Genomic DNA, 242,654 nt, shown 5'->3' on the forward strand with positions numbered 1-242,654 from the left:
GAAGAACTTCCAACATCAACATCCTCTGGAAGAGTCATTCCAGAAGATGATCATCAAAAAACTTCAACAAAGATCCTGGCGCTGTTGCAGTTGTAGCTGCATTCATCGCACCAGTTCCTGGACTTGCCATTGAAATGAAGAAGGAGATATCTAAGCTGGCCTGTGCATACAGTAAAACAACAAATTTGACTGGATCTATACTGTCAGAACTCAATCAAGAATTAGGAGAAGTGCAAGTTGCAGTGCTCCAAAATCGTGCGACTATAGACTATCTACTGTTAAAAGAACATATGGGATGTGAACAGTTCCCAGGAATGTGTTGTTTTAATTTGTCTGATTTTGCTCAAACTATTCAAATTCAGTTAGACAATATCCATCATATCATTGATAAGTTTTCACAAATGCCTAGGGTACCTAACTGGTTTTCTTGGTTTCACTGGATATGGCTGATAATTGTAGGTCTGCTTTTATTATGTAGCTGTATTCCTATTATGTTAATGTGTGTATGCAATTTAATTAGTAGTTTGTTAAAACCTATACATGCTTATGTTACTTTACAAGAAGATATGTCAAAGAAATAATCAATCTTCCCATGTTTTCTTCTGTCTGCTACTTCTATAGCTTTTCTTCTTCCTTCCTAATTACAACCCTTTAGAAGAATTGGTGCCTCATATCGAAAATTACTGAATGTCGTAATTCTTTCAAGTGGTAAAGACACCTCAAGACAAATGCTGGGCATAGAAGCCACAGGGCATAAATCTTCAAAGAAGTAAAAAGCTAACCTTTTCAAAGAATATTGCTTCTCTCTCACTTACCAACTTTACATTTCCCTGTATGGCCCTGGAAGATGACTGGTTAGCCAGAGACAGGTAAGATTCCTCAAGGGAGGAACAACCTAAGACAGGCACAGTCGCAGGGGGGCCATCAGGTGAGAAATTGGGGATCAACAGAGGTGAGGCTTAGAACCTCACCCCCCCTGTTTTGAGAGAAATCTTCTGCATCCGTGGATGTTTTGTTGCCCTTGTCTAGCTTGGATTAATATTTAGTCTATAGGCACACACCTGATCATCTACATTTGCCCTCTTACAGCACTAAACTATGTTTTCTACCTTTATCTTGCATCTACCTACCACTTCAGCATTTTATTAAAAAATAATAATAATAATAATAATAAGGGAGAAATGTGGGATTCACATATAAATCAAGTATAAAAATCAAACGAATATTCATATTTGACCTGATTGTTTATAGTTCATAATGCGTGATCAAAACCAAAAGTTTCTGTGATATGACTGCCCTTGCACTGTTCACCATGTAAGAACTTATTCACTATGTAAGAATTTGTTCACCATGTAAGAACTTGTTCGTTATGCTTCAGAAGATTGAAGACTGTTGAGAATTAGGCTTGGGGTTGATTAATGATTGTGCATTGAGTCCCTTATACAGAATTTTATTGTTGTTAACAACCATTTGATCAATAAATATGAGAGATGCCCTCTCAAAAAAAAAAAAAATCACCTGCCTTCAAGAAACTGTTTAGGAGTTAGCAACCATTAGAGGTGGTGGGCAGAGTGATTTTTTTTTTTTTAATACCTCATGGTTGGGCTCGTTAGAGAAGGAGAGGCATTGGCTACTTAGAGGCAATAGCCCTCAAAACATTACAGTAACACAAAGTGGCCCAGCCAACTGAGCTAGACAGCTGCAGCTGAGGCATTCCTGTAGCTAAGGCATTCTGGGGGTACATTTCCCTGAACCTCTGCAAGCTTCCAACAGTGGGAACACAACATAAACCCTCTTGTCTTTGTAACAGCATTGTGTAGAAATACAATGTGAGCTATACAACCATTTTCAAATTTTCTAGTAGCCATATTAAAAAAGGCAAAACAGGCAAAATTACTTTAATACATTTAATCCAATGCATAAAAATTTCATTTCAAAGTATAATAAATATAAAAACTGAGTCATTTTATATTTTCCTTTACTAGGTCTTAGAAATCTAATGTGTATTTTTGTGCTAACGGCACATCTCAATTGAGTTGAGTTACATGGACCACTACAACTGGTCAATAGCCACATTTACAGAGGCTACCATAATGGACAGTGGGGCTCTACAATCCTGGCACCAAGTCTGGCCCAGTCCAAAGAATCTACCCTAATACTTTTTGTTCCACTAGCTTACTAGGGACCCTAAAAAACAAAAGATCTCACTTTTAAAATGCAAACATCTCTGGAAAAGCCTTAGATTAACCCACTAACATTTCAACAGGGATTACCTGGCACAGGTTAGCCATCTGAGACGTCAAGAGGAAGAAAGCAAAGGGAAGGTAAAGAGGGTGCTGTGAAAGAAATCTTAAGGCACCAAAGACATTTTGCTTAGTTCTCAGATTTGTCTAGATGCATGCCACTTAAAATCATCTCACACATCTTCTCTAGGTTGCCAAACCTTAGATGGCTATAACAAGACGCCTGTATATCAAAAGCTCACGTAATCAGCTTTGTGGACATGTACACAAGTATATAACTAGTACAGCTGTCAGGACCAGTTAAGAAATTGATAGAGGGATACCACTTACATCAATCAACATGATTTCTTGATTGCCCATTACTAGAGTTCTTCTAATCAGGTCCCACCTTTAAAATTTCATAAACCTCCCCGAAAATGAACTAAGATACGATATGAAAAAGAACTTCCAACATCAGCACTCTCGGGAGGACTCATGCCAGAAGATGATCATCAAAAAAACCCCAACAAAGATCCACGCACTGCTACAGGTGTAGATGCACTCATCCCACCAATTCCTGGACTTGCCATGGGAATGAAGAAGGAGATATCTAAGCTGGCCTGTGCATACAGTAAAACAACAAATTTGACTGGATCTATACTGTTGGAACTCAACCAAGAATTAGGAGAAGTGCAAATTGTAGCGCTCCAAAATCTTACAACTATAGACTATTTACTGTTAAAAGAACATATGGGATGTGAACAGTCCCCAGGAATGGGTTGTTTTAATTTATCTGAATTCTCTCAGACTGTTCAAGTTCAGTTGGACATTATCCACCATATCATAGATAAGTTTTCACAAATGCCTAAGGTGCCTAACTGGTTTTCTTGGTTTCACTGGAGATGGCTGGTAATTACAGGTATGCTTTGGTTACGTAACTGTACTCCTATTATGTTAATGTGTGTGCACAATTTACTTAGTAGTTTAAAACCTATTCATGCTGAAGTTACTCTACAAGAAGATATGTCAAAGAAATAACCAATCTCCCCAGGTTTTCTTCCGCCTGCTACTTCTATAGCTTTTCTTCTTCCTTCCTAATTACAACCCTTAAATAGAATTCGTGCCATATATCGAATTTACCGAGTATCATAATTCTTCCAAGGGGTAAAGACACCTCAAGACAAATACTGGGCATAGAAGCCACAGGGCATAAATATGCAAAGAAGTAAAAAGCTAACCTTTTCAAACAATAAGGCTTCTCTCTCACTTACCAACTTTACATTTCCCTGTATGGCCCTGGAAGATGACTGGTTAGCCAGAGACGGGTAAGATTCCTCAAGGGAGGAACAACCTAAGACAGGCACAGTCGCAGGGGGGCCATCAGGTGAGAAATTGGGGATCAACAGAGGTGAGGCTTAGAACCTCACCCCCCCTGTTTTGAGAGAAATCTTCTGCATCCGTGGATGTTTTGTTGCCCTTGTCTAGCTTGGATTAATACTTAGTCTATAGGCACACACCTGATCATCTACATTTGTGCTCTTACAGCACTAAATTATGTTTTCTACCTTTATCTTGCATCTACCTACCACTTCAGCATTTTATTTAAAAAAAATAATAATAATAATAAGGGAGAAATGTGGGATTCACATATAAATCAAGTATAAAAATCAAACGAATATTCATATTTGACCTGATTGTTTATAGTTCATAATGCGTGATCAAAACCGAAAGTTTCTGTGATATGACTGCCCTTGCACTGTTCACCATGTAAGAACTTATTCACTATGTAAGAACTTGTTCACCATGTAAGAATTTGTTCATTATGCTTCAGAAGATTGGAGACTGTTGAGAGTTAGGCTTGGGATTGATTAATGATTGTACATTGAGTCCCTTATACAGAATTTTATTGTTTTTAACAACCATTTGATCAATAAATATGAGAGATGCCCTCTCAAAAAAAAAAAAAAATGGGCAGAGGAGCTGAACAGACAGTTCTCCAAAGAAGAAATTCAGATGGCCAACAGACACATGAAAAGATGCTCCACATCGCTAGTTATCAGAGAAATGCAAATTAAAACTACAATGAGATATCACCTCACACCAGTAAGGATGGCCACCATCCAAAAGACAAACAACAACAAATGTTGGTGAGGTTGTGGAGAAAGGGGAACCCCTCCTACACTGCTGGTGGGAATGTAAATTAGTTCAACCATTGTGGAAAGCAGTATGGAGGTTCCTCAAAATGCACAAAATAGAAATACCATTTGACCCAGGAATTCCACTTCTAGGAATTTACCCTAAGAATGCAGCACTCCAGTTTGAAAAAGACAGATGCACCCCTATGTTTATCACGGCACTATTTACAATAGCCAAGATATGGAAGCAACCTAAATGTCCATCAGTAGATGAATGGATAAGGAAGATGTGGTACATATACACAATGGAATATTACTCAGCCATAAGAAAAATACCGACCCTACAATTTGCAACAACATGGGTGGAACTAGAGGGTATTATGCTCAGTGAAATAAGCCAGGCAGAGAAAGACAAGTACCAAATGATTTCACTCACATGTGGAGTATAAGAACAAAAGAAAACTGAAGGAACAAAACAGCAGCAGAAGCACAGAACCCAAGAATGGACTATAGTTACCAAAGGGAAAGGGACTGGGGAGGACGGGTGGGAAGGGAGGGATAAGGGTGGGGAAGAAGAAAGGGGGTGTTACGATTAGCATGTATACTGTGGGGAGGGCTGTGCAACACAGAGAAGACAAGTACTGATTCTACAACATCTTACTATGCTGATGGACAGTGACTGTAATGGGGTTTGTGGGGGGGACTTGGTGAAGGGGGGACCCTAGTAAACATAATGTTCTTCATGTAATTGTAGATTAATGATAACAAAATAAAAAAATAGATATGCTGTCAAAAAAAAAAGGGATCACTGCATACAGTTCTAACACTTGATTTTTAAGGTTATCAATATGAGATCTTATTCACCAAGGCACTGAGATATTTATTGACTATGAATCTATCTATCAGCTAACCGTAAAAAGAAATGTACTGTTTTGGTAATGAACCTTGAGAATCCCACCAAAAAAGTCCTTTTGCCCCCTTCTTTCCTGCAGGAAGACTAGAATACAGACGCGTGGGCACAGCACTTTGGCCTTTCACAGGGTCTGGGCTTCTGCTGAGGCTTCTGCTCAGAGCCGGGGCTGTGGGAATGAAACCAGAGAGGATGCCAGATGGCAGGGTGTGGGAAATCTCTGGCTGGAAAGGGATGGCCAAGATAAACAAGCGACTGGAGGTCTGAAAAATGAATGGATAAACATTCAGACCAAAGTCAACAGTGCTGGAGAATCCAACCCTGTCTCCGCAGCCGGGGAGGTTTTGCCACACGAGTTCAATCTCAAGTCCTTGAAAGAACTTTTGTGCATCTGATTCTTAAGCATCCCTGCCTTGGGGCTCTGGGCTCCTGAGATTACACAGTTCCTGTAGCGATGCAGGAATTGTTTCATCAGTATGATGAATTCTTCTGTAAGGTTTCTGCTTAAAACTCGATAGGTGACTGGATACTGGTTGGCATTAAAGAGGTAATGTTCATTTTTAATGTAGGATCATGGTATTGTGTTTGTGTTTTTAAAACAGTCTTTATCTTTTAAAACTATACATGGAACATTTACAGATGAAATGATATGATGTTGTGTATTTGCTTCACAATAACCTGGGGATGGAAGCTGGGGATCAGCCACAAATTGATAATTGTTAAAACACAGACAGCGTTATATTGTTCTCCCCACTTTTGTATTCGATCTTTGAAATCTTCCGTAACAGAAACGTTTAAAGAAAAGTCGTCAAAGACGTATTTCTTTTATAGCATAAAAAATCCATGCCAGGATTGGATAACAGAATATATGTCTGACATTTTTTTTTTTTTTAGCACAAAGGATTTGGGTTTCAGTTCCACATAGAACAAAATGAAACGGCACCCTGGCAAAATTAACCATTTGGAGCTCTGAAATAGACATCTTACTTCTGAATATTTCACAGAAGAATGTCTATACTTTCCTATATATTCGCAGATAACATGCGAATTTTTTCGTAGTATTATTGGTATTCTCACTCTCCCAAATCACTGGATCGTGGAGACCTACTCTTGGGAAACAATAAATTAATGGAATAGAACTTACGGTGTGGATCTGAGAGATGCTTCAGACTTGCGGTTATTAGCTATTCCTTGGTCGGCCGGGGGCCCTTTTGCGGTTTTGTGGGCCCCTGACACAGACTGGGGCAAAAAGAGGAAACGACTCCTTGAAAGTAAGGAGTCCAACACGCTAACCAGAAAGTCCCGCTGGAATTCTTCTCTGAGCCGAACTCATTTCCTCCCAGCCTTCTGGCACGATGGGTTTCTTTGTTTATTTGTTTTGTCTTTTCAATCCCGAATAAATTTGAATTATAGTCGCTCTGTGCTGTTTGCTGTGGGGAAAAACAAAAAAGCGAACTGTTTAGAATCTTTGTTTAAACTGGAATAACTGATTCAGCTTTGAAAGTAATACATGATCATTTCCTGGCCAGCAAAAGCCCCCAAGACCTGTGTGACCAAAGTTAGTATTTTTAACAAAATGCCTCGAGTTTGCTGTGGTTGGGGGCTGGGTAGAAATGTCCTGCTGTTTCTCTAAAGTACGGTTGGCACAGTCATTGGCTATATAATCTTACTTAGTTTGCAAACGTTGTTAGAAAACCAGCACGTGTCCTATCATATTGTTTTTAACGTACTAAAGAGTCAGATGATACTGTACAGCTCACACGGCACCGGAAGGCCATGTGCAGGCCCGGCTGCTCTGCTCACCGAGTCCAAATCAATTATGCTCTAATCAGGACCGTTTCCGGAACTGGTCGGATGAAGGTTCAGAGTAAAAAGGAAAAATTGCTATTTCTTTCCAGATCCTGTTTGCCTCAGCAGACTCCATCTGAGACACATCCTGTCTCACCTCTGGCATAGCAGGGGAGGCCACTGTTCTGTTGGACTTCCGACTGTCCCTGATCTGTGGCATCCACTTTTTTTTTTCTTTTTTTAGGAAGAGCTTGAATTAGAATTAAAAACTCAGTCATCATCTTCAGTGTATAAGGATACACTATTTAGGCTATATGTTTGTTCAAATAGTGGTCCCTAGCGCATCAGCACCCCCATGATGCTTACCTAAAACCCAGCCCTGCCTTGAGACACAGCCTCTAGGAAGATGGTGTTCTAACAAACTATCCAGGTGATTCTGAAGGGTAGTCAAGTTCAAGAACTTGCATCAGGATGAGAACTGCTCAAATCCAAGTTCCTAATCTTAGGTTACTGACTCCAGGCAGACCCAACTCTCTTATTTACGCTCTAATGCTGGAAAAATTGCTTTGAATTTTGGGCACCTAGAAGGGACCACCGAAAGAGTTACCCCTGCCTGTTGGTACAGGAAAACTTAAGGAGAAACATCTATTAATGCCCAAGGAGTGGTGGCAGAGAAATGGAGTGCCAGCAGGAAGGCTCCTGCCGGACCCTGATCATGTCTTCACCAAGAGTCAAGTGAAATTTATTCCAGGTCTTTTGTGATTACGATGGCCGTATCTTCCTACAGATGTTAAAATATCTCTCTTAGTCCTTTTGGGCTGAGATAACAAGATACCATAGACTGGGTAGTTTATAAACAACAAAAATTTATTGTTCACAGCTCTGGAATCTGGAAAGTCCAAGATCAAAATGCCAGCACGGTCAGCTTCTGGTGAAAGCCCCTTTCCTTATTCAGAGGCACTGTCCTCACATGGTTGAAGGAGTTAAGCATCTTAAGGGAGCTTCTCTTAGAAGGCACCAATCCCATTAACAAGGACTCCGCCCTCATGACTTCCGCACTTCCCAGAGGTGATGTCTGGGAAACACACACATCTATTTTGCAGCCTCATATTGGAGGTCAAAAAATTTTTTTAGTATTTTCTAGTCTATGAAGTGTACAAGCTGAAGCCACTGGCATAATAGTGGTAATTTATAGTTACAGTATTAGAATATAGCATTTCATAAAAATATTAATATGATAATGATTTATTAAATTATTTATTACATAATAGTAATAATAACAAACATCTCACAATCATTTCTAGCTCTGAGAACTTAAACAAGTTACTAATTTCTCTAAAACAGTTTCTTCATTTAGCAATGAAGGTGGGGTGGGAAACAAAACCTTCTTCCTGAAGTTGTGAGGACTAAATAATGAATAGAAAGCACTTGGAGCCTTGAACCCAGGGCATTATTGCTATGTGGAACATGGTTATAAAGAGTTGCCAACAGACAAATGCTGCCGAGAGGTTACATAAGGCTGGAAGTGTGCATTGACTTTGGCAGTTGAAAGATCAATGAAGAGTCAGAGCTCAGCAGAGAATTACCAGCAGAAATAGGAGCTGGCAGGAGGGGAGTGGCGGCTAATGGGGAGAGGAGGTTGGTAGTGAGTACAGTGAAGTTGGGCACTATGTGGTCGTCTCAGAGCAGGCAAGATCTTAGCTAAGGAAATACCATCTGGCAACAAAAAGGAAATTCTGGTCCTTTATCTATTTTCTAAATACCTACGAGAGAAAAACTGTGTAGCATGGTATTTCTTTTATTTTTTGTCACCCTAATCCTACCTGTAAATGGGAGGAGATGGAGAGTGGGCCCCTTTTGGAACTCTGTTGGGAAAAAATAAGAAGTTAGTAAGTGGTAAGTGCTATTGAAATGAATGTTAAGAAGTGGCTCATTTCATCTTGAAAAGGGAGACATTACAAGGATTTTTAAACACTGATGATGGAAGTAGTGCATCATGTGCTCATTTATCATTTTTTGTTTGGTTGAATGTTTCTAGGGAATTTCAAACATATAGTAAGTCAAAAGACAACATAATGAACCCTATAATCATCTTCAACAATTATCAACTCATGGCCAATTTCCCTGTGTCTCTCCCCAACGTAATTTGAAGCAAATACCAGACACCATTTCATTTTATCTCTAAGTATTTTGGCATGTATCCCTAAAAGATAAAGATTCTTTTTAACACAAAACTGCAATACTGTTGCCATCCTAAACAATTAACAATAATCCCTCAACAACACCAAATATCCAATTAAGTGTTCAAATCATCAGTGGTCTCATGAATATCATATTTTCTTTAACAGATAATTTAATCAAGATCCAGGTAAGAGTCATACATTTCGATACATTCATACATTTGTCTTTCACTGTCTGACTTATCTTACTTAGCATAATGCCATAAAGTTCCACACATGTCACAAAAAGCAGGAGTTCCTTCTTTTTTATGGCTGAATAATATTCTGTATTTCATACATTTTGATTTTTTTTGAAAAATCAAAGGACCTCCTTCCATTTCTCTTCCTACCTCCTTGCAACTTACCTATTGAAGAAATGTCTTTCTTTCCTTCAGCCTAGATATTGCTGATTGTATCCCTGAGGCATAGTGTAACATGCTCCTCTCAGTCCTTCCTAACTTCTGTAGTTCCTAAAAATTGGGAATTGCATCTGAAGGCTTAATCAGATTCAGGTGTGATTTTTCTCTTTTGGCAAAAGACTATTTCAAAATGTTTGCTTCCATCAGAATGGACTTAATGTCTTGTTTTCTCTTTTTTGTTCTGTTAGCAGCCACTGCTGTTCAATGACATGTCTCTCATGTTCCATGTTTTAGAGTTTTCCACCTCTTTTATTCACTGTCGTCCAGTGAGCTGTTGCTTCTGCTCAAGGTAGAGTCACAAGTGAAGGTCTCCCAGCTTTGGACCTCTGAGAATTTTCAGAGATCCATCACCCCAAAGCTATGCTTTTCTTAGAATTTCTTTTTCCAGTTTTCTTGAGATATAATTGATATATAATATTGCATTAATTTAAGGTGTACAACATAATGATATTATCTATATATAATATGTCACATTGTGTATATATATATATATATATATAGCAAAATGATCACCATAATTAAGCGTAGTTAACATTCATCACCTCACATAGTTACAATTTTTTTTTATGTGATGAGAACTTCTGAGATCTACTTCCATAGCAACTTTCAGATATACAATCCATTATTGTTAACTATAAACACCATGCTGTACATTGCAGCCCCAGAACTTAATTATCTTATAACTGGAAGTTGTATGTGGGATGACTTTCATACATTTCCCCATTCCCTACCCCCTGCCTCTGGCAATGGCCAATCTGTTCTGTTTCTGAGTTTCATTTCTTTAGATTCCACATAAGAGAGATTATACAGTATTTGTCTTTCACTGTCTCACTTATCTTACTTAGCATAGTGCCACAAAGTTCCATCCACATCACAAAAAGCAGGAGTTCCTTCTTTTTTATGACTGAATAATATTCTATTACATATGCATACCACCTTTTCTTCATCCATTCCTCTGTCGACAGACGCTTCATTGTTTTCATGTCTTGCCTATTTTAAATAATGCAGCCAAGAATATGGGGATGCAGATATCTTTTCTAGATAGTGATTTCATTTCCTTCAGATTTATATCCTGAAGTGGGATTGGTGGATCATGTGGTAGTTCTATTTTTAATTTTTTGAGGAACCTCCATACTGTTTTCCATGGTGGCTGCACTGATTTACATTCCTTCCAACAATGCACAAGGGTTCCCATATCTGCACATCCTTACCAAAGCTTATTATCTCTTGTCTTTTTAATGATAACCATTCTAACAGATGTGAAGTCATATCTCATTGTGGTTTTGATTTACATTGCCCTGTTGATTAGTGATGTTGGTCACCTTTTCATGTGCCTGTTGGCTATTTGTATAACCTTCTGTGGAAAAATGTCTATTTAGTTCCTCTGCCCACTTTTTAATCAGATTGTTTTTATTGAGTTGTACGAGTTCTTTATAGATTTTGTGTATTAACCTTTTATCAGATATATGACTTGCAAATACTTCTCATTACATAGGTTGCTTTTCCATTTTGTTGATGGTTTCCTTTGCTGTGCAAAGCTTTTTAGTTGTAATCTAACAACGTAATCCAACTTGTTTATTTTTGCTTTGTTGTGTTTGTTTTGGTGTTTCATCCAAAAAACCACTGTCAAGACCAATGTCAAAGAGTTTACTGCTCATATTTTCTTCTAGTATGATGGTTTTGGATCTTATGCTCAAGTCTTTAATCCTTTATCTGTATTTTTCTAAACACCAAGAAGGGAAAAATAGCATAGAATGATATTTCTTTAAACCCCATTTCTTTCTGATGAACTTCACCTTGTTCTTGTGTTTCTTTTAGTAAAACTATTCCCACCCCCCAATCTTCTCAAAAAACATTCTTGTTGGTTAATGTGCTTTGATCTCCTCTCTACCTTCCCTTCTGATTCTGTATCGAGAAAACACAAAGAACCACTCATCTCAATGACAGAATCCTTGAGGACAGAACAATTCACAAATACACAATCCCCTTGGCTATCAAGAATGGGAACAGGGTGGGAACTCTGCTGTGTAATCATTTTTGTCCCTTCACAAATGAACAAATGATAAATTACACCAGGCCAAACTCCATTGGGATGCAGAGACCCATGGAATGTGCCAAAGGGTGTACCTAAGCAAAACTGAGGTGCTGTGAGAAGACTATGCCCATAAAAATGGTGTTCTACATTTAACATGAATTAGTTGACCACAGGCACTTTGCTGGACCAGCCAGAGCAAAGTTTGGGTACAGAGACCATTATAGGGCACCCCCAGCAACTGTGTTAAGAGAGCCAGTTAATCTCTCTGCATGCAGAGCTGGCATTTTTGACCCTGAACCACATACCATACTGTGGCATGCTGCATGCTTCCATTCTGCATAAGCAACCCATGGCCAAAGCCAGTGGTGAAGTACTAGGAGAATCCTGGGCATCAGGCCCCACATCCAGCGGTGAGCACTTTATGGGCAAAAGAATACAGGAGCCAGGGGTAAGGGCTGGTTGCTTAGCTCTGAAAGCATGCCAAGTTCCTTGGAACAGATGCCTCTCCCAGCATCTCCTTCCTACTCCTTCCTCTGGGAAAATTAGAGCCCAATTTAACAAGGCAGAGAGGTGGAGATTTGACTGTGTGTTAAAGTTGGTTACATTCAAGATGATACTCTGGTATGTAGGGGTGACTTGATGATAGGGGGAGTCTAGTAAACATAATGTTGCTCATGTAATTGTAGATTAATGATCCCAAAGTTTTTAAAAATTAAAAAAAAAAGATGATACTCTGATTTACTTAAACATGTAGTGAAAATAACTGGTTCATGCGTTTCACCAATTCAAAGGGAAGATGGATATCAATGTAAGCAATAACTCTTTTTACACCAAGAGACTCAGACTAGGAGAGGCCAAAACAGCGGAGCTCTGGAGCTGATGGGGGCCAAGGCCTTAGGATTACACAGAGCTTGTCATGTCCTGATTCCACCAATTTTTCTCTGTGTGTCCTTGGGCAAGTTGCTTAATCATGCTAAACACATTCTCTTTATCTGTAAAATGAGGAAAAGGAACCATGCCTGCCTCATAACATTGTGTGAGCACATGAATGTGTACATTTTCTTTTAATAAATTTAAAAACTTTTGGAATAATTTTACATTTATGGAAAAGTTGCAAAGATATGCCAGAGAATTCCCATATACCCTTAACCCAGATATTTTTTAATGTTAACATCTTACATCACTGTGGTATATTTGCCAAAACAAAGAAGCCAATACTGGCACATGACTATACTCTAAACTATTACTATTAACATTATTATTACTATTAAGCTCAACACTTTATTCAGATGTCACAGTTTCCTTTCCCAGGATACAGTTTGGAGTATCACACTGCATGTAGAAAAAGTGTTTTCAAATGACACAACAATCAGCAGTATTAATCAATAAATTAATTACTTCAAGGTCAAAACCTAAGTGTGCCTTTCTAAAATGCTTGAGAGATCTTAAAAATCATTTATTCTCTTAAACCTTTATTTTTGCAAACTTACTGAGCTCTTAATTGGCACAGTAAATCCTTTTGCATGGTTAGCAAAATAGTCCAGTGCATGTTAGCATCTGCCTGCATTATCACAATATTCAATTTATTCAGATTTGAAATTGCTACAATTTTACTGTGCACATAATCCTGGCTTACAAATAGATACAGTATCTGGCACTTAGTAGGTATTTATCAAGTAAATAAACTGTTTATTGAACCCACACTCTGGCTGGCACAATGCCAAGTGTCCCACACGTGTGCTCACACAAGGTTATGAAACAGGCATGGTTCGTTATTCTCATTTTACAGATAAGGAGAATGTGGTTTAGTGTGAATATGCAACTCGCCCAAAGACACACATGTGTCACTAAGCTAAATGTTAAAGGGGCTTCAGTTCCCCTGACAGCTTGATCTGCTTACAGGCACAGTTGGGTGGATTTTGCCTGGAGCTGGGTCTTGTTTTGAATGATCTCTTAGAACCTGACTTTGCCTTTGCTCATAGAACCTACATAAGACTATTCAGAATCTAGGTGAATGAGTTTTACTGTTCCGTGAACTATGAATTTCTCTACCATCTTCCACTCAGCAAGGACCAATTCTAGTGTTGAATGTATATCAGTTTTACGTTATACATTCAAAAAAAAAATTCATGGGTGTGAATTCAATTTCTTGGAGGGTAATTGTGGTAGTTGCTGTTTTAAGGAATCGTATCAACCGGGGATGATGAGACCCCTAGGGTAGCTCTGGAGATGGAAACGAGAGACAGAAGGGTGCCCGGCCACCCATGAGCTTCACGGCATGACTGGGTGGTCTGCAGCAGCCACTCCGCGACCTCAGGGGTAAGTTAGTACAAGACAGGGGTGGCAAGGACATGGTTTCCTTCCCCAGTGCTTACAAAGGCAGCAACACATCCACGTGGTTCATTTAATCATTCCTTTATTCAACCTAAAACACCTACCAGGCAACCACTATCGACCAACTACTAGATCTCTGCTACTGAAAGTGTGGTCTGTGGAGCATCACTTACTTGGGGGTTTGTTAGAAATGCAGAATTTCAGGGCCCACCCTAGTCCTCTGGATCAGAATCTGCACTATAACAAGATATGTTGGTGATTTTCACATGAGAAACACTGGACCAGATGATGGGGTAAGAGCCAGGGTCATGTCAGGAGACAAATGATAGATTTATTGAAGGCATTATTAATAAAATTTCAGTCTGTTACAGGATAGCGATAAAGAATGGTGAAGCAGCCTGGAAATAGTACTAGCAGAAAGCTGTTACCATCCCAGCAAGAGCCGTAGCTGCAGGAGAGAGCTGCTCAGTAGGACCAGTGGTGTTTGGTGGAGGGAAGCCAATGTTACCAGAATGTGCCTTGGCGAGGAGTGAGCCAGGGAATAAATGCCCAGGCTTTCTTTCATTCTCCTGACTGTGCCCCCAACCCACAGCCAAACCAGAGGGCACGGGAGTCCAGTTTGGGTGCATTGTGGAAAAGTCATATGCCCTGGGAAGCACAGTGAGAAGGGGGGCAAGGGTCTCTGTAGTACCGACAGGGAATACCCATTGCACTGAGAAACATGGCCTCTGTTTCAGGGAGTTTGGTCTCTAGAAGACCTTGCTACCTGTGGTGTGGAGATGATGATAGCCCCTATTGTTCCAACTTAAACAAAAACTGTATTTTCAAAATGGCCTGAATATATTCTGTGCTTCTCCTAAATCACTCTTTAACAAGGTGACCATATTTCTGAGTAACTATTATGTGAAAGGCAATCAACTAGACACTAAGAATGAGAGAGAAGTGTTTATATATGGTCCCTGCCTTCAAGAAGTTTGCAATTTTAGGAAGTCAGTGCTTCCCACATAAAACTTTGCAGAGAGGCTCAAACGATCAACCAAAGAGGCAGTACAGGGGGCTGAGATGCTGGAACCAGATGCTGGCTTCCAACCTCGGTCCTGACACTTTACTAGCTGTGCGGTGTGGATGTTCTGCCTAATGTCTCTGAGTCTCTGTTTCTTCCTCTGTGAATTTGGGATGATAAAAATAGTTACCTGCCTCAATGAACTGTGGTGGGGATGTGGTAAGGATTAAATGACTTAGTATGTGAAAAATATTTTCAATGGCGCCTACTGTATCGTCAATTGTCTACGTGCTAGTTATTGGAAGCTAAGATAGAACCACATTCCCGGTGGCATAGAGTTTAAAAGAGCAGAGGATCAGGTCCATGATGTAAAGTGGCCCTTCTAAATGTATGTATTGGAGTAAGTCAATTAAAGGAGAAAACGACTGTACAGCTGGCACAAGGATAAGGAAACATTGAGAAGAGTGTTTGGGAAACCCTGAGCCCCAGTTACTTCTACCCCTGGATTCCGTGCAATGTCTTGTCAGAGTGTCCTTTGAGGGATTAAGAGACTTCCTAAGAGAACAGGTTCCTACAAACCTTTCTGGTTTAGAGAAAAACAAAGTCGAAAAATAGGAGTCCTTTTAAGCAGTGGAGGTTGTTTGTGGATTCAAAACTAACTAAAGGAATTTTAGACACATACAGGGTACAGCTTCTCTGGGTGAAAGTGTGCTATACAACTGTGCTAATGGAAGCCATGCACAGACACCTGAGGGCAGACGTCACCTCTTGAGATTTTGTTAAGTTACCTCTCTATAAAGATTCCCATTGTTGCAGGATCTTTTGGTTAGATCCAGTGCTGGTTTTTCTTTGCTTTTTGATGAACTGTTGACCTAAATTGTATTTCTAACCTCTAGCATTTAGTGGAAGACCATTAGTGATCGGTTAAGCACACACATGCCCACGTACACACACACTCATCTATTACATTTTCAGACCAATGGAATTACAGAAAGAACCAATTTGAAAAGTTATCCAATTAAAACCCAGAAGAGCAAGATGGGTTTTATTGTTAGTGGTTGGCATGACAACTTGATATGCTAGAGAGTAATATGTGCTGAGTTCATGTTGTTGGAGACTCTGACAACTTCAAGGCCAGGCTTTTGCCTCTAAATCTTGTTGCCTAGGTAATGCAGCATAAGGCCAGAGTCCACTGAAATGAATACTTCTGACAGCTCATGCCAGCAGGAGCTATCTGATTAAAAGGGATCTTTTAAAAAAAGAAAGCAGTATTTTAACAAGAGCAGGAGAAAAATGCAAAGGCGGGATATTGAAATATGGGCAACAGAAAATCTGAAAGGAAAGCAGCCAGTGGGTGCCAAGAAGTAACTAAATAAAGGGGTCTGTTTTATTAGCAAGGAGTTGGTGACATGTGACGGTCTGCAGGCAGGGATTCCAGCCTGCTGGGCCATTTGGTTAGCGAAATGATACTGCCCTGGTGTGGTTCCCTGGCTCCAGTTCCACAGAACGATTTCACTTGATTGGTGGCCATCTGCCTTCCCACCACAGACTTTGATTTGACAGATTTTCTTCTCTGATAATACATGAAAGGAAATGGTTTCTGAGGGACTTTATAGGTCACACATCAGTCTCCAGATGAAAAGGGAATCCACAAAAACCTCAACCCAGAGAAGAGATCACCAAAATGTCACTGCCTTTGGCCACTAGAATGGCATTTTAGAAATTCTCCTGATTGGCATCCTAGCAATTTGTTAGTTGGTGCTTTATAGGGTGATTCTTAGGATCCTGATTTTATGGGATCCTTGTTTTCTTAGCGTTATGTGCGAGTTTACCTGGATTTGCTCACCATGAAACTCTGGTCCTTAGTGTTTGTTATGTTCTAAGTATGGAGAAAAAGAAAGCATTCTCCATGACCTATTTCCCAAAGGGATTTGACCAAGACCGCCCCCCCCCACCCCCACCCCCCCGCCGTGGGCTCACTCTCATTTGCACTTCCAGGGATTGAATGAGGGATAATCAGTAAATGGGGACATGCAATTAAGAGGGTGAAAGGTAGAATCTGAAAGGAATTCAGAATCCCAGATCCACAGTTCTTATTTAAAGTTCCTATAAATTCAGAACAGAATGTTATATCATAAGCAAATGAGGGGACAAAAATGTACTGTAATTATCTTACCTCATACAGGTAGCCTCTATAGTGTAAACTGTAATGAAGAAGATATTGGCCTTTGAATTACTGACTGAAATCCAGCTCCCTCCTCTGCATTGATTTGCTGAGGCAAAGTATTCAACATGTTGGTCTCTGTTAAGCTGTAAAACAATGTGGTTTACCTGAGCCCTTTACTGTAAGAGTAGTTCTCTGCCTGGAACTACATTTGGATTGTAGCCAAATCACAGAGATAACTGTTTTTAGAAATTCAGATTTTCTGGGCCCATCCTGATCTCTACTGAGTGAAAATTCATGCTTTTCAAAAGCCTACACATGATTCTGATTTGCGTCTCTGTTTAAGATCACCAAAGATTATATATAACTTGTAAAGATGAATGAGCTAAGACAGGCACACCTCGGAGATACTGGGATTCCGTTTCAAACCACCACACTAGAGTGTTGCAATAACGAGAGTCAAATGAACTTCTTGGTTTCCCAGTGCTTATAAAGGTTAATGTTTATACTACACTGTAGTTTATTAAGTATCCAATAGCATTATGTCTAAATAAACAATGTACATACACTAATTAAAAAATATTTTATTGCCAAAAAATGCTAGCTATCATCTGAGATTTCAGTGAGTTAGTCTTTCTGCTGTTGGAGGGTCTTGCCTCAGTGTTGATGGCCTGTGACTGATCAGGGTGTGGGTGCTGAACACTGGGGTGGCTGTGGCAATTTCTTATACATAAGACAACAATGAAGTTTGCCACATCAATGGACTCTTCCTTTCAAAACTGATTTCTCTGCAGCATGCCACGCTGTTGGATGGCATTTTACCCACAGCAAAACTTCTTTCAAAATTTGAGTCAATCCTTTCAAGCCCTGCTGCTGCTCTATCAACTAAGTTTATGCAACATTCTAAATTCTTTATTGTCATTTCAACAATCTTCACAGCACCTTCACAGGAATAGATTCCATCTCAAGAAACCACACTTTTGCTCCTCCCTCAGAAGCAGCTTGTCACCCATTAAAGTTCTATCAGCAATTCAGTCACATCTTCAGGCTTCATTCCTAATTCTACTTCTCTTGTATTTCTACTACATCTGCAGTTACTTCCTCCACTGAAGTCTTGAGCCCCTCAAAGTCATCCACGAGGGTTGGAATCAACTTCTCTGAAACTCCTGTACTGATATTTTGACCTCTTCCCATAAATCACAATTGTTCTTAATGGCGTCTAGAATGGTGAGTACTTTCCAGAGGTTTTCAATTTACTTTGCCCAGATCCATTAGAGGAATCTCATCTATGGTAGCTATAGGCTTACAAATGAATTAAACAGTAAGTCAAAATGACATCTTGACCAATGGGCTGCAGAATGGATGTCATGCTAGGAGGCATGAAAACAACATGCAAATCATTGTACATCTCCATCAGAGCTCTTGAGTGACCATGTATACCGTCAATATTTTGGATGGAATCTTTTCCTCTGAGCTGTCGGTCTCTACAGTGGGTCTCAACTATTCAATAAACCATCTTGTAAACAGATGTGCTCTCATCTTGCTTTGTGGTTCCATTTATAGATCTACTCTGCACAGACAGAGTAGATCTGGCATAATTCTTAAGGGCCCTGAGATTTTTGGAATGGTCAATGAGCACTGGCTTAAACTTCAAGTCACCAGCTGCATCATCTCCTAATGAGTGAGCCTGCCCTTTGAAGCTTCAAAGCCAGGCACTGACTTCTCTTCTCCAGCTATAAAAGTCCTAGATGGCATCTTCTCCCAGTAGAAGGTTATTTCACTTACATTGAAAATGGATGCTCACGAGCCACCTTTAATTTCCTGAGCTAGATCTTCTGGACAACTTGCTGTAGCTTCTCCATCAGCACTGGCTGCTTCACTCTGCACTTTGATGTTATGGAGCTCATGTCTTTCTTCTGCAGCTTCCCCAGCTCTCTCCGCCTTCACAGAGTTGTAGAGAATTAGGGCCTTGCTCTGGGTTAGGCTTTGGCTCAAGGGAATGTTGTGCTGGTTTGATCTTCCACCCACACTGCTCAAACTTTCTCCATATCAGCCGTAAGGCTTTCTTATCATTGGTGTGTTCACTGGAGTAGCACTTTTAATTTCCTTCGAGAACTTTTCCTTTGCATTTGCAACTTGGCTGTTTGGAACAAAAGGCTCAGCTTTCAGCCTGTCTCAGCTTTTGACATGCCTTCCTCACTAAGCTTGTTCATTTCTAGCTTTTGATTTAAAGTGAGAGATATGGGACTTTTCCTTTCACTTGAACACATAGAGGCCATTGGAGGGTTATTAATTGGCCTAATTTCAATACTGTTGTTTCTCAGGGAATAGGGAGGCCTGGGGAGAGGGAGAAAGATGAGGAATGAATGAGCAGTCAGAATCTACATTTATTAAGTTTACTGTCTTATATGGGTGTGGTTTGTGGCCCCCCCCCGAAGCAGTTATAATAATAACACCAAAGATCACTGATCACAGATCACTATAACAAATATAATAACATAATAATAATGAAAAAGTTTGAAATAGTGTGAGAATTACCAAAATGTGACACAAAGACATGAAGTGAGCAAATGCTATTATTGGAAAAATGGCACCAATAGGCTTGCTTGATCCAGGGTTGCCACAAAACTTCAACTTATAAGAAATGTAGTATCTGGGAAGTGAAATAAAATAAGTTATGCCTGTATATGTGAGTTGTCTTAAGCCACTTAATCAATCAAAGGAGAAGGGTGCTGCTAGGTTCAGCTTAATTTTTTTCATCTTCTATTTTTAATATTTATAACAGGCCAAAGAAATTAGGAATGTAGGAAAGTTGGCCTGCATAAGGTGGTTCAGATTTCCCTCTACCATTTGAAATATTTGGAGATGTCCAAGCTTTAAATGAAAAGCTCTTTGAAGTGGTTCTATTTGTTCATGGTTTGCAATATTCTCCTCAGTCTTTATTGATCTAGACAGAATGATAATTGATGTTTGTCTAATACTTAATGGCACTATTCTCAGTGCCTTATAAGTGCTGACTCATTTGATCTCATCCTCTCTTACACACACACTGTGGAGAGATCAAATACCTGTCTAGGGCCTCATGGGTAATAACAGGCTGAGGTGGGCTTTGAACCCAGAAGCACCCCTCCAGAGCCCCACTCTTAATCACTGTGCTAGTCAGCCACTTGGTAGTCATACATTTCCAATGTAAATGATTCCACCTTCTCAAGTGAAAACAAAAGACTATGTATAAAATTTTTCTAGGGCTGGATCATCATTTCTTAAATGTGGGCTTTAGACTTTCTACATCTGAATCATCCAAGGTACTTATTAAAAATGTGGTTTCCAGAGATCATTTCCAGACCTGTTACACTAGAATCTCAGTTATGAATGAGGGCTGGGAACTGACATTCAGAAAATATACTCCTTAGAGGATTCTTTTTTTGCCCCCAAATAAGATTTGTATATATTTAGGTTGTACGAAGTGATTTTTTTAGATGTAAAATATGATTCAATATATACATATATATTGCGAAATGATTGCTATAATCAAATCAATTAGCACAGTCATCACCTCATATAGTTTCCTTTTGGGTGTGATGGTATGTTGAGAACACTTAAGATTCATTCTCCGAGCAAGTTAGGGGACTCTCCAACCCAGCGAAGTTTATGAACCATTGGCCTGGATCAACATTTGTGGGTCACCATGGTGGGAGATGAGGATAGATGGAACACCTTGGGAGCCACTGAATCAAAGCTGTTTTCCAGAATCAGACACTGGGCACTGCCCAGGGTGGAACATTCAGGCTTGTGGCTGCATGGACGGTTTGTTTCCACCCAGAACAACTGGTTGTTATCTGTCACAGAGAGAATCCAGCACACTGACAATATGAATTTGCCTTCAGGGCCCAGATCTGATTTCCCTTCAAGGGGGTCCTCTCAAGGGGTCCCACTTGTTGGTGGCCTGTTGATATTTTCCTTGTGAAAAATATACAAATGCCAGGGAGGTTCGGCATCACTGCACACACTGTCTCAGGCACAGTAGCAGAGTCAGGGAGCAGACTGGAATGTGGTCTGGCCCCACTGGGGCTTTGAATTGAGCTGGAACTTGCAAACTCTCACAAGAATTCATGGTGGTGTCTTTTTCAGATGGGCAAAGAAAAGGAGGACAAGAGGCTAATCCAGAGGGTTGGGGTTTTGTACTTTGGATGAATGCCATAGAGATTCTTTAAGGAATTGAAAAGTTTTGGTGACTTATTGAGGTATAATTTATATGCAGTAAATTTCACCTTTTTTGAGTGTACAGTTGAAAGAGTTTGAAGACCTATTCTCAACATCACACCAGCAATGCCAGTTCTGAGTTTTATCTAATGTACACAGTCAGGTAACCAACATAAAGTAAGATACAGAACATTTCCAACTCTCCCTAAAGTTCCCTGTACCCCTTTGCAGCCAATCCCACCCCTCTTCTCCCAGTCCTTAGCTACCATTGATCTGATATGTGACTGTATTCCAAAATGACATAAATGGAATCTTAAAATGTGCAGCCTTTTGTGGTTGTGTATGTCAATAGTTCTTTCCTATTTATTATTAAGTAGTATTCCATTGTATTGGTTACCACAATTTATTTATTGATTTACTAGGTCATGGGCATTTTCACTTTTGGGTAGGCATTGAGATTTAAATGAGCACTAATTCAGCAAGCATTTATTGAAATGCATATAAGTAGACTCTGAAAAATAAGATGGTTTATGCCTCGGCTCTGATAAAAATAATCATATCACTGGAAACTGTAACTGACACCTAAAGAAGAAGGAACTTCGTTTGTGGCCCTGGAAACAAAAGGGAAGGAAGACAATGCCATTAAACAGTGTTGGTGGAGTTGTAAGAGCATTTTATGACCTTTGAAAGCCCTGAAATGATACTACCATGCTGAGACACATGAGGGCGCTCTAACCAACCAGCATCAGTAAACACTTTTTTTTTTCATTCTAACAAAGGTTGTTTGTTTAATTTATTTGGAATGCTTTGTTGAAAACCCTGGTGAATTCTCACTCCCACCCTCGGTCTCGTTGGCCACTCTTGGAAGACAGAAAAGAATTTGGCATCAAGTGAATCTGTCTTTGACTAATCCTCAGGGGTGTATTGTCCCCAACCACAGTTTTATGGTGAGGCTCCGTTCGGCTTCTCTTCTTAAACTTACATGCAAAGGCTTCCCAAGGAACTCTAGATGAGAATACCTCATAAATCACAAAAAGAACTGACACCGTCCCTAAAATTCCCTTTTTATTTTATTGTTATTTTTCAGGACTTCCCAGAATGTAGTATACAAATGTTAAAAATAATTACTGGGCAACATTTTAGAAAGACTTGGGAGGCCCTCCTTTCACATGGGTCAACAATTTAGCTGGTTGAAAGTTTTTCATTTTTGTCAAAGGAACCACTGTGATCCATGGAGAGGAAAGCTATCTTTATAGCAAAGCAGCAGGGAGGGAGGAGAGAGTTACTGGAAAAAAGGTTCTGGATACATTTAAAATTTTTTGAAAATCAATGAGTCATTTGTTACTGCGGAACCAAATACAAAATAAAAGACACTTCATATCAACGGCATTAGAATGCTCTGATGGGACTCTAAATGAAGTTAGTGCTAGAATGCATGATTCTCTTGCAAGGTCTTAAGAAGTCTTAGGGACCCCACTCTAAGGGAAAGGGGATTGATTCCATCATTTGCAAGGATGCCTCTGCGAGGACATTCTACAGTTAACAGGATAAAATGTTCACTTGAAGAAAAAAACTTTTACTCAGTCAAACCTCTCCAACATAAAATACGATGATTGCTTCAAGGAGAAAATTATCTTTGGCTATTATATCCAAATTATATAATAGCATGGCTTTAAAAACAGGAAGAAGATAGTGAAGAGATAATTCTAAGGACAGGGTGTGACCCTGGCCTGAATTCATGGATGCTCGGCCCCAGTCAGGAGGACCACCCCAGAGTGCTCTCTCTCCCCACTTGAGTAAAATCCTGAACCATTCAACCAGACCTGGGCCCTTCACATAGTCCACCAGAGACCCTCTCAATCCCCTCCTTCAAAAGACATTCTCCCATTCTATTTTTTTGTCCCTCGAATCCAAAGCTCAGGAGCTGCAGCAATTAAAAGGATGGACCAATTAATCTTAGCTGGCCATACGATCTTAAATACATTATCTATCTAGACCTCAGTTTCTCCTACTGCAAAATAGAGATTGCAAAAGTATCTATTTCAGGTCTCCATCATAGTCCCTATCTTCAGTTGCTGGGAAGATTAAATGAGAAAATGCATTAAAATAATGTAACCCAGTATCTGATACATAATAAGCCCTCAAGACAAATTGACATTATTACCATCATTATTATTTCTAGTTTGGCTCCTGTCAACTCTGATCTGACCTCCCCATCCTGGTAATACATCTCCAGACTCCTGTGATATGAATCTTTTTAGTCAACCAAGACCTTAGGATCTCCTATCCCTGCATCTCCACCGAGGATTGTCCTCCCCTCCCACCAGGGCTCACAAACAAAATGCAGCTAGTGCTAATAATCTTGTTCCATCACATATCAGAGTTGTGCTAAGAATTCCAGGAATGTCAAATGCCATCACTTTAGCTAACTATCAATTTGGAATGGATTTACTTTAAAGGTGACTCACCCTCCAGTCTATTATAAATTCTTACACTATTCATTCATCCAGGGAGAAACATGATTTCAAGGGCACGTTCTGCCCATCAATGATCATTTTCTTATAAGTGAGACGAAGAAAGAATACAATGTGAGTGGAAAGGTGTTCTGTTTAAGGAGGGGAAATGCTTTATTTTTATATCATTACAGTTATGACCCAGCAAGCAATAGAGTCAAGGCTTAAGCTGATAATTGTAACTCTAAGTTTTGCAAGAGAAATCGAACAGAGGGAAAAAGGAAATCCAAAGAGAAGGTGATCCTAGTTTTGCAAAACTGCCTCTGGCGATAAAGTTCTGCAAAAGAATGAGGAGAAGCAAAGTGTCTCAAAATGTATCTGTTAACATTTCCCTCTTAAGAATGGGAGTGTTTCCTACAGACATTTCAGAATAAGTGACAATCAAGTTGTATTTTAAACAAGTTTTCTTGATTACTTAGTGTAGTGCTCTGGAGTGTAGATTCTGGATCTGTCCAGCTAGGTTGACACTCTGCCTCTGCCCCTTAAACTCCCTGGCCTTGGTTTCCCCATATGTAAAATGGGGACAATACCATTGTCTATCTCATAGCACTGTCACTAGAAATAAATACAATCATCCATTTATACCACCAAGCCCAGTAAAAAGACAAGAACATAAGAGAATAGATAAAGCAGAGAGGGACCTTGTCCAGATTAATGATGAAAGACCATGTGAACCCACAAGTACGATTAATTCAACCCCAAGTACCTGAGGTCCAAGGAAAGTAGTAAGTTTTAGTACACGGACTTTGGCGTTGTGTTTGTTCATTTGGTACCTTGTGGCTTATTGCCTCATTTTCCACTGCCTCTCATTAGGTGAGTTTGCTAGACAGCCAAGTTCCGAAGAAAAGCAATAGCAAGTAAAAAGGAGCTGAAGCAATTTTATATATGCATACAAGTCAGTCCACAAGCCAAAGGGATTTTAAAGAATCCTCAAATTAACTCTCTGAGGTTGGAGAGGTTAAATGGCCTGCTCAAAGCAATGCTGTTAAGGAGTTGCCAAGCCACGACTAGAATCTGAAGGCATCTTAGGGTCCTCCCCAGTATATCAGACTGCAAGAGGCCTGGAGATAGTAACAGTAACACTACCTTATTTCATATCTTGTGTCCATTGATAAATGAAAGAGAAGCTTTTATGCAGGCATCCTTTGAAGTTCAACTCACAATAGGCCTTACACTTTAAATAGGTCACTCTGTGTCACCATGGTGACTCCTCCAACTTCTCCTGGAGTCATCAGCTGTTTTCTAATGAGGGCACTCCCCAGAACTTGCAAGTCCACCAACCAGATAAGTATTTCCCAGTAGAAAATACTTATCTCCTGAAACAGCTTAGTCAGCGATTGCTTGTCCTTCACTACTTCTCAGGGAGACAGTCTACAGCATGCTCCTACATTTGCTTTGGATGACAGAAAGTTCTTTTAAAAAGACTTTTTGATTCTACTGATGGCAAGTCCACTTCTCTGGGTTTTGTGTGCCGTATATATTGAGAAACAGTCACCTTCTTGCCTGCTATCTTTCTAACTGAGCACTAAAAAGCCTTGTAACAGTATGGCTTCTCCTTAAAAAATTAAAAAAGAATTACATATGATTTAGCAATTCCACTTCTGAGTGTATATCCTAAAGAATGGAAAGCATGGTCTCAAAGAGATATTTATGCACTCATGTTCATAGCAGCATTATTCACAGTAGCCAAAGCTGGAATCAACCCACTGATGGATTAATGAATAAACAAAATGTGATACATATGGTGGAATATTATTCAGCCTTTAAGAAGAAGGAAAATTCTTATACATGCTACAACATGGATATTTCAGGATGCTGCTAAATAAAATAAGCCATGCACAAAAAGATAAATGCAGTATGATTCCACTTACATGATATATCTAGAGTAGTCAAATTCAGAAACAGAAAGTAGAACGGTGGTTACCAGGGACTCAGGGTATGGAGAAATGGAGAGTTGTCATTTAGTGAGTATAGAGTTGAAATTTATAACATGAAAAAGTTCTGGAGACTGGTTGCAAACAATGTGACTATACATAACAACACTGAACTATACACTTGAACTGGTTGAGATGGCAAATGTCATTATATGTGTATTTTACCACAGTTAAAATTTTTGAAAAGTAAGAGAGAGGGAAGGGGAAGCATCTACATCCCATATAATTTGTTAAGAGAATGTGTACAATTATTTTAAGGTCTCATTAGTCTCATACTTCTCAGTCATAATTGTGAAGCTCCCCAGGCAAAATCTCAGGGCATGGAAGCCATCGGAAGCATCAGCTTAATGCTGTGTAAGCAGACAGCAAATGAAACAACAGTGAAGACCAAGTATTTATATGTTGTCACTTGAATTTCACAAGTTTTCACTCAGCTCATATTGTTCTCCAGTTAGAGATGTCTGTTCTTCTAGGTTTGTCAATATTCCCAGAATTTCTTTGTGTAAAATATATTTGACCAAAGCTTAGAAACTAGGATGTTATTTCCCAGGAAAAATTAGGTTAATCTCTGCAACAGACAAACTGAAATCACTGAAGCTCAGTCCTCACACATGACACAGTTCACAAAAGCATTTATACCTACTTTTATGGGTTGAACTGTGTCTCTCCCCACCAAGAAAAAAGTTCTGTGGTGAAGTCCTAAACTTTAGTACCTCAGAATGTGACCTCATTTGGGAATAGGGTCCTTGCAGATGCATTTAGTTCAGACAAGGAATAGTGTGGGCTCCCCAGTCTGATATGACTGGTGTCCTTAGGAAAAGGGGATTTGGACATAGACACCAGAAGAAGGACACGTGAACATGAAGACAGATCTGCAATCCAAGGAATGCCAAAGTTTGCCAGCACACCACCAGAAGCTGGGGTGAGGCATAGCACAGATTCTTCCTCACGGCCCTGGGAAGGAACTAACCCTGCCGAAACCTTGATCTTGGACTTCTAGCCGGCAGAACTGTGAGACAATAGATTTCTGTTGTTTAAGCCAATAAAAAAAGAAAAGCCTTGGCATGAGCTTCCCCAATGCCACCATTTCCCTTTTCCATGATTGTTTTGCCTCTTAGCTCCTTCTTTTTGCCAATTCTTTTCCCTCCAGTTTCCCTGCCTGTTGGGGTTTTCACTTCCTTCATGCATGATGGTGTATTTAAAATGGTTAGGCTATATTTTTATTTAATTTCATTAACTTGTTTCCTTTTATTATGGAAATAATACATAGTCATGTTTAAAATTTTACTTTCACATATTTCCTAAAGGAAATAAAGTGAAAAGAAAGAGACCTTGCTCTTGATCCCTACCTGAGCAGCCCTTCTCATCACTTCCTTGAGGCAGTCTCTGTTAAAGTTAGGGAGTAGTCCTCCAGAATTGTTGGTGCCTGTTCATGCATGCATGTATGATTTTAAATTTTAGACCGTATTTTTAAAAGATACAGTGTAATCAAATAATGCAAGCTGTTCTACAACTTGCTTTTCTTCAGCTTACAACACATCCTGAACAGCTTTTCCTATCAGTACATATACATGCCTCTTTCTGTGTGGATGTTCCTTAAGTTATTTAACCAATTCACCATAAAGGGTATTGAGATTATTTCCTGTTTAGCACTATTATAATCAGCACTGAAGTGAATACTCTTGTGCTTGTATCTTTGAGGACTTAATTGGGTGCATCTACAGGATTAACAATTCTGCCCCCAATTTACAATTTACAATCACAATATCACAAGGATAAATTCTGAGAAGTAGAATTTCTGGGCTAAAGGGTATATGCATTTTATACTTGCAGAGATATTCTCCATGGACCTTAGTATCAGACAGAGCTGGGATGGAATCTGTGCTCTGTCACTTCTAGCTGTGTTACTTCAAATGGGTTACTTTATTCATCCCCGACTTCAATTTCCTTGGCTATAAAATGGACATAATTTAAAGTCTATCTCAGAGTTGTTCGTGGATGAAACAATATGCATAGTTCACAACGATTAGCAATCCACTTACAGACATTCATCTCTTTCTTTCTCCTTCATTGTCTAACTCATTCTTGGGTTTTTGCAAAAAGTCCTATTTCATTTCACATCAACAAATAGTTATAGAACATCTAATAAATGCAAGGTCTGACAAATGCTGGAGGGACTCTATTTTTTTAAGCACTGTCTTCTTTGGAGCTTATGATGTTATGCAGGGGAAACACATCTCTGGGGCCTTACTCTCTGGTGAGCCCTGACTTAATGTCGTTGGAATGAATGAGTAAAGGAAGGAATGTTGTTGAATGACTTACCACTACCCAGTCTGGAAAAGAGCTCAGTGGAGGCCCTAGCATCATAACCTGGAATGTGGAGTCAGGAGTGATGGAGATGAAGCTTCTCAAAACATTTCCTCCAAATCCCACCTAATAGCAAGGGATGCATTGAGGCTGAAGGCCAAGGCATTTGGCTAAGAAATGATTTGGCGTCTTGTGTTTTATCTTGAAACTACACATCAAATTTGTAATCTTTTCTGTAACTTATCATTTGCTTCCATACAAATGGCACCCTTCTCTTCAATCCTAGAGTAAAAGGGACACACCAGCATGATGCACCACATTTATCAGGGGGCTCATATTCCTCTTGACATGCTGTCAGGGTTTGCACACCTGAGACTGAGAAGCATGAGATTAAGAGATATGCTAAATGACCTCTCACTTCATGCTTCACCATCATCTCCCCATCTGCCCTACACACCCATCTCGCGCCCTCATCACTCCCAACTTACTGCTAAAACTTTCCTCCACCCATGTCGCCTCCTCAGTCCTGATTTTGTTTTCCTAACTAATCAAAATTTTATGTTGAAACTCCACTTCTCAAAAAATATTTAAGACAAATAACTGCTAAATGCCTCCAATAACAATTGGAGGTCATTAAAGTCTTGTGGGAAACCCTTCATTTATCCACATCGTGCTGGCGTTGGTCTGCCTCTTCCCTGTCTTCTGTGACACAGCCTCTCACAGGGATGCAGCTTGTTTCATTTAAATCCTGACAAGCACCCAAACTAATGCCACGGTCAATTAGCGCTGCTCTGTTCTGAACACTCAGTAAAAGGGCTCTTCTTTGTGTTTAAAAGACTGCAAATGGAACATATGTTTTGAATTGCTTCTCCAGAGTTCAGGGTGACTCTGAGCTATCCGCCTCTTCTCCATTCCCACTGCCTGGGCTCTGGGTCAAGCCCTCATCATCTCTCACTTAGGTTATTGCTCCAGCTCCCTACACGGTTCTTCTTATCTTTCCAACCCACCCTCCCCGAAGCTGCTGGAGTGACTTTTTTTAAAACAGAGGTCAGCCTATGCCATTCTGGTGCTTAAAATGTAGGTGACAAAGATCTACAACTACATGCAATGACATTACATTTCACTTATCAAGGTAAGTGAAAGAGCCAGACAGAAAAGAGCACATTTTTAAAATAAAATACAAAACTCAGCAAAACTAATCTTTGGTGTCAGAGGTCATGAGAGTAGCCAACAGGGATATGAAAAGCTGCTCAACATTTCTAATCATCACAGAAATGCAAATCAAAACCATGAGACGTCACCTCACACCTGTTAGGATGACTGTTACTAAAAAACAAAACAAAAGATAACAGTGTTAGTGAGAATGTGAAGAAAAGGGACCCCTAAACCACTGTTGGAAGGAATGTGAACTGGTGCAGCCACTGTGGGTATGGTGGTTCCTTGAAAAACTAAAAACAGAACTACCACATGGTCCAGCAATCCCACTTTTGGGTATGTATCCAAGGAAACTGAAATCAGGACCTTGAATAGTACCTGCACCCCCATGTTCTTTGTAGGGTCATTTTCAATAGCCAAGATATGGAAACAACCTAAATTCCTGTTGACATATGAATGGAAAAAGAAAATATAGTATATATATGATGGAATATTATCCCAGCTTTAAAAAAGAAGAAGGAAATCCTGCCATTTGCAATAACATGGATGGATGCTAAGCAAAATAAGCCAGACACAAAAAGACAAATTCTGCATGACCTCACTTATATGTGAAAGTTAAAGTAGTCAAACTCATAAGGACATAGAGAAATGGTGGTTGCCAGGGGAAGGGAAATGGAGAGGTGAAAGTGAAAGGGTAAAAGTTTTAGTTCTGCAAGATAAAAATTCTGGAGATTTACTATACAACACAGTGCCTGTAGCTAACAATACTGTATTGCACGCTTAAAATTTTCTAAGAGGGTACAGCTTATGTTAGATTCTCTTACCACACACACAAAGATAATTATAATAAAGGGGCAGGAGGAAACTTTGGGAGGTGTTAGATGTTTATGGCCTTAATGGTAGTCAGGGATTCATGTCATGCACTTATCCACAAACTCATCGAGTTGTATACATTAAATATGTACAGCTTTTTACATGTCAATCATACCTCAGTAAAGTGGCTAAAAAGGAAAAGAAGTCAGGATAGTAGCTATATTAGGCAGAGGTAGAGAACAGTAATGATTGGTAGGGACTGTGAAATGGGCTTCGGGGATGTTTATGTCCTACTTCTTGATCTGGATGCTAATAAAATAGATGTGTTCAGTTTAAGAAAATCTGTCAAGCTATATACTTGTTTTGGGCTCTCTTCTCCATGTCGAATTCCTTCAATAAGAAGTAAAAACAAGCAAACAGCATTGGCTGCTTTCCTTTAGCATGATACACAGGCTTTCACATTACATCCCGCTTCCCAGGATCCAGCCACACCAGATGACTTAATGTTCTCCAAACACAGCAGATGTCCTATTTTTTCCTGATGCTGTTCTCTTTGACAGGAAGCCCTTCCGTAAAAAGTCAGCTTATCCTTTGATGTGCCACTCAAATATCATCTCTTCCATGAGATTTCTTCCTGACCACCTTCAGCACAATTGTTTCCCTTCTCTGTGCTTTCACGTTACTTTGTAATTTCTTTCTTACAGCTGCAGTGACCACACTTTAAATATGAAAAAAACAGGATTACTGGTCTGAAAAGTATGAGTTATACTTAAGGGGTCAATAGGATAGAATACTTGGATAAGGGATGGCCTGGAACATCTGGGCTGTGCAAAGCACATTGTATTACAGTAAATTCTCTGGAGCTGTGTCTCCACCTACACCAGAGGTTCTTAATCTTTTATGGGCCATGAAACCTTTTGGCAGACTAGTAAAGTCTATGGACCTCTCTTTTTAAAGTAAATTTTTACTGAAATACAACTATAGGTGCACTAATTATAGATAGATAACTCCATGAATCTGTACAAAGTGAACACATTCATATTGCTAACACCTGGATCAATAACCCAAAGACCACACTCACCCCTCTCAGCCACCACCCCACAGAAGAGTAAACATTATCTTGACTTCTAACTCCAGAGATTAGCTGGCCTGTTTTTAAACTTTATATAAATTGAGTCATACAGTATGTTCCCTTTTGTGTCTGGTTTCTTTTTCTTAATCTTATGTTGGTGGGGTTCATGCATGCTGCTGAATGTAGCAATTGTTTATTAATTCTCACTGGGGGTAGTATTTCATTGTATGAATATACCACTACTAACTAATCTATCCTTCTATTGAGAACATGTAGTTTTTTTCAATTTTTCATTGTAATGAATAGTGTCTTATAGACATCCTCATACGTGGTAAATACATGTTATGTGCTCATTTCAGAATACTGTTTTTAAATTCATAAAATAAGTAGGAGCACAAAATAAACTAACATATAGCTTTCAAAATATAAAACAAACTTTGAGATATAGTTACATATGTGCTTCTTTATTAACACAATTCCCAGATCTAGCAGTAGGTCTAATAACTATTATAATTTTGAAGTAATGTGTACAAAAATGAAATATCAAAATTTCTGCAAAACTACAATATGCTATGAAAACGTCTGTGATTTCTGTTGGTGACAAAGTCACATATATTGTGACTACCTCTGTGATTTGTCAAGTAAATTCATAATTGAAGGAATTAATTAGGAATTAATTAACCTCAGTTAGAGATTATTGAAAAATAGAGCTGTGATTTTTTTTTTCCCCATCCAAGTTCTGCGGGTCCCTGAATTCACCTCTTCTCTAGACTTAACCATATTAAAAGCAAGGATCATACCCCAGTGATGTTAAAAATTCAGAATCTGACCCAAAACTTAACATTCAATAGGTGCTCAATACATTTTTTTTGAATGATGAACCCATGAATGACTGTAGCAAACTTTGGTAGGTACTATGCTAGACTCTAAATGTACTATGTGCCGGGTACTGTACTAGGCTACTTAAATGTTCTTAAAATCCTTACAACTTCTTGATTACTGTCCCCATTTTACAGATGAGGAATGGAGGCTTGGCAAGGTTATGTAACTTGCCAAGATTTTACAACCAGTAATTCAAACTCAAGATTTTACAGCCAGGAATTCAAACTCAAGAATTTCTGACTCCAAAGCCCGCAGTTGACTACTGACTTATATGTCTTATTGAAGACAACTGAATGAAGAGATTAATGAATAAGTGAAAGAACAAATGAATGGATTTAACCAATCACACCTTCTACTCCCCTAATCCTTACCACCAGTGGGAAAATTTTAAGAGGCAACAGGCTGGAATTAGTGATGAAGTCCATGGGTGGTAGAATAATAGATTTATGTGTGAGACAATTTGGTCCCTTGGAAAAAATCAAACCCAAGTGCTCATTAACATCATTCTTTAATCAACTGAATTGGCATCCAGCAAATGTTAGATGACAGAGGTTCACAGTGCTTTAGAAAGCCAACTCCTGGACCTCCAAGCTTTATTCAGAGTAACCAGGATTTAACTCTAAGTGCACACCGAGTTTGTGGAATCTGATGACCAGCTCTCACCTTCTTTCAAGGAAAACACTCTTAACAGTCACACTCCAGTTAAAATATTTTGCCCTGCCTGAGGTTCGAAGGGAGCAATAGAGAGATATGAAGGCACCCTGGGATGTCAGGGATTCCAGATTCCTTGAGGGCTTGGGTGGGTGAGTGCCTTTCTAGGGAATTAAACAAGATGATCTTTCCATTCTGAGATTTTTTTTTTTTTTTAGATAATTATTTTTTATTGAAGGGTAGTTGACACACAGTATCTGAGATTTTTTTAAATCCAAAGGAAACAGATTAGTTTTATCCATTTCCTTTGAAAAGGTATTCTCTGATTAAGGACTCTTAAAATTTAGGAAAAGATAACTAAGTGCTTAAATATGTTTCTGAATTTAGCTGTTCTTTTTTCATTGCTTTTAAAAATTATACCAATGATGTTTACATGTGTAAAAGTGCTCAGATATATAAGCATAAGTATAAAATCAAAGTGTCCCTCACTCTCCTAATTCCATGCCTCAGAAGTAACTACTGTTAACAATAACAGTTTCTTGTATGGATTTCCAAACTTTTCTCTAAAATATGTCACATATTTACATCTATTTGCACACACAAATAGATATACACATATACTTACATATATACAAATACAGCATTACTCTTTGTGTATTGTTTTACAACCCACTTTTCCTTAACACTATATCATGGTCAGACCAGGTTAGTTTATCAAGGTCAACATCAGGTTTCATTAATGCTGCCTAGCATTCCATTTTATGGGCCCATTATAGTTGTTTATACTATTCTCCTGTTGAAAGATTTAGATTGCTACTTCTTTTGTTTGCTACTGGAAACCACATGGCAGTGAACATCTTGTAACTATCTTGTGTTAATGCTCATACAAGTATTTCTGTGGATAACTTCTTTTAAGTGGATTTTCTTAGTCAAAAAGCCACATGTTTTAATTTTTGATAGTTACGGCTAACTTCAAGAGGAGACACTTTAAGGTTTCCAATCCTAAGGAGACTTTCCATGAAGTTTCAACTGACTCTGAGACTCACAGCTCTCAGTATTTCACTCCTATACTTACAGAATTCCTTTTACTTCAGGAGAGTGAGCATGTTCCCTGTATTGGTACAATCTGTCCTCCCAGGGCACATTTTAGCTCCTACCCAAACTATGGTTTATTTCAGAAGCAAATGATTTCTTCAAAGCAAAACTCAGAAGCTCCTCATACTTCAGAGTAAAGATTAAACTCTGCCTCTACTGTGGTTTTCTATTTTCCTAATTAGTCAGCATATACTGTACTCACCCACAATTTCATTAAATCCATGTTCAATCTCCTTTTTTAATTGCACAGGCAAAAGAATATGAGGATTTATTGGGAAGGGAAATCTATAGGAAGTGATTGTTTATTTAGGACTGGAACAAGGGGAAAAGTTGAGAAACTTTCAGAACAAACCATTGTAACAAGGACCTGAAATCATGCCATAAACTCTTCAGGCCACAATAAATACTGATTTTATTATATTTTAAGAAAAAGAATTCTCTTAAGTCTTTTAAATAAGCACTCTTTATGAGATGACATTTTACATAAATTATTTCTAATTGTCCCAACAAACATACAGAGAAAGTTACAATGTCTCAATTAGACCAATAAGGAAACAGCTGGGTTTCCTTATTGGTCTGATATAGACCTGACCCAATTTGGTTAAGATTTCGCAGCTAGTTCAATGCCTGAGATGGGATCCAGACTCAGGTTCATTTGATTCCCTTTCCACTGTACTATGTTATCCCTGTTGCCAACTCAGAACTTCACAGGAAGCACCAAGACCAGTGATTGGAGGTCCTGAGGATGCAAAACTTACAGAAGAGGTAGCTCAGCAGAAAGAGGATAAGGAGGTAAGGAGAGCCCTGTCATGGGGAGTTGGGTGATGGGTTTTCTGTCAGGAATATTACAGGTGAAATTCCTGCAGTGGGTGAGTCTGGATCAAATGACTTCCAAGTTCCTTTCCAAGTCTATAGATACATAATTTGACTCCCACACCCATTTTACAGATAGGGAAACGTTCGTCCAGAATCATTAACTTGCTCAAGTTCACAGCTAACAAGTAAGAACCAAAGCACTCTTCTACTGACCTTTCCACAGCACACACATGCTTCCAAGATCGTAGACTTCCTAGTACTTTGCGAAATTTTGAATCTCTTTACCCATGTGTTTATGATAATGCTAACCTAGGTTCCACCTTGATATCTACAGTGAATACATGATTGGGGCAGGAAGAGTCGTGCCTTGCCCCTCCTGTCTCTTCTAAGAGCAAAGACACAAGGAGCAGGACTATTTGGTGTCACCCTGCCTTCTTTCTTTCTTTTCTTCTTTTAACACCTTGGATTCCTAATCCAGTCATAAAGTATTAATGTGATATATAAAGGAAGTAATGGCACGAGGGAAGGAAGGCTGGCATACTCCCAGAAAATACAAAAGCCAGGCCCAGCCAGAGGTACTGTAAAAAAATATGGCAATCTTTTAAAAAGCAGTCAAAGTTGGATCATTCTACATCCCACTTCACAGGAAAGAAAAAGGAAAAAGGCTAGGACTAGTCAGCAAGCAACCACCACTTTTGGACTGATGTTGTGTCACCACCAGACTGCAGGGAGACTGGCTCAGAAAACCCACACTGTAGTTGAAGAGCCTCTGAATGTTTGAGAGTATGTTATTTAATGTATGTGTCACCCTCATTCCATACCCAGGTTGCTCCCAGATGCAAGTCCCAGCTGGTCTCTCAATTACCTTCCCTGGCAAAGAAGTAAAATCCACCTATCAAAAAAAGATAGCGGAGAGAGATTTTCTGGTAGAGGTTGCCACCCATCCCCCATCCCAAATCCACTGTGACAAAGGGTACACCCTTAAAGGGAATTTGAAAACAGAAGGGCCTGCCCATGCATTTGGAGACTTGATTCGATCTTTAAATTCTTACTACTTTGCTTAAATTCTAACTTACCCAGTAAAATCTGGGTTAAGTAAATTTCTGTCAAGGCCACTGGGAAGGCTTACCATTTAGTTAACAACATCCAAGCAAGTTGGCTTCTGGAAAGCCTATTTATTTTGGTTACCTTGCTCAGGTAGTTTTCAAAATGTAATATTAAATATTCAAAATGAGGGTCAGAGGGGCTCAAGTACAGGTAGGAGAGACCAGCTACTGTTTCACTTATTGGCCAAGCAGTGTTGGAAGCTGGTAAGGGAAGTTAAGAACCCAGATTGTGGAGCCATTTTATTACCTTGGATTTGAAACCCAACCTCTGTCACTGAACAATTTGATCTTCAGCAAATTAATTTCTCCACACCTCAGTTCCCTTGTTCCTAAACAGGGATAATACAATACTTCATAGTGTTGTTATAAAGATTAAATGAGATATCTCCATTAGTATCTGGAACATAGTGTTCAGCAAATGTTTATGACAATATTTTATGTTTTAATGATAAGAAAGGTGATTCCCCTCCTCCCAGTTTGAAATGAAAATGATCAGCCATGTAGACTGTATGTAGATTCATATCCAAATGTTGCTGGTATGTTTAGTTTTCACAAATAGCAACTATTATTAAAAACAAAAAAATTTAAAAATTGATTGCTTTTTACATTTGATTCCATTTATACCACATATAATCTGCAAGTGATTAGATACCATTTTTATTACTCCTGCAAAACTATAATAAGCTCCGTATCTCTCCCTGGGCGTGGTTCACACTCAGCATACTGTTGGCTTTGTTTGGCATTCTACCTGTTGTGACTTAATTTCAGTAACCACTACAAATGAGGTTGTGAGAAACTTGTTTTCTTCAAAAAATATTGCTTATAGAACATGAGTTAAATCACTAATTTCTTAGAGTCTTCAAGAGTTATAGGTCTTTTTTTAAATGGGGGGAGGGGAGAGGTCAACAAATGACTAGGATTTAACCCAAATGATTAAAAGGACAGGATGTTCTTTCCTTCCCCTTAGGGGCCACAGGAGGAAATGAGAACTAAATTTAATATTATGAGTTGTCATGTTCATAAATTGATGTCTTAGGTTTATGTGTCCTAGTAACTATGCCCTGCTTTGGAAAGGCGTACTCTGAAAGTTTAGTCTGAAGATACAAATTCAGGACCTGAGAGGGCTGAATAGAACTATGAAACAAAAGTTTTCAGAGTTCCCAGCAAGGTATTTATCTCACGTGAACTCAAGCCAATTCATGAAGTGACATTTATGTGCCATGTCCCAGCCATCTTTTTCCTTCTACCTCAGTGTTGAAACTGATGTCAAGCCACGGAGCTCTTCCATTCTCCTCTGCCCCATGAAGTGTGTTGTTCAGGCTCTGCTATCAAAAGACATTTACACTCCAGGGACAACTTAGGTCATATATTACTGCTCCCAGGAAGGATTTGTTTTCAAAACTTTACTTCTAATAACAGATTGCAAGCTGTGTAATCACGGTGTCACAGATTACACTGCAAGCAGCTGAGACCATCTAATTAAATGTATTTAAAGAATAAGGCTCATGGTTCATAGAATTGAAGGAGAAACTGAAGAATCAGGTCTCAGAAAGGGCAGGAGTCAAATCATTTCTGTGAGATTTTTGCAGCAGTATCTAATCACATTATCTTCAGGAACCTCCCTCAAAATGAACTCTAATTCTTCTTAAGGCTTTGTGTCCCTCTACTCAATATTCAAATGCTGGGGAGAGAACATCTGGTTGGTCCAACCTGGGGCCAACCCCTTGCTCAGGGGAGGTCAGGGTGCCAAAATTGCAGCAATGGGGTAAAAAAAGGTTCCACAGAGGGATACTGAAGCACTCTTACTGGAGAAAGGAATAGATGTGCAAAACAAAAATATTTCCTATTATCACCAAGTAAAAGAATTTCACACACCTTTAAATAGGGGTGAGACACACCCATTGGAGATGTGGTACAAGAGGAGGACGTCCCAGCACTTAGACATCCATCTTTTGTCACATTTCTAGGTGATCCCTTCCTGGTCTCCAATGATACCATACGAGTCAAATGAGAGGAGGTACCCCCGGAATCTTTCAATGATTTTCTCTCAAAAGCCTTTACATCAATACTTTATATGATTTGACTGTATTTAAGAATACCATTGAGTTTCTGAAGCCATACTTCATAGTCTTCTGGGATGATGCTGAAATGTGGTTTCTAAGGTCAATATTTGAATAAGCAGTAATCTATCTAAATCACTGGTTTAGACTAGATCACTGCCCATCTATAGTGCAATTTAAATATGATCTTTCCTGGGTGCAACCCCAAGTCTACTAAAGCAGTCATGGTGGGGACGGTCAGGATGGAGGTTGATTGTAACCTTTTAGTAAGCTGCCCAGGTGGTTCTGATGTATGCTGAGACTCATCAAAGCCAACACAACAAATCCCAATATTTACTGAGCATATACTTTGTGCCAGCCAGTGTTCTAGACTCCAGGGATACAATGATGAACAAGATAAACAAGATTCTTGCTCTTTTGAAGGTTCTTATGGGGAGGAAATTAATGATGAACAAGTACAAAAAAATAAATGAACAAGATAATTACAGAGTGAAGTACTCTGAAGCAAAACTGGAGGATAATCTCAAGCCAAATGTGACCAAACAGAACTGTTCACTTTTACCTGTCATGCTACTTCTCAAGTCTTTTCCTTCTCAGATAATGGTGCCTCCATCCACCCACATGCTTAGGCCAAAGGCCTGGAGATCATTCTGGGTGGATTCCTGTCTTTCCTCCTTTTCCTTAATCCCCATGTGCATTCTATCAGCAAGTCATGTCAACTCTACCTCCAAAATATACCCCAATTCCAATCACTTCTCCTCATCTTCAGAGCCACCCTACAAGATCCCAGTTCCTCAGTGTGAATGACTTCAATGGCTTCCTAACTGGCCTCCCTGTCTCTCTAATCACCTTTCTAGCACCTATTCTCCACACAGCAGCCAGAGTGAAATTTCAGAAACGTAAATGAGACCCCATTCCTCCATTGTTCAAAACCTCCCAAAGGTCAGGCTCTTGCCCTGACCTACCAGACCTACCTGATCTAACCCCCACCCAGCTCTCAGGTCAAATCTGGGGCCTCTCTGTCCCTTGCTCACAGTGCTCAACCACCATGCCCTTCTCAGTACCTCAGACATCCATGCTTTTTCCTGCCTCAGGACCTTTGTACTTGCTTTTATTTCCAGCTGACAACTTCAGATTATTTGGGTTTCAGCTTGAATATTATCTCCTCAAAGAAGCCTTCTTCATCCATCCTACCTAAAGTAGCACCCTGTCCACCAACACCCCCAAGTCATTGTCAGTGGTCCATTTTATTTCCTTCATAGCTCTTAGCACCTGAAAATAACCTTATTTACCAACTAATATCTGGGCTTCCCCAGTACAATAAAAGTTTCATGAGCATAAGGGTTTTGTCTATTGTATTCACTGCTCTATCCCTAGCACCCAGAACAGTGGTTGGCACATAGTAGGAGTTCAATAAAAACTATTGTCCCGATGAATAAAAATGAGTGAATTAATAGAAAGTAATGGGAGGTAGAGCTACTTAGACAGGCAAGTAGTAAATGAAGTCTGAATTTTGGGGGTCCAGGGTTGGGGGGTGCTACATAAATTCTAACTTTGCCCAATACAAACTCTTTATTCCAAGCAAACAGACTTAGTTACTGTTCTATCAACACATTTCATACTTTCCTAGTCTGTTCAGTGAAGAGCCCTAGGTCACACATTTACTGTGAGCATGTGCCTGAGCAACATGCCTTTGGTAACTGTAACAGTGATTATTTCCTCTTGTTATTATCAGTAAAACTGTAATACCTATGTCTTCATAATTATTAAAATAAAAAGTAATATTATTGATAATAGGCAGCTACTTATCAAATTCTTACCATTTGCTAGGAGTTTTATATTTATTATCTCATATGGGGTGATTTTGCAATCTAGTTGCTTCATACATTTTTGTTTTATTTCCCAACTAGATGTTTAGGACATAAGCTATGTCTTAGGTTTTTGGCTTTTTTTTTAATCATCCCAATGCCAGACCAGTGCATAGTTTACAGTACTCAAGAACTATTTGTTGCAAATGATGTGATGATTTGTAACTCTGAAATTCAGTGACTTGCATTATGTCAGAGCGTAAGTTGATTTGGAAAATCAGACCAATTTGGCTTGCGATTTTAAGCTTGGGTTTAGTTATGTCAGTTGCTTAAACAGTTTGCCTATGAAATCTTTGCCTTCTATTCATTAAAAAAATACTTGGAACGTCATTAGGTGCTCTGTTATAGGCAAAGGCTTCTAGAATAGGTACATGATGGTATTCATTTGTCTGTATTTCTGGCATGTTGATAAATTCCATTTTAGCAGTTGCTTATTCCTTCCAAGAGACTGGTTCATATATTGGAATCTAAGCATGTAGACAATATACAAAAATATGACATAATGAGCAGTTCATCTCTAGAGTTGGAAAGCCCGGATATGAATCCCAGCCCTGCGAATGCTTTGCTCTGAGATCCTGGGCGAGTTACTTATCCTCTAAACCTCAGTTCTTTCATCTGTAACATGAAAATAATAGCCCCTACCTTTAAGGATTATTGTAGGTATAAAATGAAATAATACATACAAAGCATTTAGTGCTGGCAAACTATGAGAACACAAAATATTGATTATTCAACTACTAGTTCATATTCCTCTACCAAGCATATTAAGGACACTGGGCAAGAAGAATGCACCTGTAAACTCCGTTTTGAATGAGGTGTGAGGGAATGAACATATACTTAAGTTCTATTATGTGTCAGACATTAAAGTAGAAGCTCTCCCCATTTAAAGCTCACAACACAGTGAAAAAAGTATTATCTCACAGATGAGGATACTAGGACTCAAGAGAGATTAGTATCTTGCCCAAGCTTATGCTATAGAGATGGTGGAGCCAGGGTTAATATATATATGTATTGAAATATTATACATATTATAATATTACTTCTCTGATCCCTTTCACATAATGAAAAAGGACCCACCTGCATTTTCCTCACTGTGTCTCTGAGATTCTGTACACATTTAATTTTTTTCTGTAAGATAGCAGTGTCCAAATTTTGGTGTATATGAGAATCACTTGGAGTGCTTTAAAAAAACCCAGAGTACACTTTAGAAGATTCTAATTCAAGGATAAGCCCAGGAATTGGCATTTTAGGAACACCCCTCCTCCCAAGTTTTTCTGTTGCAGGTAGGTCCTGAACACATTCTAGAAATAATGCCATAAGGATTCAAACACCTGGTTTTAAGACCATGTACTTCAGACATATCTAGTAAAAATTAGCTGCTGAAATCTTAGGGCATGTGAACATGAAAAAGATCTGTAAGTAAACTGACAAAGTTTCGGTTTCACATAATAATTGCATACTTTGTATTCATTTTACAGTTTTTCCACACAGAAATTGGTAACTCTTAAATTGATTTTGTATGAGTTTTATGTCATACCTATGAGTGGACCTCTCAGTCTGAGTATCTTCTTACTAGCAGTTGTTTATTAGTTATTTGTGTAGCTATGATGATTTTTAAAGACCCATCAAATGGAAAATTAATAAATGAAGATAACTACCTTAAAAAAAAAGGAGGACCCTGGAGGTGCTGTTTCATGAATGTGACAGAAATGTATCAGACCAGATTACTTAAACAGTGGTATGAGGCCATGTCAGGTATATAGCTGAAGTAATTCCTTTAAAATAAATCATATAGGTCACATAGTGCTAATAAAGTCTGTTGATGAATCCTTGAGGATTGTCCTGATTATGTCTCCTTGGGGATGGAGAACTCATTAGCATGAGTTCCATGTCAGCACTTCCTGCTCTGTTCCCCAAGTACTTTCTAGATGGGCTTGGCATAAAAGGGGGATCAAGATGTATGTATCATGGCCAAGTTTCAAATGAATGGCTCATCTAACCTCACTGATTAAGTACATGACATTATGTAGTATAAAAAGGCTCTTTTGCTTCACTGGGTTTACTTTTCCTTCTGAGAGCTTCAAAAAGGTAAACTGTAGAGAAGGGATGAAGGAAGGCTCCCTATATCAATTCTTGGCTCTTCGTATTCATTTGCAGTCCCACATTTCCTAATCCAGAGGAAAATCAAGGTTGAGAATTTGTTAAATTGAGAGCAGTAGTGTGTGTGTGTCTGTGTCTGTGTGTCTGTGTGTGTGTCTGTGTATGTGTGCATACACACAGGGCGACAGATAAACCTGTTTGTTCTCTGCAATAATAAGTTGGAAAACAGGTTGTTTAGGGTAAAGTCCCTTGAACTAGATAATTGATTTTAAATATATGTGCCGGTAATAATACCTTATATTTATACAAAGCTTTGAAAAGTTCAAAGCATTTTTTACATTTGTTATCTTTGAAATTCACAACAACCCTATGAAGTATGTACAGTAGACATTATAATCCACTTAAAAGGTGGTTAAACTGAGGCACAAGTATGTCAGGAAACTTATTTGAGGTCACATAACCAGTTGGTGTCACAGCTAGTACTAGAGCACTGGAATTTTGAAACATTAGCATGTGTTTTCTTGGCAGAAAGTGTCCTGGCTACTGCTTGATCTACCCAGAGTTCATGTGGAGATTTGTGGCTACAATTTAATTGGAGAATACAAATCAGGGATGCCTAAAGAGGTCTACAGAAAATAGATTGTTTCTCTTAGATCAAGACTGTGTTAGAAAAGGGAGGTTAGAGAATGGAGTCAGTTGTTTTAGACGATGCAAATTACAAACAAACAAAAACACTTTGTAATCAGTTTCGGGATATTTTGGAGGCTATTCATGCATTAATTTGTGTATTCATTTTTAAAAGTATCTATTAAGTGCCTTTATATAAGAGACTGTGTTCAGCACTTTGGGGAAGATACAAAGAAAAGCATTTAATTTGGGGGGGTTGCTTTGCATTATGCAGGTAATCGCCATTTTATTCATTGTCCATTAGCAACTAGTAGATGAAATACTTTCCTTGTAGAAGAGCAAAATAAACAAAAATAGATGAATCAACTGTGCAACTAATTTCCTTCAATTCTCTCCTTGTAGGGGACATTTAAAAAAAAAATCAAGGTGGTAAATTGTCCACCAAGGTACACAAATCACCAAGTTTGCTATGTCATCTGATATAACACAGACTTTAACTGTAATGTCCCCTTGAAACTAGGGAGAATGAACTTAGGTTAGTGCCAGGTTCCTTATCAGGAAAACTAGATCAGGATTTAAGGGAAAATGTTAGTATCTAGCCCAAAAAGCATCTTCCAAAAAGTATTTCTGAAGGCAAGAATTAAGTCTCTACAGTATTTTCCCCTGCCTGGCTCCAAAATGATCTTTTCTTCTTAGCAGGCATGCTTGAGGATGTAGTCAAAAGGGAAGAGAGACACCAACGAGTGTGGGGAAAATACTGGCAGAGTTGAAGGCCCTGTCATATGGGTGGAAGGTAAGGAAGAGCTTGTTAATGAGGGTTGTTTCCCTGGAGAACAGCTGGGTTTTTTGTTGTTTTTTTTTTAACAATTCCCTGGACGAATTTCTTTACTTCCTAGCAAAAACACTCCCAAACCTGAAGGCAAAATTTGTGCTAATAGTTACACGCATTGTGAGTACTTGTTTGATATATTTCTTCAGTTTACACTACATATACACAAGTAGAGTCATTGAGTCAAACTACCTCTATTTTGTTGTGACAGTTCCTGCTCAGCCCCCAGGATGGGCATGTGAAACAATGTGTATGTCCACACATGTTGTTTATTTGCCTTTAGTGTATGTGAAGAGTGGACTCAGTGAACTCCAGCTCTCTTCCTCTGTCCCCATTTTGCTTCTCTGGGTTTCATTTCCTCCACTTAAAAAATTACAGGGTTGGAGTGAGTGAGTGCTAAACTCTGTTCCAACTCTATCATCCAATGATGCTCCAGTTTTTAAATATGTTTTTGTTATGATGAAACATACATAGTGTACTCCAGTCCCTTGGTGTCCTTAGCAATATAGTAGGATCCTGCTTTAGGAAAATTGGTCAGAGTTGGGTATAAATTTGTAAGTCAGATAAAATCAAGTTTATTCACTTCAAAAAAGTGATTACTTGATTTGCAAAATAATCACCAACTAGTGGTAAATAAACTCAGGCTATATATTTAAAATAAAGATTTATTTTTAATCCAAGTTTTTAGGAAAAATAATTTAGAGTGAGTTACACTTGAATTACATAAAAAATATAAACGTATAAGTATCATAAAATCATAGTATTTTGGAATGCTAAAGGAGAATTTCAACCCAACATCCTCATTTTACAAAATAGAGAACTAAGCACCAAATACTGTTACTTACTAGCTCAATATCCCAAAGGTAGTTAACAAAGGCTGTGCAAAGAAAATCAACTGCAGAATACTTTCCATATTTTTCTCTATTCATGTTTTGAGGCCACACCTGTTCATTTACCAATGAACAACAACAACAAAAATCACAGATGGTCAGTGCTTAAAGCCAAGAATACTATTAAAAGTAAAATTAAAAGTGTAATTCAGGTTCCCAGGTTCCTCAGGTATGGGCACATCATGTGTTAATAGACTGCATAGTAGATTTAAAGGAAGTTAATCTACTTACAAGTTTCTTAATTTTTTGATCTTTGAATTGCCACTGAAACTGCATGTACTCCACTGTTATTTCAGAAATTATTTTGGATATATTTTTTATTTTCCTGTAACTAAATATTGTTGTTTTTTATAACATGAGTACACATTGAAACCTATCAGTAATATATTTTCTAATACGGATGTTCACTGAAATTCTTATAAATGTAGTAAGACTTAACTCTATTGCTCCTAGTCATGTAAAAGTTTTATTATTCTTTTTCATATTCTTGTTTTAAATACTAATAACCTTCGTTTATATAAAGTTTTATTTTATTATTCTTTTTCATGTTGTTTTAAATAATAACCTCCGTTTACATAGTTAACATTTTAGTGCAATGATCGGAAATTAAATATTAGCCTCAAATATTAAAGTCACATCGTTCATTTTTGCTACGAACCCCAAGGTCTGAAGTTAGCTGGGCTCTTTAATGCTTCTAGCATTTCATTGACTCACACTAAATCGGTCCCTCCATCACCCAGTTAATTTTAACCTTGACCTCCCACAGCTGTACTGCCTTTAACTCAGTCCAAAAAAACTCCCTGCTTCCACCCTTTCTGCTGCTCATGAAGCAAGAGGAAGAGGAAAACAAAACTCATTCCTTTAAGAAAGATTCCACCTCTTCTCTTATAAGCAAGCGCCTCACGGTAACTGTGGAGTCTCTACTAAGGCACACACTACTACTCAGCACTGGGAGAAGCTGCCGCCGCCGCCGGTCTGAGGCTGCAGTGGGTTTCTGTGCAGCACTGCAGAATCCACACCTACAGAACAGAAGACACACACGTCTGCTACCGTGCACACAAGAAAGCCTTGGATCCTCAGCGGGTAAGCAGGTCTTTATCCATTTTGTCCAGAGACTGTGGGAAAGGGAATGATCATGGAAAAGATTGCTCATCAGACATGCTTAAAATGGATTGTCAATTTGTCTCCCTGGGTTTGGGGGTTGGGGGGAGCAGTCTAGATTTGTAACTAGCAAATGCTCTGTATAGTGGAGATTATTGTTTGATATGTGCCCTTAACGTACTTTTTTTTTCTGCTCTTCATAAAAAGACTAACCTTGATTCATGAAAAGCTTTTCATTTTTGGATTTTTAAATGCAAGGAAACATCCAACCACTCCCAATCTCTCTCTCAAACACTGCAGATATTTTTAAATGTCAAATAAAATGACAGGCTGAGCATTTTCCAAATATTTTCTCCCCAAAGCCGGGAAGCTTTCCCCACTATCCTTAGGGGTATTTAAAAATCACAGGCATGGTTGGATTTTGAGCAAATGGGAGATGGTGGTAGGCTTAAATTTTCTGTAGCTTTAGTTCGGTGGAGAGAGAAAATAAAGATAAATAAATCACAGTTTATGCCAAGACAAGATTCACTTTCCACACTTCCTATGTGGGAAGAGGAAACTACATTTTAATTAGCACATTTTTAGGGAAGAGGGAGGGGAGGAGGATGAGGGGGATGGCGTGAAGTATTTGAGGGGGAAGAGAAGAGTGCAGAGGAGGAAGGAAATGAAGTGGACTGTCGCCAGTGCTTTGGAAACGAAGGGAGATAAGGGTGGGGAATGAAGTTTGCTGTATTTGTTAGGGTGGGGTTGACTCAAGGGACCATGAATAACCAGAATGGCGCTCGGAAGGGTTTGCTTGTGAGTGGATTCGTGCCGGTGGAGGACACGTGTGGGGGAGGGATGTGCAAGTCGTGGGTGGCAGAGAATGGTGTGCATTGCTGGGAGGTCTATTCCGAGAATAGGTTGGGGTGAGAAACGTGTCTGGGTGGCGCGGGTGGGAGGACCGGTATCACCTGTGGATGCATCCACTTTCCCGCAATTGCGTGTTGCAAAGTTTACCTGCCCCCGGATTCATTTTGAAGGCAAGTGATACCTCCACTTTTCAATTCCAAGAAGTCAGCTCTCATAAGGCCAGGGGCCAAAGTGGGGGTGGAGACCCTCGACGGGTCCCAGCGGACGATTGAGAGGGCCCCTCCCCTGCGCCTCCGTGGAGGTGAGCAGAGGGAAGAGGCGCCCCAACAGGCAAGAGTGCAGAGAAGAAAATCCAGGCCCCTCCTATGGGGGGCGTGCGGAGGTTGATTCTCAGCAGTGGCTCCCCCTGAAGACCCAGCAGCCGGGGTAGGAGCGGCAGGCTGACCAGAGGCGACGGAGCACCCATGAGAGGAGACGGGCTCGCCCAGGTTAGGGCGAGCCGGATTTCCGAGGCTCCCTTCCTCCCCTTCCTAGTCCAGTTTCCGTCGGGGTCGTTTCCCCCTTCAGCCTTCAGGGGACGCCGCAGATCGGAGGTGCATTGCTGGAGGAAGACGATGAAGAGGTGCCAGGCAGCCGCCCAGCGCCAGACCTTCCCAGAGGCCCGGCCACAAGGCCCATGGGGCCGCAGATCCGCAGACTCGGCCATTGCCGGCGAGGAAGGGGCTGTCGGGGGCAGAGCCAAGACTCTCCCAGAGGCGCGAGGGGCCGTGAGAGGCGGGGCTTAATGGAGGCGGGGCCAGGAGCTTCCTGTGATTCCGAGGGGCGGGGTCAGGATGCTCCAGGCCCTAAGGGGCGGGACCAGGGGCGCTAGGTCTGCAGGGGAGGGCCTTAGGGGGCGGAGTCGAGGGCATTTCGGGGCGTGACCAGGGGACGCTCAGGGGGTTCTCCGCCAGTTCCGCCAGAGCGCCAGCCGCCCGGCGGTAACGGTCGCCAGAGCCAGGGGCCGGGAGGGGTAGAAAGGGGTTTAAATTATATTTTAAAGAGCAGCGAATCTAGAGGCATTGCGTTCCAGGTGCCGCCGCTTCCTGCTGCACGGGGCTCGGCGCCCGGGTCCCTCCCGCCTCACGCCCCCTCCTCTCCCGAGCGGTGGGGCGCTTAAGAGGCGGCTGCGGCGGGTCCAGCGGCGGCTGCAACCCGGCGGCCGCTGAGGAGGAGGGCGAAGCACAAAGCCGGTTGCGCGCGGCGAGGTAATCCCGAGCGGAGAAAAGTCGCCCTAGTCCCGCCCCTCCTCCCAGCGGGGGCGACGGGCTGGGCTGCGGGGGCTCTTCCCGGGGTCGCGCGGCCGTCAGCGCGGCCGAGGGGACTTCCTATTGGCAGCCCCTGCGGCCTCAGGTGAACTCTCCCCGCGAGGGGCCGCAATACGATCCCTGGGCCGGTCTGAGGGGAGTGGACCTGCGGGGCGGTTCTCGGGGCGCTTCGGGCTGGGTCCGACCCTCTCGGGCGTCCTCTGGCTTCCCCAGGAGGGAAGTAGTTTTAAAAATCAAGAGTTAGGTGAAGCTTCGGTGGCCCGGGGACCTGAAGGTCTGAAGGTGCGCTCCAGGAGGGTGGGAGGTTCCCGCGCTTGGAAAAGGTGGAGGTAAGGGAGGAAGTGTTGGTTTGTTTTGTTTTCCTCATTTAAAAGAACTTCTGTTATTACTTGAAAGTGTTCGTCCACCCTTTTCCTGTAATCCGCGACCCTATCCCCCCAACACCGACACCACCCCCCCTACAAACGCATATACGTTAGAGATTGCGTTTCCTGCCCGGGGTGACAAGCAGAGTTGGCACCACTTTTTCTTTGCTGGTGTTTGGGGCACGTCAGCCTCTTTGAAGGTATGCTGTTAAAGTTGAGGCAAGACCATAGAGACCGGTAGAATAAGCTAGGCCTCTATTAAAATGGCAAGAATGGCCTCAGGTGAACTTTTTTGTTGCAGAAATTTAATTCCAAGTAGGTGCCCGTTTAAAATGGGAGTGTAGTAAAACCACTGATTTCCTTGGCACATGTGCTGTTGCATTTGACCTACTAGACGTGGTGTGGAGAGAAAAAGAATTTAACTCAATTAAGAGGCTTTGCGTGGAAATGATACGCAAATTAGGTGGAGTTGATAAGATTCTGGAGGTTGGAACCAGCTGCAGAAACGTGTGTGCACGTTTGTGTTAAATTATACATTTTATGTTTAGCAGTTTGAAATGGTTGCTTTTCTTGGAATGGGAGTGCGTCTGCATCATGCCGAGTACATCCTAATTTTGCCTTTAGAAGACTTTTAATGAGGGTGTTGTTAAAGAGTAAAACAAGACTACAGCATAATTCGTCTTTTTTAAATTAAGATGCTTGACTATTAAAACATTGTGTAATTAAGGTACAGGACTGACATGTATAGGGTTAAATTACTGTTGGAGTTTACGTATGAAGTTTTTATATCTAAATTTCAATTACATTATAATTTCCTTGTATCTCTTCTTCCTTTGCTTAAAACGAGCAGGTTAAGTTTGCAGAGAGGGATCCAGAAAAAAAATGCCCACTTTTGCTACCATTAACCCTTCATCTTTCCAAAGAGTTCAGTCTGCTAACTCTTAAAATTGACCTCATGTGCTGGCGTGACCTCAAGTGCTGGCATGTTGGTAATGGTTGCTTTTAAAGTAAGTGATGTATCTATTTTGAATGTTAAAAACAGTTTAAGAGTTCTTGAGATAGTGAATGCCTCATAACCAACTATCTTGCAGCTTTTTACATGTATGATATCAGGGAATATTTGTTCAACTTTTGACATAGGACATAGGTGATCATATGACAACTGGGAAATACTTATTTTGCATGATAAAAGGATTTTATTTTCTGAATGTAAGTTTTACACCCTGAAAATCAATGAAAAATTATATTGTATGCTTTGCTATTTCTAATCCCTTTTTTTCAGTAATGTTATATAGGGATGAACGTGAATTCTGTTCAGTGATGTTTCAAGTGTGGATTTTGTCTTTGTAAAACCATAATGTCTTTAGAAACTAAGAAGACAAAGGATTAGTGTCAGTCTACCTCCTACACCAGTCCTAAAACCTAGATACAGGGTGGGGCTCAACTTCTGAGGTTGTGAGGTTTCCTGAAGTAGGTGTATAATGTGTGAGTGTTTTTGTCATACCCAAGCCTATACAGGCTGTTAGCTGTTTAATCTCTTCTATCTCATAGCAGTTGGTTAGATGTGCCTGGTGGCACTTATGCATGTCAGGGTTTAGGAAGCATTTCTGTTGACGGAAGAAGTCACATAAAAGCATAGAAACCCAACTCTGAACAAATTGAGTTTGTACAATGTTTGGGAATGATAATAACAGAACCGAATTGTATGTATTTAGAATAGTCTGGTGCTCAGTAAGTGCATTATGTACTAGCATCTCAGTACATAAAATGACACTTTTTTGAAGGTGGTTATGTCCTGCTGCCCAGCAAATAAAGACTCAGCAAATACTTGTAACAACCAACATTTATTTGCTCTACCATCTGTGCCAGCACAGAGTTTTATATGATTTAATTGACTTAATCCTCACGACAACCCAATGACTAAACAGAGACATAAGTTAAATATTTGGCCCAAGGCATACCGTTACTCAGTAACAAAAGCTGGTTCTGAACCTGGAGTATGGCTGGAGAGTGAGCCCACAGTAGTGGGCCCTGCTGCTGTTGTGTGTGTGAGACACTGGCAGAAATAGTTGAAAATCAGTGAAGGTCTTAGTAGCCCCAAGACTGCAGGTGTACATGTGGCATGTTTTTAGCCACACCCTCCTGTATTAATACTACCAACAGGTTATGTTTTAATCTGAATGGCAGTGTTAATTTGCATTAACTAGAATCACCTTTTGAATTTGGAAGAGAATTCTCTTTTGATTCATGTGACATGTTTGGCTAAGAAGTTAGATTTTGGGCTAGAATATGTTATCTTTTTGATTGCTAAAGAGGTAAAAGTGTTTTTGTTTTTTTAAGCTTGCCAGGTATGTAGTAGGGCTCCAGCTGGCCCAGTGGACACTAAGGCCCCTTGGAGAGTTTCTGGTTTGCAGTAAATCAATAGGCCTGATCTTCTGATTATCAAAACCATATCAACCTGAGATGGATTTTAACTTAAATTTGTTCTAAATTCCAACTGAGTTGCCTCCTAAAATTAGCCTTAAGTGAAAAGATGTAACTTATGGGTTATACTTTGTTGTTCCATTCCTCAAGGAACTCTGTGTTGCTGAGTCACCAGTGTAGTTGATAGGTCAGCAAATTAATTAAACCCAAATTAGGAGATGCTTTAAGTAATGTTTAGATTTATTGTAGAAAGCTGATATGTCTGTCCTTTGTGGACAATTTAGTGAAATGTAATGTTAGGAAAAATATTTAAAAGCAAGTACATAGCAAATTAAGAAAGCTCAAGTTGTATCGAAGACACAGGTTACTAATCTCTCACACTAAAACACTAATTTGGGGACTGTAATTTTTGGTGCTGTTTCAAATCCCTTTGGAAATATTAAATATGTGAAGTTTGCATAAAAAAATTTTAAATGACTAATCAAGAGTGCAGTTCTTCCTTTTAAACATAGACACCCTATTTGAAATTAATTGAGCAGTTGTAGACTGTGATGTCATTTGAGATTCATGCCCTGATATTTTCTTTCATGCCTTCTAGGTTAATGCTTTATCATTTGATCTTGGGGTCCATGCCAGTATTATTTATAGATGAGATTGTTATGAGGTCTTTCAAGTTCTGTCAGTGATCAAATAAATTCTCTTGGCCAGAAGCCAAGACAATCTCAGATTTTTACTCTAATGGATTGTATATATTCAGAATCCTCTTTAAATCACACAGGTTAGAAGTCTGTCATTGTCTATGGCTTGAAAGAAAAGTCTGCTCTCCTTATATTTTATATAGTAATTAAATGAATTTAATTCATTTTTTTTTTCTTCTCACAGTAACTAGTTATGGACAAATGTGTAACCATACTACTTGAAGGATACTCATCCTTTCAGGCAAAATTAAAAGTTATTCACCCAGCATTCATGTAGTAAATATTTGAGTACCAACAATGTGCATAGAACAACTTTAAATGAAAATTAACTGAAAGTGTGTGTAAGGCAGAAAGTTGGTGGACTCTATTTATCTCATGTGTATTTTAATAATGATTTTTTAAATATCTGGACAAGTCTCACAGTTCAAAATTAAGTTAATTGCACAGTTGGAAACATTTAAATGTTAAGAAAGTACTGTTTAACTTACCCTAAAGCCCTAGGTGATAACATAGATAATGAGAATTAGAGTTTCTTGTTTCCTTAGGCTTTTTTTTGTTGGGTATCTTTGAAAAGCTGCATTAATATTCTCTTTCAAGTTTCTAGGACATTACTTACTACACTGAGGAGCAATTAATGAAGTATCCCAGAAACCTTAAAGAATGAATGTGGCTTTCATTGTTGTCTAGTATAACCCAAAAAGTAGTAGCACGGTCACCAAAAGGTATCAAGTGAGTGAAGCCCATCTTTGATATTAAGAGGCTTATCATTCTTATAAATTTCCTTCGTAGGAAACTTTCTTTCTTAATCTATACACTAGTTTTAACTGTGCCAAAGCTGAACTGTTATTGTAAAAGATATATAGGCTTTGACATGTAGTTATATCTTTATAATGAGTTTAGATCTAAATTGAGCTTTTACCTAATGTCAGACTGATTCCCACTGCCACCATATATTTTACTTGTTTTTAAAAGTTGGCTTTAGTTAAAGCATAATTGAAAATGGTAAGAGTCCCTGATATAAGATGAACTTTGAAACCTCTGTTTCAAATTGCCGGAAACTGGGCCTGAGGATACTGGTATATAGGCAGTACATTAACTAGCATTTAAGATCGCTATGTCCTCAAACAAGGCTACAGTTTGAACCTTAGGTTATGAAACTCTTTTTCTGCCGTAGGCATACATGATTTCCATAGCATATAAATTAACCATAGCCAGCCAGGCAGGGGTTTTTAAGAAACTTAAGGGTAATAACAACATAATATTCTCAAAACCAATGTCTCAAGAAGTATACCATCTATCTATATTAATAAAACAATAAAAAAAGTGGTCACAATGTGCATATGGCAAGTAGACATCATGGCAAGTAATGGATTAAGCAAGATGAAAACTTCAACTAACATACATGAAATTGTTACTTTACTCTTTGTGCAAGCTCTTATACCCCTTTAAATTCTTGTAGTTTATTACTTCCCCATCCCCCACCAAAGAAGTGCTCACCTCTTTGGCTGGAAGAGGAAAGGACATTGCAGGTGTGACTTCTGGAACCTGTTTAATTCAGTTCCCATGTCTGATGTTGGTTGCTTTCTAGGGGAGCTGGAATTTTAACAATGTAGAAAGCAATCAAGTTGGAGAAGTGCTGAGTTTTTCAGTATCTTGGGGACTTGATGTATGCCTGTAGTTTACCACCATCAGCAGTGTTTCTGTGACGTTCTTCCACAATGGCTCAACTCGTCCTGTGCATGGACAGCATTTCCTTTTTCCTTTTCCATGCAGTATTCTCATCCTGTCATCTTCTGACTTCCTGGAATGACCAAATGCCATAGCAAAAAGATGGGTTTACTCAGTATCCTCGTGGAGACAATAATTAGGCTTACTTGGTATGTTTAAAGTAGTATTATTTGGGGATCAAGTCCTCCTCAGGGACTCTTTAAGACTACTTTTAATCCTTCAGAAATTGGAACCAGCAACTGTTAGCTGCACTGTCACTTCTAATGTCATTTGTCTTATAAGTACATAAAAAGATTCTGTAAGGTCAACCTTTTCAGTATCTAAGGAAGTGATTAGGGAAGGGTGATGGTCAGAGCTCAAGTGGAGTTGTGAATTGGCTTAAGTGCGTAGGGTGAGAGCCACAGGTGAGTCGAAGGGGGAAAAGAGACTGACACTGAAGGTGATATATTGGTCTTACTCCTTATCCCCACTCCCAACTTTTCAAAAAAAACTAAAACAGTGTTCCTCTTACTTTGCCTTTCCTCCTGTGACTTTTATTGACAGAACTGAATTTTATGTCCCCTAGAGAAAGGTAAAATTTTTAAGGTATTCCTATCCAAATGTGGAAAAGTTTGACTTTCAATTGGAGGTTACAATAAAAGGAATTTCTTTCCATCTATACCGTAACCGTCTGCTTTTTAAATTTCAGAGAAGATCTCTGAAACAAGCGTGAGACACCTTACTCATTACATAATGGTTGGGAGCCATTATGTATTAAATATTAAAGTACATACCATTAATGAATCAGAAATCTATACTGCTTTAAATGCATCTTTTTCTAAACTAGATCTACAGTAATTTTGTATTACGGTGTTTAAGTGGATTTCAAAAATCATTTTCAACCAAAAAATGTTGAAAGTAATATAGCTTTCATTGGTTTTAGTACATGTTGATAATGACAGTATCATAGTTCCTTAAACACTTTAATATTAAAAACCCAAATGAAGTATTTGATAGACAAGGATGTGGTTACTGGCCACTGAAAAGCTATCAATTCTACAGCAGAATGTAATAGGAAAGGAACATTTTATGCTTGAATAAGAACAGGGTATCTGCCTGGCTTATAAAAGGCTCTGAGAAGCTGATTACTTGGTAATCACTTGAGTTAGGTGATTTTATATTATGTTTGATGTTTTATAATCTGAACTTCCCTGGACTCATTGAAGTGCCTGGCTGGACCATCAGCTTTTGATGAATGCATTTCTGGAGGAATTGTGACTATTAGTTAAGTGCTTTGAAGAGAGAAGCCTGCTTTGAATCCCACCTGAATGTCATGGAACATGTTTCTTCCTGCTTCTATCATTTGGGCTCAAAGGAAAGAGTGCCATCTACTGAATGGCCAGCATCAAGTTGCGCAACCCCAAGTTTTCTTTACTAAACTTTCAGCTGGCTAGTGAGAAACCAGACTCAGCTTCATTGAGGGATTTGACAGGATCTTAGTACCCAATGGAATTGTTGTTGCCTAATTTTAATTATGCTTCCCATCAGGAGGTCTAAGCACATGATGAAGAATTCATTTGTTGGAATGCATGGGAAAGGAGAAACTTTAAGTAAAGTTGTTGAGACTTTTTATTAAAAAATAGTCTAGGTGGTGAAATGATTAAATTAAAAGTGATAAAGTTATTTTAATGAGGCATGTTTCATTAGTACTTCTGGTTATTGATGGATGCTGCAGACAACAGTGATGTTTAAAATCTGTAGGGTTTAAAATCACCAAATCATTTGCTGAACTGAAGGTAAGGGTGTTAAGAGTACTTGAATACTTTGATCTTTTTTTTTCTCTTGTCCTTTTACTTTCTCTCAGTTTCTAAAGGAGTGATTCCTGCTTGAGTGAATTCACTGTTTCGAAGTGGATTTTGTTGTTGTTTTGGTTTACTCAAGTGGCCTCCTATATTATTTTTGTGTCCAGTTTTTCCTAACCTTCAGAAACTGCCTACAGCAGTAGCCCTGGGTAGAACTGGAGGTAGTAGAACCAGTTAGTTACAGGTTTGTGGAGGTTTATGATACCTAGAATAGTCCTGTCAGAGCCAGGCAAGAAGGAAGTTTGACAATATGAATTGAAAGGAAACTTTGAAATTGTTGCGATAAGAAGAATACATCTTTGTCATTATATGTTTATTATATATAGTTACTTAAGTAATCAGTGACCATTGTTCTCAGACCATAAAACCTGCCAACGAAGTTTAGTTAAGTAACTTGCCCAAGATCATATGGTTAATAAGTGGCTGAGTCCAGATTTGCGCCTAGGGCTAATTCCTTTGGACACTGCGCACTACTGCTGATTTATTTAAGCTAATTCTGGTTGGTGACTGCACAAAAGACTTGAACAAAGATTAGAATATTTCTGTCTTTTCTGGAAAATATTGGTAGTTGTTTAAGAGGGTGATGAAATGGTGTAAATAGAATTGAGATTTCACTAGAATGAGGGAGTATGTATGAGATAGACCTTCAAATATTTGCTATTTGATTTTGTCTATAATGTTCATTTCTTTGTTCCTTTGTATTATTTGTTAATTTAAAACTACAAGAACAGTTTGTTATTGATACATTGAAGTGAATCATCTCACATTGCTTAAAATATGCTACTTCATGGGAAGAGGGATTGAGTTTCTGAAGGTTTTTGAAGCATGGGGTGAGGATTTGCTATTTGTCTTTGTATATTATGCTTATTCCTCCATAGTTTTAGGTAGCATTTTTTGATAAGGCAGTAATATCCCGTGCCCATAGCACAATAAAATTCAACCATGGGCCAGTCTGAGGTCCTGGGGGAACTTCCAACTTCTTGTGCACACTAATGTGTGCTCTGTAGACCAAATGGACCAAATGAGTACCATACCTCATGTGTATGTACTAATACTTTTGAATGCATATATCCTCTCAATTAAGAAATATTAAATAGTTGACTACTATTTAAGTGTGTATTTGGTTTTTTAAAACACATTTTGACTTTTAAAAGCATCCTTATTACTTTAAAAGGTTGGGAATCATTGTTTTAGAATCAAAAGCTTCTAAAATTGCAAATTTAGTTGTGATGGTGGTGTGTATTCTCAACCCAGTGACTCTCTTAGGGCCTCTGTTCTTCCCCTTATATGTAACAGAACTGTGCTTTACCTTCCAGAAAACCCCCATAGGGATATGAATTACATGATTCCTTGGGATTATGACTGCTTTCCAGTCAAACAGAAAAGGTCAGCAACAACTAAGACTTGCAGGAAAAAGATGTTACTTGCCATTGTGTGGTGCCTGCTGACTGGCAGGTAGAGATAACAAATGCTGTAGGTTATCTGGTGTAAAAGAGTACTGTAGATGGAGTGGTCAGAAAAAGATCCCCAGCAAAGGTGAACAAGAGAGGGCCTTGAAAAACAGAATAGGATTTCACTAGGTTTAGGCTATAGAAAGGATGTTGGCAAGAAATTACTGTTCAAAAGAATCATCATTCTTTTACTGTAGCATAGTGGGAAATTGTTCTTAACAGTGGTCCACAGTCTCTTCCCAATGTAAGATACTTGAAGACTACAGCATGATCTTAGCAGTAATAGTGCCAAGAACAGACCTCCCGAGGAGATATAGTGCAATATTGCCGGGCTGGTGGTGGTGAAGATCATTTAGATTGTAACAATACTTCCTCTGAACCCCACACAAAGATGATTGGCTCATAGAAATATCCTTATACTGCTATTTTAAAGCTAGTAATGCTTAAGAAAGTTGGTACTTGCAAAAAACTTTAGAAATCCTCATCATTCCCAACACTGGACAGGAAATGCTCCTTTTGAGAAGAGGAGTACATTTTTTTTTCTTAATTCTGAATATGTCCATTATTTCCTTTGTTTGCTGATTGCTGGAGTATAGCTCTGTTGATGGGCTGTTACAACTTTTAAATCTAATGTTTAAATCTAATGTAGATAGATAGAAAGAGTTGTTCATATTATGAGATACAATCATTTCCACTAATTTTTGTAAATAACATTGGATAGTTTTAGAGGGTTTGTTCCAAGTGTCTTGGCTCTCTTAAATTTTGTAATGCTTATTACTATTTGAAAAATACTTTGTGTAGCCATTCAAGGTATTTTGAGCAAGTTGGTCTTTTTTTTTTACTTTATCTTTTTTTTAAGTTATCTTTTTTACTTTAGTTTTCTTATATATAAAATATGTGAGAGGTTGGGATAGAGCATCTTTTGAAGTTGCTGTGATTGTACTTCCAAGGAAGATAAATTCACCAATTAGTGGTTTAGTTGGAAGGTGGCCTGAGAAACTGTGATTGTACTGTGTGAAGGTGCTGAGAATGGGTCTAACAGAAGGCCAAGGTCATGAAAGCCCTTGCTTGGCTCTATGTATATGTGGAAGTTGAGAAAGGGCATCATCATTCTGGGAACTTGTGGACTCCCAGAGTTTATTTCAGTTCTTCAGAATCTAAGGGCCCTTGGCAATGGACAATGGGTAGATCCTTTTCAAAAACAATGAAATGAGCAAGCATAGCAGCTTTTCTAAAACAAACTATGGAAACATTGTGACATATTTTTCTAGAAATGGTGCTTTCCTCCCATCCCAACTTAATTATGTTTGGTATATTCCTCATAAATTTTCCCTGACCACTGTTTAGCTCTTTTCTGAGCAGCTTTATACTCCCCCTTTCATTTGTTTCTTTATTAAGGAAATACTTATTGAGCAGTGTGTGCCAGACCCTGTTTTAAGTTCTGGGAATTCAGTAGTAAGCAAAACAAAAATCTTCCTGCCCTAATGGAGTTTCTGTTCTTGGAGGGAAATAGAAACAAACAAGTAAAGTGTATGTTATGTTGGTGTAAATGTGGAGAAGTATAGATCAGGAAAAGAAGATTAAGGGAGTGTTGGGGATAACAGCAAATCTAAATAGAGTGGCCAGATGAAGTCTTCACTGAGAAGGTGACATGTGGCAAAGACTTGAAGAAGGTAAGGGGACATGTATATGATGTCAAGGGGAAGATCGTGACAGGCAGAGACAGCACTGAGCCCAAAGGCCCAAGCATATCTGGCATGGATGAAACAGAATGAGGGACAGGTGGTGGGGAAGGCATTGGATGACTCTGAACACAGGTGGGATGAGATATATATTTTAAAAGGAATATTTTGGCTGTGTTTTGACACCAGATCATAATGGTACACTAACCTTGCTGAGAGATGTCTAATAGAGGTGGTGAGAGGTGGTGGATATGCTTGGATGATAGAGCCAGTGGGATTTACTAACTAGGTGGGGGATATGTGTGAGAAAGAAGTCGACCTTGACAGTAAGGTTTGTGGCCTGGGAAAAAGTTTGTAGGAAGAACAAGTGTGGTGGACCAGAGAATAGGAGTTTAGCTTGACAGTGTTAAGTTTGAAATGTCTATTAGACATTATTGGGGATGTTTATTTGAAGGTTGCTGTGAGTGGAGATCAGTGTGTGGCTATTGCTGACTATACAAGCTTGAGAGTTGTCATTATTTTCCTCTTTAATTTTTAAATATTTGCAAATTTAACCCCTTTGATGACTTGAAACCCTTTGTATTAAGGGTTTGATGTATTCCTATACATCCTTATGTTTTGAAGGGGTTTAATCAGTTTTGTAAAACCTTGAATTTACTTTAACTTCTAAGGAGACTTGGTCCCCAAGGAAATCTTTTTCTCTAGGGATAGAACAATTTGTTTTTAATCAAAATGTGAAAATAGAAAGTGTCTGCCAGACCCTGTTTTAAGCCCTTTAAAAATGTGTGTGTGAATGTAAAATGGAACAGTTTGGCTGTTCCTTAAAAAGTTAATATGGTTTAATGGTTAAAAATAATAACCTACAGTTACCAGTATGTCCCAGCACTTCTACTCCTACTCAAGAGAAGTGAGAACATGTTCACACAAAAAACTTATACACCAGTGCTCGATAGCAGCATTATTCATAATAGTGAAAAACTGGAAACAGCCTAAATGTGTGTTGACTGAGTAATGGATATATACAAGTGGTATATCCATGCAATGGAATATTATTCAGTCATAAGCAGGAATGAAGTACATTCTACCACATGGATGAACCTTGAAAACATTATGCTATGTGAAAGAAGCCAGACACAAAGGCCACATATTGTTTAGTTCCGTTTATATGAAATGCGCAGAATAGGTGTATCCATAGTGACTAAATGCAGATCAGTGATTGCTTGGGTCTGGGACTAGGGGAATCAGGGAGTGACTGCTTAATGGGTATTGGGTTTCCCTTTGGGGTGATGAAAGAGTTCTAGAACTAGATAGTGCTGATAGCTGCACAGCATTGTGAATATACCCAAAACCACAATTTACAGTTTAAAAGAGTAAATTTTATGGCATGTGAATTCTATTTCAAATTTTAAGAAATATAGGATGAAAAGCATGTGCACTCATGTACACAAGAACAACTAAAACAACTTATGTGGACGTTATGTCTAAAATAGAACTGCTTTCCTGGTAGAAAGTTAATGAAGCAAGAATTACCACACTAAACCTGGTTTAACTTGGTTTGCTTAGAGGCTGAGTTAAGGTACTTAGGTCATCAGGTAAAAGCAGGGAGGCAGTTTGTGAGCCTATCCTTGGCAAGTCGTAGGTGAATCTAAGTTTTTTTAATACCCAATTTCACAGAGATGGCCTAGATGAGCAAAAGAAAACTTTATGACTGTCATCTCTGGGTTCCAGAGAGCAGGTACCAGTTTATAAATAAGTTGTTAGGTCTTAAATCAATAAAGATGGCTGACTTTTTTTCTCCATACCTATAATTTAAAAATATGGAGAACTCAGTTCCGAATAATTTTTTTTAGTCAACCCAAGATGATATTTACATTCTTAGAAACTTTATAAACAACAAAAAGTTGCCTGCTGAGGAAGTTTACGAGGACTAACTTAAACTTTCATGTACTGTTTATTCTATTTTATTATGAGTACACACACACACACACACACACACACACACTTCCTCTCCTAGAATGAAAACTTGTGGAGAAGAGGCCAGTATTATTTGAATGGCTTGATACCATTTCAGCATTTTAAGGGAAGCATATATGGACCAGACAAGAACTGTAGTGGGAAGGTAGATTATGTAACTGACTCCACCACCAGCCTGAGATCTATGCTACAGCAACGATTTAAAGGAGGTGCAGGTGGGCACAAAAAAGGGAAAGGTTTTTCCTACTGGAGGAAAACAATTCATGGAGGAAGGTAGCATTTGAGCTGAGCCTTAGAGGATCTCTCAAATGTTGGAAGAGAGTGAATTACAGACCAAAATAGTAGAATATGCAAAGGGACATAGGTCTGTGGGATGGATGTGTGGGAGAGGAAGCAGGAAAGGTGAGGTTGAGAACACTAGATCATGAAGTCTTGGAGTGCTGTTTTAAGAAATTTAGATTTAAATAACTTTGTATTTTGTTCTGTGGCACTTACATTAGCTGATGAGAGGCTAATCAGATGTGTCTGAGATTTGGTGGTGTGAAGAATGTTGTGATGGAGACAGTGTTGGCAAAGAGACAAATTAGGAGGCATTTAGAGATAAGCAAATGAACTGAGGTGCAATGGCTTTGAGGAATGGGATATTTTGGAGGCAAAAATCCATACAACATGCTGAACAGTGCAGAGGATGAAGGAACATCTGATCACCAGGGGTAGAAATTTAAAGGCTACATTTTAGTCCATACAGAGGGGAGATAAACCTGTACTTCTAGAAATTAAGTGAGTTTTTGAAGGTATCTTTTCTTTATCATGCATAAAAGACTTAAGAAACTTAGTTATTAATTTTATTTAAATTTTACTGCTTGTCAACCATTACCCTATTGTTCAGTCTTTGGATTTGTTTTCATTTGTGCATTTGGAAATGGTTGAATAGTCATCATTTTGGCTAAAGAATAGTTTTTTGTTTCCAAGTAAATCTCCCTTGCTGTCCTCTGTTTTTATGTTCCATTTTAAATTTTTGTGTAGTGGAATAATAAAAGAAGAAAGACTTGAAGATACTGGGCATTGCAGTATCAATGCATACTCTTATTACAGGGAGTCTTGTGCCATCTTGAAGTTTCCCCCTAAGAAACTTTATCTTGAAACTTCAAAAGTAAATATATGGTAAAAATCTGTAAGAAACAATCAGAAACATCAAAAGAAGCACATGCAAAATCATTTGTTTTTGCTGTGTAAATTTAATGGAAAGTCCAATCCAGTAAGACTTTTTGCACATTTACATAATGAAACAACTAACATAATATTTGGCTCCTCTGATATTTCTCACAGCTTATTTACAGGCAAAATTTGCCATTTTTGTTTGTTTGTAGTTCCCTTTAATAAGACATGTAACAAAGAGGGTGTTATTAGGACATAGTGATTTTATAAATGGGTGGATATATAAAGGGAAAGAAAATTTGACAGAACTAATTTCTAAAATATAGCAGGGTACAACTTGGTTTCATGTTCAACAATTTTAAGTGTTAAATATGTTTAAAATAACTTATTTAAAAAAGCAACTCAAAAATACTTCATGGGCATAAAATAAAGTGTTTAACAATCAGAATAAAAAGCATTCTCACTGATTTCTTTTTAAAGCAAGAATGATTTTATTAACTTGGTTTATAAGCTAAAACAGTTTGAGTCATATTTTTATAGAATCAATTTCATTTAAAAATACTTGAAATTAATTTTTGAGTAAGAAACATAAGAACATGGAACAAAATCCAGAAGTCACCAAAGATTATACAGTGAGAAGAAAGTTGTCACCCAACTCCAAACCACTGAGGTGTCCTCCTTTCTTGTACTATATTATTCCAGAGATATTTTTCATTGTTTTTAAATTTCTGAATCAAGACTGCCTTCCTACGTGTGGCAGATGAATTGCTGCATAAGAAATAGAGCTTTAGGCTCAGAACAACCTGGGGAAATAGCCAACCTTGTTCTCCTAGGTGTAGTTTCCACATCTATTGTCTTTTTTTTTTTATTAAAGAGTGTCCTTTCCTACCTTTCCCTCCAGTTAAGGCAGAGGTATGGAAAATGAGAGGTAATTGTAATCATCTGTCATTCATATTTTATCCTAGGCAGTGACAAATAACTTTAAGGAATGATACATGCTGACAAAGCAAATTCCAGTTGAGAAATGCTCCCACAGAAAAACATTCTCTAGTAGGGAGGGCAGAGAAGGGGTCAGGAATGGTCAGCCTTTACCATCTTTGTGCATCTCCCCATTATGCCAGCTGTAACTGGACCTCTTCTAAAACTTTTAATTTTTAGTACTTGGCATTTTTTTTGTTGACTCTGCCTTTGGCCATCCACTAAGTCAAAAGATTTTCTCCCAAGCCTTGGGATTACCTGACTCCAAAATCAGATGTTACTAGAGTTGGTTTCTCTTCTACTTTTGAATGGTATTTAATAGAATGGTATTCCTATACAGAAACTATAAATAATAGTCTTATATTATTCCTTGAGTAGGGGGGAGACTTTAAAAAATTTTTTTAGATTTCCAATATATTTATTTTTGTACCAGCATCTTTTGTTGGGCATTGATTCTCAATTAGAATATGAAAGGATTCAGCAGTGATCACACTCCTCAAGGAGGAGTACCCTGTAAAGGTCATAGTTGGCTATGCAGAGAGCACTCTCTGCACTGGACCCTCAGCAGTGCTACTTGCATGATGGCTGCTCATATTCAGGTTCCTTGGAAGAAAGGTGGAAGTTGGCAAGCACATACGCTGTCAGCCACAGAAACTCCAGTAATGCTCCCTTTCTTCACATTGACATACTTGTAATACCAGTAGTAACCTCTTTGAAGCGCTCCAACAATACTTTAGGATGAAATCCTGCATCTGTATCCAGCCGGGCAACTCCCCTATTTTACGTCTATGAGTTTCTTCTCCACTGGTGTAACTGATGCCATCTTGAGTCCTGGGTGTCTGCTGTCTTCCAGTATTTTTTGCTGTGGTAAATTACACAAAAAAATCTAGCATCTTAACCATTTTTAAGTGCATGGTTCATTGGTATTAAATACATTCATAAAATTGTGTAATCATCACTATCCATTTCTAGAACTCTCTTCATCTTGTAACAGTGAACCTCTGTACTTGTTAAACAATAACTCCCCATCCTCCCTCCTATGTTCTTAGATTTAAAAAATGGTTTTAAGATCAAGGTTTTGGGTGATATAAAATTTATTATTCCTGTGCCTAATCAAGATTATATGTGGAACTCTATACATGTCTGTATTATGTGACAGAGGTTATGATTGACATTCAAGCCCCTGGAGTTGAGACAGAAGGCACAGAACCTGTAGAATTTCACTCATATTTAAATGTGAAGAACCATAGATAGCTTCATTATAATTCGAAGGGACCCCACCCCTCACCTGTGCAAATTCTATGTTGGTGGGTGTGAGAGGGAGTTTGATAATTATGGGAGAGGTGGGAATGTGCACAGTGGTGTTAGCAGACTTGTGCTTCCATTACCAGTAGAAAGGAAACTTCCCCATTAATAGAAGTAGGGGCTCCCCATGTTTACAAGTTTCCTTGGATGCTTAAATTCTGCCGTTGTGTGAATCATTTAGGCTTGCTTATATGAATAGAAATGGGGGTTCTCTGTAAACTTTTAAGTTTGGAGAGGCAAATAGTAAAGAGGGAAATGAAATCTAAACTCAGAATTTTATGGATGAAGGACCTGGTCTGGTCGAATGAAGTGACATATTTAAGGTAAGACATCAGTTGTGGCTGGACTCACAGCTGGATTCCTGACTCTCGGCCCATTGCCTTTTCTACTTTATCACATTACCAGCCATCTTAACTCATTCATGCGATTTTGGGGTGGGGTTGTTCACCAGAATTCTCCTTGATGTTCCTGAGAGCAGTGTTTACACAGGATGAGAGACCTCAGTCTCAGGATTGGAAGCTCCTTTTCAAGAAGTAGTTGGTACCTGTCTTTGCTTTTGGTTTTTTAATCTTTCATTGAATTGGGCAAAGTTTTGTGAATAAGTTTTATAAAAATTTGGAATTTGTCATGGACTTAATTGTTTTGACAAAAAGCTATGCTGATCTTCTGTATCTCATTCCAGTTTTAGCATGCTCCCTACTAAAGTAAATTAATGTAAGCAGTTAATGTTTCTGACATGTTTAGGAACTCGATACTGGAAATTCAAACTAGATGTATTTGGCTCCCTTGACTTTATTTTTCTTTTGGAAAAGAACATATTTAAACAAAAAACAGTTCCATTCTCCAGTGAAAAGTAAAAGTTTTAGGTCATTTGTTTGAGTAAAAAAGATTATAGGATTTATGGCCCCCAATTTTCCATTATTTTCAACTAACTGGGTCATTACATAATGCACATTGTTTTTGTTTGAGGCAAATTATGCTCAGAGACTGAGATTGTGTTTGCCAATAATTTATTTAACACAGGTTCACTGCTGGAGTTTTAATTTGTAATAATATTTCATAAGCCAATAGCATATAAGATAATGTCTCATAATAAGCCAATAAAGAAATAACTCCAAAACAATGATAGATTAATTACAGTATTGTTCCAGGCAAAGAGGAGATGAAAGATGAAGTCCAATTTTAGTTGAGGTATACCTTTCTGTGAGTTGGTTCTTGGTAGGGTCAGTCCTTCCAACAAAAAGTTGGGTCTTAGCTGCTGGCTTAGGTCTCTTTCTGCTGTAAGGTTACAGCACCAATGTTGGCAGGCAAGGGGGTGTGCTCTGAAAGTTATTACTCCAGGGACCATTGCATGATATGCACCACTGCCTATGAGAAATGCCAAGGCAGGAACAGAGACTGGTGTTCTTTCTGAAACTGCTACACGGTGTAAACCACTGCTGACCAAGAGTAGCCTGGCCTTTCCCAGAGCAAGTGCCTCAAGATCTTTGTAGAGCTATGTTATCAAAAAAGAGTAGCCTTGCCCAGAGTGAACACTGTCAGTAAATCCTCACAAATTCTTGTTTGTTTAAAGTTTAAATGCCCATTATGTTATAGCTGCTCTTTCATAAGTTCTTATTAGTAAGTCTCCAGCGGTGCCTGTCATCAGTTGAACTGCTGAGTGCTTACCAACAAGTGTTGATGACAGCATCCTGATAGAGCTTCCTCGGTGTAAACAGATTCACCCTTAAAACAACTGAAGTCAAAGACAAGTGGATCTGAAATCATAACAAAGCAATATACAACACACAGTGAAGGAAGAAACTTGTCACACTAGAAATGTTGATGTTTTAATCTGACTGATTAAACTCATTTATCAGTAAGAGTTTTAGCCATTAAGAATGCATTTTATTTATGTTGTATCATACCAAGGACTTTGAATGGAGTCAACCCGTTTGTTCTTATTTTTTCCATGTTTTGCTATGGCATTTGGCTTTACGACAACAGTTTTAGAAGGCAATTTTCAAGATAGCCTGGTCTTTTCAAAATAAATCCTTCAATAATACATCCTTCTGAGAAACTGAAAAGATTTATTATGGTTGGGGTCTAAATAAAGTATAATTGCTTCTGATTTTACTTTGAGTATAGAAGATGTCTTTTAATCTATTTCTAAATCAACTTCAGTAGGAATAGGTACAAGGTCAAGACACTTCCTGGAGAACTTTGAATTCAGTGTTTTGTTAAGCTTATTTGAAGTGCTTGGTTACTAGCCATGTTGCATGGTGACAGTATTGGTGTTTAAAACCTTGTTAGGTCAATTTTTATGACAACCATGTAATATTTACTTTAAGTTAATTATCAGACTTTTCATTAAGTTAATTTTAAAGCTTCTATTGGTGCTTTATTCCTGAACTTTTCCTGTCCAGAGAATGAAATGTCAACTAAATAAAAAATTAAATTACCTAAAATTCCTTGGTCCTCAGCTCTAATGAGAGAGGAGCAAATGATTAAGGATACAAATGGGTTTAAGGGATGTATTAGAGCAGTAACTTCTAGGTGGGTCATAAAGTCAACATATGACTCCTTTATCTTCTATAGTCTACTGTGCTTAGAATCAGTATTTCAAATAAAGGCCCTAATACCTTGCACAATTCTTTATTTTTTTATTTATTTTTATTTTATTTTATTTATTTTATTTATATTTTATTTTATTTATTAATTTATTTAATTAATCTACAATTACATGAGGAACATTATGTTTACTAGGCTCCCCCCTTCACTAAGTCCCCCACACATACTCCTTCACAGTCACTGTCCATCAGCATAGTGAGATGCTGTAAAATCACTACTTATCTTCTCTGTGTTGCACAGCCCTCCATGTGCCCCCTCCCCACATTATACATGCTAATCATAAGCCCCCTTTCTTCTTCCACCTCCTTCTCCCTCCCTTCCCACCCATCCTCCCCAGTCCCTTTCCCTTTGGTAACTGTTAGTCCATTCTTGAGTTCTGTGAGTCTGCTGCTGTTTTGTTCCTACAGTTTTTGCTTTGTTCTTATACTCCACAGATGAGTGAAATCATTTGGTACTTGTCTTTCTCTGCCTGGCTTATTTCACTGAGCATAATACCCTCTAGCTCCATCCATGTTGTTGCAAATGGAAGGATTCGTTTTCTTCTTATGGCTGAATAATATTCCATTGTGTATATGTACCACATCTTCCTTATCCATTCATCTACTGATGGATGCTTAGGTTGCTTCCATTTCTTGGCTATTGTAAATAGTGCTGTGATAAATATAGGGGTGCATCTGTCTTTTTCAAATTGGGCTGCTGCATTCTTAGGGTAAATTCCTAGAAGTGGGATTCCTGGGTCAAATGGTATTTCTATTTTGAGCTTTTTGAGGAACCTCCACATTGCTTTCCACAATGGTTGAACTAGTTTACATTCCCACCAGCAGTGTAGGAGGGTTCCCCTTTCTCCACAACCTCGCCAACATTTGTTGTTGTTTGTCTTTTGGATGGTGGTGATCCTTACTGGTGAGAGGTAATATCTCATTGTGGTTTTAATTTGCATTTCTCTGATAACTAGTGATGTGGAGCATCTTTTCATGTGTCTGTTGGCCATCTGAATTTCTTCTTTGGAGAACTGTCTGTTCAGCTCCTCTGCCCATTTTTTAATTGGATTGTTCCCTTTTTGTTTGTTGAGGTGCATGAGCTCTTTATATATTTTGGATGTCAACCTTCTATCGGATCTTTCATTTATGAATATATTCTCCCATACTGTAGGATGCCTTTTTGTTCTATTGATGGTGTCCTTTGCTGTACAGAAGCTTTTCAGCTTGATATAGGCCCACGTGTTCATTTTTGCTTTTGTTTCCCTTGCCTGGGGAGATATGTTCATGAAGAAGTCGCTCATGTTTATGTCCAAGAGATTTTTGCCTATGTTTTTTTCTAAGAGTTTTGTGGTTTCATGGCTTACATTAATGTCTTTGATCCATTTCGAATTTATTTTTGTGTATGGGGTTAGACAGTGATCCAATTTCATTCTCTTACATGTAGCTGTCCAGTTTTGCCAACACCAGCTGTTGGAGAGGCTGTCATTTCCCCATTGTATGTCCATGGCTCCTTTATCATATATTAATTGACCATATGTGTTTGGGTTAATGTCTGGAGACTCTGTTCTGTTCTACTGGTCTGTGGCTCTGTTCTTGTGCCAGTACCAAGTTGTCTTGATTACTGTGGCTTTGTAGTAGAGCTTGAAGTTGGGGAGCGAGATCCCCGCCACTTTATTCTTACTTCTCAGGATTGGTTTGGCTATTTGGGGTCTTTGGTGGTTCCATATGAATTTGTGAACTATTTGTTCCAGTTCGTTGAAGAATACCTTGCACAATTCTTAAGCAAAAAAGTTAAATATGTTTATGAAAGTATATGAAACCAAAAGTTGGAAAGATGGCTTTTAAGATTGGGGAAGGACATGAGGGAGATGGCTATATTTGGTTTGTTACCATAGGAATTGATATTTATTTGCTGTTTGTGATCAGAAAAATTATATGGTTTTCCCTAAATGTTTTTCTTTTGCTAGCCCACTACATTTTTCTTTTAAGAGGTTTAATGATAAACTCTTGGGCCTTCTGTTCAGGGGTAACATTTTTGTACAAATGGATGGCCTTTGTACAAGCTACCTGCATAGTTTGACTTGAAGTGTCATAGGAAGGGCCTAAATATTGTTGTTCCCCCCACCTACAAAATACATATGGAATTTTAAATTTTCTAGTAGCCATGTTAAAAATGTGTGTGTGTATAAAGTTAATTTTAGTAATGTTTTATTTAACCTAATATATTTCAAATAATATATTTCAACATGTAATCAATATAAAAAATTAATGAAATATATTTTTGCTCTTATTTTATACACCCCAAGTCTTTGAAATCCTGTGTGTATTTTACACCATAGCACATCTCAGTTAAGACTAGCTGCATTTTAAGTACCCAGTAGTCACATGTAACTAGTGGCTTCCAAACTGGACAGGCAATCCTAGAACATCTCCCTCTTTTGTTCCATATCAGTGTTGAGGGTTCTTCCACTAGAAATTTATTTTGGAGGACTAAAATCTTGCCAACTCTATGTGTAGTCTTTCATAATTGAATGGAAAATGAAACACTTCAGGGAAAAAAAACATTTTTAGTCATGTTAGTTTAAACCATTTTTTCCCCTTTTATAATGTGATAACCCAAAATAGTACTACTGCAGAAATGCAGATATTACTTAATCAGAACTTTAGAAGGCAGGTACAAATAGGATGGGTTTTGCTCTCAGACTCTTCCTGACCTTGAGCAAGTTACTTAGCTTCTCTGAGCGTTTTTACTTTATTCCTATGTAGAATTAGGATGAAAGTACCTATGTCTTAAGTTGCTTTGAGGGTTAAAGAAGATGATGTGTAAAATATATGTACCTGGTACATATAAGATGCTCAGTTAATTTGTATTGAATAAAGAAATTTGCTTACTTAAACCCCGCACTCCTGAATCCCTGATTGTGAGAAAGGAAGGGAAAGGAGTCAGACCTAAAATGAATGTATTATAATAAAGAGACTGATACTGTTAACTAAATTTGCCTAGGATTCAGTGTTTGTCCAGAGCAAACTAGTTTCTAAGCATTCTGGTTAATTGAGATTTTAATTCAGGACCATTGTCAGAAAGTTTCAGAAAATAATGATGTGAAAGTCCATACTCTGTTTAAGTAGTAAGAAGTGAATTTTGCCAGTTATATTTCAGTATACTTATTCCATTAATCAGTAAAAATAGCATCTGTAAATGTTTCCAGGTAAGTTTCAGTTAAAGAGAAAAGTCTTAATGATTAAAGATACTTGTTTTGGTCTTTTCCTAAACATGATACAAGTGTATCATTTTCCATTTCTTTAAAAGTATTATCAGAGGGGTTATTGCAGTTTGGAATTTAAATATGTTTTGCATCTACTTTGAAAGTCTAGCATACAAAGGAATAATTTACTGGTGACTGTAAACTGGTGTAGTAATTGCAATTAAGGGAAATTTTTCTGAATGGAAAGAAAACTACCACTTGGTGACTAGGCTTACCTTATAATGCAAGTGACGTATTTTCTTGTTCAGACATTAACATCAATTTGTTTTTTTAGATAGAATGGGGACTTTCTGTGACTTTAGCTGCATGGTGTGTTCTGAATCTATTTAGTAGGGAGTTTTCAATCATAAATTTCTGATTTGCTATGCATTTTGAGAACTTCATTTGAAAATTTGAAACATCATTGAATGTGGAAAAGCATGGAAAGTTCTGAGTAAATGATTAGATTAGATACAAACTTTTCAAGTTTTATACTCACCCAATGTGTAGGCCACATCTGTGATGATGTTCTTTGAAATCAGTTACATTTGAAAATCCAGTTCTCTGCCAACAGCATATGGTTGCACTTTATATTGCATACTATAAAAGTACTTTCTGAATTGCAAAAAAAAAATAAACCATATGACACAGACTTTTCTTACCTGATTGAAAGTTGTTTACTGCAATAGTTGAACTTTAAGCAAACTTACATGCCTAAAGGCATAATTGTCCAAATGCATGGTTATTGTTATGGCACCTCAGAGATAAAGGATTCTTATATTTATCTGCTTTTTAAAATTGTCCAGACTTTTACATTTTTCTAGCGACTTCCTTAGAGAGGTTTTATTTACCAAAATTCTTTCAGGTTTATGAAATTTTTTTATTTTTTATTTTTATTGAAGGGTAGTTGACACACAGTATTACATTAGTTTCAGGTGTACAACACAGTGATTCAACATTTATATACATGATAATTCTAGGTACCAGCTATCACCATACCAAGTTGTTACAATATTTTGACTATATTCCTTATGCTGTACATTACATCCCGGTTACTTATTTATTTTACAATTGGAAGTGCGTATATATATATATATTTTTTGTTTTGTTTTGTGAGGGCATCTCTCATATTTATTGATCAAATGGTTGTTAACAACAATAAAATTCTGTGTAGGGGAGTCAATGCTCAATGCACAATCATTAATCCACCCCAAGCCTAATTTTCGTCAGTCTCCAATCTTTTGAAGCTTAACGAACAAGTTCTTACATGGAGAACAAATTCTTACATAGTGAATAAGTTCTTACATGGTGAACATTACAGGGGCAGCCATCACAGAAGCTTTTGGTTTTGCTCATGCATTATGAACTATAAACAGTCAGTTCAAATATGAATACTCATTTGGTTTTTATACTTGATTTATATGTGGATACCACATTTCTCTCTTTATTATTATTATTTTTAATAAAATGCTGAAGTGGTAGGTAGATACAAGATAAAGGTAGAAAACATAGTTTAGTGTTGTAAGAGAGCAAATGTAGATGATCAGGTGTGTGTCTGTAGACTATGTGTTAATCCAAGCTAGACAAGGGCAATAAAACATACACATATGCAGAAGATTTCTCTCAGAACGGTGGGGGGGGTGGTTCTAAGCCTCACCTCTGTTGATCCCCATTTTCTCACCTGATGGCCCCCCTGCGACTGTGCCTGTCTTAGGTTGTTCCTCCCTTGAGGAATCTTACCCGTCTCTGGCTAACCAGTCATCTTCCGGGGCCATACAGGGAAATGTACAGTTGGTAAGTGAGAGAGAAGCCTTATTGTTTGAAAAGGTTAGCTTTTTACTTCTTTGCATATTTATGCCCTGTGGCTTCTATGCCCAGTATTTGTCTTGAGGTGTCTTTACCCCTTGGAAGAATTATGATACTCGGTAAATTCGATATATGGCACGAATTCTATTTAAGGGTTGTAATTAGGAAGGAAGAAGAAAAGCTATAGAAGTAGCAGGCGGAAGAAAACCTGGGGAGATTGGTTATTTCTTTGACATATCTTCTTGTAGAGTAACTTCAGCATGAATAGGTTTTAAACTACTAAGTAAATTGTGCACACACATTAATATAATAGGAGTACAGTTACGTAACCAAAGCATACCTGTAATTACCAGCCATCTCCAGTGAAACCAAGAAAACCAGTTAGGCACCTTAGGCATTTGTGAAAACTTATCTATGATATGGTGGATAATGTCCAACTGAACTTGAACAGTCTGAGAGAATTCAGATAAATTAAAACAACCCATTCCTGGGGACTGTTCACATCCCATATGTTCTTTTAACAGTAAATAGTCTATAGTTGTAAGATTTTGGAGCGCTACAATTTGCACTTCTCCTAATTCTTGGTTGAGTTCCAACAGTATAGATCCAGTCAAATTTGTTGTTTTACTGTATGCACAGGCCAGCTTAGATATCTCCTTCTTCATTCCCATGGCAAGTCCAGGAATTGGTGGGATGAGTGCATCTACACCTGTAGCAGTGCGTGGATCTTTGTTGGGGTTTTTTTGATGATCATCTTCTGGCATGAGTCCTCCCGAGAGTGCTGATGTTGGAAGTTCTTTTTCATATCGTATCTTAGTTCATTTTTGGGGAGGTTTATGAAATTTTAAAGGTGGGACCTGATTAGAAGAACTCTAGTAATGGGCAATCAAGAAATCATGTTGATTGATGTAAGTGGTATCCCTCTATCAATTTCTTAACTGGTCCTGACAGCTGTACTAGTTATATACTTGTGTACATGTCCACAAAGCTGATTACGTGAGCTTTTGATATACAGGCGTCTTGTTATAGCCATCTAGGGTTTGGCAACCTAGAGAAGATGTGTGAGATGATTTTAAGTGGCATGCATCTAGACAAATCTGAGAACTAAGCAAAATGTCTTTGGTGCCTTAAGATTTCCTTCACAGCACCCTCTTTACCTTCCCTTTGCTTTCTTCCTCTTGACGTCTCAGATGGCTAACCTGTGCCAGGTAATCCCTGTTGAAATGTTAGTGGGTTAATCTAAGGCTTTTCCAGAGATGTTTGCATTTTAAAAGTGAGATCTTTTGTTTTTTAGGGTCCCTAGTAAGCTAGTGGAACAACAAGCATTAGGGTAGATTCTTTGGACTGGGCCAGACTTGGTGCCAGGATTGTAGAGCCCCACTGTCCATTATGGTAGCCTCTGTAAATGTGGCTATTGACCAGTTGTAGTGGTCCATGTAACTCAACTCAATTGAGATGTGCCGTTAGCACAAAAATACACACTAGATTTCTAAGACCTAGTAAAGGAAAATATAAAATGACTCAGTTTTTATATTTATTATACTTTGAAATGAAATTTTTATGCATTGGATTAAATGTATTAAAGTAATTTTGCCTGTTTTGCCTTTTTTAATATGGCTACTAGAAAATTTGAAAATGGTTGTATAGTTCACATTGTATTTCTACACAATGCTGTTACAAAGACAAGAGGGTTTATGTTGTGTTCCCACTGTTGGAAGCTTGCAGAGGTTCAGGGAAATGTACCCCAGAATGCCTTAGCTACAGGAATGCCTCAGCTGCAGCTGTCTAGCTCAGTTGGCTGGGCCACTTTGTGTTACTGTAATGTTTTGAGGGCTATTGCCTCTAAGTAGCCAATGCCTCTCCTTCTCTAACGAGCCCAACCATGAGGTATTAAAAAAAAAAAATCACTCTGCCCACCACCTCTAATGGTTGCTAACTCCTAAACAGTTTCTTGAAGGCAGGTGATTTTTTTTTTTTTGAGAGGGCATCTCTCATATTTATTGATCAAATGGTTGTTAACAACAATAAAATTCTGTATAAGGAACTCAATGCACAATCATTAATCAACCCCAAGCCTAATTCTCAACAGTCTTCAATCTTCTGAAGCATAACGAACAAGTTCTTACATGGTGAACAAATTCTTACATAGTGAATAAGTTCTTACATGGTGAACAGTGCAAGGGCAGTCATATCACAGAAACTTTCGGTTTTGATCACGCATTATGAACTATAAACAATCAGGTCAAATATGAATATTCGTTTGATTTTTATACTTGATTTATATGTGAATCCCACATTTCTCCCTTATTATTATTATTATTATTTTTTTTTAATAAAATGCTGAAGTGGTAGGTAGATACAAGATAAAGGTAGAAAACATAGTTTAGTGCTGTAAGAGGGCAAATGTAGATGATCAGGTGTGTGCCTATAGACTAAATATTAATCCAAGCTAGACAAGGGCAACAAAACATCCACGGATGCAGAAGATTTCTCTCAAAACAGGGGGGGTGAGGTTCTAAGCCTCACCTCTGTTGATCCCCAATTTCTCACCTGATGGCCCCCCTGCGACTGTGCCTGTCTTAGGTTGTTCCTCCCTTGAGGAATCTTACCTGTCTCTGGCTAACCAGTCATCTTCCGGGGCCATACAGGGAAATGAAAAGTTGGTAAGTGAGAGAGAAGCAATATTGTTTGAAAAGGTTAGCTTTTTACTTCTTTGCAGATTTATGCCCTGTGGCTTTTATGAAGACAGGTGATTTTTTAAAAAATTTATAGCTACTATTTATTAGCCACCTGCCTTGTACCAGATCCTGTACCAGGTACTTCACATAAAATCTTGGATCCTCACATGTGTTCTGCAAGATTGATATTATAAAAGGAAAAAAGATGCAGGTATGTTGTGACTTTGCCCTGGGTCAGCTAGTTAAGTAGCAGAATAAGGATTCCAACCTAAGTCTGTTTGATCCTAAAGCCATTGTTCTTTCTGCTGTATTGTGTTTTCTTTTGACTACATGTGGCCTTCATCTTGAATCAAAGTATTTAAAGGGTCTCTTGCCAGGTGGTGTTGACTGATCCTTGAGTTGAATTCCACTGTCTTGATGAATGACTTCAGTGCCTCTGACTCCAGACTATCCTCCTTCCCTATCTGGTACTTAGACATTAATGGAGAGACTTAAGCTTATTGACAGTCTGTTGAGCAAGACAGATAATCTCAAAGCTTCTTGTGAAAGAGTGTCTCTCCCACCTTCAAAATCAATCAAAGAATTTCAGATGCCTTCAGGAAGAGATAGAAGAAGAGTATCTTTCTCTAAATGCCAGGAATATCAAATCTTAGATTTTAGAGACTAGCCATTTGAGGAAAGGGCTTTTTATAGACAAAGAGGGCTGATGTAAAATAATGGGATAGAATAAGCATATTGAGCTGGATAAGTCTTGAGTAATCCTAGGTCACCTCTTAATGGCTGTGTCCTTGCATTAAGAATGAGAACGAGGGAAATCGCCCATGTGTTGTCACGCTGGTCTGTAAAGAGTATCTGAAAGCCTGGATGCTGCCTTCCCGGAGGCTCAAGCAAGTCATGGTTACTTTGGAAGAATCAAGAGAGAAAAGGAAGAACAAAGAGGTTCAGAGAGTAAAATTAGACTGGAGGTGGGCCACAAGAAGGTTAGGCAAATTCAAACTGCAGAACACTTTTGTACATATACATGCACATTATATTTATAATACTAAAAGCTTTGTAAACTTTAAAAAACTAAAAAACTGAAAATAAATTGATTTGCTAGAAAAAAATAAAATTTCTAACTAGATAGTGTGGGTTTAATTTTCCCAGCTCTACTAATACATTAACTGAGTAACCTTAGGAAATTAAAGAATCTGAGATAATCATTGGTTGTCCTCCTTTCTGGATTTCCTTCATGATTTAATAGGTCATGATGAGTTTGAAAACACCTAATGCATGCTCATATGCTTTAGAGACATACCTCATTTTATTGCCCTTCAGTTTATTATACTGTGCAGGTGTTGTGTTTTTTGTAAGTTGGAAGTTTGTGGCAATTCTGAATTGAGCAAGTCTATTGGTGTCATTTTTCCAACAATAGCATTTGCTCACTTTGTGTCCCTGTGTCACATTTCAGTAATTCTCACACTATTTCAAACTTTTTCATTATTATTATATTATTATATTATAGTGATCTGTGATCAGTGATCTTTGGTGTTACTATTATAATTGCTTTGGTGGGGGAGCACAAATCACACCAATATAGGACAGTAAACTTAATAAATGTTGTAGATTCTGACTGCTCATTCATTCCCCATCTTTCTCCCTCTCCCCAGGCCTCCCTATTCCCTGAGAAACAACAGTATTGAAATTAGGCCAATTAATAACCCTGCAATGGCCTCTATGTGTTCAAGTGAAAGGAAAAGTCCCACATCTCTCACTTTAAATCAAAAGCTAGAAATGAACAAGCTTAGTGAGGAAGGCATGTCAAAAGCTGAGACAGGCTGAAAGCTGAGCGTCTTGTGCCAAACAGCCAAGTTGCAAATGCAAAGGAAAAGTTCTCGAAGGAAATTAAAAGTGCTACTCCAGTGAACACACCAATGATAAGAAAGCCTTACGGCTGATATGGAGAAAGTTTGAGCAGTGTGGGTGGAAGATCAAACCAGCACAACATTCCCTTGAGCCAAAGCCTAACCCAGAGCAAGGCCCTAATTCTCTACAACTCTGTGAAGGCGGAGAGAGCTGGGGAAGCTGCAGAAGAAAGACATGAGCTCCATAACATCAAAGTGCAGAGTGAAGCAGCCAGTGCTGATGGAGAAGCTACAGCAAGTTGTCCAGAAGATCTAGCTCAGGAAATTAAAGGTGGCTCGTAAGCAGCCATTTTCAATGTAAGTGAAATAACCTTCTACTGGGAGAAGATGCCATCTAGGACTTTTATAGCTGGAGAAGAGAAGTCAGTGCCTGGCTTTGAAGCTTCAAAGGGCAGGCTCACTCATTAGGAGATGATGCAGCTGGTGACTTGAAGTTTAAGCCAGTGCTCATTGACCATTCCAAAAATCTCAGGGCCCTTAAGAATTACGCCAGATCTACTCTGTCTGTGCAGAGTAGATCTATAAATGGAACCATAAAGCAGGATGAGAGCACATCTGTTTACAAGATGATTTACTGAACTGTAGAGACAGACAGCTCAGAGAAAAAGATTCCATCCAAAATATTGATGATATACATGGTCACTCAAGAGCTCTGATGGAGATGTACAATGATATGCATGTTGTTTTCATGCCTCCTAACATGACATCCATTCTGCAGCCCATTGGTCAAGATGTCATTTTGACTTATTGTTTAATTCATTTGTAAGCCTATAGCTACCATAGATGAGATTCCTCTAATGGATCTGGGCAAAGTAAATTGAAAACCTCTGGAAAGTACTCACCATTCTAGACGCTGTTAAGAACAACTGTGATTTATGGGAAGAGGTCAAAATATCAGTACAGGAGTTTCAGAGAAGTTGATTCCAACCCTCGTGGATGACTTTGAGGGGCTCAAGACTTCAGTGGAGGAAGATATGGTAGAAATACAAGAGAAGTAGAATTAGAAATGAAGCCTGAAGATGTGACTGAATTGCTGATAGAACTTTAATGGGTGACAAGCTGCTTCTGAGGGAGGAGCAAAAATGTGGTTTCTTGAGATGGAATGAATCTATTCCTGTGAAGGTGCTGTGAAGATTGTTGAAACAACAATAAAGAATTTAGAATGTTGCATAAACTTAGTTGATAGAGCAGCAGCAGGGCTTGAAAGGATTGACTCAAATTTTGAAAGAAGTTTTGCTGTGGGTAAAATGCCATCCAACAGCGTGGCATGCTGCAGAGAAATCAGTTTTGAAAGGAAGAGTCCATTGATGTGGCAAACTTCATTGTTGTCTTATGTATAAGAAATTGCCACAGCCACCCCAGTGTTCAGCACCCACACCCTGATCAGTCCCAGTGTTCAGCACCCACACCCTGATCAGTCAGCAGCCATCAACATTGAGGCAATACCCTCCATCAGCAGAAAGATACTGAAATCTCAGATGATAGCTAATGTTTTTTGGCAAAAAAATATTTGTTAATTTTAGGGGATGTACATTGTTTATTTAGACATACTGCTGTCGCACTTTACCTGTAGGCTACAGTGTAGTGTAGACATTTCTACATGCACTGGGAAACAAAAATTCATTTGATTCTGCCTATTGCAATACCCAACTTTATTCTGGTGGTCTGGAACTGAACCTGCAATGTTTTTGAGGTCTGCCTGTGTACATATTGCTACTGTTATTTACTCTTTGTCTGAAGTATTGCTTACCTGCAACTTTATTGAGAGGAAAAATGTGTACCCACGAAATCCCACATGATTAAGGAAAGTTAGAGTTAAATGAAATGATCAACCTAAACAGGGCTAATTTGGCTCTCATCCCAAGGCTTTATCAAAGGGACAGTGGCAGCCTTGTGGGTGGAGGGAATGTGGACCTAATTGCTTCTTTAATTTTGTCATTCTTCCCTTTAACCTCTTTTAAAACTTGACGTTTTATATGTTGATTATAGAATGGTGAGTGCGCAAGCATACACTGTGTTCCTTTTTAAGTGGAAAGGCTTGTTGAAGAGCTATTTTTTAAAATATTTTGATATATTCATAGTAATAAACCTATTTTGCATTTCTTTGAGGTTCATAGTCTTCAACTTCCGGCCTAGTTTGTAAAGGGTTGCTATAACTACCAGATGGCAGTCTTTCCTAATCCAGTGCTAAATGCTAACAGACTAACACAGAATAAATGTGGGTAGAATTCAAGCACAGAATTTGAAGTATTATTTAAACTGCTCATCTAGCAAATTCAGCATGAAGAGGATAAATTAAATATATTCTTGTTACCATACCACTGCTTGGTTCTCAGGGCAATCCCAGAATGTATTTTTAATTTTGTTCCATGTAAAATGCTGGCTGGGTACAGGGATATTTTGCCAAATGCCAGTTTGAAATTCACTTGGAATCCATCCAGCTGGCTAATCAGTTTTACTAATCAGATGAGCCCATTTCTGGGGAATGGAATTTCGTAGCAGAAGCAATGTTCTTAAAGTGTAGTTACTTGAAATTAATTTTCAATTTTAAAATTCTCATTTGCTATATTAAAATATAGTGTGAACATTATACTACACAGTAAAACTGCTTAATGTGTTTTTGTAAATAATATCAGGGACAGTAAGTTAATTGCATTATATTTATTTGTTTTTCATTTCTATTTTGATTTCCTGGGATCATAACTTGTTTCCCCCTTAATCTTTGTGAACAGCAAAAATACCGAATTGCAGAGGGGTCAAACCTAATAACTGTAAGAAACTAACTTTTGTGCAAAATAAGCTCTAAACTAATACTCTGTTTAAGGTAAGCAAATAGGCCTAATCAAAGACCACTTGGCACAAATGAAAAGGAATTCAAACTTCATAGAGGGGGATTAGATCCAAAGAACTAATATGGGTCCTTTTTAACCTCAAGGTTAATCCTGTATAAGAGTAATACATTGTCATTTTCCCATTAGAAACCTTACGCCCCAGAGTAACATTTCTCACAGTAGATCAGTAGTTCTGAGATATTTCCCAGGAAAAAATAGTTCCAAATGTGTTTGGGAAACTACTTTCTCTTAAAGGTTTATAACTCACATTAGTATAGCAAAAACTGAGAAGTATTGCTAAATATGGGGTTTACCTTAAAAAAAAAAGTGTTTCTCAAATAAGACGGTCTAATAAACCAGGGAAATCAATCTCTCTAGTAAAATATATTAATATCCCATGGAACTCTTGTTTCTTAGAGCACACTTGGGGGAAACCATGCCCTTAAGTAATGTGTTAACAGATCTCAGTTTACTTTTGTAATTACTCTTTAAAAAAAAAGCACAATTGAAATTTTATTTGGCAGTTATAGATATTTAGCCTGGGGGATATAATACTTGTGTTTAAAATTTTCGTCTTAAAATCAGTGTTATAAGGCATTTTTGCTTAGAAACATTCATTTCTATAGGGTATGTCTTTAAATTGATACTGACACTATCTTTGGGGGGCATTTTGATGCTTTTTGTAAATGTAATTTACATTATATATTTTTTCAAGAGTAAAATGTTTTAAATTCAACTATTAAGTTAAGAGACATTTTAACATAATTAAACTAGTCTGTAGTTGTTTTTATTTGAACTAGAAGGAAAACTGAAGATTTCAATAATCCAAGTTATTGCCATGTAATTAATTCTATGAAATGAGGTTTTGAGACTGTCAACTTAGACAGTGATACTCTAAGGATAAATTGCTTATCTATACCAAAGCCTATTGTTTATATTCTCTAGTCTGAATACACATCAAGGATCTTAAGCATTTCTTTGCTTTCCATGAAATTCCTTAATGTTACAGCCAAATGTTGGTCTTGAATCATCTCCAGGTTGAAAAACTGAAAAGTTGTGTCATACTGTGAGTAATAGAAAATGCTAAATATATTCAAACTTCTAAGCATGAGCCAGTGCATAAATTAAACCAAAGAGCTTAACCAGCCATGTTTCAGGTTTTGGGACATGTAATATGTAAATGTAACCTCCTACCCGAAAAGAAATAGTTCTCTTACCATTAAACCACCAAACCAAACCACAAGGCAGTATTTTATTTTCAGTTGTATTTGGAAGACCATGTATCAGCTGTGGCGTGCCATTTGCTGAGTAACTGAAACAGGCATGTTTAATACTAAGTAGCATTTATGACTAGACCTTTAAACCATAAATGGATTGGAGGGATTCTTTCATACTGAAATATAAAATAGACGTTTTTCCTTAGTGTTATGTTAGTACCAGATCCTTAACTCTTGTGGAACCTAAGGTAATTATCTCATCTGTATGGTCCTTTCTTCAGTGGGTCCATCCACACAGTGCGGTCCTGCTGCTAATAACTTTTCATCGATATTCCCTGTCTACCTCCATCCCCCACCCCACTGCACTCCACCCCATCAACACTTCATCTTTTAAAGGAATTACAGATAATAGGGAATAGACTCACCAGAACCATCTTTATTCTGCAGATATTTGCTTGATTAGAGTGATTAAACTAACTCCACTAGAAAGGAACTGCTCAGCAACAGAAAAGGGATCAAAAACTTTAAAGCCAAGCTAGACTGACTGACTAACCAGAAACTGTACCCCTGAAGCAAGCTCAGCTACTTGCTGCAAAGGATAGCGGGAATCCTTTGATACTGGTGCTTCTCAGATTTCAGCATGCAAGGACTGCACTGGGGAAAGCCACAACCCCACACCTTCTGACTCTGTAGGTCTGAGGTAAGTCCCAACCGAATTTGCACTTCTTAACAAGTTCCCCAGCAATGTTGTTTCTGCCGGTCTAACAATTTTGAGAACCACTGTTTTTTAGACTAGGACATTTGTTTGAATCTTCTCTTCCCTTCTGTCCTATTCTTCTCTTACATCACCACTGTTCCCCTCAAAGCCTGCTGTCTCTGTTATGGACTGTCCCAGAAACCCTCTTAATTAGTTTTTTGACATTGGTTCCTTTATTTTTTTTTAACCATCTACAGGGAAGCAGCATTGTACAGTGGAGTCAATTTCTATTGTAACTGGATAGAATTTTTACCAGTTTTGATGTGAACATCCCATTTCTCAATTCTGAAGCTACATTTTCCTTTTAAAGTTGTCACATTTCAGTTTTTAAATAGATGCTACCCACTCTCTGGGGTACTTTCATATATGTGATCTTTGAATTCACTTGGCTTTTTAAGGCATAAGAATAGTGTTTCATAGAGGGGTGTGCAGATGATTGCCCAGCACTGGAAAGTACTGTCATGACTGTCCTGCTGAAGTTAGAATTGGGTGAGGAGAAACAGACTACCCCTTTATGGGCAGCTGTGGCTTTAGCCACAAACAGTAACCTCTTTTTTTCTGTTATATGAGTCCTTTCCTGGGCTATGGTTTAACCACATCAGTGCTTTTTGCTTCCCAAAAATAGCCAGGTACTGAGTTCCAAGGGTGAGCAGATGGGTTTTCTGGGGATGAAGTATTGTAGGAGCGATAGGTGCATCATAAGAAAGTATGAAAATGCTAGTTGGAAAGAACTGTTCACAGACCTTAGAGGTCATCTAAGTTCCTTTCCTCATACACAGTCAAAACTGGAACGTTTCCCAGACTTGCCCAAGGTCATTTACAGATCACTTGACCACCATTCCTGTCTTGTCGCAAGGCTTCTGCTGCTCTTTAACACTGGCATGAGGGGAAATTTTTGTGGCCGCTCAGGTAGTGACTGGCCACATAGTGCAGGTTAAGAAATTAATAGTATATAATGCTTAGTTTTTCCATCATAGTGTCTTCGGTGATTTAAAATTTATATAAATCCAGAGAAATTGGTGCCATACCATAACACTATGTGTATGTATGTAGGCAACACTATATTTTTAAAAAATAATGTTTATTTCTGTTTCTTATGTAAAATAACACAAGCCCATTGTAAAATATTTGGAAAACACAGATACAAGTTAATAAATAAAAACCAGAAATAAACCACCCAGAAAGAGCCTGTTATATTAGGGTAGATTAATTGTGTTTACAAACATTTCAAAAATTTGTGACTTAATGCAGTGATTTACTTTTTACTATGTGCAGTTCAATATAGACTGGGAGTCAGGAGGTAGGAAAGGCTTATTTATCTAGTGACTCCATCTCCCAGGGCCAATCCTACACTGGATCTTGGATCTTTTGCAACCAGCTAGCTGAGTGAGGGGTGAGAGAGAGATCATGAAGGAACCCAGAGCAGTTTTCATGAACTAGTGCCCAAATCTTGCAGAGCAGCGTAAAAAAAAAAAATTGTATCTTGTTTTATTAAAACATTGACTTATCATTTGCCCCTGGTCATGAAGTATTACTGGAATATTATGAAGCCCTTATAAACTGTTTCATTATTAACTTATTTTGAAACGGATTTGATAGGTAGCTTCTCTAACTATTTAAAAGCACATTCGTGTGTATGTTAAAATGTTTATGTTCTTTGACTGAATCCTTCTCCAAAGACTTTATCAACAGAGCACAAATGTGTAAAGTTGTATGTATAAGGATGAAAATTGTATCTGTATTAAAAAACTATAAAAAAACATGAACATGTTTGAAAGTGATGGGTCGGTCAAATTTTGGCACTACAGACAACACTGGAATACAATGCAGCCATTAATAGTGATGATTTATTTGCTTAGACGTTATAAGAAGTGAGAAAGGTAGGTTACAGAATAGCATGTATACTATGTAAAATTGAATACATGAATATATGTGTGTATATGAAGAGATAGATGTGTTTTGGTGTGCATAAAGAATATTCACCAAAATGTTAACAGTGATTGTTTCTGAATACTTAAATTTGGTGATTTTTTTTCTCATTTCAAAAATGTCTCAGTAGTGTTAAAGTTTAATGAGCATGAATTACTTTTATAAAATCTATAAAATTAGTAAAATATGCCCAGGGTTTTATATATATATATATATATATATATATATATAAATGTTGATTTACATTTCAGATGTTCTCTGTAGTATCTTTAGCTTCAAAGGTACACATTTTTCTAATTATTATGGAGAAAATTATAAAGTCACATTTGACTTGTAGAGGAAGTTCCAGTGTAGTAAGAGTTCCAGACTCTGTATGTAATGATCCTTTTGCTGATAAAGGCAAGCTTAAATGCTTAACTATAAATTTCAGACATAGGAACCACATTCCCATAGGGATTGGATGTCCTGTTTTATAATATATTCGTGGACTGTTGCAGTGTTTCCTTTCTGAATCATTTCTCTCAGTTATTGTCATGGGTACCTTCTGTTTTATTTACCACTAGATCATACCTGTCCGTTATATTCTTAGAAAACTGACTTAGCCTGTAATCACAGCTAAAATGTAGGTACAGGTTCTGAAATAACTCCAGGAGCCCGCACTTCCATCCCTTCCCTCACCTGCCTCCCTTCTTTCCATCTTCTCAGCCCTTCCTCACCTTTCACAGATACCAGGTACCCGAATGACTTTTATGGTTCTGTTTTTTAGTGTTTGGATTCTTTCCTTTAAAAGCTAGTATATTACTCATTAGAAAAATGCTGCTTTGAGAATTTCTGGCTTTATGTGGGAGATGGGGGAAGAATTTGTGCTTCCAAGAGGAAAGCATACTCGAGTACTCTCTGATATTAAAATAAGCAAAATCCAAAACGCTGTATTAGTTACCTATTGCCATGTAACAGATCACCCCAAAACTTAACAGTTCAAGACAACAAACATTAGTTACTTCCCGCTTGCTTTGGGTCAGGAATCTAGGAGCAGCTCTGGTTCTGGCTCAGGGTAGCCCTCTTGAGGCTGCAGGCAAGCTGCTGGCTTGGGCTTCAGTCATCTCAAGGCTTGACTGGGGCTGGAAAATGGCCTTCCAAGCTTGGTTGTTGACACGCCTTGTCTTGCCACAGGGCTGTCTTGAGCATCCTGAATACATGGCAGCTTGATTCCTTCAGAACAAGTGTGTAGAGTAGATGTGTAGGGTGGCGGGGGTGGAGGTGCAGGGAGGGAGGATCCAGATTAATCTTCAAACATACCGTTGCTGCTGTCATATGCTATTGCTCACAAGGCAGGTCATAATACAGTATAAGAGGGGACCACATAAGAGTGTGAATGCAAGGAGGGTAGAGTCATTGGGGGACCAGCTTAGAGGCTGCCTACCTCAAATACCAATGGTGTTTTTAGGGAAATCACTAAGAAAGTTAATTGTTTCACAGATTTCCAACCTTTATTTTCCAAAGGGCTGTTAGACAGTGCAGTGGTGCTTGTTTGGATGAGAGGCAATACCCTCAGTGGTGAATGTGATATGGCTTTTTTCTCTACCTAGGGAAGATAGATCATGTAAAACTTTTGCCAAGATTGAGAGGTTATTAAGGGTCCAACTTACTTGAAACATGATGGCACAAATTGACACTGACAGAATTACAAGACACACATTCAGTTGAGTCAACTAATGTATGTATACTTATACAGTAATTCTTAATTATTATCTATAATTGGGAGTAGTTAATTGTGAGTCTCAAATACTCATTCCATTGTAATATAAAACAGATAGTAGTTTCATAAAAGGTTTTATCATGGAGAAATTTACATGCCATGTTAAAGAATTTGGACTTTATTCTTTGGGAAATAGGGAAGCGTTGAAGGATTTATAAGAAGTGGAGTGATGTCAGTGGTCAGATTCGTTTTAAAAATACCATTTTGGCAGTGTTATTGAAAGTAGACTGAGGGATGAAAGGTTGAAAGCAAAGAGGTTATTACAGTATTCTAGGAGAGAAAAAAGTGAATGCCTGAAATAAATCAGTAGTCTCAGATAGTGAGAAAGAGACTAGCCCTCAGAGAAAAAATGGTAAAATCAGAAGGAATGGGTTACAACCTGGATGTGGCAGTGAATGTCTGGTTAAAGAAACTCCAAGGTTTCTGGTATGGATAAAGAAAACTGGGACAAAGATCTGTTCTGTCTCTATCTCTGTAGAAGAATCTGGGTAATAGGAGTTTGATTTTTCAACATGTAAAGGTTGAGCAATGTGAACAGCAGTAGGAGATCTAAAGTGAGCAGTTGGACATATAAATCTGCACAAGTATGAAGTTTGATAGTACTGGAAAAACAGATTTGTGAATTGTGAGAGGAGAAATGATAGTTGAAGTTGTGGGAGGCAGATGAAGTTGTCCAAGGTGAATGTACAAGAGTGAGAGAAGAATGACAGAACTTTGTTGAATGCCAAAGTATAAAATTCTTGTTTTTATAATTGCACTCCAGACTAAGAGAATACCAGTGTATGGACCCATTCTAATCCTGGCTCTGCTTAAATTACATTGATTGAAGTACCAGGACTCCTGTGTGACAGATTGCTTAAAATTTCTGAGCTTAAGTTTCTTAATCAGTAAAATGAGGGAGTTGGTTCAAATTAGCAGTTCTCAAGCAATATTTTGATGGATTGTGTGTAACAGGTGTCAACATGCACAGCACATTCCTACAGATGTGCTCAGAATTATGAATAATTTCATTGCTTTGGCTTTCCCTGTCATATAAGAACTGCAAGTAAATGAGAGTTATGTTAATATAAGTATGACTTTGGGTCTGTTCCATTATATATTTCAAAAAGCATATACTTCACAAACTTGAATAACAAGTTACTTAATCAGTTACTTAATCAGTAACATGTTAGTTGTGATAGATAACCTCACAAATGATAGGTATGTCCCAAGGAAATCAGACTTAAAACCCCCAATCTAGTTAACACTGGGGGTCACAGCCACTTTGAGAATCTAATAGAAGCTGTGGACTCTACCCAGAAAAAAGTACACATATAATTTTTTGTTTTTAATTTGAGCAACTCTAGATTAGTTTTTCTGAAGTTTATCTGCAGAATCTCTTGGGCTCCATGAAGCCTGTGTTAAATTCCTTATCTAGAAAAATCTCCTTCTTAAAGATTTTATGAGTTTGTATGTTGCAAAAGGAGACCTTATCCTTTGGAAATACTCTTTTTGGTTAGTCTTGCCCAAGTGACTTGGAGGTGTTTAGGAATATATGTTAGGTGAGCTAAGAAATAATAATTCTTCATGATTATGTTTTACTGGTGTACATTAGGTGAGCTGAGAAAGAAAAATAAATAATTCATTTCAATTGAAATAGTGCTATTTTTAACCAGAAAGTATTCTAGAATAACATGGAATGTGGATTTTAGTTAGAATTAGCACCTAATACAATTTTAATAATAATTACAACCTTGCAACTGAATTTTGTCTGGTAATTTTTTCTATCAGTTTTTTTCACTTCTTAAACTCAAGAACCAAATCTAATTCTCTGACAATTACAAAAAAGTACAACTCCAACAATTTCCATCCAATTATTTCATAAGAAAGCTTCAACTAATGGTGAACATTGATTTTGTTCTCTGTCTAAAATTTTACATATACCAACAAATTTAAATTAGTCTTGAAGTAAACTACTTTTTAAGACTTAAAGAAAAAAGTGAAATGCATATATTTTTACTTCAGAGTTTTAATGGGTCACTTTTCTTTTTGATAAATTATTATGTATTTCAGCTTTATAGCAAAATGCATGCACTGGGCCAGTAATGATTAATCCTGGCTCAGTGGTCAGGAATGATGATTTTAAAAACTTATTCCCATTCTGTGGATCAGCCTAGGGAGGACATAGTAATTTTGTTTGTGTTTGAATTGCTTGCTGGGAACCTTTGTCTGGTTGTTGGGCTGATTCAGTTTTCAGTTGAACTGCCTGCTCATTACAGGTGGACCCTTCCTCTTCCTGCTCTTCTCCCTTTTTTTCTCATATAGTATTTGCGACATTACTTGAGGAGGTCTCAGCCTTTAAATCCAAATGAGTCGTTTTTCTCCTGAAATAATTTTAAACATTAAAAAATAGGGTTAATATATCCATCAAATTTTTTTGATATTTTAAAATCATGTCATAGAAACTCATCAAATCTGCAGTGTAAATTTTTTAGAAAATGAGTGTTTTAGCTGTATTTTAGTTAATGTTTTTAGAGACAGCTATAATATTATATTAAAAAAATCGACCCCCCCCCTTCAGTTTTTTCTAACCATCCTGTTTTTTTTTAAATATAGCTAGTCTAAGGACTTTCTACACATACTGTGTCACTACATTTGGATGTTTTTACAAATTTCGCATGTGCATTTGCTGTTATTTCACTTTTATGGGTAAGTTACCCAGTCTGCTTTTTTTTGTTTTAGTGTTTCAACCAAGGATGAATAGCTTGGGAAGAGTGACATGGTAAAAAGAACATGTCTTTCTTTAAGGGAGAAAAAAAAACAACACCATTGGAGCCATATTTTTCCACAAATAAATTCTCCCAAAAGTAAATTGGGAAATTTTAAAACCAACATTAATCACTTAAAACTGAGATGCTATTTTCAAATTATACAGTGGGGTTCTAAATTCTTCTTTCAATAAATATTTTAATTCTTGGTACTAAACAGGACAGAGGATACAAAGATAAATCAGAAATAGATCCTTTCCTCAAGGAATATCATGTTGCTTGGGGAAGATATGCTGTGTACTTAAATAACTACAGTGTGAAGTACAAAGTGATAAGGCCAAGCACAGATCAAGGGCTGTGGCGGCTCAAAGGAGGATTGATTATTTTGAGTTTGGAAGGACTGCAAAGATTAGGGAAGATATTCTTATGAGTATTGTATTTTATGATAAATTTGTTAAATACTTAGTAGAAAAAAGAAACTTATGGTTATATAAATGAAATTTTATAGTTTGAGTATATCCTAATGGGAAACCTTAAATGAGAATGTGTCATTTTGTACCATTTGTCTTCTGGCCTGTTAGACCATCAGCTCCTTGACAGTAAGAATCATATATTTTTATCTTTGTAGAACTTCATACTTGATTAGTTGTTTATTACATGCATTTTGAGAGAATGAGCTAGCTAGGCCCTAGAAATTTCTGTACTGAATATCAGAGAAGGATTTCATGTACTTTTGTGTTCTAGTCTAATGTAGATGCTGCCCTCTGTAACATATGCTTCAAAACATGAAAAACATAGAATAATGAGAACATCCCTAGTGGATATTCACATGAGATTTTTATTCCAGAGATGGTGATGTCATGGGAAGAGGAACAAGTATACTCCTTCACAGTCAAATTATAAACTGCAGAAGTAATAATGTGTGTGAAGAGTACATAGTGGATGGAGTCTTCAAATTTTTCCTATGAAATGTAATAATGACCTTTTAATTCACAATGGAAAACCATTGTGATTTGTACTTTGAACTAGGTAACTTTACAATCTTGTCAAATGCTATTTCTAAAAATGCTGTACCTAACAGTATTCATGGAAAATATGTGCATATTTATATATGACAAATATTAATAGCCATACCTAAAAATAGATTGTTATGTGCTTTTGGTGAGGATTGGATTTTGACTGCAGCCTTACAGTGGAATCTTACTGTATAACACTCCCTGGCCAGAGGAAGAACATCAGAAATTTGGGGCCAAGACCTAGCTGACTGCTTGCCTTGAGTACTTTTGTCAGCACACATAGTTTGAAACAGAGTATTGATGCTGGTACTTCCACCACACTTTGTTCCTAATGGTGAGCGTATTAATTGTTTTAGGGTCCTTTATTGCTATTTAGCTTTTTAGAGCTCTAGCTATTTTGATAAATCAAAAATTTGTTAAATTTTACCTACTTATGTAATTCTAGAGACTGGGAGGATCAAAAGCTTTGAAGAACATAAAATGCCATCTAAAGTGAAAATTTTATATAATGTCCATAAATATATAGGTAATTGGAAAGCTGTAGTTAGATGAACATGGGATTCAAATCTAGCTACTTAGTTGTGACCCTGGAGCAGTTGCTAAACCTCTTTAGGTTTTGTTTTCCTCAGCTACAAGATGGAGATAATAGTTGTCTCTTTAAGTTAGTGGTGAGCATTAAATAAAATATGTATGTAAATTACTTAACATGGTATCTTATATATGGTAAGTCCTTCAAAAATACTGTTGCTGATGAAGCATTATAAAATAATGGTTTGAAAATCATTTGAAATTAAAATAAAGAATAAAACTTGAAATACTGTCATAATCCAGGATAATTCATACCTCTTTTGGCTTGTTTTATGGAGGTCATACTCAATCAGTGCTGAAATCTAGTGTGATTCTGAAGCAATATTTACTATAAGCCATGAGGTTTGTCCATAGGTAGCAAATGCTGACTTCAGATGAAGTACTTGTTATCCTAAAGCCAGTGGAATGGAATTTTCACCAGGTCACTTGGTGGTATGTGTTTTAAGGGTCATGCTTTTCTAGTGTGCTCTGAATAATGAGGTTAGCTAGTTCAAAGTAACTAAATATATATTACTCATTGTTCTTTAATATTTACCTTCAGGGCAGCTGTAAGACCCCTCCTATTGATCATTTTTTTAAAACTAATAAATAACTTAATATCTAAATATATATTACTCATTGTTCTTTAATATTTACCTTCAGGGCAGCTGTAAGACCCCTCCTATTGATAGATCATTTTTTAAACTAATAAATAACTTAATATCTAAAAAATAGATTTACCAAAATAACACACTTTTAGCAAACATATGAGTAATATGGGGCTTACTGTAATGTACTTAAAGTTGGAAGACTTGGATTCTATTACATGACCTTGGGCAAGAGAAGCTTAGCTAACTCAGCCTCTAGTTACTCAACTGTAAAAGCACACTATAACAGAGAACTGTTACATAGAATTGTCATGATGGTCAATTTTTTTTTTATGTGGATTCATATAAGTGAAAGTTTGCACAAACCCTATCTTATAATGTTTATTCTTCTTTGAAACTTAAATGTGTTATTTTGGGGCCAATGAGAGAAACGCTTGTCATGCACCTTATCATAGGCCTTTTAGGAAAATAAGAAAAGACAACCATGAGAAGAAGACTCAGTTGCAGAGCAAAAAATGAGTGAGATACTTTTCTTAGAAGCAGAAGTGAAAAAAAATTTAAATTGCAGTGATTTCTCACTAAAAAATTTCATGCACATCCCCAGTCAAAGAACATCTTAGGAATGTCTTGGGGTGGTAAGGTAAAAATGAGTATGTTTTAAAATAATATTCAACTAATGAGAACCACCAGCCCACTGGAAACAAACATATTACAAAAAGATTTACCTAAGTATGGTATTTACAAACATTAAAAAATGTGCTTAAGTATAATATGAAGTATATTCTGTCTCAAGCCACATTATATTGCTCTCAGAAAAGACTTTGGATGATATGAAAAATGGATCCTCATATATCAGCCAAAGTGTAAGTTGGTTTATACTCTTTGGAGGGCAGTTTGGCCCTGTCAAAATTAATATTGCTCCAGAAATTAACCCTTGCATGGCATGTATGGTTAATTGACTTTTAACAAGGGTGCCAATACCACTCAATAAGGAAAGGACAATCTTTTTCAACAAATGGGGAAACTGGATGTCCTCATGTAAAAGAATGAAGTAAACCCTTATACTGTACAGTAGTCCACACTTATCCATGGTTTTGCCCTCTGTAGTTTCAGTTACCCATGGTCACCCATGGTCTGGAAGCAGAGGATCCTCCTTCTGACAGAGAGTCAGAAGGTCAGTAGTAGCTTAATGCTGTCACAATGCCTGGGTCATTCACTTCACTTCATCTCCTCACGTAGGTATTTTATCATCCCATGTCATCTTGAAAAGAAGGGTGAGTACAGTACAATAAAATATTTTGAGAAAGACCACATTCAGAACTTGTACTATAGTATATTGTTATAATTGTTTTATTATTAGTTATTGTTGTTAATCTCTTACTGTGCCTAATTTATAAATTAAACTTTATTGTATGTGTCTATGTATAGGAAAGAACATATTATATATAGAGTTCAGTACTATCTGCAGTTCCAGGCATCCACTGAGGATCTTGGAACATACTCCCCACAGATGAGGGGGGCTACTGAACATAAAAATTAGCTCAAAATAACAAAAGCCTAAACTAAGAGCTAAAACTATAAAACACACACTTAGGAGAAAACGGAGGGGAAATTCTGATGACATTGGATTTGGGGATGATTTCTTAGATATGACATCCAAAGTGCAGAAAATAAAAAAGTAGATATATTGGTCTTTATCAAAATTAAGTTTTATACATTATAGAACACTATAAAGAGTGAAATATTTACACAATGGAAGAGAATATTTGCAAGTTACATATATGATAAGTAAGTAGTATCTAGCATATATATATATCACTTCTACAATGCTACAACAGAACAAACAACCCAATTCGAAAACTGATAAAAATGAGAGTCTAATAGACATTTTTCCAAAGAAGATAGACAGATGGCCAACAAACACATGAAAATATGCTCATCATTAATAGTCACTAGGGAAATGCAAATCAAAACCTGAAATGCCACTTTATGGCCATTAGGATAGCAGTTAACCAAAATGGTAAATAACAAGTGTTGGTGAGGATGTGGAAAAATTAGAAATTGCTGGCAGGAATGTAAAACGTTACATCTGCTATTGAAAACCATTAGGCAGTTCCTCATAAAGTTAAATGCAGAAATACTGTATAATACAACAATTCCACTTCTAGGTATCTACCCCAAAGAATTGAAAACAGGGACTCAGAAACTTGTACACCAATGCTCATATGCAGAATCCACAATAGCTAACAGTTGGAAACAACCCAGATGTGCCTTGACAAATAAATGGATAAACAAAATGTGATATATACACACAACAGACCTTTAAAAGGAATAAAATTCTGAAATTTCAGTCTGAAGACCTGAGCACACCAAGGGAGCCAAGTGGTGTAAATCCCAGTCCGAGGGCAGGAGATGAGATGAGGTGAGATGTCCCACCTCAAGCATTAGGGCAGAAGAACAAAATTCTGCTTCCTCCAGCTTTTGTTCTATTCAGGCCTTCAAAGGATTGGATGATGCCCACCCACGCTGGGGAGAGCAGTCTACTAAATCCACTGATTCAAATGTTAATCTCATCCAGAAGCACCCTCACAGACATGCCCAGAAATAACGTTTAATCTGGATCCTCTGTGGCCAGTAAAGTTGACACATAAAATTAACTGTCATAGGCACTAGGCCCTGTCAGGCACAGGGCTCCTGGAAAAGTTGGAGTAGGAAAGAGGCATTTGGTTTCGTTAAAGAAACCATTGTTCAAATACAGTGAAGCAACAGCCACATTGTAAGGAAGTATAGCATGTTCTGTTGAATTAGTAAATAATAATGAGAATTTCAATAATCTATTCTGAGATGGGCAAAATACCTGGTTTAGAAAATGAAAAACACACAGGAATAACTTCAAAAACAGTAGGGAAGATAGAGCTTTTACTTTAGTCAGTGGGCAAATATTGCTTCCCAGTAGTATAGTAAATACAATTCGAATGGCTGACTGCATAAGATCATAGCAGAAGGGGGGAAAGTAGACTCAGAAATTTACCATAGGGATCTTTCTACATTTGCACATTTAGTTCAGTAGTAGTAACAAGGATTTTCTTAGATTCACTGTAAGTAGGTGAACTTAAATAATACTAGTGTCTGCCTGGGCTTAGTGTGAATATTTCTTTTTTGTGGCAGATGATAATGGGATATGAAATAGCTTTTCACTTTTCAATGAGCATTTCTCAATATATCATTTTCTGATTGTTACTATTAGAAATTCTGCATCAGGATTCTGTAGGGTGACTTGGTGTTTAAATATATTTTATGTCTGCATTTCTAGTAATATTCTACTAGAATCTAGTAATGTGCTTTAATACCCAACACTATTCTTTTTCTATGTATAAACTTAAAGTAGTAAAGTTTGTATCACAGAATGTACTTGAATTATTCATTTGTTTGTAGAGTTTGATTTTTGTTGTTTTTAACTTAAAAAGGTAATTGGAATGTTTACTGACCATTAGCAGTCCAATCTTGCTGAGAAGTTACTAGAACCACTGATGCCTTTTCCTTGAGCATTAATGTTTTCATTGCATACAGAAATAAGAATGGGTGAGATTCCTCTGAAACAGAAATTGTAAATGAAACTAATTCTAAACTATATGCTGGTCATGAGACTATTAATAAGTTTAAATTACATGGAAGGCAATTTGTCAATATTTATCAGAGGTTAAATTTGCCTCCTACCCCTTGCAAATTAATTCAATTACATTTCTAGGAAGTTACCTTACATTTTCCTTCCCAAAAATTGCAGAGTTGTATGTACAAAAATATCCATTACTGCAGAGTTGGTTATGATTTTTTTTAAAAAACTGAAAACAAGGATGACTGTGGCATAATCATACACTGTGACCTTTGAAGAATGACATCATTCTCTGAATACTGGCTTAGAATAAAATGTCCATGATATATTGGTTCATTAAAAACTCAGATGTAGAACAGCATATGCAGCGTGATAAAAGTTTTTTTAAAAAGTGTGACCAAGGATCACGGGAAGATGGTGGCGTGAGTAGTTCAGAGGAAATCTCCTCCCCAAAACATATATATTTATGAAAATACAATAAATGCAACTATTCCTAAAAGAGACACCAGTGGATGCAGTACAACAGCCAGGATACATCTACATCTGCGAGAACTCAGCATCACACGAAGGGGGTAAGATACAAGCCATGGCCAGGCGGGACCCAAACACTCCCCCACCCCAAAACCCAGCAGGAAGAAAGGAGTCGGAACAGGGAGGGAGTGAAAGCCCAGGACTGCTAAACAACCCGCTCTACAAATCCACACCCAGAGTGCAGACACAAGGTGCACGGGGTGCTGGGTATTAGAGAAATGGAAAAGCAAAACCTGGGGGCAGGTCCCCGCAACCAGCACCCCTGAGACAAAAGAAAAGCGAGTGCTTTCTGCAAGCCTTAAAGAGATAGGGACCCCATAGCTGGGCGAAGTTGTCGCGGCACACATAGCCAGCAGCTGAGAATCTTGGGAAAACTTAGGCACCCTAAACCCTGGGGAGGCAGTGCAGCTCTGAAGACCCTCACGGCATTAAGCAGCCTGCCAGTTGTTCCTCCAACTGGCGTGGACCCCGACACACCGGCCCAGTAGCGGGAGAGTGGCAGCACGTGCCAGGGACGGCGGTGCCGGAAGGGACCGAGAGCAGATCTGTGCACCAACGGCACCAGAGGAGACCAGGAGAGGCTTGTGCAAGCCCGCAGCAGCGCAACCGAACAGCCTGGGCGCGGCTCACACGCACTGGCAGCAGGAGAGCCAGAGGAGCCCGGTAGAGGCGCGTGCGCACCTGCAGCGGAGCCAGAGGGAGCAGGCACGCTCCCAGCAACCGACTGGAATCCCAGCCCAACGCACAGCCGCCTGGGCCAGATCCAAAGGCCGCTGTTGGCACAGAGCTGCCCGGCAGGGACGCCGCTAGCACAGAGGAGCACACCTGGCATGCCTGCCACTCCCCGCAGGGCTCCACGCTGCTCTGATGGACACCCCGCCCACAGCAACTTACGGGACCAACCCAGTGGCTGCTCCAGGAGTGCGGGTAACCATCACAGGCAGCGGATGAGGGCAAGGCATCCAGCAAGCAGGAAAGGACTTTCTTCTCCCAGCTGGCACACCTGCAACCTGCCTACAGCCACTGCTATCACCATGAAAAGGCAAAAAAAAGTTGGTCCAGATCAAGATACTTCAAACAACACCTGAGAAAAGATCTGCAGAGGCAGAGCTAACCAGTCTCCCTGAAAAAGAATTCAAAATAAAAATCATAAACATGCTGACAGAGCTGCAGAGAAATATGCAAGAGCTAAGGGATGAAGTCTGGAGGCAGATGTCGGGAGAGAGATTACAGACGTCCGGAGGGAGATTACAGAAGTAAAAAAACTCTGGAAGGATTTCTAAGCAGAATGGATAAGATGCAAGAGGCCATTGATGGAATAGAACCAGAGAGCAGGAACGTATAGAAGCTGATACAGAGAGAGAGAAAAGGATCTCCAGGCATGAAACAATATTAAGAGAACTGTGTGACCAATCCAAAAGGAACAATATCTGCATTATAGGGGTACCAGAGGAAGAAGAGAGAGAAAAGGGATAGAAAGTGTCTTTGAAGAAATAATTGCTGAAAACTTCCCCAAACTGGGGGAGGAAATAGTTGCTCAGACTACGGAGGAACACAGAACTCCCGAGAGATGGGATCCAAAGAAGTCAACACCAAGACACATAATAATTAAAATGGCAAAGATCAAGGACAAGGACAGAGTATTAAAGGCAGCCAGAGAGAGAAAAAAAGGTCACCTACAAAGGAAAACCCATCAGGATATCATCAGACTTCTCAACAGAAACCTTACAGGCCAGAAGAGAGTGGCATGATATATTTAATGCAATGAAACAGAAGGGTCTTCAACCAAGGATACTGTATCCAGCACGATTATCATTTAAATATGACGGAGGGATGAAACAATTCCCAGACAAGCAAAAGTTGAGGGAATTTGCCTCCCACAAACCACCTCTACAGGGCATCTTAGAGGGACTGCTCTAGATGGGAGCACTCCTAAAAAGAGCACAGAACAAAACACCCAACATATCAAGAATGGAGGAGGAGAAATAAGAAGGGAGAGAAATAATCATCAGACTGTGTTTACAATAGCTCAATAAGCGAGTTAATTTAGACAGTAAGGTAGTAAACAAGCTAACCTTGAACCTTTGGTAACCACGAATCTAAAGCCTGCAATGGCAATAAGCACACATCTTTCAATAATCACCCTAAATGTAAATGGACTGAATGCACCAATCAAAAGACACAGAGTAATGGAATGGATACAAAAGCAAGACCCATCTACATGCTGCTTACAAGAGACTCACCTCAAACCCAAAGACATGCAGAGATTAAAAGTCAAGGGATGGAAAAAGATATTTCATGCAAACAACAGAGAAAAAAGCAGGTGTTGCAATACTAGTATCAGACAAAATAGACTTCAAAATAAAGAAAGTAACAAGAGATAAAGAAGGACATTACATAATGATAAAGGGCTCAGTCCAACAAGAGGATATAACCATTATAAGCATATATGCACCCAACACAGGAGCACCAATATATGTGAAACAAACACTAACGGAATTAAAGGAGGAAGTAGAATGCAATGCATTCATTTTGGGAGACTTTAACACACCACTCACTCCAAAGGACAGATCCACCAGACAGAAAATAAGTAAGGACACAGAGGCACTGAACAACACACTAGAACAGATGGACCTACTAGACATCTATAGAACTCTGCATCCAAAAGCAACAGGATACACATTCTTCTCAAGTCCACATGGAACATTCTCCAGAATAGACCACATACTAGGCCACAAAAAGAGCCTCAGTAAATTCCAAAAGACTGAAATCCTACCAACCAACTTTTCAGACCACAAAGGTATAAAACTAGAAGTAAATTGTACAAAGAAAGCAAAAACCTCACAAACACATGCAGGCTTAACAACATGCTCCTAAATAATCAATGGATCAACGACCAAATTAAAATGGAGATCCATCAATATATGGAAACAAATGACGACAACAACACAAAGCCCCAGCTTCTGTGGGACGCAGCAAAAGCAGTCTTAAGAGGAAAGTATATAGCAATCCAGGCATATTTAAAGAAGGAAGAACAATCCCAAACGAATGGTCTAATGTCACAATTATCGAAATTGGAAAAAGAAGAACAGATGAGGCCTAAGGTCAGCAGACGGAGGGACATAATAAAGATCAGAGAAGAAATAAATAAAATTGAGAAGAATAAAACAATAGAAAAAAATCAATGAAACCAAGAGCTGGTTCTTCGAGAAAATCAACAAAATAGATAAGCCTCTAGCCAGACTTATTAACAGAAAAAGAGAGTCAACACACATCAACAGAATCAGAAACGAGAAAGGAAAAATCATGACGGACCCCACAGAAATACAAAGAATTATTAGAGAATACTATGAAAACCTATATGCTAACAAGCTGGAAAACCTAGGAGAAATGGACAACTTCCTAGAAAAATACAACCTTCCAAGACTGACCCAGAAAGAATCAGAAAATCTAAACAGACCAATTACCAGCAACGAAATTGAATCGGTAATCAAAAACTACCCAAAAACAAAACCCCCGGGCCAGATGGATTTACCTCGGAATTTTATCACACATACAGAGAAGACATAATACCCATTCTCCTGAAAGTTTTCCAAAAAATAGAAGAGGAGGGAATACTACCAAACTCATTCTATGAAGCCAACATCACCCTAATACCAAAACCAGGCAAAGACCCCACCAAAAAAAGAAAACTACAGACCAATATCCCTGATGAATGTAGATGCAAAAATACTCAACAAAATATTAGCAAACTGAATTCAAAAATACATCAAGAGGATCATACACCATGACCAAGTGGGATTCATCCCAGGGATGCAAGGATGGTACAACATTCGAAAATCCATCAACATCATCCACTACATCAACCAAAAGGACAAAAACCACATGATCATCTCCAGAGAGGCTGAAAAAGCATTCGACAAAATTCAACATCCATTCATGATAAAAACTCTCAACAAAATGGGCATAGAGGGCAAGTACCTCAACATAATAAAGGCCATATATGATAAACCCACTGCTAACATCATTCTGAACAGCGAGAGGCTGAAAGCTTTTCCTCTGAGATCGGGAACAACACAGGGATGCCCACTCTCCCCACTGTTATTCAACATAGTACTGGAGGTCCTAGCCATGGCAATCAGACAAAACAAAGAAATACAAAGCATCCAGATTGGTAAAGAAGACATTGTACAATATAATGTCATCTGTCACTATTTGCAGATGACATGATATTGTACCAAAAAAAACCTTAAAAACTCCACTCCAAAACTACTAGAATTGATATCATAATACAGCAACATTCCAGGATACAAAATTAATACATAAAAATCTGTTGCTTTCCTATACACTAAAGATGAACGAGCAGAAACAGAAATCAGGAAAAGAATTCCATTCACAATAGCATCAAAAAGAATAAAATACCTAGGAATAAACCTAACTAAGGAAGTGAAAGACCTATACCCTGAAAACTACACAACACTCTAAAGAGAAATTAAAGAGGACACTAACAAATGGAAACTCATCCTATGCTCTTGGCTAGGAAGAATTAATATTGTCAAAATGGCCATCTGCCTAAAGCAATCTACAGATTCAATGCAATCCCTATCAAAATACCAACAGCATTCTTCAACGAACTGGAACAAATAGTTTTAAAATTCATATGGAACCACAACAGACCCCAAATAGCCAAAGCAATCCTGAGAAGGAAGAATAAAGCAGGGGAATATCGCTTCCCAACTTCAAGCTCTACTACAAAGCCACAGTAATCAAGACTATTTGGTACTGGCACAAGAACAGAGCCATAGACCAGTGGAACAGAATAAAGAGTCCAGATATTAACCCAAACATATATGGTCAATTAATATAAGATAAAGGAACCATGGACATACAATGGGGAAATGACAGCCTCTTCAACAGCAGGTGTTGGCAAAACTGGACAGCTCCATGTAAGAGAATAAAACTGGATCATTGTCTAACGCCATACACTAAAGTAAATTCGAAATGGATCAAAGACCTGAATGTAAGTCATGAAACTATAAAACTCTTAGAAGAAAACATAGGCACAAATCTCTTGGACATAAACATGAGCGACTTCTTCATGAACATATCTCCCCAGGTAAGGGAAACAAAAGCAAAAATGAACACGTGGGCCTATATCAAGCTGAAAAGCTTCTGTACAGCAAAGGACACCATCAATAGAACAAAAAGGCTTCCTACAGTATGGGAGAAGATATTCATAAATGACAGATCCGATAAAGGGTTGACATCCAAAATATATAAAGAGCTCACGTAGCTCAACAAACAAAAAGCAAATAATCTAACTAAAAAATGGGCAGAAGATCTGAACAGACAGTTCTCTGAAGACAAAATTCAGATGGCCAACTGACACATGAAAAGATGCTCCACATCGCTAGTCATCAGAGAAATGCAAATTAAAACCACAATGAGATATCCCCTCACACAAGTAAGGATCGCCACCATCCAAAAGACAAAGAACAACAAATGTTGGCAAGGTTGTGGAGAAAGGGGAACCCTCCTACACTGCTGGTGGGAATGTAAACTAGTTCAACCATTGTGGAAAGCAGTATGGAGGTTCCTCCAAAAACTAAAAATAGAAATACCATTTGACCCAGGAATTCCACTCCTAGGAATTTACCCTAAGAATGCAGCAGACCAGTTTGAAAAAAACAGATGCACCCCTATGTTTATCGCAGGACTATTTACAATAGCCAAGAAATGGAAGCAACCATCAGTAGATGAATAGATAAAGAAGATGTGGTAGATATACACATACGTAAGAAAGAAACAAATCCTACCATTTTCAACAACATGGATGGAGCTGGTGGATATTATGCTCAGTGAAATAAGCCAGGCAGAGAAAGACAAGTGCCAAATGATTTCCCTCATTTGTGGAGTATAACAACGAAGCAAAACTAAAGGAACAAAATAGCAGCGGACTCACAGACTCCAAGAAGGGACTAGTTTACCAAAGGGGAGGGGTGTGGGAGGACAGGTGGGGAGGGAAGGAGATAGGGATTGAGGGTTATTATTTTTAACACTCATGGTGTGGGGGTTCATGGGGAAAACAGTCTAGCACAGAGAAGGCAAACAGTGAATCTGCGGCATCTTACTACACTGATGGACAGTGACTGTATCGGGGTATGGGTGGGGACTTGATAATATGGGTAAATGTAGTAACCACATCGTTTTTTCATGTGAAACCTTCATAAGAGTGTGTATCAATAATACCTTAATAAAAAATTAAAAGAAAAAAGATGTAGTGGCACAAAATGAAACATTTCTTAACTAAGTCAAAATGATTTTCTGCATCTTGTCAAAGAAAAGGAGACTTTTCCAGAGCAACTACTTAGGAAAATTATTGGCAATTATTTTTGGATTCATAACAATGTAATATACTCAATACAAGAAAAGTTAGTGGTCACATAATGCCCAATTAGAAAAGTGTTGGGGGGAATGGAGTAGAGAAAGGGAGAACTGGGGGTGTGAAGGAAGAATACCAAGTATAACAGACTTAAGAATCTGTGTCACTGAGTCACTATTCTCACTCCATATCTTACCAACAAAGGCATCAAAAGATTTTGCAACCAAAGGAACTCTTGAGGAAATCATTGGAAACTGTTAATAACTTAGTGTTTCCTTGTATCACTGAACACAGGAATCCAGTTTCTAATAAAGACTAAGTCTGGAAAGAACTAAAAATAATCTAACTATAATTCTTCTTTCCACCAGCAATAGCCACTGTCCAAATAATCCCTTTGGAGGCTAAAGACGACCAATCAAAGGAAACAGTTCTCCATTTGCTCTAGGTGCACAGTGAGTGAGGTTACTTCTGAGGAAGGTGGTCTATAAAGTAACTTCAGGTACACTTGGTAAGGGTTTGGGGGTAGGGATCTTGGATTTTAAATTTATGCCTTTGGTTTTCAATCAATACTTTTGTGATCTATTCAGTCCTGACTAGATGAAAAATCTCATTTGTCCATTTCCCATTTCCTTCAGTTAACTCTTAGAGCAAATTAACACTCTAAACCACAAAGTTAATTTTTCATACTGCAAATCCTGGAATTATTTTGCAAAAAATTTCATTTTTTTTCAAAAGCATAGGGAAAGGCATTCTACTTCTAAAAATGATGACTACTATTTGTGATGAGGGGAAATATCTCTAACTTCAATGGGGCTGTCATCTTCAAAATAATTTTAATTCCTTATATAAAAGGAGATTAGGACTAATTTTTTTAATCCTTGATAGTTCTCACTTGCATTTTCCTGCTTTTTGTAAATATTACTGCTCTTTTCCGAAATTGATCATTAAGGAACCAAATGACTAGAAAACATACGACTCAATCCAGGAATAGAGAGTTTGCAAATGCAAAATGCCAGTAACTCTAATATGCCATTTATTCATGAAACTAAATATTACATATGTTTGAGCCTTATCCCAACCCTTTTTGAATTATGTCAGCTCAAGGATTAAGGCTTCCTCTCCAAACCTAAACCTTGAAACTGAGAGAGGGTGGGTAATGCAGCTAGTCATCTCATTAAGAACACTTGGAACTGTGATGTGATTTTGGATGTCTTTGATGACTTATAAAAATCTGTTTGCAATTCAACAGTCTTCAGGTTATAAACTTATATATGTTATCACAGGCACTATATTAGTCTGCATGTTTAGCTAGGCCAAAAGATTTCATAGTGGTTGGCATGAATTCACAGTAAGTGTCCCATTTTACCATTACTGTCTCATTCCATTAAGAAAACTGGCATGATCGGCTTTTATGTCATCTAATAAAACATACCATGCAAAGAAAGTCCAGATTAGAAAAACATTACATAGCTCCTTCTGTGTGCACAGGGCCTTCTAGTTTACAATATACTTTAATATCTATTGTTTCATTTTATGCTCAAAACAACTCTAAAATTATATCTCCATTACACAGACTGAAATGCATCAAGGACATGGAGTAAATGGCAGAATTAGGACTGGAAGACAAGTATTCTGATGCTAGCTAGCCTCTATTCTTAGGTAGGTGCTACCATACTTTAATCACTTAAACTTCTAGAGTTTCAGGGTTTTTTTATTTGGACTTTTCTTAGACTTACAATATGAAAAATCATGGAAAAACAGGCTCTTAACCCTGTAAATATTTATAAAGATTTTTTAGTCCTAGACAGTACTATCATCAAGTTAACATATACTGAAATTTGGCAACCCATTTTTTTTTCAGTTTTATTGTTAGAAAATACACATAACACAAAATTTACTATCTTAACCACTTTTAAGTGTACAGCCCACTAGTATTAAATACTTTCATAATGCTATGCAGTCATCACCACCACCGCCCAGTAACTTCCTACTTTCCCCTCCCCCCACCCCTGGCAACCACTATTCTACTTTCTATTTCTATGGCTTTGACTAGTGAAAGTATCTCATGTTAGTAGAATCATACAGTACTTGTGTTTTTGTGACTCTGTTATTTCACTTAGCACAGTGTCCTCAAGTTTTATCCAGGTTGTAGCTTATGTCACTTCTTTCTTCCTTTGAAAGGCTTATTAATATTCCATTCAACATACATACCACCTTGTGCTTATCCATTCATCCGTCACGGACACTTGGTGGCAATCCAGATTTCTGATCAACTGTGATAAATATTGAACTCTATGTTCAGTGCTTAAATTAAAATATGCATAACACAGAGAAGACAAGTAGTGATTCTACAGCATCTTACTACGCTGATGGACAGTAACTGTAATGGGGTTTGTGGCGGGGACTTGGTGATGGGAGGAGTCTAGTAAACACATGTTCCTCATGTAGTTGTAGATTAATGATACCAAAAAAAAAATTCAACTTGAAGAGGAAAAAAAAAAATGCATAAAGTAATGTTCAGGAAGTACTGCATGCAGTATTTCTGAAATTAAGGATAACAGTGATAAGCAGCTGAGTGGTCTATGTAAAGCCACTGATTTACCATTACTTTTTATATCCACAGAATGCCAAAATGATTCAGAACACTTGGGCAACAAGTTCAGCAGTTCAAATATTGTGAATACATCTGCTTGGATGTTTCATTACCACAGTTTATTCCTCATTCTTTTCCTCTTATTTTTTTTCCAGTTTGAACATGTCAATCAAGGAAGATTTCAGTAGCATCATAAATAACAGTTAATATTATTGAGCACTCACTACATGCTAAATACTGTACATGGATTTCACTTAAAAATGAAAAAAAAGAGTTTATTCTGAACTAAGAATAAGAATAAGAATCTAAGACTCCTAAATCTAAATCCAGTGCTCCATCCATTACAAACAATAGTACCGTTAACAATAGTACTCAAATATTCATAACTAAGAGTTACAGCTCTTAATCTTTATACTATACTCTTAAGTTCTAAAAATTATAAAAGTAATACATCCACATATTTACACACCAATCCTTACAAGTAAATTTTAATCACAGTTTGTCAGGTGTACTTTCATACATTTTCTCAGCACATATAAAACAAACATTCTTGGTCACACTTTTTTTTTTTATGTTATCAAGATTATGTTTTATTAAAAATATTTGAATAGTGTTCACTATTTTCTAGTCCCTGAAACAAATTTTTTTTTTGGTATTATTAACCTACAATTACATGAAGAACATTATGTTTACTAGGCTCCCGCCTTCACCAAGTCCCCCCCACATACCCCTTCACAGTCACTGCCCATCAACATAGTAAGATGCTGTAAAATCACTACTTGTCTTCTCTGTGTTGCACAGCCCTCCCCGTACCCCCCAAGCACTATACATGCTAATCGTAATGCCTTCTTTCTTTTTCCACACCCTTATCCCTCCCTTCCCTCCCATCCTCCCCAGTCCCTTTCCCTTTGGTAACTATTAGTCCATTCTTGAGTTCTGTGATTCTGTTGCTGTTTTGTTCCTTCACTTTTCCTTTGTTCTTATACTCCACATATGAGTGAAATCATTTGGTACTTGTCTTTCTCCACCTGGCTTATTTCACTGAGCATAATACTCTCTAGTTCCATCCATGTTGTTGCAAATTGTAGGGTCGGTATTTTTCTTATGGCTGAGTAATATTACATTGTGTATATGTACCACCTCTTCTTTATCCATTCATCTACTGATGGACATTTAGGTTGCTTTCGTATCTTGGCTATTGTAAATAGAGCAGCGATAAACATAGGGGTGCACATGTCTTTTTCAAACTGGAGTGCTGCATTCTTAGGGTAAATTCATAGAAGTGGAATTCCTGGGTCAAATGGTATTTCTATTTTGAGCATTCTGAGGAACCTCCATACTGCTTTCCACAATGGCTGAACTAATTTACATTCCCACCAGCAGTGTAGGAGGGTTCCCCTTTCTCCACAACCTCGCCAACATTTGTTGTTGTTTGTCTTTTCGATGATGGTGATCCTTACTGGTGTGAGGTGATATCTCCTTGTGGTTTTAATTTGCATTTCTCTGATGATTAGCGATGTAGAGCATCTTCTCATGTCCCTGTTGGCCATCTGGATTTCTTCTTTACAGAACTGTCTATTCAGCTCCTCTGCCCATTTTTTAATTGGATTATTTGCTTTTTGTTTCTTGAGGCGTGTGAGCTCTACATATTTTGGATGTCAATCCTTTATTGGATCTGTCATTTATGAATATATTCTCCCATACTGTAAGATACCTTTTTGTTCTATTGACGGTGTCCTTTGCTGTACAGAAGCTTTTTAGCTTGATATAGTCCAACTTGTTCATTTTTGCCTTTGTTTCCCTTACCTGGGGAGATATGTTCATGAAGAAGTCACTCATGTTTATGTCCATAAGATTTCTGCCTATGTTTTTTTCTAAGAGTTTTATGGTTTCATGACTTACATTCAGGTCTTTGATCCATTTGGAGTTTACTTTTGTGTATGGGGTTAGACAGTGATACAGTTTTATTCTCTTACATGTAGCTGTCCAGTTTTGCCAGCACCATCTGTTGAAGAGACTCTCATTTCCCCATTGTATGTCATGGCTCCTTTATCGTATATTAATTGGCCATATATGTTTGGGTTAATGTCTGGAGTCTCTATTCTGTTCCACTGGTCTGTGACTCTGTTCTTGTGCCAGTACCAAATTGTCTTGATTACTATGGCTTTGTAGTAGAGCCTGAAGTTGGGGAGCAAGATCCCCCCAACTTTATTCTTCCTTCTCAGGATTGCTTTGGCTATTCGGGGTCTTTGATGGTTCCATATGAATTTTTGAACTATTTGCTCCAGTTCATTGAAGAATGCTGTTGATAATTTGATAGGGATTGCATCGAATCTGTATATTGCTTTGGGCAGGATGGCCATTTTGACGATATTAATTCTTCCTAGCCAGGAGCATGGGTTGAGTTTTCATTTGTTACTGACCTCTTTAATTTCTCTTAAGAGTGTCTTGTAGTTTTCAGGGTATAGGTCTTCACTTCCTTGGTTAGGTTTATTTCTAGATATTTTATTCTTTTTGATGCTATTGTGAATGGAATTCTTTTCCTGATTTCTCTGTTAGTTTATTGTTAGTGCATAAGAAAGCTACAGATTTCTGTGTATTAATTTTGTATCCTGCAACTTTGTTGAATTAGGACATTAGTTCTAGTACTTTTGCAGTGGAGTCTTTAGGGTTTTTTATGTACAATATCACATCATCTGCAAATAGTGACAGTTTGACTTCTTCTTTACCAATCTGGATTCCTTGTATTTCTTTGTTTTGTCTGATTGCCATGGCTAGGACCTCCAGTACTATGTTGAATAACAGTGGGGAGAGTGGGCATCCCTGTGTTGTTCCCGATCTCAGAGGAAAAGCTTTCAGCCTCTCGCTGTTCAGAATGATGTTAGCAGTGGGTTTATCATATATGGCCTTTATTATGTTGAGGTACTTGCCCTCTATGCCCATTTTGTTGAGAGTTTTTATCATGAATGGATGTTGAATTTTGTCGAATGCTTTTTCAGCCTCTCTGGAGATGATCATGTGGTTTTTGTCCTTTTGGTTGATGTAGTGGATGATGTTGATGGATTTTCGAATGTTGTACCATCCTTGCATCCCTGGGATGAATCCCACTTGGTCATGGTGTATGATCCTCTTGATGTATTTTTGAATTCAGTTTGCTAATATTTTGTTGAGTATTTTTGCATCTACATTCATCAGGGATATTGGTCTGTAGTTTTCTTTTTTTGGTGGGGTCTTTGCCTGGTTTTGGTATTAGGGTGATGTTGGCTTCATAGAATGAGTTTGGTAGTATTCCCTCCTCTTCTATTTTTTGGAAAACTTTCAGGAGAATGGGTATTATGTCTTCTCTGTATGTGTGATAAAATTCCGAGGTAAATCCATCTGGCCCGGGGGTTTTGTTTTTGGGTAGTTTTTGATTACCGATTCAATTTCGTTGCTGGTAATTGGTCTGTTTAGATTTTCTGATTCTTTCTGGGTCAGTCTTGGAAGGTTGTATTTTTCTAGGAAGTTGTCCATTTCTCCTAGGTTTTCCAGCTTGTTAGCATATAGGTTTTCATAGTATTCTCTAATAATTCTTTGTATTTCTGTGGGGTCCGTCATGATTTTTCCTTTCTCGTTTCTGATTCTGTTGATGTGTGTTGACTCTCTTTTTCTGTTAATAAGTCTGGCTAGAGGCTTATCTATTTTGTTGATTTTCTCGAAGAACCAGCTCTTGGTTTCATTGATTTTTTTCTATTGTTTTATTCTTCTCAATTTTATTTATTTCTTCTCTGATCTTTATTATGTCCCTCCGTCTGCTGACCTTAGGCCTCATCTGTTCTTCTTTTTCCAATTTCGATAATTGTGACATTAGACCATTCGTTTGGGATTGTTCTTCCTTCTTTAAATATGCCTGGATTGCTATATACTTTCCTCTTAAGACTGCTTTTGCTGCGTCCCACAGAAGCTGGGGCTTTGTGTTGTTGTCGTCATTTGTTTCCATATATTGATGGATCTCCATTTTAATTTGGTCGTTGATCCATTGATTATTTAGGAGCATGTTGTTAAGCCTGCATGTGTTTGTGAGGTTTTTGCTTTCTTTGTACAATTTACTTCTAGTTTTATACCTTTGTGGTCTGAAAAGTTGGTTGGTAGGATTTCAGTCTTTTGGAATTTACTGAGGCTCTTTTTGTGGCCTAGTATGTGGTCTATTCTGGAGAATGTTCCATGTGGACTTGAGAAGAATGTGTATCCTGTTGCTTTTGGATGCAGAGTTCTATAGATGTCTAGTAGGTCCATCTGTTCTAGTGTGTTGTTCAGTGCCTCTGTGTCCTTACTTATTTTCTGTCTGGTGGATCTGTCCTTTGGAGTGAGTGGTGTGTTAAAGTCTCCCAAAATGAATGCATTGCATTCTACTTCCTCCTTTAATTCCGTTAGTGTTTGTTTCACATATATTGGTGCTCCTGTGTTGGGTGCATATATGCTTATAATGGTTATATCCTCTTGTTGGACTGAGCCCTTTATCATTATGTAATGTCCTTCTTTATCTCTTGTTACTTTCTTTATTTTGAAGTCTATTTTGTCTGATACTAGTATTGCAACACCTGCTTTTTTCTCTGTTGTTTGCATGAAATATCTTTTTCCATCCCTTGACTTTTAATCTCTGCATGTCTTTGGGTTTGAGGTGAGTCTCTTGTAAGCAGCATGTAGATGGGTCTTGCTTTTGTATCCATTCCATTACTCTGTGTCTTTTGATTGGTGCATTCAGTCCATTTACATTTAGGGTGATTATTGAAAGATGTGTGCTTATTGCCATTGCAGGCTTTAGATTCGTGGTTACCAAAGGTTCAAGGTTAGCTTGTTTACTACCTTACTGTCTAAATTAACTCGCTTATTGAGCTATTGTAAACACAGTCTGATGATTATTTCTCTCCCTTCTTATTTCTCCTCCTCCATTCTTGATATGTTGGGTGTTTTGTCCTGTGCTCTTTTTAGGAGTGCTCCCATCTAGAGCAGTCCCTCTAAGATGCCCTGTAGAGGTGGTTTGTGGGAGGCAAATTCCCTCAACTTTTGCTTGTCTGGGAATTGTTTCATCCCTCCGTCATATTTAAATGATAATCGTGCTGGATACAGTATCCTTGGTTGAAGACCCTTCTGTTTCATTGCATTAAATATATCATGCCATTCTCTTCTGGCCTGTAGGGTTTCTGTTGAGAAGTCTGATGATATCCTGATGGGTTTTCCTTTGTAGGTGACCTTTTTTTCTCTCTCTGGCTGCCTTTAATACTCTGTCCTTGTCCTTGATCTTTGCCATTTTAATTATTATGTGTCTTGGTGTTGTCCTCTTTGGTTCCCGTCTCTTGGGAGTTCTGTGTACCTCCGTAGTGTGAGCAACTATTTCCTCCCCCAGTTTGGGGAAGTTTTCAGCAATTATTTCTTCAAAGACACTTTCTATCCCTTTTTCTCTCTCTTCTTCCTCTGGTACCCCTATAATGTGAATATTGTACCATTTGTATTGGTCCCACAGTTCTCTTAATATTCTTTCATTCCTGGAGATCCTTTTATCTCTCTCTGCGTCATCTTCTCTGTATTCCTGTTTTCTCATTTCTATTCCATTAACAATCGCTTGCACCTCATCCAGTCTGCTCTTAAGTCCTTCCAGAGATTGTTTCATTTCTGTAAACTGCCTCCTGACTTCATCCCTTAGCTCTTGCATATTTCTCTGCAGGTCCATCAGCATGGTTATGACCTTTATTTTGAATTCTTTTTCTGGAAGACTGGTTATATCTATCTCACCAGGCCCTCTTTCTAGTGTTGTCTGGGTGATTCTTGACTGGACCAGATTCTTCTGCCTTTTCATGGCAATAGGGGTAGTCTTAGGCAGGTGGCATGTGTGTCAGCTGGGAGAACAAGGTCCCTTCCTGGTTGCTGGTTGCCTTGCCATTCTCTGCTGCCTGTGCCAGTTACCTGCACACCGGGAGCAGCCTCTGGGTTAATCCCCTTAGCACCATGGGCGGGGTAGCCCAGAGCCCTGAGGGGAGTGGCAGGCACGCCACTTTTATTCTCCTGCGAGAACAGCTCCCCTTCGCGCCTTTCCTGGCCTCCTCTGTCTGTGCCAGGGAACTGCACACCGGCGGCAGCCCCTGGGTCTGGCCCGGGTAGCTGTGCGCTGGGAGGAGACTCTGGGTGGTTGCTGTGAGCGGGGCTCTTCTCTGGCAGCTCCGCCACTGTGCTGTGGCAGTGCCGGCCAGGGAGAACGAATGGCAGGCTGCTTATCGCCATGAGGGGCTTTGGGGCTGGGTTTCCACCCAGGGAGCTCAGACACCTGAAGTTCCTTAGTATTCCTAGCCTGCTGGGCTGAGTGCCGGGATGATTCCATCCAGCTGTTAAGCCTCTGTCCCTTTAAGACTTTCAAAAAGCATCACTTTTCTTTTGTCCCAGGGGAGCCGGCTGTGTGGATCTGCTCGCAGATTTTACCTTTCTGTTTCTCTACTATCCAGTACGCCATGCAATGTGTGTCTGTGCTCCCGGTGCAGATTACTAGGGCTGGGTATTCAGCAGTCCTGCACTTCCACTCCCTCCCCGCTCCAACTCCTCTCCTCCTGCCGGGAGCTGGGGTGGGGGGAGCGCTTGGGTCCTGCCGGGTCACAGCTTTGTATCTTACCCCCTTTGTGAGGTGCTGAGTTCTCGCAGATGTAGATGTAGCTTGTCTGGTGTACTGTATCTTCTGGTCTCTCTTTTAGGAATAGTTGTATTTGTTGTATTTTCAAAAATATATATGGTTTGGGGAGGAGATTTCCACTGCCCTACTCACGCCACCATCTTGGCTCCTCGATATTTTTAGTTTTTTGAGGAACCTCCATATTGCTTTCCACAATGGTTGAACTAGCTTACATTCCCACCAGCAGTGTGCCACTACATCTTTTATCACTGTATTCATAGATTAGAAAAAGCTGTCTTAAATATGGAAATTTGGAAGGTATTCTTTGTAACATGGATTGAGCTGTGTATGTAAATATAATGTTAAAAGGCAAAAAATACATTGTTTGGTTAACAGGCAATATAATGAGAATTAGAAATGGGGATTTTGTGGTTTCTGTTTGTATTATGATTTTACTTTTCCATTATGTTATTTTTTTAACCATGGTCTATACTTCTTTTTAAAAGTATAGTTGATATACAATCTTATACTGGTTTCAAGTGTACACCACAGTGGTTCACCAGTTAACCACATTATTAAATCCTCACCCCAACTAGTGCAGTTACGATTGTTAACATAGGAAGATGTTACAGGATCATTGGCTATATTCTTCATGGACTATACTTTTATCAAGTACATTCTTCAAACATACTAATGGAACATACTTAAAGCTTTTAGAATGTTCACTTAAAGGGAAAAGGTGTATATACCAAAAGTGAGGATGCTGGAAATTACAGCACATGGTATAAATACTGAGAAATGCTTATGACTCATCTGTGAGATGAAAGCAACCAGGAAGGGATCAGTGACATGCCTGAAGGATTTGGTAGTAAAATCCTTGAGCAGAAGGCTTTGGGTGTGGTGAAGTAGAAGAGCACAGGGTTTATAAACTAGGGAATAACAGGCTCTCTAGATGCAAGTTTTAAGATATCATCAAGTATATTCTCTAGAAAGATCTGTGTAGGTCCAGAATGAAAACTCTTTAAATAATTTTGTAAATCAACTTCTAATTTTTAATGAGATATTTAAATGAAGGGAATGCCCTTTCATGGGGAAAAATTGAGTTCTGTTTTGCCCTTACTAGATAATTTGAATTGCTATTTAAATGAACTTATATAGAAATGTGGAATTTAAAGAGATTGTATTTTTCTTTATAAAGGACTTGAATTTTGCTTATTTTTTGGTTTTCCCTTTAAATCCAACATTACTAATAATAACTGTCTTTGGGTTAGGGCATTTCCTAATAATTTGGCCTGTATTCTTCCCATTGAAAATCAAAGCATCTTGATTCTGGACTATTTGATTTTTCCCAAACATATACTTGAGTAGTGGTGCCTAGCTACTTCTTGCTAATTTGGACCTCAGTGTGACTTTTGATCCTAAAATTAAAAAGGTAATACAGTAAGAATTTTTTAAACAATTAAATTCTTCTGCTATGATTATCTGTTGTAAAAGCATCTCTGTTCTTCGTGTGGGTCAGCGTATCCCAGGATGACTGTTCTGTCCCCAGTTTGTGTATCCCAGATGCCCAAGCAGGAGTCAGAAATGGCAAGCTTGATAGCCCCCTGTGCAGGGGTTACCCTCTGACTAGGGCAAGGAATGGGGAGGTGCTTTCATGGATAGCGGGTAGATCTCACCTTCCCACTGAGAAAATTGTCCTGTGTCCCCAGTGAATCCCCATACTTTGGGTTGGTAGGTTTGGGAGAACTTAGAGCAATCTCTTTCTAGGGATTTTTTCTTTTTATTCTCCATTCCTTTAAGCACCTGAAGTTGAGAACCAATGCCCTAGTTCACTAGTACTCAAATAGGACTATTCTTTAGAGTCATCTAAAAGCTTAAAAAAATAGTGATGTCTGGGTCTTATCCCCAGAATTCTGATTTAAATGCTTATGGGGGGCATCCTGGGTACTGGGATTTTTCTAAAGCTTCTTCTGTGATTCTGGTTTGCAAAGTGTTGAAAACCACTCCTTTAGTCAGTAAAACTAAACAAAGGGATTTTTAGAATAGATGCTTCACAATTGTGAATAATATAAGCTCCTTGAAGGCAGGAAGCTTGTTGTCCACTGTGTGTCCAACTTGTTAACTGGTATCTAGTGCATAGTAGGCACTCAAAGAATATTATCTGTTGAATGAAAGAATAAGCTTATTTAATTTATTTAAAGAATAGACCATTCAAGTATCAATTCTTTGAAATAATTTCTACTATAAGAACTAGTGATAAGTTAATGATGAAACATGGATCCTTTGTATATGTGTAAGAATAGCTGAAACTAGATATTCGTTTAAAATATATAGATAAAAATCCCTGCATGAATATAAAGTGCAGATATGTTCTTATCATTCCCCTTAAGCGTATTTGCAATTGAGATAACCCACTAGCACAAAATGACTTTCCCACTGAGGCTAACTCCTACCATGAAATGTTTCCTTTAGGTATTTTCTCCTTTATCTCTGAAAAAGAATTTTTCTGCTTGCTGTAGGCATGTATTTGCTCTTCCTGTATGTGTGTGTGTATTTTAAATAAAGGCAGTGTTCTGTTCCCTTCCTTCAGGAAACACCTTTTTTTTTCTGTGCGATGCAGTCAGTTTTGTCATTTCCACTTTCATGTAAACTAAGAAGTCATCCTTTTCCTGTGACAAGGAAATTTCCCAGCTGTTCATAAATTGTGGCGCCTGCTGTGGGAGAGGGCAAAACCTCAGAAAGAGTTCCTCCTGTATTCCACGTGTTCTTTTACTGTATTTTCCATCCAGCTGATCTTTTCAGTTCTCATGTGCTATCTAATTGACAAGATGGGACTTCCTGTTTGAGAGTTAGCCCCGTTTCTGTGTATCAGACCCATGTGATAGTACTTTGTGAGGACTCTGGCAACACTGCTGGGCTCTCTGATTTGTTTAAAAGGTAAGCTGGGAAAAATCAAGAGCTTGAAAGGGGTATTATTTTGAAATAATTGTATAGTGTTTTTTTTGCTTAAGATGCTTACCACTTGCTCTCTAAACAAGTGATATGCTCCCCATTTGACAATATCACTGCTTCCTTTGTTTTGAGCCTCTCATTTATGTATGTAGAACCACCATTTGGAATATGATCCCATGTTTATTGACCCAAGCACCTCCACTCAGTGTCTTAAGTATACAGTTGACTACCGCAAACACATTCTAAGGTAGTGTTGTGGGAAGGGCCTACCACAGTATAGGTTATTGTTGGTTCCGTATACACCATTGCTTTTGCTCAGGCTGCTCCTAGTGCCTAGAACATGCTCTTGCTGCTTCTTTGCTTAGCTTACTCTTACCCTTTTAAATTATAATTTATAAATCATATATAATTTATAAGTCAGTTATAAATTACATGTTAGCTCATTATGAAATGCTCCCTTCCTGCCTCCATTGCCTTGGGCCTGGGTTAGGTGTGATGTTTGTGAGCTTACATAGTATCCTGCAAAGGAAATAAAAGGAAATTCTGGTGTTTTAGCTGTATTTTGGTGCCATGGAAACAACTATCAGAAATGGGAAACAGCCATACAAGTATGAATTTCTTAAGGGCCGAGGCGGGTTTTGTCATTCTTGCTTGTGGATACAATGAAAGTTCCTGTGGCCAGGATTCTCACCTGGGCCTGGTTGGTTGGCTCACTACACACGTGTGGGCAATACATTGCTATTGACTTATATAAAGAGCTCCGCCCAGTGCTCTGGGCAACATGGTGGCACAGCTGCAAGGCTGCAGGAGAGCAGAGCAGAGCAGAGGCTGGAGTGGTGGGATCGCCGAGGACATAGGCCCAGAGGCAGGGACCAGCTTGCTGTATGCAGACACACTCTGAGTAAATGAGATTTTAGTAATTGACCTGCCACTGTGGAAATAAAGTTGGGTATAACCCTTTCACCCCAAGAACGTTCTACTGTCATTTCTTTGGTCACATTGAATCCATAGTGAACTTGCCCAGGGCTGAAACCCATTGGCAAGACATTGCTATAACCTGTTTCTAAAGAGGAGTACAACCAACATGACATTTTTATTTGGGGATATCACGATTAAAGGATATCTTCTGTACTCTCAAAATGCTTATCATCTGTAGACTTATTGACACTTCACCAAAACTATTTGAATGGCTGTGTTACACAGGCCTGGTTAAAGGGTGAGTGTGTGCTGGAATAGAGTTGGGACTTAGGAACATTTATATTTTTAAGATTGCTACTTCTTGTTCAGCCAAGGAGAGTCCTGTAACTTTGCTCTAAGCTAAGGAGATATCCTGTAAGCTTGACAGATCACAGCTCTATCCTGTACTTTGTGTAAAAATATATTTGTTTTTCTTTCCTGTTCATTTAATTTTTCTAATTTCCCAATATATTAAAGTTTATTTCAGTATTTCATGTAGCAAGAGGTTGGATGTATGCCCAAATGAAAATGTGAACAGTGGTTAAATACTAGGTTATAGGCAGAGAAAAAATTAAATATGGAGATTGTGTGCTGCAAAAACTGAACAAGGAGAAACCCCCTCTGAATAAATTTTAAAAGAAGGTCCTAAGCACATTTGGATGTTTTAGACTAGTGCTATAATTGTAGCAGTCTATTCCTTTTATAAACCATACAATTCCCTTATAAAGAATCAAATATTCTGTATTCTATCCATTCCACCATTTTATTCTCCCGAAGAGCTATAGAACAACCTCTTGATGTTATTTCTTTCATCTTACTATCCTAAAGATCTTCGATTGCCACTGCAACATTATTAATTGCCCAGATCTCCTTGCTTCTTTGGGATTCTATGCTCTGATGTCTGTCTGTTAAAGCCTAATACACTAGTAGGTTGCTCAAATCAGCACAGATTCATTTCTTGACATGGGAAACATAGCTTGGAATGTTTTCCAGTATTTTTCAGTATTTGGATACTGAAAATACTGTCTTTCAGTGTTTCATCTCAGTTGAGGTAGAACATTTCATTAGTGTTAGGAATGACAATTAACATGTTCCGTAGGGGAGAGGATTCCAATTTGGGCATTCCTTCCCAAGCAGCAGCTTTAAATTTGATAAGAGTGGAGAGTGCTGGCCTGAAGTCAGGAGATAACTATTCTGTATCACCTTAGGTAACAGCTTTATGCATCTCTGAATTCTTACAGGTGAAAACAGAGTTGGACCTAGATGACCTTGAGGTCTTTTCAGCTGTTTATAACAGAACCTGAGCTCTCTGCTAGGACAAAATGCAGTTGACTTTCTCATTGTACTAGTGTCTGTTTCTCCCAAAGACTCACTATATAATAATGAAATGTGAAAAGAAGGTAAGCCCGTTCAGCCATTTGATATAGAAGGATGAAGCCACAGTGTTCTAGATGGTGAGCTCATCCAGCAGAACCGCAAATTATGGCAAAGGCAAACACAGGTAATGCTGATGGCCACCTGGCACTGTAGGTAGTAGGATTGACTTATTATTCGATGATACTTTTATTGGTATGGAAAAGTATTTATTTTCTTACTGCTAGTTGATCTTGTGGAAGTCTAAGAGACAATTGGAGTCAAGCTTTTCTTTAGAAGGCGAATGAGAGCATCTTCAAGTACTTTTGTAAGCAGGGAAGCAAATTGGTACTATACTTCCCACAGGGTAAACTCTTCCTACAGTGCACATAAATGCTGAATACACAGATGAAATAAAAGTGCTTGTGAGGAACAAGGAATATCCATTTCCATGGAGACCTACCATAACAAATGGACTGGCTAATGTAGGATTAACTACAGTTGACTCTTGAATGTGGGAGTTAGCGCTGACCCCCATGTAGTCAAATCCGAGTATAACTTGACTACCCGAAAACTTCACTGCTAATAGCCTACTGTTGACTGGAAGCTTACTGATAACATAAACAGCCATTTAACACATATTTTGTATGTTGTATGTATTATATACTATATTTTTACATTAAAGCCAGAGAAAAGAATGTTCAAATTGTCACAAATCTCCAAAAAATTTTCCAGTATATTTGTTGAAAAAATACCATGTGGAAGTGGACCCACTCAGTTCAAACCCATGTTGTTCAAAGGTCAACTGTATTTGCTTTTTCTTGTGCATTGTTGTTACCTTCATAGAGGTGGTATAATCACCCATGCAGATTTCTAATCTGTGATACATTGTTGAGTAGACTTATCATTAAAATATTAGCATTATATGAAGTCTTCAAGGGCATCTTGTTCGGCCTTTCACTTTCAATTGAGGAAACTAAGGCCCAGGAAGACTGAGTAACTTGGCCAAAATTGTGCTGTGAATTAGAATTAGGCTTAGACCTGGAACTAGACCTAGTCCTGGATTTTTCCTATTGAGAATACAAACTTAGACTTTATATATTTGAAAGTATGAAGTATATCCCCCAAATTTTCAAAATGGTAAGAAGTTCCAGTGAGTTAGTAAATGAGAGACTAAGTCTTTGATTTTTTTTTTCCCTAGGAATCCTCCCCCCAGCCTTTGCTCTTCAGTAACATCAAAAAGGAACACTCTGCCAATAGATATGTTTCCAGATCACATTCTCATATCAGGCTCTTGGACTGTGAGATAAAACATGTTAGGTAAAAGTAGGATAACATGAATATAAAGTTTTTGTACAGTAAGAATCCAGAAAATTCTCTTATGACAAGGCAAGAGTATATAATACTGAAATGTGTTGATTTTGAACAGGAATTTCAGAATCTTAACCCAGTAAAGAATGTGGTAAAGGGAGAAAAAAATTCCTGATTATTTGCTGTACATTGGCAATTACATACAGTTTTTTTTCATTTTCATGATTATTTAGTTTTGAGCAGTGTCTTAATTTTTTAAATGACTGTAAGGCCCAATTTATATTTAAATGTTTATGACTGTTGGAAATGTTTCCAGTTGCTGAAAAAATAGTTTCAGGTTCTTAAGATGGGAGAAGCTGCTGAATGGAATATATCAATACTGGAATGGAATGGAATATATTAATGGATAACGGAATGTATGAATACTTTAATATCTCTGTTGGCCACACTAATTGAACATTGTGATCATTTAAGCTACACTGTACATTTCAACCCATTCATTGTATTGTTAATGTAGAGAAGTAGAATATATACTATACTGATTTCTCTTTTGAGAATCTCTTAATTTATTATGCCTCCATGCTGAGAAATTAAAATTACATGGATTGCCTACTTTGTTCTTGTTTTTATAGGACATAATACAAGTTAACCCGTAAGAGAGCTTGGATGGTTTCTTTTTTTTTTTCTATTTTTATTTTGGTACCATTAATACACAATTACATGAGCAACATTGTGGCTACTAGACTCCCCCCATTATCAAGTCCCATCACATACCCCACTACAGTCACTGTCCGTCAGCGTAGTAAGATGCTATAGAATCACTCCTTGTCTTCTCTGTGCTATACTGCCTTCCCCATGCTGCCCATCTTATATTATGTGTGCTAATCGTAATGTCCCTTATTCCCCTTATCCCTCCCTTCCTACCCATCCTCCCCAGTCCCTTTCCCTTTGGTAACTGTTAGTCCATTCTTGAGTTCTGTGAGTCTGCTGCTGTTTTGTTCCTACAGTTTTTGCTTTGTTCTTATACTCCACAGAAGAGTGAAATCATTTGGTACTTGTCTTTCTCCACCTGGCTTATTTCACTGAGCATAATACCCTCTAGCTCCATCCATGTTATTTGCAAATAGTAGGATTTGTTTTCTTCTTATGGCTGAATAATATTCCATTGTGTATATGTACCACATCTTCTTTATCCATTCATCTACTGATGGACACTTAGGTTGCTTTCATTTCTTGGCTGTTGTAAATAGTGCTGTGATAAACATGGGGGTGCATATGTCTTTGAAATTGGGCTCCTGCATTCTTAGGGTAAATTCCTAGGAGTGGAATTCCTGGGTCAAATGGTATTTCTATTTTCAGTTTTTTGAGGAACTTCCATACTGCTTTCCACAATGTTTGAACTAAGTTACATTCCCACCAGCAGCGTAGGAGGGCTCCCCTTTCTCCACATCTTCACCAACATTTGTTGTTGTTTGTCTTTTGGATGTTGGCCTCCTAACTGGTGTGAGGTGATATCTCATTGTGGTTTTAATTTGCATTTCTCTGATGATTAGGGATGTGGAGCATCTTTTCATGTGCCTGTTTGCCATCTGAATTTCTTCTTTGAAGAACTGTCTGTTCAGCTCCTCTGCCCATTTTTTAATTGGATTATTTGCTTTTTGGTTTTTAAGGCGTGTGAGCTCTATATATTTTGGATGTCAACCCCTTATCAGATATGTCATTTTTGAATATATTTTCCTATACTGTAGGATACCTTTTTGTTCAACTGATGGTGTCCTTTGCTGTACAGAAGCTTTTTAGTTTTATATAGTCCCACTTGTTCATTTTTGCTTTTGTTTCCCTTGCCTGGGGAGATATGTTTATGAAGAAGTTGCTCATGTTTACATTCAAGAGAGTTTTGTCTATGTTTTCTTCTAAGAGTTTTATAGTTTCATGACTTACGTTCAGGTCTTTGATCCATTTCGGGTTTACTTTTGTGTATGGAGTTAAGACAATAATCCAGTTTCATTCTCTTACATGTAGCTGTCCAGTTTTGAACAGCAGCTGTTGAAGAGGCTGTCATTTCCCCATTATGTACCCATGGCTCCTTTATCATATATTAATTGACCATATATGCTTGGGTTAATATCTGGACTCTCTATTCTGTTCCACTGGTCTATGGGTCAGTTCTTGTGCCAGTACCAAATTGTCTTGATTACTGTGGCTTTGTAGTAGAGCTTGAAGTTGGGGAGCAAGATCCCCCCCACTTTATTCTTCCTTCTCAGGATTGCTTTGGCTATTCGGGCTCTTTTGTGGTTCCATATGAATTTTAGAACTATTTGTTCCAGTTCGTTGAAGAATGCTGTTGTTATTTTGATAGGGATTACATTGAAGCTGTAGATCTCTTTAGGCAGGATGGCTGTTTTGACAATACTAATTCTTCCTAGCCAAGAGCATGGGATGAATTTCCATTTATTAATATCCTCTTTAATTTCTCTTAAGAATGTCTTGTAGTTTTCAGGGTATAGGTCTTTCACTCCCTTGGTTAGGTTTATTCCTAGGTATTTTATTCTTTTTGATGCAATTGTGCATGGAATTGTTTTCCTGATTTCTCTTTCTGCTAGTTCATCGTTAGTGTATAGGCATGCAACAGATTTCTATGTATGAATTTTGTATCCTGCAACTTTGCTGAATTCAGATATTAGTTGCAGAAGTTTTGGAGTGGAGTCTTTAGGGTTTTTTATGTACAATATCATGTCATTTGCAAACAGTGGCAGTTTGACTTCTTCCTCACCAATTGGATGCCTTATATTTCTTCGTTTTGTCTATTGCCGTGGCTAGGACCTCCAGTACTATGTTGAATAAAAGCAGGGAGGGTGGGCATCCTTGTCGTGTTCCTGATCTTAAAGGAAAAGCTTTCAGCTTCTCGCTCTTAAGTATGATGTTGGCTGTGGTTTTGTCATATATGGCCTTTATTATGTTGCCCTCTATACCCATTTTGTTGAGAGTTTTTATCATGAATGGATGTTGAATTTTGTCGAATGCTTTTTCAACATTTATTGAGATGATCATGTGGTTTTTGTCCTTCTTTTTGTTTATGTGGTGGATGATGTTGATGGATTTTTGAATGTTGTACCATCCTTGCATCCCTGAGATGAATCCCACTTGAACGTGGTGTATGATCCTCTTGATGTATTTTTGAATTTGGTTTGCTAGTATTTTGTTGAGTATTTTTGCATCTATGTTCATCGGGGACATTGGTCTCTAGTTTTCTTTTTTTGTGGTGTCTTTGCCTGGTTTTGGTGTTAAAGTGATGCTGGCTTCATAGAATGAGTTTGGTGGATTGTTTTCTTATAAGAGTTCAGATTAGGAAATGCTTTGGTTTTGTGAGAAAGAGGATTTAGCAATGTTTCCAGAGAGATAAAATAGCCAATAAAAAAGATGGCATCAAGTTATAAGCTCATCCTACAAAAGAAAATGGGAGGTTTTTCTCTGTTTTAAATTATCTTAATTTTTTCAGAAAAACATTTAAATGAAATTGCACATATATATGGGAAGTGCCCAAATCATACAGTACAGCTTGGTAAATATATACAAAGTGAACATCCCATTTAACCCCACCAATGTCAAGAAGTAGAACGCCAGAAACACCCTGATGTCCCTTCTCATGCATTGCCCCCTCCCTGTAAGGCAGCTGTGATCCTGACATTATCATAGCTCAGTGTTGTCTGCTTTTGAGTTTTACATAGCTCAGTGTTGCCTGCTTTTGAGTTTTACATAAGTGGAATAATTCCATATCTACTCTTGTATCTGGCTTCTTTTGCCCAACATTTTTCTGTGAAATTCATCCTTGTTGTTGCATGTAACAAAAGTTCATTCTCAATAGTTCAAAATAGTATTCCATTTTGTGAACATAAAGTAATCTACCCTTTTTGTTCATGGGCATTCAGATTTTTTCCTATTTGGGGCTGTTAAAAATAATTCTTCCATGAACATTTGTAGTATGTTTTTGGTGTTCATATGTATGTGTTTCCCTTAGGTGAATTCCGGGGAGTGGAGTGAATGTGTGTCCAGCTTTTGTAGATAGTGCGAGTTTTCCAGAGTATCTGTAGTAATTGACACAAGGACTCATGGTGTTTAAGAGTTCCAGATGTTCTACATCTTTGCCAAAACTTAGTATTAAGAAGTTTTTGTTTTTGTTTTTACTTTCACCATCCTGGTAGGTGGATAACAGTATCTCATTGTAGTTTGAATTTGTGTTTTCTTGGTAACTAATGATGATGGGCATTTCTCTGTGTTTATTGGTGGCTTGGATATATTCTCTTTTGTGAAATACCTGTTCAAATCTTTACTAATAGGCAAAATTAGGTTACCTTATTATTATTATTATTATTATTATTATTATTATTATTATTATTATTTTGATGGTTTTTAAAATATTCCAGATAATCTTTTATGAGATTAAAGTGTGATCAGTCTAATAATAGCTCTCTCTCCCCTTCTGAACAATGCAAGGAGCTTACAGCACTGTAATTACAGAACTTATTCTCTGTTTCCAGTTATGTGATATTATTGACAAGGATTTTAGTTCCATCTTGTTTTTAACTCCCTGCATTTTTTATTGGTGTTATTTTATATAGTATTTTAAAAATTACTCACTTGTTTACCAATTTCTTTGCTCCCTCTTTCTTCCATCTCTGTTCTTCCCTATTTTAATTTCTTTCTTTGAAAGTTCCTTTAATGAGTGTATAGTACTGTTTAGTGAGATCGTGTTTTATTTTACCAACTTTCATATACAATTCTAGGCTCATGGTTATCATCTCAGCACTTTGAAAATATTCTGTGTCTTAGGCATTATTTATTTTTTCTTTTGAAGTCTAATTGTCAGTCTTTTATAGATACTTGGTCTCTGGACAGCTCTGGAAAATTTCTAACCACATCTCCTCAAATATGACCTTTCCCCCATTCTCTCTATTTCCTTTATAGGAACTCCAGTATGTTGGACTTCTGTACACTTTGTGTCTTTTAGCTTCTCTTTTACATATTCCATTTATTTGTCTAATCTATGCTTCATTCTGACTAGTTTTTTCAAATCTATATTCTAGTTTATTATCTTTCCACTTGGGTCTAAACTACTGTTTAATCCTCCAAGAGGTTTTTTTCAGTTACTGTATTGAGTAGTTTTCCAGATCTACTGGTCTTCTTTTATAACATCTTGTTTCTCATGTTTCCAACTTTAAGGAATTTGAACATTGTAAAAATTCTTATTTTATATTCTTTGTTCAGTGTTCTGTTGTCTGCAGTTCTTTGGGGGAGGTGTGAAATTTTACTCTCTGTTGTCTCTGCTGACTTATGTTTATGTGGTTTGTTTACTCATGTACTTTGTAATTCTGAATTTTGAACTTGGCAGGATTTTATCTCTGGGAAATCTTAGCCTATTTTGAGAACATGTCTTTCTAGACAGGATTTGTTTCCTTCTTGCCAGGTGTCCAGAGGGTACTACCAACCTAGACCTCTCTATGTTACTCTCTTGGCTTAAGGTTTTTCAGGACCTTGCTGGTGTGTAAATTCAAATTGCACATTCTTGGATAAGTAGGCCAATTTTTACAGATTCTCAGGGGAGACTTTTTCCCAACTTAGCATGCTGGAAAAACAGATAAGGTTTGTTGTTTGATGTTGGTTTTTTTCCCCTTTGTTAGTAGACAGATGTTTTTGTGTGTGTACCTTTTAACTGAGGGTATTACCCTTCAGGATTCTGGCTTTGTGTGTGTTGGCAAGGGGGATCTATAACAACTCCCTACATTATAGAACTTTCTACCCCTATAACTTGTGACTTGAAGGAAACCTGGTTTCTAACTTAACAATTTTTTCTTCACAGCATTGAGCTCATATCATTTTCAGAAGATGACCAGGCAACTTTTATTTTTTACTTCTGATGTTACCCTACTAAATTGGCTGTGATTATGATTGAAATTATTTTATAACTTTTCAGTTTATATTGCTTTGTGATGTAATTAAATATCTAGGCTTTTTTTATATTACTGAAAGCAAGAGTACTTTTCTAAGTATTTCTTTATAATGGTATTATCTATATAATGGCTTTATATTGAGAGAGGTGTGCATATTTAGATTCCTTTTTTGAGCTCTAGCTGCAGGTTTTTGTTTTTAAATCAGTGAGGCAAAGTGCTAAAGCTGCAGGTCTGTTCTGACTGTGCTAAAAACACTGGTCTAGGTGCACCAACTGCTTACACATTTATCAGGTACATCTTGATCTTTGTGTCATGGCAAAAGCTAACACTTGTTGAATGTACAGTGTCCCTTTTCCAGTTCCTGTAGGAGGGGATTAACTAATGCTTAGGAGAATGAATAGATTTGATTAATGTAGTTGATCATCTGCCAGAAGCTTTTATTTTTTTCAGCTTTCATTTGTGAGGATGTAGCAAAGGTAATAACTATTAAAGTTGAAATTGCAGAAGGTAATTTGCTTCTGGCAGAAGGCCTTTCCAAAATCCTTTCTCTAGTTTCCAACCATGTGATTGAAAAATACAGTTGTATTATCTTACTGCTTCCCACTTAAGAGTTGTGTTTTTTTTTAACTTAAAAGCAACTCCAAAGGTACTAGTTTGGGCCTTCTTTCTTACCTCTCACCCTCCCATTTTTATTTAAACCATCAAATCATTTATTATATTGGACCAGCAGGAATCAGTTTAAAGGAGTTGAGAGCTGTTTTAGATTAATGTCTTGGCAACTTGGAAACAGCCCACAGGAGGCACAGTCCTACTAATCCTGGAGTAAGTTTAAAGACTTAACTATTGAGAATTATTTCTATAAGCTGCCAAATTGCATGTTTGAGTGAAGAAAACTCTTACATTGATCCACATACCCCAGAATTCTTTCAGTATCTTTATGGGGATTGTACTGTTTGAAGAAGGATGGCATAGTCCACATACCTTATTATGACAATCAATAAATAATGCAGTTCTGGGTTTACATAGACTTTACATTGCTTTTCCTCAAAGTTGTCAATTTTTCATTTTCATATATAAGGTATTACTCTTTGGTTTAATATTTTTTAAATGTTAGCCATTTATTACATCTGAATTTTTTCTATATTGGAAAAAACACCCCTTCTTTTTCCTTTCCCGTTTGTAGGATTGCACAACCTTTCGGTTAAACAAAACCAAAATTGTTTACTTGCTGCCAGTGTTCCACCCCCTGGAAATAAACCACCCAGCTCAGGGTGGGTGTGCCGGCCTCATACTGCAGTTACGGCAGGTCATCTGCCCCGTCTCCTGTCGCCCATCTCTCCATCTGCTTTCCTAGCTCCTCCTTTTCCTTCTTCCAGTTTTTGTACTGCTCTTCTCGCCTCCCTTCTCAAAGGCTCGAGAGCAGTTCTCATGAGGTTTTGTTCCCTTTTCTCTAAATATTCTGAGGAAGTTACTTCTACACTATCCCAGGATATGCAATTCACTGAGGAATTCCTACTCCGGAATTGAACCTCTCATTCTGAACATTTTGCAGGAGTTTTTTTGGGGGGGATGGGGAGTATCAGAGTTTAGGTATTATAGCTGTGAATTCATGAGTATAAAGTACAGATGGGTCCTTGCTTTATATGAAATATGTGCTCTATATAGTGGGCTGTATCCCAATAAAATAATGTTAAATGCAGGGGAGATTACTATTTATAAGAACCCCACAAGGAATCTTTAAATAATTAACATAATATAAATAATCTTACCGTCATTTCTCTGTTTTAGAAGCTATTTTTTACTCATATAATGTGTTGTTAATAATGATCTTCATAGTATTCTTCATAAAAATGGGAGATTTGTTAGTTATGTATACTTCAGCATGGAAACAGCATACATGTTAACCCTATGGCTCTGTCAGATCAGTAGTAACCTGATGAAAACGGGTGGTCTGTTATTAGCAAGTTAACATGGCTTCCCTTTCATCTTTTGTCAGATTACCCCAGTTTTCCAATCCACAAAAGTAGCCTTTCTCTTATGTATTAACATCTTTCTAGAGCACTGAACTGGAGAATTTAAGTGCTGTACGAGCACAATGCTTATGATCAGTTGAGTTTTCTTTTTTTGTTCCCAGCCCCTCCCATAAAACTACCATGTTTATACTTGATGCCTTTAAGGGTTTGAGTCTGTAGGGCACGGTATGCCTGTGACAAGTTGACCATGTCTTTGTTTACTGACCTTGGTATTAACCTAGAACATTCTTATGCCTCCTTCCAGGATGATGTGGCAGCCAATTAGTTTGACTGGCTTCAAAATAATTGGTCTTAATTATTTCTAAGTCATTGGTTAGTGCAGTATAAGAACAAGCATTGTTCTAAAAAAGGATATAAATGGCTTTTGAGTTTCTTTTCTTAGCATGAAAGTCAGAAGATTAGGGTGAAAGCAAAAGCACATGACACACAATGGTATTATTTGCTAGTAGATTGTAGGGTTCCTGTAGCTTAAATTATACAAACCACTCTAAGCTGTTAACTAGTGACAATTTTGATTTCCCTTTTATATTAGTTGCAATCTGTGATACTAGTACTTAAAGTAAAGCCATGTGTTAAAGTACAGGTTTACTAAGTATTTTGTCTTTGGGTATCTTTATGCCAGGTTTGTATATACCCTGTACCCACTCATCCTTTTAAGACCAAGCTTCAGTGTAACTTCTTGGGAACCTTTCAAAGGGGCTCCTTTCTCTGAATGTGTGATATGTCAACTATAACACGACACGGTGTACTATATAATTGTTTAAGAAGCTATCTCTCCCTCTTCCTCTCCCAACCCACTAAGTTACTAATATTTTAGAATCAGGGATAATGTCTCATTCATTTCTTGTGTTCTCCATCATACTACCTTCTCAATTGTAGCACAAAAATAGGTATTGAATGATTTGTTATTAAAAGAATAAATGAATTTAAGCTGGAAGTAGAAAGGTTTGTTGATGAATTATCAACTTAGAATTTAAAGATAATTTTTAAGTCTAAAATCAGAAATTAAAATCCCTACAGCCATAGATTTGACACAGAACAAATTGATAATCTCCAACTTTAGTAATACTTGTGGGCAGAAGGTATGATGCAGTAAACTAAAGTGCCTCTAAAATTCAAGCAATAGTTGTTCATAGGCCAGTTTTACTTTTGTGTTTTTGTTTTAATTAAACCTCTCATTATGCCATCAGTTACCCTGAGGAATTAGGAAGGTGAAAAATCTACCAACCATTCAAAAATACTTTCACTGAGAGCAGGTGAAACTGGGAGGATTGAGGAATGGGAGTGAAGGGAGAAAATTTCTAAACCCGTCTCTCATTCTGTCTTGGGGAGAGCTTATAATATATTTGGGGACTTGAAGCTCTTTTTAGAGGATGGCATAGGGTTCTTGTGATGGCTAAGCAGCATGTATCTAGAGCTTGATCTCAAAGAAGTAAGATTATTAGTCCTGTAAGTCATGGGACTTGTCAGGTTGGCCACATGCCTATCTTACAGTAGTGTTGGAAGCTAAGTAATTGAATTTTGAGGGCTAAAACAAAATGTCCCAAGATTTAAAAAATTTTGGTACGGCGTTTTTTTTTTCCCCACCTGGTAAATTATTTGAAATGTGAAACATACTCTTTCAACTAAAGAGACGTGTCATATTTAGAAAAGCAACAATAAAAAGGTGCCTACATGGTCCCATACCCTTGGAGCAGATCAAAACAAAAGTAATAATTTTAAGAAATTGCATGTGTCATACATGTTTCATGCATTGTGTGGCCATATTACATTTTATTTTTATTTCTTCTCTGTTCTGTTTTGGATTCTCCCCAAAGCAGTAATTATTTGTGAATACAGTTTTTTTATAGCACATATGTATTTACTCTTCACTTTTTATTTTGTATGTGTGTGCTTTGTTTTGCTTTAATGTAGTCTTTATCTTCCTCTAAGTAGTGGTTAATAAAATGTGTTGTTTTTGGAAGTATTAAGCCATGGTATAGTCAAAGCCACATACTGTTTTTCCATTTGAAGTTTGGCAACCTTCAGATAGAATACAAGCTCACTAGTTTGGTTAATTTTTGTTTTAAATGGGATCATACCTAATCTTCAGAGCTAATGATTTACTGAATTTTAGCCTCATTATTAGGCTTAGCTCACCAATTATCATAGGTTACGTTGTATATGTTTTTCACCCAGAAGAAAACCTATTTTGAACATTAGCTTTATTCCACTTATCCCTAGCCTTGCCTTTTCTAAAATTGTTTCCTCTTTAAATCCTGGATTACCTCTTTTAACAAATAACCACCTATCAAATATTAAATAGGCAAAGGACATTTTTCATTTACCATCCATAATATATTTGAACACACCCTGTGCCAGGTCCTGAGGGCCAGTTGCTCACAGCATGAGTGGGAGCTCCACCAGGGAACAGACTGTTGTGCATCAATGTAGTAAGCGCTGTGTGGGCTTGAGGCTTACGTACACTTCAAGGCAGAGGCTCCTGGGAGGCCTTCCTTCTTTGTTAGGGAGGCGAAACCAGGGATTCGTAAAGGGGGTATTACAGAATGCAGCCGGAGGTGGCTACAGACAAGAGTCATGTTTCACCAACTTGGCCAGGCTCTTGCTGTCTTCTGAAGCACGTACACCATGGTCAGCATTTTTGTCAAGGAGTTACCCATGTTGTGTTATCACTTCTGAGAACAGTTTGGGAGAAAAGCCATGAGAGAGAGAATAAGGTATCCGATTTAGCACTCCTATGGGTCTAGGGCTATCTCTGATTTAAGTTTTGTTTCTCCAGGAGGAAGATAACTGTTCCGTGAAGATAACTCCTGTATAGAACCTCACACACCTCTTACTACCTCAACTTTGGGTTTTTTTTTTTTTTTTATCCAGGCCTTTTTTTCTCCCCTTGAGTTTTGTTCCCTCAGCTGAGTCTCATGTACTGTTTGGTCTCCCCACAAAGCATCTGGGTTTTCCTTAACCCAGAGCCTCCCCACACTGTGTGTAAAATTGGCCTATTATTAAAATCACTTGTGATGAAAAATCACTTCACTACTTTTTAGCTCCGTTTCCACTAGTTGTGTGACCTTATTTGCTTAACCTTGCTAAGTCTTGGTATGCTCATCTATCAAAAGAGCATAATGGCACCACCTGGCAGAGTTGTTATGGGATAAGTATATGTAGCACATTGCAGTCTAACTTGTTCCAGTGGCACTTTAACTGCTCAGCAGCAATCAGTCCCCTGAGAACACAGAAGCTTGCACACAGTTGGCTTTTAATCTTAATGCCCTATGATCACCAACCTGCCCCCCATTTTCCTGGCACTTCTCTTTCCTTTTTGGTGACTGTTTAGCCTTCGTTTTTTTGCTCCTTTGATCATAATTGGATACCTAACCTGGGCATATCCATTTAGCAGACCCTTAGGGATGGATTCTACATTCTAGGCTCTGGGCTAGGCGTTTGGGATACAGGTGTACTCCCGTTCAGGTAGGGAAGACTCACGGAAGCAGCCAGCTAGGATGAGGCATTCGGTAATGCTGTTATTTAAAGCATTAGAAAAAGATGAAGGAGCTTTAAAATGGCTCTGAGTAGATCAGAAAAGTGGGTTAGATTTTAACTGGGCCTTGCATTCTCACTTGGTGAGTAAAAGGAAAATCATACTAGACAAAAGGAGCTGTTTATACAAAGACAGGTAGAGATAAAAGAATATAGTGTGTCAGTAAGTCATCACTACAAAGCCACAAGTCTGCGTCTCCCTTCCCCTGACACTCCAGTGCTGTCGTAGTAGGAAGGCAACGGGAAAACAAGTGGCCTTTTTTTTTCCATATGTAAAACACCACTTGCCTCTCTTACTACACTTATGGATAGTGCCTGCATTAGTGTATGGGTGGGGACTTGATAATATGGGTAAATGTAGTAACCACATTGTTTTTTCATGTGAAACCTTCATAAGAGTGTATATCAATAATACCTTTAAAAAAATTTTTTTAAAAAACACCACTTGCCTCAGTAGTGAACAGAGTTCTGCTTTATTTGCTGTTATTCTGTTTACATATGCAAAATAAGAGCTGACCTAGGAGTAGCACAAATGCTCAGAAGCAGTATGTGAATGTGCATTATTGAAGTGGGCCTGTCTGGTACTGTCCATTCCTCCATTTCCTGTGTTTCCTTACGCTGTCGCTTACTACATGCCAGGCACTTTACAAAGCTCATCTCTTTGAATCCATAGTTTATGTGCTTAAAATTTTCCTTGCTCTACAATGAGAAAACTGAGATTCAAAGGAGTTAAAAAAGAACAAAACCAAAAAACTTGTTTAAGATGCATAGCCTATAAGTGGCAAGGCTCTTCCTCTGAGCCAGCATTTTCTTCAAAGCTTCTGTGCACTTTAACCTGAAATGAAGTGTAGAACTGCTGTCTCAGAGTCTTAGACCAGTCCCAGTCAATAAATTACTGTCCAGTTGGATGACTGGTTCAGGCAGCCAAAACTTTTTCAGTTTTGTTTTCTTCACCTCAGGGTAAGTAATTGGGAGCAGATGTGTCCACACACCTTTTAACTTGGATTTCTTCTTAGGTTCCCTCCATGTATTTCATTAATGTCTGATTTGTGCATCCAAGTATAAGTGATGTGATGTAATGGAGAAAGTTCTAATGCACAGGTTGCAAGGACATGAGTATTTGGAGTTGTTTAAAGTCACTTTTAAAATTAAAATCATGATTGCCTCTGGGGAAGTAGAAGAGGGGCTTGCCTGGAAAGAGGCATGAGAGAACTTTCTGGAGTGAAGGTAGTGTTCTGTATCTTGATAGGAGCTTGGGTTATAGAAGTTGAATAAATTTTATATCAAAAAAATGCATAAGCAGATTTTGAACTCCAGTTAATGATGTTCATGCTGAAGTATTTGGGGGAAGGGGGGAAGTATACGGATGTCTGTAATTTACTTTAAAATGCCCTAAAAATATGATTGAGTCATCAATGGGTAGAGAAATGGATAGATGAAAAGATGTGATAAGTATAGTACAGTGTTAATGGTAGAATCTAGCTAGTATTTATATAGTGTTCACTGTAAAATTTTTACAAATTTTCTATATATTTTAAACTTTAATAAAATAATATAAATATTAATATTAAAAAATATAGTGAATTGTGAGAAAAATCATTTTTAAAGTGAGTCAACAATTTTCATGTCAATAGCATCTCCTTACTTGAAGGTTTTTCTTAGTGCCACTCAGGCTCCAGTTAGACTGTCGAGTTTAAGTGCCCTGATTTAAACAGCCCTGTAGACCTTTTCTTTCCTTAGCCAACCTTGTAGGGGGGAGTTCTTCCTTTCAGACTCTTCTGAATGTCCCACAGAGCTGAAGCTTTACCTACAAGTTCATCCCTGTGACTATTTGAGTCACTGAGAGTTATACCATATTTCTAGAAGTCACCATCACCAAAGATGAAGCTTTTCCTCTCCTTCCCCTCCCCCCGACATATATCCTTGATCAGATGATGTTTGTTAAGAAGAAAAAAAAAAGCCCTTTTTGGGTCTTGTCTACCACATGTTTGGGATGCCTTGTATTTCATTAACAAATCACACTTCGTTCTTTCACAGCACTGTAGTTGGAGACAGCTCCTTATTGTGCTAGTTTGAGTTCTGGCACTTGAGAGCATCTTCATTCTGCAGCTTATGGGATGTTGCTCTTGTATTTGGAGCAAAGAGCTTCTCTTCTCTTCATCGGTTAAGCCTTTAGTGGTGCCCCAAATGAGTGTGCCATCTAAGCTGTTTGAGAATTAGGAGTTCATGAACCGAGCAAAAGGGGAGTGGGGAGGCCTTTAGAACAATGAATTCAATCATGTGGATACCTGGTTTCATATAAAAAAACAGTAAGATAGCTGAAATGTGTTTTGAATTATTTTGCTGTAAAAATGTCATCTTTCTTTTTTCTCTTTCATAACTATAGTTAACCACAGGTCATTTTACATACTGAAAATACAAGTTATTTTACATACTGTATGTTTGAAAATACAATATAACAAAATGGCATTTGTAATATTTAAACAAAAGAAATATTTGAAATGAAATTGGAGTTGGAGGGCAGGGGGGGCAGGGGTAGGATACTTCTTGACTTACACCTGAGCCCATGCCATAGTTGTTAAACCTCTACTCAGCAGAGAATATTTTTATTTAAAATCCACAAAACTGGTGGGGAGAGGGAAGGAGAAACTTGATTGCTTGAGAGTTGCCCTAGAAGATTGGATCTGTAAATTTACATGAATCCCTGAAACAGGCAACTGAATGTGAGTGCCAAATAAAGTCTGAACTAACCGAGAAAAACTTGCTTTTCTGCATGACTGTGGTGAAAGCACTGGTTCCCAACAACTTTCACATTTATAAGGATTTTTTTTAAAGGACTAACTACACATTGGGCAAGCAGCTGTGTAGTCCAAAAAGCATTGGCTGGATTTAATGTACTGGGGGCTTGTGGATTCCCAAGAATGTCACACCTTGTCTATGCCAATAAATCAGAGTATTTAATTCTTGATACTAAATCTGATGTCACTGGCAGATTTTCCTTTTCATTGGAAGGACGATATTCAGGAGGGAGAATATTTTTTCATTTATTTTGTTCTTTCTGTGTTTTGGTTATAAAAAGTATGTGTTTTTTAAGCTATGAAATAATACTGGCAAGTCCTAGGAAAACTAGATCTGGATTTCATTTTGTCTCTTCAACTCTGTGTGATCTTGTGCACATTCCTGACATGTTACAAACAGCTTGTGTCTCTGAATGCGCAGTATCAGTTTTCAGTGGTGAAAGCCCCGAAAGGAAACAGACTGATTCCTCCATGCACAAACAGCTGGGCAGTTGTGGATGGAATTAATTGCTGATATGTATTGGCTGTGTTTTTCTTCTCCTGTCATTTCCTTTGCAGCTGTGAAAGTGAAGTTTGACTTGAAAACAGACATTTCCAGCAGTGCACATCCAAAAAGTATCAAGATGGGATTCTTCAAATATAATATCCAACTGCTCCCTTTGAATTGTTCAGTCTTGGGGTGAGATGGGGAAGAGCAAGGGATAGCAGCAGGCCCTTCATAATTATATATATGGTTGAAGAAATAATCAGGCACTTGGACTATGAAAGGAGTATTTTGGAAAGGGTTAATTTATCATCTGGCAGGAATGATCTCATAATCCAACAGAAGGGTTTGTAGATCAGTCAGCACTCTCTCCCTAGGATCCTGAAAGAGGGCCTTCTAGGCCATCTCTCAAAATTTTGAAATATTCAATATTCCAGACTGATGTATTTTTCCAATGTGAGGGAGTAGCAGTTGACATGGGTAATATGACAAAATATATCATTAAAAATATTTTCTTGGTCTTCTCCCAAAGCCCTTTCCATAGTTTGTTTTAAATTCTATGTAAATGATTAGCTAGCTCATTTTTTACATGATTGGGTATTTTGCTTAGAAGCCTTTTTTTATATTTCATGAGTTATAGGAGTTCAATTAAAAGTAACTGTTAGTTGAGCACAGAGAAGACAAGTAGGGACTCTGTGGCATCTTACTACACTGCTGGACAGTGACTACAATGGAGTATGGGGGGGCACTCAGTAATAAGGGTGACTGTAGTAACCACATTGTTTTTGCTGTGAAACCTTCATAAGAGTGTATATCAATGATACCTTAATAAAAAAATTAATAAGTACATAAATAAAGTAACTGTTAAGTCTCTGAATATGCATATACAGAGCAAGTATTGATTAAAATCACTTTGAACAATAATCTGATGTTTGGTAACAGTTTGAATAATTGATAAATTATTTTAGGCATGGTTAGGGATTTTTAGCCAATATGTATACATCCTACTGAATATCATATTTGGAAATGAGACATTTTACAATCAAAACTATCATAGGGGGTGATTGTAAAAATTTTAGAGTATAAAAGTGATTTTCACCAAAATAATTTTCCCTTTTGTGTATTCATTTTAACATTCAACCAGAGCAGGTATATAAATCAAATCCCTTATTTTTTAAGGCAACTACTATTAGTCGTTGATAAAAAATGATTTTTTTTCTTTGTTTCCACTCTGCTAGAGCATTGGTAGAGATGGTAATGTTTACGTGCATGTTTGGTCCCCAAATTGGCCAAATAGGCCAAAAAAAAGTACTAGAGTGTGAGCAGTGTTGCTGACACCTTGAGAGATGTAGAAGCTGCTGTTGCTACACTTAGATGTTGGCACAGCTGGCCTTCCTTTGCAGAACTCTACTTCCACCTAACATTCTGCTTGTTGAGCTAAGTGATATACCTTGCATTTTATCTTTACTTTTTTCACACACACAAAAAAGAAAGTCCATGATTTCATTTCATGGCAGGAAAGCTGATCTACAAACATGAACTTTTCCCCCTTTTCTTTGAGGAGGCTTAACCAATTAATTCTGACTCTGAGGCCCTGAAAAATGTTGTGGCAATATTAATGTGCAGTTTGCTCCACTGAAGTCGGCCTGGGTGTGTTGTTTCCCCCAGAGTGGGCTCCACCCTTGCTCTAACCGCACTGAATGTGGCTATCTCACTGTTTAAAACAAAGTTCATTTTTAGGGCAGCATTGCTCAGAATTGCCACACAAAAACCAGCTTAAGAAATATACAGCAGCTTCAATTTTTTTTGTAAGTAATGGATTGTTTATTGTAATACTGATAGTGCCCAGTTTAGAGGGAAGCATAGATAAGATAGATGGTTAATTTTGTGCCAACTGCTAGTAACATGCAATATTCTTCCTAGGGAGGAACCTGTGGCCTTATCACTCAACTAAATTTTTTCCTATTCACTTGTCTTTTTTTTTTCTTAGTCTACTGAATTGATGTTGCTTTTTATTGTTTTGGGATAACATTGACTGTTTAAGGAAAATACTGGTTGTCTCCCAAATGTGCTAATTATTTGACATAGAAATACTTGAAGTAGTGTATTGCACTGAATCTATTAGACCCGTTAATAGCATAATCTAGCAATACTGTATTTCGAGACATCGTGGCATGAACTTTGTGTGTAAGAGTGGGTTCATTGAATTTAAAAAAAAGGCAGCATCTGAAGAGCCTTTATTTCTGCCATAATGATGCTTTGTCCTGCTGCTGTTGGGTATTTGTCAGAAGAGTTGGGGAAGGCTGCAGCCCAAAGTTCTGTTCCATGCCTTGTCTGTGCCTCTGTTCTTTCTAGAGTTTGTGACGTGAATGGTAAGTTGAACTATAGGAGAATTATTGTTATTCACTGAGGTCCATGTTGAGCAATTTTTTTTAGCAGATGGGGTCTTTGACTTTCCCCCCCTACATATTAGGGTTCTGTTTGTAGCTGGGTTTTAAATGCCTGTGAATTGTTTAATTATGCATTGACCAAAGTGGGCATGTTGAGAGAGAGGCTGTGCTTTGTGATGTCCTTACTGACTCTTGTCTTCCTCTCCGGCATGTTCACTGTGTACCCTTGTTGGGTAGACACACCCATTCAGTACAAGCAAGTTTAACCACTTGTCTTAGTTGAAATCAAAGCTGAATGTTGAAAACAGCAGATTTCTGTAAAGCTTGCAGGAGTGATAGTGTCGTCCTTTTTTTGGACTTAGACTTGCTTCAGCTTCCTCTTTGTAACTTGGTAGTAATTATGTTTAGTTATTTTCTAATGTCAAAATGATGTAAGAATACAGTTAACACTGGGTATCATAGAGAAAAGCACTAGCCTGGGAATCAAGAGGCTATTTCTTTGGATGCTAGTTTTTTCACTTGTAAAACTAGAAACTTGGGTTAGCTAAGATCTTTTCCAGCTTAGAATACCCTAATTCTCTTTGAAAAGACATATACCTATTCCAGAAATGCTAAACTATTTCTTTATGCTAATGTATTAGAAATAAAAAATTTTCAGATGTTAACCCAGAATCATTCTTATAAATGACATGAAAACTAAAGCTTTGCCTAAATAAGTTGTGTCTATCAGAAGTTTTGGAAATCTATCTTTTAATACCTGAGCAGTAGAATTAACTATATAAATCATCTACTCAACAAGAAGATAAAATTTCAAGTTGAAACCAGGTGAACCTTTTGGCACAAGTGTTGTGTAGACATTTCATATTAAACATTGCCTGTACTAAACATACGATTTTTAGTTACATAGCCCTGAGTAAGTGGCTTTCAAACTTTTTTCAGTACATTTTGCATCATGACCCCCAGTATACACATCACATGCACACTGCTTACTCTGAAATAAATTTCTCTTACAGCACAGAAAACACTCTGTTATATTCTATTTTATTTTATTTTTTTAATGTTCATTTCAGTCTACCATTTGGAAGAGTTAGATGATCTCTACTATTGCCTTGAACTCTGGGAGAAAACAATTACTCTTAGTCTTTTACAGTTTCTCCAGGCAAAGCTTACCACCCAGTTTGCTGTTAAATACTGAAATTAGATATTTTCTAAATAATTTTATTTGGAACTCTTATAGGAAGTCAATAGCTAATATCTCTAATCATACCCTAATTTTTTTTCTTGTAATAATTATGTAAAATAAAGAAAATGCAGTGAATCTTTTTTCACCAAGCCCTACATAGCTGCCTCCAAGTCCCTTCCCGTTTACTCATATATGCTATACAATTTATATCTTATTTATACATATTGTATTAGTGAAAAGTAACACACATATCTTGACATGAAAAGGGTTGGAAAGTCTTTTCCAGAGAATTAAATATAATGTGTCATGTGGATTAGATGTGGAGTATCAAATTACCATTGAGAATCCCCATCTTTATCTTCCTCATTGGAGTTTTCTCAGGGCTCTACAACATACTTCCAAAAGGTACTGATTTTATGACTTGAAAAATGCACATGGTAAAAAGATGAAACAATACAAAAGCATGTGACAAAACGTCTTTCCCACCCTAATCCCTGAGACTTATCCCCAAAAGGGGAGTTTCTTCTTTTTTTCCACAAAATTTCTGTGAACAGAGGACATTTTTTTAATTCAAATAAAATTATACTATGCATACCATTATGTATCTGCCTCATTCTTTTTAATGGCTATATAGTACTTCATTGTATGTATAGTACTAAACTATAATTTATTTAAACATTCATCTTTTGATAGATTATCTGGATTATTTCCAAGTTGTTCCCTTTCTCCCCTGTCAGATATGCTTATGCTGTCAGTCTTCTCTCCTACCTCCATTTGGGAGTAAAACACAGAACCCAGTGCTACAGGAAAGGGGCAAGTACTGTATGGAAATAGAGAAACCCCTCGCCACTTCTCTGGCTAGAACACCAAAGGTAGGCCCCACTTTCCCAGTCATTCATTTTTCAGCAGATTAATGAAATAATGTTGGGTTCAGGGTATAGTAACTCAAGTATGAGACCGTGAGCAGATCACTTAACCTCCTTGGTCCTCAGTTTTATTATCTATAAAATGAGAGGTTGGAATTGATGACTTCTAATTGTCATATATATGTACATAGTATTTTTGTTGAAACATTGATTTAAGCTCCATAACCCAACTTATATGAAGTTTCTTTTATTTAAATTAACATCTTTTGTGTATATTGTGTGGTCTAATTTATTTGACTTGCCATATGGCCTAAGCTATTTGAAAGTTTAAGAATGTAAAAAAGAGAAGTTGAATATTATACTGTATTTTACATAAGCTCTCCACTCTAAAAAGCCAATTTTGAAAGTATAAAACCCATTCTAGAAGTACTAGCAAATCCTTTTATTAAGCTTGAACACCTGAAAGAGAAGATTCTAAGTGAGGTGATGTTTGTTTTTAAAATGGATCCTTGTAATTTTCAATGAATCCTAGCATTCAAAGCTAATCCTAAGGGCTTTGTAACTTTTCTTCATTCAATCCCCTTGTTTAAATTATTTTCACATTCTAGCCCTCTAATCCATCTCCTTGTTTCATTGAATGCTAAAATTGATATTGCTTGACATAGCTAAAGCCTTCTCATTTGGTGCTGAGGAAGCATCCTTAAAGGTGCACTGTACACTATCAGCCTGCTAGCAAAGTTACCAAGTTACATAGCAAAGTGATAAGTATCAGAAGGACTTTTAGCTGCCTCACACACAAGATGCCTGTTTCACCATTTTATTCTTATAATTCTGTCAAATGACAGCTGTCCTGAAAGCAAAATGGTATAAGAATTTCATCCTTTGATTTGTGTAATTACAACAGGAAAATAAAATACATTTTCTTGGCCCAGAGGTAGGGAAGCCTTTGTGTTTGTGCTCGTTGCCCTAGCTGCTTGCATAAGGTTTGACATATCTTGAATAGGTATACTTCTCTGAAGCCTGAGATATTATTTATTATCCAAGTAATAGTAGATAATTATACTACTGATATTCCACATTAATTTTCATATCAATTGTTTGGCATGTGGTTCAGGTTAGCAAAATTTATTGAGGACCTTCTAGGAGCCAAGCACTAATTAGGTGGTGAGACTGCCTAGATGATAGACAGCCTAGATGGAATCTATAAAATGACAACTGTTCCTATATATTCCATTGTCGGGGTTTTCTAATATCCACTGGTAAGAGGAACTGAGCAGAGAAAAATGTTCACATTTGACAATAGAAGAAAACAAAGTATTTTTCATATTTAAAAAGGGGATCTTCATGTTTTATTAAGGCAGTTACTGTGTCATTGTGGACGCACGCTTTGCTATCTGTGCATCTGCCAGTGACAGCAGTTTCTCACCAAATACTACACGAAATAAAGTCGTAATGCTTGGACTAATTGAGCCTCAATTTTTGTCTACTAAAATGTATCTGAGATATAAAAATTTGCTCTAGTATTGTACCTCATTTTATAGTGATTGAAACTTTTGCATGTATGAAACTAACCTTGAAAATGGTCACCGTTGTCTTGACACATCATGATAATCTTCTTTGTCAAGTTATACCCCATCCATTGTGGCATTAACAAATAAGGAAATTCTCCATAGTTAGAAATATACAGGATACTTCTGTCTACAGGATGTTGAACAAACTTTGTGTAAAACACTTGAAACCATTTTAGAAGAACAGTCCTTTGATAGCACAATTAGCCAAAGAGCTGTAGTTTGAGCTGAAGCAGGAAGATATTTTAAACAAGAGAGAAGAAAACATCTAATCGTTCCTCTGGTCTGTTGTGCAATCCCAGAAGGGACTGCTGTTTCTCCTTCAGAGCCCACTTTTGGCTGGGGCCCTGTGACACACAGTGGGAATTCGTTTCCTATCAGGAAACGCTGTTTTTCAATGTATTATCTTGTTGAGACAAGACAGTGAACAATAGGCTATTAATGTATTAGAACAACAAGTGTCATAAGTAAGCCAATATTTGCTTTGTTTTGAGTGTAACCCTAAAAAAAAAACTTTGGCCGAGCTTCAGAATACATTGGGCCGTCAGTAACTGCTGGGCATAAAAGCCACAACAGTTAAAAAGCCCAAAGAAGAAAAAGTGCTTTAATAACGGCAATGAGCATTTGCACATTTACTCTATTCACTTCCTGTCCATAGAGAGACAAGAATAATTAAATGATTTCAATGACATCTTTCAGGTATATTTTCATTAATGTCAATTTAAAAGTCTGTTTTGAATTTTGGAAGCCACACCAAGAAACTGGTATAAAGAAAAAAAGAAAAAGGCTCAAATTAAAGTTCTCTTAAGTAATATCAAACTCTATTATAAGGTATATTACATTCAGTTTGGGATATTTATATTTAATCTGATAATACTGCTTATTTGAGGGGCTGACAGCTTTTTAAAATCTATTACTTTCATAATGATTCCAAAGAAGAAAACTCCACTCAGGGTGGTCGGTTAATATCAAATCCCTGCTAGACTTACGTGATAAGAGTACAGTAAAATCTCAGAGCTGGAAAGTAAACCTAACGGCCATCTGGTCAAACCATCTTATTTCATACATGTGGAAATTCAGACCTTTCCTCTTCATTGAAATCTTTATCTTAATCCAAAATTCTATATATCAGCAATCCTTAGTAACCTTTAGATAGCTCATGTTTATCTTTAATTTGGCAGTTGTCCTAAACTGGTTTTTACTTTGAGTTATCTTTCAATGTGGTAATGTTTTAGTTCTGTGATTAGACAGGAAAGTCCTTGAAGAGCAGAACCAAGACCTATGCCTTAATTTTCTTTATACGCTTTACCAATCAGCTGAATAGTGTTTGCTGGGTGATTGGATCAGTAGTTTTTTTTTTTGGATCAGATGACATCTTTGTAGCATTATTTGTACCTGGTCTCTAAACTCAGCAGTAAATACAGATTTTTTTTAATTGTTCTTTTTATACCTTTCACCTTTTTTTGTAATTTCACTTTTCATTCAGCTTGAAACATTCTTATGCGGGTCACAATACTCATTACCTCGACTATCTTGGGTACCTGTACTGATCAAACCATGATTAGCCCAGTTTTTAAGTGTTGCTCTAAATTCTCTGCCCTAGTTTATTCTAAGGTGAGTAGAGAATGGGATGTTATGCGTCATAGCACTACTCAACTCACTCAGTTTAATAAACCCTTATTGACTAACTGTAAGTGGACAATAAAGAAAGGGAAAAGATGTTGACCCAGTTTGTGGGGCAGACAGGCATACTCAGATAATTTAGAAGCAACACAGACTATGACAAAGTGCTTTAGGAACTCTAACAAGTGGCCACTTCTGCTGGAGGAGATTGGGGAAAGTTTCATGAAAGGAATAGGCTTTTGAATAGGACCTGAAAGTATGGATTAAGATCTGGCTGGATGGAGATGAGAGGGGAAAACAGTAACTGTGAGAAATAAGGTGAGCAAAGCCCTCGATCAGGGAAATGGCTTTTATTTAGGAGAGTCATCATTTTCCTCTAAGTCTTTGAGGGATAGACGTTGAAGCCTTTCCCATCCTATTTTCAGAGCCTTATTTTTAGAAACTCCCAGGCTCATCCCTAAGTATTTTTTTAAAGATGGGACTCCAGGATGCTATTTTTTTCCCCTTGAGGAAGGACTAAGAAAATAATGTTTTTGGAAAAGTTTAGCAACAGATAGCTTTGTGTTTCTCAGTTGTAACCATGAACCCCAAGGGTTATAGTATCGATACTACTGTTTAGATGTTTAAAATAATACTTTCCAGCACTTTGCAACTCTGTAGACTCCTAACTTGACAATAGAGATCAGAAGTAGACACAAAATATTTACCAACCTCTGGAGAGCTACTTACATTACTAAGCTGTGTGAAGATAGCTTTTTATTTGACATAAAGTACTTGATGCGAGCTTTAAGTCCAGCTAAATAGGCACTATAGAGCTAAGCTTTGAGTCTAGTCTTTGTGAGCCCCAGAAAAAATGAGAATCCTACCCGAAGCCTGAATTTAAAATACAGCATCAATTTAAGTGGATCTTTCAGGCGTGTGTGAGAGGGCACAATACACAAAGTCATAAAGTTTACTCTCTAGTGACTTACCATGAGAGCTTGAAAGAGAAGCATTCTCATTATTTTTAAATGATATAAATGGCTGTAACCTCTTATAAAAACGTATATATCTGTTTTGTATGTTGTTAACCCTGAATGAATACCTGCAAACCCTTTAAAATCAAGAACTTGGAGTTTGAGGCATTAGGTTCACATTTTATTAAATGTACAGTAGCTTTTGAAATTAGTGCCAAAACCTTTTGCTAAAGTGTTTTTTTAATGCAATTTATACTTTAAATCTATTCTTACTTGACAGATCATATGATCTACATTCTATGTACCATATGCTACTCTAGATAATGTGGCAAGTCTTGAGTAAGATGAGTTGAGGGACACCTTGAGAATGACCTCCTCTCTCGGGACCTGTTTCTTCATAAGGAAAAATGAGGGGATAGGACTGTCCTGTTAAGCTCTAGTATCTCTAAGTTCTAAAGATGCTATTCTTTTTACCTTTAATTAGGTAATATTAGGGAAGATGTTATTTATTTCTTGAAAGAGTTGTTTGGATTTATAAATGTCTCTTATTCTTACAGAGGTATTGTTTATCCCTTTAAATCTACATTTCTGTTGTTCTTAATAAACTTTCCTCCATAAGTTAAATAAGTTGGTTTAATGTTTTCTCTTTTTCCTCGAATTTGACCTTGGACTTCTTAGGACTTCTGTTTCCAGCTGTGGATTAGAGACATGGTGGTTGTTTATCTCCCCATCTTCTCCAGTCTCCTTTCTGTCTCTTCATGACAGAAAAGAATCTCAATCTCTCGTCTGTGAATTAATTATAAACATAAAAATGTATGCACACTTTTCCAGATTCTTATTCATATCAACTAGGCCTATTTTTCAGGCTAACTTGTGTTTTATACCCCAGGTCAGAGCCTAGACCTCTTCAAATGAATTAACAAGTCTATATGGCAATAAATGTCCGACACCAACACTGTTCTAGGTGACATATTGGGACATATGTAATCTAGATCTGGGGGTCAGAGGACTCCCCCCACCTCTTTCTAAAACTCACAAATACAGTTTTAATTTAGATTAAACTTTGTGAAAGATTAAATCTGGTGAGTGGGGGACTTTATTTATTGATTTAATAATCAAATTCCTGAGTATCAAACTCTGTACTTCATGCTTTTATTATGTTCAGATAAGCTTCATTGTAAGAAAATCCAATCTATGAAAATACATATTTTGCCAGAGTTCACATTAGACGTAGGGACTTAGAGGTGGAGCCTGGGGTAAGACAGGATTTGGAAACATTTATCAAAGGATCTTAGCTGGTATAAATTTGAAATGACTCAAGAGTTGAAAACATCATTGGGGATTAGGGGTAGAGATGGGATTGGTGGAAAGTAGAGATTCAATGTGGTCTAATGGTTAAAAACAGGATCTGGAGCCAGTCTACTTGAATGTGTCTCCACACATACTCTTGTGTGACATTGGACAAATAAGTTCTCTGTGCTATTTCTGTCTGCAAAATGAAAATGGTAATAGCACCTACCTCTCTAGGGTTATAATGAGGATTAAATGATTAATGAGGATTAATAAGGATTAAAACATGCTACATTCTTAAAACCATAGCAGAGGACAGTAGAACTCAGGAATACCCCTCTCTCTACATAAAAACATTTTCATTAAAAAATGTTTTTTAAAATTCTAATTGAACTTGTTCTATGGAAAAATGCATGAACTAAATTCCTAAGAAGGATGGTGTCAGTGATGGATTTGAAGTGGCTGAAAATGCCTGCCAAGGATTTGGAATCCAGGCAGACCCTTGAGGACAGGCCGAACTCTAGCAACATGCAACAGGAAAGAACACTGTCGCACACCTGGTATCACAGGGCACATACTCCAGGATGATGGTGATTCGACAGCAGGTGTCAAACCCTGCCAAGTAGGCAGACCAAAGGGACAGGGTATTTCGGCAGAGCAGTGATTGACAGAAGTCTAAATGGGCAATCAATACCAGGGAGGTGTACATGGCACCTACTCTAAGCTGAAGTGTTAGCCATCATGTGATCTCAGGAAACAGGAGAAACAGAGAGTAGAGTCTAAGACAGGCCTGGGGAATGGGGTTCAGGCATAGGCCTTCATTTTGTGAAGGTATTTGGAGTTATCTGATAGAGAAACAAGAAAAGGGATTTGGGCTGCTTTGAGTGGAGGTGCTGAGAGACTACCAGGAGTTTGATTATTAAAAATCAGATAAACGTATTGCCACCGTGAAAGTCAGACATCAGAGTTGAAGCAGCATCAGCAATTCATCTTGATGCCAAGCTGCTAAACTAGTTTCTCATGATCGCAAGGGCCCAGAGCTGGCGTGGTGCTGAATTTGCAGGGTAGAGGTTAGTGGGCCCCTCCTGTGGGGAGAAGGGCAGAAATGCAGCGGGTATGTGCACAGGGCAGGGAACCTACTAACCTGAGCACGTGGCTTTTTAATCCACCCTTGCCATCAGACTGTGATATTTTATAACTTGGTAGCTGCTGTAACAGTGTTTCAGCTATGATGGGAGCAGGAGAGCCCACTGCATCTTTGTGGCTAGCCTTCCTTGTGACTCTTCATGGTGTTTTACAAAGAAATTTTAGCTCGGAATCTGGTGTAGCAGGAACATTCATATCTTCTTGCTTCAGGTTTTGTTGGAAACATTGTTTGTGAAAGCTGTGCCATTGTGGAAGACATCTGTGTCTTACATTGCCCTTACAGATTTCAAAGGTTCAGGTTTTTGATTCCTGTTATTTCATGCTATTTTGATTTCTGTTATTTCTAAAGTACTAACTTTGATTCTGAAAAGTTGTGCTGTCTGTCCACATTGTTAGGATAGCTAAATAGGTATCCGTAGGATGGAAATTCCCCTGGAGCAGTATGTGTGTTAGTTTCCTAGCCTGCCATAACAAAGCACCACAAAGTGAGTGGCTGAAAACAACAAAACTTTCTTCTCTTAGTGTTCTTGAGGCCAGAAGTCCAAAGCCAGGGGGCGTCAGCCTGGTTGGCTTCTGCTGGGCACTCTGAGGGAAGAGCTGCTTTATGCCTCTCCGGGCTTTGGGTAGTTGCCAGCCCTCCATGGTGTTCTCGGCTCGCAGATGCAGTCAGTCCAGTCTCTGCCTGCGTAACCACATGGCTTTTTTTCCTCTGTCACTTTTCTCTTATAAAGACGCTAGTCATTGGATTAGGGCCTGCTCTAATCCAGTATGACCCAATCTTCATTTGATTATAAATTAAGACCCTATTTTTCAAGTAAGGTCATATTCTGAAGTAATGACATGAATTTTAGGAGACACTATTCAACCCAGTACAGTATGTCATATCAGACTTGAGAGCTAGAGGATGATGCTTTTGAAAACTAGTTTCACAAAAATAGATGTTTTCTTTTACAAAAATTAATTTGAGGTTGATAAACATCTCTTTTCATGGACTTCTACTTAAAACCATTATCAGATTTCTGAAATGGCAGGTTATGACCAAGTATTTTTTTTTATTAAGATATCATTGATATACAGTCACATGAGCAACATTATGATTACTAGATTCCCCCCATTATCAAGTCCCCACCACATACCCCATTACAGTCACTGTCCATCAGCATAGTAAGATACTATAGTCACTACTTGTTGACCAAGTATTTTTGAAAGTGATTTTCAAGCACTATTACTCGAGTTTATGAAGTTGCATTTTCGTGGCAACTTGTTTCAGTATTAGACTTTCCACAGAAAGAACAGATGAGGTTGTGATGATCTTGAAAGCCCTCCTTACTAGCCAAAACCTGATGGTCGGGACTCCTTCAAATCAGACTTCTTTGCAGTAATGATGTATTGAGTTACCTACAGCTTTTGGATTGACTTTTGCAACTGTATTTTATAAGTTGTAGCCATACAAGCCAAAAATCTTTAGTTGAAATACCTGAAATAATAGACCAAAATGAACACTTGGGACTTACTCATATGCTGTGTTAACATTTTTAAAAGTTTTCCTCCAGTTTTTAAAATAAGGAACTTTGTTTGCCTCTTTTTTCTTTTCTTCTTTTTTTCCGGGTGCTCCTTCAGCCTTCCTCTTGTCCCTCGCTGGACACAACGACTCCCTTAGGAATGGACCATTAGAGGGATTGTCCACAGTAGCAAATCAGTTTTCTAGAGTAGACTTGGATGAATGTTTTATTCTGCAAACTCAACTCATTTTTAATAATGAGCTTTGTAGAATTGCTTGCATTTCTTCAGAATGAGGAACTAGAATTTCTTGAGTTCAAAACCCTTGACAGGTAGATGTAAGACTGGAATTTGAGGGAGGTAAGTTTTCTCCATTACTTACATTCTGATAGTCATTTTGGAAAGTTGCCTGAGGTCTCTAAAGTAGATATGCAGTTATAGGTAACAGTGAATTTGACCTCAGGCATTGCTCTCAAAAAGATGTCAAAAGCAAGGGCTTTAAATTTTTCAAGCTCAGTGCTGCACAAATAATTAAACAGACATTAGTTCATGAAGTATGTGAGAGTTGATGTTTCTTTAAAAAAAAAAAAAATGTGTTTTTTTTTTTTTTTGCCCAGAAGGACCGCTAAATAGAAAAGAGTCAAAAATTTAAGGTAACTCCAGAAATTGAGAGCAATGAATCTTTCTTTAAAAATCATAATCTCCAGTGATTCCACTTCTGAAACCTCTCATTCATCATGAGCTGTCAAGTTCTTGATAGTTTTCCTGGATTTCAATTTTTTAAATTTCACTGATACCAGGGGACTTCATAACAGAAACTAAATGTTTGAGAGGCACATTCAAGTAATCAGTCCACTAGTCTCTGTCAGCTTTCTCTTAGAGGGAAAAAAATAATCCTCTTGTTTTTCTCCCAACCATTTCCAAAACTCTGTTGAAGACAAATGATGACTGAGGGAATATATGCAGAATGTTCACCATATTTTATAGAAAGAGGGTAAAGGCACTGAGGCCTTGTGTTCTTGGATTCTGCAAGATACTTGAAGGATTCCCTCTGTGGTTGAGTATTTTACTCGTCCTTTTACAAAACTATGCATTTATGTATTTAAAAATCATTTTTATATGTGCTTTTCCAAATGATTCATTCAACTTGAGCTAAGTATAGATAATGATTTAGATTGAGTTTGGACTTGAAAAAAACATACTTCCTCTGAGCTTTTTTAAAAATTATTTTTATTTTTTATTATTAAGGTATCATTAATATACAATCTTATGCTCAGATTTCACATGAGCAAGACTGTGGTTACTACATTCCCCCTTTTATCAAGTCCCCACCACATACCCCATTACAGTCACTGTCCATCAGTATAGTAAGCTTCTCTGTGCTATACTTCCTTCCCTGTGCCCTCCTATATTATGTGTGCTAATCATAATGCCCATTTAATCCTCTTATCCCTCCATTCCTACCAACTCTCCCCAGTCCCTTTCCCTTTGGTAACTGTTAGTCTATTCTTGGGTACTGTGAGTCTGCTGCTGTTGTGTTCCTTCAGTTTTTGCTTTGTTCTTATACTCCACAGATGAGTGAAATCATTTGGTACTTGTCTTTCTCTGCCTGGCTTATTTCACTGAGCATAATACCCTCTAGCTCCATCCATGTTGTTGGCAAATGGTAGGATTTGTTTTCTTATGGCTGAATAATACCCCATTGTGTATATGTACCACATCTTTATCCATTCATCTACTGATGGACACTTAAGTTGCTTCCATTTCTTGGCTATTGTAAATAGTGCTGCGATAAACATAGGGGTGCATATGTCTTTTTAAATCTGGGACCCTGTATTCTTAGGGTAAATTCCTAGGAGTGGAGCTCCTGGATCAAATGGTATTTCTATTTTCAGTTTTTTGAGGAACCTCCATACTGCTTTCCACAATGGTTGAACTAATTTACATTCCCACCAGCAGTGTAGGAGGGTTCCCCTTCCTCCACATCCTCACCAACATTTGTTGTTGTTTGTCTTTGGAATGGTGGCCATCTTAACTGGTGTGAGGTGATATCTCATTGTGGTTTTAATTTGCATTTCCCTGATGATTAGCGATGTGGAGCATCTTCTCATGTGCCTGCTGGCCATCTGAATTTCTTCTTCTTTGAAGAAGTGACTGTTCAGATCCTCTGCCCATTTTTTAATCAGTTTATTTGCTTTTTAGTTGTTGAGGCATGTGAGCTCTTTATATATTTTGGATGTCAACCCCTTATTGGATCTGTCATTTATGAATATATTCTCCCATACTGTAGGATGCCTTTTTGTTCTGTTGATGGTGTCCTTTGCCGTGCCGAAGCTTTTTAGTCTTATGTAGTCTGATGTGTTCATTTTTGCTTTTGTTTCCCTTGCCTGAGGAGATATGTTCGTGAAAAAGTTGCTCATGTTTATATTCAAGAGAGTTTTGCCTATGTTTTCTTCTAAGAGTTTTATGGTTTCATAACTTACATTCAGTTCTTTGATCCATTTCGAGTTCACTTTTGTGTATGGAATTCGACAGTAATCCAGTTTCATTCTCTTACATGTATCTGTCCAGTTTTGCTAACACCAGCTGTTGAAGAGGCTGTCATTTCCCCATTCTATGTCCATGGCTCTTTTATCATATATTAATTGGCCATATATGTGTGGGTTTATATCTGGGCTCTCTATTTTATTCCATTGCTCTATGAGTTTTTTCTTGTGGCAGTACCAAATTGTCTTGATTACTGTGGCTTTATAGTAGAACTCAAAGTTGGGGAGCAAGATTCCCCCCTGCTTACTCTTCCTTCTCAGCATTGCTTTGGCTATTCATGGTCTTTTGTGGTTCCATATGAATTTTAGAACTATTTGTTCCAGTTCATTGAAGAATGCTCAGTATTTTGATAGGTATTGCATTGAATCTGTAGATTGCTTTAGGCAGGATGGCCATTTCGACAATATTAATTCTTCCTACCCAAGAGCATGGGATGAATTTCCATTTATTAGTGTCCTCTTTATTTTCTCTTAAGAGTGTCTTGTAGTTTTTATGGTATATGTCTTTTACTTCCTTGGTTAGGTTTAATCCTAGGTATTTATTCTTTTTGATGCAATTGTGAATGGAATTGTCTTCCTGATTTCTCTTTCTGCTAATTTATCGTTAGTGTATAGGAATGTAACAGATTTCTGTGTATTAATTTTGTATCCTACAACTTTGTGGAATTCAGATACTAGTTCTAGTAGTTTTGGAATGGATTCTTTGGGTTTTTTATGTACAGTATCATGTCATCTGCTAACAGTGACAGTTTAACTTCTTTACCAATCTGGATGCCTTTTATTTCTTTGTGTTGTGTTCCTCTGAGCTTTTTGTACATGTTTTCAAGTTTGTAACTCTGCCTCTTGCATGGCCATTATAATTGATAAATTTGACATATTTCTAATGAAATTTTTTTTTTCAAGTTATCAATAAATTTTATTTCTGCTCCTACCAATGTCTAAGCAAGAAACTGCCTCCTCCCCAAATCCCACTCTTCAAATACAGAAGTCTGGCTCACTGTACTGTGTAACAGGCAATGTTGATCAATAATATATTCTTCATCAAGTATTAGTGCTTTAGTGATGAAAAGTTTATATTCTTCCTCTGCTTTGTCCAGCAGTGAATGGCTTTAGTCTTGAGTTCTAATTGCTGAGTGTCTACCTAGCAAGCATCTACTTGAAATTTTTGTACTTATTGCTATATACTTACATTTTGAACAATGTATATTATGGTTACATCTAACTATTCCTATGTTCCAATTGTACAAGCGCAGGAGGTGTTTTTCATGTTTGCTGAAATAGTTTTTCTTAATTAGCAGTATTATTTTTATATATGAAAATCAAAACTTAAAACCAAAATACTCTCATAGCTGTGCCCTCCAATTGACTGTTTTCTTTTATCTGTTTTTTTGTGAATGCTGAGCCAGCTATCAACTTCCATTAAATACAGCACACTTAGTAACATAATGGGTGTTTCTTCCATAACTAGTTTGTTTTGTTATTGTTGGTATTTTTTCCTTGACTTTAAATTAGATACTTAAGTAAGGCTCAGATTAATAGTATCTTTTACTAATCAACCATAGATTCATTGTTTCCTAGACTTTTTAGAATATAGTTTTATTTTAAAGATTACTTAACAGAAATAATTTCAAAAGAAAAAAAGAAGGATTCAGAAATTTAAGAATTGATTTGATTCAATCTTAAGATTATGGCAGTAGGCCAGACGGTTAAGTTTCTACATTTATAACAATGTAATAGTCATATAAGAGTTAAATTTTGCTACTTTGAGAACATTTACCATTTCTATTTTGATGCTGAATATTGTGCTCCTATAATGTATTTCCAAGCAGTGCAATAAAGAAAGGCAGTTGTGAAGGTTGGAATAGCTATATATATAATTCTGGGAAATGACAGGCCTTTGAACTAGTCCATCTTTTTTGGTCAACTCTTCCACACTTGGTAAGATCTGTAACCATGAATAATTCCTTACTTGAAGAACATTTGTTAATATGAGGTAAATTATTAAACCTCAGTTTCTTTATCCACGAAGTGAGGATATTGCTGATATCTTTTTCTGAGGATTGATTTGTTTCATTATAAATAGCTAAATGCCCTCAACTCTGAAAGTGATGCTAAATTAACTTGAAAAGTTAAATTGTAAACTTGAATATAATTTATTATTACCTGAAGCACAATCAATATCATTTTAATAACCTTCTAATAAAGATATAGTGGTCATCTATTGGGTTATCGGTTACAACTTAGAAAATACTGATCACTGTCCATATGGTGGTCTTTTCAGAGGGACTTGAACCAGTGTAAGGGCCCTTACCCTGCATGTAGTTTCTTTTTGTTTAGAACTCAAAATTGTGTGAAATGTCTCATGGTATTTTATTCTACCATTTATCTTTACCTACTTCATTAAGCTTCTTCATCTGCCTGTCTTCTAATACTCCTCGCTTTCAAGTATTTTATTTATCTGGCTTGCTAAGTTCTTATGGATAAGACCAAGTACACAGGGTGACCAATTATGAGGAAGCAATATTATGTTGTGGAGAAGAACCCTGGACTAGGAGAACATGGATCACCCCTGAAGATGCTACATGTACAATCTTGGGCGCACCTCTTTGTGAAGATAATCTTTTATTAGTTATCTAATATAGAAATAAGAGTTTTGGACAAGATGTTCTCTTAATTTTTGCTTCAAAGCCTTGAAAGAATTTAAGTGAAAAGGCAGATCCTTGATTTATTGGTAATATGTTTATTCTTTTCAATTTTTAAAAATGTAGTTAAGGAAAAGGTGTTCCTTAAGTGAAGGAAACCACCATTATACAACTACCTCATTTCTACGCCTACTTTTCTGAACATGGTGAACAGTCATACCTTTAAGACCATTTACAAGCATTACAGTTTTTATCCCTTCTTTATAGACTGTTCCTTTTAGTCAATAGTATTTATAAAATACCTGAATAAATGGTATGATGGACCTGGTGTTTTCCTTATATTTCACGGAAAGAGTACATTTTGACCATGGGACAATCTGTGAGTGACATCGCAATGCTGATAAATGTCATGATTGTGATTTTATAGCAATACCTGATGCTTGAGCATGGTAGCTTTAGAAAAATCACTCAACACCTCTGAGTACAGTTTCCTATCATCTGTAAGATGTGATTCCTGAGTCTAGTCTGAAATATTCAAAGAGAGCTCTCATAGAATCAGTAGCTGTTGTGACAATAAGAGCCTAGTGTTTTGCAGGATAATTTAATCTTCCATTTGAGTACTTAGAAGTATCTTCCCTGTTTCTTGGTGCTGCTCAGTGCCATATTTTGTTTTTTCATTTTTGTTGACTTTTCTCTACTTCTAGTCCAGCTTTCCAGATCTTTCGATTTCCATGTCAGTTGTATATAAAATCTTGGCTGGCAGTTGCAAGTAGTTCATGTGTTTTCAAATTTAAAATGAATAAAATTTCACTGGTCAAGATGAGGTGTAGCTTCTCATAGTTTGTGCAGAGTCTAAGTTGTTTTCTAGAACATTACATACCTTCACAATTTTACAGTAACTTTCATCAAGAAAACTAATGCAGTAAACCAGCATTTGTTGTTGTTTTGACCAAATGCGCTTTGAAGTCTGGCATATCTTTGATTATTGTTTTAAATATGGAACAATAGGCCTGGTACTTGAAAGTACAGCCATCTTTTTGCTTATGTTGTAGAAAAAGTTGTTAAAACTGCCAAGAAAGTTAAGTTTGGAAAGACTTTTTATTAGTAAAAATTTTTCATAAGATCGTTTTTACTATTCCCAGCCTAGAAATAATACAAACCAGATTGATTTGGAAGGAGTTGTGATACAGGAATTGTGATATAATTCAGTCTGCCATTGTAGAGACAAACGTAAGCAAAGAGATCTGAAAATTTGAACTAGAAGTAGATAAGAGTCAAGGAAAAACAAAACAAAACAAAACTGACCATGGAATAATACAGACAACACTTTCTAAGTGCCCAAGTGGAGGAAAATCTATCTCACAAATCACTAGGATCTTACTGTTATAACCTGCCATAAACATTTCTTTTTTAAAAAATATCCCTCCCATCTCTCTAGCACATACTCATCCCCCTCATCACACACACACCCTACATCTTTTCCTATTTCACTCACACATGCACACAAACCCCTACCTCTTTTCCTCTCTATTTCCCATCTAGCCATAACTTAGAGTTTCTAGGGTGGTGTTTTTCAAACTGTGGGTCACAGCCCATTAGTAGATCATGAATTAACTTGACCAGCATTTATTTTTTAAATGTAGTATATTCAAACAGAAAATATCAGAATGTACTGCATACTAAGGGAAAGTATGTCATGAATTTACTTCAGTCATTTATCTCATGTATTTGTATGTGATTTCAATATAAAATGTATTTCTTATTCTGGATTGCTCTTTTAGAAAAGCTTAAAAGCCACTGACTGTTCTAGAGTATTTCATCTATTTGTGTCTTGAACCTAATGTTCTTTAAACATACATATTGGATAGTTACTACATAAATATTCGGGTAAGAGTTTTAAAATTAGAATTTTGTTAATGTTGATATCTTGTTTCTAATCTGCATGGCCAGAGGAAAACCCATAGTGCTGACAGTAAATCTTATAACATTACTTAAAAAAAAAAATCTGTTTCTACATTGTTTTCCATTCAAAGCACACTGTTGAAAGACTAATTTTTTTCACTTAATGGAGTTTATGTTGGTTTGCACTGGTTATATGGCTCTGAAGTACTAGAATGTATGGCTGTGTATATATGAGGTATTAAAAGTAGGGTTGGTTGATTTTAAAGAGGAGGAGCCGTGGAACTGAGTTGTTTCACATATCACCTGGAAGCATAGATATTTATGCTTACATTAGTTGTCAAGAGAAACTAGAATCTTACTTCCCTTAAAACATTCCTCCAAGGCAGTACAGCAAAGATGCTTGACTCCCGTGTGTGTGTGTGTGTGTGTGTGTGTGTGTAAATTATTTAATGCCCCTGATGTAGACCTTGGGCTTTATAGATAAACAGATTAGATTTAAATCCTTGGTCCACCACTTGCTGGCTCATTGACCTGGGACAAGTACTTCTCAGTAGCTTTATCTCCTCAACAGTAAAATGGAGATAATGACACCGACCTTATAGGATTATGAGGAATAACTGAGCTAATGTAGGTGAAGTCCCTGGCTGTAGTAAGAGCTCAGTAACTGATAGTAGTTTTTAAAGTAAGGAACAACTAACTATTGCTAGAAAATCGCTAGCTGTTATGATACTAAGCTATCTCAAGGTTCCTTATCTGCCTTATTATGGGACTAAATCAGAAGTGACCAGTGGGATAGATCACAGGAAAATCTGTAGGGTCTTTTGAGATAGCCCTTTTATTTTACAATTGATCACAGCTCCTTTGTGATGTAATTGCCCATTTACCTTGTATTCCTCTCTCGACTGCAAACATAGGGAAGACCTGTGTTTTATCTGCTGTTGTATCCCCACATAGTAGGACCTTGGCATATAGTGGATTCAGACACTTGGTGAGTGAATATCCCATGGTCATCCTAAGGTCACACAACAGTTGGTGGCAATGTAAAGACCTGAGTCCTGGTCTCATCCTCTGTCCAGTACTCTGTACCTTTATGCTTTGAAAGAATTGCATAGAAGGAAATCTTTAGAATATAATAAAAGTTTTTTAGTCTAATGATCAGCTAAAGACCCTAGCACATCTTAACTATATTCAACTAAGTGAAAATATCTCATAGAAAATGATCATATTTAAACTGATGTGACTACAGCAAGATTTTTAAAATTTCCATTACAAAGCCAACAGTAGACTTAATTATTTCCACTTGCTATGTCTTCTGACTTACAAAGACTAGTACTGAAATCTGAATGATATCCATTAAATGCTTTTTTATAGTATTTTATTTTGTCTCCCAGGGGTTTAATATTTTAGCTCTCCTTAAATTGAGCAGATTTTAAGTTCCAAAGCTGCTCTAAACCAATCATCATGAGTATTTTGCAGTAACCAGTCAATGCTAACAGGATCTATGAATTTTTATTCAAATGCAATTTAGTTGTATTGACTGAACTGTTTTAAAATACATTCTGGTACAGAAACTATCTAAAACTAACTACAATTTCAGCTTTTCCCTGCTACAGAAGGTTACATTTTTCTGTAAAGTAGAAACTAGCAATCTGCCTTTTTCCATTATTATGGAATGGCCTTTTTTTTTTTTAAACTATTTTATTTTGAGAGAATTGTAAATTTACATATAATAATAGTTAATACAGAGAGATCCTGTTACCCTTCACTCCCTGCCCCCACTGTAACATCTTGTAAAACTAAATAGTATAACATCACAGTCAGGATTTTGACATTGACATAATCCATTGGTCCTAATTCCATTTTTCCCCATTTGACTTGTAGTCTCATGCATGTGTTTGTGTTCTGGGTAGTTTCATCACATGTGGGTGTCCTTGTGTCCACCACCACAGTCAAGATACAGAACAGTTCTATCACTACAAGGATCGCTCCGGTTGTCCTTTTAGAGGCATACCCGCCTCCTCCCCACTCTCCCTCACAAGCATATCCCTCCCCCATTCCTGGCAACTACTAATCTGTTCCCCACTCTATAATTTTGTCATTGGAAGAATATCATATAAGTGGAATCATGCTCTATATATCCTCCTGGAATTGGCCTTTTTACTCAGCATGATTCACTGGAGATTTACTCAGGCTGTCATGTAGAACAGTGATTCATTCCTTATTGTATTTATAATGTTCCATAGTATGGATATACCATTTTGTTTAACCATTCACCTGTTGGGAAATCAAGATTGTTTCCAGTCTTTGTTACAAACAAAGCTACTATAACCATAGGTTTTTGTGTGAACATGTTTTCCCTTTACTGGGCTAAATGACCAGGAGTGCAATTGCTGGGTCCTGTGGTGGTTGCATATTTAGTTTTTTAATTTTTAAGAAAATGCCAAACTGTTTGTCTGTGGCTGTACCATTTTGTATTCCCACTAGCAATTGTGAGGGATCCAGTTTCTCTGCATCTTTGCCAGCATTTGAGGTTGTCACTGCTTCTTGTTTTAGCATTCTGTTACTCGTGTACCAATACCTTGTGATTTTCATTTGCATTGCCTTAATGACTAATAATATTAAACATCTTTTCACATGCTTATTTATCGTGTGTGTGTCCTCTTCAGTGAAATGTCTATTCATGTCTTTTCCCATTTCCTAATTGAATTGGGGTTTTTGTTTGTTTGTTTTTAACTATTAAGTTTTGAGAATTTGTTATGTTATACATACTAGTCCTTTGCTGGATGTTTGGTTTGCAGATATTTTCTCGTGGTCTATAGCTTGTCTTTCCTTCCTCTTAAGAGGGTATTTTCAGGCAAATATTTTGAATTTTGGTGAAGTCCAGTATATTAGTTTTCCTTTTATAGATCATGTTTTGGTGTCAAATTAAGAACTCTTGGCCTGGCTCTAAATCCTGAAGATTTTCGCCTGTTGTTTTCTAAAAGTTTTATAGTTTTATAATTAAGTCTGTGATGCATTTTGAGTTAATCTTTTTATTGTGGTAAAGACATAAAATGTACCACTTTAGGCATTTTAAAGTGTACATTCAGTGGCATTAAGTATATTCCCAGTGATGTGCAGCCATCACCACTCTCTAGATTCAGAACCTTTTCATCACCCCAGATAGAAACCCAGTACCCATTAAGCAGTCATTTCTTATCTTTCTTCCTCTAGCCCCTGAAAACCACTTGTCTGCTTTCTGTCTCCTTGGATTTGCCTAGTCTGGTTATTTCCTATGAATAGAATCATGTAATAGGTGGCCTTTTTGTGTCTGATTTCTTTTTTCAGCATCATGTTTCTAAGGTTCATCCAGGTTGTATATGTATCAGTACTTCATTCCTTTTATGGCTGAATAATATTCCATTATGTGGATATACAACATTTGTGTACCCATTCATCAGTTGATGGACATTTGGGTTGTTTCTACCTTTTGGCTATTGTGAATAGTGCAGCTATGAGCTTTTCGTGTACAAGTTTTTTGAATACACATTTTTAGTTCTTTTGTGTGTATACCTCGGAGTGAGTTAGTTTTCAGTTAAATTATGAGACTTAGGTCAAGTTTGTCTCTTTTTCTTTTTGCCTCTGGATGTACAATTGCTTCAGCACCATTTTTTGGAAAGGCTATCCTGGAAAGGCCATTTTAAAGAATATGTCAAGCTTTTGGAGAATCACTAGAATGTTTAAAGTATATATATATATATGTAATTTGTAATTGAGCATTATATTAAGTTATTTTAATTTTATATAAATTTATTATTATTATATATTCTTTATTGTACTAAAGTTTAGGCTTGGATGTTCCTAGTATAGATAAAGCAATTGTATGTTCTGTGAAAGAAACATGGAGGTGATGATGGAATGATAAACAAGTGGGCTATAAGGAGTTTTATCCTATGGATGAAGGGAAGCCATTTAAGATTTTAAGAAAGAGAAAGATGTGATCAGATCAAACATGGAATTTAAGAACAATCACTGTTGTTAGAATGGAATATGTATTCTTGTCAGGAAATATTGGATGCAAAGTTGTAGAAAGGTTTTCACACCTGTTGTAAATGAACTCACATCTATTTCCTGTGATACTCTGACTCTTAATCTTGGAAAACAATATGAGAAAAATCAATTTCAGATTAATAAAACTGGGACCACTTTACCTGTGCTTCTTATAAGTTGTTGAAATTTTTGTTGAATTTATTCAAGCATAGGAATTTTAAAGTGTACAATTCAGTGGCATTAAGTTTAGGAACCTAAAATGTTAGTCCTGAAACTAGCTTGAAGAGAGGTTGTTTATTTAAAGAAGTCTATTTAGCTCCTAGCATTAGGGACCTACTTAGTATTGCTCATTTCCTTAGACTATGTTTTTTCCCAGCTCCCAGAAAAGAACAGACATGTTTTAACATCAGTAGGTGACATAGGCTTGATTTCCTTGTATTAAAACAGTTGAACTTCATTACAAAATACCATGATGAAACCTCTGGGTAAATTTTTAGTGGAGAACAGTATATGCACTAAGAAATAATGAATACTAATATCTTTTTAACATGTCGCTTTGAAAACCCAATTTTTCAGACACCTGACATGGTACAACTTGCTGAGAAATGGTAGCAAATAACTTTTGCTTGGCCTTTTAGGTCTGTTAGTAAGCATGCAACACCTCCTAAACAAGCATGAAATTCACCCATTTCTTTAAAACTCATCTAACTTTTTACTATAAAAATAATTTATTAAAATGCTTTAAGTTACCAGTAGGACTAATTAAATTTTTGATTCAAAATCTTTAAGCAACATTGATCCTACAGACGTGTTATGTTTATTCCGCTACTAACTGTATTCCATTTTCCAGGGTATGTACCTTCCTTAGTGTGAGAAAATGTTGTGTCCTCTGGTAAGCTTCCCCTTGTGGCGGGTAAAATCCTTTTCACTGTGTTTAGCAATCTCTGAACTGACTAGGAGCTCCCAGAGGATTTGCTTCAACATTCCATCCATATCTCTAGTACAAGGCCCGGTGGTGTAGTAGGTGCTCAATAAATAGTTTTTGAAGGAAGGAAGGAGGACCTCTGATATATAGTGTATCAATATATATTATATAAAATAACAGCAAGTTATTTTACTGTGAGTGCTCTGCAGGGGGACTCATTTTATCATTTCAGACTAATTTGGAGATTTTTCTCTAAGCATAGAAATCACTTATTTTTATAATGTCTAAGCAAATTTATTAGATTGAGTAAAAATTCTTTAGTATTTTCTCTTTGGTAGTATAATCTTGCAGGAAGGTTTTCAGTGATAAGTATACTTTGAGTAATTATGCATGCTTATCTAATTCAGTTTACTTCTCTCATATTTTTTCCAGCTTTATTGAGATATAATTGATGTAACATTGTATACATTTAAGGTGTACAGTGTGATGATTTGATACATATATATATTGTGAAAGTTAGTTATCACATCCTTTACCTCAATTGCCATTTTGTTGTTGCTGTTATGGTGAGAATGTTAAAGCTGTTTTCATACCAGCTTTCATGCATATGATACAATATTGTTAAATATAGTCACTATGTAGTACCTTAGATCCAGGAACTTACTCATTTTATAACTGGAAGTTTGCACTCTTTGACCAACATCTCCCTTATCCCCTCAGTCTCTGGCAACTACCATTCTATTCTTTGTTTCTATCAGTTTGATGTGTTTAGATTCTACATTTAAGTGAGATCATACGGTATTTTATTTTCTCTGACTTACTTCGCTGAATGGTCTCAAGGTCCATGCATGTCACAAATAGCAGAATTTCCTTGTTTTTTAAAGCTAATATATTCCATTATATATGCTATATTTAATAAATAAGTTATATAGATATTAATATATATCTAATATATGTATACTGTGTTTTTTAATCCATTCATCTGATGGGTATTTAGGTTGTTTCTGTTTTCTTGGCTATTTTGAATAATGCTGCAAGCTTCTCTCATATTTTTCTGAATTCTGTGTATGTTCAGATAATCTCATGGATCCTAAGTTTTTTCAAAGCTTGAAATAACAGTTCAATCTGAAGTCATTGGTGTGCAAAATTACAAATAGTGCTTATGATTGGCTTAACAGTTATTGTTCAGCATCTGTATATAGAAAAACACTTAAACGACAAGCTACTGTTCTTATTTTTTATTCTGTATCCTTAATATAAATTCCCAACTCTTACTTCAAGTACATAAAACTTGGAAATTTTTTGCATGAAAAAGCTGTTAACTAATGAGCTTCTGAAGTTTTAGAAGGTGAGAGTATTTTGAGTCATTACTTTCTGTTTTTTTAATTAAGGTACCATTGACATACAATCTTACGAAGGTTTCACATGAGCAACATTGTGGTTTCAACATTCACCCATATTATCAAGTCACCCCCACCCCATTGCAGTCACTATCTATCAGTATAGTAAGATGCTAGAGTCATTCCTTCTCTTCTATTTTGAGTCATTTCTAATCTTACTTCCTTTTTTTGGTTTTATTTCCTCATTTTTGACAGCTTGTATAAGCTTCAATTGTTAAATATTTAGAACAGAATGTAGACTAGAAGTCTTAAAGTTTTGTAGGGCTTTTATGTTTTGTGATATATGAAATAGTAGGTGTCATTGTAAAGTGAACTAGGAGACAGCAACTGTGACTTTGAATATTGCCTAATGTGCCTGATACTATGCTTAAAAAGACATAAGCAGTATGATTTTTGGCAGGATGTTTAATACACTAAATCTCCAGATTATCAAACCTTTATCTCATTGTGTAGTTGCAAAAATAAATAAGATAGAAAGGTGAAAGAGCATGAAGTGTTTTATATATATATATAATTATATATTTATAATTACGTGTGTATATATTTTATATTTTTTATATAAATATATTTTTTATATATTTTTTTAAATTATATATATATATATATATAATATGTTCCTTTATTACTAAAGTGGATGGTTAAATGGTTAAATGTATCTTTCTTTTACCTTACTCATATAAAAAGAAATTCATCATAAAGAGTTCTTCACACTATAAGCTTTCATAAGTTTTTTCATAAGCTTTTCTAAACCAATACTGGGACAATGAAATGAATGTACCACCATAGTTCTTTACTTTTTTGCTGTGTTTTCATAAAATTATTTTTAAAACACCAGCAAATTCAGTTAGACACAAGTTTATTATCTAACTATTCTTTCATTAGGCTAAATAGTGCTTTTGTGATTGAGGAATGGGTAAAATCCAGTTGAAGGCAGTATTTGAGAACTGTCTTTTTAAAAATGACTTAAGAAACCAGTGGTGGCCTACTGTGGTAACAAATTGATTTCTTTGTTAAGTGATGTCCCAATTAATTGAGTACCCACTTAGTGTGTACTTGGCATTGAAAGTCAACTCAGTATTTACTAATATATGTTATTTTGCTTTGCTTTTTTTTTTTTACTTTAATTCTCCTTGAACATCCTATCTACTAGCAGTAAGCTGTTTTAAGGAGTTCAAATCTCTAAGAAGAAAGTGGTCTTTGCCTTTTCCCTTATTATAAACAGCTTCTAAGAAAAGTAGATGCCAAAGATTGTTAGACCTCTTGACTTCTGATATCCCAGCTAGATATGAAAAAAGAAAGGTTTCTTACAGTTGGTGCTCTGTGTACCACATTTTTGAATAATAGCAAGATGATAAATACCACAGGTTGGTAAGCTAAGCTAATAAAAAGCAAAACCTAATATTTGAAGAATGTAATATGGCCAAGGTCACCCCATTAGTAGTGGATGTTGTATAAAAAAGAAAAAAAACTGGTCATTTATCCTGTGAAGGACATATTTAACAATCACATATTCATTCTTTAGTTGAGTGAAGAATTCATTCTTTCAATTTTTAAATGAATCAGGATGTGGAAGACTCAGTAATGTAAAAGCTCATTTTTTACATTTCCTTCACTGATTAGTTGCTTTCTAGGCACAAAATCAGAATTCTGTGAAAGTGATATGTTATCAAGTGTTTTAAACCATATTTCATGAGTGTTTTTGTATAGTACACTAAAAATGTAGGTGCCTTATAAAATGTTGTATATGAGATTGATGTTGGCAAGTAGGAGAAAACAGAGTTTTAACATGTTTTGACAAAGTTATTTTTAACAGTGAGTTTACATTTCCAGGACCGGAATTAATGCAAGAGTTTTTAATGTCTTATAATTAGTTTACTTAGGCTGCACTGGGTCAAGGCAGCTTTAGAGATTAATTCTGTCAGAGAAGACTAGTATATTAGAGACAAATACAGTGACCCACTGGTCGTTACTAACATGTTTGAAAGATGAGACCCAAAGTCTCTGGTCTTATTCAGGGATTCAGATCTCTGAGAAGAAAGTGGTCTTTGCCTTTTTCCTCCTGGATCTGTCTAGGAAAGTATCCTGTCGGAACACTGAGCTATGAAGATTCTACAGAGTTGCAAGTCTACAGACTTTGTTTTCTCTGTAATGGAAAAAGAATATTTCGATGTTTTTCATTTATGTTGAACAAGTTGCATTTGAATGTAGAGAAAATTGTGTTAAGTAAAACCAACTTTACAATTTGTTTTTTCCTTTTCTTCTTTCTTGTTGCAGTTTTACATGTTCTGTACTCAGTTCAAAAGAACAACTAGGGAGTTAACAACCATTTGATCAATAAATATGAGAGATGCCCTCTCAAAAAAAAAAAAAAGAACAACTAGGGAAAAAGATATACTAATCAGTGTTCTCCCTTTCTCTGCATTGAGGCTTATGCCACTCTACTTCCTCTAAGGTTGGAGGAGGCATTCCTTTAGCTGGCAGTGACTGTGACTGGCCGCTCAGTCAGTGCTGCTCTGAGAGCCACTCAAGAACCCCTGCCAGTCTGCAGACTGTCTACTCTCAGTCTGTGATAAGCACAGAATATCATATTAAATGTTGAGAAACTTCTTGCAGCTTGACATTGTCCTGACATCTAAGTGCATAATTGTGTGTTTGATAAAAGTATTGATTCACAGCAAATTGGAGAAGCTCCTTCACCATAGACAGTTTGAAAAGCACCAAGCTAGACAACCACCAACTTCTAATGCAGCGATTACAGGCTGGGGCAAGGGGGAATGTTTAGTGACTGTCCTGCTGATCCAGCTATATGTGATTAGGTATCCAGCTGTGGCAAAGCCCAAATGAATCCATTTCCCCAGCATAAAATCCAGGATCATCCTAAATTATCAGTGATAATCATGCTAATTCAGTCAGTCAGCCATTCGTGTAGTTTCTAAATACCTTTTTACTGTTTCTTACTTGGATTTCAAGCACTATCTGCTAAATGTTATGTAGCAACTAATATGTAACTAATTTCTGCATTTTCCCTGGGAAGTTACTGAGTCATTTGAAAACCTTGAAGCTGTGTTTCTCTTATATGTTAGTAAATTACACTCTGTTTTAAAAAACAGTGTTTATTAGACATGGCTATAAAGTTTGGTCTAACATAAATGGATAAGTAAGAGCAAAGAGAAGCTCTACTGACAGTACTCACTAATTGTGAAACTTTGCTTTCTTAGATATGGCATTTTCCTTTGGGATATTTCAATCATTGCTCCTTTTAAAAATTCAGTTAGCAATTGATGACATAATTGAACCACAAGTTTCCATTAGCTCTGAAAATATTAATTTTCAATTTAGCATTATAATCTAAGATATTTTGACCTTAGTAATACATTGTTCTAATATTTTTTGAGAAGTTACTTTTTAAAGAAAGTTGCCACTATTACTCTAGAGCAAAAAAAAAAGTTCGGCTCATCCTATATAAAATTTGAAGTTGTTAATGAATTTATCACAAATGTCCTTCGTTTTATTTTTTAATGCAGATACCAAGGGGAATCAGCAGACTTGAAGCATGAGTTCAGATGCCAGTCAACCCGTGATCACCACTCCTCCTCCTCCCAGCATGCCTCACAAAGAGAGGTATTTTGACCGCATCAATGAAAATGACCCAGAGTACATTAGGGAGAGGAACATGTCTCCTGATCTCCGACAAGACTTCAATATGATGGAGCAGAGGAAACGTGTTACTCAGATCTTGCAAAGTCCTGTGAGTTGAAATAACTAGAAGGCTATAATTTTTCTTCCTCTTTGGTATAATAAGGTAGGAGGTATCTTAAAACTACTCTCAGGTTAGAAGAGGGGTGGAGAAAGAGTAACTACTTGTCCCCCATTTTTCAGAGGCAAAATGAACACATAATCTATATATTTAATTTGCAGACCTCTAATAACATGCTAGCATTTTCTTGGTGGTATAAGTTTTGCTTGTGTGATTTCTGAGTATCATGCTTTATTAAAGGAGGACAAAGCTGCTACAGAGCTCAAGGACACCCAGTTCAGACTGAACATCTGTAAAGAAAGAAAGGCATGGCTGAAGTGTTAGGAAGTGAGTTGGGTATATCCCCTGCACATATTTTCTTCCTTTGGGTACCTTGACATTTAGAGTAGCATGGGAGGACTGAAGGTTTTGAGGACGCCTATGTTTTGGCAGCCTAATGTTACCTACACCTAATGCAGGCCCCCACACATGCATACACATCAAATTAAAAGTGGATTATAAACTCAGCCCACGCTGAAAATTCTGTCCGCACAGTAATATCCAGACTTTGTAAATTGTATTCAAGTTATTAGTTTTCTTACAAACCCTTAGTGGAATGCAAAGGTCACATGATGTAAATGATGGAAAATAAGAGAATGGCTTGATTTAAGATTTAAAATGAATTTGTAACTTAATGCATACTGAAGATCATGGTCTCCTTACGGCAGAGATCAGCACACACAGACACATGATGCCCAGGTTGGGGTTGTATCAGGTTTCCAATTTAGGTACAAAAATAAGCACCAAGGCATGAGCTGCCTGAGGTAGCCTTAGTAAATCATTTTTGTGCCCTTGTGAATTTAATCACAGAGGTTGAATCCAAAGCCAAAGGAGAATTCCACTCGGAGTAATTCTCCTATACCAGTGGCCTAGATAAAAGTAAGCACAAGTTATAAAAGCAGTGCAGGCTTTAAGGAATTTAAGTGTATCTTAAATTTAAAGCTACATTTAAATAAACCCTTAAACCCTTTCCCAGTGGAATGGAACCGGAGAATTCATCATGAGGGAGTAAATGTTCAGTGCCTTCTTTTATACAAACCTGAATTTCTATGTTTATAAATGTTTGAAAGGTACATTTATTATTTGGACCAAAACAGACATATTTCCTCCTTAAAGAAATCTCACTTTTAAGACCTAACTTATTAGCTAAATGACTGCAGTAACATATAGTAAAAAGTAACTGAAAGAATAAGGTAAAGTTCAGGTTTCTTTCAAGGATGTTAAATATTGAGATTTCTTTGGGAAGTGCTCCAAGGACCATTCAATTCTAACTGTAAAGTTTGAAATAAAAAAGTACTAAGCTACATTTCCATGTCAGGGTTTTGTTTAATAATTTCCCCACTAAACTAAAGGTAGCATAACTGAATAGATTATCTAATTTTGTTTATACTTCTGTATATCCACTTTTAAATCAACTTGAAAGTATCAATTTTATTTATGCTTCAGGGAACTTAATAAAATAATGGGAAGGGGCAGACATAGGTTGTTATTTCTATATTCATGTAGTGAGATTGATCATTTTTTAGCCCAGTGAGGAACAAAGATGAAATGGTTTTTGTTTTTGTTTTTTGGCAAAAAAAATCACTAGATTTTTGCTAGTGAATTTAAAATCTTGTTTTCAGAAGACTTGGAAAAATATATAATTTTGTCTTTCTGCCATGTTTTAGGACAGTGATTTTCAAATTTCTTTTAATACAGTGTAGGAATTTAATTCACCAAGGGAACTGATGTGTGGTGGCCTATATTAGTTATTTATTGCTAACTAACAATCTCCCCAAACTTAACAGCTTAAAACAATAAGCTTTTATTATCTCATTGTTAATGTGGGTCAGGAATTGAGGACCAGCTTCACTGAATGGTCAGAACATCGGCCAGGGCTGCTGTCATCTGAAGGCTTGAATTGGCTGGAGGTTTTTGCTCTTAAGATAGGTCACTCACATGGCTCTTGGCAAAAGGCCACATTTCCTTGCCACATGGATCTTTATCTGAGGCTGTTTGAATGATCTCCCTGAGGGCAAGTATCTGAGAAAAAACAGAGGAGCCTACAGTGCTTCTTATGACCTTATCTCAGACATTAAACACCATCACTTCCACCATATTTATTATTTAGAAGTGAGTCACTAAATTCAGCTGTACTTAAAAGGGGAGAGGAATTAAACTCTTATCTTTTGCAATGAGGATTGTCCATTGTCTGATCACAATTTATTTACCTTCCTCCACATGCAAAATATACTCACCTTGTCCTATCACCCCTGCAAAAGTCTCATCCCATTACAAATTAGCCTGCATCCAGAAGTTTATCTAAATTTCATCCAGGTACAGATTATGCTTCTCAGGTGTAATTACCTAAGTTCAGCTCCTCTCAATCCATGGATCTTGAACTAAAGAGACAAATTTATCTGTCCTCCCATACACACCCAGTGGTCAGGCAGGCTATAACTGCTATAGACATTCCTGTTCAGAAAGGGGAAAAATTAGGGGTACAACGGAGTAACTGGCCCATACCAATTCTGAAATCCATCTGGGCAAATGTTTGGAAGTTCCCTTGATGAGTTCCCTTCATAAGTCCTTCTGCTTTCTAGATGTAGGGAAAATGGAAGTTCCTATGGCCAGGATCCTCACCTGACCCTAATCTATTTGCCCTCTGAGCATATGCAGTGATTTAATAATTGGCCTACTGTAGAGGTGCACGTTTACACACTGTTGGCAATGAGCCATGATTGTGTTGCTATATAAAGAACTCCACCCAGTGCTCTATGCAGCTGGCGGAGGCAAAAGCAGACACAGATAGTGGACTTGCTGGATGCAGATGTGATTCTAGCACTCAACCTGCCATCATGAAAATAAAGCTTGGTGTAAGACCTTTTACCTCCAGTGTTCCATTGTCATTATTCAGTCTCACCGAATCCAGAGTGAACTTGCCTGAAGCTGGAACCTCTGGCCAGACACTAGCAGTATTCCCCTAGCTCTTGGCTCTGCCCTCTGGGCTTTTGGTTCCACCCTTCGAATCATTCTACCTTTTCCTTGAGTAGCCTGTGTTTGCAACTGTGTGTTTTTCTCAGCTTACTTCCTTTATGTAGAGGTTTTCAGAGATCAAAGGCCCATTTTCTTTTTGTACTGTGTTTGTTCCTCTAAGCCCAAACTTGGAGTGTTTCTGCCAAAATAATTCTCATAAAACTTTTGAAGGTCTCCTACAAATTTTGGGTTCATTCTGTGAGACAAAACCTACAACCAATAAATAACAGAATCAAAGATATTTTTAATTCATGTTTGTAAGAAACAAATTTGTAAACCTTCTGTTTAAAATGCTGAGTTTATTTGGGGAAAAAAAGGAAATCAAGAGAGAAACTAATAGAAGCAAAGTATAATACTTTTTTTTAAGCACTTACTATGTGCCAGAGACCTATATTATTCATGAAATCCTATTTAATCCTTAAAACAACTTAAAGAAATATTAATACCTTGAGTTTATAAATGAATAAACTGAAACTTAAAGACATTAATAACTTGCTGAAGTTTTTACAATCTTAGATGATAGGGTTTGAACTAAACCCCAAAGCTCACACCCTTAACCACTAGACTGTACTTCTTAAAACATTAAAAACAATGAAAAAATTCCACCCATGTATTATTGTTTCATTCATCTTTAAATTCTATTGCTCAAATTAATTCAATTCAAGAAGAGTTTCCAATCAAGACATTTTGGTGTATGTAAATTTGGATGGCAAAAGTAACACCTTACTGCCTTGAGCTGAGAAAATAAGAGTGAATAATTGTCTCATTCTTACTTCAAGTATTACTTCTAGGAATCTCACAGACTTGTCATATTTTTTTTTTTTTTTATTTAAGAAAGTATTTCTCTTAGAAGTCAGTTGCTGGTGAGTAAACTCTTTTAGCTAGAGATTTTGTTAAGGCAGTAGAGAACCCACAAATTTCTTGGACCAATATACTCCCCATATGTGTGGTTACAGAGACATAGATTATCATTTACTCCCTTGTCTCAGATTGAAGTATCCAGGGCACACTGTTGGAATTAAATGATGCCTCATCAAAGAAGGAAGCCTGTAAGTTGAAAAGTCAGATGGCCCATTATGCATAGTAGATATATAATAAATTTTGCATACATGGATGATGGATATAGGAATAGCTTGGTGAGTTTTGAGTCATTAAACACTTGAATGTTTCCAGCAAGCTTCTACTGAATTTGACAACTTAAATGGAAAACAATTGGTAGGTTTCAGAAAAAGAATGGAAGTTCTTAAGGCTTATCACAATAGGAAGCAATTTAGACTTGTTGACAGAAGTGTGCTGTTAGTCTGAAAGATAGGACAACAGGAAGGTAGGTGTGACAGCTCAGGCACAGGACACTTTTCCTAATAACAGGGCAATGTGTAATGCTACAAGCTATTTTGAAGATAGGAGAAACTTCAAAGCTATATGCATTTCAGAATATCACTGTAATTAAGGCCTAAAATGTTAATAGAGTGACGTAATTAGAATGGTTGGTCAAAATCACCATGGTTTATCTGGTCACTTTGGAAGCTTAAGATACAAGTATTCTATATTAACTTTGTTTACATTTTTATTATATAGCAGCTTTAAAAAAAAGATATTATTCTAACCTTTAGCATCAGATGAATTAAGACTTAGATACAGGAGAAATATCATCCAGAAGAAAATTTGGTTTATTTGTTTTTTTCTCCTCTCAACAGGACCAGTCGTAATCTATTTCCAAATGAATACATTTGTTAGTGGAGAAATTCTAAGTAAGTTCGTATGCTCCTAATCCTGTTTTAGGAGATACCTAATAACATAATTGCAGGGTGCCTTGGGAGCAGCAACTCTGTAATCTTTTTTTTCTTTTTGCTCCATTTTTTCTGTCTAGTAATATTATGAGGTAGAACATCCAGATGTGGATATTTAAAATCCATCTCAGATACTTATCAGTATTTTGTTCTGAGTTCTGTGAGTAAGACAGTACTTATAAATCAGCCTGTGTGTTTTTTTGTTTTTTTTTTTTAGTCTAAACTGAGATAGTTTCTTTGGTCAAATTGGTCCTCTTCTTTGCAATTTAATTTTTTTTTTTTTAATCTTTTGCTACTTTCCCCTGGAAGTTGTGATCTCATAGAGATCTGATATTTCAGATCTTAGATCTTAAGACTAGGAAACCTTAAGATCTGATATTTCAAGTTAATTCAACTTTTGGTATGATGTGTATGTACTTACAGTATACTGTTACCCTATATGAATCTCAAATCTCTGAATCTTTCATATTTTTACAAGTTTGTTTTTATCCATAACATGAAGTCAAAGTTTATAAGATCACCCTTCAATACCAGCAGAAGATGTATAAATTAATAGGGTGAGAGATTCAGATAAGGCTTTTAAGACACCCTTTTTCTAACTTAAACTTTTTGTTTTTCACCAAGTGATTTTGTTTTTACCATACTTTTTTGGACATACTTTTGATGAAAGAGCTATCCAAGCTATAATGCTCTGGGAATAAACCAAATAGAATTTTGTCTTGAAATAAATGACTTTAAAATTTTATAACATTCAGTGAAGATTCATTTCTTATTTTAAAAAAAGATGAATTTCTCCCATTAGATGATGGATGGAGAGACCTAAATTAAACAGGAGGAATTTCCCATCAGGAGATAGACAGATAGGCTGTTTTGTAGAGCTTCAAATTCCATTGCTAGTAACCTATGAAATGGATTTTGCTATCAATAACTCAGTCAAGATAGAGATCAGATTCTTTACTTTATTTCCTTATATCTAGGAAAAGAAAAGTTTTTTTTATTAATTGGACACTGAACTAGATACCCAGGGAGACTGTAGAAACATGAAAGACACAGCCCCAGCCCCAATCAGACATTATGGTGTGGTAGAAAATAAATACATAAAATAAACTTAAAAAAATAAATCACAGTCATGATCGACACCCTGAGTGTAGAGGAGGCAAATGTTAAAAGAATTCAGAGTGGGGTGGGAAGAGAAGAAATAATGGAGGTGCCTCCTAACTGGGGTGATTAAAGGAGAGACTTCAAGGAGAAGGTGGCATTGAAGACAAGTGTTGAGTATCAGGTAAGAATTCATTAGGTGGAAGCCAGCATTTCCACTTGTTGAAATACAGTGAGCGAGGATAGAAAAGTACAAGTTGTGATCGGAGAATGCTGAGCAAACCTCATAGCCAGACCAGAGCATGAGCTAGTAATGGTACATAGAGCCAAAAAATTGCGTTGCAGAGTAGAGAGGTCCTGGGGTACCATTTTGACCTAAGTAAGACTATTTTGACCTTATCTAAGGAGTCAGCCCATTTTCCCATCATTTCAATCTGTTGATAACAAAATTATGTACAGAAATGCACATACTGCTTGTTTTGGAACTGGGTTCACCAACACTAGCTCTGTGTCACTAGGAAACTCACTTAACTTGAGCTTCAGCTTCCTTTTTCGTAAATTGGACCTCATGCAGTGTTGAAGCAATGAAATGAAATAACATAGAAGCAGATAGTATAGTGCCTAGCACATAGTAGGCAACTATTTTTTAGAAAACTATGCGTAAAGTTATGTACAGTATTACCAAAAGCATTTTATGCTTTTGTGACATGTTAAAGATTGTAATCATAATTCCTTAGACTGTTTTTGAATGTCTCAAAGAATCTGTCACCATGATCATGCTCCGGCTTAATCACATTCATGAGGTCATGCACTTGAGGTGGAACAACCCCCACTGCCTCCTTTTCTCCGCTCTTCTGTATGTGAGTGTATCCTGTGATTTTGTGTATGTGTTGTTTGGTATTTTGAAATCTGGCTCTTCTCTAGTGGAGACTGGGCAATTGTTGGCTTCGTCTAACTTCAGAAGCCCTGCATGTGACGTTGCTGTCCTGCTAATAAGTTAGTTTCTCAGTCTGCCCTGCTGGGAGAATTCCTAGCTGTAAGAGGACAGGAACTTTGGTTCTCCAGGATCATCGTCCTCTGCTGTTTATAATTTTCTTGTTTTATCTCTTATTACAACCTAATGCTGTAATCTAGCTTGAGAAGTTTACACAGTATTTCTGATCACATCCTGCCTGCTCCCTTATTATTTATGTGGTTTCAACAACCCATCTCTGATAAAATTAGGAAAAGATCCTGTGCCCGACTGAGAGTTCCAGATTTTTTATTCCATTTACTTATGGATTATTTATGACCATTAGATTTTAGTAGGAATGTGATTGCCTATCCATCATAAAGATAAGTAAAAGTTTTATTCTTTCATTATATTTTAATGAAAGTTTAAAGTTTGCTGATAAATTTTTAAAAACCAGCTGAAATAATTTTATGCCATTAGTCATTTTTACACTGTTTTATAACTCAGGTAATTAACCAATATTTCAAAAATATTTAAAACATTAAAAAATTAGAAATACTCATGACAAAATATATTAAAGCCTTTGGAATAGAATTCTTATCTGTTGAAGCACAGTCAACTGTATAAAAAGCTGGAGAAATTTCATTTACTTTGAAAATTATTTTCTTTTCCTAAACTGCATAGAAGCTCTTCAGTAGCCTTAAAAGGGAAATTCATATTTTTCTCTTAATTTATTTCAGAACGGCTTATACATCCTTCTATGACACGGTGGATCATCCCAAAACTTGAGGATGGTATTCACCATATTGTAGGATAATGAGTAAATAAATTTTTCATTTTCACTAATGAAAAAAAGCATTTGACCTGAGTCCTTTCCTCTGACATTTACTAGTTATGTGACCTGGGACAAACTTTTCAACCTTTTTTATTTAGCTTTCTCATCCCACCTAGCAGAAATTGTTCATCAGTTTCATAAATAGCTGTGATTCTGTTGAGCAACTGGTGGGTTTTTGGTCTTAAAACCATTGTAAATCAGCATACTGAGCAGATTGTCCTGATTCATGTTGGCTCTTCGAGGGGTTAGATAAAATTTGGCCCATCTCTAGTAACTACATGCGATTTTATAGCATGCGTTTTGTGTCTTAACCTCATTTTTGGCTTTGTCTAATCTCCCTTTAGCTTGATTTTTCTTTCCTATATTTAATTTATTTTTGTATCATTTTAATCTGTGGAATCTGCCTTAAATTCTTCCTGGCCTGAAACAGCATGGTGTGGGGCATTCAGTAGAATCAGTAATGTCTACTTCTCAGAGCTATTGTAATATAAATAATGAGTGATATACATAGTAGGTATCATCCATATTTTTTAAACTGAATCAAAGAATATCGGTTATAGCTGCTTTGAACTGAGGAAAGCTTAAATTGAATTTGGCTTTGAAGGGAAGATAAAAGTTTCCGAAGAGCACAGTGGCCCGTTGCCAACTGTCCAGAAGTTTTTTGTAGTTTATATAAAGATAAGTGAGTATATCTGGACGATTCTTTCCCTTTCAGCCTTAAACATGATAAAACACTCATGTTACTCATCTGTGTGAAGGTTTCATCCATCTATATGCAGCCCACAAGCACTTTATATTCACAAGGTCTTAGAAATGTATTTAATGGGATTTTCTGATAAATGTGTCTTGGTAGAGGATATTTTATAGGGTAGTTTATCTGGTTTAAATCATATTTAAATGAACTACATACAGTCAGTGGAATTATATGTTAAGAATTTGTGTAATTGTGCTAACAAGCCTTGAATTTGTAAAAGGAAACCATGTTAACTGGTATAAACTGTTTCTCAGAATTCAAATATAGTCATAAATACTGTTTTTGAAGTAATCACTGAAACACCCACCTATTAGCAGAAAGTGCAGCATCTTCCTTCAGAATTTCTGCTGTTCTCTGAATTGTCCCAAGAATTTTAGTGGCTAAGTAGCCCAAAAGAGTTCACCAGGGGCTTCCATATCCGAGATGTGGTGTGTGGTATATACACGTGTCTGCATCTGCATATGTGAAAGAGTCACACCAGTCCACCACTGTACCTCCCTGCCATGCACTAGTGGTGTTGAATGTTGGTGTCAGCCTGCCCAGCAGAAGATGCAGGCTGCGTTGCCCCAGGTGCCTGTGCAGGCCACCATGGTGCCCCATGGTTGAGCTCCCAAGGTTATAGCTGTTAGCACTCAGCTCTTTCAGTTCCTGTCACAGATGCCTCTCACCTGTTGTTCTAAAAGCAACATAAACACTGAGTCAGGACTGGTCCTAAAGTCTCCATTTCCACTTCCCACCATGGGCTCATATGCTATTATGTTTTTAAAGAGAAAGTCCTTATTTCTGAAAACCTCTGAGTTATTCAGCCACCGTCTAAACAGGGCCTCTAGGAGATCATATTCTCAGTCTTACAAGAAGGGCTGCTTACTGTCCATGACTCAAAGGAGATTCAACCTTCTAAGGAAGATTTCCCCAGTGATCTCCAGCATATTCATACCCACCCCTCTTGGAGGCAGCGATTCAGAAGCAATTTTTGTGCCTTCTCCCTCTTAGGTGAAATGGGAAAAAAACCGAATTTAATTTTTGGCAGGGCATTGTGCTACACCTGTAACCAGACTCAAATGGAGAACAGGTTTTAAATAATTTATCGTCCAAGAGCCTTCATGTTTAAAATGAAGAAAATAGACATGAGTGAGAGAAAAACAATGACTTTAATAAAATAAATATTGGTTGGGTGTGATGGAGGCACAAAACTAGCTACTTCAGCTAATGTGAAGGATTGGGAGAGGTTTCAAATGGTGAATCATTAACTCCTCAAGGGTTACTGAAATAGATATTTTTCTCTTAAGGGCTCAGGATTTTTATTTATATAAACACTGTTTCTGCCACCCCTCCCTGCCCCCGCCACACCTCCATCCCTCACCCCCACTGAAAAGAAAAGATGCAGCAGAAGCCAGAACCAGAACATGGAGTACACAAGTTGGGAGAATCAGTCCTTTCTTAGTGTTGCAGAAAGGGGGAGTGACCAGTTAGTTCTCAGCTCTTATCAATTTACATTCAGTTTATGGAGCTAAGGAATTGCACCGGAAATCGTAAAATGGGAGCCATGATCTATCTCGTATGTCTTAGGACTTCTGCTGTGAGTCACTCTGTAGTCACGAGTTGTGTCCCATTCACATGGGGCCTCTCTGCTAACCTAGGTAATGAGGCAGCAAGGCAAGGAATGGGTCCCTTTTTCATCAGTCTGTCCTTGGTGCTCTAGTTGAGAATTAGCAGAGTTGCTTTATTTATACCTGTTTATTGCAGATATTTTAATAACACATTTGCTTTAAAGATTAAGAATTCCTGATGATTTTTTCCTACCTTGAAAGCAAGCTTCTTGTTGCTTGTTCCAGTGTTTTATTATTTTGTGTTTTATATTTGTTTTAAAATAGTGTAGATGAAAGCTATTCAAAAGAGCAGTGGGAGAAAGAATGATCATATCAGAGCAAGTTATATGTAGACGTTCTTCTCCAAGTGAGACGTATGTGCTCAGTGGTTATTTTTGTGTATTACAGGCCTTTCGGGAAGACCTGGAATGCCTTATTCAAGAACAGATGAAGAAAGGCCACAACCCATCTGGACTGCTAGCATTACAACAGATTGCAGATTATATCATGGCCAATTCCTTTTCGGGCTTTACTTCACCTCCCCTCAGTACGTCAGTTTCAGAAAATTTTTTAAATTATAATTTAATCTCTACTTTGAACACTACATCTCTAGCAATGTATTCTGCTTTGGTTCAATCCTTGTGTTTATAACATCTAATACTTAGAATAACATAGTGTTAGAATCTCTTACTATTTCATTTCAAGCAGGCATTTACTGGACTTTGTGAAGATTACAAAATAGTTACAAGACATGATCCCTGCCCAGGATAAATGTGTGTCTTAGTTCTGAAGACACACCATGAATGCACAGAAGATTAAAACTGCAAGATAACTATACAGGAAAAAATTACACAGCAGTTCACAAGAAATTATCTAATGACCTTTTATAAGTCATCATGCTATGAACTCAGAGTCAGAATTGTTTATTGGCTGAAGTGGACTGAGAAAACTTGATGTAAGTTGAGAGGCCTGAGCCAACCAGGCTTCAAAGGATGGAGTAGTTAGAATGTGGTATAAAAGAGGTGTTCAGGACATTTTATTCCTTTTCACAGCTCTTTAGTGAGAGCACCGGTCTGGTGAGCTGAACATTGTAAGGATACCAAGAATCATAAGGCTTTGAGCTCAGGGACTTCACAGCTCAGTGAAGCACGCACAGAATGCACTGCAGTCCCAGGGCAGCCCACAGAGTGCCCGAGGACACTGTCAGGGGCCGTTCCATGTCAGAGATGGGGGGTTTTCTTTCCATCTTTTTTCTTTTCCTTCTCTTCTTTCCTTTGTTCTTCCTTCCTTTTGTTGTTCTTTATGTAAGTAGGAGTTCAGTGAGTTCAAGTGCTTTCCAAATGGAAGAATGATATAAAAAGAGACATGTGGGAGCATGCAAGGTAGGAGTGTTTTGTAAAACTCCAAGTGACTAGTAGGTTGAACCATACACACTGGTTAAAGAATCTTGAAAGAATCCCAGTGTGATGTATAAGTGCTTGAACTAAAGTAGTGGCTGTGGGCACAGGAAGGGAGAGATAAATGAGAAAAGCATAGCTAAGGAGTAGGGTAGACTTAGGTTGTGGTGATGTGGGGTGTGGAGGGGAGAATTATGAGTTCCAAAATCACTCACTCTCCTAGCTTGGAGAAACATTCTTTCAAAAGAAATAAAAATTGAAAGGCTTGAGCTGGGTTGGTTTGTTCTTCCCACAGTATTAAGTAGCTGATGCTCCTTTAGCCTGTTGGGGATGGAGGTACAGTGGTGAACAAGACAGACAAGATGCCTATGTCTGTGGGGACAGAAAATAGATGACTTGAAGAACACGGTCAGAAAAAGGCAGTGTTACGCAGAGATTTAAGTATGGTGATTTGATAGGAGAAACTGGGTGACTGCTTTAGATCGGGGGATCAGAATCTCTCCAAAGAGGTGACATAAAACTAATCTGAATTGAAAGAAGAAACAAACCATACCAAGATCAAGAGAAAGTATTCCAGATAGAAGGAACAAGAGCCAGTGTCAGGTGGGAACGAGGTGAGGAGGAGTTTGGTGGTCTTTTCAAAGAACAAAAATAAAGACTGGTCTGGGGCATAGTTTTCTAGGGGCCGAGTAGAGCAAGTGAGGTCAGAAACAGAGGCTAAATGACCTAGGTTCACAGCAAAGGTTAGAAGTTTGGATTTTATTTTGACTTTGGAAAGCCATTTTAAGCAGGAGAATGATGTGGTCAGACCACTATAGTTTCTGTGGGAAGAATTAACTGGGAAGTTTCATGGTACTCTAAGACAAAAAAAAGGAATGTCCAGAGTTCGGCTTGGTAAATGAAAGAAGTTCAAATTCAGGCATACCAGAGTTGCCAAGAGAGAGTTGCCAAGACACTGTAGCAGTTGGAAATACAGTCCTAGAGCTGAAGAGAGTGGGTTGGTAGGTGGACATAAAGAGGTATTACTCAAAGCCCTGTTTGTTGATTAAATAATCATGCAAGAGGGTTTGGAAAAAAGTCTAAAGAAAAAATTACTAGGTAGGGAAGACAGAAGTAGTAAGAGAAACTATCCTTTGAGTGTTCTAGATACCATGGCAGGAAAGGGAGCTTCAGGGAGTGCTGGCTGGAATGCACAAAGGCATGGCAACAGGAAGGCCAGGACCCAGTGGTCAGAGGTCAGGAAATAGAAATCAGCCAGTTTGGCTGGAATATTTATGTTGTGTTGTGAAAAGTGAGTGTTCAAGTTGGAAGGGCAGGAAGAATAGGAGGTAGGTTAATGGCTGACTCTGAAATTCTCTCAGAAATTAATACTCTTTTGTATGGCTTACATAGTAAAACTATTTCCTTGAATTAGTTTGCAACATTTCAGAGTTAGAAGACCTCAAGTTAGAGTCTTGATTTGAGACTTCTCCTTAACGTTTGAGAATCTGGGACCCAGATTCTCACATGAGAACAGCTGGCTGGTGAGTGTAGCAGCCCCTCCAAACCAGGTATGGGAGCTCTCATAGCCTGCAGACTGCACCAGGCCCAGCTTATGCATTTACACTGATTTCCTGGCCCCTGCAGGCCTTCAAGTTTGGGATCCTGCAAAACTTTGAGCAGGGGAATAGTGAGGTTAAAGGTGGTGCTTTAGGAAACTCACTCTGATGGCTTTTTACAGAATGGATTTACAAACAGAGGAACTAAAGGCAAGGACAAGAATGGGAAGGCTTCTTGCAAGGGTTACATGCAAGATAAGGCCCAAACTGGAGTATGGAAATTGAGGGGCCTTGTGAAGAAGAGAGTGATGGAACTTGGTGATATATTACATATGGTGGCCCAGGGAAGGTTAAGAGGTAAAAGTTACTTAGTGTTTGGACCTGCAGGCATTGTAATACCAATATTAGACAAGTATAAAGAGAGAAGGTAAGAAAAATCAGGGGAGATAAAATCATTTTTAGGTCTTTTAATTTTTAGGGTATTGTGTTGCAGGCAGTAGAAACAGGTTGATAAATGGGCAGCAGGGCCTGGTCAGAGATGAAGATCAGGATGTCTTCCACAGAGAAATAACAGCGGGAGACTTAAAGAGTATAGTGTTTTTATGGAGAAAAGTAAAATGAGAAACAGTGGAAAACCGAGCTTTGGGAAAGAGACACAGTTGGAGGAAGGAAAGGGAAGAGAACATATTGAAGCATGAAGAAGCAGCAGGTAAAAAGGGAGCAAGAGATCCGGATAGTATCCCACAGGCCTAGAGAAGAATTCCAGGAGAGAGGGGTATGTGGGGTCAAGGAGAGTGAAGACTGAGCAGAAGTTTAATTTAGCAATTGGGTCATTAGAGATCAAGACTAGGTTCTGTTGCTTGGTGAGAAGCCAGACTACTATTTTAATGCATTCCTTTCTAAAATATCTTTTGTTTGAATAAAAGTCAAAAGACTTATTAGAAAAGTAGCTTTCTGTTGAGATATTTTCGTCATAAAATTGGCAATAACCTTACTATTAACACTTTCACTGTTGGAGTCATGTGGCCCTTTTCCTCCAGTGGTATGAGCTTAATGCCCTAGCAAGTCACTCCCTGACAAATACTAGATGAAACAGCAAAGAGGACAGCCCGTACTGTAGTCTTCCTCTGTGCCCTTCTCTGAAGGAAGATAAGCTAATGAAACATTGTGTGGGTTGGTAAGTGTCAGATCATTGCTGGCAAAGCTGGGCACTCCCAGACTCAGGCTGCTTTCAGATAAGGGATTACCTGACCTGAATCTCTCCCCAATTTTTCCTCTTTAGGTCTTGGCATGGTCACACCTATCAATGACCTTCCTGGGGCAGATACATCCTCATATGTGAAGGGAGAAAAACTGACTCGTTGTAAACTTGCCAGCCTGTACAGACTGGTAGACCTGTTCGGATGGGCACATCTGGCAAATGCATATATCTCAGTGAGTTACTTGGCCTTCAATTCCTTTCTGTTTTAAATCCCAACTAGAAGGCAACTGTGTTCTTCTTACCTTTACTCAGAAGTCAGTTTTCAGAGTTTCCCCCTGAACCTAATGTGCTGGGTCACAGCCCAAACCTGACTTAAGCCTTATCTCCAAGGGAGAGGCCACAGTTACCCCACCTTTCTTCTTCAGTTACTATCTGTGTTGTTTCTTGAATTCAGTCATAGAATCTATGCAGGAGGAGATCTTTCTGATAGAATTTTCCATCTCCGTGTTAATTATATCTGAGTATCAGTTACACTAACAAGCTTTCGGGATAGGGAAGAGAGGGGGTCAGGGAAGTTTCCTCTCTGGTCTTTATTTTTTTGACATATTTTGCCCATTCATCATCATTTTGTTTTCAGATTGCCACACTTGAAACCAAGACAGTATCTGCAAGAAAAAAGTATGAAAATACTGTGTGAGGAAATAGCACAGTTGTTAGCTGCATCTTCCTACAACTTTCCTCCCTTCCTCCAACCCATTCCTTAGTTTCCCCTTCCATCTCCACCTTAACTTCCTATGAAGAGACTTTTTCCTTTGCCCATTTTTCCTTAATTCCATGTTGTAAATCAGGATTATAGTTATTACCACATTAGGTTAAATAATATTGGTGTTTGCTTATCATGAATGTAGCTGACCCTAAACAACCTTAGAACCCACAAAATAACACTTTAGGTAAGTCCAGTAAATGAGAAACTAATGTCAGACTTCAGCAGGACACGAGAGTTGAGGGAAGGAAACCTTTCAAGGAAGGTTGTGTGTTGCCTCTTTAATTTCTGCTTTGTTGTTTTGTGTTTTTTCCCCAGATTTCTTATTCATCATAAATATAATCCTAGTCATGTTTACATTGCAAAATACAAATACCTCACAGTAATTCCCTATTGTTTTTTCTTTCTTTCTCCCAGGTAAGAATAAGTAAGGAGCAAGACCATATAATAATAATTCCCAGAGGCCTGTCTTTTTCTGAAGCCACAGCCTCCAATTTGGTATAATTTTCATTCCTTTGTTACTTTTTCTTTGTTACTTTGTGCTTTTCTGATGGTTTTTAGCATTTAGACAGGACGGAACAAGAAAATGTATAAATGGAAAAATATTTAATAGTAAGCAGGGAAGAATATACAAAGTTACGTTGGTTTTTAAGAAAAGTCTTAGGCAATATTACAGTATCTTTGTATGTTGACAAGTGGTAGCTGCACTTATTGTGAGCATTTAGTAATGTATATAATTGCTGAATCATTATGTTGTACACCAAAACCAATATAATTGTATGTCAACTGTATTTCAATTAAAAAACAATAAATAAAAACTTTAACAACATAAAAGAAGAAAAGTGTTACGGTTCAAGAAAAATGGGTAGTTGAAGAGACTAATAAATAAGTTGGTCTTGGCAGTTAGGTCCATGTTTGAAGGGAATTTTTCGAATTTTTTTTACCTTGTACACTCTGACATTTGTTTTAAAAAAACATACACAAAGTCTATATATATTTTATAGGTAGACAAAGTTCAGCTGTTGTAAATACAGAGCCCTGTTGGCATTTTATTTTTCCATGATCGTACTAGCCACTGTCGTCAGCCTGTGGAACAGCAGGCGCTACCTTAGTCTGGGTACTGCAGTGTTAGCAGGTGGAAACTTTCCAGCCAGTTCGGTAAATGACAGACTTGTCTAGACCTTTAGTGAAGAGCTTAAGTTACTCAGTTTTTTGGAAACAAATTCTTGCTAAATATTAAGATTTGATGCAGGATACCTGTTTTTGTAAATGAAGTTTTATGGGAACAAAGCCACACCTATCATTTTACAGATGTGTATGGCTGCTTCTGTACTACAAGGCAGAGTTGAGTAGTTGTAGAAGAGACCCACACATTCTAAAATATTTACTATCTGGCCTTTGACAAAAAAGTTTGCCACCCTCTGGTTTCACTTGCTAAACCCAGGCAAACTCTGATACATGTGTACCAATTAAATGTCTTTCTGATTTTTCCAGGTGAAAGTCAATATAATAGGAGAAGTGGTTGATCAGGGAAGTACTCATTTGAAGATTGATCATACGGGGTTCAGTCCCCATGCCGCAATCTATTCCACACGTCCTGATGTTAAGTGTGTGATACACATCCATACCCTTGCAACAGCAGCTGTAAGTCCCTGAAGGGTCAAAACCAACAATGACTCTAGGAAATGTATTATTTTCATGACTTTCCTTACATGATACTTTACTGTCTGCATTACTTCAGACTCTGCCATTCAAAGTCATATTGAAAGTATTAACCCTCCAAGTACCCTGAAAGAAAAGGCCCTTCAGACCAAGTGTTACTATTTAGGAAACAACTGGATTGATAGCATTTGCATTTTTTAACTGCTCCATTTAATATTTGGGTCATTGAGTTCTTTAGAACACAGCTTCTTTCATAATTGGCACAGCATTTAAACGGCTGTATGTCCTAAGTCCTTTTTTGGCTGGGGAAGAAGTGAAGAACTAAAGTGGAGGGTGGGCTGGAAAGGTGAACACAGTGAATAGGCCAACGTTTCTGAGCTGACTGAAGAATCAGGTTTCTGTGGAAGTGTATTTAGAAACTAAATGTGTTATCTTGACATCAACCCAATAGGTATCTTCCATGAAGTGTGGGATCCTTCCAATTTCTCAGGAGTCTCTGATCCTGGGAGATGTTGCCTATTACGACTACCAGGGGTCACTTGATGAACAGGAGGAGAGAATTCAACTGCAGAAAGTTCTGGGACCAAGTTGTAAGGTATGAAGTAGAGCTTCTATCTGAGGAGCTATTTTTGTTGGTGTTGTGTTGATGAAAACACTGTGAGCTATGCCAGTTATTTAAAGTGATTGGTTTGGAATTCTATTTTAGGTGCTGGTACTCAGAAACCATGGTGTGGTGGCACTTGGAGAAACAGTTGAGGAGGCTTTTCATTATATTTTTAATGCTCAGATAGCCTGTGAGATTCAGGTAGGAAAAATTACCATCCCACCCCCTTTTTTTGCTTTGTTATTTGCTTGTTGAGTTGGGTTTTGTGTTTAATTATGTCCAAAGTTATATTGGTTGGTGGCTTTTTGTTTGGCTTTGTCTTTTAAGAGTTATGCTTTACTTGAGTAAAGAGGGCTAACTCAGTTCTTCAATTGAAAATAGTAGGAAAGAAAATTAAAATTCACATATAGACACACATAAATTAAGCCTCATAAACATCATTTACCCCATAATCCTATTCTTTAAGACAGTATAATTGCACATTTCTCTGTTTTCACCCTCTAGTGGTATAGTACTAATTGAGAGACAAAGGCAACTGCTAGTCATCAAAGCTCACATATATTGTGGTCATTTTTTTGAAAAGTGTAAGAACAGGGCCAGAAGTTTTATAAACTCATGCATTCTCCAATGACTACAGAGCCTCAGCCTCACTACTGTAATAAGTTGGATATTTATTAACCACTCATTTCCTCAAAGAAGCTGAAAGTACTTAATGGCCCTAATTTCCCTCTTCAAAATCAGATCCTCTTAAGGCAAATGTATTATTGGAAGGGTCACAAAAAAGAGGAAAAAATTCTACCAACTTTAACTTGTTTTAACAATCAAGTTGGGTTTTTTTTTCCTTCATGGTCAAATGAGGCAATGAAAAGTTAAGATAAAGAGCAGACCTCTTCTGCTTAAATATTCTTAAATTCACAGTATAATGTCTATATCCCTTTAAAGTTATAATTTCCAGAAAAAGCATTAACTGGATAGCTACAGGAACACTGCAAGAGAAGAACTTTAAAATTTGGCAGGAGAATTCAGTTTCTTCAAATATGTTAAAAGGTATGGCTCTTAATGTGTTTTCCATCAGGGAGGATCAGAGTCCTAGATGGTAACTTTTTCAGATAGCTAGAAAAGATACTTTAGCAGCCTGCTTTCACAAGTATATTGCCTTGTTTTTGTTGTTAATAGCCTGAACAAGTATTATGGATATTTGCTGAATCAAAATTGTGCCTCTTTAAAAGTAAAATGCTCGTTATAGTCTTCACAGTCTTGTGCCTCTGTGTATTTTGACATTGATTACAGGTGCAGGCATTAGCAGGGGCAGGTGGCGTAGACAATCTTCTTGTCCTGGATCTGCACAAGTATAAAGCGCTCACTTACACTGTGGCAACATCTGGAGGAGGAGGTGTGAACATGGGTTCCCATCAAAAATGGAAGGTTGGCGAGATTGAGTTTGAAGGGCTGATGAGGACTCTGGACAATTTGGTAGGTGAAAATTTGAACATAAACTTGGATTTCGTGTCATCAGATTCAAGAGCAGATGCTTGCATCGCCTCTGGTATTGGAAGATGCTCCTTACTCCTCAGGAAGCTGAGTGTGACCCTAGGAAGATATGTCAGTGTAATTTTGCTACATTTTTAAGAATCGAACAGTGAAACATGCAGATGACATCTTAGATTCTACCCTGTTCCACTAACAGTCAGAAGGCAGATTGCCTTCAGCTCCAGGAACAAAGACTTCAGTGAGCACTGAGATTTGGCTTCCAGAAAACTGGTTGTAGTTAGGAAAATGTTTCTGGTCAGCTGTTTTGAAATTACCTTTGTCAGGAACAGTTGTGTGAGTGGAAATTACATTGTCAGCTGGAATCAGTTTTAACCAAATCTTGAAATTTACTTAATTTCAACCTTAGTGTTATGTGGAAGTTATGTGGGGTTTGGAAGGCTGTTTTCCCCTTTGTTTTTCAACAAAGGAGTCTTTTTAATTATTTGTATAAAGAATTAGAATCCAAATACTATGTTTGATACAGATTTGATTGCTTCAAATGTGATTTTTTCCCTCCCTAGGGGTATAGAACAGGCTATGCTTACAGACATCCTCTCATTCGAGAGAAGCCTAGGCACAAGAGTGATGTGGAAATCCCAGCAACTGTGACTGCTTTTTCCTTTGAAGACGACACGGTGCCCCTCTCCCCTCTCAAATACATGGCGCAGAGACAGCAGCGCGAGAAAACAAGGTGGCTGAACTCCCCAAACACGTACATGAAAGTGAATGTGCCTGAGGAGTCTCGGAACGGGGAGACCAGTCCCAGGACCAAAATCACAGTATGCCGCTGCTTTCCATTTGCCTCTCCTAAAGCTTTTGCCTAGTTACTTGTGAATTGAATGTTCTATGTCAGAAATACTGAGAGAGTAGAATATATATTACTAGCAATAATAATGTCACTGTCATTTATAGGGTATTAACTGTGTGCAAGGCACTTTGTTCTAAGTGCCATACATGAATGATCTCATTTAATTCTCCTAATATAGAGAGGATGCTTTTTTTCCCCCTTATTTTATAGATGTGGAAATGGAGGTGCATAGGAGTAAGCCAATCATTTTGCATATGGCAAAGTCAGGATTTGAATGCAGACAGTCTGGGTCTGGAACCCAGTTTTTACCCTCTATGTGGTAGTGCCTTGTAGCTTATATTGTACCAGTGAATCAGAACTATAGAAGTTACCAACACATAATGTGCCAAAGTTTGTGAGTACTGCACACAGATACCCTTAGGCCAAATCTTGTAGATAGAGAAACTGATTATCTTTTTCAGCAGTTTGCTTCAGATTTGGTTTAGTTTCAGAGTGCTTATCACCAAATATCATCTGGATACTCAAAATTAGTTCATTCTATCATATAAATCAATATATGATTTATTCAATATGGAAATGCCTAGGCATCAGTGTTTTTCCCCTAGTTTATAAGAATTCTTACCTCCTAGTAAAAGAACATAATTAAACTCATAAGTTTCCCAGAGTTACTTCTACTGACAGAAACTGATGGCCAGCCATCATTAATCTTGAGGAATATTAGCATTCTTTAAGGGATATAATGTTGGGTAAATGAGGAGAATTATATAAGGCTCTTCCATCCCTATGTTCTGTTATCCGGTAGATTACTCCCAGGTTATCCCCTTTGTAAAATGCTGATCAGGGACTTGGCCTTTTCTGTCAGCCAAAAATAAAACCGAAGTGGAAAAGTGAATCTTCAGAGAATCCTTGAGTCCTTGTTGGTGACTTCTTAGCCGTCCTTGGTTGATGAAAGTTCAGTGCGAGCAACAGCTATGAATGTGAATTATGTGAGATCAAGCTCTGTATCCAGGCTTGAAATACTCCCAGCATCATATTTTAAAATGCCAAAAGGAGATTAGAAATCAGTATTGATTGAGTATTCCTGTGAATAGTTATGACATTTTTTTAAGTGAATGCTTCTTGTGAGTCTTTCTAATTAGTACAGCATATACACCAATTGCCCACTAAGTTCTGCTTAGTGAAGTTCTTTAAAATATTGAGTCAATGAACAGCTATCAAAAGCCTGTCCTATTTCCTAAACACAAAACTTCATTTTAGAAAATTTTTTTATTTCTAGTGGATGAAAGCAGAAGATTCTTCTAAAGTTAGTAGTGGAACACCTATCAAAATTGAAGATCCAAATCAGTTTGTTCCTTTAAACACAAACCCAAATGAGGTACTAGAAAAGAGAAATAAGGTAAGACGTACATGGTCTTCTGTGGCTGGGGGAGGCATTTTTGTGCTGTTCTATGTTTAAATCACTAGTGATTGAATCTTATACCAAGCTTAAGGGTTTGAATACAGAATTTGAAATTTAAGTCAGTGTAATTTTAGCTTGTGTTCAATACCTCTAGCTCTGTGCTAGTTGCTGGTGAGCAGGCTGCACGGGGAGGAAATGTTAAACATAATTTCTGCTGTTGAGAACCCTGGCATTTGTGAAAAATGTAGTTCTCTAATAGTATAAGACAACAGGAAATCACATTTCAAAAGAAGTAGAGGAAATTAACGTGAGTTGTTAGGATGCTACAAGAGGGCTTTCTGCAGGTGGGAATTATAGAGGCTCTTCCTCTAGGATGGTCAAATAGTAGGCCTTTAGGAAAAGAGAAAGTAAAGGTCATATGCATAGTTGCCCCCAAGAACTTGTTACTGTTTTTCATTTCAGATTCGAGAACAAAACCGGTATGACTTGAAAACAGCAGGACCACAATCTCAGTTGCTTGCTGGAATTGTTGTGGATAAGCCTCCTTCTGTAAGTCCATGAAGCAGTATGATCTTTGGTTTTGATCTACCACATTAACTTCTTGGCATTTTATGAGTATTTATTTTTACTAAAGTTAACATAAGCACAAGTTAAAAAGTAAAGTAATCCATAAGACTTAAAATGTTACCTTCAATCCCAACTTCTAGGGGTTTTCTTCCAGCATTTACCTTCATGTTTCTAAAAATCATCTTTGTTCTGCTTTTTCTTGGTTTACCAATTTTAGACCTCAGCTATATTTTACCAGATCAATCATCAACTGTAAGAAGCACTTGTTTTGTATATATCATTAAAAGAGAAAAAAACATAATGGGAAGTCATCAATTATGAGTTGAATCCCAATTGCAAAAATGGGAAGATGTGGGGGAAAAGCGCATCTTAGAATTAATGAAAGACAATATGACTTCTCTTATGAAAGATGAGGATTTAGCCTGTTTATACAATGCCTTGTTTTCTTATTCTCCCAGTAAAGATATATCACAATTTCTTTTGTTGAATCAGCTTTCAACGTTTATATTATTAAATGTTTACTGCTGAGCCAGGTTTACATGATTACCTTTCCTTTCTCATACAAACTTTCCTCCCCCTGGAGTTAATAACTGTCACCTTTTCTTGTTGGCTTAGTGTTTGGGGTCACTGGCTTAGTTCTTCCCAAACTTTTCAACAGAATTATAAAGTCCCTCTTAATATTATTTTCCCAAGGGCCAAAAGTAGTAGATAATGTCTCAGTTCCAGCCCTCTGTCATTCTGGTCCCTATCTGGGCTACTTGTCTTCAGGCCAGCTGCTCAGGCTCAACCTCAGGAGACCTGTGTCCCCTCTTTCCTTCATCATGTAACTTCCACCTTCTTGATTGACTCCTTCCTCATTGAGCTCATCTCTTAGTACCTTTCTGGAAAAGGATGCATAGGAAGTAGCAGAATGAAATCCTATATTCTGCCTTCAGATGTGCATAAAATAGAGAATTCTAGTTTAGACATAGTTTTCCCCCAAAGATGAGAAGCATCACTGTATTGTCCCCTAAACTCCATGCTGCTGTTGAGTAGTAGGAGAGCATTGTGGTTCATGTACCTTTGGGCCTTGTTTTTCTTTTAGACCTTTTCTGCATGCCTGCTGTTCTGAAATTTTATGATGCTGTGCTTTGTAGTAGATTTCTTTTTAGTCTTTGTTCTTAGCATTTATAAATGTAACCCTTTTTGATCTGCAAAGTCATATCCTTCAATTCTGGGAATTTCTTTTTTAAGTATTTCTTCAATAGTTTTTCCTTCCAGTTTCTTTGTCAGGATATACTGTTAAATTGATCTCCTTGACTGAGCCTCTGATTTTTTTCCTTACCTATTTGCCATCTCTTTGCCTTTTTATCTTATTTTCTGGGAGATTTGTTGACTATTTTCTAACCCTTCTGTTTGGTTTTCTATTTTGATTTTTTTATTTTTATTTTTAAGACTTCTTAGTCCCTGAATTTTTAAAAATAAAATCCTTAACTTTCATGGATATAATATTTTCTCTTATTGCTCCAAGAGAATCAATTTTAAATTTTCTTCAGCTGCCTGTAGTGTGTGTGTGAGTTCCCTTTTTCTTGTTTATCCTGATCTCTATCTTCCATCTTGGAAGCTTTCTTCAAGTGTCTGGAAATTGTGGTAGTTGCTTGCTTTATGTTTTAGAATGAGACACCAAAAAACACACAGAAGCTGTGGGTGTGCAGAGCTTGGGAATCAGGGGGCCTCACTGAGAGTGATTGGATATGGACTGGGTTGTTTCTCTGGGTAATCCCCAGATCTTCATATCTTTGATTCTTTTATCCGGGACCACTCAATTTATCCAGAGAATTCGCCAGGCTCATTCTTGTCTTCCATCATATTTCTGGAAGCCCTCAGCTGTGTTTTGTTGTCCCTACTAAGTAAGTTGCTCTGAAAAATAAGCCTCTGATCTTCTCAGAGATGGGAGAGAGGTAAATGCTTGTATGGAATAGGAAAGGAGACCTGAGAACCTACCTGTACCTTACTCAGACTTATAACCTGTCCCCCTTTTCAGCTCTTCTTCACACCCACTTTCTGTGGATCCTGAAGCCTCTAGTTTCTTGCCTTACCAGACCTCCACAGAGCACGTCAGCATGCGTCTCGTTTCGCATCCTTCTTTGCTGGCTTAAGGCTTCAACCTTCTCAGCTGTGCTACCATTCTTCCCACTGCTTCCCATCTGCCAAAACATGTGCTAACGTTTCTCATCCTCTGTTGTCTCCTCTCCCATTCTTTTTGTCCTTAGAAGTTTATACCATTTTTGTTATTGTTCCTTTACTCTCATCTTAGTGAGGTTTTGGGAGGGATTTTTAAAAATGCATGGGCTCAGTCTGCCAGGTTTAACTCAAAGTCTCAGTAATCTGTTTCCTAGAGCAAATAGCTACAAATTTATTTTCATAGCAAATTAAAAGTGTTCTTTTGATACAGTTTCTTTTCCTAAGCCATTTTTTACAAAGGCTTTTGAAATGAGGAAATTCTTGGTTTTTAAGGTATTTCTTAGTTACGGGAAGCTTATTAGAATTGCCTTAGTTTTATTTTATCTTTTTTTTAAGTTTTTTAAATTGACCTATACAGGCTTTTAAGGAAACAGCACTGGAAATTTTAGTCCATTGGATCAGTAGTCTAAAATTGCACATCTGATATAAGTATTTTAAACAAAGCAGGTTGCTTTATCATTTATTATGATTTCTGTGCAGTGGGATATCACAGACACCAATATATGCCTTTATACGTATGTGAATGAAGTTGAATATATATGTAATTATATTTATAAATAAGTATATAGGTATAAATATATAAGTATGTAAGTATACAGGTATAAGTAAAGCTCTTACTAACGAGTCAATGCTTTTCTTTTAAGACCATGCAATTTGAAGATGACGATCTTGCCCCACCAGCTCCTCCCAATCCCTTTAGTCATCTCACAGAAGGAGAACTTGAAGAGTATAAGAAGACAATAGAACGCAAACAGCAAGGGCTAGAAGGTCAGTTAATTTTTAGATTGAGCCTAGGGTAACCACACTGCTAACAACGGAGCATCTGAAGTTGGGTGATAGAAGACAATCGATGTTTTCTTAAAATGTTCCTTTTATAATTGATTATTCTATGTCATCTCTTCCAGTCGTTACTGACCATAGGTAGGGCTGAAATACAAAGAGCCACTACGGATCATCTATGTTAACATGTAGAGAAAATGGTTTTCCTCAGGAGGTAGTGAAAAGTCTTCCGTGGTAAAGTGAAATCCTCAGATGGGTAAAGAATTACTAGCTAGAGTACATGACGGTACGTTAATAGGTTTAAACATTCAGAGAATGTGGCTTTTTAAAAAACATTTTGACATAATTATAGATTCACAAGTATGTGGCATTAATGCTTTGTAAAATCTCTGTTGTTCCTGGATGTCTCAAAGTGCCAATATTGTAATTTCAAAATCAAAATATAAAGCAAACTAGAATTTCCATGTGACTTTCCTTAGGCAATGGGCACTCTGCTGAGCTCAAGTTTTTCTGACTTTAGAACCCTAAGTAAGGATTATATTTAAGAAGTTAATGAAAACACCCCAGCTAATTAAATACTAGCTTTTTTTTCTCAAGAATAAGAGATTCTTTATAGCAGGGGTTTCATTCCTGGGTCTTTGGATAATCTTTAGACAGTCCATGAGCCATCTGAAAAATATGTGCTTAATTTTGTACAATACACATTTGGGGAAGGGGAATTTCGGCATGGGGGACAACAAGTCTGTGACCCCAAAAAGGGTAGAGTCTCTGCTTTAGAACATCCACAACATAGAGTTGAAATTTTTACCCAAAGGAAAATAGAACCAAGTGTTCAAGAGTTTCTGTCCATGTTAGTATCATGTAAGAAGAGTGACAGCATCTGGCTCATCCAGGGAATGGTTTTTATCAGTGTTTTAGTGCCTTTGACACAAAGGGAGTCATCCTGACTCATTAAGATAATTACCCTAAATGTCCTAAGTGGTATTACCGAGTTTGTTTATTATAACATAAGGTTGGAAACTTTCTATATTTTTGTATTTTGTAAAATTTCCCTTTTTAATCTCTTATTTTTTGAAAGCCTAAAGAAGCCAGGTAATAAATATTGCACTCTAGAACCATCACCTTTTATATATAACTTTATGAATAGTTTCCTCCATATCATTATGACTTTCTGAGTTAGCTCACTAATATTGGTCCACAGGAATCACTAATTGGATATTCAAAAATTCCATGAAGCATTATGCCTCATTAATGTAGCATCATTGGTGAGGCTTCATAATTCTTGTCATCTGGCTGCTCAATGTATTTTGGTTTCTAACACTCTGGCAAAAGCTAAATGCAAACATTTTATTTGCCTGGGCTGCCAGAAGCCATGTTTCCTTAGTGAGCATGTATGTAAAATTACTATTAGCTGCCAGAAATGTTAACACATTAACCTCCTCTTAAGTGCTTAATTATCGATATATGGGGTAACTGTTAGCATGCTCAGCTCATTGCTAAAGAGCTGATCATCTCTGTATTCAGGCATTTGATGTATGCACTAACCTCCCTTGAAATCTTATGCTTCTTGTTTTGCATGGCTTTAACTCAACTCTTATCCAACAGATGCTGAGCAGGAATTACTCTCAGATGACGCTTCATCTGTTTCACAAATTCAGTCTCAAACTCAGTCTCCGCAAAATATCCCTGAAAAATTAGAAGGTATTCACTGTAATTTCCCATAGCATTCACTGAATTGGTCTCAAGAGTCTGTCCTTCCGTTGTATGTTTTCATTTAAGGAAATCCGAACACCTGACTGCAGTAAGTTTGCCGTGGATTTTACTTAAAGCTCCAATAATCTTAGTTTTATTAAATGGAGTGCCACTTCTTCAGTGTTTCTATTGATTTACCTTAATCTGGATTTTGGCAACCTGTTCTTAAGAATTTGTGAAATTAAAATAAGTTTTTTATATGCCTTGCAATCAGAAGCATGAAATCATTTTTCAGTTTTGATTGCCAAGTGATCCCAAACTTAAAGAAAAACCTGTACTGTCTTCCTCATTTATACTGACTTGATTTACAGTGAAACTATCAAGTCATGAAACTGGACTTACCTAGCTTTCATTCTTTAGTCTAACAACTTTGTCCCCTTCCCATTTATATACCACTTAAGAAAATAAGCTTACTAAGAGATCCATAGTCTGTTACAATAATGATCTCTTCATTGGAGCTAAAGTAATGCTTTAGTACATTGCTTAACACATTTCAGTTGTATAAAATAGAGGGACTATGTTAACTATATAAAATAACAAAAAAAAAAAAACCCTCCCCTTTCGTAGAAAACCATGAGCTGTTTTCCAAGAGCTTCATCTCCATGGAAGTGCCGGTCATGGTGGTGAATGGCAAGGATGATGTGCATGATGTTGAAGACGAGCTTGCTAAGCGAGTGAGTAGGCTAACTACCAGCACGACCATAGAGAACATCGAGATTACCATTAAGTCTCCAGAAAAAATTGAAGAAGTCCTGTCACCTGAAGGCTCACCTTCAAAATCACCGTCCAAGAAAAAGAAGAAGTTCCGCACTCCTTCTTTTCTGAAAAAGAACAAAAAAAAGGAGAAAGTTGAAGCCTAACTGAAGTATTTTTATAATTACTATTATTACAATGTAACGTTGCACATTTAAATACCACATTTAAGTTGATCATTAATATGCAGTGGTAGACCAGATTGGGGGTATGCAGCAAACTGGACTTTAAGAACTGGAAAGAAGTTTTACTAAAATAAAAGCATATTATGAAAAATACTTTAAATATCATCTCTCATTTTATATGTAAAAAAAAGGCTTTGAATTTTTAAACAATTGCTAGTTTTAAGTAGCTCTGCCCTCATGAAATATTATAATTCACCACAAACAGATATCTGAATTACTTCAGGCCTTCTCCATAGTATCTGTTGGAAAGAAATTACCAGTGAACAAGGAAGAGAATTTTTATTTCTCAACACCTGATTCATTTGGTAATCAGATTATAATTTTTTATGATGATTATCAGCTGTACCTTTTGGTTCCCATTGTTACAGTGGGCATTAACAGAATGCTTTAAAAGCTTCTAAGATAAGAATCTACAACATTAGTATACACTGGCATATAATTTTTTTTAATTTGAGAAAAGATTCATTTGGAATTTTATTCATTGTATAAAATGTTCTCGCCTGAAGTAACTTTGTTTGCACCCTCCCAAAAAAAAGGTCATTTTAGTAAACTATAATTTTTGAAAACTTCCTTTTTTATTAGTTTAGAGTGCCCCTTATTTTTCAACAAAGGGGATTTTGTACACATAACATGGTTTATTTAGTTTAACTCTGGCAAAAATGATTTTTGTATGTTGAGATGTTTGTATACCATTCAGTATAAAAGTGTCATAAACATATTAGCTAATCATTTAACAGTAGAGTGTATTTGAGGCTGCTTGGTACTAAGTATACTTCAATATAATTCAAGAATCCAGGGCCTTGATATCAAAAGGGGATTAGAGCATTTAAAAGCATAACTAGATTCATATTTGAACCTTTTAAATCTGTTTTTCCTCTTATTATTGCTAATCATTGGAGAAGCTCTCATAAGATAATCAAATTGAAAAGGAAGAAAATGAAAGAGAAAGTGAAAAATGAAGGGAACAAAAGAAGTGACATGAAAAGTATTCTAGTTTGGATAATAACTCATAGCCAGGATAGGATTTGAAGTGTAATTTATCAGTAGAAACATGTCCCAAATTTATAAACTTCTGCTTCTCTGTGAAAATCATTAGGTTCAATATCATTGTTGATAGTTGAATTTAGGAGGTCAAATCCTTTCAACTCATGTATCTTTACAAGGCAGCACAAGAAAAAATCAGTGGGTCTAATCCCCCTAGTGAGAAAACTACCACTTTCTGATTTTTACAAATTTGTCCTATCTTTTCAGTTAACTTTCTTTCTGATGTAAATACAAATTAAAAACTAGGCTTAATATAGTTTTTTTTTTCCCCTTCACCCAAGTCATGTCACAAATCAATGTAAAATAAAAATCAATGATCCAAAATGGTCAGTGGGTAAAAAATAACCCAAAGTGTTTCTGGGGGGGTGAGTTGGCATGTAAAAATTACATTGATTACAGTGTGTTCTGGGGCTGGTTCTCTTTGACTGTGTGTGTATGATGATACAAAGTTGAAACAGAGCCTGGAAATTTCATTCTAGATCTCACTAACTACTGGAATCAGTGTTTTAATCTCTTAGTGGAAACTTTCAGTTGCTTAATTCTGTATTTGAAGTTTTTTTTATTATGTTCTACATCATTTATGTTGTATTACAATGTACGTAGAAACAGTAACCTGTGAACTATGCTTTTCCATAACTTTTTAAAAATATATATATCTTAAATGAATGCAATGTGCATAAATATTTTTTAAACAACAGTGAAAACTATTTGCACCTTTTGCTAATGCCTCTATATACTTGCTTTGGCATAAAGAATGAGCCAGTGAACCCCTGTGTCCTGTGGAAAATGTATAAATGTTATCTGATATTGCTCTTAGATGTAATGCTAATTAATGTTAAATCACAAATAAACAGTATTTTAAATAGATGGATTTGGAATAATGAGCTTTCAATTGAGGGGTGATTACTTAACCTGAATTACTTTCTGGACTCTTGTGTTTTATACTTCAGTGAGATTTTGAGTAAAATCTGAATAAGAGATGTCATGATAAAGTTATTCTCAAATTACTTGAAAATCAACTATATGATTTTTGTCTCAGCTCATACTGGCAGAAATATTCCCCAAGTGACCTGTTACTTGACTTGATAGGTTATGGTTGACCATAACTGTATCTCTGAGAGCCTAAGATCTTTGAAGGACTTAGCATTCTGATCCTCAGTCTCAATTCTACTGTTCACATCTTTGGTTATAGAATAGGAAATGTTGCACAATATGTGCTGAGCTTATACATTACCCTTCTCTTTGCTTTTATTTATGTAACAATGTAGCAATAAAGAAAATAGCAGAAAGAATAGAAAATAGGTTACAATTCTACTGCATTAACATTCAAAAAACATTCTCTTTCAGCTCTTGTTCAGTTATATATGTATTTCCTATGTATTAGTTGTCATGGTATGAATGTAATTTTATTCTGGGTTTTTTCTACTTAAGATAATCCAGCCTAGAAGAGTTTCACACTAAATCCCTCATATGAATGATTTGTTGTGAATTTTTTTCCCCACTTTGTCCTAAAAATAGAGCACAGGAGGGGAAATTGTGGTGAGTTGGGTTCTGGTTAATTGAAGTTTTTTCTATAATTACCCATTATAAAAATAAAGGGTTTGGGCAGGGAAGAATAGATTCATAGTCTTAGGCATATTTAATCTTTACCTTGGTTTGTAAATAACCCTGTGGTGAAAAATTGCTGCTTTAGAAAGATGCTGATTTCAGAATTCCTTTCCATAAAACAATAATGACAATTACCTTGAGTTCTCACTGGAGAGTCGATACAGCATGAAAGGTAGTGTGGCCTCTGCCTTTTCCTTTGTTAGTATTTCCATTCAGCAGGGAATAGAAAACTGAATGGATCAGATTGACAGCATGGTTGGTTTGTTTTTGTTTTCTTTGTTTGGTCTTTTGTTGGACAGAAGCAGAAAACATAAGCTGGTTATTTTTTAAACTGAAGAATGTATACACATCCTAAGTGCTGTCTTGGCCAAGCCAGAATTTTAAAAAGAACAATCTTCTTTGTGGCCACTAGAGGGTGGAATAGACCTAACAATCCATTGTGTTTCTTGTCCTTGCACTTCATTCACTTCATTAAATAGTCTGTAGGCACCACCATGTTTGTTGTGAAATACCCAGAACTTAGTAGAGAAAACTTTTCCTTTCTTCCTTATCATTCTCCTCACTAAACTGTTCTCAACTTTGTTGTGTTAGCGGATCCCATTTCACCAGTGCACATCCTACCAGCAGAGACTCCAGTGACAATGGAGAATACATTGAAAAATTTTGATGTGTGATCTCAGAAAGAAACCATGGTAGAAAATGACTCCTCAGGGGAGTTTCATGCCTGTGGGTGGCAATATAATGCCCCCTTCAATGACCTACATTTTTTGACTGGGGATATAATTGGTAATATCTATCATTTTTTGTTGCTTTCTGTGTATTAAATATATACTAAGTGCTTTAATGATTCCCTCATTTGACCTTTCCAGCCTCCCAACAATGTAGATGTTATCCCCAGTTTGTAGATCATAAAACACAGGGTTGTAGAAAAGGAAAAGGAGGTGCTAGAATTTCACCCATAGAAAGTCAGATTTCTAAAATTACTAGTGCCATCTGTGTGCCAGATCCTATGTAGCTCCAGTATACATTTTTATGGAGTTTTTTAGGATAAGGGCCATTCTTACTTTGGACTACCAATCCAGCCATGGTAAGTTCATGTTTTGATACTTGATGGGATGTAGTTTTAGGATAAAGTATTAACTTTTGATTTTGAAGACTTTTTTTTCCCAACAGATCACCCCAAGAACGAGGAAATTGATGCATCCCTAGGAAGCAGGAACAACCTGTGGTGATACCGTCATTCAGGGTCAAGAACCAGCTCTGATATCCACCATGACACATGGAAGATGAGGTATCTATACCTTCACTAATATTGCAAAAAAGACTTGAGGAAAAGCCCTTCATCGTTTCCTTTTTTTTCTTTTTCATTTTTATTTCCAACATTGGGGTCAGCGAGAGACATTCAAAGGAAAGCGTTATTTTAAAAACCTGAAAAGACTGTGTAATCTAGTTATAGAAGTAGTTTAAAAAAGAAATACACTGATGCTCAGTAAAATAAGCCAGGTGGAGAAAGACAAGTACCAAATGATTTCACTCATCTGTGGAGTATAAGAACAAAGGAAAAACTGAAGGAACAAAACAGCAGCAGACTCACAGAAACCAAGAATGGACTAACAGGTACCAAAGGGAAAGGGACAGGGGAGGATGGGTGGGAAGGGAGGGATAAGGGGGGAAAGGAGGCATTATGATAAGCACACATATTGTGGAGGGGGGAGCACAGGGAAGGCAGTACAACACAGAGAAGACAAGTAGTGATTCTATAACATCTTACTACGCTGATGGAGAGTGACTGTAATGGGGTATGTTGGGGGGACTTGATAATAGGGGGAGTCTAGTAACCATAATGTTTAAGTAATTGTACATTAACAATACCAAAATAAAATAAATCTAAAAAAAAATATTTGGATAGAGCCCATATGAATGCTTACTGTAATCTAGAAGAAGTAGAAGAAAAAATAAAAATAGCTACTGAGTACTTGAAACAATAATAAATAAACAAATAAATACACTGTATCTACTTACAACTTTATTTAAATGAATGCACTTGGAGATGATTTTTCTTGGAGAAAAATCCAGTGTACATGCTGGAGATGAGAACAAGGATAGGCCCTTGGGGGAACTTTTGATAGAAAAAACTGAATTTACAATTTCGGTAGTTTTTTAAGGCATTTCGTTTCTATGAGATAACCATTAGGGGGCAATCCTGGGTCTAGATTTAGTTTTAGCTAATTAAGGGAACTTCCTTCAAAACATCTTTGAGCCTGGATTTAAAACTCCATTCTGATTATGCATTGCTAGATGCAGTCTCAGGCTGAGAAAAGTTTACAGATGCCAACGTACTTCATTCATTCCGTACACCCTGGTTCTCTTGTTCTGACTTAGGAAGAATCAGTGCCCCAGAGAAGCTATGCTTGCGCTCAGGCTACTAAGCCGCGATTCCAGCCAGGGGCTTCAAGTCTGCCTCTCACACTTTTCTCCTATAGTACAGTCTCCTTTGGAAACCCATTCAGTCAGGGATAGGTAAATACACAGTTTCCTAAAGTTCCCTACAAATAATGTTTAGAACTTTTATTATGAGAATAGTTTGGAGAAACATATTGCAGAACTGAACCCATATGTTATTTACAAATAATTGTTTTTCCTAAAATGTCAAGTCTGTTAAATACTCCCTGAGAGTTTGTGTATTTTCAAGTCAATCAAGTGCTGATTTCCTTTCTGCTGCAACCTGTGATATTTTAAATGCCATTTATACTTTCGATGACAAACTGGCACCTTTTGATATTCCTTCCATAATGAAAAATGTTGTTTTATCCTGCAGAAAGATAGATGGGTATATACCCAATCCACCATTATTTTTAAGGCATATATAATTGCGGCAGGGGTGAAAGTTATTGGTTGAACTAGCTTTTGTTTTATTGTTTTGCTTTATTCCTACACAAACTACTTTAGGTTTTGTCATTTTCCAGGGTCAGTCTTGATCTTGCTTATTATGGTTTTTAAAAAAAAAAAAATCCCTTATTTTTCAGTCCCAGGGAACTCCCATCACGAGACAAAATACAAGTTCCTTGCCAAATTCCATACTTTAAAATCAGTAGCACAGATTTTATTAATTGGTATGTGCATTATAGAATATTAAATTTCTAAGACATCATTTGAAAAAACATTTTAATGTGCCTTTGAAGTGACAGACAACGAATATGTAATATACAATCTTATAGGTAGGATTTTTCCCCATTGTCGGTTTACTTTCATTAGACTGCCCCTCAAAAAGCCAGTACATATGTGAGCCCTATGAAAGACCAATTTGGAGTGCTAATTAACTGGGTTTACTAGACCAAACAATGCCCTATCAGGTTGATATGTAGACTTAAGATTTTTCAAGGAAAAATATGGATTTCCCAAAACAGTAATATCCTAACAAGTGGGGATGGGAATGAGGAAGTAGTATGAGTATAAAATGAAGGAAATAAGAGGTAGACTGTTTTTTGGATTTCCCTCCGGCACTCTTGACTTAAAAAAATCTTTTCTGGGTTTAAGAAAAAAAGTTGGCAGTGACCATTCCAGCCTGGGCCTGGAGCTGTGCCGCACCCTTTTCAATGATTTGCCAGGGTCGTTACTTACTTGTTACTTACTTAAAGTAAGGGCATTTGCTTTCATAAACAGAATCTAACCAATGGTTCTTTTGAAAAGCAATAGCTTCTGAAGAATCTTACTGTGCAGGAGCTGCGGAGGAAGTCGTTGCATTCTATAACGCACCCCTTTCCTGTTGAGAAACGCTCTAGGGCTGGGTTGCAGTGGTGCCTGGTTTGATAGACTTTGACTTCAGAATAGATGACTTCCTCCGTTTAAGGAGAGAACACATAGATACAGCCAACTGGTAGGCTGGCACAGACAAAATCTTCCAAAGGTGTTTACTGGACTAACAAATTGAGATTAAACATTACTTCCTACCTGATTTCTATTTTGGAAATGTTGGCTTCAATTGTTTCAACTCAATTAAAGGTCATTTGAGGCTATTTAGACAACTAAAAATGTATTCTAATAAGATCTGCTGGTCCACAGGGTGGGAGGGGAGAAAAGGTGGGGAGGCTCCCACTGCATCTGGGTGTTTGAATGTGTTAAGCCTTTTAAAATATGTTGTGTGATGACTGAGATGCTTCATTTTTGAAGGATTTTTTAAATATTTCATATTTTAGAACTATGTGTATGAAATGATTTTCTATAAGTATGGTCTCACGTCTCAATTTTGACCTTTAGGTTAATGTTGAGCAAGAGTACATACACATACACTTGCTAAAGTCAAGCTGAGCATGGCTCAGTTAACTGCAGAAGAACAGGGCAGAGTGGGTGGGGCAAGTTCTGGAGTTCTGCCCACTTGCTGAGCAAAGTCAGGCTATTGGGGGAACAGCTTGAACTGAAGCAGCTAGTAGGAAGTGCAGCCCAGCAGGTGAAAGATGGGATCTGGAGGATGTGGCGGTCAACCAAAAGCCCAATCTGGTAAAGTGATCTGCGTCAGGGAGGTGTGAGTCCCTGCCAGGGATCTGGAGCAGGAAAGCAGGACTGCGAAGGTCTTGTAGCACGTGCAGGAGCCCCAGCCACAGGCTAGGCTCTGAGAGCAGCACTTCCTCTACTTCCTGTGGGGCAATGGCAAGATCAGGGCAGGACCCCAGGTTTAGGGGCCTGAGTATAGTTTAGGACAGGAACTCAGATGTAAGGAGAATGACAGATGGGGATCCTGTTATCAGAGCTGAGGTATAAGATACTGCTCAGAATCCCAGGAGCAAGGTAGTGCCCAGAACCAAGACACAAGGTCATGGCTGGCCTGGAGACAGGCATGGCTTGGTGCTGAGTGAGCCAGAGCCTGGAGCTACAACGGCCTTAGTGCCCCCGCCTCATCAGGACTAGTGCTGGAGACCACAGCCGGGGCAGGGGGCAGGCGGCCAGGCTCATGTCTGAGGAAAGGAGTGCTGCAGACAGGAAGGGGCCCGACCTGACTTTCAAATGGAAGCAGCCCCTTGTGATGACAGACTTGGCCATGTAAGAGTGCCACAGGGTAGCAGGAGTGGGTTATTAATATTTCACACCAGAACCTACCTAGGAGGACTAGCAGCGACAAATGAACAAGGGCCAAGTGCTACTGAAACACTAGCTGTGAAGACAGCCATATGTTCCTTGTGAACTAATCTTTCCTATCTGAATGACTCTACCTGATGACTCTGGCCTCCCTACTCACAGACACTGTAAGATGCTCCTAAAAGTACTAATTGAATAGAAGAGAATCAAAGAGAGTGGTCAGTGTTTCCTTCTCCTGAAATAAATGTGGTCGTGACTTTAGCTCTCATTCTACAAGGTACGTCCTCCATCACCCTCTGGCTGTGGGAATAGCCTTTTGCCACTGAGTCAGAAGGGCTCTGATTTGTCTTGACGCATTTGCCCAAATAACGACCTTTCAGTTCACTCCTCCTGCCTGCTACTAGAGAGAATGGCTTCCTTGGGCCCTTCCCTGTAGGAGTTCACATCTGTCGTTACCTGTTTTGAGTCTTTCAGTCATCCACTCCAGCAGTTGTACAAAGAACATCCATTCCTACTCCCTGGCACACAGAGCCTCTTTACATTCATATGCCATAGGCCCCGCACCTGGCAGAGGGTTGCACCCTTCCAGATGCCTTCCTAGCTCTCCATCTGGCCTGAGAATGTTTCTCTCATGACTTTCTTCCTTTACCAAACTCCAGTAGCCCTTTGGGATCATACTTACCTCAGCCTGTCTTAAATTAACAGCGTCCTTAAATTAACATGTCCTCCACCATGCTTGGCCAAAAATAGATTCTGTGCTTTGCTCATGATGGACAATACTGTTCAAGTTGATGGCATATTAATAATATGTACATAGCAAAAAGATGTTCTTACATATCTTAAATTTAAGAAGTCAGGGAATAACTAGGGGTGAAAATCCCAGTTGGAGTTATTAGTCTGATCTGTAAGGCAAACAACAGTAATAATGCTAGTTTATCAAGCGCCAACCATGTGTAGGCATTGTACTTTGCGTCTGAGTTACAGTATCTGCAGTATGGAGTTATTGCTGTCGCAGGGAGACTGAGACTTAGAAGCAAAGTAACTTGTTTCATATTACCACCTAGTAAGTGGAAGATCAAGATTCAAATCCAAGTCTTGTCCTTACTGCTATGCCAGGTGTTCACGAGTGCAGCCTTTTTATCAGCCGATAGGAAGGTCAGTTATTAGGCAGCAATGTCAGAGATGTCTTCCCGAAGCTGTCTGCTGGCTGAAGGGGCTTTTACGCGAGGGAGCGTTTACCCCGGGGCAGATTGCCCAGGGCGGCCCCACTGGCATTCACTCATCCGCAGTGGAACGGGTCCTCCTGTCCAGTATAAAGTGTGCTTTTGGTTAGGAGCCCAAAAGGACAACTTGGGGTATATACAAAGGCTAGAAGACTGAGTGTTGGTCTTTTCTTACAAACACTTCTACAGGTATGCTATTAAATAAACAGTGATATGACCGCTATATCCTGATAAATCGGTGTGGTCTTTTAATTCCTGTATTTCCTATTGGATCTTCACTAATTGTTTAATTGAAGGCTGCTGTCATTGATAGAGGTTGTTGGCACATTATAACTGAGTGTGTAAAATGTTCAGAGCTAGAATTTGCTGAGCACTAAGTGCTTTAAATGGATACATTAATGTAATTCAACATTAATTGAATTAAACTATTACCCCACCCCCACCCCATTTTACAGATGAGAAAAATTAAGTTTGGAGAAGTTGTCCAAGGTCACACAGTAAGTGGCATAGCTGGGGTTCAAACCTACATAATCAAACTTGAGAGCTTATATTTTTGACTTTGAATCCCAAGGACAACTGTTATCTTACCGTCTTCTTAATTTACCTGGCTCTCTGGGGAGAGCAGATATCAATTAAGTAAACTATTACATTGTACCATGTTCGTGTTTTCTTTCACCTTGGTGTTAGAATATTCTAGCTGTGGGTGCATGATATGTTACACATTATCTTATTAAAGTTATGCCAATAATGCTCTCAAATTTCCACATTGAAATTGTAGCCGGTTTTTTCTTTGTCCAATAATAAATCATTGTAGTATAATAATTTAGAGTTCAGGCTCTGGAGTCAGTGACCTGACCTTGATTCTGAGTTTTTCACTTTTCTATAAAACAGGTATAATAACTGTACTAACCTCTTAGGGTAGTTCTAAGAATTAAGTGTGATTACAGTATACATAAAACTTAGCATGGAGCCCAGTGTTAAGCCCTCGATTAATGTAGGTATTGTTAATACTCTCTTTTCTGGTCTCCTTTGTCTGCTAGAAGAAAATGCATATTAGGAAAGAAATCAAGCTATAGCTGGCTTATCCCTTTCCCTGTTAACCATTTGAAATGTTGTCATTCCTATTTTTTCCTGAATTATTTGCACAACTGCGACTAGATTCCCCATCTTTGAGGAAGAAGGGCAGGCGATGACAGGGAATGAACAGAGAGCCCTATGTAGCTCACCCTTTTCCAGTGAAAAACCTTGCTGTGGAAAGGTGATGGACGAAGGAACCATGTTGATTCCTCCCAGGCGGGTACTCTGGAGCAGCAACTTCAAGCATAATGAAAATGCCTAGACCTAAGGCAGCTTCCTAGCAAGTCCTGCGGGACTGACAGGTCATTGTGAGTCTAACACGTGCAGTGGAAGTAACCGCCTGTGGGTCTCCTGCAGAAAGGACGGCATTTCCGAGCTGACTTTGCCCCGTGAAAGCTGAGTGCCACCATGCAGGACTGCTCTTTGGGGCCCCACTGCCCCATTTTGGTGAGCTGAGAAAGTCCTCTATGAACAAGCTTAAAGGATGCTTCACAATCTGGTTTCTATCTTGCTGATTCCCTGGTGACGGAAGTTCGAGTTGTTCTCACAGCAACCTGGAGAAGACCCAGAAAAGGCAGGTTTGTATCAGGCCAGGGCTGGGCAGGGCATTAAGAAGATAAATCTTTTTAAGAAAAGCCTGCATACACACACACTGTAATGGATGAGGGTGTGGGGAGCTGACCACAGAATATGAAATCCTGCAGTTTAAAAAATTAAACAAACTACACTATGAATATTTCATATTTCATATAGGGGAAATGCAAAAAGAATACACCTCAAACAGCATATATTTAACTGGTGATTTCTTGGTGGTGGGATTATACAACTGCTTTTTATTTTCTTGACCCTCTTTTATATTCTAAATTTTGAATAATAAAGTATTAACTCAAAATCAAGAAATTCTGATAATTAGAAGATATGTTATGTTTAAGTTATAGCAATATTGAATAATAAAAAGCAGAATGCAAAACGATGCCTGTACTGTGCTACCATTTGCATAATAAAGGGGGAAAACAATATATATAAAATATTGTATATGTATATGTATAAACTACCCTGGAAAATTAGACCAGAAATCAGTCACAGAGCACTGCTCCTGGGAAAGGGAACTGACCTGTAGGAGACAGGGTGGGATGGAGACCTTCCCAAAAAATGCTTTATAGTTTATTTTTTGTCTAGTACCTATGTAAAAAGTTTTTTAAGTACAGTGTATATTTTTTTCCCAAGAGTTCCTGAAAACTGCCAGAAAACTGTAAGTGAACTGTATGTTCACCATTTTCAAACATGCTCAGTATGATTACAGTAGGTAGAATGTGTGCAAGACACTAAGATACCATCCACCATACTCTATGGTGCTATTTATCTAAAGGCCCACATGTCAAATCCATATCATTCAGAGCAAAAAAAAAAATAGTTTTAACATGACCCATCATGTTTCCATTTTTGCCTTGGCTTCTAAGAAGCCTTAGGGCTATATTTTGTCTTAGAACCAGACTTTCTGGTTGAAGGGAACTGTCACAAACTTTTTCCCTGTACCCACCCCACTTACTACCTCACTCTCATCTTTCAGATCTTATTCTAATAGTTTCCACTTCGTTATAGCTGTGCCTTTATAAGCAGCTTCAAAATCTTTTGGAAGGCAGTGGATATGTACTACTTATTGCTGTGTAATAAATCACTCTAAAATGCTGAGGCTTAAAACAACAGTATGCATTTGTTATCTTTCACAGTTTCTTGGGGTCAGAAATTCGGGAACTTTCTGGCTCGGGGCCTTTCAAGAGGTTGTAGCCAGAGCTGCAGCCATCTGACGGCTGGACTGGGCTGGGCTGGAGACTCTGCTTCCAGGATGCTTGGCAAGTTGGTGTTGGCTGTCGGTGGGTGAGAGACCCTCAGTTCTCCTCGCTTACATGTTCTCCTGATAGTGTGGCCCACGGAGCAGACAATCCACGATGCCAAACACACAGGGCCGGCGTGACCTCACTCCAGCAGCCACACACCTTCGCTTCTGCCGTATCGTCTCCCATTAGAAGCGAGGTGCTAAGTCCAGCGCATCTTCAAGGGAAAGCTATTTGGTTCCACCTTTTGAAGAAAGGAGCGTCACAGTGTTGCTCATGGGAAACCCTCGTAAGATTGTGTATCAATGATGCTTTAGTAAAAAAAAAAAAGTCAAAGAATTTGTAGTCATATTTAAAAACCACTGCAGGGCTTACTGATCAGAATTAGTCAATTAATATCAAATTAGTCAAATGAGAAGGAAAAGGCAATGAGAAATGAAGGCCATTTGTAGATGGAACACCCACTGAGTGCCCACTGGGTCCTAGGCCCTGTGCTTCACGGACGTTATTGTGTTTAATTCCATGCACGCTTAGTTTTGCAGATCAGGAAAGTGGAACTCTAAGAATGTATAACTTGTCCACGGTCACATAGCTAGTAAGTGTCAGAGGAGCACGTCAAGGACATGTCAGCCTGAGGCCACAGCTGGGCCGTCACCCTCCTCAGTGGAAAATAGAAAGCTGCCTCAATTTTTGTTACCTTGACCTATCTAAGCCATGGCCATTTTGCCACCGGCGAAAAATGTGACTAATATTCCAAGTTGAATGAATTCTGACAGAGCTGTTTAACTCATTTCTGAATCCTCTGGAATCAAACAGGTGCTGATTCTCCATCAGAAACATACACACACACACACACACACGCACGCACGACCTTCGGCTGTGCTGGTATTTGCCCCGTCCCAGCAGTGCCATGCCTCTCCCCACCCCTGACTTTGAAAGCCAGCCAACTTCTCTTCCCATTGCAGCTGGCTGTGACATGAAGGCCAGGGGGTCAATGGAGTAGGGTGACACTGAGCACAGGGGCATGTGAGGATAAGGCCCTTTCTCTCACGGGCACTGAGCCAAGCCCACAGGGTGGAGATCAGACAGCCCATCTGCCCTGGTGCCATGCTGGACTGCAGGGGCCTGATAAGGCCAGAGATCCACCCGCCCATTTCAGTGTCCTCTTCCAAATACAGATTCCTCCCAACACTGCCCTTCCAGCCATTGGCTGTCACATGGGTTCTTCACCCAAAGGTAGCTGGCAGCCTCTGGGGCTGCAAGATGGGACCTGATCCAAGGAAAGACCAACTCTTCGTGGTGCCAGGTTTCTGGCCAGGGCTGCGGAGAAAGTGCTGTGAATTCCTACGGCTCCTGCCCCCACTTCCCTTCTCAGCATTAGCCACCCCATTCCTCTTAGGAAACCAACTTTTCTGATGGATTATCTGGCTAACACTGTGCGTACTGCCGAGTGCACATGCTGGAGAATCACTGGGATTGTTGGAACTTTGAGGAGGAAGTAGGTCTAATGGGCCATTAACCAGGGCTCTGGTCCTAAGGGTACCAAAAACCATTCCGATCAAGGTGAAAAGGAGGAAGAACTCCACTGATTCCCTCTTAGGAAGTATCTTTGAACCGTTTGTGATTGGAAGAATATTTGATGAAGTCCTTGGATTTGTAAAGGGAAGGTGTGGAGACCTCCCACATCAATTTACCTCCAAGGTAAAAATCTGCTCAACAGCGGGGCTTTTTTTCTGGGTGTGTTCTGTGCATCCGAAGCCCATTACTGCTCCCACCCCACCCCACTTGTGCTCCACCCTTGTCTCTGTGCTCAGTCTCCTCTCTAAGAAAAGGAGTAACAAATACTGAGGTTACCAGCAGGGGACCACCACCAAGTTAGCTCACGCAGAAGGACCAGGGTTTGCATGCACTGGTTCAAGCTGTGTGCGCATGGGGCAGGCTGCCCTCAACAGGGCCTCTGGGTGGCTTCAGAGCCGCTGCTCACCCGGATAGGGGAGATTCTGGGAGGCACCGAACCCATAAGCCAGCTGCTGGCTGTCCACCTTCACCTCAGACTTTCTTCTGGCTTTATGATCAACAATCAGGGCTGAGTTTTACCATTCCTCGTAGTTGGGGCCATTCCCTCCCTTGGAACTCCCAGGACATCTCTACACCGAAGCAGGGTGAGCTCAAAATCCCGCCAGGAAGGCAGCTGTGAGTCAGGGCCGGGCATGTTCTGTGCAAATGAATAAACCTCTGCCTAATGGCCTCTGGCCCTGACTGTCAGCCATGTTTCCCTGAGGCCCAGGAGGGTGCGGTCTGACCCTGGGAGGGGCAGCCTAAGGGTAGAAAGTACAGGAGTGATAAACTCCCCTAGTCCGTGTGGTGCCCCTGCCATATCCGAGTCAGGGCACCGGGTGCTCACCGGGACAGCCGTTTCTGAAGCACCCAGGCAAGCTCCAGTGTGTCCTAGGGCCCTCAGGCCCATCAGAGCTGGACTATTTGCCCAAGATGGTGATCATACGAGGGGTCAGGATTCAAAGGCTGGCGTCTGCCTCCTAAGCCCTTCGAGCCCCTGGGGATCTCCTGGGAAAAGGCATGTCTCCACTGCTTGGAACCTCCAATTCTCGCCTCTCCTGTGAGGATGGAGGCTGGGTCCTCTCAGCCTGGGAGGCTGTCGGGCAGTCCCCGTGATCAGTGTTTGAGACAGGCTTTTCCAGAGTGGATGTGGGGCCTGAAACCAGACTGTATGTGTCCCTCAAGAAGGCCAGATGAGAAGACGCTAGTTGTGGGTGCTCAGGGCTGGGATCACAGCTGATGGACTCTATTCCAGGAGGGAATGAGGTGAGGCAGGGGCTGAGTGGCCGAGAAGCAATTAAGCATGTGAACTTTGTAGCCAAGTTCTGCCTGCTGCGGCCAGCTGAGTGACCTTGGGCAAATTTCTTCTCTGAGCTCAGTTTTCTCAACTTTAAAGTGGGACTGAGTGTGTGTAGCTTGTAGGTTTAATGGTGGTGGTGAAACAGGATGAGCCAAGTGCCTGGCACTGGAGCTGGCACCCTCCGGGAGTCCAAACGCCATCACTAAGGGCGCGTGAGGCCCGGCCCTCCCTCAGCCCCGCCTCACTGTGCCTCATCTATTCCTGTGTTTACTTTTTTCCCACATTCTTTCTTTGTTCTTCCTTCTTTTGGCTGGAGGCCTCAAGAGTGGCCAGAGAGATGTGGCTGAATGTCCGGTGACACTCAGGGAGAGGTCACTGGATGCACCTGTTGATGGCCTAGACACTTCCAACCAGGAAGGTTAACTGAGCTAGGCCCACGTCAGTCAGGGAACACGTGTCCGGTGGCGACCACGCCCCCAGCCTCTGACCTACCCACCCATCCCCTCACAGGCGCCTGCTCACCACCATCCCGTGTCATCCCTGACCTCCACCCCCAGAGTTCCAACTCTGATCTGGGAGAGACAACTGACTGCAAAGAGACGACGGCCGTGGTCAGCTCTGGCTGGAGGGGAGGCTGCAGACTGCCTTTCTCCCCGCTCCCCGAACCCGGAGGAAAAGGGAGGCATGGGGAGGGGCCAGGGATCGCCACGCTTGGCTGGCTGGCTTTCTGTGTGCAGGGTATTAAGGCTGCCTAATTGATAGTAAACACGGATAAAGACTCTGGGACAGAAAAGGAGGGGGGTTCACTGGGATGGGGCAGGCCGAGGCATGGGGTAAGGGGTGGGGGAGTGAGGGTCTTGGGAGAAGACCAGCTGGCTCCCTGCCATGTCCCCATCTGGGCCTCTGGCAACTTTAAGCTGAGTGAGCAGGGCCTCATGGACAAAGACTGATGTGCACATGAAGGGGGACATGGGGAGTACGGCCAGGGGAAAAGTGGACACAAGGGGTTCTCTGTGTGAGACCTGGCAGCCTGGGACTCCCCTCCTGGTCTCCCTCCCTCATTCCTTGACTCCACAGGGGGATGTTGCACCATCTGCACACGGCCCCCTAGCTCACCTGCTTCTGTGAGGCAGGCCTGGGACAGCTCGAGTGGGAGTGTTGCTTTTTGCTGTAAGAGGCTGGGGTCTCTGCAGCCCTGCTGATGGTGGCGGTCAGGGGAAGGCCGAGGCTGCTTGGAAGAGCCTGGCTTCAGCCACCAGCCCTGTGATGCCCTTGCATGGCCCCAAACCCAGAGGATCTAGGCTCTCGGCTCAGGGTGAGGCTCTGAATGAGGGAGGAGGCAGAGGTCTCTCTGCCACCCACCTGGGCCCGTGTGCCACCCTCACCCCAGACATGGGCTGGCTTGCAGTCTCTATTCAGCACACTTTGTTCCCCAGGCTTCGTGTTGTGCCCAGCCCCTCTGGGAAGAAAGAATCAGAAACTTCCCAGTTCCTGTTGAGCAAATTCTCCTCCTTCACCTCTGCCTTGCTCCTCAGGGAGGCCTTCCGGCCCTAGCCTGACCCCCCTGCGCTCTGAGCCGCCAATCAGGCTGAGCCTCTTGCTGAGAAGAATCCTTGCCCTGCTCCCATCCCATTCCCATCCACCCCAGGCTTTACTGTGTAGCTAAGCCCTTCCTAGAGAGACACGAAGACAAAGCGGGCAGACCTGGGTTCAGAGTTTATCCCTGTGCTCTTGACTGGGCAAGTCACTTACTTTGAGTCTCAGTTTCTTGATCCATAGCTGGGAAAGTGGGTACCTCCTTGCAGAGCTGTGAGGATTTAATAAGGTGGGAGCCATGGAGTGCCCTGCCCTAACAGGCCACATGCATCATTGATGGTACACTCATTTTTCTCCTGACTCACTCCAGCAGCCCCTTACTGGGCTCACTGCCCTGTCTTGGCCCCAGCAGTCCAGCCTCACCCTGCTGATGAGGGATTGCTCCAGTATGCAAATCATGGTCCTGTCACTCTTCATGACAGAGCCTATGACTTATCAGAAAGATGGAGTCCAACATCCTTTGCATACGGGGAGCCCACTGGGGATCTGGCCCCATCCGCTCCTGGCTTTATTTCTCCCTCCATCAACTTGCCTCGCTCCAGCCTCTTGCTTTCACACCCTGTCACTGCCCGTGCTCTTTCCTGGGAGTGGCCCGTCCCGCCCCAGCTCACCTGGGAGGCCACTCCTCATCCTATGGAGAAGAGGAAGGGAAGCCACCACTCCAGACACTGTGCTGAGCATTTTCCTTGCGTGATCTCGTGAGATAGGTACTGGTATCATCCCCACTTATCAGGTGGTAGAACCAGTCTCAAGTAGTTGATCATGCTCCCAAATCTGTGCTCTTCTGTTGCAGCTGCCTCCCTGCTCACATGCTTCCTCCTCCCCAACGCCTTCCCCTATCAGACTGAGGAGGCTGGATCCGACTTGGTGCTTCTGTTCAGGAAAAGTGCACGATCAGTCCAGCAAACATGGATCAGCAGTTCCTATACTTAAGGAGCAGGTCTGGATGCCATGTGGGGCTAAAAATCAACAGGTGGGCAAACACAAGTACTGCCAAGGATGTGGAGAAATTTGAGTCTCCATACATTGCTTATGTATGGAGCAACCACTTTGGAGAACAACTTGGCAGTTCTTCAGAAATTTAAATAGAGTTACCCTATGATCCAGCAATTCCGCTCCTAGGTAATATACCCAAAGGAATTGAAAACATATGTCCACATAAAAACTTGTACACAAATATTCAAGCAGCATTATTCATAACAGCCAAAAAGTGGAAACAACTTACATGTCCACAACTGATGAATGCATAAAGAAAATTTGGTCATATCCATACAATGGGGTATTATTCAGCAACAGAAAAAAGGAAATACTGATATGTGCTACAACTTGTATAAACTTTGAAAGCATTATGCTAAGTGAAAGGAGCCATAAAATTTATGATTCCACTTATATGAAATGTTGAGACTAGTCAAACCCATAAAGGCAAAGTGATAGATTAGAGGTTTCCAGGGGCAAGGGGTATGGTGACTGCTAATGGCTCTGGGGTTTCTTTTGGGGATGATGAGAAAGTTCCAAAATTAGATAGTGGTAATGGTTGCAGAGTTAAGTTAACATGCTAAAAAGCCACAATGTTCAACTTAAAAGGATTAATTTTATGGTAAGGGAATTATGTCTCAATAAAGCTGGCTTTAAAACAAAAACTAAATACAACCTAAATACCCAACAATAGGAGAGTGGCTGAGAAAATTCTGATACAACTGTCTGCTAGAATACTCTGCAGAGATTTCCAGTGATATAAAATGTTAAGATGAAACATTTAAAGATGCTTGAGTAGGCATAAAAGGCATTATAGAACTCAAAAGTAGAATGTTTGATTCCCCTTCTAGTGAATGTGGTGTGTGTGGCTGCCTAAGAAAGGGGAAAGATCACCAAAGTGTTACATACAAATCCCAGCTGGGATATCATGAATAAATTTTATTTTCTGATATTTCCATACAGTAAACATATATTAGTTGTATAATTTCTAAAAAGAGTGATTAAGAGACCCTCCAGGGGCTCACTGTCAAGTAAGGAAGACATATACAAACGTAGCAAAGGGAGGCTCAGAGGTCGGGAGAGGATGGAGTTAAGGTGGAGGGGCCCAAGGGAGATCTGCTGGAGGGGATGGAGTTTGAAATTATGGCTGGAAGAAGCATTGGGGGCAAACCAGAAAACTGGGCCCTTGGTTTTCCAGGGAATATATGGAGAGGTGCAAAGGGCATTTCCCATCAACTATCCCCAAAGATCCTGGTCCTAGAGCCCAGTTCATCCCCAGTGGTGAATAACTGAATAATTCCAGATGGTGGTTATGCCTTCCATAGCCCCACAACCCTTGGTGAGAAAGTAGGTATATTAGTCAAAACCGTCCGAAGATTTGCCCAGGTTGGCCCTAGCAGTGTGTGGATAGAATCTGGTCCAGGGTTCCCTGCTGCAGTCACACTGGTGGGTGGGAGGGCATCCCCACCTTCCCAGCTAAGTGGATGAAGCGAGACAGGACACTGACCCTCAGTACTCTGCTGTTTCCCACCTTACACCTCGTGGGCTTTTGTTTTGCATGCTGTTTCCTCTCAAGCTGGGGGGTGCCCAGTGGGCTGTGAACAGAAGCCAGAGGCTGTGAAATAAAGCAGCCTTCAAGATCAACAGGAAGCAGCGAGAGAAACCACGAGGAGAATGACTTGAGGAGGGCGTGTGTTGGGTTTGTTCTTATTTTTAGTGGTCTTGGTGGTGATGGTGGTGGGTAATTGAGGCCAGAAGCAGGAAGCTGGGTTTCCCAGCCTCAGCTTCTGATGTTTCTGGGTCCCCTTGGGCCTGCAAAAAGGGATCCATCTCTGTGATCAACCTGCTCTTTTAAGTTGCCTTTGTCTTTGAGAGATATTTGAAACTGCTCTCAAAGGGGTTTCTCAAAGCATGAACAAAGCAGAGCATGCTAACCAGGGTCTGGCATTGTCCTAAAGTCATAGGATTGATTGTTAATGAGCCCCCAACACACACACACACAGGATGTTCGCTCATGACAGGGGAAGACAGCTCTCATCAGAATCTCAAAGGGGCCCCAATCTGCCCCTAGTTAAGAGCCACTACTATAAGAAGAAGAGCACTGGACTGGGAGCCAAAAACTAAATTGGATCTCAGCCTTGCAACTTACTGGCTATGTGATTTTAGGCAAATTACTCAATGTGTCTGAGCCTTGGTTTCCTCCTCTGGAAATAATGTCTAGATGAGCTATAGCAGCTGCAAGTATCTACTCCTGATTCTTAGATGCTAAGGAATATTTGCTGAATGCAAGTCTTTTGGGGGGTGGGCGTTCAGGGGCAGGCAAGGCAAACGTGCAACACAGCAGGAAGGACCCAGTTTGGTCGCAGGGCTTGTTGACTACAAAGGCGCTGCCACAAAGAAGCACCTTTTTTCAAAACTCTGTCATCCTCCTACCCTCCCTCAGATATTTCACCCAGAACCACTCCATGTACCCCACCCAGCAAGCATCTTGCTCCTCTCCTGGCCTTTCTAGCTGCCACATATATTAGTTTGTGTCCTGACCTCAGGGCAGAGAAATGGCCTGAGAGGAGAACTAGTTGTGGGGGGGGGGGCATCTTGGCAGCCCTTGCTTAGCTTGAGCCCAGTTTTTCATATGTACAGTTTTTTCATGTGTAAAATCATCCAAATAAGAGTACCTTCCTCATAGGATCTTGTTTTGAAGATCAAATGAGGTGTTGCAGGTAAGGAGAATGAGATGAGCTCTCAACAAGTCTTCAGTCTTGTTTTTCTTCCATCCCCTGGCATGTGGAGCACAGCTCTGAGCAGGGCCAGAGTCCAAAACCCAGCCAGGCCTCATTCCTGCCTTCCCCACGTACTTGCCTGTCTAAAAGACACTCCAGTGACTGGCTTGTCACAAATGGGAGCATTATACTTTAAATGCCCTTTTAGATTACTGGTCTCAAACTTGGCTGCATGTCAGGATCATCTAGAAAGCTTTTTTAAAACACAGGCCCCCATCTTATTCACCACATCAGTCTCTGGGAATGGGGTCTGAGAATCTGAACTTTTAACAGTCCTCAGATGACACAGACAGAGCCAGGCCATGGCTGGTTTAGAGAAAAGCACCCCTCTCTTCTGTTAAAGCTCCTTGTTAGTAAGGCTTGAGCATTTGTTCCACTATTCAGAACACATAATTGACAATGACAAGATGTGTTTATTTTTTCATTCATTCAAAACATATTCATTGAGGGTCTTTTGTGCAGAATAATAGTTAAGAGTTTAGGCTCTGGGCCACTTCATACCCATTAGGATGATTATAAACAAAAAGACAGATAATAAAAAGTGCCGGTGAAGATGTGGAGAAACTGGAGTCCTCATACGCTGCTGATGGGAATATAACGTTGTGCAACTACGTTGGAAAGAGTCTGGCAGTTCCTCAATAGAAATGAAAACATATGTCCATACAAAAACTTGCTCATGAATGATCAGAGAAGTGTAATTCATAACACCCAAAATGTAGAAACAACCCAAAGGTCCATCAGTGAATGAATAAATAAAATATGGTATGTATTTGCAATGAAATATCATTTGGCAATAAAAGGAAATGAAGTACTAATACATACTATAACATGCATGAACCTTGAAAACATTATGCCAGTGAAAGAAGCCAGTCACAAAGGACCACATATTGTATGATTCCAGAAATGTCCAGGATAAGCAAATCTATAGAGACAGAAAGTAGATCGGTGGTTGGGCTTGGGATTGGGGCAAAATGGGGAATGGCTGCTAATAGGTGTGGGCTTTCTATCTGGGGTGATGAAATGTTCTGAAATTGATTGTGCTGATCATTGCTGAACTCTGTGAATATACTAAAAACTGTCTAATGTTGCACTTTGAGTGGGGGAAGTACATGGTATGTGAATTCGATCTCAATAAATTTTTTATAAAAAATTAAGAGTTCAAGTTCTAGAACCTGACCCCCCAGGTTGGGATCCCAGCTCTGCCATTCTCTAGCTGGGCAATTTAGGCAAGTAATACGGCCTCTCCCTGCCTTAGTTTATTCATATGGTTGTTGAAAAGATTAATTGAGTTAATACATGAAAAAACTTACAGGTGTACCTGGCCCATGGTAAGTGTTCAGTAAATATTAGCTATTATTACTTTGAGCCAGGCATCTTCTAGATGTGTGCTGCCCAATACAGTAGCTACTAGCACTTGAAACTTAGCTGCTCTGAATGGAGAGATGCTGAAAGTATAAAATACATACCAGATTTCAAAGTGTTAGTATGCAAACAAAATTAAATATCTCATTAATAATTTTTATATAGCCTACATGTTGAAATGATACATTTTTGATATTTTGGGTTGAATGAAATAGTCCATTTAATTTCACTTTTTTTAATGTGGCTACTAGAAAATCTAAAGTTAGTACATAGCTAATGTCATAAAGGTTAAAGACTGAAAGCTTTCCCCTAAGATCAGGAACAAGACAAGGACATCCAACCTTACCACTTCTTTAACGTTGTGCTGCAGGTTCCAGGCAGGGAGATTAGAAAGACAATGAAATAAAGGCATCCAGACTGGAAATGAAGAAGTAAAGCTATCTTTATTGGAAGATTGCTTTTTATATAGAAAATTCTAAGGAATCTACCCAAAAAAACCACGATTAGAGCTAATAAAAGAATTCAAGTTTTCAGACTCTAAGATCTATATAAGAAAATCATTTGTATTTCTATATGCTAGCAACGAACAGTCTGAAAATGAATTTTAGGAGCAATTCCACTTACAATTCTATCAAAAAGAATAAAATAATAGGAATAAATTTAACAGGAATTATAAGATCTGTACATTGAGAACTGCAACACGCTGTTGAAAAAAATTAAAGATCTAAATAAATGGAAAGACACCCTATATTCATGAATTGGAAGACTTAATATTGTTAAGAAAGCAGTATTTCCTAAATTGATGTACAAATTCAATGCATTCCCAATGAAAATTCTGTCTGGCTTCTTTGCAGAAGTTGATAAGTTGATCCTAATTCCTATGGCAATGGAAGAAACCCAAAATAGCCAAAATAATCTTCAAAAGAAAAAGTTGGAGGACTCACACATCCTAATTTCAAAACTTACTACAAAGCTAAAATAATAAACAGTGTAGTACTGACCCTAAGGATCCACATATAGATCAGTGGGAAAGAATTGAGAGTCTAGAAATAAACCCACACATTTATGGTCAATTGATTTCACCAAGGGCACCGAGACCATTCAATGGGGAAAAGAAGTCTTTTCAGTAAGTGGTGCTGAGGCAAATGGAGAAAAACATGCAAAATAATGAAACTGGACCCCTAACCTTACACCATATACAAAATGTGACTCAGGATGGACCAGATATCTAAATATATGGGCTGAAACTATAAAACTCTTAGAAGAAAATATAGGGATAAATCTTTGTGACCTTGGATTTGGCAGTGGTTTCTTACATATGACACCAAAAATACAAACAACAAAAGAAAAAATAGATAAACTGGTCATCCTCAAACTTAAACTTTTGGGTCATAAAGGACATCATTGAGACAGTGAAAAGGCAAGGCACATGTATCTTTTGATCAGGAATTTATATCTATATATAAGGAACTATTGCAATTCAATAGTAACAACCCAATTTTAAAATGAGGATGCCTGTAATAAACAAGAAAACACAACAAATAAGGACTCGCAAGGATATGGAGAAACTGGAAACTTTATACACTGCTGGTAGAAATATAAAATGGTGCAGCACTTTAGAAAACAGTACAGCAGTTCCTCAAAAACTAAATATAGTTACCATATATGATCCAGCAATTCAACCCCTGGGTATATACCCAGGAAAAATGAAAGCATATGAAATCTTTGGAGATAGAAGTTAGATCCATGGTTGCCAGAGCACGGTGGGGGCGGGGGGCGGGAGGAATGGAGAGCAACCGTTCATGGATATGGGGTTTCTTTTGGGGAGACGAAAATGTTCTAGAATTAGTGGTGACTGCACAACCTTTTGAATATATTTAAAAAATCATGAATTGTACCCTTTAAAAGGGTGGATTATATGTTATGTGAATTATGTCTCAGCTTTTTAAATGGGAGAAAATAGACAGTTCTCGAGTGTCTTACTGGTTCGACTTAATAATTTTTCAGCTTTACCAAGGTGCAAAAGCCATATGCATTCAGTAAAACAGTACTGCCGGTTTTGAATTTGGATCTTTCCCCAGGCTAGCGATATCCGGTCTGATCCCCTCTCCTGGTGCTGGGCAGCGGCAGTGAGCTGCAGCTCCCAGACAGCCACGTGATTGGGAAGGTCAACAACTGACACGCTGACAACCATTCTGTACGCAGTCAACCATTCTGCTTTTCACTTTCAGTACAGTATTCAGTAAATTACAGGAGATATTCAACACTTTATTGTACAATAGGCTTTATGTTAGAAGATTCTGCCTAACTGTAGGGTAATGTAAGTGTTCCGAGCATGTTTTAAGTTAGGCGAACCTAAGCTCTGATGTTTAGTAGGTTGAGTGTATTAAATGCGTTTCTACTTAACTATATTTTCAACTTTTGATAGATTTATCTGGATGTAATCTCATCATAAGTCCAAGAAGATCTGTGTATGTGGCTAATATGTTTTCACGTATTTTTTAATAGATTTTATTTTTTAAAGCAGTTTGGGTTCACAGCAACACTGAACAAAAGGTACAGAGTTCCTATATACCCCCTGCCAGTTCCCCCCACAGCCTCCTCTACTATCAACATCCTGACTGGTACATTTGTTACAGTGATGAACCCACTGACACATCATTATCACCAAAATCCGTAGCATCTGTGCCTTGACGCACAAGTTCTACTTCTAGAACTTTATCCTACACACATACACAGAGGTGTGCACAGCAGCTTAGGCACACAATTACCCACTGCAACATAATTTCTACAGGAGCACTGGAGGTAACACACGTTTTATCAGTGGGAGGTTAGTTAATGCATTATCATGTATCCATAAAGAGCCATAATATATAGCAGTAAAAAAAGGAGTAAGAAAACTCTTGTGTACAGATAGGGACCAATTCCCCAAATCCATTATTAAGTTAAAAAGTAAGGTAAAGACAGTGTGCAGATTATGTTAACTTGTATTTAACATTTAACGTAGGGCAGGGGTAACATATACCTTTCTTTGTAGATGCACAGATACTGGTGCAATTAGTTGACTCCAGGCAACTGGGTGATTTGACAACTGGGATAGGAGAGACATTTTTTTATTTTTTTAGGAGAGAAAAAATGTTAATTGTATGTCCTTGTGTTTCTTTTGTATCCAGAGAGTAAACGACTATTCAAAAATAACAATAAAAGAAAGCAATAGAGCAGTTTCACCAATCTGAGCATGGGTTCCTTGGCCAAGGTTGACCTGAACCACAAGAGAAGCTGGAAGTCATGGGAGTGGGTGGCTATTTTGTCTGCACAATTGCTGTGTGAATAAGTTAAGCCCTGTTCAGGAGTGGAGGGAAGGGGATAACAAGGTTTCCATCCCCTTCTTGCCTCCAGGGAGACTGAGCTGCTAAATATCCTTCAGCCTGGGCTTTCAACTCCTGAAACATTCAGCACCCTTCTGCTGTCCCTGAACACAGCTTCAAGTGGGGGTATTTCCTCAGGCCTTCAGGAAAGCGGCCCTTCAGGAGCCGTGGGAGGGCCTGAGGGCTGCCCCATCTGACTAGAAGTCAGGGGGCCTTGGCTCTGGCCCAGCTCTCGCCCTGACTTGATGTGGGATATCAGACAAGTTGGTAAGCTGTCTGTTCCAACAGTCCCCATAACACCCACCTTCCCAGTCTCCCCAGGACAGGGTGAGGATCATAAAAGAGAATGTGAAGCAGCCAGGCCTTGATTGCTTTCTGGGGAACACCAGTGCTCCCATGAGGGAGTAAGTGGCTCTGTGATCAGAAGAAGTCTGAGAAAGGCTGAGTGAACAGAGTCAATCAGGTCCTTCATTGCAGACCTTCTCAGAACCTTGAACATACTTAACTGCATGGTGACATGTTAGGTGTGGCTACGGTATGTATCACTTCCCAAAGTTTTCTGGCCACAGAACCACTTTGAATAAAAACATAGTTAAAAATCTCTTGGAAAAAAAGGTAATCCATGGAACACAGTTTGGGAAATGCTGATCAGTGGATGTAGGGTAAACAAAACATTATCCAAAGGCACAAGTGTAAAAATCATGACAGGTATAAATTCCTGTCATTAATACCTCCTATTCATTTCCCAGGCCCTGCTCACAGTGCTAGATGGTTTTTAAACGGTAGTAAACCATTAGTGGGTAGTGAAATCAATTTAGTGGGCCACAATCAGCTTTAAAACAAATGAATTTGAACAGAATAGAAAATTACAGCTCAGTGCATTTGATATGGGTGAGTATTGTTTTCTCAAACATACATGTGTGCCTGCTGGGTTGTGACAGAAAATGTATTTCTTTCTGTGGGTTAAAGTCAGAAAGTTTCAAAAACACTGCTGTGGAGCTCCTCGTCCAGATAGAGGGGAAACTACCTGGGGAGGGTGACCCGCATCTACCCCCTGAACCTGTGAGACTGCCTGGTGAGGGCTTTGGACACAGGGGCCTCCTCCCCAGCCCTGTGACTGTGGGATAGATTTTAGGATTAGCAGTGTCACCTTGGGGGACCCAGGGAGGGACAGAGGCCCCCTTTGTTATTCACAGTGCTCTAGAAACCCAGCTGATCTTTCATTTCTTTTTTAAAAGCTGCTTGCCCTCCCCAACCAGAAAGCACCGTTCCACCTGGGAAAACAGGTTTGTTGACGCTCTAGCTTCTTGATTCAACTCAAACATTCAGAATGCAACTTAAACACCAAGACTCATTTTGACTTTGTCTCTAGCCGCTGAATTCTTTTTTTCAAAAGCTGTGGCTTGACCTAAGTCATTTCCTCCTGTGGGAATTAATTCTCGGTGACAGGTGAGTATTGTTTAAAACTCTGGGGAGTTTCACACTGACCAATAATATAAATATCCTGTGGATCTTTATTTATTCCTCAATTAAGGTGTGCTTTGTCGAAGCCCCAGCTCAGCCACGGACCAGCTGTGTGACTGCGGGCTGGGGGGTCTCCTCCCTCCGTGCCTCTGCTTCTCTGCCCAGTGGGGGTAATACAGTCAGCCTCACAGGGAAGTGATGGGGATTCAGTGAGAAGGTCTCTAGTAGACGTTTATCATGACCTGATGTATAGTAAGAGCTCAATTAAGAACTAATTTAGCCACCACTCCTTCTACTGCTTCTTGGAGTATAATTCATCTGTTTACTTGAAACTTGACGTGATCTAGTCCAGCGCTCTGTGTCTCCCAAGGGACTTTTCAAGGCTTGTAATAGAGCCTGGTATTCAGAAGTAGGGGCCCAAATATCCGGACTCCAGCTTTCTCTCGCCTTCTGCTCCGGTGGGGAAGCGTCTAGTGTCATGGAGAGTTAGGTGGGCTGTCTGTGCCCTGGGGGAGCGCCCAGCACCTTTCTGAAGGTGACCTCAACCATTCAGGGTCTGCACAGGCCTTTCACTGAAAGTCCCGTGTCCTGAGCACCCTCTCTGTCCCTGGCAAACCGGGCTGGTTGGTCACCTGCTTCCCAGGTTCCCCTCTGGTGGCCCCCAAACAGCACTCTGCAGCTTCTCCCTCACAGTCGCCCCCGCCCTCCCCCCGACTCCGCTTGCCTGCCCCTGGGCTGGGCTCTGGCTCCCACAGGTCCCTGGTTTCAAACACCCCGGGTTCACTGACAGTTCTGCTTGATGTACTCACCTCCTCAGGGGGAACCCCGGGTCCCTGAGGCCAGGACTGTGTCTGGTCCTATCAAGTTCAGTCTTATGTCTCTCGGCAGCTCTCGGAGCCCAGGGGAGAGCCTCAGAAGGAGGCTCCAGAAAGGCCAGCGGGGAAGAGGGGAGGGAGGGACTGCGAGCGCATTAGGCGACCTGCTAGGACTCAGGGGAGGCAGCAGCCAGAAGTGCCAGAGACCCCGCCTCACTCTCCCGCCTGCTCCACTACAAACCCGCCGTGCTCCTCTGGGATTCCACGCCTGTGTCACTGCCCCAAACAGGAGTAACCAGGAGTCCCCCTCTGGACTGCCACAGCCAGCAGGGAGCGTGGTGTGGACCATCTCATCAGCAGCACTTGAGGCCTTGATTAAAAACACCTCAGATGACTCAATCAGATCCCTTGCGGGTGGGGCCCAGCAATCTGCTTTTGATGAGGGATTCCGATGCAAGCTCAAGTGTGTGGCACCTCAGATCTAGTGTTGAACCTCCTTCACCGGACCTACTCCAGACACCCTCCCGGGCTCATACCTACCAGAAGGCAGATGCGTGCCCAGTAAATTCAAGGCAAGGTAGCAGGTGTGGCATGGGGTTGCCCAAAAGCATGGTCTTTCAGGAAGAAAGGTGCGACCTTTTCCCCAGCCTTGGCTAGACCACAGAATCTGGGATGGGTGAAGTGGAAAGAGCGCCTCAGAGCAGCCTGGCCAAAGGGCCCAGGCCAGAGCTTCCCTCTTCTAGTACGTGGCCTTCCTGAAAGTGTAAAGCCAAATCTTTGTTTTGGGTTTTGATTTTTTTTAAATTAATCCTTAGGTATCATTCATCTAGAACCAGATCTGAAATGAGGATTTCAGGAGGGCCCCAAATCCCTAAAATTGAGTACACAGAGGGGTGCGGTGGGGGGGTGGGATGTGTGCTTCTCCGGAGTAAGGCAGTAGAGAGTAAGAGTCAAGGGTGTAGACCTGGAGTTAAAGTCCCTGAATCTGAAGTCTGCCTATCCCAGTTTACAGCCATTGGCCCAGTCACTGCACCTCTCCGAGATGGTTTTCTCATCTGTTAAATGGGGATAATGATAAAGCCCTATAAGGTAGGTGCTAGGATTAAATGAATCAGTACACGTAAAGCATCTAGAACAGCACTTGGTTCATGGTAAATACTACTGACCATTAGCCATTATGACAAAATAATCGCCTCGGGCACATCTTCAGAAGTCAACAACCCAAAGGATGTTAAGAAACACTGAAGCTCCCTGGGGGCCTGATAGGCAGCACCACGGGCTGGTTAGGAGCTGAAGCCTCTGCCAGTTAGCCTCACCCCTCTAAGCTTACTAACTCATCTGTAAAATGGGAGCAGTTGTGGTGTCTGTTTCATGAGACTTTCATGAGGATTAACTGAGAGGCTGCAAGTAGGGTACTGGGCACGGTGTAGGACATGAAACAGCACAATCTCTCCATAAAGGCTCAAGCACCACTCCCAAAGTTTGGGAGCTGCAGGGGTTCCTAGGACACTGGACTTCTCTGCGCTGTCTCCTCCACCAGCTTCCCCAAATGCCATCTTTAGTCCCATTGAAGAAGTCAGAAAAATGGTCCAAGGAAACCTCCTTCCCTTCACGCACACTGTCTGGTAAGGGACAACTCCTCTCTAAGGGAGGACAGCATCTCCAATGGTGGTGTCAGGGCGGAGAGAACCAGTGCATCCCTCTCAGAGCTAGAAGTTAAAGGTCCTCTTCCTCTCATCTCCTCTCCTGCTACTCAGCAAGTGTGGCTTCCCCCTGCTTTCTCCTGGTTACCAGGGCTCTTCCCAGCCCTGCTCCATATCTCTGGGGTATCAGGGCAGCTCTAAAGACAGCTCAGGTGCCCTGGAGCCCTCAGAAGGTGCCAGAAAGTCTGACACATTGGTTGAGGAAGGACCTGTCTAAAAATAGAATCACAAAATCTCAGGCCACACAGAAGTTGGGAGCTCTGCGCGGGCATCTGGTCCAGCTTTCTCCCAGCGCAGGCCTCCCTAAAGCCAGGCTGCACAGCTTTGCCCAGCATGTGCCAAAACAGCCTCTGAGGCCCTCCCTAGAGATTCAGCTGTGGTTCTTGGGTGAACTGGGTGAACCACACTGGGGAACTGGGTGTTGAGCAGCACGTGATTCCTATGATCCAGCCAGTTACAGCATCTCTGGAATACATCTGGGAATGGGGAGCTCACCATACCCTCTCAAAGGTGAAGGAGAGGGTGGACTTTGGAGCCAGATGTGGGTGGGGACCTCTGCTTTCCCACATGCTAACTCAGCCACATTCAACCAGTTACTCAACTTCACTGAGCTTAATTTCTCATCTGTGAAGTAGGGGCACTAATTAATTACAGGCATATACTTCCCAGGTGATCAGGAGGTTTGCTTAAGCCAGTGTAGATGAAAGTGCTTAGCATAGTGCTTGGCACTGTCCACAAATGGCCACTGTGAGAATGATAATAGCAACAAGAAAGTGGTCTTAACATTTTTTCTTACCTTAAGTTGACATCTGCCTCCCTGGGCTGTATTCTCCAGGGCACTCTGCCCTCTGAAGTCCCACTTTCTAATCTCCTTTTTGTAATAGCCCTTCAGGCAGATGCCACATTCCACTGTTTTTGGTATGTACTTAAGGTGTACAGGACCATATTTTGATATACAGCACACTGTGAAACGATTACCACAACCAAGCTTATTAATATATCCGTCACCTCACAGAATCATCACCAGTGTCCATGTGATGACACCTGAGACAGGCTCTCCCAGCAAATCCCAAGTGTACAATACAGTACCATCCACTGTAGTTACCCTGCTCTACGTCACACCCCCAGGACTTACTCATCTTGTAACCGGAAGTTTGTACCCTTTGACCAACATCCAACATCTGCCCGTTTCTCCCGCTCCCCAGCCGCTGGTAACCACCATTCTCCTCACTGTTTCAATGAGTTTGACTTTTTTTAGATCACACATAAAAGTAAAATCACACAATATTTGACACTTTCTGTGTTTGGTTTATTTCAGTTGGTGAATGTCCTCCGGGTTCATCCATTTTGTCTCAAAGGCAGGATTTCCTTTCTTTTATAAGGCTAAACAATAATAAATAATACCACACATCTACACACACAAAAACCTCACGGTCTCTGTCCACTCATCTGTCTGTGACAGTAGATGTTCTTCCACATCTTGGTCACACCCACCTAGTTTCCCCCACTCCCCACAGGCTTTTTCTGCCCCTTGCACGATGAGGATCCTCAAGGCTGAGCGGCAACCTCCCAGGTTAAATTTGAAGAGAGAGCGCTTTCCTCAGACTTTCTGTGGTGCCACAAATCCCCAGCTCTTCCCGTGTTTATCTAGAAGGACCCTGTAAAAATGTTTGTGACCCAAAGGAGGGAAGGTGACTTAGTGGCAGCCAACAGCCCCTTAGAACAACGTAGCTTCAGACTGTGTTGGAGGAAGAGCTGCAGGAAAGGGCCCTGGGACCCAGGCTCAGCATCCAAGGGGCTGCAGCGGGCGAGCCGCGGTGGCCGGGTCCCAAGTGCCCTGAACACGGACACTCCTCCTCCCCGCTCCCCCTCTCCCTCTCCCGGCGGCAGTAGCCTGAGCCCCAGGATTTCTGGAGTAACTGCTCCTGCTTTTCCCAGGAGGGAGAGGGGCCCCTGAACACTTCCCACGGGGTGGAAAACGCTGTGAATTTTCCCAGCTCCGAGGGGAGCGCAGTGTCCCCCCGTCGGTGTGGCGGCCGAGAGCCCGGCTCTGGGGCCAGACTGCCGGGCGGACGGTGCCTCCACCGATCTAGGTCTCGCTCGGCGTGTTTGTGAAAAAGAGATCATAACTAGGATCCATCTCAGCTGGTTCCTCTGAGAAATAAATACGGTAACCCGTATAAAAGTGCCTCTATATAAAAGCCTCTCCTGTTAGTACGAGTGTAAGCGAAGCTCAGAGCAGGGAGCAGAAGCAGAAGCTGTGTGGGCAACGGCCCCGACGTGAGGGGTCTTCCCTCCCCACGGTCCGACCAGCCACAGCCCATCGCCTGTTTCCACAGCTGGGAAATGTTTGCTCTTACACTCTGGGTGTCAGAGCTTCACGCAGGTTCCTCTAGAGCCGGCAGGGGGACTGGAGAGACCGGAGAGGCTGTGAGTCTGTGCGGACAGACGACCAATTCGGGACCTAAGGGTCCCGGAGCAGCTGCCTGTGGGAGGCGGGTGAAGCAGTGGCCCATGGGCGGCTCCTGGAGGTGCCCTGAGACCTTTGTGACCCTGGGCTCCACCTACAGCGGCTGCCCCAGGAAGGGGACACCCAGTCTCCATGTCCTTTGCCCTTTGCTGTGGTAGGTCAGTTTGGGGGCCCATGTGTGGGCCTGTGGGGAAGGAATGGGCGTGGCTTTGCCACAGAAGAGGTTTCCTGGTGACCTGGCAGTTTGGGGGCGCTGGGAGTAATCACATCTCTTCCCAACAAACTTAAGCTGTCAGTTCAGCACCAGCCAGGGGTGATTTTCCTTCTGTTTGCATTGGAGCTATGGGAGGGTAGGCCTGATGTGGCTCCTCCCGGGGCTGCCGAGAGGACTCCCCCTTGCTGCCCTCCGTCCAGCACATTGACGGGGTAGCCACTGTGGGCTGCTGAAGACACCAGTGGCCAAAAATATATATTTTTTAGTTGCTAACAAAAAAGGTTCCTCTCTCCCACACTGCACAGAGGATCAGTGAACTTTCTAACAGAGACGGGAGATCAAGAGTCAAAATAAGAAACCAGGAAAAAAAATCTTGCCCTGTTTCCCTGATGGGTTTGCTGCAGCTTGCTGAAATAGTCCTGCCTTTGGAATGTCCCCTCCCACCTCCCACCCAAGGCTGAGAATGGCCGCTCTGAGTCCGGGGAGGGAGGGGTATGTCCCATCTCACATGACTCCTCTTTGGAAGGCAATGGTCTGTCTTAGGGAGCAGGATCTTCCTTTCCTTTCAGGTTTAGCAGTTCCCCACTTGAGGTCTTGGTCGGCTTCTCGAGGCTCAGAGCTGGGGGCGGACCTTGGCATTACGCAGCGAACCCAACCTGCTTTCACAGATGAGGAACCTGAGGGGAAGTGATTCACCGAAGGTCGCAGCCAAATGGGGAATCACACCTCATGTTTCAGAGTTGGACGGGGCTGTGTCCAAATCACCACTGTGTGATGCTGGATGCACAACTGATCTTTCTGAGATACACGTTCGTCCTTGGAAAATAAGACCTCTTCTTGCAGGGCTGTTGTGAGGAGGAAATTAGTATTTACCATGCCTGGCCCCTGGTAGGTCATCAACTAATCATGATGGAGCCGCCCTCCCCTGCCCCCAGCTAGGTTATCAGTCACTCTTCTCTGTCCTTGTTCCCACAACACCTGTATTACTCTCTCGGGGCATCTTTCATAATTTTTTTTATTTGTCTCTCCTTCTCTAACTGTGAGCACCTCGAGTGAGAGGATCAGAGAGGCACCAGCAGCCCCCATTCCATTCCTACCTACATCCCAGGCTGAGCCCCACAGCTCACACACTAGTGCTGCCCGCACACTCCGGGCCACTCACAACACGATGGCAGACACCACTGGCCAGTGGTGACAGAGGTGGCATCCTAAAGTCAGGTACCAAGTCCTTGGCTTTCCGGTCTTGGCCTCTGCCCTGGGGGAGGGGCGCCTGCTCCCTCTCCCTCCCTGTCCTGTGCCCTCCGTCCTTCCTCCGCCCTCCCGTTTCCATTCAGCTGTGAGAAAGACCCATACAACTTCAACGAGGCAAATGGGGTGGTGAGGGCTGCGCTACAATTTGCACTTTTAAATAAACTAAAGTCTTTTATCTCAATGCTTCTCGAAGTGTAGAGCCAGGAACACGCACCAGCATCCCCTGATGAGATTGTCCTCTGAGCCCAAATCAGGTGGTGGGGCCCTGGGATCTGCATATTTATGGGTCTGAAGTACATCTCAGACTAAAGTTTGAGACCAGACAGACTGAGTATCAAGCTATGCATTTGGGGAATCTAACTTGCTACCGAAGGAATTTAGAGCAGATAGATGCACTGGCCTCCTGTTAGCCCCCGGAAACATCCTACATTGAACCTCCTGATACTAAAACTTGCCTTCTTGGAAGCAAATTGGATGTGTAGCTCACCTTCTCACCGCTCATCTTTGTTCTTCATCACCATTATACAGTATTTACTATTATATTTAAAAAAAAAAAGAACAAAATTTGAATACCAGACCAGCCTTCCCATGACAAACAAGCAGCCAAGTCACTGATGTGATTTGAAGGGATCCAGAAAGACCTCCCTGCCTACCACCAACCACTTACCCACCAGGCTGGCCTGCATCTGAAATCCCATCATGGTTTGTGCCGTAAAATCTTTGGGTGTGGCTTTCTGTTTCTGGGCTCCCCAGAAATATCTCTGGGAGTGCCAACTCAGTGGTGAACCATCATTAAGCCACTCAAAGTCCACACCTTTTCCTAATTTCCCCACTACTGTGGACACGTTTTCTCATTTGTGCTTACTGGTGTTTTACACACTGTTCTAAAAGCCAGATGGCATCTGTCTCTGTCTCTTGCTACTTTCTAGATTTTACCCTGCTTATTCAGCTAACATGACCAAAAAATTACAACCATGTCCATTTAAGTTAAAACAACTGCTATTTTTATTTTATAACGTTCTCCTGCCATCATTATCACTGTGCACATAAGATTTATACAATTGTAACCAAGGTTTGGAAGCTGTTTTGCATTCTTCATTTACCCAGTTTTATTTCATGCACACTTTTCCACAGATCTACTTACACCTCAGTACTCCCTTCTTAATGGTGAAGTAGTAGTTCATCATTCTGATACCACAAAGTCTGCTAAACCAATTCTCTTTTGTTGGGCATTTGGGCAATTTCCAGATTTTCATCACTCTGAATCATGCTGCTATAAATACCTTTATACAAATAGCTTTTTAACTTTTGACCAGTTTCCTGGAGATGGCTTCCTCAGAAGGGCATTTCCCAGGACCCATTTGGATTTAGAGCTCCTGGAAGGCAGGAACTGCCCCCGCTGTTTCACTGAAATTTGTATCCCCTGTGCCTACCACTCACCCACGACAGAAATCTGCCCACTGGGAGGTCCCTGTGCATTTTCTGACTGACATTGCAGTGGGATAAACCATCTTTCCTACAGCCCTTCTAGAAAGGAGTTTATCCTTATTTAAGAAATATCCTGATCCCTGAAGGATGAAACTGCTGGGACACATCGTCCAGTGATGGTTGGGGAAGAACCTCCCAGCCGTTGCAGAATGAAGGACCCGCAGTACGCTAGGCTAGCTACCCACGTCTCAGCCGCAGACCTTATGATGGATAGTTCTCCTAGAGAACTGTAGTGGGTTCTTTTATTTCCTGGCAGTGAGTGATGAGGACAACGAGAGTTTCTTTGCCCCAGAAAAAGGATCCTGGACTGAAAAAGTCCAAGACCTCAGGGCCAAGCAAAGGTGAGATCTGAATTTTGTTTCCAGGAAATCAGAAACATTTCATTTAAAATATATACATTCCATGGTATTGGGAAAACTGGACAGCTACATGCAAAAAAATGAAACTAGATCTCTGTTTTACATCATACACAAAAACAACCTCAAAATGAATTAAACCATAAGACTCCTAAAAGAAAACACAGGCAGTAAAGTCTTGAATATCAGCATTAGTAATTTTTTCTGGACACATCTCCCCAGGCAAGGGAAACGAAAGCAAAAATAAACAAGTGGAACTACATCAAACAAAGAAGCTTCTGCACTTCAAGGACACTATCAACAAAGTGAAAAGGCAACTTACTGAATGGGAGAATATATTTGCAAATGGTATATCTGACAAGGAGTTAACATCCAAATATGTAAAGAACTCATGCAACTCAACACCAAAAAAATCCCACAAATAATTTGATTGAACAATAGGCAGAGGATCTGAATAAACATTTTACAGAGAAGACATACAGATGGCCAATAGACACATGAAAAGATGCTCAACATCACTAATGATTGGGAAAAGCACATCAAAACCACAATGAGAAATCACCTCACACCAGTCAGAATGGCCAGTATCAAAGAACGAGAGATTACAAGTGTTGGCAGGACCACTGTTGATAGGAATGTAAATAGGTGTAGGCACTGTGGACAGCATTATGGAGGTTCCTCAAAAAACTAAAATAGAAATACCATAGGACCTAGTAATTTTACTTCTGGGAATTTACTCAAAGAATAGAGAACAACTAATTTAAAAAAACACATGCACCCCTATGTTTATTGCAGCATTATTTATAATAGCCAAGATATGGAAACAATCTAAGTGTCCAACAATAGAAGAATGGATAAAGAAGATGTGTCACATATATACAATGGAATATTACTCAGCCATGAGATAGAATGAAATCTTGCCATTTGCAACAACATGGATAGACCTAGAGGGTATTATGCTAAGTGAAGTAAATCAGACAGTGAAAGACAAATACTACATGATTTCACAATAAAACAAATGAACAAACAAATTAAACAGAAATAGATTCAAGAACACAGAGAACAAGCTGATTGCTGTAGGGGAGGGGTATGGAGTGGATGAAATACATGAAGGGATAAAGAAGGACAAACTTCCTATTATAAAATAAGTCACAAGGATGAAAAGTACAGCAGAGGGAATAAAGGCAGTAATATTGTAATATCTTTGTATGTGACAGCTGGTAATTACACTATGGTGAGCATTTTATAATAGATATAATTATCGAGTCGCTACATTGTACACCTGAAACCAATATAGTATTGTGTATCAACTATACTTCAATTAAAAAAAAAAACAATATGCATCCCATAAATAGAAAAGTGGAGGTTAATGTCCCTGTAGTGGAACTCCTCATGGACCTTCCATGCTATAACAACTGGTATTTAGAGCCAGCAGGCTCTTGGAGTCCCAGCCCCACGACTTACCAGCTGTGTAACAAAGGGCAAACCACTGACCTCAACAATTTCCTTTCAGGCTGTAGAGTGGGAACAATGCCGATCCACAGGGGCTCCACAAAGTTATTGTGAAATTCAGCAACATATATGTGAAAGTATTTGGTAAATACTAAGCAAATGCCATGGATGTCTGTCATGATTAGAATATGGATTATCATCCTTGGCTAATTGGATAGCACTTCCTTTGTGCTTTTGAATGGGACTATGATCTGTGCCTTCTCTTTAGAGCATCAAACAACTGAGCTTAACAGTTCAACCTAATAAAAAAAATATGATTTCAGGCATCATGTATTGAATGTTACTTTATGTGCAAGACACGGAGCTTCCTGTGGAAAGAGAAGGAGAATCTGCATGATAGGCTCTTCCCGTCCATTACTTTATTCAATCCCTGCTATAACAGCGTATGACAGATGTTATTATTCCCATGTAATGGAACAGGAATACTTGCTAAAGGTCCATCTCTGTATATGCCAGAGCTGGGATTTGAACTCTGTTTGACTCCAGGGCCTGTGCTCTTGCCCTGATACCTTGCTCTCTATCTGCCTCTGGGAATTCCAGTCCAGATGGGTAATAGATCAAGACACAGACAGTGAGTATTAGAGGAGGGGCAAAGTATAATAATAGCTTACTGTATGCATCAGTTAGTTATTGCTGCATAACAAACTACTCCAAAACTTAGTGGCTTGGAATAAATAAGCATGTATTTAGCTCTCAAGTCTGTGGGTCAGCTAGGTAATTCTTCTGGTCTGGGATGGCCTCCCTCGTGCCCCTGTGGTCAGCTGTAGGTCACCTGTGGGTTGGTTCATTGATTATGGCTGGGCTTTCTCACATGTCTGAGACCTCACCTGGAACAATAAGGCTGTCTTAGCTCTGCTTCACTCAGTCTCTTATCATCGGTGTGTTGCCTGGGCTTGATCCCATGGCAGAGGCAGGGTTCCAGTAGAACAGAAGTAAGACCTCTTAGGGTCTAGGCTCAGACCTGGCCCACTGTCATGTCTAATGGCCAAAGAAAGAAACAAGCCAGCTCAGATTCGAGGAGTAGAAGAATAGATTTTTATTCTTGATGGGGGTTCTTGCAAAGCTGCATCCTAAAGGACTGTATTCAGGGAGGACATGAATTGAGGCCATCAGTGCAGTAAGTCCCCAGTGTAACAGTTCTGTTCTATATGCTTTACCTACATTACTTTATGTACGTTATCTACATTCGATCCTCATAACACCTCTATGAGATGGAAACTACTAGTAGCCCCACTTTATAGATGGGGACATTGAGCTACAGATGGATTAAGCAGATTTGCCCAAAGTGGTACAATCGCTAAGTGACAGAAGCGCCATCAAAACCCAGAGCCACTCTCTTAGCCACTCATGCCTCCCGTGAGGTGTGTCCCCAGCACAGTGCTTCCCTGGGGAGGAGCAGAAACCAAGGCACTCAGGGGAGAGGCTACAGGTTAGCGGCACTGAGTGCCTGAATGTGCAGCTCGGGCAGGTGGTCACATTGGCCAGCTTATGTGACCTAGTCCTGAAGATGCTGAGCAAAGAGAGGTAAGGGGCCCTAGAGGATGGTATAGTTCAGCCTGGATCATCAGCCCCCATATCACTGAAAATGCTCATTCTGTTGCATTTAATTTTTTAGAAAGGTCCCCTGGCTGGGACTTCCCGTCTCTGGCTTTGTCTGCAAGTTGTCTGGGAAGAGTTGGGGAGCTCTTGGACCTCAGAAGCCCGGCCTGCCTCGCGTCCGTTCAGCATTGTCACAAAAATAGCCCTTCTCGGGGAAGGCAGGTACTTCCTCTGGCTGTGTTTCCCCTCTCCGCCCAGCCTGGGAGAAGAAAGCAGACAAGAACCAATTGCTTGCAGGATTGGGATGTGGCTGGTGAGAGGGCTTCACGGGGACTCAGCAGCAACAAAGGGAGGAAATGAATACCCAGCATTAGTAATTATACTGTATGAGTCCCAATTTGTATTTCAATATGTCATTTCCATAATAAAACTGCCAAAGCAGTAACTAATGACACAGACTCAAGTCAGGGAGTTGGGGGAAGAGGTGGGGGTGGGAGGGGGCAAGGACTTTTCTTTACCTAATAACAAAATTGCCTTTAGTAAGAAGCTCTTTCATGGCAGACAGTCTGTTGACAAGGCAGATGTGTTCCAGGAGCAGAGCTGCAGGCCAGACCTTCTCTAGAAAAGGCGTCAAGGTTGATTAGCCAACTGTTGGGAGCTCCCTGAGTTCCATTACTGAGTGGACTTGTGTTCTAGGGCAGGGAGGCAGCCTGCAGGACCTCCAGGCCACATAAGAACGATCTGAGATGAGCTTTGAGCTTTGGAAAGTCCAAAAGATAGAAGTAAGGGCTGGCCATCAGCTTGTGAATTTGGCTGTCCAGTCCAGGGTTCTGGAACCTATTATACTGCTGAAAACCTCCATGCCTTTGCACATGCTGTTCCTCCCGTTTGCAGTGCCCTTTCCCTTTTTTGTGCCTACCTGATTCTTTGTTTGAACTCAGCATGTGGTCCTCTCCCTAAGAGCCAGCCCTGATCACCGGTCAGCAGCCTCAGGTTCCCTATGCTGGAGGGATCTGCTCCCCACAGATTCAGGTGGCCTCTGCAACTCTTAACCACACATGTAACGTCAGTTCACATCTCTCCTCCCCCATTACACTGTAAGCCCCCTGAGGGCAAAGAGCCTTGTGGTGGTGGTGGGTAGGGGGGCAGGGATCAGGGGCCCCTCCAAGGAGGGGAGAGGAAGCAACTGTCACGACCTTCTCCACCTTCCCCGAAGACCAGGTGAGACTTACCTGGCTTTGCCCAAAGCTCATTTCCCCACTTAAAGATGGAATCAAGTGTGATCTTCAGGGAAAATAACAGAATAAGTGTCTGGGCATGAAAAGATAATAATAGTGTCCCATAATTGTATGATGCTTTACCAATGACAGAGCTCTTTGTGGACTGTTTCAACTGATTCTCTCATAACAACACTGTGAAGTAAGCAGTAGGTGTTATGACTATTCTCATAGCACAGAGAGGAAGCCAAGGCTACGAGGATAAGTGACCTGCCCAAGGTCACAGAGGTGAGTCTGCAGGGCTGACACTTGCACCTTGGTCTTCAATTCCAATTCCAGAGCTCTTCACACCAGTGCGGACTGTGTCAGAGGTGACTTCATGAAGTAGCTGGTCCTCGGGCTCTGATATTATCATGGCACTGGAACTAGAGGGCTCGAGTTACCTTTAGCTTAAATTTTTTGAAGTAGCCAATACAAAAAGATTTAAAATAATACATAGAGAAAGAACTTGACTTTTCTGAAACTGAGATTAGGTGAATGTTCTTCAGAAATACCCTGTAGTGAATTTTTAATCTTAAAGCCAGAAGTTTTGGGAAGAATAAAAGAAAATGAAGGAGGTGCACCTCAAACATGAGTTTTTCTAGTTGTGTTTAGTTCAACCTTCAATTCCTCAAAATCTCCATTTTCATCCATTGCCTTGTTCCCTTCACCAAAAATCATACTTTGGTGCTTTATTATGAAAGGTAAAACAAAATCAACCAGTAGCCAATAAGAAATGTCCTCCCTCAGCTCCATATTCTAGAAAAATCTTTTCCCCAATCTCCACTCCTTCTCTCAAATCTGATTGTCTGCTCCATCTCCAAAACCACCTGCTTCACCTGAACCCTCGTCTGCGTTCTCCTGGACCACCAATCACATCAGCCTCCCAGGGGGTGTCATCTTTGACCTGTCCTGACTCAGGCCTGTCCTCTCCGAGGCTCACCAGGGTGAGCTCTCTAAACCCCCAGGTCACAAAACAGGGCTCATCTGACTCAGCCAGGTCCAAGTCCCCAACAGGGTTTAACCAACAGGCCCAAGTAGGCAGACTAGGGGCAACGTCCTAAAATGTCTGCTCCCTAATCTCTAGGACCTGTGAGTAATTTATCTTACATGGCACAAGGGACTTGGCAGATGTGATTAAGCTAGGGACCGTGAAATAGGGACATTATCTTGGGCCATCCAAGTGGGCCCAGTACAACAAGGGTCCTTATAAGTGAAAAAGGGAAGTGGGAGAGGGAGAAAGCGAGAAAGATTGATTTAGACCCTATGCTCTGGCTTAAAAGATGAAGAAAGGGGCTACAGACAGATGATCAAGACACACTGAAGAGGCAAGGAAATGCATCCCTCCTGAAGCCCCCAGAAGGAGCGTGCCCCCGTGGGGGTACCTGGACTTTAGCCTAGTAAGATCCATTTTTGACTTCTAACCTCCAGATTTGTAAGATAATAAATTTGCATTGTTTTAAGCCACCAAAAATTTGTAGTAATCTGTGACCCCTTTAGTAGGAAACTAATCCAAGGCCCTTCTAGGTCTTCCCTGACCTACCTTGCCCACCTTATCTGCTGATGGTGCCCCTTCCTCACCCGGCCCAGCCTCTCAGCCCTCCAGTCACTCAGTCTCCCCTCAAATACACCATTCATTTCCACACCTCTGGGTCTTTCAAAGGCTGTTCCCTCTGACGCCAGTACTTTTCCTCTTTGGGCTGCCCATGAATTCTTCCTCATCCTTCAAGACTGATCTCATGTCATCTCTCTGTGAAGCCGCTACTGCCCTGCAGGCTGGTCCAGCTGCCCCTTCTCCCAGCCACTGTGCCTCTGCTCTCTTTATATGAGCCCTTGAGGACATTTTGTCCATTGAGGTATCCTTTATGCCTAGAGTAGGCACTCAGTAAATATATGTTGAATGGCAGTGTCTTTCTTCTCTAATAGAATGGGGGATCCTGGTGCCTAAACTTCCTTCCTATATATTGCAAGCATCTAGCACAATGCCTGGCACCTGGTAACTCTGCAAATATAGTCCTGATGGATTAATAGCAGTAAACTATGGTTTGAAAATGGATTGCTCTAAAGGCTCCTTTGATTTTGGAAAAGTAAGTAAGATTGAATTCTCCCGTATTTCCTGGGAAAACGGGCATCCTCCATGCCCAGGCAACACATGCCGCATGGCCCTGTGGCCTGGTCCCCCTGACTGTATGCTTACCATGTGTCTGTTGCTTTCACACACATTCCCTGACAGTTTCTACAGAACCACCCTGTGTGGGCCCTGCGACGTCCCCCTTTGCCTATGAAGCAACTGGGAAGTCAGCTTTGGAGGCTAGAATCCAATCCATGTCTCTAAATGCCAAAGCCACGATTCTTTCCACCCAGCCTTACTGCTTGTAGTGACCAGCACTCACAGAGACTGTCCCATCCCTCCCTCCAACTCTGCCTCCTGCCAATGTGTGTGGGGACAGGAGGAGGGAAAAAAGGAGGTGGTCAAGGGTTGTATTTAAGTTCCAGACTGTACTGATAGATATGCTGTGTATGCACAGAATATCTCCAGAAGGATGCACAAGAAACCAGGTGGCTGTCCAGGAGTGGGAAGAGCCCCCTTTGTTTACTGGGTCACTATGTGTCAGGCACTGGGGTACATCACCAAACAAGACAGGTGCAACATATACCCTGCTGTACTGTTTGGATGTTTCCATGTATATATTCCCCTTTGAAAATAAATATAACCATTTAAATTTGTAAAATAGAGAAGGGGGCAGGCAATCACTTCTATACTATTGAATACTATTTCAAAAATTAGAAAGAATGCCAAGATATATTTTGTGAAAAAAAATCAGAGTTTGTTCTATATTATTTTTTGTGCATAAAGTGGCCTACATCTACAAAAATCCATATGTTTATGTTTGCACAGACAAATGCAAATATATGAAAAAAATCTGGAAGGATTGTGGTGAATGATCAAGGTTAGGTGAGACAGAATGAATGAGAATGGTACGTTTTACACTGTTCACTTCGATATCACTTTGAATGTGTTTTTGGATAAAAATACATAACTTTTTAGATTAAGAAGGGACCTGAGCTCCCGAGGCCATAGCTGGTCTCAGAACACGGATGCCGGTGGAGGAAGTTCCATCAGCCCTCGAAGGCTGCTGCAGCCACAGGTTTGGACTGGCATCCCAAATCCAGTCAGGGCGAAAAAGCTCCCCCTTCTCTTTTCTGGAAGTAAAGCCAGCCTGCTGGCTTTGAAAACTGATAATGCTGTACCTGAAGATAAGGGCAGAGCGCTCAGGAAGGCTGGAGGGGGTGGGAGGGCCACATTGTTGATGGTGTCACCCAGGCACCTACTCCAGGAAACAACAAAGAAAAGATATTGACAACTTTGACATGGAGGAAATTGCTTTCTTCTGTAGGAAAGAGCTCTGTTTTGAGGACAAAAAGCCACTTGCCCTGACAAAATGCTTAATTAGGAGATAAGCCAGGGAGCTGCGGGAGGGGGGCTGTTTGCCAGGGGTCTTGGGGAGCGAGTACACAGATGCTGTCCTGGTGGCCCATGGTCACTGCCAATCAGGGCTTTGTGGGCTGCTGGACAAGCAGTGTGTGAGTGATTATGGTCAAGGTTCTCCTGGCCCCAGGACAAGCCATGGCATCTGTTAGGACTTCGGTTTACTCATCATAAACTCTTGACTGTCATTCCCACTTCACCAGAGGTGGAGAAGATTAAGCTTGCCTTTCAGGTTCTCAGCCCAGCCAGACACTTATCTGCTCAGTGGCTGGGGGTTGATGTCCCTGTGATTATTATACAGGCAGCCCTGCACAATAGCTCAGAATGCGGACTCTGAGGTCAACCCACCTAGGTCAGATTCCCAGCTCCTCTGTTAGCAGCTGTGGGACTTTGGCAATCTCTTGACCTCTATGTGCCTTCATTTACTTATCAATAAAAGGGAAGCAATACTAGTACTTACCTCATAGAGTTGTTGCTAGGATTAAATGAACCATATCTGTCTGGTAAGCAGTAAGTGCCTGGCCCATGGTGGTCAGCACCTGGCACATATTCGGGGCTATTAACATTAACAATGAGAATAAATACAAGGTCACCATGTCCTGAGGGCTCAAACTCTTCTTTCTCACTAGATGGTCTCTTTTGTCCAATCCTGTGAGACTGGAAGAGCTACGGAAGGACAACCCTTCTTCCTGTTGCCCAGATGGATAAAGCAGGGCATCTCCAGCTGCCCTGCTGGAGAGGTGAGCCCCAGATCCCCGTTTCCCTGGTCCCAAGACCAGAGTGCTTTTCTCTAGGTGTGGCTCTAAGGCAGCCTGGCCAGCCAGTCAGTGATGCGGGCCCCATGGTCACTTGCTCTGCAGTTTTGAGTAGGAACCAGGATAGGAAGGATGACAAGTGTGGGCCTTCTGTGTGGAATTTGAAACTAGATATGGCCTAAAAACTGCCACCACTCAAGTTTTGGAGAATTTGGAAGGCCAAGAAGAGAGGATATGTATCTGTCCTGGTGGGTAGGACCCATGACAGAGGGTTTTGCTGTTTTTAATGGAATCTCTCATTCCCAAGAGGGGAGAGGGATACTCCTGGCAAACTGTCCTCTAGTATGGTGGGTGGTTGTTGGGGACACCCCAGAGATACCTCTTCTGATCTCTGAGTGCCAGTAGCAGATGTTCAGAGGCGTGGTTACTACAGGGGCCACACCACACAAACCACCCTCCTCAGACACCCACATCTAAAGAGCAAATTGCCACAGAAAGGGTCCAACATGCATCATCAGCCTAAACCTTTAGCATCAGTCAAGAGCTAATCAGGAGTTAGTTGGCAGCTCCTTGAAAATTAGAATGGCACCCAAGTGATGGAGATGCTGCATGTGTTTTGGGGATGGGGTAGAGACATTTTCATACACAGCTAATGGGAGCAAATTAACTGCAGGACAATTTGACAAAAGCTTTTTATAACCTTAAAAATGTGCAAAAGTATAACCAGCCATTCCCTTCCAGGAATGTATCCTAAGGAAATAATTAAGGCTGTGCACAAAGATTTTGCTACAGGATGTTTACTGTAACATTGTTTACAGCAGCAAAAAGTATTTGGAAACAATTTAAATGTCTACCATTGGGAGGTTGGTTAAATAAATTATGGTACAATCATACAATGGAATATTGTGCAGGCATTAAAATATTGTAAAAGCATATTTATTGACCTGGAAAGATGTGCATGATTCATTATTGAATGAAAAAAAAAGAGGTTACAAAACAGCCTGTACAATATGATCTCATTTTTTCTTAAAAAAAATGTCTGTGTGTGTGTGTGTGTATAATGTAGTTAGGGAGAACATTCATTCTTTTAGGGAAGGCTTTGCTACAGGCACATTTAATGCAGGTCCTTGTGCAGAATGTTTCTGCATTGTGATAACATAGCTTTTTCACTTAACATGTTTTGACTTTACCCTGGAGGGCAAGGTGGTGCAGGGCCTGACGCAGGGAAAGTAGGTGTGTTTGTCTGTGTATATCAACCAAAATGTTATTGGTAGCAGCTGGAATGTGGATAATTTTTATTATCTTATTTTTCTCTTCTCTGTATTTTTGTGATGAATATTTACTTACTAAAACATTTTGGAGTTCTTAAAAAAAAAAAAAACTAAAGGAACTCCAAGCTAGGTGGCTGGAGGATCACATGAGCTGGGAGGGAGGGGAGTTGAGAGAGCAGCCAGGCAAACTCCAGTTGCTGCAAATTCCTATCTGCAGTCTCTCAGGGACGATGCCCATGACCTTACCTAGAGCGCTGGGGACACGTGCCACCGACTGCCAGACCCTGTTTTCTGTAGTCATGTCTCCTTAGGGTAGTTGCGCTGACACGAGCTATACATTCCGTTTCCAGGCAGACACTGGGTCTCCTCCAACCATGTCTGCCACGTAGCCACCTCACTTTCAGTGAGACCTGGAAAGGAGACAAAGACAAAGGGAACAAAAACTGCTGCTCTGTGGGAGAGCTGTCTCAGTACCCATGACAAAGAGAACTCCAACCCAAAGGGCTGTGGTAACACCCAGAAAAGAGAGCTACTGCCTGGTACCATATAGCAAGTCTTTTTCCCCAACTTTATTGAGATATAATTGACACATAACATTGTGAAAGTTTAAGGTGTACGATGTGAGGATTTGAAATACATATATGTTGTGAAATGATCACTACAATAAGGTTAGTTAACACATCATTACCTCACATAGTTACCTTTGTGTGTGTGTCTGTGGTGAGTACTTCTAAGATCTACTCTTTCAGCAACTTTCACATATACAATACAGTATTGTTAACTGTATATGGTCACCATACTCTGTATTAGATCCCCAGAACCTCTTCATTATAGCCGAAAATCTGGACTGTTTGACCACCTTCACCTATTTTTCCTTTGTCCCATTCCCAGCACCAGGGAACTGCCAATCATTCTCTGTTTCTATGGGTTTGAAATTTTTAATTTTTTAGATTTAGATTCCACATATAAATGAGATCATACTGTATTTGTCTTCCTCTGTCTGACTGATTTTGCTTAGCATAATGCCTCAAGTTTCATCCATGTTGCACAGATGGCAGGATTTCCCACTTTTCATGATTAAATAATATTCCATTATATATGAATATACACCACATTTTCTTGATCCATACATCTGTCTGTGGTCTCTTAGGTTGTTTTGATGTCTTGGCTATTGTAAATAATGCTGCAATGAACATGGAAATGCAGATACCTGTCTGAGATAGTGATTTTATATCCTCTGGATATATACCTAGAAGTGGGATTGCTAGGTCACTTGGTTGTTCTATTTTTAATTTCTTGAGGAAACTTCCTATTGTTTTCTATAGTGGTTGCACCAATTTGCATTTTCACCAACAGTGCACAAGGCTTCCCTTTTCTCCACATTCTCTCCAGCATGTATTATCTTTTCGATAATAGTATTTTAACAGGTGGGAGGTGACATCACATTGTGATTTTGATTTGCATTTCCCAGCACCTCTTCACATACCTGTTCACCATTTGTATACCTTTGGAAAAACGTCTGCAGGTCTTTTGCCCATTTTAATTGGATTATTTATTTTTTTGCTATCGAGTTGTATGAATTCCTCATATATTTTGGGTATTAACCCCTTATTAGGTATATCATGGGGAAATATTTTCTACCATTTCATAGGTTGCCTTTTCATTTTGTTGATTGATTCCTTTGCTGTGCAGTTTTTTAGTCTGAGATAATTTGACATGTTTATTTTTGCTTTTGTTGTTTGTGCCTGTTGTCATATCCAAAAAAATCATTGCCAACAACAAAGGCAAAGAGCTTTCTCCCTATGTTTTCTTCTAGCCGTTTTACATTTTCAGCTATTACACTTACATCTTTAGTCCATTTCAAGTTAATTTCTGTGAGAGTGTGATAGAGTTTATACTGTCTTCAAGTCAAGCAGATTGAGGTTTCCTGCTTTATTCTTCCTTTTCAAAATTGTTTTAGCTATTTTCATTCATTTCTCCTTCCAAATAAATTTTAGAATAAACTTGTTTATATCTATATTTTTTGCTGCCTGCTTTCAGAATTTTTTCTTTAGTTTTCAGAAGTTTTATTACAGTGCATCTTATCTGTTATGGATTTCTTTGGATTTATCTTGTTTGGTATTTGCTCAGCTTCATGAATCTGTAGTTTATACCTCTTAATAAATTTGGAATCTTCTCAATCATTACTTCTTCAAATATTTTTCAGTCTTGCCCTCTTTTTCCTCTCCTTCTGGGACTCCAATGACATGAATGTTAGATCATTTGCTATAGTCCCATGTGCTCCTGAGGCTCCATTCATTTTTTTCAGGCTATTTTCTCTCGTTGTTCAGACTGGGTAATTTCTATTGTTCTATCTCCAAGTTCACTTACTATTGCTTCTGTCCCCTCCATTATGTTGTTGAGCCCATCCACTGAGCTTTCATTTTGATTACTGCACTTTTCAGTTCTAAAATTTCCTTATGGTTCTTCTTTATAGTTTTTATTTCCTCTCTGAGACATTCTAATTTTTAATTTGCTTCAAGCATGTTCGTAATTGTTCATTGCAACATTTTTTTATCATGGCTGTTGCTCTGCAACCTATTGTTGATATTTATTGATTGCCCTTTTTATTTGATTTGAGATCTTCCTGATTCTTGGAAAGATGAATGATTTTCTACTAAAACCTGCAAATGTTCATATTATAAGCCTCTGAATCTTTTTTAAAAGTTTTTATTAAAGTGTCATTGATATACAATCTTATGAACAACACTGTGGTTTCAACATTCACCCATATTATCATGGTCTCACCCCACTTCATTGCAGTCACTATCAGTGTAGTAAGATGTTATAGAGTCATTATTTGTCTTCTCCATGCTGTCATTCTTTCCCCATGACCTACCTATGTTATGATTGCAAATTATAGTGCCCCTTAATCCCCTCTTCCTCCCCACCCTCCTTCATCAACCCCTTCCCTTTGGTAACCACTAGTGTCTTCTCAGAGTCTGTGAGTCTACTGCTATTTTGTTCCTTCAGTTTTGTTTTGTTTTTTGTTCCACAAATGAGTGAAGTTGTTCGGTACTTGTCTTTCTCTGACTGGCTTATTTCACTGAGCATAATACCTTCTAGCTCTATCCATGTTGTTGCAAATGGTAGGATTTCTTTTCTTTTTATGACTGAATAATATACCACTGTGTATATGTACCACAACTTCTTTATCCATTCATCTACTGATGGACACATAGGTTGCTTCCATATCTTGGCTATTGTAAATAGTGCTGCAATAAACATAGGGGTGCATCTGTCTTTTTGACTCTGAATTTAAACCTTTTGTTTCATGTGGCTTCCTCTGACACAGCCATGTCAGGAGAAGGGGCATGCTGCCTTGTTACTGCTAGGTGGAGATAGGAGTCCAGATTCCCCTCTCATCAGTCTCAGTGACACCTGAGGAAGAGAGCATTTTGTTGAGCTGTGTGGGAAGGTTGGGGGGGGAGCTCCTCATGTGATCTATGCTAACACTGCAGGGAGGGAGCCCTCATTACCAGCTGGTAGACATGAAGGTCTTGGCTCCTTGTTTGTCTTCTCTGACACCACTCTGGTGGGGAGAACTGGGGAGCCTTGCTACAGCCTGGTTGGGGTGGAAGTCTAGCCAACCCACTCGGCCTTTATTTGTGTGGGTGTGGGTGGAGTTACAGGTTTCCTGTGGTGTTCGGCTGAAGCAGAGTGGTTATTATCTAAAAGGTTTTTATCTTGCCAGGCTGCGCCTTTCTTTGTCCTTTGGCTAGAGAGAATAGACTTTTATTGGCCTTTTTTCTGTCTGTAGTTGGTATTTCCAGCTTGCTGACTTCTTCAGCTCCAAGTCTGGTATAAATTAATAAAATAAAACCCAAGAGAATTCACCACTGTGTTTCTTGGGTCTTGAGATCCCTAGCTGGTTGCCCTTCTCTCTCTCCATCTCTAAGAGTCTTCTTATGTTTGTTTTATGTATCAAGTCCAAGGTTCTTTGTTCTGCTTGGTAGGAGGAATAGAGAAAAGTGTGTCTACTCCATCTTCCTAGAAGTAGCATTTCTTTCTTTTCTGTTTTCACTTGTGCTTCTAACCAAAGCAAAAACCCACGGAAATTTCATTCCAAGTTTTAGCATTACTCATCAACATTTTTAAGTAATCAAAATCCTTTGCTTGTAGAATATCACCACATGAGATATTTTGGGGCCATTGTTCCAGAGAGATAATCAGGCCTTAATTATGCAAGGATCCTCTATAGGTAAATCTGCTATCACAGTAAAATGAACCTATCTAAGGATGTTAAATATGGACAATTCAAAGTGGGAAGGTGGAGATAGTTTTACATATAAACATCAATATGTGCAGCTATAGGATCTTGCTCTACCATAACAAAACTCCCATGTTGGCTAACAGTGTCCTCCCAAATGAATTATCTGCAATCTTCCCAAACTTTTGGGTTTGCTTTCCCAGAGATATGCCCCAAATTCCCATTTTGTTTCTTTCAGCACAGCAAGTTACCAAAGTCAAATCAGGAACAAATCTCCGAATATTATTAACAAAGGAGGAGTTTCCTTTGACTAGAGTCTTTTTAACTGTGTTTCCCAGAGATTTCCTGTGCAGCTTCAAAAGGAGTTCATGACCGCTTTGATTAGGACTTTATCTCCAGCCCTAATTGAGATAGGCGTGTTCTCAGAGTATCCATCAGCATTGACGTTAGCCAGTTACGTCCTTGTAAAGAAGGGACACAACTCCTCCTTGGGATCTACACTAATAAAATGAGTTTCTTCATCAGAGGTGAGAATCAGCTGTTTCCCCAGCTCTAAGCCCTGTGGCAGGAAAACTTCTGGAAACCAGAGAGGACTTTTCTGTCATTACTTGGTTTATTCTTAGGTCCATCTCATATTGAACACATATGGACAAACTGCTGTCTGTTGCAAACAGATTCTTTTATTGCACTATTATTTCAGTCATTTAGGGGCTTGGAGAAAGATGGGGGTGGAGTATGGCTAATGGAGACAGATGGCCAATGCAATTATCACTTGAAAAACAGGTTTGTCCTTCAAAAATGACAACAGCCGTGGATTCTCAATGGCAGGTGAAATTTGAAAAGGGATTAGGGAAGGATTACCTAAGAGAAAAAGAACAGGTGTATCTAAGGTGCTCCAGACTTCTTTTTTTTTGAGGGGTGGGCACTTCAGTTTTTGAATGATGCCTTCAAAATAGCCCCTTCACCTTTCAGTTCCATGTGCACCCATAGACTTTGGCAGTATTGGTGAATTGTGAGCCATCTTAAAGAAGGGCAAAAAATAAAATACGTAAAGAAACTTCCCTCCAGTCTTTGAAGGGAAGATATTACTTAAAGTGTAGGGCACGCTGTACTTTCTAGCAAAACAGAAGTATGTATGTATTTGAAAAACAGGCAGGACGAATGTCAAAGCTCTTCACCCTGCATGAACCCTGATGCCCCACTTCAGAACCCTGGGAATGGGCAGAAGAAGAATCTTAATCCTCTGGGGGCAGTGGCTGTGGAGCCAAGAGCAGAATTTCTAAAGAGAGCTGATCACAGAGCATCAGGCGTAGAAGCGATCGTCTGCCCTGTATCCATTTTACAGGTGAAGAAACAGACCTGCCTGAGGTCATGGCCAGTTAGTGACAAAGTAACAACTAGAATTCAGGGAGTCAGGCCCCTTTTGTACAATCTAAGCCCTTTCCTTTATGCTGAGTAATCCTATCCTACAAGGCCTGGTCAAGGGCTCAAAGCCTGAAAGTTGGGAACAAGAGGGTCTGAGCCCAGGGTTCTGTCCAGCAGAGGGACTCCTTGGGGTCCTCCGGGTTAATACAGTACTGCAGCCCCACCCATATGATCTCCTTTTGCTGCCAGATCTTTGGAGAGGAAGATCTGCAGGGGACATCTGGGAAAAGTAGCAGCAACAAATAGTAACAGCCACGTATTGAACACATCATCCATGTTAGGCACGGTGCTAAGTATTTACAGGCATTTTTTTCGGGGGTGGGGGGGATTCTTCCATTTTTGAATGACGCCCTCCCCTTCACCTTTTAGTTCCATTTGCATCCCTAGACTTTGGCAGTATTGGTGAATTGTGAATCATCTTAAAGAAGGGCAATTTGTATTTGATCCTTACAATAACCTTGTGAGGTAAGTATAATCACCACTCCCATTTCGCAGATGAGACACTGAGGTTTGGAGAGGTTATATAATTTGCCCACTCTTATATACCTAAGTCAATGGCAGAAGCAGAATTTGAACCCATCTCTGCCTGGCCCCAATCCCCAAGCTTTTAACACCTGTGTTATATATCACTTCTCAAATGCAGACTGTGCTCTGAGCTCCTCTCCAGTCACAGCAGAAATTTGGGTGCCTGCTTAACTCAGATACACAAAGGAAATGAAATGTGATACATGCTAGTTTAGCTATTTCAGGATGGAGGTGGCTGGGGAGGATTGGTGTCTCTGCCTCCAGAGATCCCTGGAGATGCCCCCATGTGGCTCTGAGGATGAGCAGCTGACTGCACAGTCCAGACCCACTGACTGTGCCCAGCTTGCTCCCTGGGGTATGGTCCAGCAGAGCGCCCTGAAAGCAGAGCCTTGGGTAGGCAAGTGTTGTCACACGTCTCCACTTCCTACTCCAGGGTTGCCCACCTTGGGCCAAACCCAATTTTCCATCCTTTGCCCTCCATGTTTTTAGACCCAGTCTATCAGTAATTCTCATAAGAACCACCTAGGAAACCTTTTGGAATTACTGGTATCTGAAACCCATGTCCAGAGATTTTAATTTAATTGTTCTAGATTAAGTTCCCCAATTAAGGTTACCTGATAAAATACAGGACACTTATTTAAATTTGAATTTCAGATAAGCAACAAATAATTTTTAGCCTAAGTATGTCCTGAATACAAGGGTCATGCAATCTAGCATGTATCAAATTTCATTTCCTTTGTGTATCTGGGTTAAACAGGCACCCAAATTTCTGCTGTGACTGGGGAGGAGCTCAGAGTGCCATCGGCTTTTGAGAAGTAATACAACATAGGGGTTAAAAACTTGGGGTTTGGAGCCAGAAATGGGTTCAAATTCTGTTTCTGTCATTTATTTAGGTACATACTTAAAGCACTATTCCTTGTTTACCTGAAATTCATATTTAACTGGGCATCCTGCATTTTCTTTTGCTAAATTGAGCAGCCCTATCCTCAGGTTGCTCTACTGCACAGGTACAGGCTTAGAACCTCTGCCCTTTGTGATCGCCAGACTTGCAAATGCACTTCCATGTTGCTCTCAGCTTTACAACCTCTGGCCCAGGAGGTAATGACATGTGATTTCTTAGGGCCTTCTGTGGCACAGTGTCTGTCCTCTAACTCAGCAGTGGGCCTAATTGTGTAAAGGGGAGGACAGACCATGAAAGTTAGTTTGGGCACCAAATGGGAGATGGGTGATGTCTGATAAATACACTAAAGGTGCTGCCTACTCTCTGATTTGGTCCTGTGCTGAGTTCCTCGTTATCAAACAAAGTCTATTGCAGTTATTCTGTGCAGGGTGCTTGTTAGGTACTGCTGGAGGTGCTGTGGAAGCTCTGAAAGAACTCACAGCCCGGAAAGAGAGAATCCAAGTTTCCTTTACTGAATAATTTTCAGTCTATCATCTAATGAGGATTTGGAAGAAGCACCCTTGTCATGCACATAAACTCAATTAGCAAGATTGCATATAAACTTACACCAAACACACTTGTGGCTGGACAGATCCAAATGAAGGTAAATGGGCTATAAACAGGAAGAAGGAATGTTCTGCTGTGCCAGGCTGGAGGTCAGGGAGTGCCCCAGCTCTGTCACTTACTTGCCGTTACAACTAGGCAAAGGCACTTATTTTTCTTTGGTCTCCATTTTTCCTGGAAAGTGGGGGTGATGATAGTAGCTCATGGAGTGATTATGAGGATGAAATAAAACTGGAGAACAGGGCCTGGAATATTATAGGTAATCTATGAAAATGAGCTCTTACAGTATCTCTAAAATAATCTGGGACCACATTACATATATGAATAATGCACTCAAACGCATTCATGTCCAGAAGCTATGAAATTAAAACTAATGAGATGAGGAGACATTTTCTTTAACATCAGCTGAGGCTAAGATTTGATGGAGCCCAGTTCTTCCAAGACTTTGAAAAGTGAACAGGAAATGAAGAATTTCCCAATTCTAGGCTCTGTGGTTGGAATATCCTACTCAATTCTATTTTAACAATGATGCAATTAAGTATCAAAAGTCTAAGACAGAGTCTTGCAACCATATGCCAACACGTTATTCTCATGTGCCTGCCTGTCTGGGATGGGTGTTTTTAGGGTGTAGCTATATGGGAAAAGCCTCTGATTATGTTTCTGACTTTTCCAGGTAGGTTATAATTTCAGACAGTTGTTTTGACGTGACTTTTTGGCAGGCCACACATATCTGTGAGATCTTGGAACTTTGTGAATTAGAATAACAAATGGAAAACTTTTAAAATTTGATTATTCTGATACATAATGAAGTATTCCTTACTGCCATACAAATATGCAAAGGGTCAGTTGTGTGCAAACAAAAATTTTCCAATGTAAGCAAGAGAGAAAGGCAAACATGGAGGCACACCCTTTCTTACTCTCTGTTATGACTATTTCCACAATGTATAAGAGGACAAAACAGTTCCTCTGTATGAATCCCTATTACTCAGGCTGCAACTTAGAGCTTACATTTCATTTTCTGAAAGACACAGGAGTAAAGGGCCTGTCTTTGTGAGCATGCACATGCCTATGGGTGTATTTGCATGTGTACTGCTGGTCCTATGTCTACATGTGTACCTGGATAAGAAATAAGTCTTGTGACAATGGGGATTTTGACTCTCGGCTCACTGCTATGTTCCTATACCTAGAAGCAGCCCGAGACATGGAGGACTATGTCCTCTGATGGAATGAATTAATCTGTATGTTGAATACAGGCTCAAGCTTCTGTTATCCCTGATAAATGTATCCACTTCAGTGCTCATCAACCTTTTCACCCATGAGAACTGAGCTCTGGGTCAGGAAAGGAAGAGAGCAACTTGCAGACCTCAGGCAGGAGAGATGGGAAAAGGAGAAAGAAAAAATAGGCTTCAGAGGGAAAGAGAGAGTGAGTGGTGGGCAGGTGTCCAGACAGAAGGTCAGGAGCGATTCTGAGCTGCACCGTTCCAGGCTGCTCCTTTCTTGTAGATTTGTAGTGTGGGGCTTCTTACCAGATTACTGAGTCCAGAGGTTCACAGAGTGGGGGTCTGGATCCCAGTTCCCCTTGAAGGCAGAAATAGGGCTCCTCCAACATTTTTTGTTGGTTGGTTTAAAAAAAAAAAAGACAGTAGGAAGCAGGCCTTTCCCAGCGAGAAGGCAGATTGGATGACCTAAAATGCCTGTTTCTTTGCTTTTGGCTAGAATTTTACCAGCTCAGTATGGTCATACTGGTTGCCCTATGCTGACCAAAAACCCCAGTGGGCAGTGACATCCTAGTCTGTGATTAATGACCATGGGGGAGGTGAATTAATGATGCCTTCTGAAATGGGGGAGGAGGGTGGGCTGTGTGCCAGTGGAGCTCTGCCTCCACAGATGAGGCCGCTGCGGTGGGTGTTGAGAGAATTTACCCTGAATGATAGAGCAGTGCAGCGGTGGAGCTGGCCCAAAGTCTGGGCTTTGGACTCTTGCTCCCATCTTTTTGTCATTGCTTTTGTCTTCCCTGAAAATCTTCTAGGACTCTCCTAGCCTAATACGGTCCTGACAGGTGTACACACTTTACAGTTTCCAAAGTTCCTTTATATATACACCCCTTCATCAAGACAAATGTTGTTCTTCCCACTTTGTAGATGAGAATACTGAGGCTCTGAAGTGCTAAGCAACTTGAACAAACTCAGCCAGCTGATAATCAGGAGGAAGATCCTTTACCACCTGCATACTTCCTTTCCCTTCCATTTCCTGATATCTAACATTTCACCATGAGAACTTTATTCCTTTAGCTTAAGGTATTGGCCATCTTTTAATTCCAAATGCCTTTGGGAATGATTGGATGTAGGCTGGTGTCAGTTACTGGTACCTTAAGATACATGAATTTGGAATCTTAGCAGAATTCTTTTTTTTTTTTAATAAGGAGACATTAAAGAAAATAAGAACCTGAAAGAGCCTCCTAGAAAACACCCTAAACTAAGAAGTGAAAAAATAAGCCCAGTGTGATTCCCACTTTGGTCCCAGGCCACTGCCTTCACTGCCTGGTGATTTGCAAAAACTCATTATCAAAGGCATCTTATGATAGAGGAAACCCATCTTCTCACTGGATATGGAGAACAGTAAGGACAGGAGAAGGGCAGCTGAACCTCTGTGCTTTTGGGGAAGGGAACCTCAGCTATCTGGCTCAATGAGTTTCTGGCTTCTCCACAGAAACAGCATTTTGATATTTAAACTTTAATGTGAGTGACTCAGGAATGGCTTTTGCAAATAGCCTAAGTGCCTCTCCTTGCCATGCTGGAGCAAGGAAGCCATGAAGGGCCAGCATCAAGGTTCCAGCCAAGTGGGAAAGGCACACACATTCCTTTGCCCCTCTTGGCCTAAGCCCCTGTTTTTGGTCATGCATGTGCTCTGCTAGGTGCCAGAGACTGGGGATGCCAGACGGAGTGAAGCATGCTCCTTGCCCTTGATGAGCTCATAGTCTAATGAGCTCTGTAAGTACTGGGTGTTGCATAGGAGAAGCCCAGGAGGTGGCTGAGACAGGAACGGCATGCCAGCCTCAGAGGTCCATGAGAAGGGAGGGCAGAGTCCAGAAGAGCAGAGATAATTTCCCAGGAGCAGGTGACACCCAGGTGAGCTCCACTGGAGGGTGGAGGCTATTTATCCTCTGCCATGTCTACACCCACTGGTGAGTGTGTGGGTGGGGCTGAAGGAGGACTGGTCAGCACTTTTAAGGCTATGCCAGAAGCCAGTGGGAGAAGTAGACCCCCACATTTCCCCTTGTTCTGCTGTTCTGTTTGTGTCTTACCTGTTCCTAACCCTCTACTTTGGGGCTTCTTTTGAGGCCACTTTTGTTCCCTAATAGACAGAAGTGAGATGAAGGCTCAAAAGGAGACCTGAGCCAGCAGCTCAGCTCATTGCTGGGTGATCCCTTGCCAAAGGGAAAGGTGCCTAGGAAAAAGTTGGCCAGGAAAGCTCTGGGGATCAGGACTCAAGTGACAGTGCAGCGGCCAGAAGATGTCCTGATCGTGTTTACCAAGCCTGAGTACAAAGATCACAAGTAAAAGAGCATGGCCCAACTGAGCTGGCAAGGTCCAAGGAAAGCTAGACATGGGAGTGAGGGGAGAATGCATAGGGAGGAGCAGGGCCAAGGAGCCCAGCAGAGCCGAAATGGTCCAGGACAGAGAAGGGCATCCCATCCGATGCAGGATGGGGAGGTCTGGGGGCAGTTCTCCTCCTCTCAGTAATAACCAGCCTCTGAGTACCTGCAGACATAATTACAGGCAAAACAACTCCTGTGGTGTAAGAATATAGAATG

General features: G+C 39.1%; 1 protein-coding gene across 11 annotated transcripts; it reads left to right on the forward strand.

The window, feature by feature from the left end:
- The first annotated feature begins 44,733 nt into the window (after positions 1 to 44,733).
- ADD3 (adducin 3) lies at positions 44,734 to 188,666 on the forward strand. 11 transcript variants are annotated; one of them, XM_036898767.2, is made up of 16 exons: positions 44,734 to 45,233; positions 134,109 to 134,243; positions 159,289 to 159,512; positions 170,002 to 170,140; positions 173,811 to 173,962; positions 174,910 to 174,990; positions 175,987 to 176,136; positions 176,606 to 176,749; positions 176,861 to 176,959; positions 178,049 to 178,231; positions 178,810 to 179,067; positions 180,373 to 180,492; positions 180,958 to 181,044; positions 183,930 to 184,053; positions 185,671 to 185,766; positions 186,385 to 188,666. In XM_036898767.2, exons 3-16 carry the CDS (start codon positions 159,318 to 159,320, stop codon positions 186,675 to 186,677), a joined length of 2,121 nt encoding a protein of 706 aa, XP_036754662.1. In that variant the 5' UTR covers positions 44,734 to 45,233; positions 134,109 to 134,243; positions 159,289 to 159,317; the 3' UTR covers positions 186,678 to 188,666. The 11 variants fall into 11 exon arrangements, with proteins under 11 accessions (XP_036754662.1, XP_036754663.1, XP_036754668.1 ...); XM_057506309.1 differs by lacking the exon at positions 44,734 to 45,233 and adding an exon at positions 47,070 to 47,350; XM_057506310.1 differs by lacking the exon at positions 44,734 to 45,233 and adding an exon at positions 131,591 to 131,606.
- Positions 188,667 to 242,654: the final 53,988 nt, after the last annotated feature.

This window comes from Manis pentadactyla, chromosome 8 (assembly GCF_030020395.1).
Source record: "Manis pentadactyla isolate mManPen7 chromosome 8, mManPen7.hap1, whole genome shotgun sequence".
NCBI lineage: Eukaryota > Metazoa > Chordata > Mammalia > Pholidota > Manidae > Manis > Manis pentadactyla.

Coding starts and splice junctions, on each gene's coding strand:
- ADD3 (XM_036898767.2), top strand. CDS start 159,318: ATGAGTTCAGATGCCAGTCAACCCGTGATCACCACTCCTCCTCCTCCC. Junction 178,232..178,809: donor TGAGGACTCTGGACAATTTG/GTAGGTGAAAAT, acceptor TTCCCTCCCTAG/GGGTATAGAACAGGCTATGC. Junction 185,767..186,384: donor TATCCCTGAAAAATTAGAAG/GTATTCACTGTA, acceptor CCCCTTTCGTAG/AAAACCATGAGCTGTTTTCC.